Source organism: Emydura macquarii, unplaced genomic scaffold (genome assembly GCF_026122565.2).
Source record: "Emydura macquarii macquarii isolate MOO-44397 ecotype Brisbane River unplaced genomic scaffold, CSIRO-AGI_Emac_v2 contig_554, whole genome shotgun sequence".
Taxonomy (NCBI): Eukaryota; Metazoa; Chordata; order Testudines; family Chelidae; genus Emydura; species Emydura macquarii.
Genome location: NW_027130691.1, coordinates 11,843,195 through 12,115,856, shown reverse-complemented (window position 1 = coordinate 12,115,856; position 272,662 = coordinate 11,843,195). Strand labels below are relative to the sequence as shown.

At 46.0% G+C, this 272,662-nt stretch overlaps 3 protein-coding genes across 14 annotated transcripts; all 3 read right to left on the bottom strand.

The window, feature by feature from the left end:
- Nucleotides 1-4,719: 4,719 nt before the first annotated feature.
- Nucleotides 4,720-15,948, bottom strand: PUS1 (pseudouridine synthase 1). Of its 4 annotated transcripts, none has more exons than XM_067539779.1 (7): nt 15,759-15,948; nt 15,355-15,584; nt 13,099-13,317; nt 10,238-10,375; nt 8,882-8,984; nt 7,965-8,662; nt 4,720-5,145 (listed from the first exon to the last, which is right to left on the bottom strand). In XM_067539779.1, exons 3-7 carry the CDS (start codon nt 13,306-13,308, stop codon nt 5,098-5,100), a joined length of 1,197 nt encoding a protein of 398 aa, XP_067395880.1. In that variant the 5' UTR covers nt 13,309-13,317; nt 15,355-15,584; nt 15,759-15,948; the 3' UTR covers nt 4,720-5,097. The 4 variants fall into 4 exon arrangements, with proteins under 4 accessions (XP_067395880.1, XP_067395879.1, XP_067395881.1 ...); XM_067539778.1 differs by having other exon boundaries at nt 15,420-15,584; XM_067539780.1 differs by lacking the exon at nt 15,759-15,948 and having other exon boundaries at nt 15,363-15,400.
- A 21,585-nt stretch (nt 15,949-37,533) lies between these two features.
- ULK1 (unc-51 like autophagy activating kinase 1) lies at nt 37,534-152,728 on the bottom strand. 3 transcript variants are annotated; one of them, XM_067539774.1, is made up of 31 exons: nt 152,672-152,728; nt 131,287-131,341; nt 130,226-130,381; nt 128,679-129,951; nt 127,759-127,851; nt 127,626-127,667; nt 107,604-107,636; nt 106,890-106,926; nt 97,627-97,800; nt 95,099-95,172; nt 90,812-90,913; nt 82,170-82,228; nt 78,258-78,340; nt 76,808-76,858; nt 70,235-70,317; nt 67,840-68,002; nt 66,451-66,511; nt 64,956-65,045; nt 59,786-59,911; nt 57,132-57,283; nt 55,660-55,743; nt 54,714-54,976; nt 53,598-53,773; nt 52,393-52,508; nt 51,590-51,733; nt 48,810-48,997; nt 45,542-45,720; nt 45,232-45,350; nt 41,436-41,593; nt 40,259-40,394; nt 37,534-37,737 (listed from the first exon to the last, which is right to left on the bottom strand). In XM_067539774.1, exons 4-31 carry the CDS (start codon nt 128,784-128,786, stop codon nt 37,682-37,684), a joined length of 3,150 nt encoding a protein of 1,049 aa, XP_067395875.1. In that variant the 5' UTR covers nt 128,787-129,951; nt 130,226-130,381; nt 131,287-131,341; nt 152,672-152,728; the 3' UTR covers nt 37,534-37,681. The 3 variants fall into 3 exon arrangements, with proteins under 3 accessions (XP_067395875.1, XP_067395876.1, XP_067395877.1); XM_067539775.1 differs by lacking the exons at nt 130,226-130,381; nt 131,287-131,341; nt 152,672-152,728 and having other exon boundaries at nt 67,840-67,999; nt 128,679-129,918; XM_067539776.1 differs by lacking the exons at nt 130,226-130,381; nt 131,287-131,341; nt 152,672-152,728 and having other exon boundaries at nt 70,235-70,314; nt 128,679-129,918.
- Nucleotides 152,729-158,140: 5,412 nt separating this feature from the next.
- On the bottom strand, nt 158,141-267,127 carry MMP17 (matrix metallopeptidase 17). Of its 7 annotated transcripts, XM_067539770.1 has the most exons (11): nt 266,630-266,686; nt 211,836-211,939; nt 197,308-197,440; nt 193,713-193,839; nt 180,609-180,892; nt 177,531-177,707; nt 177,310-177,409; nt 173,523-173,605; nt 168,946-169,098; nt 165,059-165,316; nt 158,141-163,353 (listed from the first exon to the last, which is right to left on the bottom strand). In XM_067539770.1, exons 2-11 carry the CDS (start codon nt 211,842-211,844, stop codon nt 163,025-163,027), a joined length of 1,653 nt encoding a protein of 550 aa, XP_067395871.1. In that variant the 5' UTR covers nt 211,845-211,939; nt 266,630-266,686; the 3' UTR covers nt 158,141-163,024. The 7 variants fall into 7 exon arrangements, with proteins under 7 accessions (XP_067395871.1, XP_067395868.1, XP_067395874.1 ...); XM_067539767.1 differs by lacking the exon at nt 211,836-211,939 and having other exon boundaries at nt 266,630-267,127; XM_067539773.1 differs by lacking the exons at nt 211,836-211,939; nt 266,630-266,686 and adding an exon at nt 205,347-205,403.
- Between the last annotated feature and the right edge of the window lie 5,535 nt (nt 267,128-272,662).

The following is a 272,662-nucleotide window of genomic DNA, read 5'->3' as shown; positions in this document are numbered from 1 at the left end:
GATTGATTAATCTCACAAATACACCAACATTTACAAATCTTGGGGTTACATACCCAAGCTAGAAGGTCTACGTGGACATTCGGTAATGACTGCACCATCTCAAAGCTGGATTGTGTAGGGCTTTGAGAGTGAGCAATAGTGAAATAACTGGAATAGGTTCTGGAGATCCATGCTCAAACGTCCTCACAAAGGGCTAAACTGAAAACTGGACAATGTTGATTTTGGCCCTAAAAACCCCGAGCCCTAAAAACCAACCAGAGGTGCCGAGGCGACACCCATATCACAGTGCAGTCAATTTCTTGTTGGGTTGTTGTTAAAAAAAACCACGGCTGAAGGGGCCTCTTTCCAAGGAGCACAGATATTTTCCTACAGCTTGTTCTGGGGATAATCTGCAACCCCAGAAAGCATGGACACTTCTATGCAGGCATCAGGCCTGAGGGATGCTGCACCCAGCTCAGCAACTGACAGCAGGTTATCTCCTGCCCCGCACAGTGGCAGCACAGGGCTGATAGCTGCATGACCAGGTCCTGCAGACAAACGGCTCAGAGACGCCATCAACCAGGGCCTTGGTGGCTCCATCGCCGCCAGCCCAGGGGCCACCACTGAACATCAGCGACAGGAGGCACCGGGGTGTCAGCCACCGGGACCTGGCTGTAGCTTCTTCCCCTCCCCCTACTCAAGAGCTTGTCCCCGACCGGGGTTGCCAAATCCCCCACTGTCGCCCTCTGGCTCGGGGTAAGTGATGCGTGTCCATAAGCCCCAACTCCTGGAGTCACGTTACTGTGGAAAAATTGCAGCTGGGTGCAGTGGGGAAAAAGGTCGACAACATGACACACATGCATCCTGCAGGCACACAGGGCCAATAAGAACCATGCCGTTTACTCTTTTTGTTAAATTGCATTAGTTGAGGGGGTCCGCTTCATGCCGCTTGGAAAGGGGAGCTGGGCCAGGCTGTATTCCATGTGGTTGGTCTGCACTAGAAAGGTAGGCCAGTTTAACTACATTGCTCAGGGCTGTGAACAATTTCATGCTCTATGTGAGTAAGTAAACTGACTTAAGTCCCCGTGTAGACAGTACTAGTTCAACAGAAGAATTCTTCCACTGACCTAGCTACCACCGCTTGGAGAGGTGGATCTACTATAGCAACTGTTAGGTCCGCGGCAGCACCAGCAGTGCTGCCCGAAGCACTTCTAGTATAGACGTATCCATGGACACAGGGCTGCTAGGACAAGCGTGTATCAACTTTTTAATTTTATACGGTCTGGTCTATACTAGTAGAGTTATGCTGGTGTAACCATGTAAGTCAAGCTGTAATTTTTTTTTTTTTTATTTAAACCATTTAGTTTGAATACAACCCCTCCTACAGTCAAAAGGAGCGTTGCTTATTTTGCTTCAGAAACCACAAGAAGACGTGGTCTACACTACAATGTTCTAGCAGCATAGCTATGTCTGCTGGGGTGAGAAAAATTCACAAAGCCCTGGGCAATGGTTATGGCTGCAATATCCACTGTTGACATAACTATGCTGACAGAAGAGTGCTTTGGCAATTTAGCTACCGTTGTTCAGGGAGGTGGTCTTAGTATGTTGGTGGAAAACCTGCATCTACAGTAAGGGGAGGGAGGGATATGCTGGCATAGACTCTAATTTAGACATGGTCTAAAATACTGCCATAAACACCATTATACTCATAACTGCATCCCCACCGGAGCTAGGGAAAGCTTACCGCTTTAACTATACTAGTACAGTTAAAGCAACAAAAGACCTTCTAGTAGTGTACACAAGCACTAAAAGAAGATGTTATAAAAGACCCACAACTATCTTCAAGAATCTTTACATTACATTTTCAAAAGTATCTCAATGAATAAACAATGGGTTTATTTGCTTTCAAATCAAACATTCCTGTGTGGAATGTGCAACCCAACACTGCAGTATTGTGCCAGTGAAACTGATCACACCCTGTCCAAGCTAACTGAGGGGCACAAAGTAAATAAACAATACACACACAGCAAGTAAAGTAAAAATGTTCAATTTTAATGACCTAGGGCACATTTCTTAGTTTTCTCTAAAGGCGACAAATGAAAGTTCCCACTGAATTGGATTTGAGTTGACAATATTCCCACGGTTATTTTACTAAGAATGACTCAAACTTTGCTCACAGATTGAGGTTGATTTAAACAAAAAAAAAGAGAAGGAAGAGATGATAAAGATGTAAGTTGTACAAAATACTGAGGGACGTAAAAGAAAAATTTAGGGGGAGTGCATCTCCTGAAGGCCCACTGAGACATATCCCTCACAATCCTGCTTTTACCTACAAGACAAAATATGGATCAAGACCTTCTGGGGATAAAAATAAAGCCCTAATTAAAATGCTATAAAACAAGAGCATAATGTTTGCAGCAACTAATTAAAGAAAAAAGGACAAACTACTATGACAGAAAGGGAGTCCAGAAGGAATCACAAGTCCAACGGCCTTAGACAGAAACCATTTAATACGTTTCACAGAACTGAACAGAGGAGACAGCACTTCAAAGAGAGAACAGTATTACATTCAATGGAGACCAGAGGCTTAATTCACACCCACAGGTGGGGGTGAGTGGGAGGCACTGTATTTATGCAAACAACCCTCAGGCTGTGCCAGGAAGAATTTACATTCACTGCTGCTGCCACTGCTCTGCCCCATGGTACTGCCCAGGAAAGGAGCTTTAATTTACACAGCTCTGAGCCTCCTTTGAAGCCCAACTGGTGAAGTTTAGCGGGGAAGGGTTCAATCAGTATGTTTCCTAGGCCTGGTCTTCACTTAAAATGTAGATCGACATAGCTACAGTGATCAGGGAGAGTGAAAAATTCACACCTCTGAGTGCTGTACTTACGCTGACCTAACCCCTGGTGTAGATGCAGCTAAGATGAAGAATGCTTCTGTCAACTTACCTACCGTCACTTGGGCAGGTAGCGTCCCTACAGCAAGGGCAAAACCCCTTCTGTCGCTGTAAGCTGTGTGGGAATGAGGATATGGAGGTAGAAATTACCACATCCGAGGTAGAAGCCAAACTCAAACAGCTTAATGGGACTAAATCCGGGAGGGGTCAGGGGAGAGAGGAGAGGAAGGGAGAAGAGAGAATCTCCATTCAAGAATATTAAAGGAACTAGCACATGAAATTGCAAGCCCATTAGCAAGGATTTTTAATGAATCTGTCAACTCAGGGACTGTACTGTATGACTGGAGAAGTACTAATATAGTTCCTATTTTTAAGAAAGGGAAAAAAAAGTGATCCGGGTAACTACAGGACTGTTAGACTTCAGTAGCATGCAAGGTCTTGGAAAAAATTTTGAAAGAGAAAGTAGTTAAGGACATTGAGGTTAACAGTAACTGAGATAAAATACAACATGGCTTTACAAAAAGTAGATCGATCGCCTCAGACCAACCTGATCTCCTTTTTTGAGAAGATAACAGATTTTTTAGATAAAGGGAATGCAGTGGATCTAATTTACCTAGATTTCAGTAAGGCATTTGATACGGTTCCACATGTGGAATTATTAGTTAAATTGGAAAAGATGGATATTAATATGAAAACTGAAAGGTGGATAAGGAACTGGTCAAAGGGGAGACAACAACAACAACGAGTCAGACTGAAAGGTGAACTGCCAGGCTGGAGGGAGGCTACTAGTGGAGTTCCTCAGGGATCAGTCTTGGGACCAATCTTATTTAACCTTTTTATTACTGATCTTGGCACAAAAAGTGGGAATGTGCTAATAAAATTTGCAGATGACACAAAGTTGGGAGGTATTGCCAATACAGAGAAGGATCGGGATATCTTACAGGAAGATCTGGATAACCTTGTAAACTGGAGTAATAGAAATAGGATGGAATTTAATAGTGGAAAGTGCAAGGTCATGCATTTAGGGACTAACAACAAGAAATTTTACTATAAGCTGGGGATGCATCAGTTGGAAGTGACAGAGGGAGGAGAAGGACCTAGGCGTATTGGTTGATCACAGGAGGACTATGAGCCGCCTATGTGATGTGGCGGTGAAAAAAAGCTATTGCTGGACTGAAGCCTACTGAAAAATTTGAATCTTACGTTTTATACATTTAGGCCAAAATGTAGCAGAGAGGGACACTAAACCAACAGCAATGTAACTGGTGATTTTCCACAGGTAGTACTGAACTCCTTTCTAAGGTTTCAAACTTTGGCTTTGTGATAACACTTACACAGTACTTTATATGTTGAAAGTGATGTTTAATTAAAGGGTCTGTGAAACAATTACTTGGGCTGGAGATACTCAGCATAGATAGGCAGCTATAAATCTATGTTCTGGGATTGTCCACATATAAGAATGCATTGGAACCCTCTACTGTTTATAACATCTTTAAAATAAAAGGATCAACATATCCCCTTATATATGCACACCAGCCCACTTTCCAAAATTAGTAGATCTCATATATGAAAGGGACAGTTTCTTAAGCTTAGAGAAGGCAAAGAAAGTTAGTCTCACCCTCGTCAGAGAATGCAGGGCCACTAATAGGACACTAGATTTCTGACCCCACATAAATTGCATGTTAAAGTCACGGATAGTATGCAAAATAAAATAAGTCTTTGTCAAAGTTTGGAAATATCTCCAGCTACAGATTAAGAAATTCTGTAGACTAACAAGGCTTTTAAAATTGTACATAGAGCTCTTCAATCTATAAAATAAAAAGGAAAATCTATTTAAAAAAAAAAAAGTTTTTCACTTGCCTTTATGTAGAGATTACATGTTTAAATAACTGTTTCATATAAGCACATTTTACTGTAATAAAAACATAATTCAAATTACATCATGAAAACAATTCCTGCATGACAAGATTCATGTATGAAGCACATTTTTTGTTATTTTAGTTTTCAAGTATTCCATGTTCCAATGCATCAGTTAGTGGTATAAACAGTCAGTTTCAGGGTCACTTCTGCATTATTTTTCCCCCAATTCCTTTTGGTCATCTGTGACTACTCACTTCCAGAATGAAAGTAAACCTCTGCTTTACTGGAGTGTTGGATTTAGAAAGGCCACTTAGTTCTATGCAAACTGAATCAAAGGTCCCAGCTCCTCACATTTACTGACTCAGTCAGAGTCATCGTCACAATCATCACTGCCCTCAAGATCGTTGCTCTGCAAAGTAGAATGAAAAAAATGGTTTGTCATCAGTTTATTATAGACCCAATCAAAACAGTGGATCGAAATTGCTCTGAAGTCTAGGGAAATGCGAATCTGAATCCAAACTTCATGACCTGGACCCACCTTTAGTTACTACATTTGAAATTATAAGAGGGGGGGAAATACTGCCTTTTACTTCTTATGGCAGATAGTTGAAGTGAAGAATCCAGTTCCACGGAAGCAATTACTTACAGGGACACTTTCAGATCAAGTTAGATGCCAAATAATATGACCAGAACTATTATTCCTAGTAGCACAGCAGAGCCAACACATCTAAAACAACAAACTGGATTTTAGTCTCTTATACATCATTAACGGAATTGTTCACTAAGTTCTATGCAATTGCTGAAGAACTCTGTAGTGAACTGTACGATGACGACAACTTGTAGCATATTGAAAACTGAAAATGCAGGGAGAGCATATAAAACAAAAAACACAATGAATGACACACGGCTCCTGTACCAAGTATATTCTTCGTTTTCATATTTAAGTCAACCAAAACCTCCACAGTTCTTACATTTCCTGAAGCTGTCACAAAACTGAGAATTTCCCCAGGATGTCCCAGGATCTAGGGACCTCACTGAAAAATTTAGGTCCAACTTGTGGGAGAGAATATGGTGTCTTTACAAGTGCCAAAAAGTAAGTTCCTTTTTAAAGATGTGTTCAGTTGTACAGTAATAATCTAAGGGGTTGTGAGTAACACACATAAGGAAACTGGTTTAAAAGGTCTGAATTCTAAACTGACATTGTCCCTTTAAAGAACAAGTCAATGGGTCTGAATGAAGTCAGGGTTCTACTGTGTTTTCTTACCACAAATAGTAAGAGTGCAGTTATAATAAAGAAAATCAGTGTCAGTGATTATGTTATGGCTTACGGTGATGGATTTCCAACTGTTGATTTAAAAACAAATGCAAACAGCTGTATGTTGCTTTGAAAAGCAAATGGCCTTTTCTATTACGAAATAAAAAGCCAGTAAATGTATCCAACTGCAGAACAACCAGTACAACATGCTGCAGTGTAAATTAGGCTAAAAAAAATTCTATTATAGAATCTGTCCCCAGCCAGCCTGTGACAACTGCAAACCCAGTGTTGTATTTGTTTGAGTTTATCAGTAACAAGCACACCTGCCTTCTGCTAGCCCAGCACCTCAGTGCTTCTTTAACATGTCAGCAGTGAGCATTGACTATATCATCTTCAAAGAACGCTGAAGGCAGGTAAGAATTCTTTGTACCTTTTTGAGTCACATTAAACCAAATTAAGGTGGCATGTATTATAAGCATTTTACATCCTGTTTCAACAGTGTTTCCATGCAGAGTATCTACATCAGCACCACTGTTGCAAAACAATTACCAGAAGAACAAAAATAACCTTGAGAAATCTTTAGTTGCTCTTATTCATGCAATTCAAACAGGCTTTGGATTTTAATTTCAATATTAGAATTTTGTCTCAGCCCAAAACAAATAATAAAATGTTGTTATATGTAGGATTAATACAAAACAAATAAAATGTTATATGTGGGATTGTTCCTTACCCAGCGAGACCCTAATTTACAGGGTTAACTAAAGGCCATTATGTCTCCCACAGCTTCTCTGAATGAAGCTCCACTCCTGCCCAGTTACCCCATTATTCCTTTATGGGCTGTCTTTACAACAGGGGAACCCAGATTATTCAATCACCACTCCAAGTTCTCAGAGGTGCTGCAAGACGTTCATAAAAAAAAAAAAAATAGGCTAGGATTCCACTGAATTGTTTTTCTATTACTGTCTCCAGTTTAGTTTGAACAAGTCCCAAGCAAACAATGTTTCCACTACTCTCTTGGGAGACTATTCAACAGCCCAAAATATCTGTCAGGAAGATATGAATTTCAGTCTACAATACTATATTCCATGTCTCCCAGTAATACCTATTCAAATCAATAACAGTTCCATCCATGCTAACAAAAAGTTCAACCCCACAACTTCTTACCAAGCTCAGTGGGAGTTTTGGCTCCTGGTGGGTTTGCAGGTTTGGATGCGGAGTAACTACACTTAGGGCTGGTTCACACTAACCGCGCGATTCGGCGGCAGTCAACGGGAGTTACGCAAACCACGCAGAGTAGTTTGCGTAACTGACGTCAACTGCTCAGCTTCTCTTCTGCACGCTGTTCACACTGCGCAGCGCTACGCTACTTGAGGGGGTGGACTTACTCAGTCGACTTCCTGATCGATTGAGTGGGTCTCACTGACCGCTCAATCGATCCTGAAAGATCGATCTGGCAGCAGCAATTTTGCCGTTGTCAGTGTAAGCGTAGCCTTAGTTTCTCCTCAGTTTAAGCTTCTTTGCAAGTGAACAGACCATTAAACAAAATAGAAAATTAGATAAAGAATAAGAGTTCTCAATGCAAATTGGTATTTAAAGGGGACACTGCCAACTTGAAATCTAGTCTCACTTAAGGGAGTTCAAAGTAGTTACAGATAGTAACATCTGCCCCAACTCCCAACCCAAATGTATGTGATTGTGCAATCACATCTTCCTGCATTTTAAAATATTTCTTTCTTCCCCATTTGCCATGTGCAAAACCCACAAAAAACAGTGAAAGGACTATATAGAAAGTGTGGTCATATCCAAATATAGAGAAATACATGTATTTATGTTTTTTTTAGTCTAGTCTCTTTAACAGATAGTTGTGTTAGGTGGTGTAGTGACTGCAAGTAAAAGTGTTCAGAAAGAAGAGCATTTTTTTTTTTAAAAGCTGACAGCATCCTTTCAAAAAAGGTAATAGCTTTAACCGTTACCTTTGAGTTTCTGTCGTTGGCTTGTACCCCTGAAAAAGTGGCACTGAAGTCATGGATGGACAGGGTGCTGAGCCAGTTCACCATGGATTGCTCCTCCTTTTCCGTGTTTATAATAGTGGGATAGATATGTTGCTCTTTGAAAATAGTGATCTTCTCCTCCTCCTCTGCCCATTCCAGTGGCTCATGCAAACCATCGCTTCCAAAGCGTTTATTGTACTTTTCAAAGTGAACCTTTTCCAAGACCAGCCCAAGTCCTGGTGCTTTAGGGACATCCACCTTTTTCTCTCCCCAGCTGCGCTCCATGATGGACTCCGGTGCATAGCCTTTCACTACAGCTATCACCAAACCGATCATCTTCCTTATTTGGTGCATCATAAAACTCTGTCCTTTCACTTTTATCACTGCAAATTCCATGCTTTCCCTCACAAAGGGCTCTTCGCAATACATCTCCATTATGTACCGTTTGGCACTGGGGTCTTTGGGTCCCTTCTGAGAGGTGAAATTGTGGAAGTTATGGGTCCCTTTGTAACAAGAAAGAAGCTTGTTGACTTGCTCAAGAGTCTCTTTGCTCAGTCGGTAAGTTTCATCTTGGATATCATGGTCTTTATGGGCAAAGGCAAACGTTGGTAGCATGTAGAAGTAGGTTCTGGCATCACACTTGTTCTTGGAGCTGAATCCCCCGGTGACTCTTTTCAGACCTCATTTTAAAAATGACATTTTGTTAACAAAATTTTCCAATCAGCCAATTTCAGCCACATTATAAGCCCCACCCACCAAGAAGAGCCTATATAAAATAGAAGGGGGAGAGTGGGGAAAAAAAAAAAACTTAAGAAACTTCCACTGTAAAGAATTCCCCTTTAAATTAAAAATCAGTGTTTGCACACACTGCTGGGATACCTACTTTTTATTATTCTTACCCAGAATTCTGATATGAGAAGGAAGACAGTTATTAATCTTTTCTAAAACATTATCTATCAGCCAGATCTTCAGGGACACAATCTGTCCAGCAGCAGACACGCCCTATGAAAACAAAAACAATGAACACACATTAGTAGTTGTGCCACGATGGAAGAGCTGCATCAGAACAAAAATTAAATACACACAGTCTGTTGACATTCTCTATCAATTTCTTTGCTGTTATCGGTCATTGTAAACTGAAGGAGTGAAGCAAAGATGCTACTATGAGGCACTGACCTGTAGTCAGAACCATACAGAAAGACACATCAACAAATTCAGCACCACTACAAACCTAAGATGCGTGGTGTTTTTCCCCCACTTGTAAAACTGAGATTGCCTTAAATTCTTATTCTTGGTTTTTCCCTGAGTCACATAGAAAGCCTACCATAACAAAGCCATGAACAGAACCCAGATCTCTCAACCCTATGCTTCGGCCACAAAATCATCCATGCGCTCACAGGTTAGGTGGGTAGTTTGTTTGGTTAGCGTGGTGGAAGGGATAAGGTTGCAATTATATTATTCTTTCACACTCCTCTGTGGCATTTCACTGTATTTGACTCATACAAAACCAAAAATGTGCTGTTTGCAAATTTGTATATTATGGTAGCATTTAAGAATTTCAGTTAAGAATTAGGGCCTCATTATGCTAGGCACCAGATAGTCAAAGAACAAACAGTCCCCACCTGAAAAAACTGGTAATATATCAAACAGAATGGAGAACACCAACAGACCAGGAATGGGTTGGGAGGAAAAACAAATAAATGAACAGTTAAAGGAGAAAAGGCAGAGGTCACAGCTAAGAGGATAAAGTAGCAGCTTTATAAATTTTACAGATATCATCTAGTCACTACCCCTGTATTTACTAACGAGTGTTTATTTATACTTTAATGTATTAGAAGATGAAAGTATACATTACAAATATCATTTGATCTTTAGTGTAGTTATATATTCACTATCAAAAGGAAAACCCACATCGTAAAAGTGATCTTATTTCTCATCTGTGATCCAAAATGCACACAATCAGAGACAGTCACAACAATCTCAGTGCCACTAAGTTCTGTAGAGAACTCTTTGGCCTGGTCTACACTAGCCGCAGATTTCGGCAGCAGTCGATGGGAGATTCACAAGTTGCGCAGTGCTGCGTCGACTATATGTTACTTGCCAGGGTGGATTTACGGAGTCGACTTCCGGGTTCAATTGAGCGAGTCTTTACTGCCGCTCAATCAAACCTGCAAAATCGATCCTGCACTGCCGGGTATGCCGCCGGCAGTGTAGACTTAGCCTTTACTAAAGCATGAAAGAAAGAGCTTCAACACCTTGTCTGTTCGCGCACACCTCTGAAAAGACATTTTTTTCATATCTTCACCATGGTTTTCTGGGATGCAGCCTGACTGAATGAGGGCAGATACTAAGTCATCCTCAATCGTCTTGAACTGCGAGGACCCCACATTTCGCTGAAGAGAAAGATAAATAGAAGAAAAAAATTAATACTTTCTTTGAAGATCCACCATTACCCAGAATCCAATAACTATTTGAATCCCAATTAATTTTCAATTTATCTCTTCACAGAAGAAATAGCATTGCCACACTTCAGCAAACCTTACCAATTTTATTTTACCTGGAGTCATTAATGAGACAGATACATTTTCAGTATTTCTTTTTGCTATTGTAGCTGGTAATGGATAGCAGTCGTTTCAGGGTGATTCCTCAACCCCCGTCCAAACCATGAGTAATTGAATTTGTGTGGGGATCACAACAAGTGACCAACCTGGGGTCTGCAACACAGCACCAAAGGAGCTGTTATTCCAATATGGCCACTGTCACTCCAAAACTACTACACCAAAATTCTGGGTCACTGGATTCATAAATTGTATTTATACATTCTTAAATTTTTAAATTAGAAGGACCATTATGATCAGTTAGTCTGACCTCCTGCATAATATTGGCCAGAGAATTCCACCTAGTTATTCCTACAGGAAAACCTGCCCCATGGCTGACAAAGGGTGCAAAGACACCAGTTTCCACCTTATAATCCCATTCCCTTCAGAGTGAACACCATTCTCTTAAAAAGAGTGGCTGGGGGAAGTTATGGAAGTGTCAATATCATTTTTCTGTACTTGTAAAGCACCCAGCACAATCATAGTATAAATAAACTGTACTTTAAATTAAAAAAAAAAATTACAACAACATTATGTAGTCTAACACAAGTAATCTGGCAACTGCAACATTAAGGACATCACAGAAATATTAGTCACATGAATTACACCCACTGTATATACTTAGATAACATTTAATTCTCTAACTAGCAATAACAAATATTACAGATGTGCATTGGGGATGATAGACAGTTTGCTGTGTGCCTTAACTTTGGCATTTCTTGATACTGTGCATTTAAATATGTAGCCTTAATGTTGCATTAACACAGTTGTAAGTTACATTTTTCTGCTTGCTGGAAAAGTAAAAGAAAAATCCCATTATGTTCATACTGGCCCCTATCAAGCCAGACTTTGAAGTTCACACCTCACTGAGATGAGCAGATTTGCAAGAAATGAAGTTTGCAATTTGTTGGGATAAACAGAGAGCGGCTCAAAATTTTGTTGCTACTACTGCACTGGAAAAATCATTTTCTGCAAAGCTTGATTAAGATAGCAGTCATCTATCTGTGGGTTTGTGGATCTTGGAGACACTGGTGACAGTGTTGTTATGCGGATAATACACCAATGCAATTCCACCCCCGACATGTAATTTAACTACAGCAATGCAGTTTACCCTGTTTCCAAACTGAAGTAAACCACTCCAGTGCAGCACATCAAAAACAGGGAGCTGCATTAGGGAAAGTATCCCCAGTATAGACAGATTCTAAAAGTGCAACAGAAAGAGGCAAAAATGTAATCTGCATATTCTGGAGCATTGCGCTGTAGTTTAAGAGCCATTTACACTAGAGTAATGGTTCTCAACAAGAGGTACACGTACCCTTGGTGGTATGCAGAGGTCTTCCAGGGGGTATATCAACTCATCTAGCTATTAGCCTTGTTTTACAACAGGCTACATAAAAAGCACTAGCAAAGTCAGTACAAACTAAATTTCATACAGACAATGACTTGTTTATACTGCTCTATATACTATACACTGAAATACGAGTACAATATTTATATTCCAATTGATTTATTTTATAATTATATGGTAAAAATTGAAAAGTAAGCAATTTTTCAGTAATAGTGTGCTGTGATACGTCTGTATTTTTATGTCTGATTTTGTAAGCAAGGAATTTTTAAATGAGGTGAAACTTGGGAGTACACAAGACAAATCAGATTCCTGGAAAGGATACAGTGGTCTGGAAAGGCTGACAGCCACTGCACAAGAGGACACATTCTGCCATGTTATGCTTTGTCCATTTTTGCCTGAACACATTTAAACACATTTTAGAAATGAAATGAGCAGGGCTAGGAAAATCCAGGAGCCAGTGAAATAGCCACAACTCCAGAGCCCCAACCAGAAAGGAAAAGGTAGTAGGGGTGTTATAAGATAGCACTAGGATCATTACACAAACTGCTGGAGCACAAGAGTCCACACTGGAGGCTTATCTACAGCAAGTTTTTTCTGAAAGATCTCCCCCCATTGTTGCTACAACCCAGTGCAGTTATACCAGGATCAGGAAACCTAACCCTAACCAGAACCAGTACTGGTGGGAAAGCTGGTGTAGACCTACTGCTAGCCTAACATAAACCATGTTCTCTAGCCCAGCTCTGAAGGACACTAACACATCTGAATCTGAGGGTATGTCTACACTGCCAATGACTTGGGGATCGATCCCGAAAGTGCTCTCCGGTCAATGCGATTAAACCACCTCCCAAAAGAAGTACGGCTGCATCGACCAAAGGGTGTCTGCGGATGACGCAGCACAGTGAAGACGCCGCAGTATGGCAACGTAAGTAAGTCGACAAGAGATACGCAAACTGCCGTCGACTACTGGCAGCAGTGTAAACCAGGCCTGAGATTGAGCTATGCGTGCCCCAGCCTCCTGGATATTTGGAGTTTACAGATGCTTGACCTTCTTTCTTGGCTACCACCTCCCTCCCCTCATTTCAGATATCGCACTACTTTGAGCATACTGATACAGACAGACATGCACCCCAAATGTAAGAGGTTGAATAGCATTTATTGCCTAACCACATACTTGCATGCCATGGTAGCCTTTCCCAGAATATGCCATCAACAGAACAATCTTCCTTTTGGGAAATTTTTTATTCTGATCCTCCATGTCCTCTTGGCATCTCTTTAACCTTTTGTCTTGGTGTCCATTTTCCTCTGGCTTTTCTGTCTCCTCATTGCTGCTCTTCAGTCTTTTTGCCTGATTGGCAACCGCTGTTCTCATATCCCCAGCCATTGCAAACCACTGAAAGGGACAGACGGGAAGCAGGATTCAGCAAGGAGAGGAACAACAAAATGGCATCGCCATCAGTGGAATAAACAAACAGGAAACATATCACACCCAGCACTTGGGCTGCACTTTAGTCTCTTTGGTAGTGAGCCAGAGAAACGGTGGGGAAAGTAATTAAGAACATTTCCACTTAGGCTGTATCTACAGTATGGAGACTACACTGGTATAGCTATATCAGCATAACCCCGTAGCATTGATGGGAAAAATCCCATAGGCTTAATCTGTGTAGGAATACCCCCAGCAGCTCCAAGCAATGGTGGCTAGATTTTTTTTATCATCCCTGATCAATGTAGCTATGTCAACCTAACTTTTAAGCATTGCCCAAACCTGAGTCTGTATTTTGCAATTTGGTCACATTTTTACCCTCTCTTTTCCAACATTAGTCCGAAGAGGTTTGCACTGCTGTTTCTTGAAAAAGGTGCCCAAAGGTCTCACCCTGTTTATAAATAATCTAACAATTCCTAGCTCTTATATAGCACTTTTCATCCACTCGCAAAGCACTTTACAAGAATCTTTAGCCCCATTTTACACATCAGAAAACTAAGATGTATGGGAAGGGACCTGCCCATGGCCACCCAACAGGCCAGTGACAGGGCCAGGAATGGAACCCAGCTCTCTCCTGGGTCCCCCTCCATTATCTCAATCCACTAGGCCGCTCTCTCCTATGAAGTTTCAGTCATCCAATGAGCAAAAACAAAACTGCATGAGTGGCATACGACCTGACATATACCACGATCCATGACAAAACAGCCAAACAACTGACTCACGCACAACCCCATACGTACATTCTCAGGCAGGGTCTGAACAAATTACAAAGTGCTTTTTCAAAAACCAAGTTTGCTTTCAGATAAACCACAAAAAGAAAAAGGAGCTAAAGCAGTTTGATAAATAAAATGTGCTATAAGCAATTTGCCTAGATTTTTAATGGTGATCATCCACAAGGATGAGAACAATGGGTGCGGGCATACACCACTGCATGCATTATCCAATACAGAATGCCAGAGAACAGCAACCTTGAGGGAATGAGACCAGGGAGCCAGGAAGGACGTAAGAGACATAGAATCATGGAAGTACAGGACTGGAAGGGCCCCCGAGAGGTCATCTACTCCAGTCCCCTGCACTCAAGGCAGGACTACCTAGCAATCAGACTGTCCCTGACGGGCCTTTGTCTAACCTACTCTTAAAAGTCTCCAATGATGGCGCTCCCACAACCTCCCTAGGCAATTTGTTCCAGGGCTTAACCACCCTGACAGGAAGTTGTTCCCTAACGTCCCACTTCAACCCCCCTTCTGCACTTTAAGCGTTTAGCCGATTTGAGAGGTTAACCAGCACGATTGTCCTCCCCACGCCTTCTAACGGCCTTCGAGGTGCTTGAAAACTGCCATCACGCCCCCTCCCTCAGGCTTCTCCGCTCCAGACTAACCCAGCCCAGATCCCAGCTTCCCCCCTAGGCCCTGTGGGCCGGTCACCATTTTTGTTGCCCTTCTCTGGACTGTCCCGGATTTGCCCACGGCTTTCCTGACGTGGGGCCCAGAGCTGGACCCAACTCGCCAGCCGTGCACACGTGTTCACACGCGCGTGTTCACACGCACACCCAAGGAGCCGGCACTGAGAGGGAGGAAGATGAATGACCACGATCGGATTTCCCTCCCCCTGCCCCAGCCCCACTCCCAGGCCTGCAACAAACCCCGCAGCGCGCCCGGCCGGCAGCCACGCGGACTGCAGCGGGCGCCAGGTAGGCAGGCAGGCAGACGGACGGACAGACAGACAGACGGGCTGAGGTACATACGCTAGGCGCTTTGTTCAGCCGCCCGCCGCCGCCGCGCGTCGATCCTGCCGAGGAAGAGAGGCCCCAGGCCATCCCCCTGAGCCACCGCCCGAGCATTGCCGGCCGCGCCGCCAGACCCGCTCACGAGCCCCGGGGCGGCTCCCCCACCCCCAGCCAGGAGACGGGGAGCCGGTCAAGGGGAAACAGCCCCTCCCCCCCCCCACTCACCAACCAACCAACCACGCAAGGGCGGCGCGCGCGGCTCGCGCTCTGCACCTGTGCCACTTACGCGGATAGTTACTGCGGCGGCGCCGGAGCACGGGCAGAAGAGCCCCCGCGGGAGGGAGGCGGATCCCCAGTACGGACGCCGGGGGAGGACAAACTTCACCAGTTGGCGCGCGTGGGGGCGGTGCGGCGCGGCCTCGGGGCAGGGCAGCTGCAGTGCGCGCTAGGCCTGGGAGGGAGGAGCAGAGAGGATGAGGAGGGAGACGTGCAATGCGGCCGCGCTGGGCACCGGCCGTAGCCGAGCCGGGGAGACTTCAGCACCGGCGGCAAGCTAATGGCCCAGCCCGCTGCCCTCCCACGCGGCCGGAGCACGCTGCCGTGAAAGCGGATGGGGGCTGCCTGCCTGCATCCAGTCCAGTCCAGTCCAGTGCCCTCCGAGGCAGCTCTCCGCCGGTCCCGAGGGGGCAGGCAGGCAGCTGGAGAGGAGCCCGGGCCGAACCTGCCCGCAATTGGGGCCGCTCCCAAGCCCGCTGCAGGGTTTGGGATTCAGGCTTAATCTCCTTCTCCGGGGGGCGAGGCGCGTCCGAGCTGGAGTTTCCGGGAGGGAATCAATCATCATCCCTCTGCATATAAGCGAGTGGCCTTGGGTCAGCCACGCCCCCGGCTAGCGCCCGTCCAGGCCCCGCATCCTCCTGCTCACCGCTGGGCACGTGTGCTTCGCCTCTGGCCTCAGCCTGCCCCCTTCCCTCCCGCCCCACAGCGCCCTCGCTCCCGCCCGCCCCTCCGTCCCTGCAAGAGCTCAGCCCTGCACGGCTGCGGCGTATCGCACCCCCGCCTCCCACAGACACCCGCCTGCCCTCACCTGACCCTGCCTCTGCAGCGGGCTCTCCTCGGTCACTCCGCACCCGGGAGCAGACCAGGGTAGCGGTGTCAGGCTTCTCTGCCCAGCCCTACTGCTCCATTCCTTGCACCTTCCTACTCAGGTTCCTTTCCTGCGCAGCACTCTGTCCAGCATTCCCCTCCCCTCCCGTCCGGCTGTCATCTGCCCTCCACCCAGCTTCTGCCCAGCAGCCTTCCTCCCGCACCTCCGCTCCTGGCTCTCTCTCTTCCTCTCCTCAATCTCCCACGCTCATCTTCAGTGACTTCAGCCTCCACCTGCCCCCTTACTTAGCTGCATGTCTCCTCACCTCTCATTCCACCAGCAGCCCTGGTTCAACGCTCAAAAAGCGCCATTCTCTTGACTTGGTCCTCACCGAGCACTGCTCTCTGTGCTGCTGAGTTCCCCTCTCCAACCACCAGCGGGTCTCTTTCAGCATTATCCATCAACCTCGCCTTGCACAACACATGCCCTACCACTGGGCCTTTCTATGACTTCCATTCCAACCCTGCTCATGACTTATCTGCTTTCAGCCCCTCTCCCCACTTTCTTCCATTGATACGGTTGTTGAATCACTCCCCTTGACGCTTTTGCCTGTCTTCTCCATCACAAGGTCCAGCCTGCCAACCCCAAGCCTCAGCATCCACTTCCTCTGCTCTTGCTCTCACACCAGGGGCATAGCTGCAGGTGGGCCATGGCCCACCCACTTTAAAAGCAGGCCCACCCGATCAGATTTTAGGCAATTCATCCTGCGTTTTTATCAGCCTCTGTTTCGCTTAAGTTATGACACAAGGCCTGTGCCCACCCATGTCAACCACAGGCCCTGCCAAAAAATCAGCTCTGAGTACACCTCCGTTTCACACTGCTCTCTCTACTCTGATGGAAATCCCATGACCAGGCCAACTTTTAATTCATTCTCTCCTCCCTCAATTCTGTCCTCTTCTTAGCTTAACAATCTTACTTTTCTAATATAATTTCATCCCACAACCACAATCCTGAATGCCTTTTCACCACCTTTGACTCACTCCTCAACCTCTTCCCTGATCTCTCTGTAGGGGATCTCACAGATTTTTTTCCACAAGAAAGTTGACAAAATATGAAGTAATTTTCCAAGGCATAGTTGAAATTGTTGTTAATGAGAGCCAGAGTGGTCAGCTGCCATTTTCTAAGCTTTTTTTTTCTTTTCTGATTATATTTGTTTTTATGTAAAGTGGATTTTTTTTTCAAATCATCCTTTCACCAGACAATATTAATTGAGATCATGATTCAGCAAAGCATTTAAGCACATGATTAAAGCCATTCCTATTGGGCAAAGCATTTAAGCACATGTTTAAAGTCCACTGAGTTTGGAATTGTAACCAAAGCCCATTGAAGCTTTTCCATTGACATCAGTGGGCTTTGGATCAGGCCCTTATTGAACAAGGATGGACTTAAGCATGTTGCTTACGTGCCTCAATGAACATGGCCCTATTAGCAAAATCAGGTCTTTCTCCTTGAGTATTAGAGTGGTGACAATAAGTGAAGGAGAATACCATGCCAGTGATTCCCATAGTCAAGGAGTAGTGAGCAAAGAGCTCACTTCTTTTCCTGAGTTAATTGATCATGCAGGATTTTCAGGAGGTATATTTTAATCCTCACTATATCTCTGTGAGATAGTAAGTATTATTACTATCTTTGTTTTAGCGATGGGGAAACAGATGCAGGTTGCCTAAAGCAATTTATTCAAGGCCACAGACTATGTTGATGCCAGAGTTGTGATTAGAACTCACCCACACAAGTCTAAATTTACTGCGTGGCCTGAAGAGCTTAGCTTAAAGGACAAAATTTCAGTGGAATGGGAGGCAGCAGCTAGTGCTACAGTAACTGATAATACATCATCAGAGCATTGCCCCTGCACTGACATGTTACATTAATATATTATCAGAGCAAGACAGCACTGTGGGTCTGATGATGTATTAGCTTCATATATCACCAAAGAAATAGCAGTCTGATAATGTATATTGCTCACTGCTCAAATGCCATCGCTGTCCAGTGGAACTAGTGCCGGCAAATAAGGGATATTTTTGTTCGCTGGCAATTCTGAAGAGTTTTTTAAAAAATCGTTTCCAATTGAACTGAAAACAGAATTTTTGATGAATCAAAATGAAATAATCAAATGAAATGCTTCCTTTGACTTGAAACAAAGTGTTTCATTTCGATTTAGAGCATTTTTACATTTTTAAAAATATTTTCAAAATAAAATGAAAGGTAACTTCTCAACAAAAAGTCATTTTGAAGAAAAAAATATATTTTGTTTCAAAAATATCAAAATGAAACATTTTGAATTTGGGGGGAAATTTATTAGAGGGTTTTATTTCTGACGGAAACAATTTGGCAAAATTAACACAAATTTGCAAAAGGTTTTGGTGTCACCAAATCTGCATTTTTGCCAGAAAAAGGTTGGATCAAAAATTTTTGCTCTGCTCTACTTGGGACTGTGCATGTTTTGTTTTATAAGGAGAACATGTGCAGAGGTGATGGAGGAGAATGTTTAACTTTGAGGTGACGGAGGGTCTGTAAGGAAAGAGTTTTCTATAGTGCAGATGCACAGTAAGGTTGCTTATGTAACAGGTGAGCTTGGGCAGATGCCATGTTTTAATATTTATATTATAGCAGTGCTTAAAGGCCCTGATCAAGATCAAAGTCCCATTGTGCAGAATCCTATACAAACATATACCACATCAGGATTCCTGCCTCCAAGAGTGTGTGTAGTTAAGCGCATGTGTAAATATGTAGAGGATCTGGGCCAGAGATCCCATTAGGAGGAAAACAGATCCAGTATGAAACAGTGTATTAACTACAAAAAGGGAGACACCTCCTAGTGGTTAGAGCAGGGACCTGAATTTGCTGCTGACCCATTGTGTGACTTGGGGCAGGTTACCTACTGGCCCTAATGTGCCTCAGTTTCCCCATCTGGAAAATAGAGATAATACCTCTCCCATCCTTTCTAAAGCACTTTCAGTATCTTAAAGGGAATGTGCTATATGTGCAAGTGCAAAAATAGTAGCATTTACTCAGCACTAAAATGTACATTATTGGGAGAAAGCAATGCTTAGCCAATAAATAAGAATTGTTTCTATAATGATCAGTCCTGGAGTAAAGCAAAACTCATTTTGCTACAAGCAGTTCCAGATAAGTACTTGGTACACTTACAAACAGATCTGAACACCCTAATTCTGCTTTAATAGCTCTATTGTCTACTTCTGGTGTAAAGCGCTAGTCAGTGTGAGGAAGGGTATGAGAATCTGGACAGTTCTGTCTAAACGTAACAATTTAATAGCTTTGCTTTTCACTGATTATCTGCTGGTGTTTTTCTCCACCTTCTCTGTGGTTCTCTGCCATTTCTCTTTTCTTTCCCCTTCTGCTTTTGATTCAAGTTTCACTTATTTAGGGCTTTTGTAACCTACATTTTGCCAGCATACATTCATTAGCATCTGTAAAATACTTTGAAATATTAAAATACTATAAATTCATAATCATAATATAGCTAAGTTGGGAGACATACACCTTTGGAGAGGTTGTTGTTTTTTTTGGAGGGTTGCTTTAAACAAATAATATGGTCACTTTGAAAAGGCAGGGGCGAAGTTTAAAATATAAGAAATGTAAAATGTCCCAAATCCCAATCTATTTGCACACATCTGTAAGCATGAATATTCCTGCAGACAGGCAGTATTCTCAGAGGTAATACAGGCATAATGGCGGGTTAAATATTGTGATTCCACAAACCTGAGCAGAGTCAAACTGAGCTGAGAGCTCCTGGAATTAATTAACGCACTGTGCTGTCTTTTCCTAATGTTCCTGAGTGTGTCAATAAAGAGTTGTGCTCTCCTAACGCACCTGACCTCACCCTAGAAATAATAAATAATTCATAAAGGAGATATTTTTCCATGAGAGGCAGGAAGGGAGAAAAGAGACATAGACTGACGAGAAGGGTGGCCTTATGGTTCCTAGACTGGGAATCAAGAGATCTCGGTTCAATTTCCACCACAGATTGTGTGTGTGACCTTGGTCAAGTCATTTTATCTCTCTGGCCTCAGTTACCCATCTGTAAAATGGGGATAATAATCCTTCCTTTATCCCATCCTGTCTTTACTGTTAGATTGTAAATTCAGGCAGAGGCAGCCTCAGATGATGTGCTGCTCCAGCACCTGGCACAATAAGCCTCTGGACATGCAAAGAGTAAGTGACTAACAACAAGGTCGGTGAGGTAGGCTGGAGCTAGTCCAAGGGAGGTTTTGCTGTTAGTAATATAGAAACTGGAGGATATCCGAGTAAAACTATTAAATCAACCAAGCGCAATATGGAGTGGTGGAACAAACCCATTAGCGCCTTCACATCAATTCATACTGATCTATTAGTCTAAGTGAAATAATCCATTTTTCTTCAGACGCCTGATCTGAATAATATCCATATGAGTGGCATTGCAGGTACAATGAAATATAAATAGCAGACATGATTGTGAGTGAGAGGAGGTGTTCCACATAACAAGGTAACTCTAGCTGATTAACTCCAAAGACCTTAGGGTTTTTCTCCCCAGAGGTATGTTTCATCACTCATGACCCCTTGACATATAGCCTCTCTTCACCCAAATGAAGCTATTCTCAAGCACAGTCATTGTAACGATAGGTTCCTTTTTATTTTCCTTCGTTTGTCGCCCCAGCAGTCTTTCTTCCTTCTAGCTTTCCCAACCTATCATTCTTTACACAACCTGTCTGGCCGGGTTTTCTGCAGCAAACGATCTGTGTTGATTTGCACAATTATAAGGCAAAGTGTCACCTTAGCAGACACCAGAGCATACCTCCTGAAAAGAAGAAATTGCTTTCTCATGCTATAAGCCTCTGTGCTTTATAGGACAGAACCACATGAAAGGGACTCTGGTTTCTTTCCATATCAGTAAGAAGTGTTTACGGATTAGTGTCAGGGAGCAATGTCTGTTCAATTGGAAACTGGGATGGTTGGCAGTTACAAGCAGGCCAGATTATCAACCACAGTCATGTTGTTTCTGCTAATAAGGAAAAGAAATACAGCACGTCCCTTTCAGGACCAACACCTCTGACTTATTTCAGAGGCAACATGAGATGGGGAAGATTCATCACCTGATCCCAGCCGCACTTTGTTTAGAGAAGTGATAAAAGCCAGCTTGTCAAAACAAGATGAAGCACCTCCACTGCCAATGGAACCTTTAATAGCAGTTTAGAGATTGGTTGGACCAGGGCTTCTCAAAACATTTTTTTTTCATGGAGTCAACCTCACTGTAATAGAATATTGTCTCATGGCCAAATACAGTCACATGGGCCCCATCTACCCTCCCATTCACAGGTTCATGGGCTAACATTCCTTTGCCACCCCTCCCGTCTGCCCATTTATAGTTGCATAGGCCCCTTCTAATCCATTTGCAGTTCACACAGGCCTCTCTTCACTTCCTCAGCTGCATGGACCCCTCCTTTCCCACCCCAATCTACAGTTGCATAACATCCGGGTGGCAACTGCCGTAATTGCTTACACGGCAAAATAATATTGTAAGTAGTACTGAATGTACTTTAGCAGCCAGAAACAAGGAAGAATAGCTAGCACCATGTGATCAGCCATCTGTCTACAGACCACCAGCAAGTGCTCCATGGAGCTTAGTTGTGAACAGCTGGCTTAGCTTTTCTTAAGAAAACCTGAGTATCTACCTATCTATGGGTTTCTACAATGCCCGTCTCTGTATTATCAAATCATCATTAGTAGTATAATCACTGCGGTAGTGGCTAGACGTTCTAATTTAGGTTAGGACCCCATTATGCTACATGCAGTACAAACACATAGTAAGAGAACACATTTAACCCCAAGGAGTTTGCAAACTAAGTAGACAAGACAGCCAATGGAAGGATCATTAACTTCTGTCTCTGTTGTGGGGGGGGGGAAGGGGCTGTTTGGTTGATTTTTAACATGGAGAACTGAGGCACAGAGAGATTAAGTAACTTGCCCAAGGTCACACAGTAAATCTGTGGTGAAGCTGGAAACTGCCCCTGCCTCTCCCCCGTCCCCCAAAGGAACAAGCCTTAATATTGCAGTCGGTGGTGTAGGTGGCTTGCGTTTACCACAGTCAATTGTTGGTGATGATCATGAAGTCTGTGTAGCCCCGGAATCAGAGCAGTAGTGTGTATTTGATTTGCAGTACAGATAGGTCTAACCTAGCATCTTTGGGAATGAAATTAACTAGGGATTTAATTCTCTGCACGTGCATTTCTGCTGCATAACCAAAACTAAATTGGAGTCAGTACAGGAAATCATGACGTTCCCTAATGTTTTATGAGCATAATGTTTCATATATGTTTAGTAGGAATGATAACATTAAAGTGTGTTGAATGGTGCATCTGCCTGCCCTGAACCGCAATTGCTGCTCTCAAGTTCACTCAGCAGTGAAATCAACCTCCTAAAAACCTTTCTATGGATGCAGCTGAATCCAGAGACTATGGGATGTTTACACCTGCGTCAAACAGCAATGCAGCACAGCATGCCAAAGAGCTTAGACTTCCTTGATGGCAGCAGAGGGAGAGATTAGTGCATATGGATTATTTTTCTAGTGTGAAACTTCTCCTTAAGTGTAATCAGTATCATTCCTCGCTCTCTCGGGTTCAGTTTATAAAAGAACTTAGTTTGCACAAACCCTTCAAAACGGCACTGAGAAAAATCCCTGGGTGCATCCTCCTGAATTAATTACCCAATTCAGCCTCTTCACAAGTACTGTATCTTCTGCCTACCTACCAAATTCTGTGTTCAGGCCCCACTGGGAATGTAAATGAGAGCAGAATTTGAACTGCTGTCTGCGATAGGACCACGGTGGGTGGATTGCACCATGCTGATGTCTAATCGATCTAGAGCCCCCTGTAGCGAGTGTTGAAACACTTTTAACGTCTCTGCTTGCTGATGGCGATAGCTACCCAGAGAACCGGCCTGCTGCAGTAGTGCTGTGCTTGTGGGCGCTCTCCAGAACACGTATACTAAACTCAGTATGAACCAAATTCTGCCGCCCTCGGCATCCTGTGCAAAGATACTGCCTGCGCCCAGTGGGCTTACAGTCTGTGGGAGTTTTACTCTTGACTTTAATGGCCACAAGATGGGCCAATGGTCTCTGCAGTGGGGCCACTCAGAAGGTTTACAGGATATTGCTAGTCAAAGGCACCGCAGAGCTCATAGGCCACATTGCTAATTAATCATTCTAACACCCCTGCTTTTCCCCCCGCCCATAGTCCTGCTTTGCACTCGCTGGCTGAACATGTCTAAAGTTAATGGTTCACTTGCCATTGCTACTGGCCCCGCAGTCCCTGCTGCTGGAGCTGCAAAGCAAAAGGTGCATGCTCTCAGTTCTGCAGAACGAGGAGTAGTGGGCGGGGGCTGGGAGGGAAGGAAGTGCAGGGATTTCCTGTGGGGTGTGGATTATAGCAGCAGGACACTATGGATGTCTAGCTTGTGATTGCTGGCTAGCATTGCATTGCTCTGCAAGGGGTAGTGACATGCCATTGTGGCGACTCTGCCTTTGCCTTTTTAATGTAGTTGGGGATCAAAATTTTGGGGCAGGGCAAAAGTTATGGAGCAGATTCGGCCATACAGAGGGTCTAAATATGAAATAGGTACAACTCAGACAGTGATGCTGAAAGCTCTTGGCCTTCCCCTGCTCCCCATCCCAATGTGCCTCAGCCATGAAAGAGGAGTACCGCTTGTAAGGGTGAAAATGGGGAGGGGCCAGTTATGACGATGTTTTGTGGCATAGAATCTGGCTGCTGCGAATAGCTGGCAACTGAGCCCAAGCATTCCTCTTAGAGATAAACTGCAATGCAGTGAATGAGACACACTAGTCACTCCAGCTCATTACGAAGAAGAGAGAATCATTTTTTAAAGTCTGAAATATAATAATGAATGAGGAAATGGCCATCTTGCCAGCTGTGTTATATAATGTAAGGGTTGGGGTTTTAAGGTTAAACAGCAAATTAGCTAATGCTAAATTAACTCAATTTTAAGATAAAACACAATTTACCTTAGCACACTGGAAATCTCCAATTCCCTGCTCCTTTCAGCGCCGAGGTAGGTTCCTCTGGCTCAGTCCATTGGGCACAGTTCAAATAACTAATGGCAAAAAATTCGCATTGAGACGTGAGATCTGGAAAAAATACAGACAAGGAATGTCTGAGGAGCTGTTCTGAGAATTCAGATGTTCTTTTACTGATGTGTAACATATTTCTCTGTATAAGCTCTTACAGCTAATCATAGTGGTCTTGAAAGTGATCCCGCATGCCATTCTCAATGTCTGCCTTCATAATTACTTTACCGAGAGTTCCTTTCTGTTGGTCTTGGCTTTACAACAGACCTTGGTCCTTTCTGCTCTATTTGCCTTGTCACCGGGTTTCTTGCTGGTTCCCCGGATATCCTTAGAGAAGGCCTGGAGTTCTCCAGGTCCCTCTCATTGCTTTGCATTCACTTACTCTCCAGTTTCCAGACTTGAACTGACCCTCCCACTGACTCCCTCTAATAGAATTGGTCACTGTCCTTAAAAAGGTTTCCATATTTTAGAAACAGGCACCTGTCGTAGCCTCATTCATTGCCCCACCTAGCAGTGTTGTAATGCCTTCTCCTCCATTATTTATATTAGAGTAGCGGCTGGGATCCCCAGTCATGGACCAGGACTCCATTGTGCTAGGCACTATAATAACACAGAATTAAAAGGCAGTCCCTACCCCCAAGAGCTGACAGGCTCAGTACAGGACACGAAACAGCAGATAGACACAGAGAGACAGGGCAACGCAAGGACACAATAGTGGTCAGCATGAAAGGTAGTTGTCTCGGTACGTTAGCTGCGTAACCATGACCAAGATGAATTATTTTAAGTTGTCAAGATCAGTTCTCAGGAGCAAGCGCATAGATGGTGAATTGCTCGATTGAGCTCAAAAGAATTTAGTGGTAACTTGAGATTTTTGTGTTAGAAATGTTTTTTTCCTTTAACATCCCAATATTAATAGAGGGAGCCTGTCTGGATTGCTTTTTCCCCACTAGTACTGGACTTATCTAGTTTGGGGGTATCACCCAAAATATGATATAAATTGTCTTGGCAGAAGCAGACAGACGTTTTACAATCAACGGGTCCAGACGCTGGATACTATAGTAATTTTGCAATGAGTCTTTAATGCCAACCTGAATCTAATCTAAAGCAAGGACAGGAACCAGCAGCAGCATTAAACCAGCAGATGGTGCTCTTTTGCAACAGAAAAGATCAGAGTGTGACTAAAAAAAACGAGCGAGAGATAAGGCAGGTGAGATAATATCTTTTACTGGACTGACATCTTTTGGGTGGAAGGTACAGGTTTTTGAACTTCACAGAACTCTTGGTCCGATAAAAGATATAACCTCACCTACCTTGTCTCTCATATCCTGGGACCAACACCGTTACAACAACACTACAAAAAAGTCCACAGTTATGGTTGTGCGTGTGTGTGCCTGTCTCCCTTTAGATGGCGCTGGATGCATCTTTTCCTGTGAACATTATCTGAAATTACCTGCCTCTTGAGGCAATCTGGTGCAACTCAACAGCTCCGCCACTGAACCACAGGAGTAACTTTGTGCCAGCCATGATTTATAACAATGCCCAGAGAGCGGGAGTGATTAATGGCAGCTGAGAAATCCCCAGCCCCCTACATGTTAAGTTGTGATATTCTTAGTGCAGGGGGAGTTGCTAGACAGGCCCGTCTCTGCAGTTTTGGGGATAAAAACCAAGCCAGGAAAGCTTTGGTTACTGCATGGAGATGAAGGGAAGCAGCTTATGACTTTCACTGAGACAAATCCATTCCTGATGCTGGACGGCCTCAGGCAGAACCAATGTGGCTCTGTGATACAGAGGGTGATAGAGGATTTGGTGGCCGGGCAGAGAAATGAGCACTCCCATTGCATCAGAAAGTACAAATTGCACAGAGGCTCCCTGAGAACCACCATGCAGTAGGGCTTGGGGAAGCAGAGCCTACGGGGCTCCTGCTATACCTCCCTGACCCCTCCAGCCGGAAGCAGCAGAGGCGCAAGCTTCACATACCCTAAAGCTGGAGCAGAAGCTCCACAGTGGCACAGGAGGCAGAGAATAGGAGCGCTTCCCTTGTTGGCCTCGGAGAATCTCCACAGTGGGCATCAGAACTCAGCCCCATGTTCACTGCAGCCTGAACTCACTGTTTGGGAGTGCGAGCCCTTCTCCACTTCAGGGTGGATGCAAAACAGCACATTCCCATCACCTCCTTGCCAATCTGTTCCTATTGTATGGAGGACGCAGCCAAACAGCCCTGCCATCTCAGCCAGACAGGTCTCAGCAACCCCCCTTCAGACGCACACACTTCACAGAGTGGAATCTGGCGTCTCTGCTTTAGCGCTGGCCTCTTCAGTTCATCTATTTGTGGCTTTTTAGAGGACAGAGTTTTTAATGTTTAAAATGCATTTGAATGGGAGATCAAGGGGATTACTACTAATGCAGCTCCTCTGGGCCAGGAGTTAGGAGAGGCTGTGGAAATTTACTTCTTTTTTTTAAATGGCTGAGTTTTGCTAAGTGAGTTCTTCCTTCTGCATTACTGGCATTCTACCAAAGCATTTGTTTTGCCTGTGTAATATCTGTACCGGGATGTTTAACAACTTGGTATATCAAGCTCATAGATCACATCAGAGATTTCCTACTAAATCCAGGGGAAATTACCTTTCTTTTACACCGTATATTGCATTACCTTAAACTGCTAATTGTCCAGGTGAAATTCAAAGATGGCAGCTCAAACATCCACAGCGCCCCAATTCATACGTTATAGAGAAGGCTTTTTTTTTTTTTAATGTCAGAGGAAACATAGACCCTGATTCAACAAATAACATAAACATAGGCCTAACCTTAAGTCCCATAGATTTCAAATGGGAATAAAAGAGACACTTAAGCGATTTACTTAGTAGAGATGGACTTACGCATGTGCTTAAGAGCTTTGCTGACCCAGGGCCCAACTGGGGATGTAGGGAGAGATTTTATATACTCTTGTCAAAGGGGCTGGCTACACCGCAAAGAAAAACCCCCAGCGCAGCGTCTCAGAGCCAAGGTTAATTGACTCAGGCATGCAGGGCTCAGGCTCTGGGGCTAAACATAGCAGTGTAGATGTGTGGGCTTGGGCTGTAGGCCCAGATTCTGAAACCCAGGGAGTGGGGAAGGTCTCAGAGCCCAGGCTCCAGCCTGAGTGGGAACATCTACACCACTATTTTTAGCCCTGCAAGCCTGAGTCAATTGACCGGGGTCCTGAGATTCGGTGCCATGGGTTTTTCTTTGCAGAGCAGACCTACTCAAAGTGACTTTGTCTTGATTTCATGTTATCAGAGAGCAAGTTTGCATCACAGAGAAAGTTTGCACAGTCTGGCAGGAGGAAGTACAGCTCTCTTATCTAATCAGTTAGACATTAGCTGAGAGAATTTGCCTACATGCAGTGTTGCACCAGTTTAACATACAGTGTGATTCTAAACCGATGCAAAAAACTAAGGTTGACACTCTTATTTGGGTTTAAACCAGGCTTACTATGGCTTAGCTTACATTGATTAAGAACAGGTTTAAGCTACACTGAAGTTGCGTATGTGCAGTGCTTAGCGCTAGCGCTGCTCAACTGCCAGAATTTCTCTTCCACAAGAAACGCCTACATTTAAAAAGAATAGTTCCAATTTGTAACAAAAATGCAAAATTTCCTATAAAAATTCAGAGTAAAATTTGTTGACAATATAATTTCCATTCATTTTGTTTTGATAGTGTTGTTTTGATTCATTTCATTGTGACATATTAAAATGTTAAATATATTATACGTAGTATTAAATATATATAATTTAAAATTAATTTTAGTATAACAAACATAGAAATGAATCAAATCAATACCGCTGAAACAAAACATTTTGATTTTTTTCCCCCACCTTTTGACACATTCATTTTGACACAACTGCATTTTTTCAATGGAAGATTGGTGCCAAATTTTTCAGCCAGCGATTCTCAGCACAAGGAGGCCCTGAGCTCCTGGCACTACTGTAATACAAACAATTGGGACAAAGTTCTGCTGGTTGGAAAAATAATTACATTAAAAATGGGCATAGATCTCTGCAATCAACAGGTCAAAATATTGCCAGCGGACATTGCTGATGCACTCCTCCAGTCCTCATTTCTGTGGAGGGGCTGTGCATCTAACTGGACTTTTGTGCACAAAACTACATGATTCCACCTACAAACGCCCATTCGCATTGCATAGGTTGGGGGCGTTGCTGGTTGAATGGCCACATGCACCTTCTTAAACGTTAGTTCAATAATTTGGCCCCATAAGATTAGTGGCATTTAAACCCTTTCCTTTCGCAATGAGCGATGGCAGATCTGGGCTTAAGCAATGTCCCCATCCATAGTTGTACTTCCAGCTGGTATAACCAGTCTAACCCATACGTGTGCCAATATATGGAGATGGGCCTGAGACGCAGGGGAACTTCTCGCCCAGAACTGATTTGTGGCGTTGGCCCATCTCTGATATGTACAATAAAGTCTTCAATCTGAAACAAGCTTCCATGTCAAACCTAACAGACCAGCTGCATAGCTTATTAGCATGACTTGAGAAATATACATAGTGTCTTCATCTGCAAGGCCCAGAACAGCTGATCCAACACAGCCTGCCTGAATCGCCCATTACCCTCAATGCCACTTTCTCATATCCTGTGCCTGACTGTTATGGCTCAGAATCACACATTCAGCAGCTAGTTAAGCAGTAAGAACTACAGCATTCCATGACCCATCATGCTGCGAAAGATATGCCCCATGCTGGTTTTGCAGCAAAGGCGTGGCTGGCGTGATGTCCCAAATCCTCTGCCCATCAGGAGGAGAACAGATGCCCAAATAATAAGTAGGAGCCCTGCTCAGCAGCTGGACAGAAAGGGAGCTGCTGCCACCTTTGAGAGAAAAATACCAAGCGATTTCATGGATTAACAATGGTTTTGTTTGTTCCTCACTGCTTTTAATGACTGACCCCTGTTTAATGGCCTCACGTTCTGCATGGCGAGCTGGGGTTAGGTTGTAATCTTGTTGCACATGCTTCTCAGTGGGCTTTTCAAGTTTAACGTCTTGTCCTTTCATTAACTTCGCTGCGTTAAAGCTATGAGACCATTTCAAGTTGACTGCTTCCTCTCGGTGACACGTTCAATCTACACAGCCAGCCTGTCCAGTGACACAATGCGCAGCTGATTAAAGACCCACAGTAACTACATATGAAATGTTACAAGTTTGGACATTTTATTTTTAATAGCACTACACAACATGAAGCAAATATTTGAATATACTTGTAACTCCATGCTCCAAAAAATTAGTATGGATAGCAAGCAAGTACTCAAGGCAGAAATATTAGCGTTAAGTCTGTACACTTAACCATAACTCCATCCCTTTGCGCAAATGTCACTCCCGTCATCAGCGATTCCATCAATAAAAGCTGCATGGAGGAGGGAGTCTTTGTTTTTCACAGACGACTATAGTGAGTTTCAATATTTCAAGTCTTCAGTCTTGGCTTGAATTTTTTATCCTCAAGAAAGTTATTATGGAAGGAATGGTAGAGGATCATCATAGTTGGGGCTGAGCAGAAAGAACATATCTGAATGGTATGTGGCAGATTACTGGAAGGACAGCTGCTGGGAGCTCAAAGTTAGTGATGGATCTTGAAGGCTTCTGAAAATTTTGCTATGATGTCACAGCTATTCAGACACGAATGATTGGATTTAGTTTATTTTTTTTAAATGAGCCCCACAAAACAAGCCATGCGTGAATAAAACTAGTTCAGTGGTATTAAAGGTCTGAATGTTTAGAGGTAAAAAGCCTCAAGCATCAGCTGTTCATAACCACACTAGTTTAGCATCTATCAATCTATAAAAATGGAATGAGAAGGTTTCGCCTTCCTAACGCCAAGTGCTAGTAACTTTAAGACTACTGCCTGGCCCAGTTCTTCTTCTAACTTGAACTCCAGGGAATCTTGATGATAGCTTTGCATGTTTCACAATTAGAGTGACACCCACCCCAAAATCCCTTAAATAAGCCTCCCAATACCCCATTTTACAGCTGGAGAAAGTGAGTCGCAAAGGGATTAAGTGACTGGCCTCCGGGCACAGACAGAGCCTGGAACAAAACCACTATTTAAAACTCCCAGGAGGTCCTGGTTCTCAGGCCAGCACTCAACCCACTCCCATCTTTCAGTCCCATGTTTATCCCTGCCGTGACCCCACTGACGCCAGAGCACAGCAAATCTACCCAGCCAGACTCTGAGGTGCTAGAGAAGACAGTGGTTCATTGTGATAGCTTAGTTTCTAATATTTGTTGGATCATGTGAGGAATAGTAGCCATAATTATTTGTATTGTGGTGGAGGCCAAAGTCCCAGGAGGCACTGTACACAGTAAGGAAGCAGCGACAATCCCTGCCCTGAAGTACGTACCCTAATCTGAGAGATTTCAGTTCAGCCCCCTAAAGACGACTGTCTCGCAAAACGACAATATGTTTTGCCCTCTTGTTACATGTGCTGTCCCCCAGCTGGAGAATAACTGGTGCGAACTTCTAGTACTGGCAAGCCGGCACCTAGTAACCACACTGAATTCATGATAGTAATACTTAAGACACACAGAGCCCTCTAAAAATCCAAGCAGTAGGGTTTGTCTGAATGGTGTTAATTCTCCTCTGCCCACAAAATCTGTTTGAGCATATTAGCCTTTCTTCTGCACCATCTACTACTTGCCCAAACCATCCCTCGGTGCCCCCACCAAAAAAAAAAAAATCTACCATTCATTAAAAGTTCTTCAGCTACCAAGTCCGATCAGTTCCTATAGCGCCAGCAGTCAGCACAGACCTAACAGCACTTTTCAACTCCCGTTGACTGCTGCCGAATCGCCAGGGAAATGTAGGCTAGGCCTAAGGTCTGCTCGCTATAAACTAGCCACAAAGCCTGGTTGAAGGGGAAGGAGGAGGACTAGCACTTTTCTGATGGCAGTTTGAAGTAGGGGCTGAATGATTAAAATGTGTTTTGATTGAGTTAACTCCCCATTACAAAACATTAAGCTTTAAAAAAAGGAAGGATGTGTGCATGTAGCTACAGTTGCAATGCCTGAGCTTTGACTCCTCTGGGTTTTCACACGCCCACCCCTTGCCTGCTTCCTCAACGTCCCCACGCGCCTCCCTCTTAACTTTGATAGTGGAAGGAACATATTTTTACAGCTGTGTTTACTAGCTAATAAATATAAAACAAGAACAAAGGCAAATTTGCTGGAGAAATTTCTTGGCTTAAGTTTTTAGACTAAATCAATAGCTATAAAATAGCTCACGGGGGTATGAAAGGCTGCACAATTTACACTAGCATCACCGAAATCCACAGACGCCTTGTACGCATTTTTAGATGACAGAGGAAAATGTTGGTTTCCATTGTGTTAATCCCTTCCCCTGTGGTTTGCTGCCTGCACACAGAGTCCCATGGACTCAGCAGAAAGTTGTTAACCTACTGCATACATGACTCCTCTCTGAACTTGCTTGCCTGGAAGTTTTTCCCACAGTCTTTTAACTCCCCAATGGGCAGCTTCAAAAGAAAAGGCCCTCCCAACCATGGGTACTTTGCAGCATTCAAAGACACTGCTACATACTGTTACAACACCTCCAATTCTTGCCCTAACTTTGTATCACAAGGACTTGATGCACTTCTCAGGATGATATCCACAGAGCAAGGTTTTATACCCATTCAAAATAAATACATGGCTTCCGAGTGTGCCTCAGGATCTACGTGCTAGGCTGCAGTGTATTGCGCTGCCAAGCCAACTGTTATTTCAATGCTTACATGAGTTTTGTTTTGGCTGGAATGTGTAGGGCTGACTGTGTACACTTACAAAATGCTTGTCAAAGCTGTGCCAAGATGACTTTTCCCATTGCTTTAAACTGAACCATCTCAAGACCGTCCTGAGCACTGGGGAATTCTGAGAAAAACAAGCCCCGCCTCTCCTAGTGAATGAGTCAGTGTAAATGTTAACTTATTTGCTACCAGTGTTTCAAGAAAAAGATGTTATCACCATGAGAATGTATTGAATCCAATTGCCTTTGGTGGGAAAGATGGGGGTCGGCAGTGGAAATGATAGCAATAAGTAAGACTGGTTAGAAAACAGTAATTCTGCTTTATGAAGAACTTCAAGGTCTAAAGGAGAGCTTCTGAAATTTTTAATGAAAAAACACCAGAGCTCCAGACCCACCCCAGATTAGCCAGTAACCGCATGGTTAGGTCACTCACTGGGGGAGACGGGTTCAAAAGTTGATTTGCAGAAGAGCTTTTTTTCTCATCACAGCATGCTCTAAATCATGCAGAGCCTGAACCTGGGTCTCCCACTTATCAAGTAAGTATCCGGAGCATCTGGCTCTAGAATGTGAGAGAGACTCAGACACTTGCTTGTGCACACATACAGGCACGTATATTTCAGCATCGCTGAAACACCGTGTTCTGAAGCAATCTCATTTCATCGAACCATTCCTGTATAAACTGTATCACACACAAAGAACTATGTTAAAGATTAAGATTGCAACATCAAGCACCGGAAAATTAGGAAACTCTAGAATTAAAAATGCCTGTTCAACCTTCATTTGTCCCCCTCCCCTCCCGCCGTTTCCTAACTTTTGAGTGCTTCGCTTTGCGATGTAATAAGGGCTTTTTTAATATAATTTTATGGGTCATTTCCTAAATTTTAAAAAAGCAAACTGAAAAAACAAATTCCTTGATGTGGCCTCAGAGTGACACCTGCCTGGGTCATCAACAGGGGTGGAAACTTTAGATCCACCACACAGACCTCTGCCAGTGGAGCTAACAGAATAACTGAGAGCAGCAGTATGTTGTCATCCCTCATGAGGGCTGGCATGAGAAGGGGATGGAGAACACACTGTTGCTGGGTTTCACAGATCCTTGCCTACAGCAAAGGAATGGTGAGGCTCAGAAATCTTGAATTGCGCTCTGGGGTCTGGATGGAAGTGTGCTCCAGTGGGCACAGACTTTTTTGCCCATTTCTTCCAAGTGTGACCCCCTCCTACCTCACCTGTCCAACCTATCTTGTCCCAGTTCCGTTTCTTCCTCATCCCACTCCAATTCTCCTCATCTACCTAATCCCAATCTCCACTCCTCAAGATTCTCATCCCAGTCCCCATCTCTTTACACAATAAGTCCTATTCTCACCCCGCAGAATTCCCCATCCCAATTTCCCTATCGTTCTCCCCCCAGCTCCTTGTTCCCAGTCTCTTTGCCCAGCCAGTTCCAGTCTCCCACACCCCAACTCGAGTTTCTCTCCCGTCTGCCCTGCCAGCCTCCAGTCTGAATCTCCCCTCACCAGACTCCTTATCCCAATTTACTCCCCCCCACCCTTCCCATCCACCAGCCCCTCCGTCCTCTCTCTGCATTCAAACAAAATTCAAATCAGGCAGCTTCCTCCTCCACGCTGCCTGGGCCCAGCAAGCGGGACATTTAGCACACCCGAGAGACAGGTTCCCTGCTCCCAGTTCTGGTACTTGGCCTGCAGCAGCCCAGAGCTCCAACTAGAGAAAGTTCTGCTCAGCCCCGGGCTAGAACATGCCCAGCACAGATGAAACCTTCAGTGAATTTAGCTGCAAGGGTCTAGCAAGTCTCTACTGAGCATGTGCAAACTGCAAATTTTCAAAGGCTTAAAAGCTTGGTCAAATGTGGGTAGATTTTCATGGTGAAAGGCAAGAGGCACATCCCTGTCACAAAGACCACTCCCTGCCACATTTCATGTCCCTGCTCCGAAGGATGGGGGCACTAGAGCTTCTCAAAGGAAAGGTCACCAGAGTTTGTTTTAACATGGACAAGACAGTGAATTTTTCACAGACCCATTTTGGTTGAAATTCCCTCTCCCCTCCAAAAAAACCCAAACCAAAATATACACCAAGGCAGACACCGGGGCGTGGAAAAGCTGGTAGAACAAGGGAAATTATTACTATATCAATGAAAAAAGGTTTTTTAAAACTAACAAAAACACATTTCTAACCATTCGTTCTTCTGAAAATGTGCAAAACATCAAACACTACACACAAAGCTAGCATTTGGAACATCACCTGACTGCGTGCTTCTAACCTGCCCTCCAGGCCTCTTAACCATGACACGTAATGTTAGCATGAAAGTGCAGCAAATAGCTCCAGCACCCCAATGCGGCAAACACAAGCACAGGGGGAAGCTTTAGTCCACCAGGACCAATCGTATGCATAAAGTTAAATCCATGTTTAAGTGCCTGCAGGGTTGGTGGGACCTACCTGGCATCTATTTATTACAGGAATTCCTCAGCTGTAAAATGGGGAGAATGATACTGACCTCCACTTTGAGTTCCACTGATGAAAAGTGTTCGAAAACAGCTAGGTATTAATTAGTGTGAATGCTACCAACAAAATGATACTGGAGAACAGATACACAATCACTAACAATTTCAAATCAGTTTTATTTTCTTAAATCGGTGTTACACAACTTAAAGCCAAAAAGTCACACAAAACACAAATTAAAAAAGAAAGTTGACAATCGAGCATTACCTTATAAAGAGTAACATCATACACTTTCTCACAAACCTGAAGATACGTGTTATTAGATTGAGGTTTCTTGAAATCTATTTAAGACGCTACATACAAACGCTGCAACAAGTAAACCCATAACGATAGTGAACAGACTACACTAGCAACTTCAAATTTTCTTTTCTTTTTTTGCATTCCTTATTTTGTCTACAAAGCAATAAATACTATTTTTATCAAAAAAAAAAAAAAAAAAAGTTGGTTTTACACTACATGCATTTAGATCACAAATAAAGTCACCCAAGTGATGGCAAAAGAAATCTGTCTTTTTTTGTTTTGTCTTGTTTGTTTTTTTAAAATCCAAGCACAGTGGCGAAGTTTCAAGTATTGAGAAAATATATCTATATACACACACATATATATTTATTTATATATTGGTTGAAGATCTGTAAACCACATTTTTTTGGAGCAATATATATTTATATATGTTGAATGTGGACAATTTTGATACATTCAAGTAATTAAGTACAGCTGGAAGGTTAGTGCTGAGCTTGCCATGTACAGGGATCGTCACACCTGTGGCATAAACACGAATCCTGGGGTGCAACTGACTAATGCTTGACAATAAGCTAGTAAATGTGTGGGCTATCTGTGGCATTCAGTGTGAAAAGCGTGTGTCTGCTGGGAAGTTTGTCCTGGCTTACTGTTTCCACACTGCATCCAGGTTAATTGACTGCATTATAGCAAAACTTATTGCTGGACAGGTGGCGATCCTTTCCAAAGTGGTCTGCTTGTTGTTTGACATCTCCAGCCACAGGTTTGTTTTTAATTAGGCACAGACACACATAGCCACAGCAACAGCGGGCTATGAATGAATGAAGCAATAGAGGCCTAATACTGAAGCTGCACATCATTTAATCAAACTCCCTTGAAGAGGGGCAGGGGGTTATTTATTTGCTTTTCTGTTCTGCCACCAGAAGCGTCCATCTTGCCCCAGATGCAGCTGGCTCACAAGTCAGAGTTGTTCCTTGCATAATATTTTTTCCAGAAAAGGTCACACAAAAACGAGCAAAAAATTACAGAGAGAGAGAGAAAAGTAATGAGGACTTAACCAACATGTGCAAATGTTATTAGACTCCAAAATCTAAGCCCAAGGTTTGCATTTCATCCACTTAGGTAACTTCTTCCGCTCAGCACTAACAAAATACTGCCATGACTCTGATAAATTAAAGAACTCACGCACGCACACACAAACAGAAAGGCAGCCAGTTTCCCCCTCACACACACACTTGCCACATCCGAGTCTCAACAGGTCTTCAACCACTCACACCCACAGCCTTGGGTTGGCTGCACAGTCTCTTAAGAAATGCTGAAGGTAACTGAACACTAAAAGGGTTGGTTTGTTTTATAAAAATGAAGCAGCAAAAAAATAATAAAATGCATTTTCGGTTGTAAGTATGTAAGACCTCAAGGTCTGTTCTTGAGCTCTTAAAAACCACGAAGCTTTGTACTGAGTGTCCTTAAAAAGAAGATTTAAATAAAAAACTCTTGGTACTGCAGGATTCCAAGTCAGCTTTGCCTGGCACGGAGGAGAACAGCGCATGGACCGTGTGACTGCTGTTTGCTGCACACACACAAGATACAGTACAGTTAAATACATAACAGTAACACACACCTGACATATCAATACGTATTCATCCGAGGAATATGTATTAATATATACACACACGTAGTGCAATAAAACAACCAGGAAACGAGGAATAAAAGAATAGCATTCCTAGCAGTCGTGAAGTTCCTGGGTCACCATGTGATGCAAAGTCAACTTGTCCAAGTTCCCATAGTGTGTAAAGTGCTCCTTTGATTCACAAAGTTAGTGTTTTGGGGCGGGAAATGGGGGAAAGGGTTATCTAACCAACAGCTGAAAGCAGGATAGCATGGGCGCCTCCTCGTGTTGGATACGTACTGATGGGCTAAGCTGTGCAGTCAAGGGTCTAGGATACTGACTCCACTGGGGGGGAAAAAACATCTTGGCTGCTTGTAATGCTAGAGTTGTTTTTAAATATATATATACACAACTTTTTCCTTTGTTGCTCCCCGTCCAAGTAGGGATGTGACCCAACTCCTCGCGCTTGGTACAGGTGAGCCTCCCCAGTGGTGACGTGGTTCCAGCATTGCTCAGGAAGTCTTTAGGAAGGTTGCGGCTGTCTTCAGCAATGCTCCAGGAGAAGATTATCCAGCTTCCCCGCGTTACTCCTCTCCGCCACACAGGAAGTGCTCCGTGGCATGACATATACAAGAAGGGCGAGCGTGGAGAGGGGGCAGGGGAAAGGAGCAGCTGCAGGTCAGCAGAAAGTTCCTGAGTGCTTGGCTATCAGTAGGGATGGGGAAAGGATGCAACTGGCCTTGAATTATACCCCTCTCATTTCATTTAACAGTCCACCTGAAACTTCCTGGTGCTGTTTCAGCACATCCACTGCCAGCAACGGATGCGCCACTAAAATACTTCAGCTCTGAGAGGAAGGGTTAGGCAGCAGCCGTGTCCTTTGAAGTGGGAGGAAGGGAAATTCCATCCTTTGCCCCCTCCACCAAGAGAAGGAAAAACCCTCCATCTCTCCTACATCTTCCCCCAGCCTATATGGTGGGGAAGTGCTTGCAATCGCTGCTGTCAAATGTCCCCAAAAAGAGAATCCAGATCCCCTCTGCAGAAAACCTTCCTGATGACAACACATAAGATCAAAGAGTTTGTCTTCCAGGTTCCCCACAGCCAGGCTCCTTCTCCACCACTGCCAATCGGAAACTGAACGTGATCGGCTGGGATGAGGTTGGTGGCAAGCAGCACTTTTAAAATCACACACAGATCCCCGATAACAGAGCCGATAGCCTGCGTTCAATACACATCTTGCCTGTCAGAGAGAAAGGACACAGGAAATCAGTCTCTTGGCCCCCCAGCGATATTAAAGCTAACAAAATGAGCAGGAGACATATTCAGGATCAGATCCTCAGCCTGTGTTAATGGGTGCAGCTCTGTTAAAGTCAATGGAGCAACACCCATTCATACCAGCTGAGTACCTGACCCAAAATGTCCTCATGCAAAAGGGTGCATGAGAAGTGGGAATCATTAGAGACTTCAGAAAATAGTATTTTGGGCAGCGTACCCAATCGGGACTTTGAGTTCTCATAAAGGGCCCTGATTCACCTCTAAAATCAAAGGGGTTGTAGCTATTTAAATCAATGAAGTAGTTTACGCCAATTGTAAAGATGGCTCAAGATCTCAATCGTGTGCCAAGGCCCAATCTGGGACACAAAGAAATCAGAGTCTGATCCCAACTCACTAATCAGATCCTTATGGAGGCAGGAAGTTCAAAGCTATGTGGGATTAATTCCTCTAGTCTAAAGATTTTCTACATTTTCAGGCTCATGATTCCAAATTCCTGATGTAAATAATTCATACCAGTAGGTATGTGTAGCTGGGATATATATTTGGATCAGCATGTCACACTATAACAAGAGACACACAAGAGAGACGGTCTCATTCAGGAAGCTGTGAAATAAACTGGGCTGAAATAAACAGTGGTGTTGTAGCCGTGTCAGTCCCAGGATATTAGAGAGACAAAGTGGGTGAGGTTATGTCTTTAATTGGACCAACTTCCGTTGGTGGGAAATACCAGCTTGATGAGACTATATCTACACTACAAATTACTTCGGTATAATTTATGTTGCTCAGGAGTGTGACTAATCCACACCCCTGGAGCGATGTAAATTATACGGACCTAAGTGCTGGTGTAGACAGCACTGTTAGCAGGAGAGCTTCTCCCACCGCCATAACTACCGCCTCTCACACAGGCAGGAGTTATTAAGCTGACGGGACAGCTCTCTCCTATCGGTTTAGAGCATCTCCACCATAGATCTCTGTTGGGGAGAGGTTTCTTCCAGGTGGATTAGCCAGATATCTCTCTCTCTTTCTGAATAAGTGATAAGCTTAAGACTTGATGAGAAGTGTCTGCAATAGAAACGAGAGAGCATTCCTTAATAATCCACTTGGTTTCTACCATGCACTATTAAAGCAGCAGTCCCCATCTCTCATTATTAGCATATCAGGTCAGCTGTTGGAGCTGGATCGTTACTGGCATTATTTCATTGACTGATTGCTTGGGGGCTGGAATTCTCTTCTTTCATAAGGTATCTAGCGTCACTGGCCACAGCATTTAGGTGCTGATTACGACAATGGCAACGCTCATCTGAGGGACTAACGCAATCTCACTGGCACTGTTTGGTGCCTGCAGGGGAAGAGTGTAGTGGATGGTTGTGCAATTCCCCCACAGGAAAGCCAGCCAAACAACTATCATTGTTTTGCCATTGAAGTTAAGGTGCCAGATTCTGCTCTGGTCAAAGCACAGCCGGAGCTGAATTTAACTCACTCTCTTGCTCTCTGACTTGATGCTAGTTGGACTTTCCCCACAGCCCTGGTGCACCGAGGCGGATTCCGTATCGGAGCCGTGCTGCCCACAACCCAGCTGGAGAGGGGAGAGAGAACAGGCTCTTCGCCGGTGCTAACTCAGTGCTTTCAAAGTGACACCCAACACTCCCTACAGTGTGGGGACAGAGCAGCGGGGCGCAGTGCCCGTTCACAAGGACAGAGGGAGGCTGCTAACTGGCAGGGATCTGTTTGTCTTGGGGTAGGAAAACTAAGGGCTGCTTTGTTCTCTCCTTGGTACAAAGGGAGACTCGGTGGGGTGTGTCGGGGGGGCAGTAAGGAGGTCGGAGATCAGTTTTCAGCATCGACAGCGGATGAAAATTAACTGCCTGTCACCGTCTCAGCCGCTTCGGGCTCTGCAGTTAATGGAGGGGAGGGAGGATTTGGCAAAGGCTTCGCAGTGATAGGGTCTGACTGGAGCTTGGGGTGTTCACTGCTCCTTTCAGCTGTGCTAGCGTGGTCAAAGCCAGCGTGGTTTTACACACACAGGCCTGCAGTGCAGAGGGACCTGGAGCCATGCATTTGGAAGAGCTGCTGCGGCCCTTACTGTGCCATGCACTGGCCATCACGCAACTGCTACTGCCGTTGTGCTTTCCCAAGTGACTGACAGTCCCAGCTGGGAACCAAACCCACACCTTCGCTGCTGCCAAACTCTCTGCCCTGGGCCAGCTCTTCCACGCAGCAAAAGGCGGCATTCCAGCCCTGGCAATCTCTCTGCCGGGGCAGCTCCCAACAGGACCAGGTAGCCGGCCCTTACGGCAACGGCCTGCTGCTCTGTAAATGGGAGGCAGGTGGCTGGGCGCTGAAGGAGTTAGTCCAAACAAATACATTATTGGTGCGTCCATAAGGACTTAGCACTGGTGGAAGGAACCTTGGAGCCTGAGACCCATGATCCGGAGGAGGAAAAATACACTGTGCTCTAGTAAGAAATCGAGTGCCCAGCTGCTCACATTTATTGATGTTCTCGATGTCTCCCTGCTCCGTTATGATGTTCAAGAGCCCCTCCATCAGCAGCAGAGCCTTCTGGTACCTCTGCGCACAGTCCTCCCTGTGATGGAACATCTCGTCCAGGGCTGCAGACTGCACCTGTGTGCATAAGCCCCGCCCCACAGTTAGTCCGTGCACCAAGCAGAGGGGCAGTATTGCCACAGAGGCTGCAGTTACACCAGGCTCAGCAGCACACGCATGGAGAGCTGGGCGCCATTTAATAGTAAAGGAGTTTAGTCACCCAAAAATGCAGCCTCGGTCGATCCAAAAGCAGCCCCAAATGTGTGTCGAGTTTGCCGAATAGTTTCAACGTGGCTGAAAAATCGAAATGGGCCAAGGGCGTTGAAAGGAAATGTTTTGTTTCAACATTACCCAGACATTTCCAGCTGGAGGAGGAGGAGGAAACGGTGGCAACAGCATAGTCCACAGTGGCAATTCATAGCCACAATGAGCAGCCATTCGGCCAGTAAAAGAGAGTGAGAATGACTCTATAGACCTGTGGTTAGGGCACCCACTGAGGAGGTGTGAGAGCCACATTCAAGTTCTTGCTGCAGTAACAATTTAACGTTTTTTTATATATATAAAAATGGAACAGCTTCAATAGGAGAGGCCCGCCTCAGAATATTCAATAGCCACTTACCAGGCAGTGGGGGAGATGCAAGTTCAAATCCCTTCTCCACATCAGGCAGAGAGGGGAACTGAACCTGGGTCTCCCATATCCCAGGTGAGTGCCCTAATCACTGAGCTAAAAGCAGGGCACCACCACTCCTTTCCTCCATTTTGTGAACTAATCCTCCTTTGCTTTTGTTAAAACACCACCGGTCAAAATGAAGAATTCTGAGTCGGGTCAAACAAAATGATTCGTTCAACCCAACTCTAAAAGTTTTCTGACTTTTCAATTTGCTAAAAGTTTGTTTTTGGTTTATCCAGAAATGAACTTTTTTTCTGATTTTTTTGGAATTGCCAGCAACTGAAAAATCCATTATTCACCCAGCTCTACGTACGTCCCTTCCCGGACCTCCAACACGCAACGAGCCAGGCATTAAAACCACCCGCCAGCACCGGGTGTGAGCTGTGACCAGTCATGCTTAGCTACGATACAGTTTAGACACTGCTCCTACAGAGCTGCGAGATCTTTACCATCTGCACAGCGTAGCTGAAAATGAGCTTCTCCGCTGTGATGCTGTTGATCCGATCCATGAGCTTCTGTTTATCCAAGAAGAATCTCTGGAGTCTCATGTTCAGAGAATGGCAGGCAGACACGCTGGATTTATAAAGTTCGTTCAGCTTCTTCACAACTAGGGCAAAAGAAACAAATGTTTGTCTCCACTTCCTGCTTTGCCTCTTTCACCTACTCCTCATGCTTCAGACCTTGGATGAGTGTCTTACAGGTGCTGTGTTTAAAGCAAACCTTCAGCCATTCAGTAACATACAGATTGGGAAATACCCGTTACAATCATGGGCTTCGACTTAGTTTCTAACAGTAGCTTCAAGGCTCTTACCTGGAGACACCCACACACTTCCAGTTCCCCTGCCACCAGATCTAGTTTAATCTCTTTTAGCTGCAACAAGTTTTAGGCAATTCTCTTTGTGCACATGCCACTGGGAACAGCCAACACTCCAGAAACGGAGCCTCTCTTATCTGACTGGTGGCCTGATGCAAAGGCAAACCTGACTTATGTATGATAGGTGATGGAGTCTGCAATGCCAAGAGTAGGTGGAGCATCGCTGAGCAATGGAGTGGGGACAGAGATATAACAATTATTTGCTGAGCAGCCCTTCAGGGGCCTTTCCCGCTTTGCAAGGGGAATGTACAGTGGCACTTCCTTTCCTGCAGGGCAGCTGGGAATGCAAGGCTCCAGGACAAAGGCATGACAAAGAAGAGCAAGAAGAATTTATTTAAATGTTATTGAACATGTCCAGCAAAAACAACCACAAAAAAGGTGTTCCACGAAGCTAGAGACTGAGCCATTTCTCGTAGCTGATACATGTCCTAGACGAAACAGGAGACTTTTCAAAGGCACCCAGGGCAGCCTTGAGAGCCAGTGACAGTTGGTGCCTTTGAAGGTCTCCCCCAAGGCATACATCACCTTTTACATGTTAAAAAGAGACTGTTCATCACACCTTGCAAACTCCCCTTTCTTTCGCATTTACTTTCAGAGCTGGAATTCTCAAGTGCTTTCCGGGGAGAGAAGGAAGAACGGAATTGCTTGCCTAGTTCCCAACACATTTCGGTGAAAGTGCAGCTATACATCTAGAAGCTACAATCTGTCCACGGAGAGAAATGATCTGTTATTCAGGCTACAAGGACAGCCATGGTTTTGGCTGGCCACAGCTTCTGCTCACTCACTCTGATTCTCCCTGAATATGCTCTGCTTGGGAGTTCTGAGACTACTCCTCTGTTCTTCGAGAGCACGGGGGAGGTACTGACTGGCACCAGCCAGCGTATGGGGTAGGGTAACGTCCAGCAGATTTGGGACTTGGAAAGTTTCAGCCTCTGCCATCGTCTCTTTCAAGGGGCGAGTTAAAGTCAGTTACAGAAAATCCTAGCCACCGGGGTTTAGTAATGCAGTATTTCCTTTGGTCACTGCCTCACGCCTGAACACAACACCGCACAGCTAGAGTCACTGGGCAGGGAAAGCTAAGCGCTGCAGCCTCTGTGGGGAGACTGCTCTGCAAAGGCTAACTCGCACCCAGAGGCTCTCTTAGCCTTTCAGCCAGTGAACAGGAGACAGTTTTTTAACTTAGCTGCACCACTTTCCGTTTACATGAACGGAAGTTGTGTTGCTAAGTCCCTCCATTGGCTATTGCAGAAAGAGAGGGTGTGCAATTATTACCAACACTCAGCCCAGTGCAGAGAGGTGATTTTCAAATGGGAGTTGGGAGTCTAACTGTGAATCCCAGGGATAAGCCAAGACCCCAGACACTCTACTTAATAACAGGCGCCTTGTGTGATGACCAGAGACGCATAACATGTCAGAACAAATGGAAGGCCCTAACAGGCTTCCTGCCTTGCCACTGGGCATTTTTACTTCCTGTTTTTTTGCTTCTTTCACTTGAAAGTCACCAATGCCAAAAAATGACTCAATTTGCCAAGCACCTATTAAGAATACACACAGCATGCAATTAAGTTGCACCCCCTTTGAGCGTAATTAAGCACCTGTGTGTATAGAGACGTGCAGAGATATTCAGATCAGAGGCTTTCTTTCTAATTAGCAATGAGGATTCATCTAGTGGCACAAGCGGGAACCTGGGATCCTGCATCTACTGAATGTCAAGCGAGGAGCACGTCCCTTGGGGTGTACTAAAAGCATCCCTTAGGAAGGACCTGCTGCTGAAAACAAACACTTCCTTCAGAGAATAGCCCTGCTCACGTGGGTAGTGCATTTCCCCTGTGAGTGGGTACTACTCACGCTGAGTAAGGAATTGCAGACCTGGATCTCATGTGATTCCAAAAACCCAGAGGCATTTCAGTGTTGAAACCAAACTCTTCATGTGTTTGGTCATGCAGCGTGTCAGTTTCTAGCTGCAGTGATAAAATCCCTAAACTGCAGGATTTTCAGTCTGAAACACACAGAGGAAGAACAACGAGAGTCCTGTAGCACTTTAAAGACTAACACATTTAATATCTGCAGGCATACACTTTCATGGGCTGCAACCCACCTCGTCAGATGCAAGAAATAGAAATCAGCCCATGAAAGCGTATGCCTGCAGAAATTAAATGTGTTAGTCTTTAAAGTGCTACAGGACTCTCGCTGTTTTTGCTGTATACAGACTAACATGGCTACCCCTCTGGAACACTACACTGAGGAAGGATGCCTATCGAGCATTTATAGAGAAGTCTTAACCTCTTTTTTCCCAGAGGCTCATTAGGTACCGTGCAGTTCCTGCTGTCAATCCCCGGGACCTGGCAGGCAAACCTGCTGAGATTAAGTGGGTTTGTGTTACTGTCCTTTACCATGTGTCTAGGATTTTCTGCTCTCACTGCACTGGCACTTCAAAACCAGTGCATAAGGTACACCAAAGAGGATCCGGGATGTCTGGGGTGGGGAAAGCCTACCCTGTTCAGGTTAAATGCTCTGTGCACCCAGCAAACCAGACAGGGAGCATTCTGGCACATGCAATGTGCCATGCCTCCTCCTTCTGCTAGTCCTTTGAGGGGCATTCCTCTTTAAGTCACCACCTGCTGCTCAGGACAATGCCCCAGCATGCACTCTGTTACGGAACACCCCTGAGAGACGAGTGTGGGAGCATTCAGACCGCTTGTCGTGGCGATGGGGTGTAGTTTTCAGCTGTCCTGGCTAGCCCTGCACTGCATCGGCTCTGCTGCCAGCATCCATTAGTGCTCCCAGCAAAGTCGGGGTGCTCCCTACGAAATGCTCAGCAGCAATGTCAGACTCTTCACACCCTCCTCTCCCAGCCCCAGGGCAGAGGGTGGGTAACTCTGCAAAATGACCCTAATACTTGGGGAAAGGCAGGGAAGAGACAAGGAGGGCTGTTGGCACTGAGTGGGGGGCACATGTAAGGAAACTGCCAGCCCGCGTGGGTGAAGGGGGGCATGGGAGTGTGAGGAAGGCTGCTTGCATGCATCAGCGGTGCTCACTATTGAGTGTGAGGCCACTAGTCGAATTCAGTGGCTCTGGCTTGTGTAGGTGGGTGGGGGAGGGGGCACGCGTGTGCACACATGTAAAAACTGTTCTTCCAGGAGCTCCAAAGTGGTTCTCCATGCAAGTGATCGCAGACAGCCTGCACTGGCTTTGTCTGGTGCATTCAGTGTATAACACGGAAGCTAGCAGGGCAGACTCAGAACTCTGCTTCTCGCTCTGCCGTGCTCTTACTGCCCAAGTCTCAGGGCAGTGGAGACGGGTGGCCTTTGGGTGGGACAGCATGCTCACTCCAAGCTCCGGCCCTCGTACTTGGGCCCAGGGGCCCTTACCTTGTTTGACGGTGGAGGAGAGGCACAGCTTGCCTGCCTTGATCTGGTCTATGGCTGTCTGCAGGCCCGAGGACAGCAGCTCTGCAACTTTCAGGTACAGCACCAGCTGCTCTGCATAGCTGCAAAGGAAGCACATTTCAGTGCAAGCAGACCAATGGGCCGGTGTATTTATAGCACAACCTCCACAGTAAGCATCCCAGGGCGCTTTCCAAATGCACACACACTGCACAGGGCAGAGGGACGCAATGCACAGGAGCCAGGGTGGCTTTGGGAAAAGGTCAGGGTCTCCTGGCTTCTCCCTAACCCTCACCTCCATTCCCTGCTGAGAAGACTGATCTGGTCAGCCACCACGCTCTCTTGCAGCTGGTACTCGGAGGCCACCGAGCTGCTCATCTCGCTGGTGCTCCCTTTGACGGTGGCGATTTCCATCACGTAGTGGACGAAGGCGAGCGTGAAGCGCAGGCTGCGCAGGATGTCTGTGTGCTCTTGCTGTGGAGGGAAACACCAGCCCAGAGGTTACGTGTGGGAGGTCGGGCGCTCTGACAATGATGCCAGCACACTGATGACGCAGCCCTGGGTTATGAACGCAGAAGCTGAGGACGCAATTCTGACAAGGAGCTGTTGCCGTGTCTGGACATGAAATCCCGGGGTTTGGACCCACGCCCAGACACCACCAGCTCCTCCTTCACAAATTAAAGGAGTGCAGCTTCAGGCCACCAGTTTACAAGCAGGTCCCCAGAGAAGCTGGTGAGCCAGGCTGCCCCTAACAAGTTAACTTTCCAACAGGAACACCACAGCTACACTGCTTAGGAATCCATCAAAGCTGAGGGGAAGTGTCCACGAGCAGCAGGCCTAATGCGTCTCACTGTCACTGGGACAAGCAATGGAGTTACTCACTCCGCTGTGCGGCTGAGAGCGGAACTGGGCACACGTGGAAGCGACGGGCTCGAACTTTCATGTACGTAAACCCCACAAATACTAGCCTCACACCAGGCTGCCAATACAACACAAAACCCCACTCCTTAGGGGCTTCAGTCTGAGCGGCCATTGTCACGGAACCAACTTCTCCGGCGTGGCTTCCCGTCTCAGGTGAGGAGTGAGGCACGCTGACCGGGCATGGTGGCTTGTCCCGATGCTGCCCGAGCGTCTGCTCCTGGGGGGGTGAGCAGTGGACTTTGGCCTCCTGGCTCTCAACCCAGCACCCTAAGCTACAATGCACCTTCCTTTACTGGGGGGAAGAAACGCCACAGCAATGGGCTCAGCTAAAAGGGTACTTCCTGATTTCTTGGACGTTTCACTGAATAAACCTCATTTTAACGCGGGGGGGGGGGGGGGGGGAAATAAACCCCATGCAGTAGAGCCTGAAGGTGAAATACTCATAGGACCTACAGTACCTATTGGACCTTTGAACTGACTATACAAGCTGTCAGAACTTATCACTGGAACTTCTTGTGAAACTCCCTTTTTGGCATTTTCTATCAAAATATCCAGAAGAGGAAGCAGGTCTGTCATTCCTTCAATGGATGTATGCAGTGTTGTTGTAGCTATGTGGGTCCCAGGATATTAGAGAGACAAGGTGGTTGAGGGTCCTATAAAAGACATCATCTCACCTACCTTGTCTCTCTATTCATACAATGGGTCAGTCCTTCTGTTAAAGAAGCAGGTTAACACCCTTTATTCTATGAGTTATGGGCAGCCATCGAAGGCAGAAATACATTCCTCATATGGCATAACCAATTATATGTTTCTTCATTCATTCATCAGTTCAGCTTCTTGGTTTTCATACGTATATGGCCTCATCTCAGTTCAGAATTTGTGATGCATTTACTCTCACAACACCTCTGTGAAGTAGAGAAGTGTTATTATCTCAATTTGACAGACGGGGAACTTTGGCACAGAGAGATAAGTGACTTGCCCTCGGTCACATATGATGGAGCAGGAACTGAACGCAAGTCTCCCAACTGCCAGGTTAGCACTCTACCCTTTACTTTCTCTCTACCCTTAGAGTGCCTATGTTAATCATATGGTAATTTCCAGTCCTGCTATCAGTAATCATTCAGAACCTCTCCTGCCCCAGTCCCCAATATGTACCCCCCTTTTTTTTAAAGCATCGCACATCAAACTTTTAAATGCAGCCTTAAATTTGTCTTGTTTTTACCTAAAGGAACTTTTTCCAAAGAAAAACATCTACTTAGTTTTTACAGCAAAACCTGTGCTAAATCATGGGTTTCAAAACGCCAGCGTTTCAGTGTGCTGTAAAAACGTCAGCAGAAAGCGTTTGTGTGGAAAATTTGTCAGGTTGGCATTCCGGACGGATCCGCAGGGCACAAAAGGGGTTACAAATAAGCCAAAAAAGTTGGGTGCCAGGGAGGTTTTGCAACGTATGAATGGATTATTAAAGCCGCATTCAGCAGAAATGAGGACCAAACCAAAATGACTCCCTGCAGACATCTGAAGCAGAACTGCACAGCATTAATAAGATCAAGCTGACATTTCTTTAGGAAGATTCTGTTCAGGCCTACAGAGGAGGAGTGGCTGCCATATTCCCATGCTTCTGGGACTCTCTTAAGGTGGCTGGAAGCTCAGTTAACTCCCAACACAACATGGATCATATCCATGTTAAAATTTCAGCCCCATGGCTCTGCAGGAAACTAAGCAGATGAAAGCAGCTCAATGCATACCTGACAGCTCAAGTTTGATTTTTCTAACTTGATTTTGTACACACTTATTTAAAAAAAATCAAACCTTAATTCTTAAACCAATGTGCATGTATCTAGAGGATGATTTTTTGATATTGGAATCAAGATTTAGCTGTAAAGAACCTTCCACAGTCCTAGATGAACTACAGTAAGATTATGAATAAAGATGAAACAAGCCATGCCTTAGTTTTTCCCCAGCTCCATTGCAAATGGATAACCTGACTTACATATCAAACACACTTTGACTATGGGAGCATTTGTATGCTTCCTGGTCCTTTCACTTTGGGCAAAAGGGGAGGCTGGCAGTCTTTCAACTTGACAAAGATGGTTCAACAGCCTATTTTGTTGGTTCAGAGTCTCTCTCTCCTGCTATCAACGCAAGTGTCAAGTTTATTTTCTTTTAGGTCCTTTCATCAGAGATTGTATCGCTAACTAAATCGCCAGTGCGTGCGGAAGATAGTAACATGATACATTAAACAGCTCGCTGGCTGGATTCTAAAAAGATACAACCCAGAATTTCTTCACAAACAGCTGACTTTCAGTCAAAGAACATGCAATATAGAGTGCGGTTTCCAACCTTCAATGTCAGCTTTAGAAATTATACCCCGTCACACCAATAACCAGCTACAAGGACTAAAAAGCTCAATATCTTGTTCCCTCTCAGACAAACAGGATCAATATGCTGAAAGCATTTCTGACTTATTGAACTTGATGGGCCAGATCTGGTATAAACTGGCCTTGCTCCACTGAAGCCAATGAGCATCAGCTGAAGGTCTGACGCAATGTGCTGCAAGTATCCAGTATGTTAGCCTATTGCACTTGTTTTTGGGGACTTCCCCTCCCCGCTCTCTCCATTTTAAGTCCACTGGATGTACCCACCTCCATAAGCGTCTCCTCAGGCAGCTCCGGTGCCTCGAATGTAACTGCTCCTTCCATATTAACCGCAATGGGATCAACAAAAGTGCACCGGAGACTAGATGGTGTTTCCATGGCATCCCCTCCGGCTCCTATTAGCAAGTGTCTGCCGCTGAATGAGCCTCCTGAACTCAGAGAGCTTGAAGACCCCACTGAGAAGAAAAGCACACATGGCAATTACTTAGACATTAATACCAGGCAGAACTGCAGCACCGCCATGGCTTAGATTATGTACAATCCTCTCCACCACATGGACGCCCGGCTACGAAGTGGAGTGTTGGGTTTCTTGCTAAATGCCTGACAAAGAAAGCAGTGGATCCCATGCAGCATAACTGTGTATGCTCCACCAGCGGGGCACAGGAACACGGGAGCTGCCAGACTGGTCTGACCCGCAGTCCATCTAGTTCAGTCGCGTGTCTCTGACAGCAGCCAGCACCAGATGCTTCAGAAGAAGGGGCAAGCACCACGCCCTAGCAGCTGTGGATAATCTGTTCCCCCCATACTGGGTCTTATCCTGGTCTGTAATAGAGATTGGCCTAAACCCTGATGCACAAGGTTTAATATCCCTTCTGAATTGTTTGTTATTCATTCTAACAGCTCTGAAGAGTCTGGTTATCCATATTCAATGTCCAATCCCTTTCTGAATCTTGCAAAACTCTTGGCCTCAACAACTTAAGCCAGCACTATCATGTGCAGCTGAAAGAACTTCCCCATCATGCATCACCAGCAGGGTCTGAGCCCTGAACCTTCAGCAAACTGCTAGAACTTGAGCTATGGGCTAAGTGCAATAGAATTCTTACCCTTTGTACGAGAGATGACCCAGGATTTGAAATGGCGACCCCTTGCGTATGAGACAAGAAGCTTTCTACTAGACCACCACGCTACTGCAATTATCCCCATTTTACAGAGGGGGAAGAGAAGTACAGAACAGATGAAATGACTTGTCCAAGGCTCCACACTGTGGCTGGGCCAGAAACTGAACCCAGGTCTCCTGAGTCCCAGTCCAGTGCCCCATCAATTAGGCCACTACCATCCATGTCCCCTTGGGCCAATCAGACTCAAGCTCAGACAGCACCACAGACACACTGTTTACTATAAGATTTAGCAATAGCAAAAGGCCCTGCAGAAGTCATGCAGTCATAATAGAATTAAATATATTCACCATTACCTCCACTGCGGCATATGCTGTTCATGGGGAACGTTCTTTTTTAAACAAACAGAGAGGATTCTAATCCTGGCTGTACTACAGATCTATCCAGCTATGTAAATTCTGACAAGATGGGGTTTCCTACTGTCACTACAATTCTTGGTCAGAAAAGGCACATCCTTTCCCCTCTGGATTCCGTCTGCTGTCTTCAAACGGCTCAGGCATATAATTTGCAGCTGAGTTACTAATGTACAGCGCTGCATGCAGTTTTCTTTCCCCTTAAGGCTTCCCTGGTTGACAGCTACACCTCAAAGCTTTCAGGGGCCAGCAAAAAATGTCTGACTATTTCTGGGTCTTTGAGGGGAGACGAATGGAACAGGCAAAGTTGTAGGATTCCCAAGTTTAGGGTATCCCCATATTGCTAGGTGCTGTACAAACACAGAACATAAAGACAGTCGCTGCCCCACAGAGCTTACAATAAGCCTCATTATCCACTATCCAATAGCCTTCTCTTCCAAGCATCCATCTGAGATCTGTGTTGCGTGGCAGAGCTTTACGTATCAATCTCAAACCACTTAGAACTGGTATTGGGACATGCATCCCAAGGTCAGAATTGCTGCCTGTTAGGATAGCCCAAAACAAACAGTACAGGAGTCTGAATTCCTCAGTGTGCTCTATTATTAGCAATATTACCGTAGCACCTGAAGGTCCCAGCCAAGGGAGAAGCCCCACTGTGCCACGTACTGTACAACATAGAGTAAGAGACAGCTGCCGCCCCAAAGAGCTAGACTCAACAGACGAGACAGATAAATGAAGTATTATTAGCCCAATTCTACACTTGGGGAACTGAGGCTCAGGGTGTGTCTACATTACAGCCGCTACAGTGGCACAGCTATGGCGCTGCAGCGTAGACGCTTCCTACATCAGTGGAAAGGGTTTTCGGTCCATGTCGTTGATCCGTCTCCGAGAGGTAGTAAGTTCAGACAATGGAAGAATCCCTTCCATCAACCTAGCCACATCTGCACCAGGGGTTAGGTCAACCTGACTATGATGCTCAGGATGCAAAATCTCCACAGCCCTGAGAGACACAGCTAGGTTGGTTTAATTTTGAAGTGTAGGCCAGGCCAGAGTGGCTATGGTCACACGGGAAATCAATGCCTAGTACTTTATTCACACCACCACCCACCTCTTCCTTCGAAAAGTCCAGGCTAGGACTGTTACGAATCACAGGTTTCACACATGTAGTTCAGTACATGCAGATTAGGAACTGCTGGGACAAAACATGTTCCTGAACTAACCTGAGTCTCCAGTTCCTCATATTCAGGACACGTAAGGGATACAATAGATGCAACCTCAGCATTTAGCTTATGAAACATGAATGTAAACAGGTTGACCCATGGAACAGTGGGATCTGAAAGGAGCAGACCCCCGAAAGTCACTTGGGGGGGAGACAATCCAGGTTTGCTAGTCAGACATTTGACAACATCCCCATACTAATGCTGTCTACAAACAGCAGAGCTCCAACAACATAACACAAAGTCTGTGGCACAAAGGCCTTCCAGACAGACGCACCAGAGCAGACAGGAAAGGCCATTACCTGAAAACATCCTGGTCCTAGTGGTTTGCGGTGGTGTCGTCCCACTGGGAGGGGATCCAACAGTGAAGATCACTGGGCACGGGCTCACAGAGCCCCCGACCCTAGCCCCGCCGTATAGGTTTCCTCCATAAGCAGCAGAGGGAGCTAGAGAGGAAAAGTGAAAAGGAGCAGCTTTTACTTGCATGATTACTCAGAGAGCAGGGTTACTCTCCCAGCAACCTCAAGCTGTTCCCACCCACTCTTTTCTGATTCCACCGCTCCCTTTCCAAGCATCCCACTGACCACGGGAATGGAACAGGCTTGCATACAGATAAGGCACAGCCCAAGGGCACCGGCCGTGTTACGAGGCATAACTGCCAACTGGATCGCCAAATCCTGCAGCTGTTCAGAGGAGGGTCCCTGCCATGCACTACTCTGCCACCGTGCCCCATCTGGGAAATGGAGATACCATGTCCTCCGGCCATACAGGGACACTGAGGGTGAAGGCACACTGGAGCTGCACTTTAAAAAGCATCCAATGCTTATTCAATCGTCACCATTAAAATATTCATAATAAAAAAAAGAACTCTGTGATCATAAGTAGTAATGGTGGCCAGCTCAGCTCATCCACCGCGCTTTTCATCCACAGGTCTCAAAGCACTTTACAAAGCAAGCAGCGTTGTTATCCCCATTTCAGATACAGCGGTCAGTTCCTGCTCCGAGGCTAGGAGAACAGAGACCTCCCATTCATCCAAAGACCTGGAAAGCAAGGAAGGGGCAAACCTGGGACAAGCTACCAAGGCCGCACGGGCCTCCATTCATACCTGTGATCTCCATCGGTCTCTCATTGTTCAGGCTGTCGTTGCTGCCAGCTTCCGAGATCTGAGCCCCAAAGGCAGCCTTGAGAAGCAGATCAGTGAGGCGGCCGGTACTCAGAGATCTAGAGGGAAAATGAAAGGTGATACAGGAAGACACAGACAGTTTCAGGAAGGTGTGAGGTTTCAATGAACTTCCACTCCCTGGTCTCTGCCATTCCGCTTTCCTGCCCGTTCTGCACCTTGCACAGCAAATGGCTCAACGCTGAAGAGGCTGTTGGCCTGCAACGCTCTTTACTCTGCTATATCAGAGCCACCGGGGCATCTCCTGCTGGGGCAGGAAACTGCTGGCAGCACAGATACCTGCACGAACACCTTCCTTTTGCTGATCTCTCCTTTCCTGTCAGCATTAATGCATGCGGCCCTGCCAGAGAAATGGTTTCCTTCAGGCCTCCCTCCTTCCTCTGGAGCAAAAGCCCACCCACTCCAACAGACTGAACTGCAACGCCTGGGACGGAGCTCTGCAGGATCAATACAGGAGAGAGCTGAACTCGCACCCTGCATGCCATGCTGCAGCAGGAGAGTTAGAGAAGACTAATGATGGCACAGCGGAGTTATACCTTGTTGTATATACAGTATTATATGGCTGTTTTTTAAAGGGATTTCCAAAACGGGGTGGGCTCTATCCCCACTGCAGGAGCAAGTCCCAAGGAAGCTATCAGTGTGTTTGTGCAACCTAACGGTAGCCTGGTCTAACTGACTGAGCCTAGATCCCAGATGGGTGACGCCGTGGGCCATTTGCAACTCTTCCCGGTCTAAATTTTCAGGAGTGCCTGATGATTTTGGTTGCTTCGGTTTCGGGGCACCCAACCTGAAACACCTTAAAGGAGCCTGATTTGGCAGAGAGGAGGGGTCCCCCATCACTGACTAAAAATAGGTCCCTTTATGGATTCTCAAGGTTGACAGCCAAATATCAGGACACCCAAAATCACCAATCACTTGAAAATTTAGGCCCTGGCCTGTCTCTGCCTATAAAAATCAGGATAGTATGTGCCTGCAACCCGAGGTATTGTGAATATTAGCTGATGCCTGTAAAATGCTCTGCAGCTGAGTGCGCTGCTCGGTCAAAGTGCTGGGGATTGTTTTTCTTCACATTTATCAACCAAGTCTCCCCAGTCTGACCTACTTGATGACACAGCATGCCAGTATCTCACCTGCCCTTGATCTCTTCCACGGGCCTCAAGCCCAGGCTGGCCTGTTGGCAATGGAAGTGCCCCATCTCTGGCAGAGTCTTGTTCCGCGTCGGCGCCATCATGACGCCCTGCTGGGCCAAGAGCGTGAGCAGGTTCTGGGAGCTGGGGGTTTTGGGGAACTCAAAAGGGGACATGGCCTAGAAAGGAGAGATTTGGGGTTTCTCGCTCAGTTATTTGTAAATATTCAAACCAAGCTGGTGGTGGTTTTTGCTAAACGAAGTTGTATACACAAAAACGTGACACACCCTGGGGCCCTCTCCTAGCCCCAGAGTTAAAACAGCGGATTACAAGCTTTTTAAATGTTAAGTGCCGCTTCAGAATTGTGCTGACTGACTGAGTTCCCTGCCACCGCAGGGGCCTCGCTCACTGGGGGCACCTCGACCTCTCCTGTTCTCTGCCTTTGGCTCATGGCACGCTTAAGTCTCCTGCGGCCTGAAATGCTCTTGTCTAATCCACCTCATTGGGCTGGGCACCTTGGTGAAATGTAACGGCCAGTGAGAGACAGGAGATTAGACTAGATGATCAAATGGTCCTTTCTGGCCTTAAACCCTGTGAGCTCTATGACATAAGTGGAGACCAAGGTGGGCAGAAAAGGTAGCTATGGTGCCCGTTTCACACACAGACATTAGGCCTGCCACCGTTTCAACAGGGCTTCCATCTCTACCATCTGGGGATGCCTGCAGGGCAAAGCCTTGTGATACAAACCCAGCCACACTGTGGAACTCAGCCACACACAAAATCCCACTACTATGCCTGAGTCCTAATCTGTAGGGACTGGGCATCTTATTTTCAGTGCCCAGTCAGATCCTTGGACTCGTTCCTCAGGCTGCCAACACTGATGGCAAGTGAGATCTGTCCTCTAGGAACTGAGCCACTAGGAACTTCACTAAGAAGTGAGATCTGTCCACTAGGAATGAGCATTGACTCATTGCACACACATCACTAAACGGCCCTTGAAGAACAACTAACGAGCTGGGGCAAATTCGCACCAATTTTATCTAAACACACAGTAATTTACCCTAGAATAACCCATCAGACTGAGCTGCAAGAGAACCCAAAGCAGACTCCATGGATTACCTTTGTTGGGGAGCCCAGGATAGTTGGCAAGGGACTTCTCTGCATGAATTCAGACAGCTTCGGTGAGGACCTCAGCGGTCGGCAGGGTTGCAAGCCATGAACCTGCAGGGGCTGGTTGACCGGAGTGTGGCCAAAGTGAGCCACCAGAGGGTCAGAATGCTGCTTGGTAATCTTCTGCCTGCAGGACTGCAAGTCTGACAGGTTGGGAGCACTGTGAAGCCGGCAGCCCATCCCTCGGGAAGAGTGGTCAGGCCCTGAGGCGCCTAGAGAGTTCAAACACCCCCCCAACATCGTCATTCTCTGGTTCTAAATCTCAGAGCTGGTTTGACCTCAGGACCTACAGGGATGCTCCAAAAAAGCAGAGGAGGCAAGTTTGTCCTTTGGCATCTACGGATCAAATCCTTCAACACCTGGTCAAGCGCAGACTCTGTTCTCAGCAATGTGCTGCAAAACTTCCAGGCCCGATTTAGGTTTTGACCTTTGGGTGTCTAAACTCCAGGGGTCATGAAGTGAGAAGGCAGTCATTGCTCGAGTGCCTCTGCTGGAGCACTCCACATTGCCAGAGCTGCCTGGCCCAGCAACGAGCGAGGGGGATTTAGGAGAACATGAGGGTAGCGAGGAGGAGGATTCAGGTCTTCCGTTGGGATTCCACACTGCGCAAACCAGTGACTTCCCAGACACAATCCACGAGCACAATTTAAACATGTTCCTTTCATGTCACTACGGTATAGGGAGAGCAACAGCTGGGGAGTGGGGGGGAGCCAGTGGGTAGGGATCCCCTTCTCATCACAAAGCACTTCCTGTCTGAGCCAAGCATCAGAGAAGGTGACAAAGGACAATCTCGTACCCTAGGCTCTTTGGAGAGCACATTTCTGATGTGTCAGGCCCCTTATTTATGGGAGGGAGGGAGACAGAGAAGAGGAAGATAAACACAATATGAACATACCAGGTATGGGAATCCTGCTTCTCATTTCTGCTCCAAGTGGGGAGAAGAAAACAGTCTGGCCGGGCTGCTCTGGAATGGTTCCAACTTTAAAGGTGACACAACCAACAGATTTATACAGTGCTAGATTTCCCCAGACAGTGACACAACAACATTAAATAAATAAGTAACAAGTATCACCGCAGACCCATCTGAGAGAAAGAACCACTTAGACAGCTACGTCTCTCCTTCTCACTAGGTGTAGGATAAAAGGACTGAAAAGCTCCAGGGAAAGTGTGAGAAAAGAATTTGTGAGTGTTAGAAGTGTGATCAGAAGCTCATCATAATGAACTGGGGTTCAATTAGAGAAATAAAATAGGAACAACACTCACTCCCCAACTAGGTGAATGAATCCTGTAAACATGGGATTGGAGACGTCAGAGATGTAAAAGCTCTAGTAAAATCAGAGTCCATCCCTTTACATAGTTCTCCATACCACAACACGTGCAGAACAGGGTTAATCTTATCCCAAAATGCCCTGCCCTTGAATCACCCTGTTGTGTCTGGGTCAGGTTATCTGATAACAAGAAGGCTACCTCGGGGGAGTCCATTGCCTCTGCCAAAATACTGACCCCACTGAAGTCAGCAAGAGTTTTGTTATTGACTTGAGTGAGACCAGAACATGACCCCCCGTTCTTTAATCAGTAACGACACTAAACACCGATAAAAAGGAATGTATAGTTATGGGAATGTGGATAAATGAAACCCAGCTCTCTGGGGTAAAATTCATTTTAACTGAAATTAGCAGTGGAAAAGATTCTGGATTTCCAAGACACACACAACTCACAATAGGGACCAGATTTTCTAAAGAGCTCAAAAGCCAGCAGGTCTCATTGAGAACAAGGAGGAATCCACCCTCGCCCTCCCCCCGGACAGCAATGGGAGCTGCTAGGTGCTGTGTTCTTTTGAAAATCTGGCCCTTGACTTCTATCTTTCATTTCTCTGCCCTTGTTCCTCATTCAGCATACAGGACAACAGACCAAAAAAGAAGTCAATGCAGCAGCTGAACTTCAGTTCTGTTCACAACCGGGGCCCTTAATGAAGATCCAGTGTTTGCTCCACCAGGGGAAAAGGTGATTGGCAGGGCCCAGGGAAGCAATTGCAGCCTTTTGTTCTGTACTTATTTGTCTTGCTTTCATGTGTAACACAAACATCCTGCATGTGCAAAAGGCCTTCCACCAGAGGATCGCAAGGTGTTTCACATGCACTAAGCAAATCTCACATCTCATGCAGCAGATGGTTATTATTATCCCCGTATTACAGATAGGAAACTGAAGTGCGTACACTTGTCAAGCAAGTCAGTGCCAAGATCAGGGATACAATCCAGCAGTCCTGACTCCCTGCCCTTGCTGTAACCATTAAGCCATCTTCCTTTTCTAGTGTGCCTGATTTTGTGATGGCAGCAACATGCCAGGCTGTGCTGGCTGGCATCTTACCTTGTGGGGATGGTGTGTAAGGCTTAGCACCGCCGAAGGAGAACCTTCTGGAGGATGGCACAGCTCCATGCTCTCCAGAGAAAGGAGGGGAAGCACCAATTTTAGCAAAACCAACAGGGCTTGGACTGTTTGATCTTCGGACTGTGCCAGACCTTATTGGAAACAGCAATAATGTTATTCAAGACACCATTGAAGAGGGGCAAGGAAAACAACATCACCAGCCATTTGAGCTCACCCTGCTACTTTTCACCAAGCCAATCTTCATTAATTGTTTATTATTTGTATTGCAGCAGTGCCTAGAACCAGGCACCCGCGCCCTGTGTTAGGTGCTATACAAACACGGAACAAGAAGTTGGTCCCTGCCCTGAAGAGCCAGTAAAAACTTGCAATGCAAGCTGGAAAAAAAAAATTAGCTTAGCTACAAAAAGGAAATCAGGGGGTTCTCATCATTTTTAGGCTCTCTCTCTCTCACACACATACACACACACACACTCTCTCTCTCTCTCTCATATAACAACTCCTTTGGAAGCCAGAGACTCACATTTTTCATGTTACCAATTTCTTTTAATAATTCTATCAAAAACGCCCATTGGTTTGTTATCCTGATTGTTGCTTATCAATGCTGGGCTGCACACACACTGGTTACCGTAGTCTTTTAATTAGATAGCTCCACAGGCACACATGGCATTGTACAATAAATGAACTGTGCCAAATGAATTACGGCCTCAAAATGCTCCGAGTCAAGTCAGGAATGGCTACAAAGCAACACAGAGTGGTGTGTGGCCATTACAACTGGAATGACTGAGTGCCACAGAGGAAATTTTTTTAGGCTCAGATTTTCAAAAGAGAGCCTGAGCTACTAACTCCCTTAAGCTCCTAGGGCATTTGGTAAAATGATCAGATTTTGCATTCCTGGCATTCAACTTTCACTGCCTTCTGTGGGAGCTGTGAGCAAGTAGCTGAGAGCCAAATTTGGCTCTAAAACTTGAAGACATTTGGCCAAATGACTGACAAGGAAGACCAGCCATTAGGGTCACTGTCCTAAGTATGTTTGATAGGCAATGAGAATCCCAACTACAGCTTTTAGCTTGACGAGGTTTTCCTTCTGTTCTTGGAGGATGCATAAAGCACTTGCTGCATGGAGGAAGAGACAAAACTGCTGAGCACAAGGTCTGCTGGAAACAAGGGTGCTGCTCTGCATGAGGCTGATAATTTTCAGAAGATGATCAAAACAGGCAGAGGGTCTTCTTTGGATTGTACAGACGATGTTAGTCTCATCATTGTATCCATGTTGAATGAAGCAGTCTAATATGCTATTTCGATCCCAGATTGGTAGGGTATGATTTGTGAATCTGAACCAGCAATTCCAGTCACTGCAATCCATGTCACAGTATGCCCTCTATATCTGCACACTTTCCAGATCCTTGACTTTGTGGACAACAAAGATTTTTAGGGGTAATGGCCAATTCTTTCCTCATACTTAACTTTCAGAAATATGGGGCATCTAAAAGTTGAAAGAGTTGTTTATCCAGAACATAAGAATTTGTTCAAACAGCACTGGCACATCATGATCTGTTTGCTGATTCCTGGTTAGGTTAGACTGACCCATAATGTCTCCAATGTTATCAGCCTTTGCAAAATAGGTTGAGTCCTCTCGGGAGACCAGTCTGACAGGACTATTAAAGCCCTGCTAAAAGCTAACCCTAATGAATGTAAAACATAAAGGAACTCACCTGGGTAATAGGTCATACTTCTGCTGAGACTTGGTTTTTTGCTTGCTGCTTACACACTGCATCTTGTCAATACTTTGAACATGTCCCACCTTTGGTACCTGGGCTTTCTTTAAGGTCTCATGCTTCTTGTGTAGTTCTCCTTTCAACTGGCCTTTGTCTGGGAGCGCCATGGTTAACCCATAGGACAAAACTGTAAGACTAAAGTGTGTGTGGCAACCTCAACAGACAGACGCCTCAGAGGTGTGATCCAGCTATGCAGTATGCAAGGAGTCACGCCCATGGTACAAGACTAACATCCGGTTCATCCTGATTGGTTCCCAAACATGTGCTCTATCTCTCAGGCATTAGTTGCTCATGAAATAATTATGTTGCATAATCACAATAACATGGAGGTGTCACACAGGACACAACACTCTGTGGTGTGACTAAGCGTGTGAACAAATTTTCATAAAAATCAGGCAAACTCCGCAGTTTCAATCATATTTTCAGTAATTTGCCTGAATTTGTCGGGAAGTTTTAGCCATTTTCCTTTGGATGTTCCATCAGAGAGACTGATTGGACAGTGGGGAAGAGAGTCAGACACAAAGGGACGTTCGGGGGCCAACTCCTATTGAAATCTGAGGGGAGCTGAGTAAATGTCATTTGTGCCTTTGGAAACCACACATACAACACACACACACAAAACACAAACACACAAATAGATTCTATTACTGGTGTAAAAATGCCACAGACATAATAGCACATGGCATGCCAGGCTGCTCGCTTACAGCAAGGGAAAAGGCCCGCAATACAGGATATTGTCTACAGGGATGGAGACGGGTCAGACTGTAAAACCGTATTAGGACATACACAGTGCAGCACTGAAGGCTCATGCGATGAGCAAGAAGTGCTATTACCTCCACCCCACACCTCAGCACTTACTGTGGCAAAGCATGTTGATTGGGAGACTGAAGGTTCTGTTCGATCCGCCGGTAGTTGTGGATTTGCGTTGGGACCGGGATGGGGACAGAGTGTTCGTACTTGCTGCTGGAAAACTGGCCTTGCCGGCTGTGGAATTCAAAGAGAAACAAAGATTCTTGTGAGGAGACGGCGTTTAATGAGGTAATTTGGTGTATTAACTTGCTTAAGCGACTGTCTGCCGGGGGAGCGTCCACCTCGCTCCTCTCCTCAGGTTGCGAGTTTCGTTAAAGGAAGGGAGTTCTCGTTAAAAGAAGAGCCAACTCAAACCTCCTAAAACCACTCACCTCTCCTTCCTCAGGGAGATTCCCGCCCACGGACTGTGCTAAACACTCCATGCACCACACCCGCCAGGAAAATTAGATCTCAGCTATTTCAAGCTGCAACCAGCCTACTTTCAAGCACCTCAGATCCACAGCCAAGGATCACAACACTGAACAAAGGCTAAATGGCCGTGACTCACAAAGGACACCAGCAAAGAGTCATTTGTTGCCCAAAGCTACTTGTGATTCATGCTGCATCATCTCTGAAGAGATGGCATCTCCACAAGTCTCAGCATTCCAAGGCAGACACACAACCCTTGGGATATGAGAGCGTCTGCAGTGAACTAAGCTGTGGGGAAGGCGACCTGCTGGAGAGGAAATTACACGAGGCCTATTTGCTATACGCTGTGTGCAGAATTCCCATTGAGGTCAACAGGAGTTGGATTGTTTTTGACTCATTCTGCAAACTACAGACTGCTTTCCAGTTAAGTCTCAACAGGCTACTCAGCTCAGGCAACAAACAATACCTATCCCCTTCAGCTGGGTTTTCTCCGTTACTCTTTGTCTGCAGACCATAGTGCACAAAACTATGAAAATGCACCACTGGGTGAATAATCGGAGTAGCTCCTTAACATCCTTCAGGGAATTCCAGGTTAATTGCCATGGCAGTGTCACTCATTGCAGTCAAGAGCAAATACAGAACTGTTGAACAGCTATAGGAAGATCTTAGCAGTGACAGAGGTTTCTGTAGTCTTCTCTTTCTCAGAGGGATACAGAAATCATTTGGGATACAGAAATCATTGCCCTTAGGAATTTGGGTCCACTCTTAGAGGCAAGTGGCCTAAACTGCCAACAATTCTCTGGTACATAACCCAGAGCAGAAATGCTTCACACAAGCAGCAGAGGAAGGAAAAAACATAATGAACTAAGAAGTAAAGAGAGAGAGAACAACGGTGCTGTCTTATATAGCAGTCAAAAGAACTCAAAGGCCAAAAGTGCTCTTTGCAAAGGCCAGCTATACCATGCAGTTGGTGGTGACAGTGTTTGGCAATGTCTGTATGCCACAGCTTTTTGGCAGATTTCCGGGACATGGTCCGTAGCCCATGAAGAAGCCATTCACCACTGGAGCAGCACCAGTGTGCTGAAAAAGACCCTCTCGCAAAACCGGAAGACATAAAAGTGACCCAATTTTCCCCTTCTCCTCCTCAACATCTGCTGTTTGCTAAGTCTGTGTAGTTCTAGATTCTGTTTCGTGTGTTCATATTTTTTTCCAAACCAAGAGAGAACAACTCCCAGTGATGCCAGTGCAAGCGCTTCAGCAACAGAGCAACTACAGGATCAAGACGCAGTCACTTCAGAACCTGGTTTTCAGAGATGCTGAGCACCCCCAGTTCCCAATCAAGTTGATGTGAACTACAGCTGTTTTGCATCTCCGAATAATCAGGCTATGAATGTCCCATAAACTCAGCCCCACAATAACAAGCTAGTCTGCTAGTGCACGTGCATGCAAAAGGGGGGGGGGACCAGGAAATAGATTTAAGGTCCACGCTATCAAGGAGCTCGTCAGCAGAACAGTGAGACCTTGACAAGGGGCGTTTAGTCTGTCTCTAGGAGGAAATGTCTGAGGCCTTGACACCACTCATTCCCACACTAAAAATAAGGGCTCTTTGACTTTTCTGGCTGAATTTCACACATCTTCACCTTCACTACAGCGCTCCATCCCCAGAGTAGTTGAAGGGTTAGGACAGAAAGCACATAAAACCCTGGGTGCAATAAGCTATACATTGAACAGTGATTTGACTAAGGTATCTGGGAGCTATTGTGGAGCCATCTTTGGGGGGCAATACCCGACATTGTAAGGCATTAAGGAGGGACCCTCCACCTTGTATGTTGCCTGACTGACTCAGTAACTTCTCTTCTTTGAAAGATGTGGGCCTGATCAACCACACAGGGTTAGAAGCTCAGTCAAAGAGTGGCCTCGTATAAAGAGCTACTGTACATCAAGTCCCACTCTGGGTCAACTTTCCATACTGCAACTAAGCTGCAAACAAGATCAAACTTAGATTGCATGTAGGGAACTTACCAACTGGTCCAGACAGCAAATAGCTGATAACTAAACCTGAACTCAGGACGCATTAGACACTGGAAATATCTGGAGGCCTTTCAAACCACAGCGATCCAGAAATTCTCAGAGCCCAATAGATCAAGAGGGAAAGGGAGTTCAGTTAATTAGTTGTAACTGAAAGTGCTCTGAACGTGGCATTAAGCCCATCCCGTTGGGATACACCCAAAGAGGTACAGATACACAATTTTATGATGCATCTTCAATGGGGAAGTGATTGAAAAAAAGCCCAGACGTTAATATGGGTTAATCCCGGCCAGCTGACATTCTGGTTGACATTCAGGACTGTTGCTCTAGAGAGCATGCTGACATCTGGAGGCAAACACTCCACTATCAGCCAATCTCAAACAGCCACTGCTATCTGTCCCACTTGGGCTGCGTCCAGCGCTGGGGAGGAGAGGGGGGAGTGGGGAGAACACTGCTTGCAAGACCAGAGCCACAAACAAAGGGAGCGCTCCAGCCTACTAACAAGCGGTGCCAAAGGGAAAGTGAAAAGCCAGTCTGGCCTCCTGCTGCCAATGGCGCACAGCAATGCGCCGAAGGCCTGCGTGACGTCACACAGTCAAAGGGCAGCAGAGCCTATACTCGAGTAGGTGAAGACACACCTCAGAAGCACCCGCGGGGTCAGCTGAGACCCGACATGCTCCACTTCGCTGGGCTGGAGCGGTGGCTCCAGGCCTATGTTACATCCGTCTCTTTAGTGTCTCTGTTGAAGCAGGTGGCGAAATGGTAAGGCTTTGGGATCCATTCCAGAGGCAGTTGGGAGTGTGTGTGTGGGGGCGGGGTTAGCCCCTGAAACGTTAGACCCTCGTGCAACCAGCAGTGATTTTCCACTTTCCACCCCGATGGGACTTGGGCACCCTGATTTGGTGGAGAGAGGGTGGGCGAGTGTAGTAAAAAGCAAGCCAGAGTTTGCAGTGACCTTCTGTGCATTTCCACTCCACTACTCTTTAGTGCAAGGCCAAATCCTTTAACGAACACTGATCCCAGGGCTGCACATGAATCAGTTAAAGAACAAGCTGTTACAAAGCTTAGTAGGTGACGGCATGAGAAGCCTCACGCAGTTAAACTCTGCACTGTGGGACATGCCTGCCGATTAGTCCGATCATGTCAGCAAGGCTTTGAGCTGTATTCCTTCCCTATGTTTATAAGGGTTTTTTAAGCAATGGCACGTAATTGTGGGGTCTTTCCGGGCCAGGAGCATTTTCTCACACACACACGAGGCTGGGACTCCTTTAACGTTTTAAGGTTTTTAAAGGGTGGATTTCCCACTTGTAAGAGGTGCCGGATCGACAGGCTAAGATACGCAAATCTCCCCCTTACTCAGAGAGTGGAGGCAGCGTGAGCTTCCTTACGCCAATGGACCAAATGGGGCCAATTAGAGCCATTGGTGGGACTGGATTTTCGTGTGTGGACAGCTGGACCCTAAAGGCATCTCACTCATCTAGCCTGGGCCTAGGAGGGTTTGAATCCATGACCAAACAGAGGAAGGTCCTATACCACCGCTGCTCCCCTCTGCCGAACCTATTCTCACCTTTACCAGTTATTTACCACCTTTTACCGCAGTTCGTCACTACAAACCAGGGCTTCAATTCTCATCGATTATTTCCCGGAGCCCCAGAGCTCGGGATTTCAGCTCAGGGGGGGGGGACACTGGGGCTCGGGGCTCCTGCCCCTGCGGGTTTTAAAATATTTACTGCAGCTCCGCTCTGGACAGCTCCAGTTGAATTTAAGCCCTGCCACAAACCGAACGGCTCCGGCTAGCAGCAGGACCGACCCTTCCCAGGTGCACAGCAGAGAGCGGCTTGTGGTCTTATGCAGACTCAAAATGTAGGAGCCAGCCCAACAGCCTCCTTTGACAGCAGGACAAAATGGAGAGGCAACCTGCCCACAGATTCAGCCGCCGACCCCCCAGGCTAGCGACGCATGGCCGCAGTAGTGTTGCAGGCTCAGGAGATAAGTCAAGTTGCACTTCGTAGCCTCTTCACAACAAGGGGGCGATGTCTGTGGGGGTCCCAGGACTGTACTGAGCAGCGCCGTCCTCCTCCTCCCCGCCCCTGTTCAATACAATGTCCTTTTCTTCCTGCTCCCCAAAGACAAACAAAAATCGCTCCCGTTGCCAAAGGCAATCTCAGCAGTAAGGTACACAGAAGCGTGATGCGAGTGAAGAGCCTTTTATGGATAACCTGCCCTATGAAAACCACGCTGGTATTGGAGAAGTCCCCGCCGAAGGCCGTGCTTTTGTGTTCATGTGACAGTCGTCAGCTTGGCTGGCGCACTGGGGACTGAACTCAGGCTCTGCGGCGCTAAAAGCGTGAGCGGCCACAGCCTGAGCTAAAGAGCCAGGCTCTCTAGCTGTAACACGCGTCTCCTCTGTGGACTGGGCACAGAGGGGGACTCTCATCAGTGGCTAACGCTTGCACTCAGCCTCGGAGGCTGCTCTCTGGTCTGCAGAGTTAACTCCACCTCAGCTTCCTTCTTCTCTTGCCCTGCTAGGGAGGAGGGAATGCTTTCGAGGAGTTCGGGCTCCGCACCCAGGACTGAGCTGAACCCAAAGCTGCGGAGTTTTTCCAGTTAGTTTATTTTATTGTTGTAACCGCTGCCCTTTAACTCCAGGCTAAACCTCACCAGGAGGTTCTGACCCCACCCCCGAATGAACATAGGTGGAAAGACACCTCGATTTCAGCAGCTGTTAGATCAAGGTGCAAAATTGTTTTGTGGTGAACAATCTCACCAGCTTCCTTCTTACCCTGCAGGGCTGGGTGAACTGCTGTAAGGGGGCGAAGGGGATGGCGTCCTTCCCTGGCTTTCCACACCTGCCGAAGTCACCAGAGAACTCCTGGAAAAGGAGAGAAAGGAACTGTTCTGTTAGAGCCTAGGACGCGACAGTACTTCCCTGACCCTTTTCCACCTGAGGCTTTGTGTTGTTTTCACATGCCTGAGTGTAAGTTAATTGTGCCTTATAGCAAAGGGCCCTGCGCAGCCTGTGGAGAGCAATTCACTCTCCTCACCGTTGTTCTGCCCGTGCAAGGGGGCCATAAAGTGGTGTACATGTAATTTCTGCCTGGTTTAAAAGGGCCTCAGTGTAAATGAGAATCAGGTTCTAAGAGTCTTTTTTTTTAAAAAAAAAGAAAAGAGGAATTGGAGGCTGGTTTTAACCACTCTTCCTTCTCCCTCAGCTCTGTCCCAAAAAACCCAATGAAATTTCAACGCAATTATCAGTAAGGCTGTGAATTTGGTAGAGAGCAGACTGAGGTTAGATTACATCCATTACAGAGAGATAGTAAGGGCAGCATCTGCTGCAGACCCATTGCATTATTAATCAGTCCAGTAATAAATTGTCAGCTTTTATTCCTTGTGCAACTCCTTTCATACAGGGATCTCAAAGCACTTTGCAAAGGTGTATGGATACTAACTCCCCCATTGTACAGCTGGTGTCCCCACACCATCAGGAGGTTAAGGGACTTGCCCAAGTCACCCAGTGAGTCAGTGGCAAAGTCTAGAAGGAAACCCATGTCTCCTGACCTCTGGCCTGCAGATGGATAGGACACGATATTGCCTCCTCAGGACAAGGCTGAGGGGCTTTGGGGCATCATCACATGGACAAGTCACCAACTGTTTTCTTAGGACCTCTGTCCCCAGTTTCTGTAGAAAACAATTCTCCCTGGCAGAGGGGTACAGAAGGGAATGGTCAGGATTACTTCCTATTACTGACCTCATTATGGATTCTAGTGCTACAGCAAGTCTGCGAGGCTTTGGATATGGACAGGAGACAAAGGCTTGGGAACTTTGCCTGGCAGATGGAAAAGCGGCTCGCCAGCAAGCTGGGCTGAGTTCCAAACCAAATCTCTTCCAGTGAATGCTGGCATACTGCTGGGAACGGAATCAGACAGCACTGCAGTTCCCTGCCTTCTCTCCCCGAGTCACTAAAATTCCCCATCCCGAAGACCAAGAAAATTGTGAAGATTTCTCTATGCTAAAAATACAGCCCATGTCTGGGAGCGCCATCACACGGCTCGAGACTGCTGTATAGACAGGACCTTCACATTGTTCCTTAAGGAGACTCGACGGTGCAAACAGGAAGCATGTTGCAACAAGGTCACGGACAGAGTCATCTTTGAAGCAAAGACAGAGCCTCAGATATAAAGTTAAGTGAGCAAAATCCCTTCTCCACCCTCCCAAACCCAGCCGAGTTGAATGCAGAGTCTGTTCCATTCTAATCCTTAACAAGCTAATGCTCTTACCCACTGTACATCAAGCTGTCTTGGATGGGTTTCCCTCCTGCTGCCTCAGCAGTTATATCACCTGTGTTCCAAGAAAGTGAGGAAATGGATTAGGTTTGGGTCATGTCCTTAAAAGCTTTTATATGTTCGGAGTAACTGAATTTAATCTCCTGACTCTCCAAGACCAAGAGGAACTTGGATACCAAGAAGCCGTTAAGATCTCTGTTTCGCTGAACCACTGCAGTCAGCAGCTGGTTTAATTCTGATCCCAGTGGCCTCAGGCTTCGTCGGATTTGCTTTGAAAGGAGGTATTTTTGGAAAGGGGCAGAGACTTGACAGAGGTGTTTTGGAGCATGGGCACACGTCCCTCCGTGCAAACAGTTAGCTGCTTTCCAAACACAGTGACATGTTTTGCACGTAGAGCTCAGGCACATATATGCCCCAAGTGGCAAAATTCCAGTCTGACCACGTGCAGTGGCAGCTGAATACACAGAAGAGCTTATCCCTGCCAAATCCTCAAAATGCAGGAAACGCAAACAGTGTCAGACATTACAATGCGGCTCCCACTGCTGTTACTGGGGGGAGCAAAAGCAACGCTGCGCTCTTCCCTCGCACTCTGATTACACGCATGCACGCACAGCCCCCCTACAGGGCCCATTCTCCCTTCCAAGCCTAGAGGAAAGTTCAAATGTTCGCAAGACTGATGAGTAAGCGAGGGCTTCGTTCCCAGTTCAGCAAAGCACCTTGAGCACATGCTTAACTTTAAGAATGTTCTTCAGTGCTTTGTTGAACAGATGCTGACTTAATTGCACATGCTTAATTAAAAGCACATTGCTGAATCAGGGCTCTGTCCTTTACGTGTGTGTGTTTATATGAACACACTTACCGTTATGTGTACACAGTTTGTGAGCAGAGTGCGCACACAAAGACATTTTATGACAGAATTTTTTAAAAGGCCAACTTTCTGAGTAAACTAAGAAATCATTTGTTGCTGGGGCTTTCTCGACTATAAAATCCAGCCTCCAGATACAATCCTGTGCAGCAGTAAAAAACTGATGGCCGGAGATTGGATGGAATGAAAACAGTTTCTGGGTAAGCATCACATTTACCTGGTAAGCCGACATTTCTACTCCCCCACGTGGGCTTTCAGGACTCAAGCTCAATTTATGTCCAAGTCCTGAAAGATTCCTTATTCTCAAATCCTTTCTTTGAAGCTATTTAGTAACGGAACGTACTACAAAGCAATCAGCGTGCCAGATGTTTCCTCAGTCTGGGGAACCAAAACGTTCCCACTTTACAGTCAAAACGTACAGATCTATCAGTGTTTTGGCTTTCTAGAAACAATCTTCAATGTACAAACAGCCCGACTGCTGCACTGTCTCTAAACAAACTTCAAAAAGTTTGGCTTACTTGAGAACTGTGCTGGGACCATAACAAAGTCATCAGTGTCACAGGAGGAATTCTTGCTGCTGCTTTCAGCGGAGTCCTTAGACCCATGCAGAAAACCAGGGGAATCTTGCGCAGGGGACACCAGAGCCTTCTCCCGTAGCTGCTGCATCTCTCCTAAGGACTGCTTAAAGCAAGGAAAACAAACATGGGCTTTAACACAGCTAGTTTATCATTCTGCTAGATTCTCTAAATGAAGTTGTGCAACGCCACAGCCAACACTGCTGATAAATGGGGGCTGCCGACTTGCCACAAGAGATGCTTCCTTTACTGAGGGACAAAGAACAGTATCTTTCAAAGCTAAATCCAAGTCAGAACAGTGCACCTTTTGATCGCCAAAACATGCCACTGGTACATTAAAAGCGCCCCAGATAAGAATAAGTTTCTCTGAGGTAGGCATCACTCTTTGCTTAGACTTTCCTGATGGACAGACCACCAGTTCCCCACAGAAGGACTACAATAAGAACTAGGAAGAGATGGATGTTTAGTTTTGTTGCTGGTACGTGGCTGGTATCCACTCACTCCATGGCAGTAGCTAGATTTTGGGAATGGATATGTAACATAGGGTCGTCAGTGAGGCACTGATCTCTGCAAATGTGTTTCACTGGGGCTGGGACTGCTTTGGAGGCAATGAGTGGGAGGAGGCGGGGAGGCGGCATGGAAGAAGCAGGGGTTGCAGGGAAAGAGAGCAGCTCCCAGCGGTCAGTCAATAACAAGCGGTCCTTTCCAGTGGCAGAGTGCGTCTCTCCAGAGAGCTGCATCCTACCCTCCTCAGGCAGAAAGGGACAGCTGCCACAATCCCCACGCTTTACGGATGGGAATGGAGAAACATGAATGGTTCAGCAGAATGCCTTCTGCCATCCCGTAGGCAGGAAGTATGTCTGCCATACAGGCCTTAGCCGTTACTCAACCAAGTCCAGTTTGGGGCTGAGAGAGATCCCCAAGGGATTGATTTAAAGCCTCTTCCACTGGGGTCCCTAAACCAAGGCTTGTATATGAAACCTCTCAACAGGCTAAGAATGAATCGTGCGCTGCTCAAGCCAGAGTGCAGACTAGGAGTTCTCTCTTGCCCCTGAGCATCAAGACCACCAGAACCTTCTCTAACCAAGGGTGAGGACCTAGATCAGCCCCCTCCTGTCCAGAGAGGAAGGGTGACAATTGCAGGAAGGAGCGAAATGAACAAAACTCTTGCCTAGGGTGACCAGATAGCAAGTGTGAAAAATCGGGATGGGGGCGTGGGGGAACAGGCGCCTATATAAGGCGAGGCCCTGAATATCGGGACTGTCCTTATGAAATCAGGACATCTGGTCACCCTACTCTTGCCCCCAGTGACCCAACTATTTGAGGTCCAAAGGATATGGAGGGCAAAGAGCCCCTCTTCCAAATCAGACTGCACATCCGCACTCCTGGGTTAGCTTAGAGCAGTGGTTTCCCAATTCTTCCCATATCAGGAATGCTCACCCCACCCTGCCCCCCAGACCCTCTTCCCATCATAGCCCCTTAACACCTGCTCACACCACCACCTGAGGAGTGTAACCTCCACATTCAGAACCCCTCTCCTAGGGACACGAGGAAGAACACAAAACACCTCACAGGAAAGCAATATTACCAAGGAGGGACAAGAATCACAACCGCTGCCCTCCCCACACACCCATCACACACTAATATTCCTCTGCACAAAGAAGTTCAAAAGGCAACTTTCACCGACAATCTCTGAAATCCAGCTTTCAGCTCAGTGAGCTGGGGGAATGTCACTTTGCTGGCAGTTAACATTCACTCCTTCAGAGGAAAGTTTTAGTGGTTTCAGGTAACCAGAGGGGACAGACGTCACTTCAGATCCACTCTGCTGAGTCTACCAGACTGTGGCACGTCTGGGTCGGAGCAGACAGCTTCGGCAAACGTGCTTCTGGGCAGGTTCACCTTGCAAAAGTGGTTTGTGCTGTCAAATTGCACAGATTTGGCTTGAGGGCAGAGAGCTTGCAGACAGCACAAGACGCTGAATTAATGACTGATTTTGGTTCCTAGGAGTCTGACAGCTCTACTGACACCAGCTGGTGTCATTAATGCAAGCCTCGCTCACTCCTGGCTCTTTGCATAATAGAACACACAAACTGACGCACTCCTACTGGAGAGAGAAAGTCACTTTAGGACCCCCAACCCAGCACATCCTGTTGGAAGCTCCTCTGTAGTAACAGCCTGAACTACTAAGGTGTTACATTCTTCAGCAACGTCGGGCAGCAAAAGCAAAGGACCTGTTTCAAATAATCAAAGGAGATGGCGAAGCAGAAAGGGACAGACAGCCAATCAAGCCATCAAGAACATTAAACAAAAACCCCGTAAGTCTGCGGGTTGTACTTACGGGAGGTGAGGCCAGGTGGGAAGTGGAAGAGCTGCTGGAGGAACTTCCAGAGCTTGGATAAGAAGGCATCGGCACAGAAGCTGCTGGGAACAGAAGGCAACTGTCAAACATTTTGACCAGCCAACAATGCAATGACTGAAAGGGCTTTTCTAGTCTTCTTCCCCCTCAGGTTTGTCTCATATACCAGATGGTGCCATTTAACGGAGGGAAAAAAACAACATTTGGTCCAGTTTAAATGGGGAAAATTTGTCTTCCCCCCTTCCCCATGACATTTGACATTGGTTATATCTTTATTGCGCTACCCCTGCAGGGCAAGTGGTCACCTCTGAATCCCCTTACTAGTCGGTTCTAAGCCAGACCCTTCCCAGTAACCTGGGAAATGTTTTTATATTTTAATGGTTTACCTGGAGCCCGAAGATGGTAATTTCACTTCTCTTCTCTCCCACCTGCATTGTCAGAAAATTACAGCCCTGCCTTAGTTTTATTATTTCACAGGACTGGGTGTACTGACTCCATGGCTTAGTACACAGTGGAGAAGGTAATTAAGGAGAAGAAAGCTTTCTGTTTGAAGTAAAACTGCTTCATGGCTAATGATGTTAAAATAGTACAGTGAAGAACTCCTCTTTATTCCAACAGCCAGGGAACTACACAGAAATACTTCATTTCTTCAAGTGGTCGGGTAAGAGATAGTCTACTGGCAAGGAAGAGCTGGGCTGGGATTCCTTGGGCTGTTCACAGGGCAGAAGTTAAAACTGTTCCCCTCATACACTTCTCTTGCTCTGGTCTGCCTGTGGATCTTGTCTCACCTCCCCTGCCCCAGCTTATACCAGTAAGAAGTGGCTCTGTGATTACAGGCTAGGAGTGAAGAACCAGGAGCCGAAAGGGATGTCCCAAGAGAAGGTAGGAGGGCTTCTTCAGCAGCCAGAGATAAAGGGAAGATACTATAAAGGAGGCAGAGCCATTGACGGGGCAGAGGAGAGGAGAGATGGATCTCCCATCCCTTGCATTGGAATCCCAAGGATGTCATCTATTCATCCTCAGGGTTCCAAGGGTTAAGCCCATGTGCAAAGAGATCTTTCCTCCAAGGCTCTGTGGGAGGAGAGCTTCCCTTTCTTTAACTTCCATGTCTATTCTGAGGGTGGGTTTGATTGCACATCCAGCAAGCCGTGTTGTTATAATACGCTGCCCTGCTGCTGTTGAGGAAGAAAATCATCCCCAAAATGAGAATTCCGGAAGGAAGGTCAGAGGCTTGGGGTGCTCAGTTAAATAGCAAATACCCAGAACGCATTTCCAGTTCCTAGCTCTTACGGCTTGGCTGATTCTCCCTTCTCATGCTTGAGAAGCAAACCAAAAAGTCTGGGTGAACTCATGTGTGTGGCAAGCCCACTCCCATGCAGCACTTCCTTTGAAATCACTGGGATTCCTACAGGTAGAGACATTGCAGGTCAGTCCCAACTGTCTTCTCTATGTCTTGGAAAACAAGAAGCCTGAAAGGATCTCCCCAGTTTTAGCATGCTGACTGTTACAGGAAGTACAAACAACTGCCCTTCCCAATCTGCATCATGAAACTGGGAACTCCTTCTCACCTCTTAGAAAAGGTCTAACAGATGAGTGCTGTCGTGACATCTCCTATTACTACGATTTCATTGTTTTTACAATAAGCTGCCTGGTGTACTGTACACTGACTGTGGTATATGCTTTACTGATTATTTTCCCTGGGATGATCATTATTACAATTATTGATTTGGAAACTCTTGGCTGAATTTGGTGCTGTTCTTTCTATTCTTGTGTATTTGCACTGGACAGGTGTTTCATAAATCTAAGGGCAGAAAGAAAGACCTTCCCACCATGTAACTGAATTCAAACTAAATTACAGTTGCTAAAGTAAATGGACTACATACATCTTTGGATGCAGCTTCCTTGATTGTTATTTTATTATTTCTTCCCAGGCCCCCCATTGACTTCACTGCAGGACTGGAAGGCTAACTCACAAGATTTGGTCATTTACAACGGGGGCTGTTAGTCTCTGTGAATTAGTCAGGTTCCACTGTAATTATGTTTGACTCCCTCTTTATCAAAAAATAAAATAAAAATAAAAAAGGCACAATCAGATACCGACAGCAATACACAACCACTTGAAAGAAACGCACTCACTCCTGTTTTCTCCGAGGGCACTCACTCTCAGTTTAAAGTTTAAAAGGAATAAACCTTTTGGAACATGGTTTTTTCCACCTTGAATCTGGATGGGGGGATAACATCAGGAATTATGCTCCCCACCCCAAAACCTAAAATTGCCAGTCATCTTTTTAGCGTAAAGGCGTTTGCTCTTGTAATATCTTCTCCTGCTTGTCTCAACAATGGATCTATCATCTGGGTGGTAGCATCATCAGTATTCTCATGCCAGCAAGTTCCAAAATGGAGCAGTGCCCACAGTAGCGGTTTTGCTCTGAGAAGCAAGTAGGCACAACTGCTGCATGGTTCTTAGCACAGGATTGAGGCTTATGCTAAAGCATTTGCAACCAACAGGGTGCCAACATTTCCAGCAGAAATTTTATTTCACCAAGGGCCTTATAAATGGTCTTGAAAAATCATTTGGGGCTGAAACGTGGTATAAAAAAAATCTCCAGGCATCCATTTGTCATACAAACCAGCTGGATAGAATTTTGTAAACATCTGTAGCTTTCTCTCTTTTTTTAAAACTACTGAAGCATCAGCACTTCACGATGAGAGTATTTTGGGCATTGCAGGAAGCAAATGGTGAATTCAGCAAAAATTTTCCTTTAAATCGGAGTTTCAGAAAATAACCCGATTTGAAATGTAGCTATTGTAACATGTGCGGGTAATGAGACGTAGAAGATTTTGCTGTTCTCTGCTTTGTGTCTATGCACAGTCAGATCAGAAAGTTGGTATCCGAACTATAGTAGGTCAAGCATACAGAACTGAACATATTGTTCCAGGCACCGAACCATCTCGCCGGTATTATGTATCACATTAATGCATAATATTGCTCCTGCGACCCGGCATCTCTCTTGCAAGCCAGGTTAGAGGAGACATCAAGATATAGATTAGTCATTAAAAATGGGAGGGGGGAGGTGACATTATGTATCCATCCCACTTAAAGCAACTGTATTTACTAAGTTAAGACAGGCACAGCAACCCTAACTATGCCTCCTTGTGCTCGGTTATGATAATGCACTGTAACCAATATCCCAGGCCCTACAGCACCTATCTACGGACAGATGACATTCTTACTAGAAGGGTGTATTTTAGGATTTTATTGGTATTTTTACACTTCCAAGATACATCTCTCACTGCAGGTACAAAACGCATAAGTTAAATAAATAACAAAGACAGACAACACAAGTTAACAAAACCCCACGCCCCGAACCCATCACTCAGGCTAAAGCCTGTGGCAAGTAGATAGCTCTTGCAGCATGCCCTGAAGGTCAACAGACTGGGGGCCCTTGTCTCACTATGGAGGAGGAGGGACGTGGGAGGGAATTACACCTCGGAACCGCAGAGGACAAGCCATTAGACTGGGTTCAGGAGGCCTGCGTTGCATTTTCAGCTCTGCTGCAGACTGCTGTGTGGGCAAATCACCTTGCCTGTTCAGGCCGGTTTCCTCTCCCATCCTCTGAAAATCAGGCCCTTTCAAGGTTAGGCACCCAAAAACAGGTCACCCAAAATCACCAGTCACTGCTGAAAATCTTGGCTCCAATACTTAAACAGGAACTTAATAAGAGGGCTAATGAGAGTCCTTCTGTAAAAGCAATGATCGTGCCCTCTCTGTGGTGCTCTTATAAACATATGTCTTTAAGCGCTGCGCCTCCCACAACAGATCTTAGTTGGGGCCTCTACCTGATACATCGATACAAATATTTAACAACAATAATTGTCCCTTGGAAACAAACTGGAAGCCAGTGCAGGCTATGGATTACAGGAGTGCTAAACTCTTGGACAGAATTGCTAAAGACCTGATCCTGCTACTATTGAAGTCAGTGGCAGTTTTCTGATCAGTTCCAGTGGGAACAGGATATCAGAGAAGCAATGAGGCAGTCTCTAAATCGCTTCCCGTTATGATCCTGGCATGGGAATTTTCATTCTGGGAGCGACACACCCTTGGTCTAAGGTCAGATACAGCTACCCAGACCTCACCACCTCTCCCTCTACCCACGTGGCGTAGAATGGCTAGATGGACGAACAAGAGACCTGCAGCAGCACCCAGACAGATCTGCGTTCTGCACCCTAAGTCAGAGAGACTCATTCCTGAGCATGTCAAAGTGTAACCGTGCTAGCCACGGATCTTGTGTTAAACTGCATGGATCACAAGGGAGCTCCCCTATGACAAGACTTCAAGGGACAGCAATATTACAGCCCACGGCCCTGGCCTACCACTAGCACGTTGGCTCTTCATGCCATTTCTCCCCTACGCAGGGATCAAAAGAACCCAAGATCCCACAGCTAATCCCCCTCATCTCAGCGTGTAGCTGGCCAAGCCACACTCCCCATGAACTCTCTCAACCTCCCATAGGCCTCCATCCATTGGGTGCATCCCCTTCAGTCAACTGCCAGAGTACAGACCTCCCGGGCAGGCCACAAGAGCCATCTACCCACACAACAGGTCTCCCCACAAAAGACAACAGTCCAAGACCTCTGAGGACGACGACAGGAATGGTCTCCCTCTCTTCTTTAAAGCAATATCAATCTTTCCCTGTCCCAGGCTTTACACATATGGCTGGTGGCGGGGATGGGGCAGCCTGGCGGGCGGCTTCAGATAAGGAAGGTCCTTATGGGCCCGCGGAGGTAGCCGCTGTACAGGGCCGGCGCCCCGCACCAGTGGCCTAGGTGCAGTTGGCGGTGAAGGCCGAGCCAGAAGAGCCTTCCGCGGGCTGTGGTGGTGCTCCTGCTTTCCGCACTGTGAAGGTGTGGGTGAAGCTGGAAACGGAGGCCACATGAGGAGAACCTTTTCCTGCTTGCGTGGGGTTCCCTGTGGCACTGGGCTGGCCCTCCATGGCGACAATGCAGCTGGACATGAGAGCTGGGCCGGTGGGTCAGCAAGCCAGGGCTGCAAGAATCCTTGCTTGCACGCAGGAAGGGCAGACCCTGAAGGCCTCACCCCCCAGAGTTGTGGTGTGGCTAGTGCCGGGGGCCGAGCTGGCTTGGGAGTTTTCCTAAGCAGGCAGAATCCTTCCCTGTCTGCGGAAGGGTCAGGCTTTGACGGGCTTGTCTCCCACAGGGATGGCGCGGCTGGTGCCGAGGGCCTGGCTGGCTTGGGAGTTTCCTTAAGCAGGCAGAGTCCTTTCCTGCCTGCTTTACAGTCCTGCTTTACAGAGCTCACCCCACCTGGTGATGGCGCAGCTGGAGGTAGGGGCCGGGCTGGCTTGTAAGTGGCCCTAAACCAGAAGAATCTTTTCCTGCCCGTGGGACGGTCACCTAAGCACACAGTTAAGGTGGGGGAGTGTTTACAACACATATCTGGGATAAACCAGAACTCCTGTCTTGGAGCCATGAGTTCCCTAGAACAAGACTGTCAAGAATGACATGTAACCCTTAGGGACCTCGTTTTTTGGGTGTCCACCTTGAGACCCATTAAAGGGGACCGATGTTCAGAAAGTGCTGAGCACCCACCCTCTGAAAAATCAGGCCCTTTCAAGATTTTTTCAAGTTGAGCACCCAAAAACGGGGCACCCAAAATCACCAGTCACTGCTGAAAATCTTGGCTCCAATATTTAAACAGGTGCTTAATTAAGAGGTCTAAGAACAGTCCTTCTGTAAAAGCAATGGTTGTGCACTCTCTGTAGAGCTCTTGGTCAGAGGGAAAATGACCCAGCACAAAGATAGTAATTCTGGGTCAGACAGCTCGCTTAATTCCACTTTTAATTTAAAAAGTCACAAAGTAAGCTGGCTGGAAAATTGCAACAGATTAAAAAAATTATTACCAAAAAAAAAAAAAAGAAGGGGGGAGAGGGGGAATTGCCAGTGGAAAATATTTTTCAAGTTTTGAACTGGCTTCAGTCACAAGTATCCAAAATAAACCCCTCTAAAGCAAGAGAACTTGGAAGAACCTGGAGTTAAATCGTGGATTTGGTCCAAGTGCTCTACAGTACTTGCTATTCAATGCAGCCCAACAAATGGGTAACGGATGCATGGGTTGGGGCATTTTCACAATTACACTATTAGTTTGCATCCTACCCACCATCCACTGTTATTAATTATTTTATACATGCAGATGAAAGAGAGAAATATGCAGAATAATTCTGTTTACCTATAAGCTTTTGTAATGGTCAGTCATTTCCAAGAAGGAAGCCATCCACACACACACAAAAGCTAGATTTGCTTCCACTTTAGGTCCTTAAACAGACCAAGGAAATCCAGCTTTTGAAGATAATTCAGCAGAGTCAAAAACATTTCAATGCAAAATCCAAAGATCTTGAACTCAACCTAGCGGTGATACCCAAGTCAATGTTCAAATAACGAAAAGGACTTGGAGACTGCTCTCTCTTTTGGGGCTAAGTGGTTAGGGGAAGATAAATCACGGCTTGTTAAAATTTTAATAAAAATGTTAACACTTACATTTTTTCATAGAGGCACTTGCATCCAAGAAAGGGTGATGGAAAAACTCATCTGAAAATAGAGGAATAATCATACAGTGAAAGTAAAATACTATACGTCCAAACAGTTTACAAAGCTGGGAAAGTTATTCGATATTTTTCCATACTGTGATCTACAGTCTGCTTGTCCCAGTTAGAGTATCCATACACTGCAATTAAATTTAGTATTGTTCTAAGGAGACAGTTGGGAACTGGATGGAGGGCGAGCTCCAGGAAGCCTGTTGTGTCTTGTGAAGTCATGCGGGGGTGCGGGTTGCAAGATGGGAAAATTTAGTGCATGATCTTCTCCCATTCACCTACACCAAGTCAGCTTCCTGGAGAATCAGCTGGGTAAGGGCCTTATTAGACATGTCCAGAATGGATGCTTTCCTGAGGGCAGTAAGGGAGATAGTGGGTGATAAGGGGGAAGAAAATACCCTTGGCCAAAACATGATAAAAGGAGAATTATCCTGATTCCTCTGGGGACCTCAAGATAGACAAGAAGTTCATTTGCCAAGGCTATCCATCCAGCACTCAGGTCACAAGCAGAGAGCCCTGGACTTTCCTAAATGCCAACTGCAGGCACCCAAGTACAGCTGTCGCTTCTTCTCTTGATCGATGACAGCAGAACACCTTTTTAATTCCCCAGTGCTCCTATTCTCGCTCACGGACGAGACTTTCCACACATTTTTCAAGCCCTCACTTCCAACCCTCACGCCTACACTCACTCATCTGTCACCTTCTTCTGCCCCACACCATCACCCCTCCTCTATTAGTCAAAAACTATCATCTTTCAGGGTTCTGCAACATTAGTCACTGACCACAGTTGATCATCTGGCTAACCGCAGGTGGTTCAGCTTGTTTTTCCAGTCAGGATTTCCTGTTGCAACATGCAGGATTTTATAAACTTTAGTGTGATGCAAACAGCTGCCAATCAACAATGGGAAACGTACAAACTTGGGACTTGTGTGGTTTTCCTTTAAATGATCATGGTATTAAGACAGGCACCAAACCATGGAGACCAGGTTATGTGTCTCCTGGCTGCTTGACAATTAAGTCATGTTCAGAGTATCATATAATGCTGTTACATGAATTTCCTGTAGCCCAGGGCGCTATATGCTCACAAGACCATCCATGCACCTCAAGGGGGATTAACAGAAACCAAGATCAGCAAACTGCTCTCTCTCAGAGCTCCAGGGAAAAAGGTGAAACAATATAACTCAGTCCTCACAGAAGAGCTCCTCACTAATTAATCCTGGGTGCGTATATATTCTAATTCTATGAGCACTAGAAGATGTAAATCCTCCTCTTTTAAAACATACACTTTTGTATCCACTTGCTGGAGACAAGAGACCTGGAGTGTAACAATACAAAAGAGGTGGAGCCATTTTCATTCATTTTGTCTCAATAACTAGAAAAAGTGACTTTCTTACCAAAGTCCATACGGTCCTTCTGACTGCGCTGCAGAAGACCCAGTAGCAGCTGTCTCAGGTGGCTGGATGTCTCCCTGGGGATGCTACAATTTTCAGACAGTTTGAAACAAAAGTTAAACTTACAGGCACCTTTAACAGCTCTTAAATATTAGTTAATGCAAACTAAAAACCCCATCTCACATCTGCTGGGCTAGAAACAGAACATATGCCCACCGCAGAGGAGCTGGAAGAGGAAACTACTTTATTTTCATCCCAGTGGCTTTCACCCCCAAAACCCTATTTTGTAGTGTTAAAGCTCTGACTACTTTAAGTTTAAAGACCTCTTCCACGAGCATCCTCAGAGCCTTGCTTTTCAGAATGATTGTATACTGCTCTGGGTTGGTTCTCAGTGATTTCTATTCCATGTTCAACATATAGCACAGAGCAAATAGAACAGAGCACCAAGAAGAAGCACCTATTCAATGGAAAATTCCTATTAAAGCTCACAATGGTTCCTGGAGATAAGCTGTACCAATTTACTACTGATTTCGTTGCATATTTATTTTTAAAGACACAGATGGTTTACTTAAGACCGGCACTCGCCCTTAAAAAAATGATATATTCAATAGTATTTATAGTGGGTGCCCCAAAATCTGGGTGTTTGCCATCTACAGTAAGTTAAAATTAATGCAATATTTCCCCTCTGTAAGTAAAAGGAACAGTGGGATAAAGGCAAGTGCCATAGGGGGAAAAGGTGTGTTATGTGCATTTTTTTTAATAGCAACCACAGCACACACAAGCAAATCATTCAACACTCTTGGGTTGGGCTTAGAGGCCTGGGGTCAAGGTTCTTGAAACGCAGCGAGAAGTGTAGAATAACTCCAACAAGGGTTCTGCATCATGGAGGGGAAAGGCATCAGGGAGGGGAAAAAGATCATTCAGCTTTTGCACGAGTGGACACAGCTCTGTTGATTTCACTTGGGACTGTTCTGGGGAATAACCGCTGAGACCTGCCCCCAGAAAGAGCAGAGCTCTCCAAATGAGACGGAGACAGATCCAGGCTCTTTTGGCATGAGCTGTGTTTATCATGGCTGGGCACCACACCATCCCTGCAGTCTCACAGCCTCCTCCCCCCCCATGGGGTCAGCTAAGGCAATAGCATGCGCAGCCTGCACCGTGATTGTAACTGCCCAGAGCCCCCAGCCAGCGCTGTCAATGCACACAGAGTCGACCCCGCTGTAGCAGACAGAAAACAAGCTGAACTTTGAGAGGGGGTGCAAATACCTATTTACCCGGGCCTGCCAGTTCTGCACTATTCCCCCCTTTCTCCCTCCCCAGCAGAGGTATGAATGAAAACAAAGTGAAAGGAGAGTGGCTGGGGCCAGAGGGGAGAGTGCTGGCGAGCATTAACACTTTCTTTCTCAGTCAAGAGTGAAACAGAAGCCGTTAAGCAAGGTCTATATTTGAAGGCTTTGAAACTAGCCAGTTATTTTTTCTGTGAAGTCCTGGGCCTCCCTCATGTAGGAATTTGGACCTAGCAATTCCTAGAACACAGTCTTTGAAAGCATCACACCAGCCTTGTTTGTGCAGGAGGAGGTGTTTTGCAATCTCTCTCAGCCACAAAACATTAATCAATGCCTGCCCAGAGAAGGGTATCTAGAGTGGATGCATCTAAGGACATTCATGTTGCAATCACAGGGTATGACTGCAGAATGTGTAGGCATTGCTGATCTAACTTAAATTAGCCAGTTTAGGTCCTGGACCAGCAAAGCTGTGACAGAGAGAACTTCAGCACAGGCCGGCCCCAGATCCTGGGCAGGCTTGTAAAGCCCACACTGAAATCCATGCGGCTGTGACTTCACTGCTTCTTGACCCAACGTAGCTATATTAAAGCTAGCTCAGGTACAGCCCATAACTGCAGTGTAGACATAACCTAATATTAAACTGAGCCGACACTTGGTTGCAGCCCAGAGGACATGGTGTTCAAGGCACTTGTCAGAAAGTGATGCCCCCTAGAAACACACAACGATATTCCAATGCAGTAGCCCAAGAACCACAGTTTTGCAAGCTGCCCTGGACAACACATCAGTGCTTATGGGCTGCAGTCCCTGAGTATTGTGGTGGCAGTTTATTTATCCATTGCACACAGGTGATGGATAACAGAAATAGCTCCTCTCAGGCACAGCATCCTTCTTCCAGCAAGGTTCAGCTTTTATGCAGTTTTACAGAGAAGAAACAGGCAGGTCAAGTGCTGTGCCTAAGGTCACATGGAGAAGTACATCCATGCTTCAAGCTGAGGATATAACAACCAGCTGGAGGAGGCACTCTCTGATTGAGTTAGTGTGCTAAAAAGAGAGTGAGCCAGCGTGGGTACGTCTCCGCAACTTGGGAATCATGCCCCAGCTCCAAGTGTAGACATATCCTCTGCCCCCTTACGCCCTGCCTCTAAGAAACTGCAAGCTGGGCCAGCCAATTTAACATGAACAATGAAAACAATTCCTCCCACACCCCTCCACAACCCATCCACAGCACGTAACTGGCTGTGCAAACCCAGATGATGAATGTTCATTATTCTGACCAGCACTAAATTACAACAAAATAACGAAGCCATCTGGCTTGCAGCTAGCGGTGTGAGCTTCCCACCTCGGAGTGGCATTTTACCCAGCAACAATCACGTCAGCTCATGAGGAACAGAGATTTCTACTGCGAGTTTAATGAGACTTCTTCTCCCCACCTCCACCCCCAAACAAGGAAGCAGCACAGAGCACAAGGAAGGGGCAGGGTTGCCTTGTGATGTTCACCGCTTTGAGCAAAACATCATTTTCGTAACAAGAAAGAAAAAAAAAAAAAAACTAAAAAAATGAAAACACTTTGTGCACTGTTACGGATTTATAAAGTTTTGATTTCTTGACTCCCCTATATACTCTCTCTCATGGTTGCTTTAGCTGGCGAGCTAAGCATACTCATCCTGACACAATGAACTCATGCCCTATGCAACGGAGGACGCAGCACCAATTCTGTCTAGCAGGTCAGTGTATGATGTCAGGTCTGACAGGACAGTTATGTGCAATCCTGGTTCCTTTGTCTCCAAACTCAGTTAAATGTAATGATGGGTTTGAGCTTCTCCAATTTTTTCCAAGGTTCAAAGGATCATCTGAAGTGTGGGTTTAATCCCACCTCTAGAAAGACTGGGGGAGGTTTTTAGAGAAGACAGAAGGCTCTAATTTAAGAGCAGAGCAATAAAATGAAAGCCCTCAATTTAAGGAAAAAAAAAGCACTCTGCATGGCAGTTACCTAATTACTTCAGTAGTCAGTCCATACCACTACGGGATGAAAGTGCTGCTCTCCTGACACACACCCTGGGAATTGCAACAGTCTCCATTTCCACAGGGCACATACCCAGCTCTGTACTTCTCTCTGAAATGGCTACAGGCTCAGGAAGTTGCTTTCCGGGCACATGGGAAATTGGGAATGTGACCTACAAGCAGCGAATGAGTGTTACAGGATTGGTGCTGCTGGGAGGGACTGCAGTACTGGACGTTACCCTGGGAAGAGCTTGCAAGGGGGAAACCATGGGTGTGCTTGGATCCAGTAGGCAGTACTTGACACAGGATGGCCAACTTGCACATGGGGAACAAGGCCCTTGGAAACAGCTTGCAAAAAGCCTCTATTCAGCAGGGCAGTTTCCATGTTGTGGGGTGTGTGCAGCAGTGAAATGGGTGTATGTGGGAGGAGACAGAGCCAATTCGGGCAATCTCGCAGCAGCCCGACTCTCTCTGGACCACACTGCTGCGGGTTAAGAAATGTGGAGGCAGGTGGCCAAATATTTTAGTGATAGCTCCTGCATGATGAGTTGATGGCACAAGGGGACAGGTGTAAATACAGACAGAGTAAGCAAGTGGAAAAAAACAGTAACGCTGCGAGAATGCTTACTTGGGCATCAGCATCTTGTTTTTCTCATAGTAGAGACGAAGATCTTGAGGACTGTTGGCCTATGGAGAAGAAAGAAAACGTGTCTAGAGCAGCTTGCAATCAATTATTATTTTTTAATCCTATTTCACAATTGCTCTGAAGTGCATGGTGGTTGCTTTCCCACTGCCGAACTAGCACTGAAAGCAGCTTCTATTTCAGCAGTCCCTCCAGACTGCTGTAAGTTGTAATACCCAGGCTGCAGCATGGACTGAAAATACAGTATCTAAGCCTCCTGTATTTTTGTCCCTGACCTGATTCTATTTTCCTCTAGTTTTTTTGAAGGCTCAGCTTCATTTCCATGAGTTCTGCAGCTCAGTTCTAAGCTGCCGTAATAGCCTCTCCCAGGAGGCTGAATAATTGCAGACGTGACAAGGCCCAAAGGATGAATGGCAGCTCCTGCAGAGAACATGGATTAGTGCTTCGGGGCATTTAGAAAGGGGGTAGGGAGGCTGTTGATGTGAAAGGCATCAGTTCTGTTGGGAAAATAGGGAAAATCAAGACAACGAGACCCTAGAGTCTTTTGCCTAACTCCAGGAAACCGGCAGTTCTCAAGCTCCAGCTGTTATCACTGATGGAGGGGAGACAGTTTCTGGTCGTGATCATAAAAGATATCAAATTCTGGAAGAGACAGAATAATAATGCAACCCACAATGAGAGGCTAGTGTCCAAGGTTAAAAATAAAGTCTCCAGGAAATAAGCAAAGTCCCATACAGTCTCCTAGACGGGACCTGCAAATTGCCTCAAGACAGTTCTCAGTGTGCAGAAGCTTTCAGACTAAACCAGTGCTCTCGAGTGCAAGGCGGCGTGGGCGGGCCGGCAGGCAAATCCCAGACTTAGAGGCGAGTGGAAACAGGAAAGAGAGAAGGGAAAGATTCATGCTCCGACCCATCATTGCCGCAGGATGCACTGATGTGGAAGGCACTGGGAGGTTACAAGCAGTTTGTCTTGACCCTTGGGACCAGCAGAGAACCAGACTTACCAAAACACCTTGAGCCCTTCCTCCCAACCACTTCCATTTCTGAACTGGAAAGAATTTCAGGTCAACTAAAGATGCTCAAGGAGTCGGCGGGGGGGGGGGCGGCGGGCAATGCAGCCAAACCAAGCTGTGGACAGGTGTGAGCTGTCATTACATGGCATGCTTAGGGGCTGGACAAGCGGCTGCATAACTGTTTTGCCATTGGTGTTTAGCCAACAATTCCCATTGTGACGCCCCTGTTTCAAACAGCACCCGCACTACCAGGCTGGAGGTGAAAACTCAGCTACCGACAGTTACTCAAGGGCAAATCCAAAGCTGAGAGAAGCCAATGGGAGATGAGTTGATTTCTGTAGATTTTGGATCAGGCCCTTAACGAGCTGCAAAACTTTGGCTGATCAGAGTTTGTGACAAAGATAATGCTTCTAAGCTTGCATGCACACGCACACGCACAGCCTCCTAAAGGGAAGCAGAACATCTCTTTCAGTGGAACAAGAAAGCAGTCCTGGAGTTCCTTTCTGCAGCCACTCACTCATCCCTTGTTATTTCATGGAAACAGGTGGGACAAAACTGGGGTGCAGCGATATGCACCGTTTTCCAGTTTAAGAAAGACGTTGAGCAGAGGGTGGCCATTTCACAGAAGCCAATCCACGTGACAGCATTTCCAAGCATGGCAGCCTCACCTGATTCACTTCAGTATAGATCTGCTTTTTTTTTTTACCCTCCCCTCACGGATCCTGCTCTGCAATTCGCATCTCATTGGCTGTAAAATTTCAAACGAGCACGCGCGCACAATGCACGGAATAGTTTGGCGGCAAAATATGGGCACCTGCACACACAGAACCCTACAAGTAGGAATACGGTTCCACAGCGATCAGGTTAAGTGCGCATTCATGTCAGCAGGAGATTTTGGGGGGCGGAGGGGAGGCTGTTTTCTTCATTCACTCCCTGCTTCAACAACTCAGTTGTTTTAGACACACAGTGACTCTCTGCTCGATTTCAAAAATGTTGTCAGAAGTTTCCTAGCAGTAGCAGCTGCAGTATATTAAAAGAGCGCGTCTTTGAAGTGCCATGTTCGTAGGGAACATGTTTTCTGGGCACTAGCCTCTGTCGAATCAAAATCCTTTAACAAAACGTCCTCTTTTTAAAGGTAATAAAACGGCAGTTTAGGGATGATGGAAGTTTGGACCGATAGGTTTGGAAAACAGAGCCTTGCATTCGTTTTCTGAACAGGTTTCACTGCAAGGTTCCCCCCCTGGCTCGGCGATATGCTTCTCACCTGTTCTGGAGGCACCACATCTAGTAGTGGAAGGGCGGTTCAATCCCTGCCCAACTAGATCTTGGTCTTTTAGCTGAAGCTGCCTAAAAGGGTCCTTGCGGCAGCATTGGTGACTAGGAGGTAACCATCTGTCTGTCGGGAAATGGACAGACTACCAACCCAGTTCACACTGGCCACCAAACCCCGTCAGAGGACACTTCTGATCACTAATGACCAGACGGGACTGCATTTTAGTATAACCCCATTACTAGTCAACAGAGAAATCCAGCCCCACCCCAGGAGTAAGCTAAGACAAGACCTACAATGAGCATCTTGCTACACAGGCAGCACTGACCAAGGCTGCACCCTACTGGGAGCACTCAGATGTCAATGACATATGGACGGCACTAACTATGCCATACTTTTTGGGGCTAATTTACTGCCCTCCCCTCCCCCCAACAGTAGAAATGCCTGGGGAGAGCTGGGCAAATAATGGTTATTTTCCCATTTGCTGGCAATCCCAACAAATTGAAAATAAGTTTCGCTTTGAGTTGAACTGAAAACAAAAAACTGTGAACCTATCATTTCGACCAACCCGTTTTGCTCTGATTTCAGGCATTCTGACAGAAAACAAGGACGAGATTCACAAAACACTGGGGGAGGGATGCAGGCAGATCACCTTTAGCCCAGTGGTTAGGGTACTCCCCTGGGATGACAGACACATAGGTTCAATTCCCCCCTCCGCCTGATGTGGATAAGAGATTTGAACTGGGATCTCCCACATTGCAGGACGATGCCCTAGACGCTGAGCTAGGAATAGCCTAGCGCAGGTCTCTCAATCGCTCCTGTTCCACTGTTTATAAATAATTAAATGGTCATGGGAGTTGAACCTGGATCTCCCACATCCTAGGCGAGCATGCTTGGCAGCAGGCTATAGAGTCATTCCCACTTTCTGCACTATTTTCTCCAACGACTAGCCATTTTCATTGTGAATGATTCTGAATAACTGGCTGTCATCTAGCCATGACCTGCTGCTGTTGGTGTGCATTTAAATCAGCATAGTTTCCCCAAATCCTGCAAAACACAGCAGCAAGTCTCACCCCTAACAATACAGGCCTGGCTCCAGCTAACTCAGTTTGTGGCTATAAAACCAGCCTGCTTTCCAAACAAAGGTACTGTTTTAAATTCCGGGTATAAAAACCTTTCCTCATCATTTGTACTGAAGGCCTATTTCACAGTGTAAATTCTTTGTGGTTGTTATAAATGGCACATAATCCTAGTACTTATCTAGGCAGAATTAACTGGGAAAGAATAGCGCAGCAGGCTCAGTGCATCAGGCTTGGAAATTAATTTTTCATCTAGCAGCTAGCTGGGATGAGAACACACGAAGACAGATTAACTCTTTCAGAGCTGGCAAACCAGCACTTGTAAGTGTTTGAACTATTGCCATTCCCGGACATTTGGCACGCACTCTAGCATGATGAATAGCCAGGCACTGGGTCCCCTAAAACATCTTACCTCTCCTGGATGCAGAGGGTACCACTGAGCACTTTAAAAAGAAGCTGCAACACAAGCCTTTAAAAGCCCCACTCAAAACCACACTCTGATTTTCAGAGGCGCTGTGCACTGGGAATGCCCAGGAACATCAGTGGTACTTGCTCCTCTGAAAAAATAAATAAAAACTGTAAGACCAGATCAAGTCTTACAAATAAATCAAGACTGGAAGGCACTGAGTTAATTTTTTAACTCTTTGAGCTCTATCCCTCAGCCTAAGGGACAAGCCCCTGGCGCTGGGACTCAGGAGATCGAGATTCATTTCCTAGCTCTGCCATTGATCTACTGTGTGAACCTACGCAAACCTCTTCCCCTTTCTGCGCCTGTCCCCCCCACCCATTGTCTGTCTTGCCTATTTAGTCTGTAAGCTCTTTAGAGCGGGACTGTGTCTATGCCTAGGTCCAGGATGCACCACAAAGGGGCTCTGATCTCTGTTGGATTTTCTAGATGTTACCGTAACACAACTAAATAAACCAGCAAGAGCAGGGAGCACACAGGGCAAGCCCCCAGTCACAGAAGGCAGAAAAGCCACAACGCTGGGCCACCTCCTCATTTGTTAGGCCACGTAAATTAACAACTCCACATTAATGCCGTGCTCATGCAATCTGTTGATAGGGATTATGAATCCTATTAATCTCAGCCCTCTGGTGGGCTCTTTGTTTTGTTTATGGGCGTGTTTAATAAAAAAGCTCCTTAAGAAAGCTTGGATACTCAGGCTACCAACTGTCCATGTCTGACAATCAGACGTGGCCTGCGTTGGGTGCGGAGAGGAATAGTGAAGTCAGGGAAGTTGGCTCGGGTTACTTGGCTACTGTTAATTTTAATTTTTACAGACTGCTATAAAGAAGAAGAAATCCCACCAAACTCTCTTCTGCCTTGATTTACAACTGGTCAGGCAGGTTACATTTCCCTAGTAGAAAGGAAAGAGAGCAACACTCAACCTTTCCCCGTGTGCTATTTCCTTATCCATCTACCCAAGTCCCTTGAAGTCTCTACGTTTAAAGACTCATCTTCTTGCTGAGGACAACATTGGATCCTTTTGCATGCACTGCACACCCGCGAGCCTCTCCATATGGAGCAATGGATGTTCATGCAGGTAAAAGGTAGAGAGAGGATGTCTGAGGAGATGGATTCTGTATTCCATCGCGCTGGGGGAAATAGCAGTCAGCCATTCTCTGGCTCTGCTGGAGAAGTCTTACAAAATCTTGCAAGTGTCCTCTCCAGGCACTGGCAAAATAAGCTACCTAGGACGATGAACAATCTTCCATCCAGAAGGGTGAAACTCAAGGAGAGCTTGCTCTCTAAGACAGCAAAAACCACAGGAAAAGGAGAACTGCTGACGGGCAGCCACCGTCTCCTGCTGGACCCATCCAGGTTTGGGAAAGGAAGACGCTGCTTTTGAGAAAGGAAGAAACCTCAGGCACTGGCTACTTCCAGAGGAAGGATACTGGACTAATGGGCTCGTCCAGTCAGTTTCTCTGTTCCACATTTGGGTTAGTTCAGAATCCACTCAAGGCACATCCCAAGAGGCCTCAGCAGCACAGCAGAAAGCCAGATCTTTACAAGGACAGGAGGGATACAGTTGCCTCTTTATCTTCTTTCCTTGGCAGATCTGTCCAGGTGGGTCTGGTGGCGGCACCACTTAAAACTATTGCCACCTCCTTACTTGGTGCTCATTTTGCTGCTCTGCAATCCTCCCAGAAATGTTGAAACTGAACCCTGATTCGTCCGGTCAGCACCTTACCAACTTTTGCACTCCATGTTCTCCCCACTCTCCCAGACTGTTTACACAATTGATTCCTCTCAACTCCCAGACCCGTTGCACCAGCTCTTGCAAAGCCTCCAATGATGCAAAAGAGGGAATAAAATCCTTTAACGTTTAACTAGCTCTCCAACACCTGCCACAGGCAGGCTTCATTTGCCTAGAACTTACAGGCTGGGAAAAGCAGTTGGTAACCTCTGTCTTAAGTGTAAACACACTTGTTCTCAACACACACACCTACTCAGAGGACCATCTGGACTGGGCTTTGCTTTCTCCCTGATCAAACAAATTCATAATGGTTACTGTAGTAACAAAACAGGACTCAGTATTTTGTTGCCAAAGCACAACCCCCAAAAGATAGAGGCAAGGAAATCAAGACAGATGTGCAATATATACCACTAACATTCCAAACAATGCACACTGTCTCTCTGCCTAACAGAATCTTCTGAAGTCATTCTTCTCATGCTAGGGAGGTAGGTGCCCTCTTATTTCCCTATGCAAGCTATCCAAGTTGCTGATCATACAGCCCAAGGGAGTGGAGGCGCTGCTGGGCTACCCTCATCTACACATAAGTAAGACGGCAAATAAATAGGCAGAGCTTTGATCCTGCACTGCCCTCTCTGACCGACCCCGAGTCCAAGGCACTAGCTGGCAGAGTTGAGTACAAGAGGCTGGGAAACATATTTCCCATGAAATATTCCCATGAAAACAATTTTCTAAAAAGAACCAGTATTGCCACGTGAAAATTTCCATTTAGTTAAAAAGGCATTGGTCACAGAATAACAACACCACCACCTAAGGCTTTTCAAAGAAGTCAGCTGTCCCACGGTTGCATGTGAGTTACTGCTGAGTGCAAAATGCCTACGATGCCTGCTTTGGCCTACCAAGTTAGTGTGCTCAGGAAGTTTAAATCAGTAGTTTGTGTAGAGCTTTGTGATATTTTAACAGTGGGCAAGGAGCTCAGTTATATGTGTGAGTCTCCCACACATACCGGGGCAAAGCTTGGTGTGTGTATACACACACACACACACACCTTTATTTTAAATAAACACACAATGTTTATGTTCTTTTCTCCTAACAGTTATTACTTCCCAACTAAACAAAGATGTTGAGACTGAAGAAGAAAATGTAATCAGCAATTATGAGACATTCCAAGTTTTCGTGCAGACTAGGAGATATTGTAAAACCAAGAATTACATCTCCAGTGAAGATGAAGGCTTGCTTTCGTTATAGAACAAGGTGGGCAGCACAGAAAGTATTGTTAGACATCCTTAAACTGAGATGAAAAAATAACCCTGGCATCTAGGAAGGAAACCATGCCCTCAGCACTAAGACCAAACCAAAAGAAAAGCCTCCGTTTACCGCCACACTCCTTCCTGTAAGATTTCACCGTATCCCTCCCAGTTACATAACTTTATAACATTCACCATCTCCCTTTAAACTGCGAAAGCTTGGAGTCCAAAGCACAGAAAATCCAGCAGCTCATAAAACCGGGCTTATGTCACTGCAGAGTTTTCTCTGAGTTTTCATTTTCAGTGAGTCAGTCATTAGGATGGATTGGGGGGGTGCGGGGGAGAATCAGGTTTCAATGGTCACTGCAACAGTGATAGGATTTCAAAATTAACCCCCACCTCCCACCAAAAACAAACAAACCAAAAAAAGCCTAAGATTAATTCATGTCTGATGAGAAGAAGTGAAGTTCTCATGTCAGGTGCTTTGATTCTTGGTCTCTTGCTTTCTGGGTTAAGAAGGGATGGGAACACTGCAGAGCTCATACACCGAGACTGTGGGTAGATCTACATTGCAGTTGGGAGGTGCAGTTTCCGCACGTGTAGGCAGATCTTGCTAAAAATAGCAGTATAACCGCTAAGGTATGGGCTAGCTGTCTGAGTACATACCAGGTTCCTGGGTGGGACTTATGCCTACACACATTGTCATCTCACCTCCCGGCTGCAGTGTGAAATTTCCTCTGAGAAGCCGGATGCAAATTGCACAGCACTCAGCAGATGCACCCATCAACTTGAATGGATAGGCTCCAAAAGAAAGCTCCTTGACAATGCTACTGTGGCTAGAAGGGTGGCGATCATGCTAGGGGAAGGTTTTAAATGTGTGCATATGTCATGGGAAAGGGGTATGGAGTGGGAGGATTTGGGGGGTTCAAAAGATATGTGAAGGAAATCACGGACCCCCGCAGCTTGGCAGAAGAGGAATAAAATGAGTATACCCATATGTGAGCAACTGGTGCTCAGGAGGAAAGAACTGGAAGCTGAAGCTAGATACATTCTGAATGCAAACAAGGTGAGCAGCGTGGGTAATTAATTATTGGAACAATTCATCTATGGATGTGCTGGATTCTTCCGCGCTTGAAATCTTTAACTCAAGCATAGACGACTTTCTTAAAGATAGGCTTTACTTCAACCAGAAGTTACGGGCGTGACAGGAGGAATACTAAGGTCTGTGTTAGATGCAAGAGGTCAGACTAGATTCATAATGGTCCCTTTCTGGCCTTGAAAAAGACACAGAAGACTTCTCCAATCAAACCATCCTAATCTACTCCAGAAGCCAGGCTTTCTGAGTTACAATGCACCGTTTCAAACCAGAGTCATACCAATCCATAATAGTTCTCTTACCATTATTTTATCTTGCTTATTGTCTTTATACTTTATATATATTATTCCCTGTGCACAGTCATAAAGGGAAACTGATTTTAAAGCAAGCTGCTGGGGACGCTATTGCTTTAAATGGTCCAGATCATCTCAAAAGGTGGCCTGTCACAAGAACACATGCACATGGGGATACATTTTCCCCACTGCCCTGAGGTAAAGTCAGGAGAAGAAGCATCAGCCTACATCAATATCTGCAACACTGAAATAGATGGAGCATCCCATTCTCTTGAGAATTAATGAGCGTATCTCACTCAATGTGATGAGAGACAGACAGGCTGACTTGCCTGGAGACTGGGTTCCTTGTACTTAATATGTGACCCTTGGAGTTGGTGAAATGGATAAAAAACAGCAAGAAACTCATCAAGCATTAATAACCACACAGTAACTCACCTGGAAGGGAGCCTTTCCTGTCAGACACTGGTAAATGATGGTTCCTATACTCCAGAGGTCAGCTTTGGCGTCATAGTGTTGGGACATAATGACTTCTGGGGCCTGCATAGAGAGAGAACACAGAGCTTTGTTTATAAAGACTTGGCTCTTTTCTTGGCAGCTACTAGAGAAACAGAAGCCCCTAATTTTTAAAAAGCACTGGGCCAAGATTCCACAAAAGAAAAGGGATTAAAGATTTTTTTTTCTCTGTCTTAAAGTACTGCGTTAATATTAGCAAGGAGGCAGTTTCATAACTCTAATCTGGTTAACTGAGGTATGGTTTTACTTTAGGCACACAAAACTGCCTATTCTTTGGCCTGATGCATTGTAGGCAAAACAGTGTTTTCTCTTCTCAGCTATTATAATTTCTATTAAATCAACCTGCAAACAAAGGAGTCCCTTTAGAATAGCACAGACACCCCTTCTAAAACAAAGCAAATGCGAACACACACACTCAAAATTCAAGTCACAACTTTACCACTTAGAGCCATAACAAACAAAGGATTAAGTTAGTACAGGTAACTCAACCCTTGTGTCTCAGGGCATTTCTGCTCCATGGAGTTCTTAAGAAGCTAACTCAAGCAGGCAGCTGTGACATGGGGCAATAGTCATGCCACGGGACATGACTTGCATTCAAAAGCAGCCCATGTGTTTACCCAAAAGAGGTCAGTCCGGATCTTGCTTCTCCACAGTCTCTGTGGTCTGTAACCTTCTATGAGCACACCACTACTCACTGCAGTTTGCTCCAGAAGCTAAAGATAACATGGATTCAGAGTGATCAATAGCAAAGAATGCAGGATGCCTCTGGATCTGTGCAGAGGTGAAGGTGGGAGAAGGACAGGCTAGTTTAAAACCTATCTTTATAAAAGACACTTCCGCTAAAGCTCATAGGAGGCAGGCATAGAAGGGGATCAGTTTTCTAGCTCTGCCACAGGGCAACGGCCAAGAAAAGATTTGTTCCAGTCGGACTGGGGGCAGGGAGAGAGGGGACCAAACAGGGAGAGTAGGACACCCCACTGTGAGCACCGCATGGACAGGAAATGGTCAATGCCCGTTAACACTGCCTCAAAACCAAACAGAGTCCAGGAAATGGTTGTCAACGGCAGATGTGGATGCTCAGGACCATTCTGGATGAAGACCCACTTTCCCTAGTGGTCGGGTAAACAGCACTCTTTGCTGCTTTCATTCCATCTATTACGACAGGGCCGGCTAGGAGCATGCATGGGGACATGTGAATAGGGAATATGGAGGTCACCCCTGCTATCTGTCGCTCGCCTTGCACACACACCGGGATCCACGACAGCAGCAGAGAAAACCCTTGAATGCCTCCCACAACTCGGAACACATTTGACTCAGAACTTCACACCCTCTCCCCTCCCAAGAAATTCACCTTTCATCCAAGAACCTGGAACATGTTAAATCCAAAAAGAATTCCCAGTGTACTTACACACACAAAAGTCTCCCCACCCCCACTGCTTTTACAAGCAAGCCGGAGATCTGATCTACTCTCAAGAGAACATAAAAGAAAAAGCGTCACTAAAAATAGACAGTTCAAGAAAGTCTCTCAAGAGGGAAGAAGTTACATCACCCTTATATACAGCACAGTCAACAAACAACAGGTTTCAACAATAAAGCAAGAGGAAGTCAGGGTTTGCTTTGGTTCGCACGGAGAGACGCAGTTTTGAACGCAGTGGAGCTAACCACCACAGTGTAATACATGTGGATGGAGGCTGAGGCTGGGGGGGGAGGGGTGTTTCCAAAAGCAGCTTAAGGGAAGCAGGCACTTAAACCACATTGAAATTCAATGAGAGTTAGATATCTCAGGCTATGTCTACGCTAGAAAGAGAGCAGCGGCCCAGCTGCACCGTGGACACTCACTACAGTGACGGAAGGGTTTTTCTATCACTGTAGTAAATCCACCTCTCCACGAGGCGGTAACTAGGCCAGCAGAAGAATTCTTCAGTCAACCTACCTGTGTCACCAATGGGGCTTCAGTCGGCTTAACTACATCGTGCAGCCGTGAGGGATGCAGGTAAGCCGACTTACCTCTGTAGTGCAGACCTAATTCTCCATATCACCTTTGAAAATCCGAGCCTGAATTAACAGGAGAGCATCGCCTGCTTGCTTTTCAGACACACACTTCTTGCAGAGCAGTCACGTCTACCAGATCAAAGGCCTGGTTTGGTCATTTTTAATTTTGCTGCCCTGGTGTGAGCGCCACGCCTAGGTTATTTTAGACCAGTTGACTTCATGTACACGAATAAGCACGTGCCACCTTACATTTCATCCCTGTGTATTGTGGGTGGGGTTTTTTTGTTTGGTTTTTTTAGTGTGTCTGTTTGCAATCTAAGCAAATATCCTTCAAGCAACGGGCTCAATTAGTGACTAAGGCCCAGCGCAGATGCAGATCGCAAGAGAAGCCAGGCGAACTCCATTTAAAGCCATTGTTTTAGAATTAGGTTAGGCTGCAAAATATATTTAGCAGCAGGTTTAAAGACTGTAAAGGTATACTGTCAAGGCTCCACAGGGAAAGCTGAGAATTCACCTCTCTCCCTGAGAGATGGGTCATGAGAGCAGATACCCAGATATTTATATCCCTAATTCTCTCCAGTTTGGAGTTTAATTTTAGTGCTTGTGACAACGAGAGGGTGATATAGAAAGCAATGAGGCGCAGGCATTGTGCCAGATTCCTAACATAGCCCTACATTCTCAACTAGTCACAATCCTCCCTGCTATCCTACAACCTCCTCTATAGCTTGTTTTAAACACATATTAGTGAGGTCTCCTTTGTTTGAAAGCAGGTGTCACCTCCTGTCTCAGTAGCCTGCTACTGAAGCTCAGCCTGATGCAGGACAGATTTCTAATCAAGATTTGTAAGGCTACAATTCTTCCATCAGTCCCACTTTATTCCTTCACTCATGGGAAACAAAACTCTTTCTGACATCCTGAGATGTCTATGCACAAATGCAAGGAGTATAGGGAATAAACAGGAAAAGCAGGAAGTATTAGTACATAAGCCAAAGTATCACTTAATTGCCATCACAGAGACTTGGTGAGATAAGTCTCACAACTAGAATATTGGTAGAGAGGGAAATAGCTTGATCATGAAGGGCAGGCAGGGTAAAAAGAGAGGAGGTGTTTCATTATACATCAGGAATATATACACTTGTTCTGAGACAGGAATGCTGTCATGGTAGGGATCTACTATGGACTACCAAATCAGGAGGAGAAGATGGAAGAGACATTTCTAGAATAACAGAAATATCCAAAACACAAGACCTGGTAGAAAAGGGGGACTTAACTACCCAGACATCTGTTGGAAAATTAATACGGCAAAACACAAAATTTCCAGTAAGTTCTTGGAATGTAGTGGGGATAACTTTTTGTTAGGAAAGTGGAGGAAGTAACCAGGGGAACAGCCATTTTAGAATTGATTCTGACCAATAGGATGGAATTGGTAGCGAGTAGGAAGATGGAAGGCAATTCAGGTGAAAGTGATTATGAAATGATAGATTTCACAATTCTAAGGAAAGGAAGGAGCGAGAGCAGCAGAATAAAGGACAAAGCAGACTTTGACAAATTCACAAAACTGGTATTAAATATGCTCTGGGAAGAAAATCGAAGAGAAAAAAGAATTCAGTAGAGCTGTCAGTTCCTCAAAGAGACAGTATTAAAGGCACAACTGCAAACTATGCTGATGCGAAGGAAAGACAGAAAGAATAGTACAAGGTCAATATGGCTACATCAGGAAACCTTTAATGACCTGAAACATCAAAAAGGAATCCTACAAAAAGTAAAAAACACAAACAAATTGCTAAGGAGGAGCATAAATGAATAGCACAAGCATGTAGGGTAGTACTGCTAAAACGGATCTGGGTGTTCCTATATGGAAGATGCAATTTCTGAGTGGGGTCAATCAATAGTCTAATATTATTTACCAGTGGTTGCCTGAAAGGCAGATGCCAGCACAGCAGCATAGTTCTTTGCCATCTTGCCGCTCAGAGCATTTCTATTAGGTCTCCCAGTAAGGTGTCACTTACAACCACAGCTTTAAGAACACGAAATCCAGATCTCAGGAAGAGGTATCGGAGGAAAGGAAGAACTATGCTTAATGGCTGTACAGAGCTTTGAATGGCATAATCTAAATAACCATTGCAGGTTCCCCATGTCGGGAAAGGCCTGCTTTTTGCTAGCCTATACAATACAGCCGTTTGACCACAAAAAGATATGTAAGCAGAGCGAACTTACCATGTACATAGGTGAGCCACACAGCGTTGCTGCCATCATGTTGCTTTGCAGGTACCGGGCAAATCCAAAATCAGCTACATACACAAAGAAAAGAGGTGGCCCAAGTTCAGACAACAGTTCTAGAGAAGCACAACCTTTCTTCAGCGTGTCCCAGGCCTAAATCCCCAGCATGGTCCCTCAGTACAAAGGTACATCCCCCATTCTGAATACAAACCTTATACTTTACCCCTGAGTGTTTCTCTCACTATTATTATTTGTTCCATACAACAGAAAGGGTTAAGAAAACAAAGCTACAAAAAGCATTCTGTGTTGAAAGGAGTGAATCCCAATTCACTTAAAGGTGTCTGCAGTCAGTATTTTTCCCTGTGTCTGTTGTTCAGTGCTTGTTCTTGTCAGGTGGACTGCAGCGGCCAGATTCTCAGCCGGTGGAAACTGGTGAGCCTCCATTGACCACAATGGAGCTGTACCAATTTACACCAGCTGAGCATCTAGTCCGAGATTTATGAATGCAACGAAGGTCTGGCATAGCTTGAAAGCTTTTCCCTCATTACCTGCTGCTACCTCAACTTCAGATTTGGGCAACTGATAGTTACACTCCATTATGTAGGGCAGGAGGCAGGGTTGGACCACAACATAACAAACATTAGAAGGGACCCACCACGACCTGTATCTTTGGAACATGCTCATTTGTAGTGCATGGCACTGTTTACGGAGAAGAGCTACAACATTATCATCTGTATACCAAGACACTGCAAGAACACTGGCTTTCCGCAGAGCATGTTTAAAAAAAAAAAAGCTGAGCCATTAGTTCACCATGGAAAAGCCAGGGTCTATGAATGCTAAAAGGATTTTTATCTGCAGGTTACTCAGCATCTGATCATATGATGCTTAGATGTTCCTTTAAGGTTACTAGATATTTCAAGCAAGAGTTATTTGACACGGCTGTTTATACTGCCATCTGTCATTAAAAGGATATTATGTCTGACAAGTCCCACTCCTGGACCATACGCGGTCCTTCTTAGGGAAACGTGTGTCAGAGGTATGATGAACTCGGATTAATGCAGCACACTTCAGCTAGGGCTGCTGTGTAGATGGCCCTCCCTTTTTATGCGTCTGTGAGTCATTAGACACGTCTATTTTCCATCCATCTTTGAACTGTGGAGAACACTTCAAAATTTCAAACAGTCTTCTCCACCAGACCTCGTTTCTCAGCCAAAAGGCACTAATGTTTCTCCACACGACAGAGCTGAAACAGAACACGGTGTAATTTAATTGGTGTCAGAATCAATTTGTTCGACTTGCAGTATAGTTGAACAAGTGTCCATGACTCAAGATGTGACTATGCAGCTCTCCTTTCAGAGGGACTTTGGGCCCAATAACTGGGTTTCTTGTGTGTGTTTGTGAAACCCATTGACCAGCATATGTTACATGTCCCCCTTTGTGCTTGATCCACAGAGGATATGGGTCCATCACAGACCCCCCGGCTAGAGAACCTGGTTCTTTAGCTTAAGCTGTAAACATACATTTTTAGTTCTAGAGGTTTCTGATTCAATCCCTGGTGTCAGCCAAGATGGCAGCCATCATACGTGCTGTTTTTTAAATCAGAGCTTAGTGTTCATGAAGTATGTAGGGATAACAGTCTTGGGACACCAGAATTTTCTACCTCACCCTGCCAACATGCCCCACTTCTGGTTTAAAAGCCCAGGGCAAATCAATATCACTGCCTAGACAATTGTTATCAAGTGAGGGGGGGAACTGAATGGCAATTATGACTGGTTTTCCTGAGAAAGACGTCTCTCAACTTGTAACTGGACTGTGTCCACCCAACTCATTTTGCATACATCACCGAACTGCCGGAGCGTAAGAACTCTGTCACTAATGACCCAGGATGGATTGGAACGAACGACTTTGGCCATTGCTAGAGTAGCAAAATAGGGCACGTTTAAAAAGAAAAGACATGCTAGTTAAAATAGGTTAGGTCATGTTTAAAAAATGTGCTAGCTATTTTCCTAGCCTAGACAGGGCCTAGAGATGAAAGGCTCCATATCTGAATACCCATCTTTAGGCCAAGAAGTCACATTATATGTAATCCACATGACTACTCATGATTTCAATTAAGCATCATGGGGAGCTTGGGTGGACGCAGCAGATGCACTAGAATTTAAAACAACCACAACAGTTGTCCGGCAGGGCACTATGCCGATCAGCATCTGCTTCTTTTGGAAGAGGTGAAGAAAGAGAAGAGCTGGAAACATGGGGACAGACATTCAGCTGGTGTGAGCTAGCATAGTTTCACTCGTTTCAGCAGCGCTACACCCATGCACATCAGCTGAGGATCTGATCTTGAGAGCTTTCAAGCCATTCCACTGCAGTGTCTGAAAACTAATCCTAATTCCCCTACGATCAAGTCTCTTGTTTCTTACCCAATTGCAGCAGTCTGGATTGGCCAGTTAGCCATTACCAAAGCCATGTTGATTGTTCCTGGGGAAGGGTGTTTATTCAAACAGGACACAAGGAAAGGTTCTTACCAATCTTTATACGAATGTTGTTAGGATTGGACTTCTTGCCTCCAGCGTAAGAAAGGAGAATATTCTGTGGTTTCAAATCCCGGTGGATGATACCTTTGCTGTGTAGCATTTTCATGGCACCTGCTATCTGCTGAAGAAAGAGCCTGATGGTATCTTCGCTAAGCGTCCGCATAGCTAGAAGGAAAAACAGACAGAACAACTGTAACGCCAGCCATCACTAAAAAAAGCCGAAGGCAGCTTCTCCACAGTGATGAACAAGACTAACTCGGGATCCAGCACTTCCAGCGCCCCTTCAGCCTACTCAGTAAGGAAGTCACTAAATGTAACTTTTCTTTAACTGGTTCTTGAAGAGTAGCCTTTAAAGTAGGGGTGGCCAGACTGTGTTGTCCTCCGTATCTGAAATGGTGTAAAGAACCATGAGCCAGAGCCACAGCTACTATAAATAAGCATAGCATCACTGACTTCATTGGCAGCTCCACTGGCTTTGGTGGAGCTACACCAATTTACACCGGTGGAAGATCTGGCCCGGTAACAGTATACACCAACGGGGACAAGGCTGAATATAAACAGCTCTCAAACTTCTTAAGTAAACTTTTTCATAAGCTTTTTAAAAAAATTAATAAAGTTCTATAAAATGTGCATGCAGCTAACTGCATTCTCCTGGGAAGCAGGCTTTCGAGGACCTTTTGATTCTAAAACAAAGAAATGCTGAAAGGATCAAGAAGCTAAACGGGTTCCCACATCTAATGAGGTTGATCCAAAATTAACTCCAGCTATTTTACAAATCCTCACCTTTCCCCCCACCTCCCCCGCCGACCTTTGCAAGCACATCTGCATAACACGCCTACCAAAAGTGGGGTCCGGCCCACTGAACACAGAACAAGCCTCAATATTAATACGCTTTGAGGCCTTCCTGGATGGATGCTAACATTCAAGAATAAATAAAGTTCAAAGAAATACATTTCACTTGAATAAAACCATCTCTCTCATAAACGACCCTGTAATTACTGGGGGCTCCATGAATGTTGCTCCAGCTGTTCTCCAGTAAGGCCTTAAACTAATAATAATGACAAGAACATCAAAATACTATTCTACCTTCTCAGCTAATGTGGAGGAATCCTTAGGAAAACACAGACTAGGGCTGAAGCTGTTTTAGCAGGACACAGGAAATTAAATATTTTACTTTAAAATATGTGCATGGGAAACAGCAAGAGACGTGGGCTGACGGAACAGTGTTTGGAATAGAAAACAAACTCCCATCCCAATTTCCAAATCTTCGCAGGGAGACTCACGACTAGCAGACCTAAAATGTCACTCTGTCTACCAGCTGGTCACTGCTTCATACATGTGACACCAATGTACAGGTGCATGTCGCTTCTCCTCCCTCGCGGGACTCTGTTCTCATGAGCCAGCACTCTACTGGAATTTACAAGACGCCTGCTCTGGGGAAGTGGAGAGTTGGTGAATGGAAACACACCAATTTTTAAAAAGGCATCTTGAAATTTTGCTCTTACCAATCCTGATGGTATCCCACACGAAAAGCATGGCCTCATCTCCAACACATACTCTCAGGTGATCTTCACTTAGTGTACATTAGGGTAGTACTCCATTCATGTCTATGGAGCCATGTTGATTTACATCAGCAAAGAGACTGGCCCAGTATGTCTAACAAGCTGGTTACATTATCCTCCCTGCCACTTCTCATGAATAAACTGTTCCACATATCGCTCCATCCATCTATGGCTCACATCACCACCGTATCTGATCTCCTCACAGTCTTTAATGGGTTTATCCCTGCAAGGTACAGATATGCTATTACCTCAGTTTAACAGATGGAGGAAACAAAGACCCAAAGAAACTTGGTGACCAGCTCGAGATCACACAGGAAGTCTATGGTGGAGCTGAGACTTGGACCCAGGTCTTCTAAGTCCCAGATATGTCTCCTAACCACTGGACCATCAATCTTCTCAATGTCTTAGCTGATTAGAAGACACAGTTGACATGTCTACAACCATGACATCAAGCCTTCTGAACAGACAACACGACCCCGGTAATCTGCTATAGAACCTTTGGAACTGGAATCATCACTAAAAGAGGAAGACACGCCCTCCCTCTCTACAAATAATCTCTTTCAAGACTAATTTTGGATCCAAAACTCTAATGGGCCCACTGTCTCATTATCTGCCTAACAAAAAAGTAGGACTCTAAACTCAGCAGTTCTTATGCTGTCAAGCTAGCAGGCTATTATAGATGCCTTTGGCTAAATACAGTTTGCCTCTAGTAGTTAAACTGTCTTGTTAAAGTCTTGTTCTGACCTGCAGATCCACCAGCATGCCACAATGTTTTCAGGGTGTTCCACTCTCTGACCTGCTTCCATACAATTTAGCAACTAAAAGAGTTAAACGCATTATAAGCCATCTCCCCACCCCAAACATTAAAAATACATAACCAGGAGCTGATCTTCTATTGCTTTACACTGATATGGGGATGTAAAAAAACCCACCAGAGAAAATTTCTGCAGAATTTAAGCTTTCATTTAAACAAAAGTTAAGTGCCAAGTTTGTAAAGCTTGTGAAGATATAACCTTCCAAACATGAGAAGAATGTAACCAATGCAGAGCTGTTGCCTTGAACTGGCAGACAGACTGCTCCAGTGCATCTGCTGTGGTTTTGCAAAGCTACAAAGCAGCAGCAGAATAAAACTGATACAAGACTGAGGTCCGTTGCACAGACGCTGCTACTCAGAACCCTGTGGGCAGCAACAAAACCCAAAGATCAAGTCAGTTTCATGCTGCTGCTGTCAGTTGCGAAAGAGTTGCAGGATGGGGAGTGCTGGGGAGGAAACTCCCTTTCCTCACTCCAAAAAAACACGAGAAAAGAAAAACAGAGTTTTCCTAGCTCTTGTTTATCTCTCACCCCCATCCCACCATGCAGCAGCCAAGAGGCTCTGGAGGGGTAGAGTGGCAAAGTTCCCTCTTGCTGCCCTGCTGGCCCCACTCCTCTCTCATGAGTTGCTGGACAGATGGGAACAGACAGAATGCTCCTTTTCCCTTACAGTCAGAGTCTCCAGAACCCCACTAGCCAGAGGCAGAAACAACACACGGCTTAAGTCCTGGCACCTTCCCACCTCCCAGTGGCTATGCTTGACACAAGCGCACAGCCCCTGGATCTTGTTGGTAGAGTTTCCCCAGTTGTACCTTCCCTGTTTGCCCTCTGGCTAGTTGGTTTAGTCCCCACGCTAGCTGTCTAGCAAGATTTTCTTGCCCTGCTGGGCTAACAGATCAGGGAAACTGGGAAAGTCCCTATCCAACCAGAAAGGTTTCTGAAGAGCAGTAATGTGCAGAGGTTAGCCTGTGGCTGATCTCTTGGGTGGTATTCCAGAAGCAGAGGGAGGGAGAAAATACAGCAGAGCAGACCTGTCCAATTTATGAGCCTTTCATGCAAAGTGGAGCATGATCCGATTTAACACTCCTCTGCTGTTACATCCTCATCCTAAGCAAGGCACTTGTGCAAGCATTCCTATAAAAAGAGGGAGCCTTAACTTATCTTCACCATAGCATAGCAGGTAAGGTATTAAATATGCCATGGAGATTGGGCGCCCCCCAACCTGTGCGCCATTAGCATGCAGTCTCTGCAAGACCGTGTTACCGTTTCCCAAGCCTTGCTCTGCCATACCTAAGAAGTAAAGATATCCCTGCGGTTATTTTTGTGGGCTTGACTTCAGCGACAAGCCACTCAGCTTACTCCTTGGGGACTGCTAGACAGGTCAGTAGAACAGAGCAAATATTTACAGCAGGTCAGTCTGAGGCCCGCATGGCTCAGAGCTCACGGAGGGCTGGAAAAGTGCCCTGGTCAGCGCTCTGTGGACACAGAAGGACTGCCTGCTTTACCTGCCCGCAGGCTGCAAGGTGAGCAAGAGCAAACACAGGGGGCTTGTATCAGCTGACCCTAGCACAGACACACTGAGGGAGACGTGACAACTTTACGGAAAGGCTATTTGGGAGGGGGAGGGGAGGAAGAGGAACATCTCATCTTACTCACAAGTGTCAGCTGGGTCTATCCTCACTATGGGTCTGGTCCAAAGGCCATTGAAGTCAATGACGTTGAGTCAGGACCGATAAGGCTCCTAAATTCCATCTTAAAACTCAGTTAGAGACCACTATACAAACCCCCTGACACACACACACACACACACACACACACCCCTTGCTGCACCACACACGTCTGACCCCCTCCCTTCCCCCGAACAGCCTACTGCACATGCTAGGATACCCAGACACGTGGAGCAAAGCTATGCAGAAATGCCTCACCCCCTTTCGCAAAGGGCTGCCCAAGAGCTCAGGAGCTTCCTTCTTGCAGCTTTCCTAACCCCTTAAAATTCAACTGACAGTAGTTATTACACACCCATTTCAGCCCCCATGGTCACAAATATCATGGTCAAACGGTCAAACAAAGATACACGCCGCTCTGGTGAGAAATTCTCTTCACAAAGATAGCTACTCCAAAAAGAAAAGGCAGTATATAAACTGTTACAGTCTGCCTCACCACCAATAGATGTACAGAGGTGGAGGCCTAAAGGGATCATTAGATTGTCTAGTTTGACTTTCTGCATAACCCAGGCCATAACATTTCATCCAGTTACTTCTGCGTTGAGACCAGCAACTTGTGTGAGGCTTTCCACTACTCCGCTAACCTACCAGACTATGCAGAGCTGTACCAGACTCTCTCACCTCAACTCGACACCAGACGAGCTACAACTGAAGATGAAGTCAACAGAGCTGCCAAAAGGAAAGACAAATTCGACAGCAAAATCCTGGCCTGGTGAATTCCTGTTCACTAGAAGCAGTGCAATTAAGCATCCAAGAGACAGGACTGAAGAGGAGGGGAAAACCAACACCCCGCAAAACCCAGACAAACACATTTTACACTGAAGAACATACACACATCTTTCGCTCTGTGATGGGAGGGTGAATTAGAGTTCCTTCGGGTGCAATGGAGAATTAAAACCTCACCTAACATTTATAATTAGAGGGCGGAATGGATCTGTAGGTTTCAGAGCCTGTTCTCCCAATAAAAAGAAGGAGATTTGCATTTGAAGCTCACATTAGCATTAACAGGAATTACCTACAGAAATACTCCATGAATGGATGGGAAAAGAGATGCCACAATGAAAGAGCACGATGCAGCTATAAAAATTAGTGGAGTCAAGTAGCGGCTCCCTATAGTCAGGAATTCAGGCTATCGATGAGAAGTTTGTTTGGGTTTTTGTACGTCAGTGAAATGCACTGGAAGAAACACGAACTTTCAGAAATGCTCGTCAGGGGATGAGCTTTAAGAAAAGAAACACTCCATCAATACTGGCCGGGAAGTGCCTGCACCCAGGCAGTAAGGGAACACCCTGCCAAATGGCAATACAAACAGAGCAGCATGACATAGGAAGGGCTCAAGCAGATGTTGCCAAGGCAACAGAGATGAAGATTCCATGCCTCATTTCCTTGTTAGCTAACTCGTCCTGGAAGTTCGTTGGAGACAAGCTGCCAAGCCAAGCAGAGGAACTTGGGAGAAGGTGGCCGGATGTGGAGAGACTTAAAAAACAAACAGCTAAAGCAGCCTGAATAATCTTAAAAGCAAAACTAACTACTCTGAAACTTCTACTTGCTGATCCTACAGAGGTCTGAGCACTGAATGGCTTGAATACAACCCTAAAAGATGTCTCTCCCCTATGTAATTTGGGGACAGGATCTGCTGGTAAAAAAACTTCCCTAGAAATAGGTTTGGATAAGGATCAGTATTTTTTGTTTTTTAATATATGGAGTTCATCTTATGAAGTTTTCCCTTTGGTGCATATAATTTAATTGATGTTTTATTAGCCACTGTTGTTCATAACTGGCCCCTAGATTTTAAGAGTCAGAAGTGAGACTACACATGCCCTTCAATTTATTCTTCCCTGGTAGATGCTCCTCATCATTGTAAAAAGTCAAGTAATTTTAGGGAAGGTACAAGCCTGACATAACCACCTTTGAGTAACCAGGGATCAAAGCAGCAACCAGCAGCCCATTAGACATTAAAGCTCCAAAAAACAAAGAGGTTTAATGGCAACTAAAATTAAATGTCACCTTCTAGAAGTCTCCTTACTACAGTCAGTTTGGATGCAGAGAAAGCCAGTCATGATAACAAGCAAATGAGTTTAATTAGCAGCCTAATTGCATAGCACGCTCCACTTTTGTGCTGCCATGGTGTGCACGTATGAATAGTAACACAAGCAGGTGCATCTTGTATAAACCCAGACTGGAAGCTTAACATTCAAACAGGGTGCATGTGTGTCCGCATACACGTACGCGATTGTGTGTCAGATGCATGGCTTTGTGGTTCACCCTCTAGAACAGAGTTTCTTACCCCATGAGTCAAAACTGGGTCATCAGAACGTGTCAAAGAGTTGTGTGAGAAGCCTGGGGGAAGAGGGGCATGGCTGGGCCGAATTTAAACGAGTGGCACTTCAACACCACGCACCAGGTTGCAATAACCGGAGTGGAGAGCTGAGCCGAGTCCAGCCAGTCCTGTGGGACTCGAACCACAGAAGCCACCATGATGGCATGCGCAAGTGTATATTATACCCCATGGGTTGGAAATATTTAGTAAGCCAGATGTCTTTTGTGCTAAAGCTATTTACTGCGTCATGCCAGGCCATGAAGGTTTACAAATGGGTCCTGAGCCCAAAGAGGTTGAGAACCATTGCTCTAGGTCAGTTCCAATGAAAAAAGTTCACTACCATAGGTGTAATATGCCAAAGTGCGTAAAGTGATGTAGGAACACAAATCCCATTGGCTTACAGTGGGATTTGTGGTCCTAACTCACTCAGGCTCCTGTGAAAATCCCACCCAACAATTCAAATTTTCACTGTGCCTCCTTAGCTGCACACAACATGGGCAGAAGCAGCCACCTGTGTGCAAGACACTTTGCAACTGTGCATGGAAACAAAATCTTGTGCACACAGCTCAGGAGACTGCTTGAAACCATGGACTCCTAAATTTCAATACACTCCTTATCTCTTGTCTCTCCAACTGCACCCCCATTACTTTGCTATGGATCACAGACCATAGTTAGTCTACTCAAACCATTTTAGTGCCATAGTAAATCAACTAAGTTTTGGCTATTTTTAAAGTGCTCTATTATTAAAAATTCCAATTGTAGTCAGCAATAAAAGCTCTAAAGTACAAACACATTAATCTTGTACTCATGAAACTGTGCCTGCTCTGGGAAAGGGGTTCCATTTATGTCCACCAGTACCTAATGGATATGAAATCATCACCACAGAACTAACATCAAGCATGGAAAACTCAACATTAAAATGCAGGTCTAGATCCCCTCTGACTCATCTCTACAAAAATTATGTGAAGAGTAAAATGATTCTTCACATTTCTTCAGCTACCAATGCCCTTCTGTAGACTAAAATCCACAGTTAAGTGTCATTTGTTATCCCATATGAATGGCTGGAGCACATTAGTTTCCCATAAATGATAAATTCAGGACTGATGCTAATGTTAGCTCTGAGGCAAATGTGAATTTAAGCTTTTAATCCTCCAATTTCCATAGTTTCCAGTCATCATCTAATTAAATAAAAAGCCTCAAGTAACATCCAGTAAAATTATTATTACTATTATTTTAATACCTTCTCATATTGTTAGCAACAAATGCAGAAAACACCCTGCATTGGCACAAACATGACCCAAAAGCTACACAGAAAGAGAGATTAATTAATACTAAGGGACAGCTTTAACCTTTTAGTCAGCATGCAAGACAAAAACAAAACACTTACAAAGGGTGATAAGTTTTAAATCCAGCATAGTTCTAGCAAAAGTTCTAGTTAAGCATCCAGGGAACAGGCTCTCCTCTTCTCCATTCAGCGGTGTCAAACATCTGCCTTTCAATAGGAGCCTTGTTCTAGATGATGTTCATTTAGGCCACGATCCTGCAAGCTGCTCAGTGGGTCTCTGGACTGGCAGAACAGCTTGTAGGATCAGTGTCTTAGTCCTTGCACCACAAGTTACTTTCAGGTGATTACTTTCAGCTCAGTCTAATGAAAGAAGAGGACACACAGCCGCTACCACTACTACCCTGAAGCTAATTTACACATACAGGTCAAAAACCTCTGACTCCTATATTGCGCTATACAATGGTTTCTAAATGTTTGTAATTATCCCCACTCTACACTGTGCAGGCTCTAAATTTCCCCTGGCATTTCAATTGGATACACACTGTTCTTAACCTCCTACCCTCTACTGTTGGGTAGTGGTTCCATGTACTGTTAAATAGATGGGGTGTTACACCCTAGAGGTGGCTGCAATTTGCTTACATTTATTTAAAAAACCATAAAACACCCATCCTCCTTTGGGCTCCTTGAAGATAAAACACTATGCAAGTGCAAGGTGTTGGTATGAACAAACTAACAGTTTGAATTTCTTTTTCAGCTGATGAGCAGGATGTCAGTTGTGCCTAAAGCAGCTTGTCGCCATTGGGGGAATTCCAATAAACAGTCTAATTACAATGACCTTATATAGATTAAACAGGGTAACTGCTGACAGCAGCCCATTTCCCATAGTCATTATTGACCTAACTTGCAGAGCCTGCAGGCAATCCTAGTCAGCTTCCATGGACTTGGATTCTCTTAACTATCTGCAAAGCGTACATACATTCACCAATGAAGAAGCACTCGGCAGAAGAGCGATTATGCTGTATTTGTTTGATAGGAGAAAGGATCAGATGAACACAAGAACCAAGGGTCACCCAATGAAATGAATAGGCAGCAGGTTTAAAACAAACATAAGGAAGTACTTTGTCACACAATGCCCAGTCAACCTGTGGAACTCGATGCCAGGGGATGTCGTGAAGGCCAAAACTATAACTGGATTTAAAAAAGAATTAGATAAGTTCATACAGGATAGATCATCAATGGCTATTAGCCAAGATGGTCAGAGAGGCAACCCCATGCTCTGGGTGTCCCTAAGCCTCTGACTGCCAGATGCTAGGACTGGACAACAGGGCATGGATCACTTGATGATTGCCCTGTTCTGTTCCTTCACTTTGAAGCACCTGGCATTGGACACTGCTGGAAGACAGGATACTGGACTAGATGGACCATTGGTCTGACCCAGTATGGTCATTCTGATATTTTTATCTTTCACTATTTCCAACAACTCTAACAAGGAAAAATGTAAAATGTTTCCTTTGGAACAAAAAGGATGTCCTCCCCATTGGTCTACTTACTGTGCAGGTAATCAGCTAGGTCACCACCATTGCAGTACTGGAAATAGAAGAGAACAACGAAAGTTTAGTTAGCTTTGGGCAGGGTGGCAAAGATTTAAAGAACAGAGCAAGCCAAATTAAGTAAGATGGGGACTCCATAATTATGTGTATATTTTACTAATATATGAATAAAAGGGAGCAAAAATAGAAATGTATACATAAAAACTGAAAGGCCACGGCCTGAATGAAAAGCACAACATGGAACTGGGATCAGGAAAGGAACCTGGGAGTGACTATGAATAAGTATTCCAAGCCGACTCAATTATGTTCCCCCAACAGTAAGGAAAAGTGCACTGATATCTCAGTTTGAAGAGAGCACAGGGTATATATGAGGGTTGGAAGCGTTACAACTACAATGTGTGGAGAAGTTGTTCTTCCCATGAATTTGCTCGGTAGTAATTAGTAGTTGGGCCACCTATATCCCCCTTCAAGATAAAGTCTTCCCAGTCAAGTCTGTACTAAAAGGGCAGCCCAGCAATAAAGGGATTTTAAAAAAAAGACTAGTGCTTGAGCTCTGTTGTGCTTGAACTTAGTGCTCTTCACCTCCCTACAGCCTCACGGGTGTGCATCGGCACATTCAAGAGAGCAAGAGGAACGCCAACTAGGCCATAAAACAGGGAAGATCTATCCAAGCGAAAGGCCTGTCTGCTTTGCCTGTGTATCAGAATAACTCACCTCCATAACCAAGTAAACAGAGTTTGCCAGTTCCTGAGGAAAAGGAAAAAACAAAAGAAGATTTAAGCATCTGAAGGTTTCAGAAAAATTAAAGCCATTGTGCAACTGAAGGAAAAAAGAAAGTGAGTACACTTTGCGGGTAAAACCTCATCTCTGCCTCATTATGCCCAAAACGGGGTTGGGGAACCTATCACACATCTTCCTTGCAATGGGTGTTACGAGGATTAATTCATGAAGGTTTGTGAAGATGAAAATGCTAAGTATGTGCCAAGTATTTCACACAGAGTTGAGCAAGTAATCCATTTCTGAGAGCATATCCCTTTAACAATGCAAGTCTCTCTTCTTGCAGCTTTGGTCTGGTATTCCTTTAGGGCTCCCAGCGATTACCAGCTGCATGTGACACCAATGCTGACACACCAGTTTAAACTCTTAATCATGTATGCCTCATTAATACAGCCCTCTGAGACTTCATAGCAGCCATTTCCATACAAGGAGACCTATGTAGGGGAAGGGGTAAAGGAACATGCACTTAGATCAGAACTGGAGGTGCAGCTGAGATACAAAATTGGGATCTGCATTTCAAAACCCCCTAGCTCAGGTGTGGAAAGATCTTGGTTTTGCCCATTGGGGAGGTTGGAGGGCAGAGCACAAAGGTTGATCTAAACTCCAAGCTCGCTCAGCGTGTTCAATCTGGGGCGTTTGGTTAGAGACATTTCTAATTAAAATGTATCTTAAAGGAGTTGTTAGGAAAAAAAAAATCAAGGACTCCAGGAGCAACTAAAGAATCAGTAGCCCTGCTGTAGGTATGATTCTGGGACACATTTCATTCTAACAATAACATGACTCAGTAATTGAAGGCATACAGAGAGCCAGCACTTCCTAGACTGCTGAAGGTGCTTGGCCTTTCCTGTGGGGCCTTACCCTCAAGTAAGGCACCGGGGAATCCTAGTGCAACTGTGCACCTGATCACATTATGCTGTGTTTACACAGACTGCAGATTCGGTTTGAAGTCTTGGTTTACCAGTGTAGCTTTTTTGCCTTATTTCTAAATAGACGTGAACACAGAGCAATATTTAAAAGACACCAACAAATCAGAGGGCATGCTGTCAGCATGTGGCTAAGGTTCTTTCTAAGCGTGCAACTTGGTGAGAGCCAAGTCTGGCAGCAAATCCCAAATGGACAGCTGTTCTTCTAGAGTGTTACGTGCACTGCCTTGAAATGCCCTCTCCACCAGTCCCCAGTCTTGGCTTTGCACACTACATACAAGTATGAGGCCCTGGGGAGCAGTGTTAAGAATGGAGAAAGCTTTTTAGAAGAATCCATTGAAGGGAGCAGCTATTTATACAGTCGTTCTATACTAGCAGCTTCTCAACTCCTAACAGCATGGAACTACCATGAGAAGGTGAGTCAGAGGTGTTATCATTCCTATCCCCTTGCTGAATGGGTTATTCTCAACCTCCTTGTCCCGGAAAAAGCAGACAGGAGCTGTGAAGAAAGCGACAGACTCAGTAGAACCACAATACTAGTACCCTAGTATTTTCTATCAGAGTAGGGCAACCTAGACCGAAACAAAGATACAGGCTCCTCCAAATGTCCCGGAGGAGTTCAAATCCTACTCAGGCCCTCTATGGAATGAGCATTATGGCCTTCAAAAAGGGGACAGTATCAAGGTAGACGTGACATCCGTTCTTTAACGATGGACCTAGTTTTGCCTTGTCACTCCTGCACCAGCATCAACATATTATTATTGAGTTACTGCCTCCAGGCCCTGACCAGAGCGCCACTATGCTAGGAACTGTACAAACAAGTACACACAGACTGTCCCTGCTCCAGAGAGCTCTCAGTCTAGGACTATGACAAGACGCAGCAGGGCCTGGGGACAGGACAAGGGAACAAACTATGACAGTATTTGCAAAATGTAGTAGTCAGTAGCATTCAGTTGCTAAAAACACATCTATTCTAAACTCAGGGCACCTGCACAAACACATCTCAAAATGTTATTAATTTAAGGGGAACATTTTTCAGAAATGCCTAATTTAGGAGCTTAAGTCCCACTGACTTTCAATTAGCTTTAAGCACCTAAGTCACTTGTGAAAATGTTATCTTAAATCATCATCAGCCAGAGGCTCTTCTTCACCCACCCAGCCTCCAGCTCCCCGCCTCTAGTCGACTTATACATTCCTTACATGGGTCTTGCTGTGTGTCCCTTCACCCAAGCGGAGGAAACATCGATCCACATCCTAAAAACCACTCTCGCCTCAGGGAAGGCCCAGCCCTGCAGAACAAAGGTTGCAAGACGTACCTACGTGGAGGTGCTTTGACATCTGGGGCAGAGAAAGGACGTGAGCTCCTCTGCCTAGCCTTAGCTACCAAATCATTCAGCACCTGCCCGTACTGTTGCCCTCTTCCTGCAGGTTTTCAACTTCAAAAAAAGCACCAACATCCGCCCCTCCCCCCCTCAACATTTAAAAGCAGCCCCCAGCCCCTCCCCATTGCTCCTTTTATCCCTGCCTGCTCAAAGGACTCTGAAGTCTGTCATAACAACTCCTTTTGTCAAGGCCTCACCCACCTCTTAGCAGCTCTGGTTCAGACTGGTACTGGAAATACGGTTCCCAGGGTTGCAAGCAAGATTTAAATATACTTTTGTTGATCTTTCACTGTCTACAATGCACAGAAGCCAAGAAGCAGAAGCATGCAAACTAAGCGGCCTTCTCCCAACAATGCATTAAGAGGCAATGCAAATGATCAGCAGCATGGCAGCGTGTGTTCAGACCGCTCCCCTGCTTCACACTGTTCCTGACTCTCACAGCTGTTCTACCTATCAGGCCAAGCTGAATTTTAACAGACCTCTTGTGTTCGGCCAAACGAGCAATGATGCTTTCAAGAGAGGCTTAGCTGCGTTTCCATGTGTGACAAGAACTGCATGAGACAGGGCTTGGATTCCAACCCCCTGCGTTTAGAAGAGAAAGTGCACTTCGAGCCAACCTGCTTTCACACTGTTCAAAAGAACCGGAAAAATGGTCCGTGCTTCCAGCACTGACTGGGAGTCAGAAGGTCTGGGGATTATTCCCAGGTCTCACACACGGTTCCTAAATAGCCTGAGACAAGTCACTCGGCACCCGATTTGCAGAAACGCTGAACACCCAGCAACTCAGAAGACTTCTGCTGAAACTGTGAAAGAGCAGCCCTGAACCTCTCTGTGCCTTAATCTCTCTGCCCGTAAAACAACGCTGCTTACTTAACTAGCGGGGCGGGGGGAGGGTTAATTCATTACTAGTACAGCACGCCAAGATCCTCTGATGGAGCTGTATTCTAATTCATGCACGTTAAGCATCACACAGGCTTGCAAAACGCTCTTCTCATTGATTAGACAGGAGCCAGTGTGGATGGGACAGATCTACTAGGTTATTGTCTAGTTTGGTCTTCCACCTCAGTAATTTGTTTTGAAGTCAGTGGAAATATAACAAAGAGATCTGGGTTGCTAGTTAGTGTGTACACATGAGACATAAATAGAGCTCAAATGCTATATAAGTGCCTGGTTAGATAGGAGAGAGGGACTCCATTCAACTTGCCTAGCAACACTAACAGCATCTCAGGTCCTTCAGAGTGTCATGGGAACTAGGCAGCTGCTCTTTCTGCCTGCTGGTGCTGCCGGGGGTGAAATGGAGCTGGGGTGAGGAGGCAGGCACTTTTCTTTCCACTTGAAGGAAGTCTTGCCAGACGAGGAGTGTGAGGGGTAGCATTCTTCCTGCTCTACTGCAGGTGGATTGGAGAGACCGCCGCATGATCCTACCTCTAGCTTCCCTAGAAATCATCTTGAGATGCAAGGCTTGTATTTTCTGAAACATGCTGATGAACAAGATGAAATTCTGACTCCAAACCCACCCCCCAAAAAACCGGAGTGTGACCTTTATGCTTCAGGTTTTACCACTCCAGCCCAAGAGGCGGAAGAAAAACAACTACCTGAAAGTCACCTGTCAGACAACAAGCTTCTAGCTGCTCTGATGAAGAGATACAACGTCCCTCCTCCAGAGACAGCATTGTCTGTGTGGTTCAAACCTTGTTAGGAAGCAGTGCAGCACTTCTGCCGTAGCTCAGATTCGATGCAAATTCATGCCAAGATTGTGCGCAATAATCCATCATTTCCGATGGAAAGTGAAATGGTCTCGCCTCATTTCCATTTTTAAACAAGCTACAGATTCAAAATCCCCAACGTGTTGTTTGTGGCGCTCTTCAGTTTATGGTGCAAACGTTTCGCGTGCATAGCTCAGGGGGATCCGGGAACAAACCGAATGGGGCTTGAGGCAGGTTTGCATTTGAAGTATGGTTATCTGGAGGGGATTTACACCTACACGCTGGGGAGGCTTTTCATACTTTTAGCTACCTGAGCCATCATTACTCATGTCAGGCAGGTCTGGGATATCATCCTGAAGATCCCCAAAGCCAAAGTACTGTCACACATTTTGCTTGAGGAAAACTTGCTGCAAGTTATAACAATCACTCACTGGGACTACAAGAGATGGAGCAGTTTAACAAGACTCCTGATAGTCTCCCTTTTTAAACTCATTTACAAAAACCCTTGGCAGTTCAGAACCGAAACCTGTTTCCTATCAGTTGTCATCCCTCCACTGCAAGTATATTTTGTTCATTAAAAAACAAAACAAGGACAAATATGGCAGTTCAGACTCTGGACCTACCAACCCCTTGGGCCCTTTGAAACAAACCAAAATGCCCACAACATTCACTTGCATGTCAATCCCGAGAATGCTATTCCGGTTCATTATGCCATTGCAGAGCTACTGTACAAAAGGCACTGAGGGCGCTCCAGGTAGGGCCTCTTGCTCGTATTGCCACTTTATGCAGAAGCGGCTAATTTTGCCACTAGCTGTGGAAAAAAATGCATGGAGACAACACCCTCGTTCCTCCCCTCTTCTCAGGGCGCAACAGCAGCGCAATCCACTTACATGCGATACACACACCGTTAGAGTGTCAGAGGAACACAGCTCAAGACTTTCGGCAGGACAATGAATCAGCCTGGATTGTTGCCCAGTTTGTAGTTCTTCCATTAAAGACTCCAGCAGTGAAGTTTCTCTTTAATTGAGTGTTACCAATAGGGGAAGGGGAGGCAAATAGATACTGACAATCCGTTGTCTACAAACCAACACACATGCACTGGGGAGGGACAAATGAATAGTTAAGGAAACATGATTTTAAATTAGCAGAGCAGCAGAAGTTGCTGTAAAACATGGCTGTGGTGGAATCCTTAAAGTAACATTGTACAATATTGGAAACTATCAAGGATGGTTCAATTTGTTGCAACGTTTAGGGACTAACAATGTGACCCTTTAAATTCCTATTCCACCCAGATTGGAGGGTGGAATATCAGAGGTGAAGCAGACATAGCAGAATGAGTTTTTCCTAGTTTGTCATCCTCATACCACTGCTTTAAAAAAAAAACTATCAAGGATGTTTGCTCTTACAATGCCATCCTTCTCCTGCCTTCATCCAGAAACCTGGCCTACTGCCATATTTAATACAATGATTAGGAGACAAAAGGTAGAGGTGTCATTATTCTTGCAGCTATGACAACCCCATTCAATAACAAACTATTTCCACTGGTCTGTATGGGACTGGTGATAACAGGAAACTAGGAAAAAATATACAACCCATCTTACCTTGCATAGAAAGACCCTAATAAGTTTGAACAGAGTAGAAAAGAAATACAAAGCAGCAGCATTGGCAAGGAAGTTCACACACTCACTGCCTTTGTGTAAATGGTTTTTATATCCTGTATTAAAACTTTGCCATCAGAAAGTTAAAATATTTGACAGCTACAAAAGCCAGACCTTGAAAGTCACTAGGGATGGCAGCACGGGGCCTCTTGTTAAAATTCCTGCATTCTCAGACATAAACTGGAAGTCAAGGGAGAGAAAAATCTGCCAAGATATTAATGGGTCTCAGCACTGACCTGAACAGACCACTTCAGGGGGATGGGTGGGTACATCAGCCTGATGCCAAGTGTATCCTTGGTCTCGCCTCAGAGACGCCCACAGCATGATGGCCACCATCTTGGCTGACACACCAGGGACTGAACCGAGAACCTCCAGAGCGAACAGCAGGAGATGCTGCTACAGTTTGAGCTAGATAGTCCAGGTTCCCCAGCTAGTGCCATAACAAACTAGCACCCTCTGTGGATCAGGCATTAGAGGGGGGGGGACCTGTAACACACACCCACCAGTGGATTACATCACTTTGGGTGCCCAACGTGAGGGTGGTTTGACAATGTGGACAACAGTCAACTCAGATGTGCAGCGATTCTAAAATCATTCCATTTACACTACCAACATAGTAACGACTTCCAGAACTCTACACCTGTCTGGCCCAGACTGGTAGTGACCAAATCTGACAACCAACCCCGGTATTTGTGTAAAATTCACACATAAATGTCGTCACTCAATGTGGACTACAAAGACCTTCACGTTCAAAACGACCTCATGTTGTGTAAACTAACGTGTAAACTCCAGTGTAAACTAACTTCACACCACAAAACAGCAAAGGCGATAGGCAGGCTGGTGGAGATGACCTAGAGGTCTTCAGCCACCAGAGCTTTCAATCAGGTACCTCCCATAAGCATTAAGTATCTGATCCAATCCCACTGAAGTCAATGAGCGCCTTTCCACTGCCTTCACTGGGCTTGGATCGGGACCTACATTTACAGAGATAGTCTATTCCGGATGGAGTCAGTAACAAATGGAGACACAATCCATCCTGGAAATTACCTGAACCACCTACCTCTCTTTAGAAAAGAACACACAGGTAGAACAGCTACGATTACTGTACATAACCAAACATTTGGGAAAGCAGTTCCCACATGTTGGGCCTAGACATCGATGAATGAAACGGTCTGTCATGAAAAAACACTGGCCACACCAAAAACCTTCTAGCTAATAAAACAGTCACCGAGGTTGTCACTTTTATTGGCCATAAAGTACAGTTTCCGGCAACTCTTTCCTACTGGTAAACTTTCTTTTACAGGATAAATACAGTTCCACTGTCACCTCAGAGGACTGAAGGCAGCCTAGCCAATAGGAATACTTCCGCTCATGTGTGGAAAGGAATCTGATGGAGATGGTCGTGCAGCCAACATCCCACTAGCTCCAATGGACAAACTCAGATACAAAGGAGTTCCTGACTTGGGAGCTTTTCCTCTGGTGGCAAAGGTTCCTGCCTGTTACAACAGATGCAGAATGCACCGCTTACCCCAGCCTCTCAAACGATCTGGAGACAGCTGCTGAGTAAAGATAGCCAGGGATATACAGGCCATCTGTTTTGAATGAGATTCGCATGAGGGCCCACTGATTGTACCGACAAAAGGAGATGCATACAGTATAGTTCAGAGCCCAGCCAGAAGGTTACTAAATGGGTGCGGGGAAGAATAAAGTTTGATGCAAGCTCAACTTGTAAGATTAAAAACAGAAAAGCACCAGCTAACGTTACCTCCCCGGCTCTCTGCAGTGACCCCGGGGTGGGCCCTGCTCCACACGGCACCCTTTTCTTTTGCTGCGGTAATCAGTAGACCCTGATGCCCCGACTGCCTCTGGAACACAGTGGGTGTGTCTACACTGCAAATCAATCCTCACGGCTGGCCCGTGTCAGCTGGCTCGGGCTTGTGGGGCTGTAAAATTGCAGTGTAGATGCTCATGCTGGTGTCCGGGCTCTGGGACCTCATGAGGAGACAGGGTCCCTGAGCCTGAACATCTACACCGCAATTTTACAGCCCCGTGAGCCTGAGTCAGCTGACAAGGGCCAGCCATAGGGGTTTAATTGCAGCATAGACACACCCATAGTCTGTTCATCTCTCTCCCTCCTCTCAGCAGCTGGCTCCGCCACAGGAAGATCGTGGGAGTGAATTCTAGATCATCTGTTGATAGAGAAAGGAAACCTCCCTTAGCAGGCCCTGCACCTTTATCCCTTTGCTGCCTGAAAAGCATGCAGCTAGTGCGTAGGTTCCTGTTACCAGCTGGATGGATTTGGGTGATGGAACCTGGCAGCAGCGCCTGCTACATCCTGAGACAGGAGGGAATGTCTCTAAATGGTTAAACCTCTTCAGCGTCCTTCCTCCCACCCTCTGAGCTTGGACTGAATAGGCTGCCCTCTAAAAAGAGGAGTGGGGGGAGGGGAAGTCCCTTGCGTTATGGAAGGATTGCTCTGTCCTCACACCAGTATTTAGACTGAAGCAAGATAAGAGACAATAGCCACATTCATTTGACTAGCAGGAGCACTTATCAATAACCACCTTTCCCGAAGGAGCAATACAATAAACACAACTGGAAAACATTCACATGACTTTTGGCCTGACCGGCAGCAACATCATGAAGCGTGTCCCCATGCTATGCTCTTCATCCACCTTGCTCCCACCATTCACCTCCTTTCATTTCCCCGGCGGTAAAGAATTCAGGAATACTTTTAGACAAGCTATCAGGAAGGCAAAAAATTCATTTAGATGCAAAAACAAACAAACGGGGTGGGGGGAGGAAGGAGAAATAGCGACGTTAATTTTAGCTGCTTTACTAGAACGTAACATTCTCTGCACAGATGTATGGTAACACGGCGGTGCCACTTCACCCACAGACAGCTTTGAAGACGTATCAACAGGGGCAAGTTTCAGGAAGGACCTTTGGGAACCAGGCCCTGCAGCTGGAGCGCACCAGCAAGCCAGCGTGTAAGAGGCAAAAGGGCCGCCACCTGTTTCTGGCAGAAGTCCTGCACCGGAGAAGGAGACACACCCATGACACCTCTCATACTCCAGGAAGCAAAAGAGCTTATGTGGGGCTGGAAAGCAAAGAGCAGCTGGGAATCACATAGCAGATTCCACTTGCCATCCGGGAGTGGGTTTTCCAATGTTTTGGTAGATCCAGGCCCAGCATACTCCAAATTCAACCCTAATTAAGACCTACATAAGCCACGCAGAAAAGCCCTCTCCCCTCCTCCCACCCAGCTACAGAGTTCAGATTCAAACTTCAGGGGTATCCAGATCCAGAGCTTTAGTTTGCAAAAGAATCAGGGGATTAAACCAAATGCCTCAGTGCCAGATCTGATTGGGTTGTGAGAGACCTGCAGAGACACAGACCACCCCACGGCCTTGTGCTTCCATGTTGACTCTTGGTTACACGCTGTCCACTCCAGACCTCCATCAGCAGAATTCCTGCCTCCCCCAGTGACAGCTGGACCCAGAGCACCTCTTGGGGGAAGGGACGTCCTGCAGCATGGAGGTGATCAGAAAAAGGAAGGGCGCCACCAGCACTGCTGCTGCAGATCTCTGGGAACCCTTGTAGATGGGCTGCTGTGGGGTCAGAGGAGTAAGCAGCAGCAGTGTGCCTTCCACATACCATGTACCCTCCTGCTTATGAAATGGATGGGACAATGTGACCCAAAGTCAATAGGAAAAATAATTCTCAAGTTGCTAAGTGGATTTCATGAAGAGAAGGAGAGTGCTCCACATATAAATAACTCCCTAGGCAGCTGTTCTCAGTATCTGGTTGCACATTGGTTGCACCTCCCTCCCCCCAAGACAAACAGTCTAATGTCCATTTAATTTTTAATTTGCAAGACGACATAACAACAGCTTAGCCAAATGAAAGCAACACCATTCTGTTTGCTGCTGGCCTCCAACAGCCGAAACTTCAGTTCACCTGAAGGAGACCATCCGTCACCATCCAACTGACACAAGTCTTCCAAAATATAGCCATCCTTTCAAACAAGAGTCTCTTCTTCTCCAGGTCCTACTAGCCTATAAGGGTCTGTCTACACTGCAATGTAAGCCCAGGGTTAGTAGAACTCGAGTTAGCAGACACTGGGTTTGTCAACACAGGGCTTGAGCGTCTACGCTCATTTGCAACCCAGGTTAGGAATTGTTGAACCCTGGATCCCAACCTGGGGCTCCAACATCTACGCTGCATTGTGCAGACCTGAGTCCAACCACCCATAGCCGAGACTTTCTAGCACCCTCCCAGCACAGTGGCCTTCTAACCATTTGTCAGTGGTGTAGTGTGGGAAAACTTGACTATCCAGAGGACAAAGAAAATTGACCCGGGGGACTGTGGGATACTTTTGGTGGACGCTCACAGCACCAATCTAGTGGGGCTATGTCTACACTGCAGAGCAACAGGGCTTGAACTCTGGATTCTGGCTGGACTCAGGCTCGGACCCTCGAACCCCATGGAGTCCTGGGTCCGAACCCTGGGTTAGCGCAATTTGTGTGTTGATGAAAGGGGGGTTAGGCCTGAGCCTGAGTTTGAAGCGTGCACTCACATTGCACTCTAGACACATCCTTAGTAGCACAACTCCCTTGCAGAGACACTCAGCCCCTGGCCTGACAGAGGGTTTAAGCAGCACTTTTAACAAATTCCTGCTATTTCAAGCCCTGGGTAAAGTTACTCAAAAAGAGCCCAAACAGTAAAACAAGACACCCTCAAAACAAGCCAGGGCCTTTATGGAACAGGTACCTAAAGCAAGTACTGGAAGCTGCATCTGAGAGACTTCGGTGACACAAACCACAAGAACAAAACTAAAAAAAAACCAGGTCGTGTGTCACAACAAGAACCCACAGACGAAGTGGCAAAGTTCGACAGGATGCTGCAGTCCTGCCGAGATGGAGATGACATTAAGCTTCTGCTTATAGGAGAAAACACACTCAAGGCTCCCAGTTGTTGGGACAGTGAAAGCCAATCACTTCTTAACAGGAGCCACGCTTTATCGTGTCAGGGGCACCGAGATGTCAACGGCACCAATTGATGCCCTCAGCTGGCCAGCTATTCAAATGGCACTAATGTCCGAGAGCACGCAGTATGGTCATTGCAGTCACTGTGCAAGGACAGGAAGTTTGTCTAGGGAAAAAGAGCAGCGCCTTAAACCAGCTGGGACTGTCCAAAGCTCTGATATTCAGGTGGGAAAGGGAGCTGTCTCTTTGCTAATAAAAACAGAAGCTGCTTAAGGTGCATTCGACATCTGTAAAAAGATGCCCTGTTCAAACCAAGCCACGTTTAGATTGAAATCCCTTTGTTAAAAGCATCATTTTAAAAACAGTCGTGATAAAAACTAGAAAATCCGATTTGCTTATTTATTCTGTATTTCCTTTCTGGAGAGCACTCAGGTTATAGCCCACTCCCCTACACCTGGAGTAGTGATTCATGCTGGGGCAACATGGGTGTAAAATGCTACCAAGTCAGACTGGTACCATTTTGTACCGGCGTAAGTGCCTACATGAGGCGCAGAGCACTGGGGAATCAGATGGATAGACAACACTGGTCAGTTTCTCCTGGTTCTGCTGCACTAGCACAATACTGAACCCTTTCAGTTGCCAACATCCTGGAGGTATATTTAAATCCAAACAAAGAACTCTTTTCATCCAAGGTTTGGTTTTAAATCTCATAAGCACAGTTCTGTTAGTAGGTTCTGTAATTTTTTTTTTTTCGGTGTTAAATGGCAAATCCTAAATTTTGGGCCTAAATTAATGTAATCTAATCTCCCATAGATTTTGGGGGAGATTTTCAAAGGTCCTACTGGAAGTGAGGTGCCCAACTCTTACTGGACTTTCAATGGGAGTTGGATGACAGGCTTCTTATGCCTATTTTCTACAGATCTACCTTTCAAATGTCTGCTTCTGGAAATCAAACGTACTTCATGTCATTGTGAAATATTGGTCATAACAGAAAAATAAGGCTCTCCTTTAGAACAAGTCTGGGCCTTTGTATAAAAGAAAACTGATAGAATCAGAAGCCAGAGAGTAGCGTAGCCTTAAACGTCCAGCAGTTTAACAGCAAGGAATGGGAGAGAAGAAATGACTTGTCTTGATGTTTCCTTGCTGGCTGCTGCTGTGACACAAGATACATGATGTGCTGACTAGATTTTAACAGGAAAACACATTCAGACCAGCCTGAAAAAGCCTCCAACAGTAAGATTCCCCACTTGCTGGCAGCGTGCACAGGAAGAAGAGGTGGGAGACTCTACTGTTTACACAGCTACAACTTGGGTGACATCATTTTGTCTCTCTGTGTACCTCTTCATACCCGCAGTGTGAATGCGAAGATGGATTGGTATGCAAAGATGGATTGGAACTGGCAGGAAGGTTTTCCTTTCTTGGAGATGTAGATCCTATTTAGCAAAGCATCTTACAATGGCTTTAAATTCAGCTTCTTTCGTTCCTTACAGATGATACTTAATGTCCAGTTGATTTAAACTAAGATGCTAGCTCAGATGACGTAATTCCTCCTGGTGTCCTGATGCTAACTTCTCTACTGGCTACAAGGCAGCTGGATGCTCACAACATTGCAAGCATGAGAGACCAAGAGGATAAAGCATGGACTGGGGTTTGGGAGACCTGGGTTCTTTTTCCAGCTCTGCCACTAGCCTGCTGGGTGATTGTGGGCAAGTCACCACCCCTTTCTGTGACTCAGTTTCCCCTATCTGTAAAATAAGAATAATGTTAGTGACCTCCTTGGTCAAGTGCTTTGAGATCTACTTCTGAAAAAGGAGAACTAGGTATTATTCATTTTCATTGGCTTCCTTAAAACAGCTTCCACCATAAAGCAATTAAGAAAAATAACTGAAATTGCTATAGTCTGTTTCAAGTGGTTCTTTTAAGCTTACGGTGGTATTTAAGGCCTATATATTAAACCAGGAGACATTACAGTGAAAACATCTCTGCATTGTTATTTTCCAAGCACAAAGAATATCCTTGCACTATCTTTTGACAGAGGTCTTGCTTGGATTTTATTCTGGAACCTTATTGCTAAGAGTTTCTAGAAAGCCTTAAAACCCTCTGAGAAAATAAAAAAAAGAAATTGCAGGATATTTCAAAAGTATTCAAAGGAGTTTCTCATGCAGCCAGGTATGTTTATTTCTGTGATACATATAGTTCATGAGAGCTGTTCTTAGAAACCTACAGCACTCAGGCTTGCTCTTCATATGGTTTGTCCTTTTAGTCCTACTATGTAAATAAAATAAAAAAACCTACCCCAAAAACCAAACCCCCAAAATTTACAGCAAATGACTTTCCAGGTAAAGAGCAAAGATTCAAGCACTGGGGTCAGACTCTTCCCTTCTCAATTCATACTGCAGGACGGAGAAGCAGGTCATCTCTGATCAGGCCCCTCCTACGCTGACTGACAACGGAGGGACTTTGTACCCCACCCTATCCCATCTGGCTGGGGACAGAAGCCTGTCATACGGACAGCAGTGGGCATCTTTCCACTCTGCCATGAAGATGTGCCTGCTGCCTCCCTTCACTCTGCTGCGTACGGTTGCCATCTGGCTGGTCTGTGACTGGCCAAGTCACTTTTTCTACTCTCATCTCACAAGAGATGCAATTTGCCAGGGTTTTTGCTGGGCTCATGCCTGGCCACGAACACTGCAATCGTATCCCTGGATGCGCATGTCACGGCTGGGAGTGCGCTGCAGCCAGCATCCGGGTCCTGCTCCGGATGCACAGCGGGCGGGATTCTGTGTACCAGGCCCCCACCTGCTGGCTGCTGAAACTGGTGGCTCCTCTCGGTGCCAGGGACCAGGAGGGAAGCAGTATGGAGCTGTCATCCGAGGGTCAGGCTCGCCAGCAGGGAGGGTAAGGGAAGTGAAGGAGGCAGGGGCTCCTGGGAGGAACCAGGGGAGGGGCCTCCTTCAAGGGCAGAGGTTCCTGGGACAGGTGGGTGCAGGAGACCCTTAGCGAGGAAGAGGGGGGTCAGGTGGGCGAAAGGGCACAGCCAGTGGCACGGTTTTCCATGCCTCGGAGGTGGCAATCCTTCTGCCGAGTTGGACATTTGACCCTCTGGCTAAATCTCCTTCTGGGTCAAACAGAAGACCCAAACAATGAGACACAACATCTGTCTCTACCCAGCTTTTTTACTGGGTCCCAATTCTCCCTCCTCCAGGGTGTAACAGGCACTTTGCTCTCTATAGACCACAGCTTCCTCTTCCAAACCCTTCCTCTTGGGTGTCGGGATTTTTCCCCACCACCCTTAGGTGGCACCACAGAAGAGCTGGGTTGGGGTCTTCTCTCTCCACTAGTCTCCATCCCGGAGACCCTATACCATAGGTTACTGGCTGCCCTCAAAACCCCAAATCGCCCTGCTCTTCCCACCCAGACCAAGTGTTTACAGTCCAGTCCCATCTGATGATTTCACAGTGAAAAGTGTCATAATGGAAACGCTGACACAGGCCAAACACCAGCAGCACGGACAGCACTTCAACAGAAACTGGAGCTTCACTGTCAATTCAAAACACAGCCGCCCTCCAGTTTCCAATTACTCTTGGGAGACATCCCTTAATCTTCCTCATTACAGTCTGAGTAATGCTGCCTTTTCTAGAAGGAAGCTGCAGAGATTATTAACTCTCCCGGTCACCGGCTCGTGTGAGACGTGGTATTATGTGAGGAAAACACAGGTAGAAGGCCCAGCCACGGGACTGTAAGAACACGGTGAGTAAAACAGTGATCATAATTTCAAAATTGCAACAAGGCCACTCCTTCTAAAAATATCACCTCACTATTCAGAGGGCTATACTTAGTGGAAACGTGCACCAGATTATTCCTTGGCCTTTAGAAGAGTGTGGTCATCTAGGAAACCTTTTGTTTTTTTGGGTTGGTTCCACAAGATTATAAAAAATAGGCACATACGCACCGGCTAATCCCCTATGAATACAGACATTCCCTAGATTCTCAGATCTCCCTCCACAAATCTAGGGAATCTTTACCAGGGTATTTCCCTCCAACACGTGTGGAAGCTGAGGGTGGCCATGCATAGCAGAGATTCACACCACTACCATCCATAGCGGAGGCGCAGAGAGGATTGTTTGACAATTCAGATATTTCAAACGGCATCCTGGAATCCTGCGTCCTGAGACACAAATGTCAACACCTAAAGAGCACAAGATCCCAGTTAAAGGCTGCTAGACAGAGTGGTGGTTCTGTGGTGGGTGGCCCGGGAATCGGTCAACACCGTAAAGGATGCCAGAGCCATGCCGCATGTACCCGTAGTGCATGAGGATAAGCCCAAGGACAATAAGATCACATAAAACCATTTTCAAGTCAAAATGATCGAGCCCATGGATGTGGGGGGAAGGAGGGGTTCACACACAAGATGTGGGCAAACAGTCAAAGCTGCCCATTTGGTCAATCTCCTTCTGGCACAGGTCAGCATTCAGGCACCCAGGCTAATTTGAGATCAACAGCCTTTGATCCCACGGACTCGGAGGCATTGCAGCCTGACAAGCAGGCTCCAGCAGAAGAGAATGAGGTCATTCTTCGCTGGCTTTGTTCCTTTCCAGAGACTGGCATTGGGTAACTGGGTAATGGGCTTCTCTCACACAGACTTTCATCCTGTTACCTCACGATCTGTTCAGTGGGCATGAGTTCCGCAGAGGAGACAGCTAGGAAGTTTGGTCTGCAGGGCCACCAGCGTGCTAATGCTGCTTTGCTCTTCGTCTCGTTTTCATTAGGTCCAAGCGGTGGAATTTCCTTGCTTTTCCGGAAACCAATGCGAGGTGCAATTTTTCAGCCATGCCTTGGCTGTAGTGTGGTGAAGTAAGGCAATGTCCCGCTTCTGACTCCTTGTTAATGAGTTTTCACTGTGATGTGCCTGATGCGGCAACAGTGGACACACCAAATTACTGGTAATAGCAATAAAGCAGTGTACTTATGTCGGTCCCCTGTGGGAGTCACAGCATGATTGTGTGTACGTTCTGAATGAGATTAGCAATTGCTTCTATATAGCAAACCCTCCCCTTTGCAAAAGGGATAACGAGATTGTTAACATCCCCACAGACCAGACGGGTAGAGGATGCTGGGGTAGCTGCATTAGGGCAGCTTTGCACCGTGCTGCTAGCACAAAGCTGCCCTGAAGCCAGCAGAGCCGCTCAGAAGGAGCTCACCCCAGCACCATGAAATCTTCAGCTGGCACAACACCTCCATTACCCCCGCGCCGAGGACCTGGCACAGGGGACACAGCCATGAGAAACGAGGCACAACCAAGGCGTTCCTGTGTCCCAGAGACCCCAGCTGCTAATAGAAGCCAGCAGGCACCTCTAACTAGCGCTGGCAGGGAGCAGCCCAGGATGAAGCACTCCCAGGACTCAGCGACATCGTACCACCACCACCACCACTCCCCTCAGCTGCCCCGACTGCTCCTTCACCGCAGCTGAATATTCACGCCCCCAGTTACTAAGGGTCTCACCAGACAGTTTCCCCCCATCCAGCAAGTTACATGGGTTTCAATTGATTAGTGTCAAACAGATGAAGTGGAGTTGGTCCACCCCTGGTTCTGAGGAGCCTAGTTATTTCCAACCCTGATCCTTATGTTGCTAAGCCATCATTATCTTCAAATCCTTGTATCTTTAATCTGCCTTTCCCTCCAGTCCTGAGGAGTGACACCCCATTTAACCCTCTTTAAAAAGAGCCTGATGACCTCTGTTTTCCAGATTTCCTATCTGGTGAGGCCTCTAAGATACATTGGCAGATTGGCACCATATACTATAAACCAGATGTGCCACTATGCACCTCTGTTTGAACTGTGCTGGACAAAGGTCAGAGAGTAATAGCACAAAAGGTCTATCTGGGACTTAAGCACAGAGATACAAGCTAAGTTTTCTGAAAGCAGCTGGAGCCTGGAAAGCGTGGCCAATAAAATGAGTGGCTTTTTCAAAGAGACGAAAGATAGTGAAAAGGATGCTCTCCCCTAGGGGGTTTAAACAGGAGCAAAAATCTGAATGTCTTGAAAGATCATTGAGACAAACTACAGTACTTTCTCCACTGTAAAACCTCTCTCGGTCTCTCCCCCCTGCCTACCCCCTGCCCACGTAGTTATATTGCCCCCATTATATAGTAGCTGAATGCCTCAACCCCTTGAATGCATTTACCTCAACATGCTTGTGAGGACAAGAAGTGCTGTTTTCCCATTTTACATATAGGGAACTGGAGCACCAAGATGCTAAGCCACTTGCCCAAGGTCAAACAGGAAACGTATGGTAGGTTAGGACATGAATCCAGGTCTCCCAAGAGCTAATGCCCTAAACACCTGTCTCCAAAATAGGGGCTAAGAATCGGTAATCGTTCAATGGCATTAATACACCTGGATTCAGAGCAAACCCAAAATTCAACTGCTCCAGCTGTTTATTGCACCAAGGACAGGGTGGCAGATCTATTCTGCATGTGCTCACCAATGAATATATTTAGGACAAAACGTAATAAAACCTAATTCCACTCCCTTGTTGGGCAGAGACTCTCTCTTTGGGTCCCTGGACCATGCTGAGCACATCAATGATACTTCAGCGGGAATAATTGGAACATATTTTTCATTTTATGAGCCCATTCTAATTTAATGAAGCTACTGTTAGACACTCCTCTCACAGCCCCTAAACGGCCAGACCCAGTCCCCTTATGCATCATTAAATATACACCGGGGTCAAATATCATGCCAGCAAACCTCTTATTTTATCATTATTTATGATCCACTATCATAAAGCTTTGTGCAAAAAAGGACTGAACACAGCAATTTGCTGGGGTGAAATAATGGTGTCAGGGCATAAGTGGCACTGCTGAAACAGGTCTGGTGGAGTTACTCAATGTTACTGGATAAGAAAGCTAGTTTTACACCAGGCCTTATTTTCACATGCTTTAACCTTATGATAAAAATGACCAAAAATATCAGCTTTTGGGTGCAATTCCTAGCCTACACCCTCTCTGATTTTCTCAGCCATTTCCTAGAGCATACAGGAAGGAATAAGAATGAAAGAAGCTACTGGTGACAGGAGGGGCAGGGACAAAAAAAAAAAAAAAAAAAAAAGCCAACAACACAAAAGCCACAGAGCAGCCACAGAGCAGCGGAATGATTAGCAAAAATTATTTATAACTTCACAATAGCAAAGGCCAAAAATACTTAAGTGAGGGAGAAGTATCTTCAGTTTTATGATTCAGGGAAATAAAAGTCCAAGTAATTGCAGCTGGCTGTTTTCAAGGGGGAAGTTTGCTCTCAGAGAAATACAACCAGTAAGAAATGTTCAATATGGCACAGGTGTAAACTGAACCTTAATCTCCTACCTCTGAGTCCTGTTGTACCATAACCACAGAACTAGCCCATAGACCTTTGTCCCACTTTTGAGGACCTTAGCACTGTTTCTTTCAAGTGTTCTATCGTGTTGCGTAGTTAGACCTGTTTACGTTTATCTCCAGTTACCAAGCCAGAGCGCATTGGCCTTCACAACTGAGGAAGAACTGACTGCCTCGGTTAATTTAACAATTAACAAAACAATTATAAATTGCTCCTTTCAAAGTCATTTATTAGGCACCCCGCTCCCACCCCTTCCATCACACCAGGGAGTGAGGGGGAGCAGGAGCTAAACAAAACAGTTGTGAAACTGCTGACAACTGATGGAAATAAGAACTACAACCAAAGAGAGAAGTGACTGAATGTTCACAGGCAAGGCCAGTAATTGGGGTGCGGGGCGTGCAAATTGAGAATTGCACAAACACAAAATCAGTGATTCCACGTCCACACTGGAACCTCTCCCCCACCCCCAATTCTGCCTCCTTTATTATCTCTGCATCTCCAGGTCTGCATCTTTACAGTCAGAAAGAGCTCACACACCCCATGACTTTGCAAGACTTTTCTGCAACCATCTCCACATCCTGTAAACAGGTTTCAGAAACAGCGTTTCCAGGACAGTGCAGCTCTTGGCACAAGACGTGCTGCCATGAACCGATCCTATTCCCAACTCTCGCACCTCACCCCCAAAAAACAGGGTCTGAAAAATCCATGGTCACCTGCCTTTTAAAAAGGCCCAGGCACCTTCCCGAGTACCTTCCCCAGCAGCATAACCTTCCCCTATGCAGCATCTAGCCCGCCTCCCAGCAGAGAGAGGTATGCATGGTGGGTAATGTAGTCCTGCCTAAAAGAGCACTAGAACGAAGTGACGAATGCAGACTACAGCTCCCAGAAGGCATTGCTGGCAACCTCTACCACCCAGCTGGGGATCTCCTTGCACAATGATGCAAAGGGCTGGCTGAACCAATCCAGGAGGGCAGGAAGAATGTCAACAAACAAGGAGGCCACGTGACATCACTTAGAGCAGTGCACCACTGATAAGCAACAAAAACAGCAACCATGGCGTGATGTGACTGCAGCAACTAAAGCTGTCATTCCCAAATAAGAGAGGTCAAGCTGGAAATAACACACTCTGACTTCTCCCTGGCTAGGATCTAACTGCACATGTACACCAAAGGATTCCATTCTATTGAGAATCTACTGCCACTATAAAAAATAAATCACTCTGCTATAAAATTTGTCCCAAGGAACAGTAAGAAGGGACAGCTGCCTAGCAGAGTGGGTTTTTATACTCAGAGAACCTCAGACTAGGTTCAGGGCTTGCCTGTTACAGGCAATCCTTAGAGCTGACCTCAGAGGTAAAAAGGCAACTCTACAGGAAATGGCAACCTTCTAAAAATAAATCTACTGCAATTTATAGAATCCACTGAATGCCATAAGGACAAACGGAAAATTTATAGAAACTATTCACTACCTGGAAACAAAACGTAGGCTAGAAAGTCAACCTCCCCCCACTTCTATACCCTATATAAATTCAAATTATTGTATAGTAGGGGATGCGTCTGCACCCCTCAGAAAAAAAGGCAGGTATGCCAAAAAGAATTATTGTATTTTTTGTGTTTAGAATGCTACTATGAGATACTAACAAATTCATCATCCATTAAAATTCACTGCATATTATCTAAGGACATTAGCAAAGTTGGTTGTCTCCTATCCCCCCAGAAATTATATCAGAGTTTTGTAGTCTGGAATATAATTAAATATAAGTAATCTGTTCAGACATGTTAGTACATTTTCCCTGGCTTACAAAGAGGAGACTTTTCCTAATATAAATAGGCTCTAAGTAGAACATCTGTCAAAACATTTTAAGATCTACACTATTTACCCAACTTCCCCCCACCCTCAAATACTCCAACATAATCAGATGTATTACCTGGAAGTCATACAAGGCAACGATATTTTCATGTTTCAGTTCCTAGAAAAAATAAGACAGGAATGCTAAACTAGAAATAACAGCGCATATGTAACAGAGATTCTGAGGGGAAAAAAGTAGTTTCTGCTTTTACCTTAAGTATTTTGATTTCCTTCCCCAACAGAGTTTGAGATTTTGCAAGGTTTTTCTTGTTAATACATTTTACAGCTACCTCCAGCTCAGGTTTCTGAAAGTTAAATGTGTATATATAGTTTAAAAGATAAATGTCAATTTCAGTATTAAATGACATTAAGATACAAGGGTCTCTTACAGATTACAATTATTTATGACAAAAGGGTTACACAGCATTGGTGAAGGGCTCTAATTTGGTATCCCAGTACTTGTTCAGACTTGCCTTTTGCTGAATTACATTTGTCAGCTCAAAGAGAAAAGCCCAAGATTCAGGTTTTTCTTATTACTTTATACTACGATTATCCTCTTATTTAAGCAATACAAATAAATGGATTCTAGGAACCAGGGCTTATCCTGAGCTTTAATGATGAAATATTCACAGATGGATTGCATCCTCTTATTTAACCGTAACCGATCCAAAAAAAGCCCTCCTGTAAAAACCACGCATTTAACAAGGCAAATACACTTCAGAAATTGAACTGGGCCATATATGATTGGGAAGAGATTATTTTTATCTATTATGTTTCTATGGGACACCAGAGCACAACCCAATATTGATCGTTCACTGCTGTGTTTGTTGCTGACTTTTAAACTATTTATTTTGGCCACTCACAAACTTAAGGTTTTTTTCAAGGTTCTGCTCATTTATGTGTCCCCAGTTATTGAGAGAGAACCTCAAAAATATATAATAATGCATATGTATTTATATGGCACCTAGTTATAAACTTGCCTCCGGGGCTTTGTAATAAACAAACAAAACAGAAAGAGACTAAGATTAGAGACAACAGGACAGAACCTAGGTACAATCACAGACAAAGAGGGGCAAAACCCTCCCCAACTTAAGTTGTGGAAAAGACAGACAAAAGCCCAAAACATATTTACCTCTTTGTGTCTCCCTTTGAAAACAACAGCGAAAGCTCCATGTCCGATCAGATCTTTCCTGCTGAACTCAAACTTTCCTACTGTCTCCATGTCTTTATCCTTTTGCATTTCCAGTGTGTGTGTGGGAGAGAGGGGGTTGGTAGTAAATAATAAGATTGTATAGAGAGTTTAAAAACAAAAATTAACAACAAAAAACAACCCCCCCACCCCCCTCCTTAAGAACAATCAAGAGCTGGAGACTTGTTGGAAAAGTAAAGCCTCTCTTCTATCAACCTCTCGGCAGCTAAACATCTGGCTTTTCACTCCCACCTCTTCTTCTTCCATGGGCTGCCTTTTCCTGGAGAAGGGTTGAGGTTTAGTCATTGTTAGAGGCTGGCGAGATGTTCGTTCCCTACCAAGAGGCCTTTCCCATCTCCTGCTCTCAGCCTAATGACATCAAGAGGAGCTGTCCTGCTGCCTTTGTGCTAAGAACCTCTACCCATGATGAAACCCCAGCCCTCCCCACCCCAAAGCAGCTGATGCAAGAGCCAGTCCCGCTTTAAAAAACAAACAACAAAAAGGAATTCCACCTTAAAAAATCCACCTTAAGAGCCAGTCCACCTTAAAAAACATTCCACCTTAAGAGCAAGTCCACCTTAAGAGTTGCCTTCCTCCCCCCCATTTGTTTGTATACAGGAGCCAGCGGTGCTAGGGTCACCCCTAGAATGGCCCGCCGCGAGGCCCGCCGCCTGGGAGCCGATGCGCTGCGAGGGCTTCCGCGGGCCCGTTCTTCGCTGGCCGGGAGCGATCCGGGGGAGCAGCCGCCGCTGCCCAGCCTGAGACAAAAGATCTGCGGACTCCGGAGCGCAGGAGAGGAGAGTCCTAGCTCCGGCAGCGGCGGCGGCGCAGGCGCGCTGAGCACGGTGGGGGAGGCAGAGCCGGGGAGAGCGATCGGAAGCAGCAGCAGCAGCAACAAGCTCAGGCGAAGGCGCTGAGCGGACACATGTCAAGACAGCCCGTAGCAGCCGCCAGCTGAGAGTCACCCTGGCCAGGAGAAGTGCATCGTGCAGACACTGGACCAGTCCGTTCTTCTGGTGCTGGGGTGCGATGTGAACAGCTAGCTGATTCCCTGGAGCCATACCATAGCCTGCATTGGCCTGGTTACAGGGTTACACGGAGAGCTACGCTGACCCCTTTATTTATCCATCCAGGGCTCCAAGTTGTACTGCAGGCAGCTGTCAAAATGCAGAGGAGGTTTCCCCCAGTGATTTTTGCTATTTTAATCAGTGAGCTCCTGAAACCAGATTAAATCATTCAAAACGGATTAACTCCAGGCAAGTTTTGAAAATTCACCCCCACTCCCCCCAAAAAAGAAGTTGCCATAGTTCAGCCAGCTCTGCCTACTCACTGTGGCAAGACACAGGGGCCCACCCCCTACGGTGTCTCTTACAGGATAAGGGGCTCTTAGCTGTCTGTAAAACACACCGCACACTTTGGGTGCTATATAGGAATAATCAGAACCTCGATGACAATCAGACTAGATTCCAAACACAATACGATGAATATACCTCACAAACCCTCCCTTCCATATTGCTTGTGAAAGGGGATATCATGATGCGCGGCTGTTCCAAGGCCTTGTATGTGGTTTCAGGGATGCATGTGTCACAAGTAACTGTTTTAAGGATGGTGCATGAAAACGTCATTGGTCCGGTAGATATTTCATCCTGTCATAACACAAGATGGTAACGTGATGGTTTCATTGCTCCTGACAGTAGCTTTGTGATATCATGCGAGCACTGCTTTCAGTATGTTGTGTTGGGGGGGAGGTTACACTTTACCAGGGCCCAGAGGCCCTGGGCAGCCAGGCTGCAACCCCCATTACAATGAAGGGGAAAAAAATGTATGGCTCATGAGATTGTATGTGTGGGATGAGGGATTGTGGTACGTGTGTGGGAGGCGGCCCATGCACAAGTTTGTACTGGGCCTGAAAAAATTATGCTTGGGCCCTGTGTTGTGTCAACATGCAGTCATGTCGCTGAGTACCCTCAAGCTTGTGATGCAGAGCACCTTCAATTGCCGCTACAGTCAGTGGAAGTTGAGAACACGCAGTACCTTGGCACATCAGACCCTATATATAACACAAAGGCATTCTTTCTACTGTATCTGATAAAGTGGGTAGTTATAATCTGCCTGCTACACTTTGCTGCTAGGCAGTTCAGATGTTTTATTGTACATAAATCCTTACGGAAAAAACAAAAGCATCTGCTAAGCCCAGGTGAAAAAAAGAACAGCAGTTTATCATTTATAACTTGTATTTCTGGACACGCAGGAATGTTATTAAATGTTTAAGGGAGATTGCAAAGGGAACAATAATATTCTTTTCAAGGGAAATCCTGATAATGATTTGCCCTGATACAGCCTTTCAGCCAGAATGTGTGTTACACAGTGATTCCAGGATTGCCAACCCCAAGGATTCAAAATCACGAATCAGGCCCAAAAATCATGAGATTATTTTAATAATAATACCTTTGGGATTCTTTTTATTTGCATTTGCTTTCTGGTTTCTGAATTTTTAGAGTACACTAGGTTCACATTTTCAAACTCTCCTCTGCCACCATGAGAAACTTACTTGAAAGCAAGCAAGCTGAGATTCTAATTGAATCACTTGAGTCCAGCAGCTGGGGCTTTAAGAGAAAACAACAAATATCATAAGACTCAATAAAATTATGAGAGTTGGCAAAACAATCAGATTTACAGACAATATAGATAGGAATTTCTTCACTTACCACAGAAATGCAGCCACATCTGATGCGAAACATAGCAACTGTTTAACAATGCATAGACACACTATGCAAAAGTTTAAGTCAGGAAGTAGAGAATCCCTTATCAATATGAAACTACATATAGAATTTGTAAATAGGCAAAATGTAATTACCCAAACTGGAAATTAGCCTGCACATCACAGTTAACTTGTCTGCTGTTGCAAATAGTGTGGTAGGATCTCTAATTACCACAGGTGGTTAGATCTTTAGTTTTATGGCTCATTGAAAAGACTTTCAGTCACACTACAAGGAAATGAAGATGCTAATATAAGTGCTATATAAATGAGACAAGAAATGTCATAATGGCTAGAGTAAATCCGTATTGTTTGTGTCCGCTTGTGTCTCTCTTGAAATGAGTTTAAACTTTAATTTGCCTCTCTTCTCACTCTGGGTTTGATAAATTCTTTCAGAACATGCTTTCGTAAATGCAGCCCAGAGAAAGAAACCAGCAACACTGATTTTTTCTGATTTTCTCAGCAATCATGGATTTAATTTTAAAACAAGCTTTGGGAATCATTAAGTTGTTTCTTACCTGATGATAACAGCTTCAAGGTATTATTATTTAAATTGTGTCAGCATTCAACCACTGTAAGCACTAACCACAGTCCCTACCTTAAGAGCTTTTCATCTATCGAAATTAAATGACCGGCATTTGTCTTCAAAACTTAAGAAAGTGAAGGTTATCCTTAGTAGTAAGCAAATGATTGGGGAGTTTACCATTCCTGAAGCTATTTTGACTCAAATTATTGTCTGTTCCTAATACAAATTTTAATCCTAATTTAAATTTTAACAAAACCAATGTTAAGATGGAATGTTTGCCAGATTTCGAAGGAAGGAGTAAAAGAGTTGAATACGCAGAGCTTGGCTGAATATCAATTAACAGGGGGAAGGGAGATAAATCTACAAATATCTGGTGACTGTAAACACCAAAGAGGAAAAGGAATGAATGGGAGAAGGGAGGATAGCTAAAAGAAATGGAATGAAAGGCAAATTTTAGGTTGAATTTAAGGAATAACTTCCTGAAAGTGAAATGTAATAGTCTTGTCCATTTCAGGTGTCGATGATTAAACTAGTTTCTGATCCTAGTTACATCAGAATGAAGGCCAGACTTCAGGAGAATTGCACTGGATTCATACAGGGTAACCAAGATCCGATCGCAGCTCTCTGATCTTACGCATTGTTCATGGACAGTTTTGAATTAGCAAACTCATCTGGATCTTGGGGAACAGGTTATCATTATTGTATGCTTGTGTTAGTGATGCATATTGTCTCTACAGTGTTTGTTCCTGGCCTTCTTGAGACCCAAATAAATATCATTTCATCATGCCTGCAAAATGCCTTTATCTTAAACATACAGGGCCTGATTCGAGACTCCAGAACATCAGTTTTTGACCACTGAACTCGAGGGCCTTCAATGGAATAACAGGGTAGAGAATTAGGCCCCCCGTTTTTTACTCAGCGGCTCCATTGCGTGACTCACATAACATCTAAAAGAGGGCTTGTTTTTCCCCAGAAATATCTTGATTTAAATGTGGGATAACAGTAGCAGAGAACAGAGTGTGTGAACTAAGCCTGCAGCAACTTGGGTATCGATTACTCTCAGGTACTGATTGCTTTAATAGTGGTTAGAGGGTTTTGGTATATAGTGTTATTTACGCACAAAAGAAAGGCTTGTGCTCCTTGCATACCTCCACAGCACCATCATATAATACACCCTGGATTTATTTATGCTCTGGGCCCCTTTATTGATCAATTCTGTGAACAGATTTAACTAGCAAATCAATGAGCCTGCTAGGCTAGGTCTGAGCTGTATAATCCCTCCCCACTGAACAGAATTACGCTTTATGAATTATTGAAGGCAGTTTTTATGTAGTCAGTGAGATGTCCCGGCAGAGGGTTTCCTGAGTTCCTTTTGCATTTCAGTGTTGCCAACTGATGCTTTCCAACTGCTGTCTGATGGCTCCAGGCACCAGGCTTTTTTAAGGAGTTCAAAACTGTTTACATGCACATCCACCTCCTCAGACAGCTGATTGTGTTACCATAAAACCTGCAGATAACTAAGAGAGACACTGCAAAGCTTTGCCTTTAAGCAGTGAACTTTCTGGTTGATGTGAGACTAACTGTTATTGAAACAAGTGCTGTTTCTCCTCAGATCTGAGGATCTCACTGTGAGGTTCCTGATGGGGGGGCAGTATTTGTTCCTGAGGAGAATAGACCTATCTAGCAGCAGCTTGTCTTCATTACAGGGTTTCTCAGAACTGCTTGCCAATAAATACGGTCGAGTCCATTTCATCCTTAGGGGCCAATCACTGTCCCCTCCCTTCTCCATGCAGAACCCTTGGGGGATCTCAGAGAAGTCCGGAAGAGCTAACGGCACTTCTTAAACCCAAGTGGTTGAGGCCTGAGTTTTTAGGGGTCTGATCCAGTGCCTGTTGAAGTCAGTGGGAGACTTTCTGTTGACTTCAATGGCCTTTGGATCAGGCCGTTTTATGCTGAAGGTCCCAGGCTGTATCCCCATCGATGACCTGTGTGTTTATGGGGGTATTGTTACAGGCCGCACCCAGCTTAAAAATAACTGATTACTTCATGGCAGGGTGGCACGTGCCATCCTGACCTTCATGCTTCAGCTCTTCAGGTCACGTGTTTGAGGTCGTAGAAGGGCTAGTCAGTGTTTGACCTGGGCTTCTCTTTTCTTCCAGATCAGGTCAGAGCTGGCTGCCTCGTGGGAGGTGAGGTGACTCATTTAGACAAAGTTTCTATGACCAATGATTGTCACCTTCCTCAGGAGACGGTTGCAGAACATGGGCACAGACAGTTCCTCAGCCCACAAGAATGTTCTGCTGGGGAGCTTGGGAGGGCATTGAAGCCACATCTGTCACCTTCCATGTCCAATGGCTGTCCAAAGTACTGCATGGATGCTGGAAGATACTCTAAACCAGAAGAGGCTCCTTAAGGCAGCCTGATGTGGTCTTGTTTTGAATCAGATACCTGCTGCTGTAAATCAGCTGTGAGAAGCATGTCATTCCACAGACCTGCAGAAGAGCTCTGTGTAAGCTCAGAAGCTTGTCTCTCTCACCACCAGATGTTGGTCCAATAAAAGGTATTACCTCACCCACCTCATCTCCCGAATTTCCACCAACAACTCACTGCCAGAAGAAAGCCACAGAAGGGACCAAACTTTTAAAAACAACCACCGCCCCTTCCTTTCTGCAGAGGGACTGTAGAGCCAAGACAGGTGGCTTTTTAAAGAGGGGGATATCACATCCCTGAGGCAGATGCTTTAAGCGGATAAGATCACTCTGAATGTTATTAATGCAGTGCTTCCGCCCCTGGAAGGAAACAGGGCGAGCTGTGGACCCAGACAACCATCAGTGCGTCTGAACATAGTGACAGTTGGCTTTCTTGTCAGCTTTCCAGGTCATCCACCTACTCAGCAGGCTTTGGGCTTGTCTTCTCAGTTTGGCTTAAAGGCGAGAGAAGAGATTAGGAAAAAAGCTTCCCCTTCCGTTGTGGCTAAGTTAGCCGCAGACTTCCACATTTTGGCTTAAACTTATTTATTTAGGCCGAGATTGGGACCCTCTTACTCCCACTGGTGAGCAGTTACTCACGTGAGTTACCCCCGTTCAAGGCAATGGAGGAAGGAGCTCACAATCCAGTCATGCTGAGTCCCACCTTACTCCACAAGTGCTAAGGCGGGCAGATTCTGGGCAGATGTGAGGAGTAAGAGAAGGTTGATCATCCTCCCACACCCTGCTTTCAGCATGAGACCAACTGATCAAAAAGTGAATAGTTAAACCACAATAGCTCTGATGTTCTTTTGATCCCTGGGGTTTCCTCAGCATCCTGTACAGAAGCTAGAGGAACCTCTAAAATCCGTAGGGCCTGATTTTAAAAAGTACTGAGCCCACACAGCTCTCACTGAAAATAGTGGGTTCTATAGGTGTTCTGAAAACCAGTCCCCATAACCTCACTCTGGACCCTTGGTGGCAGCAATTACCTTTCCAGCTGTAAGGGACAGGATTCCTCATAGAACTGTAATGGAAGACCTTTCACCCCAAGTATGTTCACGCACCAAAACAAAGATAGATCTTTAGAAATTTGATCACCCTTTCTAGTGTACTCAGAGAAGGAGGGCTCCCCAGCCAGCAAACCAGAATCTTTAGCTAGTTCGTTGAATATTAACCTAATCCTGAATAAGTACTGTACAATGTAGTGTGATAAAGTTTTATTGTAACTTTGCCTAAATACAAAGGTTTTGTTTTTTTTTAAAGTGTAATAAAGCACAGCAGTCTCAGACACTACCATTTACATTGGAATTGTCCCAGACACTACCATTTACAATAGCAATTCTGCTGTGTTTTGGGTGATTACGGCAAAATGCTGCTGTATTTTGAGTATCATGATACAATCCCCTGCAGCATTCAGTGAGCCAATGAATCTTTTCCATCCCTAGTTTCTGCATAGGTAAATGTCTATGAAGAGTGTAAAACAGCTAGGAGGGAGAGGAATTCTAGCATTAAACAAGGACATATCAAGGGGGAATGGGCCACGAATAAGAAAAGGAATATTTAGGTTGAGTATCAGGAAAAACCTACTGACTATGGGATCCATTAGGCTGTGGAACAGATCCATAAAGAGAGCAGTGGACCCTGCAGCACTTGGCATGCTGAGATTGCAGACTACTTCAGGACAGTCCACTAGGGGCAGCAGAAACACTGTCCTCCTCCCAGTTTGGGGGTCATGCGCACATGCCATCCTCATGCAAGGAACAAATGTTCCAAGGTAGAAAGCCAGAAACATTGCCAGAAAAGATGTCCCTGAGGTTCAGTTTGAATTTTTGAATGAATTCCCCATTTTTGTTCACTTCCCCATGAATGTTCTAGCTAGCAAGTTTACTGGCAGAAACCGCACATTTTCTGTGGCTATTGGAGAATATTCATGGAAGCTGAATGTTTGAATTTGTTATTGTGACAGTGCCCAAAAATGAAAGCTGGCTAACGCACTGGACTGGGACTCAGGAGATGTGATTTCAATGCTCTGCTCTGCTACAGACTTCCTGGGTGACTTTTGGCAAGTCAATTAATCTTTGTGCCTCCATTCCTCATCTGTAAAATGGAGATAATACTACTCCCTTTCTCCTATCATTTGTCCTGTCTATTCAGACGGCAAGCTCTTCAGGGCAGGGACTGTCTCCTATGTATGGACAGTGCCTCGCACAATGAGGCTCCGATCTTGACTGGGACCTCAAGATATCACTGTACCATAATTAAACTTGATTGTAAGGGCTTGTCTTCACTGCCGCACAGTTCAGACTACAGGGGTCTGAACAGGAGCATGCACCAAAGTGCTCCCCTGTAACTCCCATGTGGATGCTGCAGGCCTGAACAAAAAGATTCCTGGTTCGCATTTATGTCATCCTCTTCAAACAGCATCCACACAGGGAAGTTACAGCGCAGCACTTTGGTGCACATGCTATTCACATCCCCGTAGTCCAAACTATGGGACAGTGTAGACAAGTCCTACGAGTCACATTCATTCAAGCAGGCATCTGAAATGTAACATGGGACCTATAGTTCCCATCCAGAGAGCTTCAGTTTCAAATGCAACAAGCTATGGACCAAGACATCTGTGCAAACAATTTCCAATCACTAATGCATTTAAGAAAATAATGATCTGATTGCAAACTGAAGGAGAAGCTATATCCACTGAATATAGTAATTGCAAAGAGTTCTTTGCTCAGGCCTGGGTTACACTGATGTAGCTATATCTCCCGGGGGTGTGAGAAATCCACTCCCCAGGGAGATGTAGCTATAATGACCTAACCCCCAGTGTAAACAGCACCAGGCTGACAGAAGAATTCTTCCTTCAACCTAGCTACTGCCTCTCATGGAGGTGGATTACCTATGCCAATAAGAGAATCCCTCCCATCGGTGTAGGTAGTGTCTACACTGAAGCACTACGGCGGCGCTGCTGTGCTACTGTAGGGTTTTAAGTGTGGACATCCCCACGGTGCTGTCAGAACTACGGCCAGCCCTGATGCTCCCAAGTGGCAGTACACATGGCACTTTTCACTCTGCTAATTGAGCATGTTTCCCAACAGAGGACTTTGTTTTTAATTGACATTGCAAAATGTGGTTTGATGCAATTACGTTAATGTATTTCCAGACAACTGGAAGACGCCGGGACCGGCCGAACTGGTTTGGAAGATCATTCAGACCTGCGCAGACTGTGAGTACTTTCATGAGTCACCTAAACTTTAGTCAAATATTCTGTGACTCATACATTAAGCTAACAAAGGTCAGAAAATAAACCCATTGGGTTGATCTCAGATCACAAGGACCTGTTTAAAATAACACAGTGTATTAAGCAGAACATAAGCATCCTCATCCATATTGTTGAGGAGTTCCTGAAGAAGAGTTGTGCCTGATTTGTTTATTAATTTACTAAGTAGCCATATGCTGATTAATATTGGAGCCTTTTTTCCTGCTTCAAAGCTTAATTGCAATATATCTAGAGTATAAAAATAAAATGAAAGCAAAGCCTCTCAATTCTATCAATAGCAGCTTTTTCTTTCTTTTCTTTTTAAATGTGGTACCTTTCATGCCAGAAGATCCAAAAATCACTTACAAACTTTGGTGTAACTTCTCATATGGACAGTTATTGTGAAATACACATGGTCCAGGCACAGAGTTATACAGGGATAGCACCACCTTGAATGGGGATCTAAGCACCATATTTCCAGGAATGGAGGCTCAAGCCATATCCTCATAAAACAATGTTCACTGTATTCCATCTTGATAACAGGAAGGTTAAGCTCACCCTGAAAGTGACCTTCTGTGGCAACACTTGACCCCACTCTGACCTATTTTGGAGTGAAGCTGGATCGCACGCTAACCTCCCACGACCATCTGAAGAAGGCAGCTGCCGAGACAAAGACAAGGATCAACCTGGTCTAGAAACTGGCGAGCATAAGCTGGGGGGCACCAGCATCAGTGCTACAGACATCAGCGATGGTCCTTGTGTACTCTGTTGCTGAGTACTGTGCACCGCTATGGACCAGAAGTAACCATACTCGACTTGTTGATGTCCAACTCAACACTGAAATGTGATGCGTCACTGGAACCCCAACACCTTGGCTGCTGGTGCTGTTGAAAATTGCTCCCCCATCTATGCACAGCGATACCACAAGCCTTCAGGAATTCCAGAGGATCATGGAAAACGAACATCTTCCCATCCACCAGAAACTTAACAACGTCCCTCACCACCACTTGAAGTTGCATAAGCACTTTTGGACTCACACGTCTAACCTTCAACAATGCAACTTCAACCCTGATGAAGCTTGGAAAGCCGAAAGGAGTTTACGAGAAGTTACAAGTAAACACCTCGTAAAAGACCCAACACAGAAGATCCTTGGCTTCCATTTCCCACAAAGCTTATGGGCAACCCTAAATTGCATCCGCACAAACCATGGTAGATGCGGATATTTGTTGCACGAATGGAAAATTAAAGACTCTCCAGTGTGCGACTGCGGTCACCTAGAGCAGACCAGGGACCATATAACAACTCAATACCCAGTTCACAAATACAAAGGAGGCATCACAGTAATATACTCTGCTTCTCCAGACGCAATTATCTGGCTTAACCATCCGGATGTAAAATTATGTCTGTTGCTCTACATTGACATCAGCCATATGAAGAAGAAGAAGTTATAGCAGGATATAATAGCATTGTTTAATGCACTACTGAAAGGCACTCAGATACTAGAATGATGAGCGTAGTATAAAAATCTATGTCGAATAGAATAGCAGAATAATTATGCCAGTAAATTTCCCCATGTAGACAAGCCTTTAGTCTCTCTGTGCTTCACTTCCCCTTCTATAAAATGGGGAGAATAGCACTTGCCCTACCTGAGTGGTGTGCGGAGGATAAATACAATAAAGATTGTGTGACATGCAGATACAGTGGGAAAGGGGGCCACATAAGAGACAGTCCTGAACAACCCTTTATCTCAGTTGAGCACAAGTTCAGCTGTGGCAAATCGAACCTGATCACCATGGAGGAACTTCAGGGGGATAGAAGGCTCCTTGGTCTCTTCCTTGCAATACCCAGCCCCAGGGACGCTGGAACAATTTATATAGTGGGGGGTGCTGAGAACCACTGAACCAAACTGTAAACCCTGTATATAATGGAATCCACTTCAAGCCAAGGGGTGTGGCAGCACCCCAGTTCCAGCAGAAAAGAACAGCAAACACAGAAGGATGCAGCTTTAGCTTCTGTTTTTGGTGTTGACTTTCAATTGCAACCTCACTTCTGGAAAACCAGGCATAGCGCACAATCTTATCAGCCACTCTGAGACCTGCCAAACTTGTACCAGCATCGGGTTGTTTAGGGCATTACATTTAGCTGGCTTTCTGATCACAGACTTACAACAGGGTTGCAAAATACGCAGTCTTGGCTGGCTAAGCCAGACTTTTATTAGACAGAAGGAAAAAGAAGAGGGATAGGAAAGAGAACTGATCTTCTCCACAGGAAGGATGGGGCTTTAGGGGCCAATAGAGGAGGCCGGGGGAGTGGGCTTCTAAACCTGTGGAACCTGGAGATTCTGAGGGGAGATATGCAGCAGTCTCATTGACATTGGGACATCCCTGTGGATAGCTTATTCTTCTGTGCTACTCTTTTGGACTCCCTCACTCCTGAGCTGTGCTCGGCCCCTCCACCGTCTCCCCAGTCTCTAGACATGGCGTGCCTAGCGCTGTTCATATAGGTGCTGGTATCTGCCACCTCGAAGAGGTGCTAGAGTGTTGGAGAATTCACATGCCCTGCTATGCAATCCCTGTTTGCTTTTTCTCCACAGCAGATAGACATAGATATAAGTGTAAAGTGCAGGAACCGGGTTGGGAAAGTGTGTGAGGAATGCTGGGCGTAGCTTGAATATTAGGCCAGATCCATAGCTAAATGGACATGGCCACATCAGTTTACACCAGAAGAGGATCTGTTTGAAGACAGCTATTGTGCTTGGTAACACATCTGGCTTCAAACTGATTATGTCACAGTGATTACATGTATATTTTGCGTGTCATATTTCAAGGACTAATTTGATAATGCCATGTTGGAAAATCTACCTGTGCTGGATAAAATAGATTGTTACATACTGTACAGAAATTTTATTCCTATGAAACTTACATGGAGTATGTCAGTACATGTGCGTAGGACAAATGTCCATTCAAAAACACATGCTCATTTTTTCTAAGTCTCTCATGAACATATCTATTATTCATATAATTATATATGGATAAGAGAGGGAATGATTATATCTTTGCAATGATGGCACATTTCATTTATTTACTTTTTATTTAATTAATTCAGTCATTTACAGAGAATTACTCCATGTATGTTTCATAGGAATAGAATATCTGTACATTATATAACTCAGTGAAGTGTACCCAGTATAGGCATATTTTTCCTTCATGGTTCTAAATAAACCCAGACATAGAAAATATATCTATAATTGATATGACACAATCAAAATACAAATAATAATATAACAATATTTTAAAGGCAGATGTTACTAAAAACAATAGCTGCTACACACCCCAAAAGTGTCGATCAAATTTGTCTAATGTAACAGTGTGATTGGACCTGTAGAGGTGTTTTAATATTAACTCGTTAGGAAGAATCTGCACACAGAGACTTGAGCAAACTATACTGACTTATAATAATGGAAATGTACATAAGCATGGCCATACCGAGTCAGACCAATGGTCCATCTAGCCCTGTATCCTGTCTGTGACAGTGGCCAATGCCAGAGCTCCAGAGAGAGCGTAGAGAACAGAAAATTATTTGAGAGATCTACCCATCTTCTCCTCCTGGCTTCTGGTAGTCAGCGGTTTATGAGCATGGGTTTACGTCCTTAACCATCTTGGCTGATGTTTATGTGAATCAGAGTACAATTAAGCCACTATTTCCATAGACAGTATAGTGCATATGGGAGCGTTGCCTGCCAGATGACATTTTACACATTTTCTGTGACTTAGGGCCCATCGGTTTCAATAGGCTTTGAATCAGGCCCTAACTGCATCTACTTTATAGGAAAGGAATGTCAATACATTATGTAACACAATATAATTTAGTCATCCCCGGTACATATTCCTCCATGACACAAAATGCACCCATGCTGTCTATATCACACAGGAAACATATCGGCCTTTCTTGAGTCATCAGTATGACATCATCTATTTAAAGGCAAGTCCATTACTAACCACTGTAGTGGTCGTTAATTATTTAGAATTCCCACTAACACACCTAAGGTTGCATGCAATATTCAGTGGTTGGGCTTCCAACTCCTTACATTTCTCCAAGCAGGTCCCTGCCAGCTATTTTGGCCTCAGGTTTTGCCTACACTAAACATCTTTTGCTTAAATTTCCCACCACCATTGGTGGTAGCAAATTTAGAGAAGAGACACCATGATGGTTAAAATGCCAGTAGTTAATCTCCAGTAGCGCTCCCACCAGAGAAGCAATGAGGGGACTTTTAGGTGAATAAAGCTAAGGTAGACACTCTCTCCGAGTCCACAGCGTGCAACGATTAAAGCCAATGTAATGAATCTGTGCGAAGTCAAGGGCTGGGCTTATTTTGCATACTTATAACACACCTGGTTATGTTTGCTGTTATCCAAGATACCGAAGCCTCTTTGATGTTTACACACTAACACGATTAAAGCATAATGCAGCTTATCAGGCAGCCTATTGTAATGGGTTTGCTTTGTACATGTGTTTTCCAGAAAGATTCTAACTGTACTCATGCCAATTGCAAGAGCTTTTATTGACTGGCTGTTTTTAAAGAGACTTACTAAATCTAATCTGTGTAATAATGGATTTGCTTTAACCTTAAGATATATTCTTTTTTTTTTTTATTTATAAAAAGAGGGGTTGGGTTTGCGAAAGGCGCTAGCTTGTCTGTGACACATTGTCCATAGTGAAAGCTTCCCTCCTCTCACCAACTTGTGTTGACCTGGCGGGACCATTGCTAAAATTATTTGAGTCCCTATTTGTATTCATTGGTTGGCTTCTCAGCTACAACAGCCAATCCGCAGCTCTGAAGTGAACACCTGTCCACTCAGAACTGGACAGATCTGCCGGACTGCCATACGCCGGTAACTCCTTTCAATCACTGCTGACCAAGGCTGAGCATGAACTAGTGACATAGCGTGGACTAAGCCACCAACAATTTCCTCCTCCATTCAGTTCTTCACGTGGAGCTGAACCGGGTCCTATTGTTCCCCTAGGCATGTTATTGTTACCTACTGGTAAGGAAACTTCCCAAGTCCAAATTTTCAGCATTTCTTAGGGATTAGAGCTAGTCAGAAACGTTTCATCAAGAGTTATTTCAACAAGAAATGTTGTTTTGGTTGAAATCTAAGTGCTTCAGAAAAAAACCCATCGATTTTGACAAAATATCTTTAAAAAAAACCAACAACCCAGAATGACTTTTTGAAAGGCAATTCTTCCTTTTTTTTTTTTAATATAAAAACATTTTTAAAAAGTAAAAAGGTCAAAATCAGACTGAAATGTTTCAATCATATCAAAACAAAATGTTTTGATCCACTCAACATGCTATACTCCCCCCTCCCCCCCCTTCCAACATTTCATTTTGCAGGAAATTCCTAAATCACCTGGCTTCGTTCTGTTTCAGGATAAATTATGTTATTATTATTATTTTAAATCACCGAACTTCCCATAAAAACGGCAAATCCCATTCCTGCTGTGCTCGACTTTGGAGTCTTCCATTGGGGAGGGGGTTTGATCCCTGCCATCCCTATGGAACTGGCCAGACTTTGTAGACCCTCAACCCATGGATCCCCCTTAGAGCTGCTGTTGCCCTGACTCCTTGTTCCCCATCATCCTGGCTTTTGCAGTAGCCATGTTGCCACATGCTCCCAGCAAGCCATTTCATCCCAAGACCCTCCAAAGGACTAACTGTGCCCAAAAGCAGACAAGTTAATGCTGACAGAAGGCCCAGAGTGTTATGGGGATTCAGTGTCTCTTCAACTGACCGCCTGGCTTCACTCCCAGATCTCTCACTCCTTGACGGGGCTGACTGTCAGGAAGGGGAGATGATGCCAAGAAGGTTCCATGTTCCCCAAGCCAGATCCTTCAAATCTCAGCCCTCGCCACTCATCGTGGAGGGGACGAGAAGGTGACTCACCATTACTTGTATTTCGTTTCCATTGAAGCATTTTTTGTTTGTTTTCTTTTAAAGAAAAGCAAGTAACTCGCATGTATGATATATTTGGGCCAGAGCCCACTCAGTTACAGTGGTGTGACTGAGAGCAGAATCTGCCCCTCCATGATGGTGGGCTGCGTTAGCTATGGCTATATGGAAGCAATGCCTACTGTTAAGGTCCTATTCATGACTGTGCTATCTAATTGCCTCAGGTCAGCTGTAATTGACATGTGACAGCAGAATACCAGACCGTTAACTAACATTACAGAGCTGCTCTCTTACGTAAATCATGTGAAAATCTCAGCTCTGCAGGGACTGCAACAAGCAAAGTCCAGCTACGTCCACGTGCACCTGAACGTTTCCAGCACTAACAGGCTATTTTTACTAGAAAGGGCCATGAAAATCAGCATCACTGCCCTGGCTGCTGTTTCACTTGTCCTGCTATGTTAAAAACAAGTTCAAGCGACTTATGTGACAACGGCCAGAGTACGGGGCAGTCAGACCTTCTGGGTTCTATGCTTGCGATGCCACTGACTCACTGGATAACCTGGGGCACATCACTTAGGACTTGCTTTTGACCCCTGTGACTCACAGGAGTCATCCATTGACTTCAGTGGGGCTCCCTATGTGAGTAACTGTTCACCAACGTGAGTAAGGCATTTGCAATCTGACCTTTCACCCCTCTAAGCTCAAAAGTCATGTTTTCAAAGTAACCTATCAGTTGAAAGGCATTGTAGAAGCCCAAAGCAGTACAATGTTACAATGCATTTGTCTCCCTACAGCGGAAAGATTTTCATCCAGGCAGGCAATTCGTATTCCACGTGTTAGCCTGGTGCAAACCACCGTGGTGCGTTGTAGGATGTCTGAGGGAAATACAGCTCTACGTTAAGCACAGTCCACATGCTCTGCTATTCTAATCTGACTTAAAGCAGGGACTCTCTGATGTTTTTTAATGATAGTTTAAAAATAAATTCATGTTGCTGTCTTTGATCAGTGTTTTCCAGCAATCCGGTTTTCCCCAATTAAAATCTAACTTAATTCTAGACTGTCTGCCTCAGAGAGACTGTAAAATAAAAACCAGTCTGATAAAAATACTGGGCTTAGCACCAAAATACTTTCTTTAGGCTCCTCTTTTATTGCCTGAATGGAAAAAGCAACAGTGAATATGAAACTCCCCTTTATTGCTGGCAGGGTTTCTGAGGTACACATGTGAGTGCTCCGTGTTTGTTTTCATTCGAGCTGGAGGACTGATAGGATCTTATTAGTTGGAGCCAGGACTGGTTGCCGGGTTCAGTGACTAGTGGAGCTTCCCAGATGCTTATCAGTGCATGGATCAAGGATGGTCATATATCAGCAAGAACAGCACAAAGGGGAAAAACTCCAGCCAATAAAATTCCCAGCTCGTGGGTGTTTTGCGACGCTGAAACAAGCAACTAAAATGAGCCCCAGACATTGATATAACTCAGGGGGTCACCGTGATCCTATCCATCTGAAAGCCACTTTTGCAATTAGCCATAAGCCAGTGAGCCACTTCTAATTTGCATAAAATGAAGCATTAAAAAACTCTACAATAACCCTTTGAGGTGGGGGATGTATTGTTATCCCCATTTTACATGCAGGAAAACTGAGGCACGGAGTGGCAAAGTGACTTGCCCAAGGTCACACAATGAGTCAGTGGCAGAACCAAGACGAGGAGCCAGGAGTTGTGACTCCCCGTCCCTTGTGCTAATCATTAGGCAACACTCACCTGGCACGGGATGATGGACTATGACAGCACCTAATACAATGCCTGGCATGCACAGAATGCATGTGTGAAGTGGCTAGAGGATGTGGCAGGTAGCAGGCAGCTTGACCAGACACTACAACTGACTTCCCTGAAAGATTGCTGTGGCATGAATGAATGACCTGAAGTGTTTGGTGCCCTTCTGGAATGTACAGGGTTACCTCCACTCTGACATCAGAGATGCCTTCTGTGTGGTTCAGAACAAACCAGAAATCACACGGGATGGAGTTCTTCAGTGCTGAGTGACCGTCTCTCCTGGAGCTCACTGGGGGGGCGGAGGGGATTGGGACTCTGTACAAACACAAGTAGGAGACAATCCCTGCCCACAAAGCACATTGCGAGATGTGGCCTCTCCCACCATCCAGGAATTAAGGCACCACAAAGAGACCTGAACTCATGTTATTTGGGTCCCATTTGTGGCACCTTGCAGAAGGGAGGGAGGGAGGAAGGGAGGGGGAGAGAGAGAGAAAGAAAGAAAGAAAATGTGGATTGCAGGGCATCCAAGGGTAAAGGAGCAGAAACGGCTGGCTTCTTCCACAAGCAGGTAAACCCCACCACAGGGAAGGATTCAGAGGAAATCCCATGAATTAAAATTCATGGGTCCCTCTCCCCTATATAGGGTTTTCCCATGTACATTGGGGAGAATGGGCTTCTGATGGGGGAACTTTAGTGAATGTAGCTTTCTCTCTCAAGCAGCTGCCACTCTGCTCTTCTGCTCATGTTGCTGAATTTAGCTGCTGATGAAAAGAAGTTGTTGTTCCCCTATTTCACTTCTGAGCCCTTAATTACTTTTTACTCCAAACATAATGAGAGCATCCTGAACTAATAAGATTTATGTAAACTGTGATTTACATTAATTACAAGGTTACGGAGTCAGTCTCTAATGCCTATCCTATAATTTATGCGACACCCCAGGGCGCACTGTTTCATTTAGTGGTGATCTTTGGATCTTGCTTGGGTACCTGTAAAAAAAAAAAAAAAAATGTTCTGTGCTGTGGATTATTAGTGAAATAAATGGTGCTTGAAAGGAAAGAAAAACTATTCTGTAGCACATAGATGCCATTCCAACTCACTGCCCTCACTGAGATGTGAGTCCAGCTCACTGAGGGTGTCTTCACTGACGCCGTCAGATCTATTTATCCGGATCGACTGAGCGGAAGTGAAGACCCGCTCAATCGATCCGGAAGTTGGTTCAGTAAAACCACCTCCAAAAAAAAGTGTAGCGCTGCATTGACAGGTACGCCGTTCCCGTCGGTGCAGCGCAGTGGAGAGAGTGCACAGAAGAGGATTTAAGAAGTCGAGGTAAGTTACACTAGCTACTTTACATAGCTTGCGTAACTCCTGTCAACTGCCGCCGAATTTCCTGGTAAGTATAGACCAGGCCTGAGTTTTCTTTGTGGTGGAACCCAACATGTATCATTTATTTCCTTAATAAATACTACTACCTTGGCCCTTTATAGCATTTTTCATCCAGCGATCTCAAAGCACTTGATTAAGAACCTGATCCTTATCCCATTGGAGTCAATGGCACAAGTCCCATTATCTTCAGTGGAAGCGGAACCTAGCTCCAATGTCATACAGCTAGAGATGAGCCCAAACCAGAGCACTGGACGAGAACTCTCTATTTCCCCTATAAATTTGGTTTTGGATCCAGATTTAGAGCCTAACTCTGGCATAAGGTCACCTTTACTCACACAAAGGCCTGGTCTACACTGCCGGTGGCCATCGACGGGAGATACGCAAGCTACGTACTGTAGCTTGCGTATCTCCCGTCGACTTACTAACGTTCCCTTACCGCAGCGTCTCAACTACGCTGAGTCGATGGGAAACGCCCTCTGGTCGATGCAGCCTTATTCCTTTCAGCGGGGAGGGAGGTGTGTGGATTTACTACATCAACCAGAGTGCACTTCCGAGATCGATTTGTGTGGGTCTCCGCTGCCCACTCACTCAATCCTGCTGCATCGATCCATGCAGCCCGACAGTGTAGACATACCCTGAGATGAAGGGATCATTTCACCCTCAGCAGGTACTTAACATCAATACTATAGAACAGTTAAAGGCAGAAAGTTACCAATACAGAATCCAGCTGAAACTGCCGGGGGGATTCCGGTTAGCAGAATGTAATGACCTGGCTGGGAATTTTGTCAGGACCCTGGGTCTCACGTGCTTATTCCCTGTGGTGAAAACTTCAGTTCTCTGATAAGTGGCAAAGATGGTGGGTTTTGCTATTCTACACCATGGTGATGTGTATCGTATAAAACTCTAGATGGATCCGATAGCTAAATAAGATGGACTTTCTACTGTAATGGAGCTTTTTATGGTGGGGACAAAGACAGCAACCAACGCTGCCAGGTTTCCTTCATCTTTGCAAGTCAGCCGATTTAATTTCAATGTTTCACTTAGCTCCAGGCATTTCATGGAGCACTTCTTCACAGCCACCCACGCTGGCAGGCTTAATAAATTGGGTTCAAATCAGGTTCTTCGGGAAGCCAGACAAGAAGAATGACATCAGCCCTTTCTCTGCACTGTCAATATCAAGGTTGCATCCACACCAGCTTAACCCTAACATACCTGCCTGATACAGTGTCACCGCGGTCTAATCCAAACAAGCTTCGAAACAAAGTTCACGTACACATTTGTTAGAAGGAAAAGTGGACAAACACTTGATTATACATTTCCATGACATTCATTTGGAAGTATTTGTTTGACTTTCCTTAATGGCTCTGGAAACAAGGTAGGAATAGGAGTTATATAAAAAACTCAACATGTTTGTAAAGCTTGACACGGGAATGGGAAACTACCGATCTGCCATAATCGCCTCCTGCACTTCGCAATCATGATGAATAGTGCCATTTCTTAGAACCTCGTAAGGTGGCATCTTCAGAAATTTGTCATGTCAGTCTAGAGTGGTGAACCTGTCGAGGCATGAATCAGTAAGGAATTAAGAGCACTAGATATCTGCTGGCGGAAACTTGCAAAATCAGTCCCCATCAGAAAGTCACACTTCAGATTCTCATGGAAGGAGATAAGTTATCCTTGGATGGCCTCAATGTCAGTCAGTGCAGCACCAATTGCTTCATCTTGTCCAGACCGAAGTGGCTGGTGGGATGGCGCAGTGAACAGTGGTGTGCCTACAGTAATATGGGAAGTACAGAAGCTTGTTCTGACTCCTGGCAGGACGGCGTATGGGATATTTAGACTGGCCTTTGCACTTTATGGAAAAGGCTGCTTTCTGTGCCAGTGAAAACCAGCTCATGTCAGTAAGCGATTGGCTGACCAGAGCATTTGCTGGCACTCACCTCTGCGGAAACAAAAAAAAAAAAAAAAGGGTGAGAGTTTCGAAAGAGCTGATGCTGCTCACGCCTGGGAAGTTGACAGATGAACCATATTTCAAATCTGACAATGACAAACAGCAAGAGTTTGCAGCATGACAGAGTTCTTCCATTACATCACCGCTACCTTGCTCGACCCAAGGGGTAAGAATAACATGCCTGCCTTGGTGCCTCATGCTGCTAAAATGAAAATATTTCAAGGCAGGCTTCCGAGAGCAGCAACAAGCCTGCTTCCCTGGCAAGTGCCAGAGAATGAGGAAAGGAAATGGGGAGCTGCTAGAAGGAAAGGCTAGCTGCCGATGGTATCACTTCCTGGAGTCAGAGTGGCCACCGGGGAAAGAACATCATTTGTGTGTTTCAGTGACTGGCGTGTACATTTCAGTGTATGATGCATATTAGCCTTGCAAAATCCCACTCACCTGGGGCATATCCGTCTCCTCACCCCCACCCTCTGATAGCCAAGTAAAATCTCAGTTGTTTCTAGGTGGGGGTATAGATTTTAAGGTTTTCCAATGATTTTCCAATGCTGTTGTGAATGAATGAATGGTATTTATCATGGCCACCTTCCCCGTGGCCATTCAGACAGCAGCCCCTAGCCCTTCACGTCACTGCTCGCCATGAGAGATCACAGTACCCAGCGTGCTAGGGGCAAATATGAGTTTCTAAACATCGAGGCCAGGATTTTCATAAAGGAATCCTAGTGGCCAGATTTCAGTGTGATTAGGTTTCCCAACTCCCTTAGGCTCCTTTGAACGTCCCAGCTCCAGTGCTTTGCATTCATACACTGTGTGATGAGGTGGGAATTTTCTATAATGTGTATGAAGCCTAGGTGTGCCTCAGTTTCCCTCTGTCCTTTGCAATGCTACCCAGTGGGTGCTACCCAGTGTGTCTGCTCTTGGAGCCGAGCAAGGACATGAGGTGGGCGTGTCACACAGCTGTTTGGGGTAGAATGAATGGGTCATTAAAGGACTGGCTAAAACTGGCCCCAGATCACTGGAGAGTCCGAAAAGTAACGGGAAGCCGAGTGGCCAAGTCATTCACCCCTAGCAGCCAACAACCAGGAAGGAGGAGATTTTGCTCCATCTCTCAGTGGGGAAGGGGTGCAAAAGCCCCAGCTCGAGAACAAAGAGGAGAGGTGTCAGGTGGCTGGGATAAGGCCTCCCCTTTGGAGAGACACAGGGTGCTCACTTTGGACTGACAAAGAGACAGAGGGAGGGAGCCAGAAAAGGAGTCCACTGCAGCTTGGCTGGGAGGAAGGCTGGCTTGGCCAGAACAGACTGTGTCTTAACCTTTAGTTCGCTATGCGAACCTACGGGCGTCTCGATGCTGCCTGCCAGTTCAGTTGACTAACTGTTTGGAAAAGGCTGCCTGATGTCACTGCAAAAACAGGCTGAGGCTCACTGGTCCCTGAGGAATGTATAAGTCTCTGACCGGGCGTCTATCTCAGTTGGACTCATTGGGCAGAACTTATGATGTGAAACAGGAAGGCTGGATCCCAGAGGCTCAGTCTTGGAGGTTTTGAGGTCACAAGACCAACCCTTAGGGAAGAGGGGGGCCTGACAGGCTGACAGGGTTCCTCCAAGTTTAAAAGCTGGGGCATAACGCAGGTCCTGTGGCTCTATGGCCCAGTGCCTTTTATCCACTTCAGAAAGACTAAAGCTTACAGTGCCCCCTATGGGTTGGCAAGAATTACACAACCCATTTTACAGGTGAGCAAACTGAGGCAAAGAGACGCTAAGTGACATGAGAGAGGCCACGCAGCAAGTCAGTGGTAGAACGAGGAATGGCACGTGAGTGTCCTGACTCTTAGGCCTGTGCTCTAATCACAGGCCAACCATCATTCTCTTGCTACTACCTTCACTATAAGCCAGGGAGGTACAAAGAGTGGGAGGTCACTACCCTGGTGTCGCGAAAGTTAAAGCCAGCTGCGTTGTCTAGCACTGCTGCCAAATATTCATGGTCTTCCAGCATTTCTTCCACGTACATTCTCAGTGCAGCTGGGCACTGGGCTGTTGACCAGCAAGCATATTAGAACAGGGGACGTAACATAACAAAATAAATAGCTGTCCAACTCCATGCCAGCGAGGGCTCCTCCTTTCCACAAGTGTGCTCAGAGTCTCCCTTCTCATAGACAGCGCCCCCCCCTCCCGCGCCCTGATAATTTCAGCACACTGGCCCTTTCGCTAACAGTGCCATGGGGACCCTCCAGCCACAGAGCAGTCGGCTGATGTCATGTCCTGCTGCTAACGTTTTTCGGGGCAGCAGCCAGGAGGAAAGGTGAGGTAAATGTGGCGGGGGGTGGGACGTGGGAGGGTCAGGCAGTTGCTAGGGAATACGGAGCCTTTCACGTTGACGGGTCCAGCGTAGCAGCCTGGAAGTGACTATAACAAAGGCAGTTCTACTGCATTCACATGAACAAGACAGACAGCACCAGGTCGCGCAGCATGGAAACTCTGCCCCAGACAAGTTTAGAAGCAGGGAATAAAGGCCCTAGCACTAAATAAGCAGAACAAGCTCTCATTGCCTGAAGCTACGCTGAGGACCGGTCACAGTCGCAGGGCAACTTCTGAAACCTGCCGGTGAACATGTCACAAACACAATGCACATACATCTAGGTCACCAGCTCCTCAGCAATTGAAAATCATCATCATCGAGGTGCCCCTGGGTATTTTATGGTGTGAGAAATGTGTTTGGTGGCTCAGCCCAATTCCCGATGGACAAGTGTCAGCATCAGGAAAACCCAGCATTTTAACATTTCCCCATGGAAGACCCAAAAGAGTTAAACTTGGTCACGAAGCCTGAACTTCCCTCTCATTCTTGCAGATCAGGGTGAGGGCATATTGGCCACCCTTATGTTAATGATCAGACTGCCCATCCTCCCTATGAATGAAAGCACAGTATGGCCACTACCCTTTCAAGCCATTTACATGTTTGTTACATTTCTACTCCTGAGCTGAAGTTCATTGTGACACTGCACCTTTTTACTCATTTCTGAGTGGCTCATGCATGCAAACAACTTGCCCAAACTTTCCGTTTTCCTTCCAAAACTACTTTGTGCTCCAGCAGATTTTGAATTGGATTTAAATGATTTTCAAGCTTTTGGAGCACCACAGTGAGAGAGATCTTTACAGTTCCAAGTTCCCTGGAGGCAGAACATACCTATTTTCCAGAGATCATGCCATGTTTGGTTTGTCATATGCAAAGCGGAAAAAGAACTTTCCCCAGAGTTTGCATTTCATCACATACAGGCTGCTCACAAGTTACTACACACTGTTCAGCATGTACCCTGATGCAACGCTGTGCAAAGTTTGCAAACCCTTTTTTTCCTCCCCACAACACAGCTGTCTCATCATGCAGCACCGGGCGCTTGCTGACCCCACTTTACCCAGTTATTTCTAGTAGTTTGATCCTTATTTTTGCAGCGGTGAGCACAAGGCCTTAAAAACAGAATAATTCACACATTTTTTGTTAAAGGGACACGATCAAGATAAAAAAATGCTGTACCTCTATTGTTCAGAGTTAGGGCCAGGCAAAATGTTTGTAAGGAACCTATTGCCTTGGCTGGGGTTTCATTGTTTACAGAGAGAAGGGCAAAATGGTCAATGGGCTGGGATCTGAAAACCAGAAGCCAAAACAAGGGGAGAGAAGGGTTTGTTTGGGCTCATCTTTGTTAATATGTTATGGTGGCACCTGCAGGCCAGCAAGCCATTGCATCAGGCTCTCTGCAAAGAAAGAGCCAGTCCTGGCCCAAAGAGGAGTCTAAATGAACCCTGATGAGAGCCCAAACCTTGGCTCCCTTCCCCGCCTTTCCCAATAGACTCCCCTTCTCCCAGACAACACCTCACACACCTTACCTTTGGTGTCTTCTGGGTGGCCTTGCATCTCCCCATGCTTCTCTTCTGGTGCCTCCTTGAGAGAGAGAGAGAGAGAGAGAGAGAGAGAGAGAGAGAGAGCCAGCTTCTTCCCATTCTAGGAGCGTCAGGGAGTCACAGGTAACCACTTGCCACCTGGGAGCTGCCTAGGAGACCCTCTGCTCCTGTGAGGCTTACAAGGAATCTTCTAGGATGGGGGGAAAGCTGGGTCGCACCCTTTGGCCATCCTCTCCTGCTCCCCATAGCAGCACTGGGCCTGCAGGCTGGGCTCTACCCCAGGCGCTCCTGTGTGGTGGGTAGGGAGATTACAGGCCCCTTCCAGACAACTTCAAAGAGGAGGGAAGTGCCTGTGGCAAAACAGAAGGCATGGGCCCAATAAAACTGGGAGCTGACCAGTGCCTCGGAGGGCTGCAAAGCCGGGCAAGGGCCTTTCAGCACACCTAAAACCTGAGACAACCCAGAGCGGCTGAAGTCCTGTGACCAAAACCAGCTGGGTGTGGGATGTGGCGTCCCAGGCAAACCCAGCTGGGCAGGTTTGCATTGGCACCTCTGCGCTAGAGCACCAGGAGCAGTGTAACTGTTTGCCTCATTGCCAGCCTGGCTGCCATTTGCTTACGTGGCGCACTTCATTCAGCACAGACACTGACGTAGGATGGGGCCTCCCCCATTAAGCATGAGCTACGCCTAATCACGTTCAGGTTCCAGCTGTCAGCTAGAGCTGCTATTTGGGCTCAAAACCACGCACGAGAATGTGTCTCTTCAAACTGATGGAAGAGAAGGAGAACTTCTTAGAAAAATTCTCTAAAACACTGCATTATAACTAGCCCTCACCTCCCCCACCAGCTCTCTGTTGCAGGGACCAGTGGATACTGTACTGGGCCCTAGGCACCTCATCAGCCTTTTGTACTGCTGAGCCATGTCATGTGACTTCAGTGGGCGAATAAAAAAAAGTCTCTTCCCAGCTCTCTATTGGCTCTTAAATTTTAGACACATGCTGAGCTGACGCTGCAGGAGTTAGGTTTGGTTTTTTTAATTTTATGAAGAAATGAAAATGGATTCCTCAGCCCCTTGCTCTCCCCTCTTCTCCAGTAGCAAAATGAAAAAAGAGTGTGTCTGGGGGGGAGACAGAATGTGTGGGATGAAAAATAAGAAAATAGGGACTGAAATCTTTTGAGCAGCTCTTGTACTAAGCAGGGGTGTGGTGGGCTGAAGTTCTGAAACCTGCACGAGCGATTGGGACGCCCAGCTTCCAGTCCCAGTGAATGGGAATTGGATGAATAAAGCTATCCCTTAGGTAGCTTGGAAAAACCCCACCCATTATTTAACACAGGAGAGTTACAGTAAATTATGAAAATAATTAGAAAACCCCAAAACTATATATTTCCAATATCATAGAACAGGCTGTGACCCAGGGAATTGCTAAGGGGACAAATACATTATTTGGTTTACATTAGAAATACATTATTAGGTTTCTTAGGTTTTGGGGGTTTTTTTGTTTTTTTTTTAAAGTAGTAAAACAAATTTTGACATGACATAGGAAAAAATATACATTTATTCCATGATTCTTATTCCAGGTATATTGCAGGATGGATTTGGCGGAGTTCATTTGCATGGCTCAGCCCAGGTGTCCCAGGCAAAAGAATATCTTATGAGCAACTTGGAGGAGGTTTAGAACGTTGGAAGCTGGTGAGAGTGTTCATATGCTAAATTCTTGCTAAAAAATCTTATGAAATCCTAACTTCTACTTGCAAACAAACCAATTTCTTTGGTCCTTTCCATTCAGGGCCAGATCTTCAAAGATATTTAGGTGCCTTGCTCCTTAAGCACTTAAGTACCTCTTCAACGCATAAATCTGTGTTGTCAAAAACCCTTCCCCCCCCCCCGCACAGACTACAGAGAAACTGAACAGTCGTTGCCCGCATAATGCTGTCTTTGCTGCCCCCATGTGACAGGACAGGACATAATCAGAATTCCTGGCCATTGGAAGCAGGGTGTGTTCAGGCTATAAATGTGCAGTTAATCTCAGAACTGCAGCATGTAATTTACGCATTTTCTGCCGGTGGCAGATGGTTCATTAAGGCTCTAATGCGCTTTTGTGAAGGGTGTGAATTTTTCTTTTAATGTGCATTTTAAATCAAGCAAAGTATTTGACATTTGGAAGCGACACGCCGTTCCACGGTTAGATGGGAGAACTTACTGACTGGAGACAGTGTCATTCAAGGGTTAGAGTACTGGGCTGGGGTTCAGGAGCCCCAGACTCTATTCCCAGCTCTGCCATTGGCCTGCTGGGGACTCTGGGCAAGTCAACTGTGCCTCAGTTTCCCTAGCTCTAAAATTACGCTAAAGATACTTACCTCCTTTGTAAAATACACGGATTTCTACAGCTAGAAAGCCCTATATAGGAGCTAGGCAATGCATTATTTACCTGCTGGCAACAGGTGGGGCTGGTCTAACCCAGTCCTTCTCCCACTTGCAAGGCTTTCTATAAGGCTCACTTCTTCCACCAGGCTCACAAGCAGTAACACTAACGAAGAACTAAAACAACAAGGAGAAAAACCTCTGAGTTAATCCTTCCTATGGACTTCTCTGCATGCCATCACTTCCGCTCTGTTCCGGGCAGGTATCGCTTTAAGGGGCTCCATCCCATCTGAATTTAGGGCAGCTGTCAGAATGCAAGCACTGACAATGGGGCTGGCGTCTGGGCAGCCCCACCAGACAGCTACCACAGAGATGGTGCAGCCCAGTAGACAGGTAGTTTTAAGCCACTGTTGCAGTGGTTGGATTCCGCCTGGGCTGGGGTGGGGGGAGGCCCAGTGCATCCCCTGGCATAAATAGGGCAGGCTTCAGGGCTTCTCTACCTTATAGCAGCCTCCCTCGTTCTACAGCCAGAATGCCCCTCTTCCCACGCACTGTGGCTATGCTCCCAGCAGGCCCCTACACTCAGGACTGCGAGGGGGAGCAACACAGGCCCAGCACTGCCTGCATTGAGGGTTATTCCCTGGACTGTTGCAGCCCCCCCTTGTGGCTACAGTTTATGCATGTACCAGGAAAAGCAGCAGGACAGCTTTCCCACCGATGGGCCTCAGCTCTGCTCCGTAAGGATGCCCCACTCCGTGCCTAGCCCTGCTCACTCGGGGTGAAATTTTGGCTTCGCCTCTGCTTATCAATGAGGTGCAAATGATGGTGGCATTTTTGTGCTGTGGCCATCTGCTCTTGTAGCACTGGCCTGTACCACCACTGACTCCTTTCACTCCAGCTGTCAGTTGGTAACCCTTTCTAGTCCCCACTGACCCGGTCTGAATTTGAACCACTGGCCGAGAAGCGACAAACTCCATACCCCATTACTGATCCTCGGCGATATTCAATAATCCCAGGGTCACGTCTGAATATTACGTTACGGAAAGTGGAGCTTTGTGCTAGGTAGAAACGTGGCTGAGACTGTAGCTGTAAAAAGGACAGCAAAGCTGGGAGAAACAGAGGCATAAGGGGCAATTTTTAGCCCATCTACATAGAACAAATTTCCAGCCGAGAGGGCGGCAAAACTGTATGCAAAGCCCAGAAAACGTCTAGTGACAGTGTTAGGTTATTCTTCACTTTAAAGGGCCAACTTTTCTAAACCCTATGGCTGTGATTGTCAAATTGGCCTACGCGCATTGGGCGGCCCATTCCCATTCATTTTGTTTAATAATTTGAATTGGGTAACTAGCCCCCCCAGGCTGCTTTACAAATCTCAGCCTACTTTATGACTTTAATAAATTTGCGTTGCTGGCCAAGATTCCCACGTCCCTCCACCCCTTCCCCAATATTTTTCTTCGGACAACTGATCCATACAGTGTCACAGTATTTCAAACCATAACCCCTACTTTTCCCTCCTGTGCCCTGCACTAGATAAAGCTATTTAAATCTGTTGATCTAGTAGAATAGCACGGACAGGGGGTGTTTGCACAGCACTTGAGAAATCCCATTTTTTAAAACACATTCACACACAACTTGATTAAATAGCTTGATTTGCAGTTCCCTGCCCACCCCCACACTCCCTGCTCCTGAATCTAATAAACCCCCAGACTCAGACACTGGAAAAGCAGGAAGTACATAGTTCAACTTCCCCTGCATACCCTTTATGAGGGCATGATGCTACATGACTAGCTCTCTCTCCACTATAACCATGCTAAACTAGATTATTGGGCAGCGGTCTAACAGGCCCCCAGTGAGGCCGCATTATTCACAGCTTCCATTAGGGTCAGCTTCCTGGTGACAGCCACTGGCCATCATGTTACCGACTGACATCCATTAATCACTTGATGCCAAATGGGTGGGACTGGGTCTTAAAAGACGCCAATTTGAAGCACGTCTTAGGGGCCATCGGCACTGCAAATTAAGTTGCGACTGTCGCGTGGATGGGCTAGCTTTAATCGGGGCAACAACAGCAGTGAAGACATGGTAGCAGAGGCTTGAGCACAGGCTAGCCAGCCCAAAAGGAGCCCACTGGGGATCCTGGGTAGGTATTGTGATTGCTAGCGTACGGTGAAATCTGTGCCCCCATGTCCGCGCTCCGATTGTTATCTGTGCTAGCGAGGTTAAAACTAGCATTGGTATGCCCATCTGGCTGCCATTACACCTTCCTTTGCGGTGTAGATTTACCAGCAGTCAGCCCTGAATGGGACAGCTTCATCTCAAACCATATGGCAGCCTCTTGGCGGATGAACGCTCAGACTGTCCTCTTTGCTGAGGGTGACAGAGATTTCTTTCTGAAAAGGCAAATTGGGGGGGGGGAGGGGGGGAGGGGATAGTGAATTGTACTGTTTTATTTCCTGGAAGCAGAAAACACCCCAAAGACCTGGGCACCATTGAAATCTCATTTCAGCCTTACTCTGAGGGATTTAAAGAGTGTAAAGGCCTTCTGCTGCTCCCCTCAGGCCAGGGGCAAAGATGGTACCCATGGCTCCTTTGCCCTGGGGATGGAGAGTATCTGGGTCCCTGGGTAGGGGACAATCCATGGACTGGGGGGAAAGAAACCCTATAACTAACTATGCTACTACTGTACAACTTAACTAATCCTAAAACTATCGATAGAGTATCTACAAGCAGGAATAACTCTCAGAACAGGCTGAGAGTGAGAGGAAGGGGGGGTTCTGACTCAAGCCATGCAGCTATAAGAGGGAACTGGAGTGGCATCGACCCGCACTACTCGGCCGAGAGCATGAGGAGACGCACTAGGCACGTGCGGGTCAACGGACACTGCTAGGAAACATTTCCGGACTCTGGCACCTGGTGCACAGCCACACCCCACGTGTGGAACGCACGTAGGGACCGTCCCTCAAAGAGGAATCGATGAAAACTTGTGGGCTTTGGCGCAGCCCCGCAGAGGGAGATGGTCTGGAATGACAAGTCAGAGGCAGCTTTACCGGACAGAGGGACTCACCACATACATTTTTTTAAAAGGATATTTAATGGTTTAAGAGGAGGTTTCCATGAAATTGTGTTCACATTCGGTGTCTCGTAAAATCACACTTCGTTACAATGTCCTAAAAACAGTCATACCTTGCAAATCAGCGTGAAGACTTAAAACTGCAAACCGTGGATGGGAAACCACAAGGTGACCCCTTGCATTTTTTTTTCTTGATCAGGATGCAGCTGCGTCCTGTTCCCACTCTAGAAAAAGGCACCCAACAGTAGCTCCATGGGAACCTGATCCAAAGCCCACTGAAGTCAACGGAACGACTCCCATCCATTTTCCAATGGTATTTGCATCCAGCCCCAATGAGGGACTAGCAATGCTAACTCAAGGACATCTGCGAACCAGCAGGTCTCCTCCCAGCAAAGAGAAAACCTTTCTGTTGGTGAAACAGCAGCAGTTCTGTACTGTTAGACCCCACGTGAACCATGCCATGGCACCAGCCCCCAGCACATCACAGGAGGTGCAGACTAATGTGCCTGGCACTTTAAAAACAGAAGTGGTTGGTAATTTAGAAATCAATGGCCCTTCAGTGCCTAGCAACATAAAAACCAAAGGGGCTTCAGGGCTGTGGCTTAAGTGAACCAAACTGTGAGCCTCCTGCTGCGAAGGAAATGGGCCTCATCAAGGACTGCTCCGTCTTTTACAATTGTTCTCCAGCAGATCCAGCCCCCACGGAGCCTCCCAAGCTTGTCGATTACGATTTCCAGCCCGTATGACATGCTAGTCTGTTCTGATCAGGGCTTTTTCCTGGGCTCCTTCTGCAGCCCCAGCCCGGGACAGGGCTAGATCAGCCGCAATGTCGCAAAGATCAAGTGTTACAAAATGATCTCAGACGGATGCTGCAGCCTGCTGTCATGCTATTAACCAAGGCCTAGCATTTGGGGAGCAAGGGGAAGGTGATTTGTGTGGCAGCTTTTAATAAACTCTATGCTGCATGTGCAGGGCACAGAAACATAACATAGACCAGTAGCTGCTAGCAAACCCTCACCTTTAGGGTCCATTAACAGCTGCTGAATTGCAGTAGCACTGGTATTTCGACAGCTTCTTGGGTGTGGAATTGCTTACCAGCTCTGGATCTTATTCAGTCCTTTTACGTACCCTCAGCTGCTCAGTGTACAACCAGGGAAATGGACTTAAAAATATAAGAATGGTCAGTCTGGTCCATGTAGCCCAGTGTCCTGTCTCTGATGGCCAGGCCCAGATGCTTTTGGTAGTTGGAGATTTAGGGACACCCAGTGCATGGGGTGGCATCCCTGACCATCTTGACTAATAGCCATTGATGAACCTATCCTCCAGGAATTTATCTAATTCTTTTTTGAACCCAGTTATAATTCCTGGCCTTCACAACATTCCCTGGGAATGAGTTCCCCAGGTTGATTGTGTGTTGTGTGAAAAAGTGTTTCCTTATGTTTGTTTTAAACCTGCTGCCTATTAATTTCAGTGTGTGATCCCTAGCTCTTGTGTTACGTGAAGTGGTAAATAACACTTTCCACATACCAGTCATGATTTTATAGACCTTTCTTGTATCTCCCCTCAATCATCTCTTTTCTACACTGAACCGTCCCAGTCTTGCATGGAAGTTGTTCCATCCTTCTAATAATTTCTGTTGCACATCTCTACAACTTTTCCAATTCGAATATCTCTCTTTTGCGATGGGGTGACCAGGACTGTATGCAGTATTCAAGATGTGGGCATACCATGGATTTATATAGCAGCATTATGATATTTTCTTTTTTATTATCTATCCCTTTCCCAATAGTTCTAATATTGTTAGCTTTTTTGACTGCTGCTGCACATCGAACGGATGTTTTCAGAGAACTATCCACAAGCACTCTAAGATCTCTGTCTTGAATGGTAACAGTTAATTTAGACCCCCTCATTTTGTATGTATCGTTGAGATTAAATTTCCCAATGTGCATTACTTTGCACTTATCAACACTGAATTTCATCTGCATTTTGTTGCCCAGTCACCTAGTTTTGTGAAATCCCTTTGTAACTCTTCAGAGTCAGCTTTGGACTAAACTATCGAGTAATTTTGTAGCATCTGCAAACTTTGCCACCTCACTATGTATCCCCTTTTCCAGATCATTTATGAATATGTTGAACAGCACAGGTTCCAATATAGATGCTTAGGGAGGTCCTGCTATTTACCTCTCTCCACTGTGAAAACCAACCATTTATTCCTATCCTTTGTTTCCTATCTTTCAATTAGTTACTGATCAATGAGAGGACTTTCCTCTTACCCCATGGCTGCCTCCTTTGCTTAAGAGCCTTTGTTGTAAAACCACCAAGAACTGAACAATCTGGTGCAGCTGATGACATTGCTCCCCCAATCCACGCCTTTCCCTGAAGCACTGAAAGAGTTAATATAACCCATTTAACACTCCACCTACCCACTCACCCCAAAATGGAACCAAGTATGCGAGAGTCACAATTTCGATTCTTATTTCAGCTGCCCATTTGGCCACCAAAAGACCCCAGCCAGTTCAGCGCCATCATAGTGGCTAGTATCAAAAGAAGAGTTACGCATCAACGTGCTCCACACTGGAAGAGGGAAAGAGAGAGGCTGATGATCAAAAGACTTTGGAAGAGATGTTTGTCTCATAATTTAAAACCACCTGGAAGTTAGAGGAAGATGGTGCTGCTCTTTTTTTTTTTTTTTTTTTTTAGGAGTCTTTTATAGAAAATATCATTTAAGAGGCTCTTAGTCAGATTTTCAAGAGCAATTTTCAGTGGGAGCAAAGTTAGACCATGCTCAGCGCTTTTGAAAATGGCCCCCTTGATGTGTGCTACTCCGAAAAGTGACATTGTGAGGTTCCATGTTTATTGTCTTTCAAAGGCTCAACCTTTAGAGCTAGTGGGAAATTTCTAATTTTTAACACATTGTTTTGGTTGAAAATTCCATTTTGATCCCAACCCCACCCCCTCGTTTTCCCCACAATTTTCATCGCAATTGGGGGGGGGGGGGGGGGGTTTCGACACCAAACTCGCTCAGTTTAGAGTTTAAAAGCTTTTTTAAAATTTAGCTGCCTTTCAAGCTCTCTTCAGATCTGAGAGCCAAGCTGATTCCTTCTTGCTCCCATACCACCACCAGTAAGAAGTGGTCACTTACCTGTACAGTAACTGTTGTTCTTCGAGATGTGTCATGGACATATACATTCCACTGATGGCATGCGTGTATGCACACGAGCATACGTGCATCCCAAGTCGAGCACTGGGTGCACACACCATCAGCGCAACCTATAAAATACACACTCACTTAAAGGAGAACCATCATCCCAAAGTGGAGTTAAGATGCAAGTATGAAAAACAGAAGGAAAAAAAAATTGAATTTTTTTCATAATTATTGTCCATTTTTTTCAGAGCTTTGAAATTTCATCCAATTGTCAAGATTTTATAAATGTAATCAAATTTCCAGTATATTAGAAATTACAGCTAGGTCTATAGTTTGTCCAAAATGTGTATGTGTGAGGGGGAGAAGTTTTGTGAAGATTTCACCCAACATCTTTTGCTCTTTTTTTCCCGTCAAAATTCAAACAACATTTTTGGATGGAAATTCTGAAATGTGAACCATTTCACCCAGCTGTCGGAGCCTGAGAGGTGTGCAGTTGTAATACAACTCATCTGAGTCAAGCTGCAGGTATTGGTCCATAAGCCATGGAATTTCATGGTGCCACTTTTACAGATCAAGATCCCCATTTTAAAACAAATAGTTCCCTTCATTCTCCTTTAGTGTATTTCATTTTGCCAAATGAAACAGTGACAAAGCAGCATATAGAATATTTGATTCACATTTGATGGTATCAAAATGCCATCTGGCTGCTATAAGAAGCCAGCCAAAAAGCAGGGTCTGCTATTTGAAAATATGTGTAAAACCATCATGTGCACACACAATTAGAAGTTTAGTCCCTCACAAATCCTTCAAAGGAAGACTGAAATTAATGTGATTTTTGTATATAGCAATCAGACACAGAATACATCTAGAATAGAATTTAGGGGAGCAGGAAAGTTAGATGTATGTGGATCACACGGGCTTCATGTGTGTCATTGCAACTCAGCCTAACAGCTGCACTCAGTGCTTATCACAGCCTGCTACTTGCTCAGAGCCGAAAGAGCTACCCTAGCTGAAACAGCCAAGGCGTGAATGCTGAAGATATGGGGATCGATCCCTGCTGTTTACCATGGTCTCTCTGTTTGTGTGGCCACGGTTTAACAGAGAAGCCCTTAAATGTAAACATCTGGAATCAAAGGTGACCATCACGTCCTTTTAAAAAGCAAAGGTGTTTCTGACCTGTAGAAACCGGTCTGGGTTAGCCTGACATCCGTTGGCTGCGTAGATTTGTTTGTGAAATGTACAATCAAGCCCAGTGCAGCCAAGATGCCATTCTACCTAATACATCCAATTGGATGCATATGTTACATTACCGAATGTCAGCACAGCTGTTGCATCTTTTCCATAGGCTTGCACTGGGGCTGCTTTTGCTCCTGGGATAACAACCATTGTATTTCGCCACTATCTCATCCGTTTTCATGAAAGCAGAGTCGCCTTCCAATGTATCCATGCCCTCCCTACTTAGCAGTTCTTAAACACCCAGAGCGTTACATCTCTATGGAACCTTTGTAACTAACATTCAGCAATGTCTTTATTCTTTATCTGGTTGGGGGGAATAAGAAGGTGCAGAACCCACAGTCCGTTTTTAGACCTTTAACTAAAAAAACAAAAATAAACTCAGTTCGCTTCTCACGGAGAACTTGAAACCTTCGCCACCATGTTCCTAGGAATGTTTGTTTCAGCTGTAACAGTGGAGCATGGCGTGATTTTATCCACCACCCGTCCCTGAAGCACCGTAACATCTTCTTGTCCATGTTACTGGATGTCATAGTGCTGCACAAACCACTGCCACTGTCCACACGCTTGTTAGCAGAAGGCTTGATGAGAGTCTGAGTGCCGGGCGGGCCGAGAGGGACTCCGAGGCGGAGGTGCACGAGCAGACCTCGTAGCCGTTTTCAGAACGGCTCTCGTCGTGCTGCCCTGGCTTGGAGTGCACCCCAGTCCTGCTGCTCCCTGCCGAGTCTGGCGAATCAGACTGCATGTCGCCGCACACCAGCCAGTCTCTGGCAATGGACTGAGGGTAACCGGCTTCTGCTTCCAGGTCGCTGTCTGACACTTTCCAGTACTCCTTGCCCCTGAAGAAGTAGGCGGCACCTGGGGAAAAAAAGACACGCAGGGTTAGCGGACGTGAGCTCCGGGGGTCTCCCTGGCGCTAGTCGTTTGCATGCAGGTGTCTTTATGGCAGCAAAGGGGTCTCACACCGTCACACTTAGCTGGACACACCAGTAACGGAAACACTCTGGACTCCACCAAGAGTAATGGAGTTTTTGTCCACTTGCACCCGTTCACAACAGCACAGCAGGCAGGGACATGGTGGCACCTGTTTGTTTACGGGAGTGGCTTTAAGCCTATGCTACTTAAGTGGGCAAGCAGGGGAGTCTTCCACACACGCGACTCACCAGCCATGCTGTCAAAGGCCCAGCTAGAGTGGGGGAGGAAGATGGGCAGGGCCTGGTATGTCTAGCTTGACAGAAGGGCCTGTATGTTGATGTGCCCAGAGAGAATATTTGGAGGGTTTTGTGATGCTTCTGGCATATTCGCAGAGAGAGAACCTCAAGGCCTTAACCCACAAGGGTTCTGGAAAGAGCAACTCCAACACTACACTGTGCTCCTTCTAGCCAGGCATTCCCAAAACACACCTCAGCACAAAGCCTCACACAACGTCTTCGGCACCACTGAAGTCCCATGCAAGGGTCAAGTGGTTCACAGGGCCTTGCAGAGACCTTTTGTTCTGGGGTAAATTTCATCCACGAAGAACAGGTACATTTTGAATTCCCTGAAACTTGCTCCATGCTTGTGAAGGACGCCTGCCAAAGAGAGCGACGGGCTATTGCCAAGGTTCAGCACGATAAGCCCCTGGAGATGTCCCTTTTCCCAGGGTTTAAAGGTCGCTATGACAGTTACCGTCACTGGAATTTGTCTAGAATGCTGGATCACGTGCTCCACTTTTGCAAAAATGATCTGGGATGCCCAAAGCAGCCAGGGATTTATTATGATGTCAAAAGCCCCATATCCCTTAACATCGTGTGGAAGCCTTGGTTAGCATCTCTACTAACGGATGCACATAGCACAATTCTGACAGAGAGAAGAGTGTCCTCATCATATCTTACTGAAACACTAGGGTTTTACCTCTGAGGTCTCCCACCCAAGAAATGAGCTCTGCTTATTTCATCAACTCACAACGCTAGCTGGTATGTATGCTGTCAGACATTTTGCAGCCCCTGGGCCGGTGCGGTACAGAACCCAGACTTGCTTACATCCTTGCATTGGCTACTTCTTACACATCATGCAGTGACACAGAGTAATCCCAATTACAGAGCCATGCCTTGCGAGACTGAGCACAAGATTCTTGGGATAACATCCCTGCGTCCCATCGAGTAAAACAGCATCACGGTGAGATTTCACAGCTGTACTCACAAGGGCTCACAAGAACTCCCGTAACAATGGGGTGTAATTGCTGGGAATAGCGTTTTAGGTCCAGACTACATTTCAAATGTTTTACTGACATAATTATGTTGGTCAGGGATGTGATTTTTTTTTTTGCCAGCATAGTTATGCTGGTAAAAGCCCCAGTGCAGAGACAGCTATACTGGGATAACACACTTTATACTGGTATTGCTTTGCTGAAACAGAATACGCTACATGGGCACAAGCGCTCTTGTACTGGTATAATGCACTAGGGCTTTTCCCCCCTCTCCCATTTAACCTGCTGGCATAGTTAAAACCACAACATTTTAAAGAGTAAACAGGGCCTTAGGGTTGTTTTTTTTTAAACGTTGCTAAGCTAGCACAGACTCACCATCTGACCATCTCATGGCGTCATCTAACGGGCTTGGAATGCCCTTCCACAACGTGGTCTCTGAAGGGTAGCCGGGATCCATCCTCCGCTCATGGTCATCATAGCGCCAGTAGAGATTGGCCTTAAAGAAATAAGTCTTGTCATTGTGGGCCCAGGAGAAGGCAGCGTCGATGCCTCCCAGTGGCAAGCCAAAATCCGAAATCGGCCGAGGGTATCCTTCCTCCACGTTATTGGCTTTGAACACCCAGTATCTGTCTCCTGGGGAGAGGAAATAGGCATGCAGAAATATCAATTCTGCTTCATAGGGGAGGCTGGGCTTCCTTGAAAGAAAAGATTACATTCCATGATCCATTTCTGTGACAATCTCTAGCTTTGAATTCATGGCACCTCAGAAAGGGAACTAGAAAATAACCACCTGCTGAGGAACATTTAATTCCCCCACCCCTTTCGTTTTCCACACAACTGCTTAGTAGAAATAAAAAGTCACACAGCTTTTGAGGGCAAATGTAGCGAGTTCCATCTGTAATTCAACTTTTAACACAAACGCATGCACCAAGTTTCGGTGCATTCATTCAATTGGATTTGAAAAACCTGCCCATGTTGTAGGACAGCACATGCGGGCTGGAGCGATCTCTCTATCTTAGGTACTTATATTGCCCCCATTACAATAATATTTGGCCTCCAAACAATCTTTAATGTATTGATCCTCACAGGCAGGCCAGTTATCCCATTTTACAGATGGGGAACTAAGGCACGGAGAGGCTAAGTGACTTGCCCAAGGTCACCCAGAAAGTCTGTGGCGTAGCAGGGAACTAGAACTTGGGAGACCTGGATTCAGACTAGTGCCTGGACCATCCTTCACCTCGATGAGATATACTAGACATAACTGACTACCATATAGCCCCTGAACCTGTGTACCAGAGGCACAGGCATACCGGGAAGGTCTGTGCACCTCAGCTTACCTCTCCATTAGAGGAAGGTGGTGGGGTGGGGACTGGGGCAAAGGACCGAGAGAAAAAAATACTATATGGCCAGAAAGGAAATCTCAGACTGAATGTGACAAGCCCGGCAGGACCATGAATTCCTCACAAGTGGCTATGGCACCCGGTGTTTGTTCAGAGATGAGCAAGCACCATGGCTGCAGGCTCCCAGTGCGGGGCTGGTGGTCCAGCTGAGGCACAGCTCTCGTTTTGGTATTTACAAGTGTTGACTTCTCCAGGCCTAGATTGTGGCCCTGTCTTGCCTGGCCAGGCAGGGGAGTAAACAGCAGCCATGTAAGATCGAGCCAGTTCTTGGGTCTAGGCCTGGTGTGGGTCCTGCGCTTGTAACACTCCACACCCACCCTAGAAACAAGTGTGTGTGTGTGCGGGGGGGGGGAACTCCTTGGTTCCGTTCCCCCCAATGCCCTGGCCAGTGGGGCTGTGCCAGTCTGAGAGGGAAGTAAGCTGCCCCCTGGAAAGGAGGAGTCACATCCTCCTCCCCCTCCACCCCACAAGAGCAAAGGGCTGTTCCCCGGGCAGTGCAGCTACATGCCACTGCTCACGCCGCATGGAGCCGGAGGTCTCTAGTTAGCTCTGGCTGAGTTTAATGATGCTTTGAAAAAGGTGCTCGATTTACAACCCTGGAGTTTGAAGTCCTCAGGCCTGACCAGGAGGGGCTGTCCCTGGCGGGCGAGAGGGTTGCCATGGTGTAATGCACTCGATTCACTTCCTTGGAACTGAATTAGCAATAAACACATGGGGGTGAAGGGGCTGGATGTCTCACGGCAGTTGGGAATGTGAGACAGAGCCTTCTGCATGCAAGCTGCCAGCCTGAGGTCCTTTGTCAAGCCTCAGACCAGGCGCAGCTCTGAGCAGTCGCAGAGCAAAATCCCTCACAATCGCTTTGCCAACATGCTGCTCTTGTGGCACTCTCCCTGAGCCCTGGCTGCTCTCCCTGGGGGGAATCCAAACCGCCCAGGCTCCTGCACAGCTACTCCTGTGTGCACAGAGGGTACAAATCGCAACCCTGTGCTCAAAGGAGTGAATCTGGCCCAGGATCTAGAATTGGATGGGTGGATCGTTTGCCTCTATGACACTGCTCTTTCCATAGCTGTGTGGTTTGGCGATGCCCTGTAGAGTCCAACATGTCCTGGTGGCCATTTTGGAAATCCTCCATCTGAGAAAATAATCCGCGGGAGGCCTTAAAAGCCTTATTGGGTGCAGAAGCGTGGGTGGGATCCATTACTGTGGATAATCCATTTCTACTGCCTCGCCTTTACGATTCGGCACTTCTGAAATCAATAATTTACCGTGCAAAGTGGGACAGCAGAGAGGCAAAAAAGCAATTTCCAACTGAGAGATGCTCAGCATCGCTGCTTCTTTTTGAGTTAGCCAGTACACCTACTCCCCAAAAAGCACTATAGACCCAGCCTGAGTGCTGGCTGCAGTAATTACACAATGGAGACACAGCCAAAGTTTTGAGCGTGGGAAACGGTTACGTTTAAACTATTAGAGCTATAACTGGGAACAGGCATAATAATACCAGGAATGAACGGGCCTGGGGTACATTTAGTTCTTCAGTGTGGGACGCTTCAGAAGTGTGAACTGACCGTAATGCCTAGTCACGGAAATGGAACATAGTTTACTGAACTAGCGTAATGAATCAGTGTGCTGCCCAGACGCAATTCTCAGCTAAATCACATGCAACGGGGAACAGGGCTAGAACCCGGGCTCTTCGGCTCCAAAACCTACTACAGCTAATCTACTAAAGGTCAACAGCACTCAGTCACTGATGCACACAGCTAGCTAATTCCTCCAGGAGCATCCAACACCACTGGATGCTCGTGGTGCATGTTGTTTTACATGCAAGATGCTCAGGGCAGGTCCCTTTAGGACAGAGGAATTAAAAATCCATCTTCACTCAATGAAGCATAAAGGGAAAGAAAAAGAAGACGTGAATTCTTAAGAGCAAAGAATTCTACCACTGGTTTAAAGAAAAACGTCGTTTGCTACTCCAGCTGTCCCTGTTAGGTTGGTAGATGTGCTGAACCATAATTATAACAAACCTTAGCTCTGATATAGCTCGTTTTATCCACAGATCTTCAAGTGCATCATAAAGGATGGTGAGTAGCCCCATTTTACAGACAGGTGACCCACAGCAGGTCCATGGCAAAGCTAGGACTTGAAATGTGATCAATGCTAAAAGCTGCCTCGCTTTGAGCTACTGATCAGGACTATTTAAAAGCTAGAGCTGGTTGAAATTTTTCCTTTGAAATGGTCCACTCTCCCCACCCCAGCGAAACATGGCCTTTCTTGGAAACAAAACATGGCTGGGAAAATGCTTAAGGTTTTTTAAGTATTCCAAATTTTTGACAGAAAGAAAAAACATCATCATTCTTCAGGTTTTTATTTTTGACTTTTGGCTGCTTTTCAACAGCTAAATTAAAGGGGGGGGGAAAAAAAGGGAAAAAAGACTTAAGAAAATGGGGGGAAATGGAAAACTGAAATTGTGTTGGTTTTCATTAAATACATTTTAAAATATTTAATAATTTGTGGGGAAAACATTGAAAAAATCATTTTTTTTCATAATTTTTGACCAGATAGAATTGTTGCTTTTTGACTGGCTCTGTTAGCAGCCTAATACGCATTAGCCTTGCAATGGTGGGTTCATGGCCCCTTAGGACACACTAATGACCCATGAGCTCAATGGAATACCTCCGCACACGCACCTGGGCCCTCAAATTTCATCCACCAAACTGGGACTAACTTGCCCGGCCTATGAATTCCACCGAATGACACCGAGTTCCTCCTTGTCAGTGGGATGAGTGGAAGTTTAAAGCTGCTGACACAGCTCAACATACTTAGATGACAAGGCTCCTCAGCCTTTAACAATGTTTTTGCTCTTACCTTTGAAGAACACGATCTTGTGGTCATTGGTTCTCTCATACACTGCGTCCACGCTGTCCATATTGAGAGGCAGACCCCGCCAAAAACGGTGGATCTGAGCTGGCTGGAGGGAGACCAAGTGTTTATTGCGAGTCAATCTCCAGAAGTACTTGCCTAGATGAATACAGATTGGACATTCGTGAGCCAGGCCATAGTATACCTTTGCGACGAGGAAACAGCTGTGGGTGGAGTAAGGGGAGAGTAGAAAACAAAGTGCACAAGGCGGGAACTATGAAACTACTTGCATTCTTTTATTCTTGTATTTATATGGCTTCCATATCCCTGACACTGAGTCTTAAGGAGAAATCCACTCCCATTTCCTCTCCAAGCTCTGCATTGCAGTCACCATCCTTCTGTCTGATAAATGAATCTTTCACTGTTAAGAGCGTCCGTGCTGCTCCAGAAAATATTCCGCAGGGAGACGGGAGATATTTCCTCTTCTTCCCTCCAGAGCTGAATATGCTGCCTCAGCATCAGTACCAGCATCTCTACCACTGAGCAACTGAGTGCCTGAGACCAGAGATAACTAAAGAAGCAAAAAGCCAAACAAGTGATAAGTCTCTGAAGAGACAGACGTATCTGGCGCTTTCCTCTCTCCCCACACCAGTGATTGCTTTGAGCAAACAGTGACTACTCCTGTATGTTGCTCTGTCATGAATGTGACCTCCAAGTGTCTGAGTTTTTGGCACATCCCTGTGCAGCCATCCCGTATACAGTACTAGGAAGAGGTTACCTGAAATCCAGTAGCTTTTATAAAGGGGTAGGAATGGAGGAGTGAGAGGGAAAAAGAAAAAATACAGCGGAAGAAAGGAAGAGCAGAAAAAGAGGCACAATTGACATGTATTGTGCACCATTTCTAGGTGTATAGAGAAGGCGGCCTCCTTCTTACCCCAAATGTTACAATGAGTCAAATTCTCTGCCGGTGTAAAAGGGCACAGCAACCTCAATGAAGCTGCAGTTCAAGGTATTGGGACTCAGTAAGAAATCACATTGGTTGTGATGGGAGCAGAAGATCAATGTTTACTGAGGGAATGAGTCCAAGGCTTGGATTTTCAAAGGTGTATCACGCAGTTAGGTTTCCAAATCCCATTCAACGGGAGTCGGGTATCTACTTCCCTTCGGTCCCTTTGAATTTTCCATCTAAATGTCTATGGTTTTGCAGCACATTTCATGATTGCATTTTCCCCTGGGATCTCTACAGAGCAAGAAGCAGGCTGAATACCTACCCCATCTCCCTCAGCCTTCTCTTTGTTCATTCCCGAAAAGCTACTATGGAGAGGTTATATATATATATATCCCTTTCGGCATAGCAGGGATCCCACTGGGAAATGAGTAACACAGGCCCAACATGTTTCGTCAGATTTGTATGCAAGACATTCAACTCCCCTCCTACAGAGCTGGCAGACTGTGACACCAACTTTCAACATTTTATGGAAATTGGATCTTAGCCTAATAATGCAGGAGGCAAAATTCCAACACTTAAACAGCTGCAGAATGGGGTTTATTTATTACAATTATAAGGATTTATATCACATATTGTTCTGCTGCTGCATTTTGCCTATTCGCGCTATATGACTGAAATCTATGGCTAAATAATACATTCAACTCTTGGGAATGGCAGTAATTACAAATTCTTTTAAGATCATTACAAATCTAGTACTCAAACTGGGTGGCTGTTGTACATTTATGGAAATACATGTAATTAAATAAAGATGTTCTTTGCATCTTTGATTAGGCTTGCACTAGAAAAGACCAGATTTTCACCGTTTTCAGAAGAAATATAGCCTGGCATAATTGCTTTGTTAATAGGAATGTATCTAAAGTTAAAAGGGCTCAGTGCTAATTTGATGTAACTGGAGAAACCCCACCACTGTGTATTATTTAGCGGCTCTCTTTCCCTATTGATGGGCTCAGCAGGTGTGTAGTTGCAAGAAGCCAGTTTTCAATCTGAATTCAAAGTCAGGAATAAGCTGATTTCCAAGAGGCAGAAATTTCGTGATTTCATGAGCAGCAGAAATACAGCAATTTAGGGAGCAGCGAATTCCAAGCGCAATAACTCCCGTTTGCCCAGGAAGCTCATGCTATCACCTCACCGTGGCCAGGTCTGTCTGCCAAACCGCTGCACTTATTCTGATTATCCCCATCCCATCTAGAGCTGTAATTATCATAAGCCCAGGCCAAACTTGGCAGATTCAAATTTTAAGGATGAAAGCCCAGGTTAAGCTCTCCCTTCGTGACCTCAATTCATAGAGATCATGGAAAGGCAACATTCACATGGGCAGAGGCATTTTGCTTTCTCTGATGTTAGATGGTTTTGATTCCAGCTGTGAAATGCTCTCAGCGCTCTGAAGGCCTCGGGCAAAATTTCTGTGCACGCTCTGTATGTGGGCCAAATTTTAAAAACTTGGGTCACCTAACATGAGGTTCCGAAATCAAAGCAGCCTGATTTTCAGAAGATGTGAAACTCTGCAATTCCGTTACAGTCAACAGGAGCTCTGGGTAACCGAAGCTACACTTTGTACTTGAACTGTACCAGTTGGAGGGACGGCCGAAAAAACCTGCCCGCTAGGTGGTGTCACCTCTCCGGGTTTCACAGTACCGCTGGTGGCATGCTGTCTGCGGTTCTGACAAGCTATTGCCTTGGAGTGATGGCAACTGCCAAACAAGAGGGGATAATTAATTGCCTCAGTCCCATCTAGCGCTTTTGAACTAGATCCTCACCTAGGGTAAACTGAAGTCAATGGAGTCATGTCGGTTTACCCCAGATCTACCTATTGACTTCACTGATGCTATGGTGATTTCTATCAGCCGAGGACCTCCTAACTCCTTTTCTTCCTTGCAGGCTCTTTGGAGTCAGCGGCTGTATGTGGGAGTGAGAAAGAAAGAGACTGCTGCAGAGAGAGTGCCTTGCAAAGTGAACACCATCTTCTGACCTATGCTGCCTCCGTGGCACGTGCATCTTCAGTCACTTTTGTTCTGTCTTTGGATGCCTCCCTCCTTGCATCTGGTGGTCACGTTTCACTGGAGATGCCTTAGGCTCTCCTAGTTCCCGTTTATCGTCTCAGTGGGAGATGCTTTTCTTCTCCCCTCGGAGAGCAGTTGGGTCAGTTTTGGACAAATGATTGCCAAAGAAGCAATGCATCATGGTGGCCTCAGTCAGGGACCTTTCCTCTTCAAAGGCAAAGAAACCCCAGGGAGACCAAGCAGAGAAGAGCTCTGTAGAACTGAGGCGGCCACAACAGGATTCTCACAGACAGTCTGTCACCCCTAGAGATACTCCGTCAGCAACTGTTCAGTAAACATGGAGCCAGATGGTACGGTAATTTTGTGCGTGTTGTCGTCTTTGGATGATGGTGCAGACACGGCATACAGAACCAGGGAACGTGAAGCGTGGGAGGAAAGGGAAGTTGAAGGCATTCAGGGCAAAAGCAAAGGTGATATGCTGTTATTCTCTCAATCCTCAGATGGACCTACATTTGTCCTCTGATACTGCACATGCTAATTTCTGTTCTTCACTTTTAAATCCCTGACAGTCTGGTTGAATGGATCAAACAGGGACACAATATACATTGCCACATATAGGGTCAGGGTCAGGGCAATGGCATCCTACTGCTAACAGTGGCCACTGAGAACTGCTTCAGAACAAAGTGTAAACCCCCCAAAATGGGCGGTTATGCAAAAACATGACTGGAGGCAGAGTAAAGGGGGGAGAAATCGAAGTTTCTTTGGAGCCCCAGCCAGTTAGTGACTGACTTGTATCCTGAGGGTCTTACCACCCAATTAGCGTAACTACAGATTTTCTTACCACCTACATACATTCCTAATCCTTCATTAGAACCTACTAAATTCTTTGCCCATTAGCTTCTAGCAGCGGAGAGTTCCAGGGTTTAATTATGTGTCAGTATAAATTGATGGTCTTTTAATTCCACTGGATTTCCCCCTTGTTCTTGGGTAAGCAGAAGTGCCTGATTTACCATTCAGATTCTGTATACCTCTATCTATCCCTCATTCATTTCCTCTCTAAACCAAGCAGGTTTGATCTAGTCACCCTCCCCTCTCCTGGAAGTCTCTCCGTGCTTGCATCGTTATAGATGGCCATCTCTAGGTCTTGCCTGCGTCTGCTGCAGCCTTTTTGGAAATCACATCTATCGAGCCAGGTGGCGATCCTAGCAAGTCCCCCCTGCGCGGGTGGCCAGATTCTCATTTACACTGAGGCCTCTATACTGCTCCGGCAGGGCCTGAAGGTGGCTGTAGAGCCCTTTACGCTGCCCCAACGGTGTAAAGTGGCCATAGTGTGAATGTGAACCAAGCCTTGGCAGGCTGTTAGCTCTGGAGTTAACAGAATATGCTGGAGGTGAACCTTGTGCCCACAACCAGTAGCCGGACCCCATGCCCTGGCAAAACCGGAGACCAGGTTTAAAGAGACGAGTAGACTGAACTGTTTGCACAAAGGTAGTCCGGCAGCATACTGCAGAGCTCTGTGAGGCTCCGGCATGGTGAAGATCCTACAAGGCGTCACACGGGAAGCGGCCGCTTACCTTTGAAAAAGAAAGCCTCTCCTCTGATCTGAGCCACTGCGTCGAAGTGGGTGTTGCACCTGTTGGGCATGTCTCTTCTCAGCCTGCAGAAAGACAGCACCTGTGTGACCGGCAGCCCCGTGCTTCTATCCATTGCCCTCCCACGCCCTGCACTGGCTCTTCTGGCTAGAAACAATCCCGCTCCCCCGGCACACACAGCTGGAATCTGCGGCCCAGGGCCATCGAGTCGGAGGATTTCGGTGGGACGCTGCTGTAGCTAGGAATGACGCAGACGGTCACAAAGGCCTCAAGTTTGGCGCATCCCTGCGCCCACCCCCAAATCGGCCCTGCTGTGAACCGAGCCACGTGCACAGGGGATTTCCCAAAGCAGGGGCTCTGCACAGCTTTTCTGGACAAACGTCCACTTTAAGAAAGTTTGCTCGGCAAAACGACTCCGTGGCAGACACACCCCTCCCTTTCCACGCGTTACCGAGAGCCCAGGAGCCAGATTCCGCTCTCCATAGCACTTCTGTAAAGCCAGAGGAACTCCAGGGCAGGCAAAGCTGTTACTCCAGCTTTACAGCGGTGCGAATGAGAGCTCCTTTAGGCCCCCTGTGCAGGAACAGCAGGACACTCGCTGAACAAAAGCACACAGGAACTCTGGTGCTTTGAACCTGAGCTGCCCCGGGCCACAGCTGCAGGGTGAGGCAGCAGCAGAACCCAAACAAAGGGAGTTGGAGCTGAGCAGGGGTGAGGGCACGGATGGGGAAAGCCCAGATTGTGCCTAGTGTGGCTGAGATCCCAACCTGCTTTAACAAGGTGTGTGGCACAGGTGAGGGGGAGAGCATGGAGACTTTAAAGCAGTGGTTCCCAACCTTTTGGGCTCGAGGGCTACAAATACAATTTTTACAACCCTGAAGGGCCACCAGTCTCTGCCAGCAGCTGCTGTCCCCCCGTCTCCTCCCTGCAGCCAGAGGGAAGGAGTTCAGCGAGGAGGATCTCCCGTCCCCCTGGCTGCAGCAGGGAAACCGTGCATTCCACCTGGGTCCCTAGGCAGTGACTCCCTTCAGTGCTCCCCTCCCTCTGGCTCCAGCAGGGACCCAGCACCTAGGGACCCAGGCAGAGCGCTGTGCTTCCTGCTGGAGCCAGGGGGAGGGGAGCACTGATCTCCCATCCCTGTGGCAGCAGCAAGGAGCCCGCACCTGCCACACACTCCACCTGGGTACTTCGGCAGCGGCTCCCTTCTGCAGCCAGTGGGAGGGGAGCCACGGGCTACTGCGAAAGATCCGGTGGGCCACAGGTTGGGAACCACTGCTTTAAAGAGTAAGGAAGCCTTGTACAAACAAGGATTGACAGAGAGCTAGTGAAGGGTATGTGAAATGTGTACAAATCAGCTGCTCTCCATGACAGGGAAGCATGAACCTAATTTGCCTTTAGAAGGCATCCATATCAGACCGCCAGTACCATCCTCCTCAGCTTCTCCCTACATAATATGCCAGCCACATAGCTGAGCCCAGTCAAGACTTCGGAGCTCATTCTCCCCAGGCTGAGGGATAAAAGGGGATGATGTGTCAAATGGCCAGGCCTCCTTGTGCTGCCAGTATGTCTGCTGAGAACAGAAGGGAGAAAGCATTCTCTTCTCTGCAGGCTCTTGTCACCATGGTATCTGAACACCCTTCGACTCCATAAAACAAACGTCAGGTTCGTGCTACAGTGCAGTGTGGCCAAGGGGAAGAGCCAGCTCCCTTCTTTAGAAGCATCACCGCAACAAACACAACTGATACAATTGTGCCACTAAAAGCATAACAGACCTTTGTGCTTCTGACAACCCAGTTACTAGCTAAATAACACACACACGCCCCAAACGCGTTGGGATTAGAACCGAAAAGCATAGACTGCTACCACTTGACCTGAAGGAAAATTCCTTTAGTGAGTATTATTCAGGGAACTCTCCAAAGAAAGGCCCATCCCAGGAAAGCCTCCAGCTCATCCTCATGAAAAAAAAAAATAACCTTGCGTGCTTCCACCGACCTCCCTGCTTCTAAGGAACAAAGCTGAATTCTAAAGACAGCAAATCAACTATCCAGGGAACCCTCCAAAAATAACTAAGCCCCTGAGGCCACGCTAGGTTGCGTCAGCTGCATAATGGTAATTCATGAACTCTGAACGGATTTCACCGGCAGAGAGAAGGCTTCCATGCTCACGATACGCTGCCCAGAGCCATCTTGCCTTATAGATTTATCTACTCCTCTGCCTATTCATTATTCAAGAGACACTTGTTAAAATGAAAATCATGTGCTAGACCCTGAGCTGGTATAAAACCAGTATATCCCCCTGGAAGTCAATGGAGTTACTCCAGCTGAGCATCTGGCCCCATATATTTAAAAAACAACCTCTACCTCAGTTACAAGCAACATCTTCAGTTGTTAAAATCAAAGAGTTTTAAAAGTGTAATTGACTTTTCAATCTGATGCTATTTCGATTACAGGCCTGCACTTCCCCCAGTTTAAGAGTGTGAAACTAGAGACCTGTCCATTTCATACTCTTTCTAGTGAGTTCATGATCTGATTCCCCCACTGTTGCCAACATAGAGGAGAAATGCTTCATAAATAAAATAAACTTTCATTTAATTAAAAACATCATGAAGACATTTCTACACAAAGTAGGCCAAATTCATTCCTGGGAGAAGCAAGCCACCTGAAGTCTAGGCAGTTACAAGACAGAATGTGGCCCACTAAGATTTGTTTAAAAAGAGAAAGAGAAAGAGAGAGAGAGAGAGAGAGAATTCCCTTATTCTTCTTGTAGCACCTATTGTTTGAAATACACACAAAAAGGCCTAGATTTTCAGGAGCGACTAGCAATTTTGGGAAAACATAAAGGGCCTCAATTCTCAGATGGTGAGCGCTCAGCACTTTCTGAAAATCGAGAATGAAATATAAGCATTGGCCCAAATCCACAAGGGTAACTTTCATTAAACCAATGGATGTCAGGGAACTAAATACCTTTGCCACTTGGACTTAGCTTTGTAAAGAAAAAAATACCACACACATGCAAACACAGGTGAGGGTCTGAATACTAGGTATATCAGTAACTTCAGCACGGAGGAATGACATTTATCTTGTCCTTTTTCCTTAATAAGCAGCTCAGAGTTTGCTCTTTTCCTTTATCTACAAAATCCCCCATCATATCCTGAATTCCTTATTTATGTTCTAGCCCTGAATTAACATCTCATTCAGCTTCTTACCCACACTGGTTTTATCCATGGGCCACTTTTAACCCTTTTGGACCCATATTACACAGAGATTGGTAGCAACAAAGAATGCAAACATGACACCAACGTCCAGAGTGATCTCAACCTCAGTGGTTCCCAGGCTGGAAGGATTAGCACATTTTGGGGTAAGCACTACTCGTGATTTTTTAAAGGTTCTTGCTAGGAGCCTCTGGGCTTCACACATCTACCCCGAGTAAGCAAACAAGGCTGTTCTGGAGCTGGACTCAGAATCTACATTCAAAAATCTAGTGGGTTCCCATGGGAGTGAGCCCTGTGTGTAGAAATTGCTCCCTTGGTTCCATCCGAACCAGAAAATCTCCAACGCCACAGCTGGGAACTCATCATGATTTGGGGAGGGTGGTAGGGAAGGAACATGTATTGGAGTCATCCCGCCGCCCACTTCTGCTGGTTTTAGCTGCCTCCTGCCATCACAGCTGAAGAAAAGTATCCACCCCCTAGTCAGCGAAGACACTCATGCTTCAGCTGATCCCTCACAATGACATCGGTGGCAATTCTAGATGCATGAACTCTGCTTACTGGACAGTGGAGCGGTTCTCTGGCAGCTCTGGTAGAATGGGGTGGTCGTCAGTTTTGGTTACTTCAGGCTTGGCTGTTGGGGACACGGACTCCCTGACTCCTAGGAATAAAGACAAGGAAGCATTTGAGGACAGGCCATCCCCACTAGCGGGACAGTGCATCCTAGGGAAAAAGCGTCTCTGTGAGCCACTGCTGATGCAGTGAAAAATAAACCCACTAACCATACAGCTGCCAGATTCTGACTTTGTCTTCATAAGGCAGGTCGTACTTCAGGGGATCCCCCACTGGTCCCTGGTAATAGGGTCTCATGATAGACACTAAGGCAGAGATGTGGGTTAAGCCGATGGCGTGGCCAAACTCGTGGACTGCCACGGCAAACAGGTCCATCCCGTGGGCATCTGAAAAGAAAGTCACTGTCAACACCAAAAGAGCACTGCGCGCTCATCACGCTTTGGGCGGCGAAGGGCATTCAGGAGTCTACGTCAACATGCACATCTGTGGCGCTGTGAGGGAGAGGGGTCGAATGGAGCAGCAGACTAAGCGTCTATAGGAGATCAGCGGGCAGCTCCCTGGGAGAGGTCGTCTCTGATCAGACGGCCCCGCCGTGTTCCACGCCAGCCACACATTTACAGGCGGGAAGTGCTTTCGCTGCAGAGTTGGGCCGAAGCGCCTGCGTTTAATTCCAACAGTGAGCGGATGGGGAGATCCGCCAGTTGGCAGATGCCACGCTGCCAGCACCGTGCTATCCGCCAGAGGTGGCATCATTGCCAACTGGATAGCCCCACCCGCTGTACTGGGGGCCTTGGAACTGCACCGAGCATGGCACTGCCCGAAGCTTGGAGGCCCCTGGATAGACAAGGCCAGTGTAAGGATTTTGCCCGGTCCTTGGACAGGGACACCGGAGGGCCTCAGGTTCGTTATCATGAGACACAGAGTCCCCGGCTCCACGCGGGTTGCCTTTATTAGCAGCCGTACAGCTGCGGAGTCGTACATAACATGGCTAATAGGGGGTGGCGGGTGGTCCAGCCTGACTAGCGGTCAGGAACTCTCAGCTGTTTGTCCAGTTCCCTTTGTGAAAAAGCACTGCCCACGCCACCACAGTTTGCAGTAATGATGCTCTTAACCCGCTGAATTCCAGCATTTCAGTGTAGCTTCCACAATTGAAATGTTGCCCAGAACCCCCGAGACACCAGATAAAATATCAGCGGATGGGGAGGATGTGTATGGGTCCACGTGGCCGCCTTGATGACCCACGGTGAGCACGGGAGGGGCAAGAGAAAGATTCCGGGGAACAACAAATTGTTTTGAGTAAAGGGCACAGTGTAAAAAGGTGTGCAAGGAGAAAAGTTGTAAGCCAACTTTTGGGGGAAGGTTTTAAAGTCAGGCTGTCCATAGTAACATTGGCAGCCTGAGATGCAGCATTTAAAGGGGAATATGGTCAGCTTTGACCTTCTTTGTACCTAGATCCTTTCTCCGGGCGGTTCTGATTTTTGAGGGGGGAGTGAGAGAGAGAAATCAGATTAACCCAAAAAAAAAAAAAAGGAGCAAGAGAGAAAATGTTAGTCAATTTCAAGGCGGAAGATTAGGTCTAAATGAAATTATTAAACCCAGGCAGTAGAAAGCACTGGGATATCAGCAGGGGAGGTGGCGTGATGAGAAAATTAGCAGCTGGTGACTGGAGCAGTGACATTCTGTCATAATCCATCCACGATGGCGCTTGTGAGATCTCGGGCCTGACAGGCTGGTTTGCACAGCTGAGTTGCACTTGCATTTCAAAGGCCTGGTCTACGCTCACGGTGAAATTCGGCGGCAGTCGACGGGAGATACACAAGCTACGTCGACTTCCTAAATTCTAATGAGCACGGCGTCCCTGCTACTCTGTGCTGACGGGGGGTGGGGATTTACTGAGTCAACTTCAAGATTGAGTGAGCGGGTCTCCACTGCCACTCAATTGATCCTGCAAAATCGCTCCGGGGGCACCAACACTGCCGCGTGAATGCAGACGTACCCAAAGCGTCTGCTTATTGAAAGTGGGCTGCTGGCTTGAAAAGCAGAACTGGGTATTAAAGGGAACTTCTTATTGCCATAAGGTAAATGTCTTAATTGGGCAGAGCTGGTGTGCCAACCCCCCGACTTCCTAACGGCAGAGAATATCATTTGTTTCTAAGCCATGGCTGGCGTCGTCCTGTCTTCTCGTACTGGGAGCAGGAGAGCCGGTTATTGGCCATTGGGAATGGCAGCCTGCAGCCCAACTCTGCACTGCACCACCAACTCCATCGCCCAAGCTCGTGGGAGGCTGTGGGGAGCTGATCACCCTATAGTCAGGGGAGGATTGGGGCAGAACCCTTGGGACCTGAACCCTTCTATCTGGAGTGTGACAAAGCAGCAGAGTCGGTGAGTAATCAAGGGCCTCATTCTCCACTGCCCTGCACCTTGTGCCTTCATTTCCACCTGTGCGACGTGGGCGGGAAATGCATCCTTCTGAGCTGGTAGCATTGTATGCCCACTTTGCACACTGACTATGGTATGTAGAGGAGATTCAGGTCCCTGGCCATTTAGTGGGGCCAGCAGGGGAAGAGCAAGGAGTGAACCTGAAGGCAAAGAGCAGGGAGAGCAGGACTGGAAGGCAGAGGAGGGAAGTGAGTGGGCACGGGCTATTTTTCAGTGGCTTTCTATTTATTCTTCATCCTTCCTATGGGCAGAGACCCCTGCAGACAGTGTAGGTGTGTTGCTGATGGGCTAGGAAAGCAGAACCCTACAGATCTCACTGGGTGGAGGCAGGGCGTGAACTGCCGCTGTGGAAGCAGAACACATGAGCCATTGCTTTCCCCTTCGCTTGTCTCTGCGTGCCAATGCGGCTGCCACGCGACTCACAGCTTTGCCCCTGGAGCTGTCAACACAACAGGGCTGTGGAGCCTTTTGAACACAAAGGCAGCCCAACCAACCTCATCACTGACTAGCTCAGAGACCCAAAGGCAGGGAGCAGCATGGCATCAGGGGACGGCAGGGCAGGGATTGTGGGCGTGGCAGACGGGAACTCTGAGTTATGTGGGTGTGGCCAGTGGGTAGAAATGGGAATACACAACCACCATTTTCCTCCCTGGCTCGGACCCCTGGATGGACAAAAAGGCTGCTGGCAGTTGGGGACATAAGGGACCAAACAGAGATTTTTGGGGTCCCAGGACCTCAAAACCTGAAGTGTACCCATAATAGAGACATAAATAATTACAATAAGTTAATTAGAAAGGGAAGGGCTGGGAGATCATGAGTTCTGCTCCAACTCTCTTACCCTGACGTACCTGATGATCGGAAGGTCCAATATTCATCATCATCGAAATGAGTGTCTCCTGCGGTATGATGGTCTCCTGGAAAGAAAGCGTGTGCTACCGTGCCACCAGGCCCGTCAAAGGGATACCCGTCACTGTGGTCTGCTTTGGAGAAGTCTATCTGTATGTCGGCATTGTTACCCGCCACCTCATGGAAATTCAGCGGGGTGATGTCACTCCAGACCTTCAAGGCATAGTACATGAGGGCGCGGACCGTGTCATGGCCCAGGTGGGATTCTTTGGGGAAGGTACGGACCCTGGAATAGAAAGGGTAAACCAAGGACATGAAAATAACAATCAGTCGGTGGCTGTCCAGCTTTTTCATTCTGCCAATCAGTTCATGATCCTCTTCTGGATTCATCCTCCTCTCAGTTCCCAAATCCTGGGTCTATTCTGCAAACCACCAGAAAGGGCTCTGTAGATGATTGGTGGTCCATGGACCACAGGTTGGGAACCACTGACATACATGGTACTCCATTGTCGGTTCTCCCATTTCTGCCCTCCACGAGGTGGAATGTCAGATATGGGAAACTTTGTGTGAGTTTGTGACCCCCTCACTCCCCCGCCTCAGTGGATGCATCCTACGGAAAATACAAGAATGAATACTACTCTGCAAGGGTCAGTGTTTCACAGATTGCCCTCGGTAGAGCTGGTCAAACTCAACATTTCTATTCTGCAGGACATTTCAAAATTCCCTTTTGTCCCAAATCAGAATGCAAGTAGAAATTCTGACATTTCTGTGAAACAAAACTTCAAAATCATTTTTAGAAGACAGTGAATTTATCATAATGTAAAAAGATGCGGTTGAAATGAAGCGCTTTGGTCTTATTGAAACAAGATGTCTCCATTTTTTTTTGCTCAAATTTAATTGACATTGATACTTTCCACAAAAGTTTCATCAAGCCAGTATTTTCCCATGAAAAATCATTCCGCTGGAAAGTTTTTAACAAGTTTTGCCTTCCAGTGATAATGGTGATTTTGTCTCTAGGGTACAGACACATCAACCAAGCACCCAGAGAGCTGCACAATTAAAGCAGTCAGGAAAAGAGAGAAAAAGCAAACATTTAATATTCATAGTATCATAGATATTAAAGCCAGAAAAGATCATCAAGATTCTCTGTCCTAACGGCTTGTATAAATGCAGGTCAAAGAACTTCATCTACTGTTAAATCACTGCATAGTAATAACACAGGGGTAAGATTAAAATACACTTCTAACAGTAATCCTGCAGTGATGGGAATGAGAATCTCATGAATAGAAGCGAGGATGTGTTTTCAGATCGTTTCTAATTGTGGGAAGGGGTTGACAGGGATAGTTACCTAGAGAGGGCAGGTTCCAAAGCCTAAGGACTGGGCCAGTGAATAATTGATCACTCATCAATGTACAGGACATTGATGGAACCGTCCAAAACTGGAGAGATTGTGGGAATTCCAGCTATTCCTTAGTCAAGTTAGGAAGCGACAGAGGGTCCTTCTTTTCTGCAGCAGGCCAGTGGTCTACTTAGTCCCCTCTCCCTTTCAAGGGAGTTGAATAAATAAATATGCATGCGCACACGCGTGCACAAACACACACACACACATTATTACAGAGATTAAAATACCATATTGAGGGAGGTAGTGTAGTCTAGTGGATAGGGCATTAGCCTGGGACTCTGGAGCACTGGGTTACCTCCAGGGCTCTGCCACTAGGCTTTTTGGGCAAATCATTTCCCCTCCCCGTGCCTCAGTTTCCCCATCTGTAAAATGGGGATTACAATACTGACTCCTCTGTACTGCACTTTGAGAATTATGGATGAAAAGCATTGTCTGAGAGCGAGGTGTTACTCTTAGGGCAGGTCTACACAACTGCTTATGTCAATGTAACTTACGTCGCCCCGGAGTGTAAAAAAGGCACCCCCCTGAGGGATGCAAACTACAGCAACCTAAGCGCTGTCCACAGCAGTGCTATGTCGGCGGGAGACGCTCTCCTCCTGACAAAGCTTCTGCCTCTTGCACAGATGGAGTAATTATGCTGACAGGAGAGTGATCTTCCACCGGCAAAGAGCGTCTTCGCCAGACACGCTACCGTGGCCAGCTGCATCAGGGCAGCTGCGCCGCTGTATTGCTTCTAGTGTAGATTTGCCCTTAGTTATTTCTCCCCCTAATCTAAGAGCACCCAGACAAACAAGCACCCTTTCATCTGACCCATATCTCTTTCGCATGCAGCAGGCACAAGTGAACCGTCCCAGATCCTTTATTCACAGCCGGCTTTATTTCCCACGGGGTTCTGTGTCGGTTTTTCAGTTCAGCGTATGATCTGATTGCAGAAGTCGAGCTAATGGTTTTAATGCGATTAGCAGGAGATCATTGTCAAATATCAATGGGATGTTCCATGGTACGATCTGATCACATGCCAGTGAGAAGAAAACTTTCCAAACACGATTCAGGAGACAACTCCCGTAGTCCTCTCCCAGCTGAGCTCCTTCAGCCCTTTATAGGCATCCTCTGGCCTCTTTCCCAGCTGGGTTTGATAATCAAACAGAGCAGGCTGGTCCCAGACCCCGTGGCTCTTAAAGGGACAGACCACCTGGTTATACCGAGACACACTGTGCCAAGACCCTTACAAACACCCCAGTCCTGGCAAGCTGCCCCATGTCAGCAACGGGAAAGTCAATGAGAGTCCCTGCCCTGAAGAGTTTATCATCTAAGCAGACGAGGCGGGTACCGTTTTCATAAATGCCTACATTCCTTGGGAGCCTAAGCATCATTTTCAAAAGTGCCCAAATCACTTAGGCCCTTTTGAAAAATTTACCTGACAAACAGCAAGAGGGGAAACCGAGGCAGAGTGCAGCGACGTGACTTGCCCATGGTCACACAGCAGGTTAGTGGCAGAGCTAGACTCCCAGTCCAGTGCTCCCCCTTCACTAACCCACCTGGCCCCTCTTCTTCTTAGGGTTAGTGATTCAGGAAGAATATGATTGTCTTCACTGACTGCTGAGGTTTCCCTGCTGAATGACAGCTTCGTTATCTACTGCTGCTTTTACAGCAGGGCGAGCTTCCAGTTTCCTTGGACACCACTATCAAACGGAACAATCTGGTGTGATCTCATGAGGGGCAGGGGGGATGAAAAGGGACCTTACAGACACGTGCCATTTCATTCCAATGTAAAACAAATGAATCAGGGGATCGGTTTGCCTGCTCTACACATGCTACATTTGATTAGTATTCTTGCTGGTAACAGCCTCTTGACAGTCCTCCAAGCTGAAAGCTACCACACAGAAATGGCATGTGATGCGTGACAGTAAAGCAAGCTTACAGGGCAGTAGAGAAGCAATGCTAAATACAAATGGATACTACACCTTGGGGGCAGCAGAAGCAAAGTAAGATTTTAACAGACTGGAAGAGCAGTTGGGACAGATCTCATTCCAGCACGGCGAGCCTCGTGCTTATATCGTATAGCCAGGGACAGGTCATCACAAAATTCTTATACTCTTTCATTTTGGGCAACGCAGGCAAATCCCTTATGGGCTGGACCCCTGGTCTCCGGAACGAGGAGATTATCCATTTGTACTCAACGCGAATGAGCCAATTTAAAAAGTCATTTGCAGTGACTTAATTAACTAACTCCGAATGGGCTCTGTGCTGTAAATATTCATCCCTCCCTTCAGACGGTGCTTTGCTTTCCCCCTCATTAGCCATTTGCAAGGCTTTCTTCCACGGTCACAACCAACACAAGATCTGAGTTTGCCTCCTGCCTTGGAACTGTTTAGCATTCTAATGCGCAGGTTAGACCACGCCCATCATACCTGTCCACATGGGGGGAGGGGAGACCTGGTCTGCACTCCAGCGTTTTGCTGGCCGAGCTACGTTGGCTAGGTGTGTGAAGAATTACCACCCCGGCTGACATGGCCGTACTTGCAAAAAAAACCCCAGTGCAGACACAACGATGCTAATAGAAGAGGGTTTCCATCGGCACGGCTAAAGTCATTCAGGGAGACGGTGTAGCTATGCCAACGGAAGAGCTCACTCTGCCAGCTCACACAGCATCTCCACTAGCATCTGTATTTATTTACGAGTACGTTATTGATTCTCCTGAATAGCTGTGCCCGGGCTCTGACCAATCCCCAACCCTTATCAGAAATGGGTAACAGGTGGGTCAGATTAGAGCCAATGATGCAAGGCCAGTACAAGATGAGGAGGCTAGACTGGTGAAGTCACGCACAGGGACTGTGGCTGCCTCCGTTTGCAGCCCACATGCCTCAAGGATGACAAGATGTCTCCACTGACAGGGCCAAGAAGGTTGTTCACCTCCATGCCCACTGATCCAAGAAGTGACCAAGGATTTGGGGATGCTTAATTTGAGGGGTATGAAAGCTCCTGGTTTTCAGAGGTGGGTACCCAGCACTATGGGGCAATTAGGCCTCTTTATGGTGTTTCAAGCTAGGCACACCAAATCACTAGTCACTTGGCTAGTCTGTGTTTCTCCCCTCTCTGATGAGACTACCAGCTCACACCAGTTGGTGTGGTGGCAACTGGTGCGCTGTAGACATACGTCCACTCAGAGCCAGACTAACACAACTAATACATTTCACAAGGATCACCAGACAGTCCTCAGAGTCTAATGACTGCTAAGAGCTAGTAGCATGAACCGGAATTGAACTGGTGACCTACAGCTGAAGCACACCATAGTCTATTACAAATCTCCACAGCCAGTCTGTCCCTCAGTCATTCTGTATCTAAATCAGTTAAAAACCAGATCCAAATGGGACTGGCACATTTCTGCCTGAGATCAGAAGGCATCCATTCTAATGACTCTTTTGGTGTCTGGGTTTTTGTTTTTTTCCTGTGAAGGCGAAAGGGAGAGTATTAGCGTGGTATGAAAAATCGATTCCTGTTTAATGAAACACTCCTTCATGTTGTGCAACTCTGAAGCTAGAGAGAAATAAATTAAATGTTGATAACCACGAAATATAACAGATTGCCTGATAAACAGGCATTGATTCTATTTTTTTTTTTTTGGTGGTAAATTGAAAATATATATGCTCATAGTCTAAGACTAGAAAATGACACTTTCCCACCTGCCAGGAGGTCGTACTCAGTAGAGCGTACAATGCCCTAATAGTTCTGGATCTTTGCAACAGCGGCACAATAAACCACATTCATTCTGCTGGGTTCTACTTGGCCAATGACTATAGAGAGGTAACCAGAATATATTTCACAATGGCGCAGCAAACTGCTGAGATCAATAATTTGCACTTCCATAGCACCTTTCCCCCAAGGATCTCACAGCACTTCACAAAGGTTACAAGGTCACAAAGGTTAGGGATTTCAGCCTAGCATCCTTCTGGTGTAACTTTTTTTATTCTGTTTTTAATGCAACTAGGGGACCAGAAGGCATCCTACGGTGCCAGAATGAGCAGCAGCTCTGGTGAGAGCTGATTCTCGGGAAAAGATGCGGTTAAATAAAATGTCCCGGCCTGTTTCCCAGGCAAGCCATCCTGTATTCATTCTGAGAAAGGAGGAGCAGTGCTGGATGAAACCAAGGGAGATTTGGGCTTATATTTCAGCTACAGCTCTTTGCAAACCCTGTCCCAGCATTCACTCACTGTCATCTCACAGAACAGATGCCGCAGGAGCTGTGCTTGGACAGGCAGGGGCACAGCTGATGATGCTGATCTTTCTCCTTGTAAGTTATAGTGCCTGCAGCAGAAGGCCCATCAATGTGAGGCACTTACTCTCTGCTCTGCGGGGTTCATACAGTGCAGCAATGAGCTGTGCAGGTGCTGCCCGTGGCGTGTGACAAGGTCTATAAAGCATTGCAGCCTCTGAGAACTCACTCCAGCTCGCTGGCACCTGCCTCATCTTTCTATTTGGTATCTCAGAGCAGCTGGCTCCTGCAGCTGCACGTCCCCTGGAGAGTGCCCCGCGGCTGCTGCAGCGAAATCAGCAGATGCTCAGCGCTCGCTCAGAACTCGGGCAGCAAAACCAGGAGGAGAAAACAAGGAAGACTCGGGAGAGCAAATAGCACATTAATGGACTGTGCTGCTGGGCTTGTAGAGGCCTCCTTCGATTGTGCCTCTGGCCCTGCTGCCTGGAACACCATGGCCCAGCCAAGAGAGACCAGCCTGCTTAGAGAAAAAGAAGAGAGGCAAAGATTGCTGTTGATGGAGATATGAGCTGGAGGGCATGTGTGTGTCAGAGACAGTGGGAGCAGGGCTTATTCCTGTCGGACTCCTCCTTTATTGTGGTGTGCAGATGATCACAAGCCAAGCTTTGTTTACTTTCAGTGCCTGCTTTTCTTTTTTTACTGCTGCATCGAGCGGCTAAAGAACCCGCCGGCCTGGGGAAAGGCCTGGCCCCGCTCTGGGTTCCAGTCTCTCTCGTGTTTGTTCTATTTCCCATTGGACGGCATCACTTCTCTCCTCCCCATTGCATGCCCCGTATTTCCCTTCCCCTTGATGTCCTGCTTCCGGGGCAATTCAATGACTTTTTAGGTTGCCCCTTGTTCCTGGAACAACTTCTTTGTGCAGTGAGCTACCTCACTCTCCTCCTTGCACAGCTCTCCCTGAAAGTCACTCCCCCCAGCTGGCTTTCCACCCCAATCTCTGTGCAGTGCGTTCACGTCACCAGTTAGATGCCTAACTGGCCATCTGCACATGAGGCCTGTACAGACTATATGCCCGGGTGTGTGCATTCAATTGCATGTAAAGAAATCTGAGCTATTGGGCTCCACAAAGCCCAAACTTAACTATCACTGGCTAGCACCACCCGGTGCCAACACTGGGAGAAGGGAAAGGTCGTGGCGCTATCTTGAAGACGACAATCCTATTGGATCTGGAATTTTAAGTGTGAAACCTCCTGGTCTCCCAGCCCTCTCCCCTAAATAACGTCCTTCAGGCTATTCCCAAATCCCAGTTAAACGTGCATTCGGCACTGATCAGACACGCAGCTCCCCGTGGCTGAGCCCTTGCCCCTGTGCAGAGCACCACGGAGCAGCTTGCAGGCTCGTGGCTTTGATCATTTCCACCAGTTCAATCATCTCTCAAAAAAAGAAGTCCACAAGCGCCGCCCCTTAGCTCCTGTTTGAGCAGAAAGGGATCAGAGACTAACCCAGCCCTTCCCAGGATGTTTCATTAGGCACGAGCCCTGGTGATCCAGAGGGGCTCTCTGCCTTTTTATCACTGTGACGTGTCCCCTGCTTTACCACAGATGTTATAACTCTGGCTCAGAGACATCCTGACTGCGCGGCTTTGATGATGCAGAGCCTGGCACGTCTCCTAAGTAGAAATCGGATGAGTACAGGGTAGTGGTGACATTTCGGCTATTGAGGGATAAAGCCTGGTAAATTTATAGAACTGGGCTTTGGCGGCTTTTCTTTGCCGTCTGGTGCCCTGTATTTAAAGAGGAAGAAGCAACAGACAGTGTGTTTCTGAGTGATTATTGCTCTCATCGGGCGGCGCTCTGGACCAGGAAGCCAAAGCTGAGTAGAGTCATAGAAATGCAGGGCTGGAAGGGACTTTGAGAGCCATCATGTCCAGCCCTCTGCACTGCGGCAGGACCAAATAAACCTGGACCATCCCTGACAGATGTTTGTCCGACCTGTACTTAAAAATCTCTGGCGATATGGATTCCACACCCTCCCTTAGAAGCCTATACCAGAGCTTAACTACCCTTGTAGTTAGAAAGTTTTTCCTAACATCTAATCTAAATCTCTCTTGCTGCAGATTAAGCCCATTGTTTCTTGTCCTACCTTCAGTGGGCACGGAGAACTATTTTAATATAATTCAAATTAAATTGAAAAAGTTACTTTTAATTGGCCACGAAGTGCAACATTCCCTTAGAACTGCACAGCTTGGGTAGCTGTCTGCTAATAGGAGGTGGAGATTATGTATTTAGAGGAGGATAAAAATCAGGGCCACACCCCATCATTTATTAAGTTTTAACACTATGGTTTTGTCATAACATACAGCCAGAGGGAGGCCAGGTTGTAGCTGAGATGGGAGACCAGGAGTCAGGACACCTGGGTTCTATTCCCAGCCCTGCCACTTTGGTCAAGTCTGTTCCCTGTCCGTGACTCAGTCTCCCCATCTGTTTAATGGGGATAATAATGTCTACCTCACAGGAGTGTCTGAGGATTAATTTATGGATACTTGTGAAGTGTCATGAGTTCCCCAAAGACGACATGCTGTCAAAGTGAACAGTATTATCACCAGTGTGGAGGATTTCAGAATCCTCTTGTAATAATTAGGCCTGCAAATTTACTCTAATTGTGAGTTCAACTGAGGGAAAGTGAATAAAACTTTACGAAATGTTCCAATCACACATCACGATAGATGTTGATGGAAGAAGGTACAACAGAAAAGAGACAGAAAAACATAATTAGTCTCCACAAAAACGCCTACCGCTATTATTGAAAGATTGTGTGAAAATCATGCCTGGTAAACGAAAGAACATTCTCCACTGAAAAAACATTCTGCTCGGAGCAGATGATCACAATGGTCTCTTCTGGCCTTGGAATCTATGAAGAGAAGCGTGGGCCTGGAAATCAATAAAGCAAAACTGGTGTGTCGAAAATTAGACCTGATAGGTAGACTAAATAATGAGAGGACGGACTATTCTGCCCATCACTTCTCTTTCGGTGGAGGCACACAGACTGACTGGAGGAGGAGGAGGAAGGCTATCAGACCTCCACACCACATCAGGAACTTTGCCCTGGGACCCAGAAGTCATTGCATCATCATGAAGCCCTGACCTCTACAGGGACACTGAGCCATCACCACCGCATCAGCAAAGACTCCAGCCGGAGACAGGCAAGATCCTGCTCTGTCTCCCCTTCCCTTGCATGCTCCTTTCAGCCCCACTATTTTTCCTCCTGTCCTGTGTCTCTCTATCTGTCTCTGGTGTTTCGGCTTACCACACAGCACCAGCACAGTGAGGCAAGATGGTCCATGCAGCTCTGCTCAGCCTGAGAGGGACCAGCCCAGCCACAAGATGTTCCAGACCGGAAGATGAGCTGGAGCCCAGAGCAACTGCTGTCATGGTTGACTTGTTAACCTAGAGCATTCATCTGGGTGGCTAACCTGCCACCCAACTCAAGATCATCAACAACTCTCCTGTCTCTTCTTCCCCTCACATTTTTCTGTTGGTCAAAAGCAGAAAAAGTGACCATCTGTCACGGCTGGATGGTGGGAGCTAGACCTAGTAGTCGGAACCAGAGGCTGCAAGACAGGAGTCAAGAGTCACCTGGTGCCAGGATACCAGGAGGTGAGAAGCAGCAGATAAACTGGAGAGCAGAACCACAAGGCGGGAACCAGAGGCAGGCAGGGTCAGAGGCAGGTGACAAATTGGAGGTTGGGAACCACAGGTCAGATGCCAGGAAATCAAGCCAAGGACACACACGGTTCACAGCAGGGTGGACCCGGTTCTTTAGACAGTTTCCTGTGCTTGCTGCTGGCTTAAGTAGGGCCAGTGGGCCAATCAGTTGCTCTGGGACTCTGCCAATCAGACCGCGGGACGTAACCTCACACTGGGGCTGGGCTTCGTGTGTCTGAGGTAAGCTAGTCTCAGCAGGCTGCTAGGTAGACGGTTGGAGCATGGCTGCTCCCATCAGCCTTGCAGGCCTGGGTTTGAGACCCAGGGGTCATGACACCATCCTTCACATCTCAGAGCTAAGCAACAAAATAACCCCTCCTACCCAAGGAAATAAAGGACTAATTGATATCCTCTTTTTTAAAAAGAACTTTGATCGGTTTTGGTTACGTTTGTTTTATATAATCATTCCATTTCAGTTTTAAAGGGCTTTGTACTTTGCTTTAGCTCCTTTTCTTTCGTGTAGCCTAACCAATAAATCCCCACAATTTAGCATAAATTTCGTAATGTGTCCTCTAAGTTAGCACAAGTCCTTCCAGCACAGATCATTAACTCACCGTGCAGTGTTGGTGCAAAGTGCAATAGAAATGTAACACATTAGTGGAAGGGTGCAGCAATAGCAATTGCTTATGGAAACTCCCCATACAAGGTGTCCTTCAGTAAGGTATAACCAAGCAGTAAAATGATACTAAGCAAAGGAACGTTTAGGCTGAAAATCAGGAGGGAATATCCTTCAGGAAACTGGCAGCAGTTGATATCACAGGCTGTTCTTTTCTCTAATGTCTATCAGTTATGAACCATTATTATCCTCTCTAGTGCCATACTGACATTTGAATTAACTTTTGCTAGCACCAGCAGAGGGCACTGTTACCCCAAAGACCAACCCCCAGGAGTCTCGTAAACGAGATTGTGCATTGCAGCATCCACCACCTGATCCGGTAACTATGCGAGGCTACATTTTCAGCCGAAAGCTTGTTGAAAATAATGTGAGTTACGTGTCTTATTCTGCTGGAAATTTACCACCTGGGGTATATCTTGGAAGGACGCATATGTGTGGACCTATAATTGTATGCAGCATGTATCCCATCATTCTGAGACCTCTAACTGCTTGGGTTTGCTGCACAGACTCCTTGGGAGGGAACAGAGAATAAATCACAGAGATTTACTGAGATCACCTTCAGATCTTGTTTCCACATTTTAAACTTGATGTCTTTGCTTTTCCATCGTCACAAAATATATCAGATGCCTCTCTCTGGGGCCTCCAGATGCCCATAGTTCTACTGGCCTATTTATCCTGCCTCACCCTTTCTTTTGATGCGTGAGCATTTTTTCATTTTCCTCAATCATCATGGAAAAGGAGAGCCAGTAAATTTTGTGCCGGGCTGGTAAATAAATTTTAATGCCAGTTTTGAAAGGGTTCTTTAATCTTGCATGCTGGGCATAAATACCATATGATCATTTCTGTACGGCCATAGCCTCTCACGCGCTTAAGTAATCTCCAAATATAAAACACCACCCCACTGAACATAAGCCAGAGCACGGGAATGGAGCGGAAAAAGGAGAAAATAAAGTCTAACCGAGTTTGCCAGGAGATGAGAGTTTTATACCACAAGTGCTAGGTTGTTTCAAGACAGAAACCTAAGGATGCCTTTGCAGACGCATCACAAAACCTCATAATGAATTCGAAATAGACACGTGTCAGACAGGCCAAGTAAACGGAATGGTTGACTTAGGCCCACTGTCTCTTTACCTTCCGCACTCGAACGTAGTGCTAGTGACTCACAGTACCACGATGCCTTGGGACATGCCACGAAGGAAGCCAAAAAGTCAGAGCTTCTGAAGTAGCTCTGTAATTTACACAGCTGAGGGTCTGGCCCTGAGGGTCTGGCAGAATGTCATGGGCCATGAAGGGGTAAGGTAGACAGGTCTCAAATGATAGGGTAATCAAAAGAGGTCATTCTTCTCCCTGCTGTGCTTCATTTGATCACTAAGAACTCATTAACAGCAACACCTTGGAGTCTCATTCTTAGAATCTCTCCAGAAGCCAGGATTTTTCCCTGAAATTAACTGCTGAATGCTATTTATTTAGATCATCCCTCAAAATAAAATCCCCATTCAATAATGCTGAAAAACAAAGCAATTTTCCACCTATTGTCACCGTTTCAACGCCTGTCAACAGCAGTAGCTGTATCAAGATGCATTATTACTGAATGGGCTTGCTGCAGAGATGTAGTGTTAAACTTTGAGCCCACGTGTACTGGTGTAAGTCTGGCTTGGTGCCTCTCCTCTTGGACCTCATTAACAGGGAGATCTCTACAAGCAGTGAGCTCAAGTTTCTGGGACAGCTGGATCAGCTGGTTTCACTCTGCAGCAACCCATTACTGGCAAGTCAATGAGCAGGGAAAGCGGCATTCTGCTTTCCTTGGCCATGGTTTGAAGAGCAGTCAGCATGATTCATAGTCTTTGAGGAAGGGGGAGAAGAGGAGGGGGGAGGAAAGAGAGAGAAATAATTCATGGGTCCAAAAACGGCTCAGAAGGCTTCCAATCTCAACCAGGGGGAGACAGATAAAGAGCATCCCATACTCGTAACATCATGTTGTAACATGCTGTCATCAACAGCAGAGCTTGAACCTGGACCTCTGGGTCTAAACACTGCCTGAGCTAAAATAATGCCATTAACAAAGGCTGCAGCAGGCTCATCAACCTCTTGATGCCACGTTGAGTGGGTATAGGTTACACACCATCTTTGAGGAAGGGAGGGAAAGAGATGGGGGAAAAGATCATCCATGGGTCCATAGAAGGCTCACAAGTCCTTCTCTCTCGACCACAGAGACTATGTAAAAATGGCACTTTCAACCCCAATGAGGGCAATGGGTTTGGATCAGTGAGGGCACAACAATGGCCTATGGAATATTTATTATTGCTGATGACACATTAGAACAGGTAGGCTCTCAGGTTGAGTTTGCAAGGCTTGGCAGTTAAGAAAAACCACATCTTTTGATTGGTTAACAGCGCACACATTTGACAGAGGGTCATTAAGAGACAAGGAGTTCCAGGGAGGATGGAGCGAGGCTGTTCTCAGTGGTGGCAGATGACAGAACTAGGAGCAACGGTCTCAAGTTGCAGTGGGGAGGTCTAGGTTGGATATTAGGAAAAAACCTTTTCACTAGGAGGGTGGTGAAACACTGGAATGGGTTACCCAGGGAGGTGGTGGAATCTCCATCTTTAGAGGTTTTTAAGGCCCGACTTGACAAAGCCCTGGGTGGGATGATTTAGTCAGGGTTGGTCCTGCTTTGAGCAGGAGGTTGGACTAGATGACCTCCTGAGGTCTCTTCCAACCCTAATCTTCTATGATTCTATGAACCAGGGGGAGAAATCCATGCTGGTCAGAACCTGCTGGAGTGTGACAAAGGGAAGCCGGGAACTCAAAGCATTCAAGACAAATAAGCTCTAACAGCTTCAACTTGGCTAAAGAAACCCAGCTACTTCGCTGGATGAGAGCTATCAGATATGGCTTTGATTCCACTTTACTGTAGGGCTAGGAATGGAGACTGCAACCGGGGCAGGTGTGAAGAATAGTTTAAAAGCCTGGCCTGATGGGATTTGAGAGCATGAAAGAACACATTTTAATACACCCCCGTTCAACCTCATTGCAAGCCTTATTTAACCCAGCTCGGTCTATGATCGATTCCTCATAGTGACACTGAAATAGCAAAAGATGAACGCCTACCTCCAAGATAAGTTCCTTTTATTCCACTTTGTCACAGCCTGAGCATACCGCTTCCTCCTAGTCTCTGAGTCAGCCAGATCAGGTAGAGAGCAACGAGGTGTCTTCATTAATTTCAGCGTGGCTTCATCTAGATTTCAAAGAAGAACAAAAAAGAGCCTTGAAATACTGTGATGGAAATTGGTCTAACATCTCTGCTTTCAGAGGGTGAAACTGGGTGTTAAAAATATTAATTTCCTTTCCTTAGGATGCTGAGGGAGGACAGGGGAGGGAGAGCATGAGCATTACAGACGCAGCAGCGGCTTCATGCAATGCTTATCAGGCAAATGGTGGCAATGCTGCAGTGATAACGTTCCCCTTAAAACACGCCTGCAGCCATTTCAATCTCTCCCTGACTCAGAAGGGAATGTCTTTTCTTCTCAGGGTTACTGGCATTCACTCTTTGCTCACCACAGGGCTGTCAATAGAGCTGTCGGTTTTTAAAATTGTATCGAGCCACCAAGAGCAGTCTGTAACTTTTATAACACTATTGGGAATGCCCAACATCCACGGATGGGTTAGGGAATGGGAAATACCTTCCTTGCCTAAAGAAATGAAAAACAGCACTAAGGACTCTTCGTCTAGATCTTCTCCAAGTGTCGTTTTCTAACCCACAACCAATCCATCCAGTGCTGTGTGCAGCCTGCCAGCGGAGATGAGTCTGTAATGAGGGGATGTGTCTCCCAGGAGCATTGCTGCTATTAATCAGGTTTTCGTAGTGGATTAGGAAAAGCTATGCAGCTGAGGCTCAGGTCCCACCTCCCCATACACAAACAAGCACACGCTAGAATCATTCTGTTTGCCGACACTGAACGCTCCCGGCAATGCAGCACACAGCATGTGCTCTAGTGTTACTGGATGTTACCAAATAAAAAACCACCTGAAGCAGGATAACAGTAATCGTTAAGAAGTCCTGAAATAAAGACAAAGTCACGTTTTCCAAAATTACAACACTTGGAGCAAAAATGCTGTTGCAGGGTTGGTCTCCTACCATTCCCAAGAATCACCTAGAGGAGCCAATTTGTTAGCAAGGCGGTTAGCAAGCCAGGTAGAATAACAAGTATGGGAGGCCTGTCTGAATGCCTGGGCTAGGCATGGCCCTAACACTGGCTATGTACTATTTCAAAAGAAAGGAAATAGGAAATTGACACCTGCCTTGTCGCCCCAATACCCTGTTCATGATGCACACCCTTTGGCACATGGCACCAGGGGAGCTGATGACAGCACGTTTCTTCCCAGTATGCTACACTAGGGAACTTTTAGTTCTCACCTGCAGGTTTACACAGACCAATTAGTGCACAACATTAGTGCACTTGAGAAATCACACCGTTGTAGAACACATTGCTGCTCTGTGTAGACATGCCCTTAATCTCTTCCTTAATCTGGATTTCCTTCCCCTGACAAAGAGGACAGCATTTGCATACAAATACACCATAATCTTATTATGCTGGAAATTCATTTGCAAGACGCAAATATTCTTTTTGGTAAATTTCTTTATTAGGGGTTGAATAAAATTTTAAAGGGCTGGCTCCACAACCAGCCGAACTCTGCTGATGCACCAATTTACAGATCTGGCCTTAAACCTTCATTCCAAAAAAAAAGAATTTAAATATTTTTATTTAAAACCAAAATCCCAAAACACAAACCCCCAACCGACAAGGAGAATTTTAAAATAGGCTCATAATTTCATACATAAAAAAACCCCTCCAGACCAAAAACCCACCTTGCTCCTGGGCCTCTTGGTGTTTCTGATAAGATGTGAAAGAAAGATAATTACATGTATTTAATTAAAAACTGAAAGCAAGCGTCTCAGTGATGAGCTGATCAGAAACGTGGACAGAGAGCTGTTTAAATGACACAGGTAGCAGCTGCTCAGAGAAGGACTTGCCAAGAGCTACGAAGGCACAGCCTGGACATGGCAAAGGAGGAAAGCCTGCTAATTAACAGGTTCTCCTAACACTCTCTTAAAAAATGGCAGTGAAAGCAAACTGACCGCACCACAGTAAGTCGCTTCTATACATAAGATTATGCAGTTTTCAAGGAACAGAGAATTGTGGGCAGGTGGAATAACTACTACCGCAGAGAGACAAAGAGACTTTAGAAGGGTAATGATGATGCTTCCCCCCTCCTTTTTAAAATGAAAATAACTGAGAAGATTTGTCAGGGCCAAGCAAATGGATTCAGAGAAAATCAGAACTGACTTTGAAAATCCCAGGCCCAGTCTTTTGCGTGTTTATGCCAACCAAACTTCATCGTGGAATCATTTGATGCTCACCCACTCCTAATTCCTCCTAGGGCTGGTTGAACAGTCTGGACAGGAATGCATGTGACAGCCCCCCACATTACAAGAGGGGGGGTTTGGGCAACCTGGACTTGCAAAGGGTTGGCCGGCTCCACAGCAGTGCATGAGACAAACAGGCCAGGAAGAGACTTGCACTTCTGCGGTCTGATCCAACTCCCACTGAACTCAAAGGCTGTTGTTTAATTGACTTGAACAGGGGCTGGTTTAGCTGCCGGGATCCCATCCCTGGAGCTCCGAGAGAAATCCACATGAGGGCTCGGTTTAGTGAACCTTATGATAAGACTGCTTGGGGTGGGAATAAATAAGGTAAGAAAATAATTGGTTTGTTATGTTTTTAAGTAGAGCAACTACTTTTCTTGAAGAGGGAGAAGAACACTAGGACAGATCAGAGTGCTCCGTGTCACAGTATCGAAACAACCACCACCATAATCTTGCACAACTCCTTCCATCTGAGGCTCTCACTTCATAAACATTAACGAATTTAACCTCACCAAGTATTGTTGTGGCATTAGGGAAACCGAGGCACAAAGTAGTTAAGGACTTGCCTCCAGTCACGCAGGGAGTCACCAGGAATAGAATTTCAAACCCCTAAACCCTGTCGTTTTTAACCAGAAGCCCATCTTTCTGCAGCTGCAAATTGCTGTGGCTGAGAGATTGACAACAGCTCTGGCTTTCTTAGCACAGAGAAAAGCCAAAAAAACCTAGCTGTCTTCAAAAATAATTCTCTGCAAACAAGTATAATGAGTGGGAGAGAAAGACAAAAAGAACAGCAGTGAGTCAGTATTTTAGAAACAATCTTTCCACCCTTCTCTTTGTCAAGGATAACAATGGAATATTTCAACATACAGATCTGGGCAATTAATTAGCTATTTTTTCCCTCAATTGGATGAATCCATCAGTGATAAAAACCCCAAACAACCCAGCAGTTCTGATGGTGTCTCCCTTTTTTTAAACATACCAAAGAGCTATTCTAAGCACAAGAAGAACCCCAGGGGCGTGTGGGTCTAGTGAAATAATTGTCCACCTCAGGTTGTTGAAAACACAAGGCAACAAAGCACCTGAGCCTTATAACTGCAAACTGGGCCTTATATTGTTGCACACACATTAGATCTTCCTGTGACCGGCACAGCCAACCTTCTGCAATTCAGTGATACGGGAGAACACAGCCCCACCCCTCTCACCAATCCTATTACAAGACATCTCTGCAGTGAATCATCACAATGAAACAGAAGAAGAAAGTGCTTGTTTCAGACTGACCTAGTACTCCTGTTGCTTCGAGGCCTCCAAACTGTTGCATGGCTGTGATGGCTTTTGCAAGCTCTTCCTGGGTCTGCAGTTGTCCTGTGACAGGGTCTGGAGGAGGCAGGTAGCCAAATTTCGTCAGCCAGTCCTGTAAAGCAAGGAGAAGGGGGAAATAAAAGAAGACAGAATGACAGGATCTGAAGGTCCCGTTGGTTCCGCATGGAGATGCCTTTCCCATTTACATGTTTACACCTGAGTTCCTCATTGAACTTTGTGGTCCGTGTTAATGAATGAATGTGTCAGAATGGAGCTGTATGTATTACTTAAGTAATGGAAGCCAGTGACCTTCGTGCATTCCAATGCTGGCATTCAATTTTCCCATCCGGCTGCAAACTATTTTTGATCATGGCAACAGCAGAATTATAAAACATGGGACTATCCGGTTATCTTTTAGTCTCCCTTTGGACTGTTGGTTGTGAGCAGAGGCCTGTTTGTGGGGAGACTTGCTGAGGATAAAGGGAGTTGGATAACAAAGAGCTGAATTGAACTCACCCCGTTTCTCATTATGAAAAGCTTTTGATGACGCTCTGGGACTTCCAGGTTACATCAGACACCAGGTTAATGTTGCCTGGCTTCAGGTTTCATTTGGCTCAATATGGCCAAGAAACCCCTCTCGCATATACTCTACCCCCACCAACAAACCTTTATGCAGAGCTGACCCTGGAGTGCCACCCCCTCCTCTGGTGCTGGAATTGGCAAGGTAGACCCATTCCTCTCCACATCCGCAGGGCAACCTCTGCCTGCCTAGCCACTCTTCCTTTAGCAGCAGGGTACCCTCAGTCACTCCTCTGAGACTTGCTGCTGCCCTCCCGTTACTGACTTATTCTGGGCTGTCTCAGGCCCACTGCAAGAGAGCCAGGGAAAGCAGGGCACCCTTACCAGGAGGGCACTCTGGGAATGTCTTAAGCCTAGGACAGCGGTAGATTGAAAGTGGAGAGGCAGCAGTGGGACCTGGAATGGACAGATCATCCAAAGAAGATATCTCGGGGATTTGGGGAGTGGCAGGTTAGTACCTCAAACTGTGCAGGTGGGGAAAAGGCCTGGCTCCACTGATTGAAGATGGACATGGATCTTTCACCTGCTCCCTGAAGATGTCTGGAGGTGGGGAGTTGCTAGGAGGTCATGGTGTGGGGGGAGGTGGAGACAGCCCAGTGTTTTTGGTTTAGATGCAATTCACTTGGGTTTGCACTGTTTTGTTCCAAGTTTCGTGATGGGTTTTGGGCTTCAAATGGACCTCAAATCACTAAAACCATGAGAAGAAACGAGCCACTGAGGTACACGGAGACTCAAGCAAACCAAAGCTGGTGGGTTCCACTGAAGAGAGGAGACTAACAGCTCGCATGGTTTTATACCCCACCTTCACCTTACTCTGAGTTAGGGCACAACCCAACTCCTATTAAAGTCAAGGAGAGTTTTCCCAGTGGCATGAGTAGGAGTTGGATCAGGCCCTTAATAGGAGCCAGGTGACAATTTACGAATTGATTACCCATTAGCTAATTTCCAGGCAGCTCTCAGAGTAGCTGCAATCACTCAAGACCCAAAACAGATGAGCCCAAAGCTTAAACAGCACCTGACCCCACAAAGGAAACTCAGGGAGACATGAAATTACAATGGGCTTCCAGGGAAATCAACCCATCACACACTACAAGAGCTTCTCTTCAACTGTCCTAATCAGCTGACAGACAACACGAATGTCTGAACGCTCAAGAAACAAGAATGCCCCCAAAGTGAGATATGAGCAGGGATTGTTTATAATCAGAAAGTGCTTTTTAAGTTTCTTATGAGGTATCAAGAGCCACATGCTTAGCCACCTCTCTGCCAGTGACCTCAGTGTGTGTATTTGGAGTCAAACACACGTTTTTTATAATGCAGAGCAGTATTGCCCATAAGAAATCTAACCACCTCCTCTCTGCCAAATGCCTGGTCATTGCCAAGGAGGCCTTCCATTTACTCCCATTCTTGCCCCCGATCTATGCAGAAAGAGGAGCAGAGAAGAACTTCACTTTGTATTACTGTGAATACGACTCCTGTGTTCTTTAGCAGTATCAAAAGATATACTGATCTACTGAGCCACTAAGGACTGATATTGATCCAGGCTTTTATCTTGGTCAATACACCATTAGCTTATTTTGGTAAGATTAATGCTGAGTCAATATCTGCTTACCACTTATGCCTGACTGCCCTGTTTCCCAACACCCTTCAAGGACAGAGCTTTCTCAAGCCCCTATTGATGCACTGGATTAAGTGGGTTCACATTTACAGCACTCCTCTGCAGATTTTCTTAAGCTTGTTATGAGAGCAACATCCAGCATTTCTTTCAAACAGCAAGGCCTCTGGTTCCACATCTCTCTCTGGCTATTCAGTTATCTCCTCATCCCCTTACATGGTTGGCTACTTTTAGCACGATTGCAAATTATTACAATAGGGAAAATTGCATATGCTGCTTTTTCACATGGTTTCAACGTAGCTCCGCGATTCCATCACTAGCCAAATGGCTAGGAACACAGGAGCTACCAAATCCCTGAGTTAGAGGGCCATAACTCTTATCCCATCTGCTGGTGAATGTGGTCTGAAAGCCAGGCTGAATGCTGCCATCCTGAGATGAGAATCCTGAGAAATTGCCTGCGACATGGAGCCCTACGTCAGCCCATCAACTGCCAGGGACCGTGGGGTTTGATTTGGTTTCTTTCACAGCCATGGAGACAGTGTCATTTATCCTCTAATTGGAGCAGAACCTTTTGTACACTGCAGACCTAATTAATTCAGTTGTACTATACGCCTCCTGGAGAATGCACTGGAAGACAAAAGGCTAAGGAAAGGGAACAAAACTTTGTAGGTTGTGTGTGAAAGAGCTGGAGAAGGGAATTCAGTCCAGCAGAAGCCAATAGTGATTTAGCTATAGCAATAACTGTACTTTATTCATCTCTAAAAAAAGAAAGAGTTAATAATCATCTTGCCCTTCAAAACTTTTAGGACAATAATGGGAGCTCCTGACAGCTAAAAACACTTTATTGATACTGATATTTTCCCTGAAGAGTGACAGACCCACCAAGGACTATCTCAGGGTTTATTCAAAATGCTCAATCTGGATTATTTCATTTCAGACCTCAGGAAAAGCCATTCTACCACCTTTCCTGGCCCCAGCTGCTCTACACTGTGCAGCATCCTACAGTGATTTGTGCTTGAGATGCCCTTGCTGGGGCATTAGATGCCACCAGGTCTTCAGCGTCAAACAGAAGCTGTAATTTCTTCCTTTAGCATTCTTACTTTGTCTAAGGGCAACTGGATTTGGGAGAAACAACAGGAGAAAATTATTGAGATTTTTAAAAAGCTTCCCATCCTCAATCAGGACAAAAATTCAAAAGTTCAAAAATGTTTGCTAACCAAAAAGAGAGTAAATTCGGGTCAAAACATTTCGTTTCAATAATTTTGAAATATTTCATTTTAATTTCGTTAGCTTTAATTTCAAAACAAAAAGTTGTTTGTTTCAAGGCGGAAAATTGGAATTTTTCATGTAGAAAATGTCAAACCAGCATGTTTTGAAAAGCTGAAGTTTTTATTCAAAAACATTTTTCAAGTTGAGAACTTCATTCAAACCAACTCTTTCCCACGAAAAGTTTCCGTTTCAACTAGCTGACATTTTCTGATGAAAAAATGTTTTCTTGAAAAATTCCCAACCAGCTCTGCAACGGACCCCACCATCTGCTCCAAGATGACATGAGAAGAGCATGGCTGACACTTCATCTGCTAAGAGAGGAGGGTGGCTTTGTTATAAAGATCTTGAAGTAGGACTCAGGAGTCTTGACTCTAGTTCCAGGCTCAAGCAAAAATTTCCTGTGTGAGTGTGAGCAAATCATTTACTCTCTCTCGCTATCTCATTTCCCGATCTGCAACAGGGGCATAACAACACTTCCTTTTCTGCCACCTTTTGTCTGTCTTGTCTAGTTAGACTTTAAACTCTTCTGAGCAGAGACTGTCTCTTACCGTGTGTAAGTATAGCACCTAGCACAGCAGCTCCAGGCACTATAATGCAAATAATAATAGAGCACACCATTTATTTTCAAATCTGTCACTATCCAGGGGAGAATCTTTCCCCCCGGTTCCAGGAGTTTACAAAGACAGACAAAAAGATGTGTGGGGGAATGACTGGAAAAGAATCCAGATGATCCAGTTTCATTGCTGATAAAAGATTTAAAGACTCAGCCATTGTTTTCATGCTTGGAAAAGAAAAGAAAAAGTGCCTGTATGGCATAACGTCCAAAGACATTTGTGTTCAGCCGAACCCTCCCTTCTCTAGTGGTTGATAAACACAGCTGTGGGCAAGCTCCTCCTGGCTGTTTCAGCACTGAACAGACAATTGGCATGCAGACTTCCCTGCAAAACGGAGGCATTATGTTTATTGATGGAACATTATATCAGCTACCTACTCATCCCCAAGATGGAGGTGTGAATTACATTCCCACCAGCCAGGGGCCTGCCAGAGCAAAGCTGGGCCTAAGGCGGGGAGGCAGGATATCAAAACATTTGAAATCCTTGAGACAGGAGATTTAGGATTTCTGGCAGGAGAGAGGAAGGGTCGTATATTAACCAGTAGCAAAGAAATGGTGGCGATCAAGGGGAATTATTTGTTTTAGGCTAGAGCCCATGGCCCCCAACTGAGGGTATGTCTGTACTGCATTGTGTGTGTGTTGGAGGGAGGGAGGAGAACCAGATGTTCTGATTTTATAGGGACAGTTTCGATATTTGGGGCTTTGTCTTATACGGGCACCTATTACCCCCCCACCCATCCCGATTCTTCACACTTGCTATCTGGTCACCCTAAGGGAGGGTTTGAGTGATTGCAGCTGGTGCAGACATCGTCACGCTCGCTTTTGCTCAGGTGCTGGTAGCAGTGAGGTTGCAGGAGCATGACTTGCAGCCCCAGCTAGCCGCCTGAGCGATTACGCAGTGTTCTAGGCAGGCATTTTGCAGCTTGTGCTACCCTGGCTTCCCTGCTGCTAGTACCTGAGCTAGCTAGATTAAAGCTAGCACAGGTATGCCTCCATGAGCTACAATCATCCCCCCTCCCCGTGACAGCAGCATAGACATACCCTGAGACTCGGCCCCGGTGTGCTAGGTGCTGTACAAACACAGAGAGAGACAGTTGCTGCTCTTAAGATTTTACAATATGAACACTCCCAATCGGTTTTCTGATTGATCCCAGCTACCGGTCACTGCCACAATGGCAATCACCCTCCCCCTGTTCAGTTATTCATTTCTTCAGGAGCAAATGGGTAAGGACAAAATGTCTTGATGTCAAATTGGGAAATTCAGAATTAATTGGGAAAGAGCTAAAAGGGCACATTACAAACAATGGGGAACCGGGCTTAGAGAGGCTACATTATATTTACAAATATATTTGACAGCAGACCTTTAATTAAAGTGGAATTAAGGCAGAACCCTTATTTTAATTCCTCCTCTGTGTTTTCAGCCTCCGTTTATTTATAGGTGAATGTTTTCCCATCCTCCACTGAGCACAGCACTTCATTAGAATCAGGATTTAGTTTTTGGATTAGAAGTGTCATCTTTTATACCATTTCCTGCTGGGATGCAGTTTAATAAAGCACTTTTACAGCAATGAGTTCAGTATGTTTTTTGAGGGTGGGAGAACGGAGGAAAATGCTATAGTTTTTAAGTGGCTTGATTTAATGTGTTCTTCCTGTACATATCCTGCTGTGGTTGGTGACCACTACATTACAGAAAGATGTTTTAAAGCAACTGCTTTCAAATAGTTTCTTTTTGAGAGGTGACTATATTAACGATGTGACTATGACTTCCGGTTACTCCACAGATCCCTGGGTGCTCCCAGAGTCTGAACCACTCGTTTTACCAACTAAAAACAAGCTTTCATTACTTTTTACTGCTGTTGGTTCTGCAGAGTCAACACAGACATGGAAGAGGGAGATGGAGCACAGCCTAGTTTATGCCTTATCAACAAAGATCCGACTGCAGGATTTCTTTCTTTCCTTCTTTCTTTATTTTTTATGTGCAACCCAGGAAAAGATCCTGCTTGACTCTCAGATCCTTTTACTTGGAAACTGATTTGATCTGGACAGTAAGGAAAGAGAGTATTATTACTTGCATATTACTGCATAGAAACGTCAGACTTGGAGCAGGACTCCATTGTGCCAGGGGCTGTACAACCAGAGAACAAAAGAAAAAAATGACCCCAATAAAGATGACAGTTCATGAGGCCACTGGTAGAGACCATTTTCAGATTAGAACTGCACTTCCATTTCTTGTATACTTTAGCTTTATTTTTACCTATGCTCTTGTGTTCTACAGTACAAGTAGATGCTTCAATGATTTTTATTGTTCTGTGGATGATTTTTCAACACTGTGGTTTTCCTGGAAGGATCATTCAAAAAAGGTCTGTCCAGAAAGTTTTCTTCTTGTGATTGATTCTTGGGGGTCAGAGGGTGGCATTTACATGAAAATAAACCAGTTCAGCATAACCAGAGAAGTATATAGAAAAATCTCACACCCGAAGGTTCAGCTTAGTTCCTGACCTTTGCATCAGGAATCTGACCTTCCCTCCAGTCAATCTCCTAAGCAGTCTCTTGTATTATTATTTTATTACAATAATGGCAAGAGGTCTTGACCAAAGTCAGGGTCCCATTGTGCTAGGTGCTGTATAAACACATAGTAAACGCCAACCTCTGATCCGAAGAGCTCACAGTCAGTCTAAACTGACATGAGAAGTATTATTATCCTCATTGTTTAAGTAGGGAATTAAATCAGGGAGAAATGAAGTGACTTGGTCAGCATCAGACAGGAAATTTGCAACAGATCCAAGGACTGAACCAGATTGCACTACTCCAGTGCCTTAACCACAAGACCCTTCCCATCAACTTTGTATAGACCTTCCCCTGAGCATAGCTACAGGGGGGAGAGGAAGAAGAGGAGCTCCCTTGAATTTAAGACCTTGAACATTAAGGACCAAGTAATGCTCCTGCCCCTTTTTCACATTCTGTTTACAAATTCTCAGCAGAGACTATCTGCAGTTGGAGTTGGACAGAGGATTGTTTTTCACTTCCCGTCCCAAACTTTTACATGTGACTACAGTGTGGTTACTAAACAGTTGCCAGCTTTCACCCCAGAAGTGGTTTCTTTTCAAGATGAAGGTGCGTTAAACGATGCTTGTACATATGCTACTTGAAAAGTGTAACCCCCTTCTATTTCTGGGTTACTTGGGAGCCAGCAACACCCACCTGTGTGCAAGGGCGCCGAAGGTTGTTAACAACAAAGGAGATCCTGATATCCCAGTGATGATGTAGGATAGGTGGCAATCCTCTATCCACCCCTCTGCTGCAGTCCCTTACTTCTAAAGGAATTTAAAATTGGCGGTGCCTCCACCTGGCTGGCCCCTGCACGTGCTCAATAGCGGCCTTGGGAGCTTCCAGGACTAAACCTAGTTTAATAATAATAATAATCTGAGACATAGGTCTAGCTTAACAATTGCAATCATGCAAACTAAACATCCAATATACTAAAATTAGAGGTAACTCACCTTTACTTAACCAATTAAGGAAATATGGCATAACAGACTGAAATGAAGCATCACTATTATTTTAAATCCACAGGGGCAGTTGAATAAATCAATTAATAAAAATAGTACACAGCAACAAATGGAACTTGTCTAACAGGCATCTACACTGCCACTATTGACCCCACCTCCGGAGTGTGCACTGCCCCAGAGTGCAGAGCCCTAGCCCCCTGCTTGCCTGGGCGCGCTTGCAGATCTCAGGCAGCAGACAGCAGCAGAAGCTGGAGGTTTGGAGTGGGCCCAACCCAATGTCTGCAGTCCTGGCCCTGCTTGAAGGGACTCTCTCTCTCTCTGCCTCTTCTCAGGCCCAGCCAAAGTCTCTCTGCAATGCCCCTTCCTTTAGCAACCCAGCCCCAAACAACGGGGGCCGGGAAACACGACACTCACACCACCTTCACTGCAGGCCCACCTCAGTCAGCTCCAGGCTCAGTCCCTGCCCTGGCTTGGGCAATGCCACCAACCTCTGAAGCTCCCTGCTCAATCAAACTCCAGCAGACTCTCAGCAGCAGCTTTGAGACCCCGGCAGCAGCCGTCAGGCAACAGCTTCCTGCCTTGGCTGCGCTCCACCCCAGCACCAGACTGGAGTCCCTCCACATGCTTTTCTCTGACTCCCTGGAAGGGGAAGAGTCTCTCTCCTTTTTCCCCAACGCATCATGGGAGTTGTAGTCTCCCAGGATCTTCCCAACTGTAAAACTCCCAATTAAGTGGCAAGGCCGCTGAAGTACAGGGTGCCTACAAAAGCATTTGTGGAAGCTCTCTGAAGGATAGCACATCAGCTGTGTCCGCACTTACAGCGGCATTAGAGGACAGGCACTACCCCTGCAGCTACACACCACAGGGAAAGGCTCTGGCAGGCGGGGAGGCAGCCGAGAAAGGCTCTGGAATGGCCACAGTCTTTCCCTGCTTCGAGAGTCTTTCTCTGCAAAGGGGAGGCAGCAAGACACCTCGCTGCTAAAACTAGTCATGTAGAGGTGGGGGTGTTAAGGGTCAGAATGTCAGGCACCCAGTTGCAGGCGGCAGGCAGACAGCAGGGTCAGAGCTGAGCCAGGTCAGGACACCAGAAAGTCAGAGACGGGCACCAAGTTACAGACAGCAACTGCATAGCAAAGTCAAGGACAAACAAGGGTCGGAAGCCAGAGTCTAGGGTCTAAAGAAAACAGAGTAGAAACAGGCAGGCAGTCCATGTTCCTGCTCAGGCAACATCCCATGATGCCTGCTCAGTTTAAATACTAGCATCAGCCAATCAGTGGGCTGCGAGAGATGCCACTCGGGTCCTAGCGGGTGGTACTTCCTGCAGGACCAATTGTACAGAGTCCTCCAGCAGCAACCTAGCCTAAGCCTTCAACGGTGATGTGGAAGCACCAGCAGCCCCCAGTTCTAGTCTTGTTTGCCCTTCCAAGGACACAGCGCTTAGGCATGTAGAGAGCTGTGTAGGACAGATATACCCTGTGGGTTTAGGCCTCTAGGCCACTCTACTCAACTAGCTGGGTGTGACGCCAGTGTAGACATGCCTAGATACTCTACCTGTGTATTTATACTTGCCTTTATAACCTTGCATGGTAAATTACTCTTTGGGGGAATAGATGGACATTTCCGCTCATCCTGCTTTGAGACGAGCCATGTTTTATGGCTCAAAGGTTTACTCTGTTAATATTTGATGAGAAGTTCTACCAAACAACACCTCTAATAAATTATTGCGTGAATCATTTAAACATTAACCAAGCCACCTGCTGTTTTTATTCATTTAAAAGGCATGCCGTCAAGGCTGTTAGAACAAATCCACAAGGTGAGCTTTGGCTCATCGGTGCGTATAGGCTGCTGCTGTGCCTGCTGGCTCAGTTCTTAGTATGCGTACGCAGGAAGGAACATGAAATATACAAGTATTCCCCTCCATCTTAGAAAAGGCTGCCTTTCACTGGTATCACATGCACGTGATCACAGAGGCATTTGTTTTTGTAGGGTCTTTTTAAAAATGGCTTTGCAACTGGAATTCTCATTATCCCCCTGATGCTCCTGTACCTCCATCTTATTTATAAGAAATGTTTGCTTGCTGGGATAAAATGAGAAACAGAACTCACTTTCAAGATGGGAAACAATCATACAATCCACCCCAGCATCCTTAAAGTATAACACAGCAGCGTACTCCAGTGCAACACAAACAAGATTCGGTCTAGACTAGCAGACAGCTATGACCAATCCCAATTTCAGTTCCTTTGATTTATTTATAAGCATTCCTAGGATGCTGGTTCCCATAGTTGTTTTTTATTTATTTATTGTTTTGCCTTCACAATGCTCCTGAAAGCCAGAGATCCAAAGCGTCTTAAAACCTGCCAGTGCTGATACCTTGAACAGGTAGCTTATTCTAGCCTCTGCAAACACCAAAGCTTTAAATGGATGCTACTGAAATCGAAAGAACATCAGGATGTGCAGAACATCTGGCAGCATGGAAGGTTTGTGTTTGCTTTATGTATTTGCTCTTCTCTACATCAATTAAGCAGTTAATAAAAACTTTGCAGCTCTCCTTTGATGCACTGCAGTTATGGTGTTATTTGTATGTCTATATAATATATAGGCCATTCAATAAAGATTTTAATCGTCTCTCTCTGCCTTCCTCCAAATGATTCCAGGATGGGAGGGCAATAAGAAAAGAAACAAACAACAGGTGGCACTTTAAGACCCTCCAATTTCCTTAACTCTTCCCCCTCTTACTAGAGCTGGGTGAAATTTTTGAGACAAAAAACATTTTTTCACTGAAAAATTCAGATTCAAGTCAGCCAAAACATTGATTTGTGTCAAATGCATCAAATTGTTACAGCTGAAAAAAAAACCTAAGGAAAAAAAATCTGAAAAATGGAAGTTTATTTTGTCATTTTCAGAACCAAATGCTTTGATTTTTTTATCCAAAAATGACATTTTGTTTCAACATTTACTTCAATTTTAATTTTTTTTTTAAAACCATTAACGGTTCAAGAACAAAACAAGCCTAAATTAATTTTATTTCGACTTTTTGGTTCACTGAACATTTTGAAAAAAAATGTGTTTCAGGTTGACCTGAAATGAATATTTTTTTTACTTTTCAGAACAGCCAGAGAACTGAAAAATCATTTATTCACACAGCTCTATCTTTCCCGAAGCAAAATTTCAGTAAGAAACTGCTTGCAAACAAGACAATGAAAAACAAATGCCCTAAAAGGCCCTGAAAGCTACCAGTGGCTTATCATTTCAAATACAGAGGAGGAAGAAAATGCAGATACTTGCTTTCAAAAGATTAATGGCCTCCAGAAGCAAAAAAAAACCAAAACCCATAACAACCTAAATGTCCAGTACAAATGCCCAAATCAGGACTTTATTTAACTGTAGCGTTGGCGATAAAGTGAGTGGAAGCTAAAACCACCCCCCAAACCTTGAATTGTAGGGCAAGTGTTTACAGTTATTTGGATTTTTATTTTCAAGTTTTTGCAATTATTTTTGTGAGACCAAATGACCCTAGGAAAAATGCCCATTAATTAGAGCAATGTTTATGATGCTGTATTTCTCCAAAGGACATGTTCTCCCAGTGTAATGTGTTTTCAGGCCACACAAGCACCAATAATTTTCATCCGAAGTTTGACACACACTTCTCTAATATGATACAGTATGCACATAATCAGCTGATTTATTCATTAGGAGGAGACATTGCAGCTTCGGTTAGGACCAGGAATTTGGTTGCCTCTGCATTAGAAGTGAAGAAACAATTCCATTAGCTCATGCCGGAGGAGTTCACTTGAATCCAAACAGCCGTTTAATCCAAGCTAATACAGCGAGCAGGATTCTGTGTAGATGTTAATGCAACTGCTAATGGTTTCTTTTTTCCCCTTTTAAACATTCAATTAGGTTAACAACAGCAGTGATGCAGAAGGACACAACCTCCAGTTCTGAGAGACAGCAGCTCCCATGCCAGCGTTCATGGCATAACATAACATCCTTTGATGCCATTGGAAATGGTACATCCCCATCACTGAAGAACTGGCAGGGAGAACACAGCAACTAAAGCATTGCTCACTTGTCGGCTGACAGCTGCGGGTGGCCGCTACTGGAACACAAAGTTTGCCATACGTGATCAGATTGAGCAGCATCCATCAGCTCTTGCATCCGACTGAGGGCAGGAACAATACCTGGAGCTTGACCCTCTGTTGCCCTGCACCTTGAAGAGGGATTTACAGCAGGGCAAAGTGGGCATAAAGCAAGACTGCTGTGATCTGGGAGCATGTCACATCCACTTTGCACTACTGTCAGTGATTACACAAGGGCCAAGGCAACAGAGAATCAGGCTCCAGATGGTGAAAAACCCTGCATAACACACCCACTCAACTGAGAATTGCTCTACAAGGGGAAAGGAAGTTCTCTCTCTAAACGAGTCAAAGAAAGGAAGAGTTTTAGTGCCTTTGAACTAAAGATTATAGACTCAATTTCCAGCCCTAAAAAGAGCAGGAAGTATGGCCTAGTGGACAGGGACTCCAAAGACCCATTCCTAGGTCTGCTACTGAGTTGCTGACCCAGGGTTTCTCAGAGCCTTACTTTCCCCATCTGTAAAATGGGGATAATGATACTGACCTCCTTTGTAAAGTGCTTCGAGATCTACTGATAAGCAGTGCTAGCACAGGGAGGTGGTGGTTGTTATTACTGGGAGGAGGTCAGGAAGGGACTACCTCGCAGGGAGAGCTTATCTAGAGCTGGTTGAATGTTTTGTTTTGTTTTTTTTCCCTGTGGAATATTTTGGCCAAAGCCAGAAAACAAATTCTTCTAAAATTTCCACACCAATTCAAAATACTGAAAATTTTCAGCCCAAAACCTAAATATTTTGATTTTCAGGCCCTGGGTATTTTGACAATAAAAAAAAAAAAATCTAAAAACCTAATAACAATCTCAGTGTTCCACAGAAGGCAGATGCTTTCGACGAAAGAGTCCGCTGAGTTCCACACCCAGTTTTCCATCAAAAAGCAGTTTCAATGGCTAATTTCTGCTCAGACCTCATTATGCCTCATGCGGGCTCTCAGCGGGATGATTTTCTAGGCCATTATTTTAGTTAATAACACAGAACTTCTCGTTTTAAAAAGCCCTGCTCTAGCTGCGCTGGACATGGCTGGAGCCATGTTTGTAACAATTCATGGAGCAGCCTCGCTCACCAGCAGGCTTGTCTGGGTGACAGGCTCTATAGGCCGGCTTCTCCAGCCTTGTCTGTGCACAGGGAGTAGAGACTGCTCATAATTCTCCAGGAGGAGAACCCCCAATGCGGGAGTGCTCCTGGCAGACATAGAGCCAGCTCCTATGCCACCTATCCTGCAGCCTTTGGTGAAGGAACTATGTCAGGGACAGGAAGGGCAAGTGGCCATGGTGCACTGTGCTCTGGCTGTCCCCAGGCTGGTGGCCAGACTCTTCGGGACCCCTGACGTCGTTGTAAGTTAGAGCAGCCTAGGGGCTGCTCTTGCTTATGTCAAGGTAGAATTTGGGAGTTACCATCTGCTCCCTTCAGTTGCCCTGGATGTTAGGGAGAATCTGGCCCCATGACTTAAAAGTTCACTGTTTATATCCTGGAAGTCACAGCGGTGACAAACACAGAGCAAGTTTCATCTTTCCCTGTTCATGCATGCAAAAGCAGTGATTTGTTAGGAAGTAGAGGGTTTAGTGCTCTCATCAAGAATGGAGCTGCACATATATCAGTGGAGCCTTCTGGCAGCCCAGCTTGCACTAGTGCCATCGGCACAACACTTTATTATTATACTCAATAAAAAAATAAGCAATTACTATAGTGACATATGGTATGTAAATGCTGGCAGAAGAGTTTGGATCCAGTTTCAGGAATACTGCTCAGCACCTGTACCGCTTGGCACCAGGGCTGGGGTTTTTTGTAATGGAACGTTGTAATTTGCAGGTTTTGACTGGATCATTCAAACCACATCTATATAAACAAACCAGGATACAACCTCTGTCCATGTAGTCCAAGTGGGAGAGAGACCCATAGACTGTGCCGGAAGAAAGGAGATGCTCCAGCAGCAGCGATGAATAAGAGAGAGAAAGAAAGAGAATGACTCCTCCCCCAACCAGAAAAAGACTGAAAATGATCAGACATCATCAACACTGGTCTCTTTTCCAGGTGACAGGAGGTGATCTTAGAACTGCTGACATGTCGTTTGCTCACAGGACTTCTTTTTTTCTTGAGAATGGGGGGTATGGGGATGTCCCATTTTGAAAGTCAGTCAACAGGTTTATTTTTAAATTGTACTTTAACCCTCCTCCCCACACACAGCCTCAAGCGGGGTCAGATTTACTGACCCATGCCCTGAACACACCAGTAAAGGACATCGGATTGAATTCTAACCCATAGGTGCAAGTGTTAAATTAAAGAACTCAGCTCCTCACCTCCTTGTCTGGTGTCCCAAGAGCTTCCCCTCCTGTAACAGCTGCATGTAGGCACGTCGGATCAGACCTGCGGTGTACCTAGGCCAGGGTGCTGTTGCCGACAGTGGCCAGAACTAGATGCGTCAAAGGAAGCTGTAAGAACCCTGCAGTGTACAACACCGTGATGCCAGCAGGAGCTGGCACAGGAGCGGGGACAGAGCTTTGTCCACTGAATCCACAGGGGAGAGAGCTGGCTGGGTTTTCAGTAACACCACATTCTGTCGGCCATACTGAAAACCAAAGCCAAGGGTCTCTGCTCTGCCCATTTTCTACATAGCCGGGGAGGGTGAGGGGGGGCGGCTGGGGGACCAGTTGTGGCTTCCTGATTTTCCAGCCAATTTATCACTGACCCCAGTTGTGGACAGTTCAAGGTTTCAAGTACTGGAATACCCAGCAACGCCCTACACAAGTGACTCTCTAGGTTTGGTTCTTCTAGGCAAGCAGAGGGTTAGATGCTTACCTGAAACATACAAATCTCTGGAGTATTCAAAATTGGGCTGGAGACCAAGAACAGCCTTTCCGGTGACCTTCCAAACCACTTTCCATCGTCCAGCTGCAGCCAGGCTGGAACCAAGCAGTGCATGCAAATGATCACTATCTTAAAATAAATAAATGCTAATTAGCCCTTGCCAAGATGGGAATAAATAGGACGGTTCACGTTTTGGGTGAGGATTGAGGGGGGGGGGTCGTTTTCTCTGAACAAGTCTGCCCATTCTTAACGTGGACCTGCAAACCTGATTTGTCTGTAACAAATGGGGAAGGAAGGAGATGCAAAGGGAAAACGAGCATATCAATCTTTATTCCATCCCAGCCTCATTGATATGTGTTCCAGGTCTTTCAGCTTTGGTTATTAAACCAGGTGTAAGAGTAAGCTGAACTGTTTGGGGTTCATCATAGCAAATCACTCGTGAACCTTATTTACTTGAACTTTTACTGGGTCAATGTCTCCTCCTCCAGGAGGGAGTCAGAGTTTGACATCACGTTCCCCTTTGCAGCAGAATCCAGGCTGGGAAAGTTTGCTCTGACCCTTCAGAATCCTTTGTCAGTGGTTCTCAACCACCGGTCCATGCAGCTTAGGTTTTTCCCTCTGGTACTGAGTTCGCTGTCCTCCCACTCACAAGTACCACTGCAGTAAACTGGTACAGTTGCTCAGATAGGCTGGGAACCACTCTCCTAACCTATTCAGCAACTAAACCAGGGTTTTCTCTTTCCCCTCATGACAGCAGCTCGCTCAGTAGCTTTCTAGCTAAGTAGAAGAGGCTTTCACAATGATCCTGGACGTGCCTGATACATTTAAGCGTATTCATGGCATGGTGCAGAGAGCTCAGTGTTTCTCTTTCAGGAGCCCCTTCATGCCAACAACAAAACCAATGTCCGAGAACTCAGCAATCCTGCACAACCCATGAATTCAAAGCTCTGAGTGCTGTGTTCTCTACTAGGTCCTGATCCAAAGCCCATCAAAGGCAATGGAAGCCTTTCCATTGACTTCAACAGCTTTTGGATCAGGCTGTAGTGCTTCTGAGTTGCACCATCCCCTTTAGTTTTAACACTAGTAGTAACACTACTAGTCAACTAGTAGTTTTAACACGGTAGTAACACTAAGGACCCAAAACATAGACAAATGAACTAGAAGGATGAATGAAATGAAGGATCAGGCTCAGTTTGCTGGTCCCAGCCCTACATGACTACAGCAAAAACACATCTGCAAACACTCCTGTGAATGAAGCCCAGCTAATTGGTCACGCTGGCATTCCCGACCCCTTTTAACAGCAAACATCACAATGGAGCGAGTCTTTGTTCACAGGACCATCTGCTGAAAGGCACAGAGCCACAAATATTAGAGCAAAGAAACAGCCACCATGCATGTGGGAATCTCGTGGTGCTTCAGAAAAGCTGTCGACATTTGGCGCAGGAGTTTGGAATGATTGGACGCTGTGGGAACAGAAAAGGGGAATTCTTCTGTTTTGAAGTCCTACGTCATTCAACTGGGAAACACTAGCACCATATGAGTGAGCGGAGCTGCCACAGAGTGCAAGTCATGAACAAGCACTCTTTAAAACCACTTTGTGAATAAGCTATCAGCTAATGTCAGCTCACCCAACTATCCATAAAACAATTGCAAATACATTCATTTGAATCATGACCTGTTGGTGGATAATTTGCAAACAGAAAAAAAGGGAGGGATATTAGTCATATTAGGATATTGTATTGAGAATGACCTAACTGTGGCCTGAAACAATGTTTTAGAAAGTAGCCATAACACAGAAAAAAAAATATCTAAACTACGTTTTCCCTATGAGTGATTAAAATTACACAGTACCTGGTATCTGCAAACCATCTGAACAGCACAATGCAAAATTTGCTTTTACCAGCACTTCATTTGTTTTTTCCCCAACTGCAAATTTAAATAATAATAAATGTGCACTTTTATAGACACTGTCACCCCAAGGGCTTTACAAACTAGATAAAGTTATGCAACATCACTGAAATATGTATAAGTTCACTGCAGAGCAGCAACCAGCCGGCACAGAGCAACAGAGGGGGAAGGGGGAGAATGTTAGCCAAGGACACTGGGACAAATCCTTTCATCAAACGTGTCCATGAAACTTTACTGTCCACGCAGAGCCAGCAGCAGAGTCTTTTAATGTCACATTCGAACAACCCACGTGGATCTCAGCTTCTCTCTCTAAGAGGAGTGAAAGGTCCCTGCGCTAGGATTCAAAGTTGTGGCTTTGGAGTGCATGGTGCCTTGTCTGCCATGGGAACCTGTCCCAATTTCAGCCGCCAGCATTGCCAGTGCAAATTCCTAATGCACACAGATATTATTTGCACCAGTACAACTTACTCTGGTTTCAAGTAGGGGCAACTACTCCAGTGCAAACCTTGGCTTATAGCAGCTTTGTCATTCTACACTAGGGGTTGGCAAGGGTGCTGGGCTGGGCACCAATGGGTGCCACCTCCACCTCGACTGCAGGACAAGGCTTGCGGGTATTTCAAACCTGGCGCCTAGACCAGTCAGCTCCATTTGTGTTATTAGCAGAGAGTGCTCCCAGAATCCCAAGTGCTGGCAGAGGCAGGTCAGACCTTATTGCATTGCTGATCAAAAGGGTGCCTCCCGCTTTCACCCATTATTTATTAGCCCCGGACAGCTCAATTAACACTCTCCTTGCCTGCACCAAGCAGCTGACAGGTTACTGGAAGGACTGCTTTCCCCCTGCTATCGGTGGGAGACAGGCTGCTGTATATATTTCAGCCCTTTCTTCTCTTTCGCTTTCCTAGAAGTGAGAATTACCTTCATTTCCTTCCTTGCTAAGAAGTCCATCTGCAGCGGGGAAATAAATACTCACTATCAATTTAATAAGCTGTCAGTCAGCTCCCAAAGGCTGACCTGCCCCTAGCTCTCTTGCCACAGGCAGCTGCAGTGAGTGGGAAGCAACAGAGGAATCTCTCATGTTTTAAAGAGATATGCCTCACTTTCCTTTATGGAAGCAAAACACAAGTCAAGGGAGCCTTAAGTTCCTGTAGCCACCTGCACTGCTGACCTCGGCTTAATCAGCCCAGGACGTGTTTCTTACATAGTTAACAAAGAGCACCGTCAAAGCAGTAGTGTTATTACACTGATGTTCTAAATTAAACATTCACATTTAAAAGTCTGGTGGGGAGATAGATACAAGAGGGGCTGATAAACTGTTGGAGGGAAACTTGTTAGTGCTAGGTGCTGTACAAACACAGAACAAAAAGATGGTCCCTTTCTCAAAGAGCCCATCACGCCTTCTCATTTTACTCCTCACTTCCTGTTCCTCTCCTTTCTCCAGTCCTTACCCCAGCCTTACACTAACTTCAGTGGAGTTCATCCCGATTTACTCCAGGGTAAGTGAGAGAAAAATCAGTCCCCATATCCCATGGACTGCCTGATGACAAAGAAAAAAACAAAACACCTACCTGTGATGCTCAGTGATCACTCAGTGCTTAAGGTTCTCTGTCTGGGAAGCTCAGCCCTTAAAGGCAACATTTCCCATTTCACTCCTAAATTGACCCCCATTCAGAGATTGGAGTCGGCTGGTATGTACTAGCACGACATGCCAGCACCACTCGCATGGTGCCTTCTTATTCTCCAGAATCTGAACTTCCATTGTTAAAAAATAAAGCAAGTCCCCAGCTGTTTTAGTAGCACGGGCTGAAGTTCGGGCTAGCTGCCCGAGTACATACTTGGGGGTCATGCAGGACTGGGCTTGGGCAGCTAGCCAGAGCTGCCCTCCACGACACCACGGCCCCACTGGTTTAACACACTAGCTTGAGTGGAGCTAGCATGTGTCTGTCTACCCATGCTGGGAACGTCCCCCAGCCGCTGGGTAGATGTGCCCTCTGGTGCCCAATGATCACACTGTTGACATTTAAAGAGATAACCTTCACTGCTCATCACAACGTGGGAGACGAGAGGCAGGATTGTATTAGGAAGAACCGCATGGGCCACTCTGAGTGACGGATCACTTTGGCACTCTGCGTAGGATTGGGAAAGTACCCCCACTTCTTCCCACTCCCCCCGTCAAAAAGGGGCCAACCCTGACAAGCCTAGTACAGCCTAGTGAGGTACCTGAGGTCCCCAGAAGGGGAGCAAAGCTCAAGAAGACCATTGAGGCATAAGTCTCACCAAGGAGCCCAGCAGAACCCAGGGGTGTATTTGAACTCCAAAGAGGAGGAGCCGAGCCCCAAAACCCAGAGAGCACATGTGATCGTGTTCTGAACATCTGCATAATCTATCATGATTGGTGTCTCATGTGGGTGGAGCTTATGCTATGGGCGGAGCTTGGAAGAGCACCACCATCCTATTTCTTCCCTTTCCCTTCTAATACTGAAAATTTACAATGGAGACTCAAGAAACTGAGGCTGCAGGAAGAGCTATTCACACTAAATGAACGGATCCTGAAGCACCGTGCGTCTGTCACACATTGCATTCCACATTTAGGCCTCAGCAGGTTAATTTTATGTATTGATTTTGATTTAAATAATAACTGAAAAGATGCCTATTCAAGACTCCAGACACCCTAATACACCATGAACACCACATTCAATCTCAGCTGCACGGAAGATGATCAGTTCAACAGGAACTTAGGGTTGGTCCACACTGAAAAGTTATAAGGGCATTGCTACGTTGGTCAGGGGTGTGAAAAAAAACATATCCCTACGCCAACAAAAACCCCAACGTAGACGCAGCAGTGTGAACAGAACAATGCTTCCGTTAACATAGCTAATGTTACTCAGGGAGGTGGTGCCTGGGAAACTGAAGCCTCGTAACCCAATAGACCCCTCTCTTGGCGTAGGCTGCGTCTACTCTATGGGGTGATGCTGGCACAGCTATATCTCTTTAGAGCACACAGAGCCTTAGTCAGCCAGTCACCTAGAAAACGCCTTTCCACCCCCTTCATCATCTGATTGACTGGAGGGGCCAGCAGAGCTGGATCTTAAGCCAGAAGCAGCAGCTCCCTGGCTGCTCAGTGCTCAGGGCCACCCCTGTGCCTGCTCCTCTGATACCTTGCTCCTGCTGCTCTTGCCTTGAATCCCTTCTTGCCTGCTTGCCCTGCTTGCTCCCGTTCCTGACCTCCGGCTTGACCCTTGGCTCCAGATTGACCCTTGTGGGACTCAACAAGTGAGGGGCCTAGTGGTGGAGATGCAGTTTCCCATCACCATCCATGGCGACCATCCTTCCAGGAAGGACTTAACCCATTTCAGCACCTTACCCTGGACTCCTGCCGCCTCTCTCTGGCGAGAGTGCAGTGTCTCATGGCCAGCAGGGTCATATGCTGCTAAGAGTCCAGCAGGATGAATATGGAGGTCTGTCTTCTCTCCACTGACAGGAGGAGATCATCCATCAGTGCCACTCAAGCAGCTTCAGTGCCCTGTTCTGGCCTAAATCCAGATTGTGCCGGGTCTAGAAAGTTAGCTTGAGTTACGTGAGCTTGTAGTTGGTCTTTTGCTCGCTTCTCCATGAGCTTGCTCAGGAATGGGAGGCTTGACACTTGACAATAATTGGCAGCTACCAAAGTATCACTTTCTTCAGTGTTGGTCGGACTGCTGCATGCTGGGAAGAGGCAGGGAAGATTCTGTCTCTGAATGACGTGTTGGTGAGTAGGGCCAGGAGCGACACCAGTTGTCCATGACCCTCTTTCACAATCCAGGAACGGCATGGGTCAGATTCCTATGTCTTGGGTTGGGATTCCTTTAAGGGACTTCCTCGCCTCTCTGTGCCCTCAGTGCCTGGGTAGAAACAGGCATCAAATTCCACATCTATTGGAATCCTCATGCTTAGAAGACACCTAAGTCTTCATTGTTATTTGTAATCCTGTAGCGCCTGAATGCCCCAATCAGAAATTGGGTGCCTATCATGCTAGGCACAGCACACATTTATAACAGAAAGAAAGGCTCTGCCCCAGCAGGTCTACAATCCATATAGTTAGAGGGTGCACAGGAGCTTATGGACCAAATTCTGATCTTTCTTACACCAGGCAGCTCCACTGACTGCAATCCTTACTGTCACCGGTGTTAAATGCCCTCAGAATTAGGTCCTTTGAGTGTCACACTCAAACTGAGCACATTCCCCCACCCCCAGCCTCATCTTGTTTCTATAAATGCATGGCTGACAATAGGAACAGCCATGCAAAATTATCACCACTCCCCCCAGCGGGTACCAAATGATGCTATAAAGAGATTCTGAAGCCTACATATTTGAAAAGCTCTATTGAAGAAAAGAGCCCTGAATCCTCGCTGATATCTAGATGGTTCTGACACAGTCAGACACAGCTGGAGACATCCCTCACCTTTCCACAAGACAGCCAGACTTTACTATATCTATTCCATATAAATATGTATCTAGAGACAGGCAGATATTAGGATGAAAGGGTTTCAGTTTCCCAGACAAGTACAGTACACTGCGAATGAACTCATCTACACATTCAAACTAGCAAATATTCCTTTAATCCTCAGACTCAATTCCTTTCACGCTGGCTTTTTGTATCTGCAACTCTTACAGTGCAAGCACAAAAACCAGGCACATCTTTATCTGGGCTGATGTCTGCTAAAAGTATATGCCTCCTTTCCACCAGGATTAAGGATTTTAGTGGCAGTGGGGGGAAGAATAAGGCAAACAACTCCCATTCCTGATAGCTGGTGTTGTGTGCCCTCGGAAGGCGGCAATTCTGCTGTTTGAGATGCATACAGGAATTTATCCTGCAGCCCTTTGCCTGCTGTTCATTATGCTCCGGAAAGATGCAGGCTAACTTTGATCAGATGATACAAATCAAACTCCGCAAGCAGAGAAGCACTTTGCATTCCTACATAAACAGAATTTGAAATGCAGAGGAATGCACGGAAAAGCACCGAGGAGCAGAAAAATCCAGCTGGTAAATTGGATACGTTTAATTCATATCGTGTCTGTTTTTTAAAAAGAAATATCCATATATTTTCACTCCTCCAGCTTCATGTCACAGGCTCAATTCAACAGATTTGAAATTCCAAATGTCCAAGTAACTCTCTGTGTTACGTTAAGGATCAGAAGTACACCACGACAACCTCAATAGGCTGTGGTCCTCTTCCGACCTCTGTTTCATGTTGTTTATTAACTACCCAGAAGCCAACTGTCCAGTCCTGCTGTCTCTTGCCCTAAATCCCAAGAGAATCATTTAGTATCTTATTGAACCATGCTGAGAATTGCATTCAGAGTTATTTTAAATGACAACTCAAGACACTTCCAGTTGGACTGGAATAACCCATGATTTGCCAACAAATCTACTTCCAATGCTCACTTCCTGCTGAGGACAGGATACCTCCTGATGACGCAAAAAAAATCCTTAAAATCCAGGAATGTGAATGGGCAGGTTTATTAGGTGAGATTATAACAGAGATTGTTACTGGGAAGGACTAATGGAGCCTGTTTGGAATGTCAGTAGATAATTGTCTGTGAAAGAAGCAAGTTCTTAGAGAAATGGGGGAGCATCTCAGTGGGAGCCAGGAACTAGCAATTAGAGCTGGGTGAAAGCTTTTGGAAGAAACGTTTCTTTCTTTTCTTTTCTTTCTTTCCTTTTTTTTTTTTTTTTTTTTTTTGGAGTGGGGGAGGGCAAAAAAAATGCAGATTGGCAACACAAACATTCTGCAAATTTTTATTGGTTTCATCCAAAAAACAATCAACCAACGAATTCTGAAAAATGAAAACATTATTTTGACATTTTCAAGACAAAATATTTCACATTTCTGGTCCAAAACAACTTTTCCCAAATAACTAGGAATTAAGAACTAAACTGAAGAATAACTCTTCATAGTTTGTCCCCTCAAAACAACTCCCACGATCAGACTCAAGACAGACATGAATTAGGAAAGCGAGAAAAAATAAAATCAATGTAACTGAAATGGCTTATGTTTTTAGGCCATTCAGCACCAAGGTACTGCTCAATAGGCATAATTGTGGGGAAAGGGCAGGGAGAAAATGCCAAGCAAAACAGGGGGAGTCTGAAAAGAGACTACTGACAGGAAGGAAGAAGCAGTTCAAATAAAGCAGAGCCTGGTCAAGGAGAACCACCTACCTACACACCATCTCTCTGCAAGCAAGCACCCCTGGTTCCATCTGAAAGAGCAATGCTTGGAACAGCACACAGGGGAGCCGAGAGTGACTCGCACAGGGAAAGGCTGACTCTGAACAAAGGGACGTTTGACAGCCCCGCTGACCTTTCCCCCGTGCTGTCCAGCCTATTTGACAAGCAGCTGCACAGGGGACAGTATATGCTGCTAAATCCCCCCAGTTGGCAGGACTCTGGGCAGCCTGGGGAACCTCAGAAATGTTACAAAAAGGTCAAAACAAAATGTTTCTTAAACCAATTTTCATTTATTTTATTTTAGTTGTGCCGAAAACATTGGAGTGTTCGGTTTTCATTCCAAATCTGACCCAGTCCAGCTTTCCAAATCTCAACCCCCCCCTGCAAAACAGCATTACGTTCTCCACCCAGCTCTACCTCCAACACGCAGGTTCTTTTATTTCTACTGCGTATCCCTTCAGTGCTGCCTTCGCCTCTGAAACACCAGGTGGTGCACCAGACTGGGGTTGAAGAGACCCGCTCTGCTGTGGCCAGCTGTGTGACACTGGAGAAGCCAATTGATGTCTCCGGGACTATGTTTTCTCATCTGTAGAACTGGGAGAACGACACTTACTCACTGTTGTTCTGAGAGCTAGAGAAAAATTCTCAGTATTTCCTGTTACTAGATAATCCAGGGGGGTTGCTCTGGTTTACAACACTAAGGCCAAAAAAAAAAAAAAAAAAAAAAAAGATTCTTGTAAATAGCTCATTCTTCTGCTAAAATGAGGGGGGAACTCCCCTGGCTTTATTTAAATCAATGGGAGTTTTGCCATTGACTTTAATGAGACCAGGATTTCCCACCCAGATAATCAAGTGGCGCTGTGCCGCCCCTTTGGTGTGAATACCTTACAGGGAATTGGTATAGCTGGAGCCAAGTTAAATCTGCACCTGAAGCAACGCCTGCCTGCCAGCTCTGATGAATGGGATGCTTACCAAGGAGACCACACAAATTCAGCTCCAGATAATCCATCTTAGGTAAAGGGGAGGTGACGGAGCTGAATAGAGGCCAACTTTGCACTGCCTGCTCTTAGCCTGCATTGCGTGTGCTGAGATAAAGGGACTGTCAATAAGTCTTCCTCAACGATAACACATCACAAGGGCTCTTCGCAATTTCTTGGCTGTGAAAAACGTGCCATGGACTGTGAAATTGGTCCTTCCCCGTGAAATCTGATCTCCCCTGCACTGGTGGGAGCATCCCAGCCAGGAGCCCCTGGCTGCTAGTTCCAGCCGGGTGGGGGCGCTCCCAGCAGCAGAGGGGAGATAAGACTCAGCTCCCTGCTGCCTTCAGAGCTAAGCCAATCCTGCCACCCCAACAACAGGTTTGCAACCCCTCACCCCCATGGGTCTGGACCCCCATGGTTACACCACCATGAAGTTTCAGATGAAAACATCTGAAATCGTGAAACTGACCAATTTTCAAATCCTATGGCCGTGAAACCAACTAGAATGGGCAGTGAATTTGATAGGGCCCACACATCACAGTCACACAGAGTGGCTGGAGGGCTGTTTGTGAGCTCTGGTGAGGTCATTCGCCAAGTCAGCAGCTTGGCTTCTTTCTAGACAGATGAGAATTTCACATATAAACCTCTTAACTTTACAGCCAATTTACCAACGGGAAGAGAAACAGAAAGTTCTAATCTTGCAGGGGAGAGCAACCAGCAACTCCCTAGTCCCCTCCTCCTCTGAAAATGACCAGAGGACTCTCTGCAATAGACAAATTGGTGTATGGTGGGGGAGCCCTAGGTCTTTCCTTGCAGATGACAAGATCCTGGCCACCATTGCTTAGCTTCTTCCCAGTTCTCCATCTCTCCATTTTTCACTTCACCTTCACACAAAGCAAGCTACGTCAGACTCAGTCAGGAATTCTTAACTGGCTAGTCCCCTTTTCACTGGGGTGCTTTAAGTTAAGGCAGGGCAACTCTCCACGACCATCACGTTCTACTCATACTAGATAATAATCCCACTCTGCTGAAGCTGATGTAATGACTCTTCTAACTCTGTGTTAAAGCAGCAGCATTAGCCAGAGCTATGGATCGAGTACCTCGTTTATTCCCATTGTGCAGTGGGATCCAGTTTACGCTCAGATCCCCCATTGCCACTCGTTAGTCACAATCCCTGTTATTTCTTTGATTAGCTTCTCACTAAACTGACCCTTCCAATGAGGTGTTTTAAAGCACAAATAAGAACTTGCTTTAGAATACCTCATTGGAAGAGTCTGGACAGTGAGCAAATAATCACTGGTCTCCCTAAAAACGGCTATCATGATTATAAATGGATGGCATAATACAGCTATTCAATGCCACACAGCAATGATAGCAAGCAGTCACACCAGAAGGGCGTTTTGACAGAGGGAACGTAATTGCTAGAACTGGTCAGAAAATGTTGACAAAGCCCAATTTGCTGTGAAAACCAGACATGATTTTTTTTTTGGGGGGGGGGGGGGGGGGAGGGGGCAATTCCCCTTCCACCAGCTCCTTCTCCCATTTTCTAATAAGCCCTGGTAATTACCTAATGTAGAATTTAGCCAGAGCATCAGACTTGGCATCCTTACACTTGTACAATATGCCAAGGGATTTTTAATGACAATCAAAGGTCATGCCCTCTGCCGCACATCTCACATGAAAGATGACATCCCAAGCGGCAGAGGGAGGGCAGGGCATTAATTCGGTACAGACCCTAAGGGAAGAGTGCCAACTAGTGAACTACCAAAACCACTTTTCTATGGCTCTATCGTGGCTCTCCTGCGCCAGTCCTGACCCTGCTTCGTTTGTGAGATGTGGCGCATGGTCACAGCCTGAGGCAACGCTATGGACCTACTTAAAGCTTTTATCTTTGCTGTGGAGGCTTTTTCCTTACCGCTCCAAGCTTTTTATCATCCAGCAGGCAGAGGAGGGGAAAAAAAAAAAAAAAGTCTCACTGCTTTGTTGGAAACACACGACTGGGACATCTAAAAGGCTGGCATTCTCATCTCAAGGTTAACAAGCAAATGGTAAGCTCAGAGATAGAGTTATGAATCCCTCCGTGACTTTTGTGATTTTACCAGGTATCACTCCATCCATTAGCTACCGCTGTCCTAATGGGACATGAAGGGAAGTACATGTGACAGTGGCACAAAGAGCAAGTGAATTAATTGTGTTACAATTAATACTGAGTGAAATGAGGGTAGCAGAGCAATTAAATGGATAGGCACTGGGCTAGACAGGCATTATTTTCTGTCGTGCTGAAACCTGGACCATTCGCGGCTCCCCTCCTTTGCCTTAAACTAAAATGCAACCGTCTTATATTATCATCAGCTTCTCCTTTCCTCTCACACATCAGTGAAGTGGGCTGAATGCAGACAGGCTGTTTCAAAGCCTGGAAAAAACTCAAAGCGCCTCAGCAGATTCCACCGAGAGCAAACTGGGCAGTCGGGATCGGTCTGTGAACTGCTGAACGTCCCTCAGCAGCTTTCTGACAACTTGGAAATAGGACAACAGACCCTGCCTTGTCTTTGGATGACGCAGGAGGCCTCTGCTGCTCAAGAGGGCGCCCAGGCCAGAGGATGATACCAGAAGCCGTAGCTCTGCTCAGCAGTTTTTGCTCCTAAACGCAGGTCGCGTCTTTCACTGCTGCCACGATGGCGTGCCAATGCATGTGCTCATCTTTGTTTCAACTCCCTCCTCAAGGCAGCACATGCATGGATTGCAGCTCATGAATGGAGCCAGATGGAAGCCCCGGTGAATGAAATCCTCCAATTTAGCTACAGAGCAGTTCAGCATGGTGGCAGCATCGCAAGCTTCCCGCACAGCCCTGAGCTGGGGGAACTCTGCTATACAGTCAGAAGGGAGCCCAGCCCTGGTGGCACACGCAGCCCTTGGCCACTCTGCTGAGGTTTGTGGAGGTTTGTAAAGAGGTGGGCACTGGGCCACTGGGAATCGGAGTGAGACCAAAACCATTTCACTCTGGCCAAACAGCGATCGGACACTCATGTTCTGTACTACAGAGATGGGCTGGATTTGACCAGCCAACCTAGAGGGGATAGATTCTATATCTCCATGACCTTAGCCAACCAGACACGCAATTTTTTTTTCTTTCTGCTTTAAGTCAAAACCCTTGTTTCGCGGTGGCCAAGCCATAAGTCAACTTGAACCTATGAAGCAATAAAGAAAATATATCAAGCCATGTTTTTTAAATCCAGATTCGCTCTTGTAGATGAGAGGAGAGACTTTGCAGACGAGACTCATTGCAAGCCAGGCCAGTAACATTACATAAGTACTCTGAGAACTAAAGCATTTCAGTTCATCCAGCGAAGGGTTGAATCTTTTCCAGTCTGTATGTAGGCTCATGGTTTCACTAAGTAGTAAATATTGACTTTTTAAAAAGACTGGATAATTTTATCACCATCAAGAATATTTTAAAAGATACAAACAAAGATAATGGAATGGGGAAAAAAAGAAATTGAATCAACTCTCATGCTTTAGAGCTTAATTACCAACAGGGGCCAGGAAGGAATTTTTCTTTAGGCACCCAGTGTATGTGATAGTAGAGGGCATGTTGCTTTCTTCAAGGGGTAACCAGTTGCCATTTTCTATCTGCAATTTCTTTTTTGCTTTCAATTGAGAGGAGCATTGTTAACGGAGTGCAAAGGCATGCTGCAAGATTCTTCGGTGCATGTTCAGTTTAAATTAACCTGATCCATGGTCTCTTACAACAAGTGTGAACCCTTTATGCTGAACAATCTGTCCCCCCATGTATTAAGCTTGGACAGTCTGGTTTTCTTCTCCAGACCTGAAGAAGAGCCCGATGAAGCTCGAAATCTTGTCCCTTCCACCAACAGAAGTTGGTCCAATAAAAGATATTACCTCACTCACCTTGTCTCTCTCATATCCTGGGACAACACAGTGACAACAACACTGCTAACAATAATGGGCTCCAGAAAGATTCAGAAATGTTAGTCTCAGGAGGAAGTATTTTTTAAAATGTCTGTAATGACCTTCTTTTCCTGAAACTATCCTTAAGAGTTAGTTAGCTGGTCAAAGTGGAGGCTGTTTATGCAGAAAGGAACATAAACAATTGTAATTTCCAAATGTAAAGACAGGAGATGGCCCCAAAAGATTCTCTCCCTAAAGCTGTATGAACAAGGTGGGACATTTCAGGAAGAGAAGAAGGCCAGAACCATCACAATGCGTTTTTATTTGGGGATGAACCACCACTGAATCATGGAGAACTCTCGCAGGTGCATGTGCCTTTTCAGGTGCAAAGTTAGGGCCCACATACAACACCCTGATGCCGTCTCTATTGGGATCTATATTGTTTGGTCTTTTTAAACCTATAATTGCCCTCTTCAAAACATCATCATCTTTTGGTGTCAGACTTCTACCTAGGTTTCGTTTGCACAACCTCCCTGGGTATCTGAGCACATGTGATGGGGACATTCTCCACCTGAGAATGCTCAGTTGCGCAGAAGACTCAAATAAGAGGGAGAGGTAGGGGAACTGTCCATTTAAAAAAATGTGCAAGTGAACAGGTTCTGTGCAGCCACCACAGAAAGAAAATAAATTGTTAAGTAATAGAGTGGAGAGGCTGAAGAATCGAATCAGCGCCAAAATATTAGATTAACCGAGTTCCCTGAAAAGGCTGAAATAAGTTCCCTGTAACTGGTACATCCCAAATGACTTCAAGCTGAGTATAGCAGAAGACCTGTTATATGATGAAAGAGCAGATCAGAATATAAGGAGGGCTGCATATAAGGACCCTGAATAGGAATAATTACATTTAGTATTACAGACATCTGTGACAAGAGAGACATTCTAATAGCGGTTAGGAAGGCAAAAGTTAAGAGACTATATTTTACTCTCAATTACACAGGTGTGACTGGAGTTACACTGGATTTATAACAGTGTATGACAGAATCTGGACCATATTCAATGTCAAAATCCTTTCAAGTTTTGTTCTTCCCAAACCTAGCAACACTGGCAAAAAGAAGAGGTTTGTCCTTGTGTCTTTGAGGGTTTTCCTAACAACAGTGGCTCAGCAACTCTTTTCCTTGCTAGATGCAGATTAAAGCATGTAGAGAAAAGGCATTTCTTCTTGGATACTGCCGCAGCACAGCCTTTTCTGGACAAGATCAATAAAGGAGGTGGCACAAATGATGCTCATCAGGATTTAGGCACTGACAGAGAGAGAGAGAGAGCCCCTGTCTAGCACAACTGTATTTCTTAATGCCCCTTCATAAGCTCATTTTCACGTCAATTTCTTTTCCAATTTAGTTTCTTGGATTGGTATGTAAAATGCACACACTTGTGCGCAACACCTAAATAAGTTGTCACCACAGAAGGTTGTGGGAGGGGCTCTGAAGAATTTCGTACTGGAAAGGACACACGGTTTGATTCATTTTAAAAGATTGTTAAGTAGAAATTTGGAAAAACCCAGGTATTCTGTGAATAAGACTTCACAGAATCCATTGGTCACCACAGGCACAGCTAGATTTCCATTGAAAAAGACCACAAATTGCAATCTATGCTTTTCTTCCCTAGGAAGGGGTTTGGTATTTCAGATTCCATAGGAAATGGGAGTGAAAATAGCTGCGTGCAAAACAGATAATTTTGCATGCAAAACAGGAGCGAAGTCCCCACCAAAGCCAACACCACACATCCCACGGACCTCAGTGGGGTCAGGATCTCCCCCCTGAATGCCCAGGACTACCATTTCCATGAGGGGACTGGCTCCAAGCTAAAGGGGACCCAGGAGGCATGTGTTTTCTTCTGCCGACGAACCACTTCTACAATTTCACATCAGCACCCGAAGCAAAGCCTAGAGTGAATCACAGCTACCACCTGCACTTGCTGGGAGCATAAGCATGCCATGGAACAGTTCATCCTCTTCTGATGGATGGGCATAGTGGAAGAACAGAACAAAATGTATTCAGATTAAATTGCACCAGAACAATCTGACTAAAAGCAATGACTACAAAGAGACACCAGCTGGAAGCAAACAGTAACACCAGCCCACCTAACTCAGCAGGGTTTAATTTAATGGTCTTTTGTGCACTTCATGTCGTAAATTACTTTATTGCAGGCAGTTGCGGTTGGGCATAGAGAAGTGTTTAAGTTGTTTTGAGGCACTTAGCATTTGAGTGACAACTATGCTCCCTAGGACTGGTCCAACCGGGTGTTTGTAATTGTGGGCAGGCGCCATAAGACAACCTTTTAAAGAGCCAGTTTACGCCAAGAAACTGCATACAAGGAAGATTATTAACAGGAAGCGGGAGAGGGAAAGAAAGCATCAGACACACTGATAAGGAACATCACACACAGCTTGATAAGAAAGGCCCAGTGTCAGAGAACAGAAGCAGGAGGTGGGAGAGAGAGACACTGAGGAAGATACACGTAAATAGGAAATTGCAAATGGAGTGATGGGTTACAGGGCTCTCTGAAGCAAATGCAGGTTAAAAGGGAAATCATGAGTGAACTGACCTTCAAAGAAAGCCAGTCAGGGCCAGTTTTTCAGACGAATTCAGCGCCCAACGGCTCCCCCTGTGACACCTCTGGCTCTGAAGGACTTGGTATGTTGAGTTCTGAGCTCTTTGGAAAGAGCTGCAGCACCGACCAACTCGTGGATTGTGGTGCTGCACTCTTCAGAATCTGGCCAAGAGAATCTGCCTCAAACTGGACTAAGCTACCAGGCCAAGAAAGAAACAATCTGTTGACGCACAAGAGACCCGGGGCCAAATTCACTGCTGACAAAGCTCCTCTACACCAAAGGAGTTATGCCAGCCAAGAGTTTGGCCCCATGTGAGACAACAGGCCCTTGGATGCAGCACAGATATTATAGGCCAGATGCTCCACTACCCTACACCCTGTAACAAATCAGAATGGCAGCATTTCCCACACACTTTGTCCGAAGATGATGATACAAGCCCACAGTGAATCCAGTCCTATCACCGGTCGTGAGCACTGGAGGAAGAACATTATGCAAATGCAAAGAGTTATTTGCTACGGCTGTAGGAGAAGCAAAACCAGAAGTGCAGAGTTGGACAAAGCTTCCACCTAAGAGCTACAAATTCCTCCACGAGAGCTTGTGGGAAAGTAGGAGGATCACTTAAGTCCCTGCCCCCCCGGCTTCCTCAGAAAGTTCACAAAGATTTTGCTGAACAAGTTCTAACCTTTGGGTTTGTAGCTAATGAAGGCAAGATTCCTCCGGCCCCATTTGCAGAGATCCACATACCTCCAGTCTCTCCCTCTCAAGGCCATAGGTCGGGAAATGAATTAGGCAAAAAAAAAATAAAAATAAAAATAAAAATAAAAAGGCTGGGGGGAGCTGTGATGGTTATATTGCTGATGGGAATGAGAATTAAAATGAACTGCAATGGAACATGATCTGTGTGACGATACTGATGTAATAGCTAGAATTCACAGGGCAGGAGAACCCAAGAAAATAAACCTATTGTTCCCTGGAGAGTGAAACACTTCGAATAGCATCTAATCTGGCCCTGGAGTGTCATATCCTCGGTGGCGCCACCTCAATCCCAAACGCCTCGTGGCAGGAATGATCTCCCTGGGTGCAGCAAATAGGAGCTGAGGACACATTTTTGCCATCTGGATCGATCTGACACCAAAGTACTTCCACCTACCTGAACTTTTCCACTGGACCCTGTGTCCCACTTGCAAAAACCTGGCCACCCTTCTAGTAAGGAGAATACAAAACATAACCCAAAAAAAAAAAAAAAAGAGAGACTGAAAGACTTGGAGAGGGGAGTTTTAACAGCGCTGCAGGTAAATATCAGTGTGTGCAAAGCCTTTTAAATGTGTTAGAGACTAGACCCACTTGAGTTGGTGAGCAGGGAAAATCCTCTTAACATGTTTCCACTGTTCCCTGAGCCGCTGTGTGATCAGTCACATCCCATTCTAATGACCGACGTCACCTGTGGAGCGCTGCATGGTAGGGCAAAAGGAAGAAGCAACAGAATAGGAAAATAAAAAGTGATTGATGGCTGATTAGGGAGGCAGTGGGGCGGCAGCAGCAGAGGGAGTCTGGAGCAAGGGTCTCTGGAGGCTTCTGATTAGCAACAGCCTACACCCCTACGTGCACAGGCATATTTTTAAATTATGTGATGAACGGACTTTATAACAAGGTTCCTCTTGTTACTGGTCTTATGAAAGAAGGTTAAAGAAGCTTAATTTATCCTCTTCAAGACTTGGCAGGCTCAGAAGTGACGTCTTTCCTGGTCCTTAGAGGCAATGGAAGATGAAACTGGAGGCTCTTTTCGCAGGCCGCAGCTTCATTAGGGGCTCTCAGATCAAAAGGGAAACAAAAGTTTGCAGATTAAACTTTCTTTTCATTTTCCGACTCACCTCTGCACTTCCAGGTTCCAGCTGGGACCAGAAGCAGAAATGGGAAACACTTCTGGGCAGTCAAGAATTCAATTAGGAATAAGAATCGCATTAGCCACACTGGGTCCTTCTGCCCTGGAAATTCCAAGAGACTCCCAAGAAAACTTGTTTGTGTGAAAGTCCCAGTTTTTTTCCTTTTGCTGTGGGTGGCAATCGTTAGCATGGCCAGTTTGCTCTCACTGGGGAGAGCACCAGCTGATCAAATGTTACGAAGTGAGGTCCCCATTACCCACATATGCTAAGAGGGAGATCTTGTTAGTTCTCCGAGACTGTGATTGATTTAGGCTTAATTAATTAGCAATGTTTCTAATGATGTTTGTCAGCTTTCCTAATTGCACTGAATGCATGCAGCACCACATCTGCAATTCTCATGCACCTGCACACCTCCTCTCTTCAAGAAAATGATATTGATTATAAGAGCTTAAACATAAATCTGTGGGTGAAGTCCTGGCCTTCATGAAGTTAATGGGAATTCTGCCCTGACTTCAATGCAGCTAGGATTCTACCCTATAGGTTTTTCTATTGCCTCTATTCCCACAGCACATAGGGGCCATATTAACAAAATTATAGGTCACAATTACACATGCTGAGTGGTGGAAGAGATCTCATTTTGGTCCTGATACAGCAAAGCACTTCAATGTGTGCGTAAGACCCACTGGCACATCTACACCACAATGAAAGACTCATGGCACAGCCGTGGCTGGCCCGCGTCAGCTGACTCAGGCTCGTGGGCCTCAAGCAGCAGTGCTAAAAATGCACTGTAGATGTTCACGCTGGAGCTCAGGCTCTGAAATCCTGGGGAGGGGGAGGCGCCGCCTCAGAGCCCAGCTTCCAGTCCGAGCTTGAACGGCTAGACTGCAATTTTTAGCCCCACAAGCCTGAGTCAATTGACCCGGGCGCTGAGACTCGGTGCCATGGGTTTTTTTATTGCTGTGTAGACATCCCCACTGAGGTCAGTGGGGTGTGAACTTGTGCAGAGGTGCCTGCTGAACAAGGAAGGGTTTATTCACATGCTTAAAGCTAAGCACACACTTCAGTGCTTTCCTGAACTGGAGCCACAAAAGCTTTCAAGTGTGATCACTCATGGTGCCTATTTTCTAAGAAAAATATCTTTGGATCCTCACCCTTTTGCTTCTGAGTTATTCATGAGAGCCCTGCTTAAACAACTGAATCTTGCACTGGGTCTTGAAAGTGACAAGACACGGGCAATTCCAGAGCAGAACACATGCAAAGACCAATCCCAAAGACTTTTTATTATATACAAAATATAGTCCAGAGCACTGGAGTCCCTGAAGACAAAGCAACATGCAGTCATCAGTATGTGTCTCCATAGGCTGTTATTTAAACCTTTGGAAGGCAAAGAGAACTGTACATGCAAAATGTTCAAATACACACGAAGACGCGGGGGTTAGGGTAAGGGATATGTTCAGTAATCCCGAGTAGGAAACAGCATGAAACAGAGTAGGAAACAACGCTTTAGTGGCAGCGATCCGCATCCTTGTCTGCGTAACAGATAGTACTGTACTGCAGGCCACGGCAATGTCTGTATAATCTGTACAGTGCCTAGTGCATGGTCTGAAATGACAACACGTGTGGAGGTAAGTTCTGGTTTTGTAAGCAGCACAGTTACACATATATTAAAATCACAGCTGGCATTAAATGTGCATGTTTCAAGTGCTGAAGGTAATCAATGACACACTGGCTAAGCATCTATTCACATCTCATCGCTTCAAGTCTAAAGTTCAGGTGGGACTTAATACTGGTCAGATAATTTACGTAATCAGCAGAGTGATGAGCTACCTCCCAAGACGAGTGGATTTTGCTTGGTGTCAGTAAATACAGCAGACCCTGGATGGCCTATCTCTGCCTGAGGCAGTTTACTCAGTGATAAATTAAAATCCAGTGTGTCATTCGGATTATTTTTTTCAGGCAACTTGTGTTTCTGATGCATCGGTGCTCTGGGAAGAAGAGATGTTCACACAAATCTTTGTTTCCCCTTCAAAGGACCTTTTTTCTATCACTTCAGAACAACATTTCTAATAGGGGGAAGGAAATCTTATCTAAACAGAGCCCCTGCTCTCTTCCAACAGGGGCGCCAAAGCAATAAGCAAGACGGGATTGCAGTACTTCAGCAATAACCGGCTTTCCCTAAGCCCTGAAATAAGCCCCTTGTTCCGCCAACTCAGTGTTCACTAGACATGGAGGGGGTGTCAGGTTATCAAGTCTTATCCGTTTGACATCTCATGTCTTAAAAAACAACTTCTCCTTCCCAAGCCCAAGCATGGTCACAAAACCATGGGTTTAAGAGTATGGAGAGGCACATTCCAGTGTAGAGCAAGATCCTAGAGAGAGCAGAAATCCCCAGGACAGCTTACTTCTTGGTTGGCAGCTTCCATACAGAAGGACAGAGACGAAACCTCTCAGGCCGCACTCCTGCAACTGTGCGTACAAGGAGCCCTGGAAATCAATGGGGCTCTGTATGGGCACTGAGGTCCACACACATGGAGCTGGTTGTAGGACTTGAAGAGCTTGGCTTGTTTAGCCTAACCAAAAGTAGGCTGAGGGGAGATAGGATTGCTCTCTATAAATACATCAGAGGGATAAATACCAGGGAGGGAGAGGAGTTACTTAAGTTCAGCGCCAGTGTGGACACAGGAACAAATGGATATAAACTGGCCATCAGGAAGTTTAGACTTGAAATAAGATGGTTTCTAACCTTCAGAGGAGTGAAGTTCTGGAACAGCCTTCCAAGGGGAGCAATGGGGGCAAGAACCTAGCTGGCTTCAAGACTGAGCTTGATAAGTTTATGGATGGGACGGTCTGATGGGCCAGCATAGTTTGGCATTTAACTGATCTTCGACTCCTAGCGGTAAATATGCCCAATGGACTGTGATGGGATGTTAGATGGGTGGGTTCTACATTACTACAGAGAATTCTTTCTGGGCATCTGGCTGGTGAGTCTTGCCCACATGCTCAGGGTTTAGCTGATCACCATATCTGGGGTTGGGAAGGAATTTTTCTCCTGAGGCAGATTGGCATAGGTCCTGGGGGGTTTTCGCCTTCCTCTGCAGAACGGGGCACGGGTCACTTGCTGATGGATTCTCTGGACCTTGAAGTCTTTAAACCATGATTTGAGGACTTCAGTAATTCACGTATAGGTCAGGGGTCTATTACAGAAGTGGGTGGGTGAAGTTCTGTGGCCTGTGGTGTGCGGGAGGTCAGACTAGATGATCATAATGGTCCCTTCTGACCTTAGAGTCTATGAGACTGGGCCCTTTGTCCCTTCCAAGTGAAAGAAAGATACATGCTAATGAGGCAGCATGAGAAAGCTTGTGCTACTGATGCCCCTGGTGAAGCTCTTTGATAGAGGACTTCCATCTTTAGGGTTATGATCTTTCCTACATAAAAAATTCCCTTATTCTGAGCCCAGCAGTGCAGTGGGAATGAGCCGTGATTCCCTGGATATCAATGTGGATTCACTGTAGGCCAGTGGGGGCTGAGCATATAGCATATGAGTGGCTTGGTGTTTGGATTTTTTTAAAGGAGAGCGGGTACCCATTTTTGCCAGAAAATGAGCCCGCAGGGAGCTAGAGCCCTGAGTGCCCACTGACTTTAAGACCCCAATCTACAGACTCTGTAAAATAAAAACATTCCTCTTAAAAACAGCTCTGAAATTAATTCAAAATCTGCTTGGGACCATTAGGCCCACAAATCACCCCTCAGAGGCTATTCTAGGATGAACATAAGTCAGCTGTCAGCTGTAAGGAGCCCCATCTCTGCTCAGTCAGGCTGGTACAAAGCTATCCAAGCGGGGGGAGATGACAGACTAAAAAAAGCCAACGCCATCCTTCCACCGACAGCTGTCTGTGCCTGAACCAAATGTGCCCAGCTCCAGGTTTGCTGGGCAGTTTGCAAACCGATTGCTCCCAAAAGGCTTCTGTTCAATTTTTTATAAACTTCTACTCGATAAAAGATTTAAAGGACAGAAGTGGTTCTTCTTCATGACAGCAACAGCAGCCCTGTGTCTAACGACGGAGAAAGAGGAGGTCAGAAAACAAGAGCGGCGCGGACAAGCGGTGGCAAAACTGCGACGATGCTAGGAGTGACTGAGGCCAGGCTGCCTGGAGAGGTTTACAAAGCAGCACCATCTGAGCTAAAGGCTAGGATTGGGCTTGAATTTTTAAAAGCATTTGCACAGGGATATAAAAAAATAGGCAGAAAGTAGTTTCCTAAACAAGTGTCCAATATTGCATTCGGTGCAGTCACTGTCCTACACACGTCCTCTTGGAGGGAGGGCACGTTCTCCTTGGAAAGTAAGTATAAGATACGTGAGTGTCATGGGAGCCTAAATGTAAGAGCACACCCAGAAGGACAGGATAAAGAAGCAATAGCCAGGAGAGATGACACTTGTTGGTATTCGATTATGTTTTTCTGCAGTTGTATGGCACTGGGGCAGTTTTGGGAAGCATTGCCTAGTGGCTGGACAGGAAAGCAAGACTCCTGTGCCTACGCATCTATGTTTTTATACCAGGCCTATCAGCATAGCATCAGAGCATCTACACATTCCTGGCTCTGAGAAAGTCTCGCCGTGGGAACTTTGGCAGTCCGTCATTTTTTGGTGACAGTTTACCCATCATTAAGAGGTAATATTATTATTACTCTCAGTGGTGTTGGCAGGCTAGATTAAGGGATGTTCACAAAGCCCTTTGAGATCCTCAAATGAAAGGATTATCCTCAGATTATCCTCTTGTCTGCCTGCCTCTGTTGTGTGATGAGTGAGGAGACCCTTGGCCGGGAGGAGTAGGAGTGGTTTTATTCTCTTGGGAACAAACAGCAGTTCTAGGAGGAAACTTCTCTTTGGCTGCAGGAATTTAAAAGTTCAGAGAGCAACAAGTGAAATGCAGGCTGGGGAAATCAAAGCAGCTGTAATGAAGTGGGAGTTTCTCCCTGTTCTAGGTTAGATCAGTGAACGGAGGGCTTGAGGAAGACCATCACTCAGGAGAACAGATACAGAGGCTACTTTTTACAAGTAACTGACTGCTCACAGTTACGGCTTTGAGACACGGCCTGCTTTGTGCGAGGGTGCTGGGGAGAGGCCATGTGGCAGACCGTAGTGGGAGAGCCTCTGGGACTATTCATGATGAAGAGGGGGCTCTGCTGCCATTTGAAAGGGTACGAGGTGTGCCTCCTGCAACTCTCAGCATGAAACCGATCTGCTGCGTGGGGCAGGACAGAAGGGCAAGGCCATGAAGGCTGGCACTGTTCTCTGTACCTTCACCATGCCCCAGCTTTTGAATATTTAAGTAGTGACAGCCACCAATTGTACACTGTTGCAGGCTAATGACAAACGTACAGCATTACTGACATTCCTGCATTGCTACTCGACCCTTCTCTCTCCCGTTTCCTTTCTTCTTCCCTCCCTCTCTGGCTTGTCATCAGCATGTTCTCTTCCCGGCCTTTTCTTACATTTGTTTAAAGCTAAAAAAAGAATTCAGAATTAATCAAAAGAAAGAAATCAGGTGCTAAAGCGCTCCCCACTCTGATGTGGAAAAGCCAATTATCAGTTGCACCCAAAAGAAAGGAGAATTGAAGAATGAGACACTTGGGGCCCCAGACAAGCAATTGCTGGCCTTTACCGAGGATGAATAAAGAGCTGTTCAATGCTTCTTTAATGCCAGCATCTCAATGAACCACTCTCCATATTTCTAATCATCCCAACGAGAGGTTGCTTGGTGTCAAAGCCAAGACATTTAAGCTTCCCTCAGTATGAAAGATGCTCATGGTTCAGATTTAAACCGTGACCCTGTGTGTATCTTCTGCAGCAATTAATCAACACTTAGGATATTCCATCATGAAAATGTGCAAGAGAAAAAAACAGAACATTCTGCTCACCACACATACGAATGAAAAAGAAATATGCCTTTTTTCATCATTCTTGTCCTTGGCCCTCCAGACTATTTCTGCATTCAAGTTCACACACAAGACAAATCATCTCTCTCACGCACCTTCTTTTTGGCAGTATAAAGTATCCCTGATCTTTAACATTTGAAGAATTTGCCAAGCAGATATTTTCAAAATCCATGGTAGGAGCCAGATGCAATCTACTTTAAATCTGGTCATGATGGGCCAGTTTTCAGGAGCTTTTAAAATTCAGCTGAATTATCAATGGCATTGTGGATCCAGCTGTAATGCAGCTTACAAAACGTGCAATGCAGATTACCGGCACCACTTAAGACACCTGGGAGCTGTCTGGAAAAGAGCTGGACAACACAGGAAAAGAATAACAGTTTCCAAACCTAAGCAGACCTCCTGAATGGCTTGTGCCATCTTATGAATGCTGGCTAGGCCAGATGTTTACAGGACAGAAATCTGGACTCTCTCTTTCCCTGTGGGCTCCTGGCACCATCACTACCTGTTTGCTAGGCCGTATGGCCTAGAAAAATAATTCAGAGATACTTTAGGAGTCTGCACACTGAACATTAAACAAACTCCTTGAGGTCAACACCACTGCTTCCAATCAGTGCAGCCTCCTGTGCTAAGCGCAGTGACATGAGATTTAAACTATTCCTTTAGGCACCCCTCTGCAGATTCCCTGACCTTTCCAGATGCCACTGCTGCCTCCCCCCGTTTCCAAATGCCATCCCAACACCCCTTTGCCACTTCCCTGATTCCATTCCACACCCCTTGGCTACGTCCAACCTTCCTTAGCTACTTACCTCTGCTACTTCCGATACCTTCCCCAACATCTCACATGCCTTCCCAGAGCCCCCTTCTGCTTCGAGTCCCTCCAATGCTCCTTTCCATACCCCAAAAGCTTCCTTCCCTCCATCACCACCAACTTCCCAAATGAAAACTGGACATCGTCTTTGAGATGGCGAGCATCAGCATTTGCCCAATGAGTCCAACTTAACTGGCATCAAGCCGACACTGAAATAGGTTGGTCTCCCCTGGTGGGAAATCCAGCTGAGAAAGAGGTGTTTGTGGATAAGGTCAGCGATGGATGGAGTGGTGCATCCTGCATTAAAATGCCACGCTACTTCATTTTACCTGGTTTTTTAACTGTGAAGCTTTAACTTTATTTAAAACGTATGTTGTGTCAGGCCTGAACCTCAGAAAAACTGGCTGGAGTTTGCAGTGGTTTCAATCTATTGCCAAATGTACTTCCAATATTACGTGCAGTGCTATTTCCTGAGACCTACAAACACTTATCTGCAGAGCAAATGCCTTTTCCAGAGAGTTTGTTGCATGTCCTTCTCTTCCACCAACGCTGGCTCCGGTGGAAACGCCATCTTGGGGAGGGACCGATGAGCTGTGTAAACACAATTCTTTGTGTTGCTTTTGCAAAAGGGACTCTTCTTTGGAGCTGGATTTACAGTTTATGCAGATTGCTCCGCCATCACAATCAATCATGTTCAAACCATTGGCAAATATGTAATGACAGACTATTTATTCTCAACAGGAGTGCTTGGAAAACTAATTTTCTGTTTAAATGCCACCATGCAGTGGGGCAGGCTGCTGTAATCAAGTCACAGGAACGTACTTCGCTCCACGTCAGTCTGGGACAGCGGGACTCACAGTGCAGGTGAAAGAGAACAGCATTAAACCTCACTGTCTGGGGAACACACGCCAAGCCTCTATTCATTCTCAGTTTTCACTGCTCTTCTGAGCTGACAGCTCTATAGCCGCACAGGCCCAGGAGCAAGGGAACACAGGGCTGAGTTATAGCAGGAACTCAAACACACACACCCAAGGAGGGGAGTCAGTGAAAATGGAGGCCAGGAAGGAAGAATCAAACCAACTGAGAAATACCCTGAAACCTGTACACAGAACCAAACTGCTAGGCCACTCCTCCTCCCCACACCTGCAGTGACTGTACCCAGGACAATTTTGTTTCACCTTCTGTTCAAGGCCGTATTTGGGGATCTGATCTTGGCCGGTCCTTGGCCAAGCTGTACTTGCCACACTGAACTGTGTGGTGTTGTTCGATGGTGGGACCCACCCCACAGTGCTCAACTTCAGGCAGTGGCAATTTTTCTTGGAATGCCCAGAACAGATCAGATGCTCTTACTGATGTTTTGCTGCCCCATCGAGGCCGGCCATGACAGATACTGGTGTAAATCAACCTAGCTCCACTGACATTAATGGAGCTGCACCAATGGATACCCGCTGAAGATCTGGCCCCGTCTCTAACACCAGCACCGTGACTTCCGACCCTGACGTACAAGCTGTGTTCCAAGCGAACTTCAGGACAATGGCGGATTCTGGATCTCCCCTTTCTTGCATGCTCAGAGTGACTTCTGGCATTTTGTTCCCCAAGCTCCATCCTCCACAGGTTCCGCATCTCTCCTTCCCTCCTGTCCTAGGCAGCTGAATGAGGCAAATAGCTCGCAATCTCTTTGTGCAATGGGGTGCTGTAACCAATCTTCCCGGCTGTTTATTTTCCTGTACGTCCAGCATATAAATGAATCTGAGCCCATGCACCCTCCTCCTGTCACAGTGCATATGCACAGCTGTGCGCGTGTCAGGAAATATAAGAAGACAGGTGACTATTTTGTAGATTACTTAGTCCCACAATGATTGATCAAGCAAGGAAAGCAATGGTGGAAATAGGAACATACAAATTACAACAAAAGAAAAGCAAGGAGTTTAAATAATAATCATATCAGTGCCTGGGGAAGGTGCTACACATTGAAAGCACAGGAAGCTGAAGTCTGTTTGAGCCCCACAACTGGAAATGTTACATTTGCTGGTGCATAGCATTTCCTGCTGTCGGGCAAAGCCACTAAGGTCTAAGCAGAAGGGAGGTGTGTGCTTGCAGAGGGTCTGAACTATGGGTATGAACTATGCCCCAAGAAAAGGGTGAATCAGGACCAGCTTGTTAGTAAGTGACCAGTGTTGGTTTAATGCTATTCTGGTGCCCCCTTATAACTGTAAATTTTAAGGGGGAAAGGATTTACTCCTTTAAGATAACAGCCTCCAGGATTTTCCCATAAGCCTTTTTCCTCCCTTGCCTGTTTTTGTATCCTACAGATAGCAGGAATCTCAGGCCTGTTTTCGTTTGTTTGTTTTTTTGAGGGCTCTGGGGAACTAAAGAGGGATAAAGACCCACAACAGGCTGAAACTTGAGTTGCAGTTTTCCCAACCATCAGCTGTAGAGGTGTGGGTTGCGGAATCACTCCCACTGCTTACAGGTTACATGTAGTGCCTTACGGTGACAGGAGCAAGGAGCTCAATCTGTATAGTTTAACAAAGAGAAAATTATGGGGTGACTTGATCATAGTCTGTAAGTGCCTACATGGGGAACAAATATTTGATAATGGGCTTTTCAACCTAGCAGACAAAGGTTTAACAAGATCCAATGGAAGGTGAAGCTGGACAAATTCACACTGGAAATAAAGTGCAAATGTTTAACAGTGAGGGTAATTAACTAGTGGAACAATTTACCCAGGGTTGTGGTGGATTCTCTATCACTGGCAAGTTATAAATCAAGATTGGATGTTTTTTCTAAAAGACATATTGTACTTCAGAGAGGAATTAATTCAGGAAAGTTCTCTGGCCTATATTATACAGGAGGTCAGACTAGTTGAACACAGTGGCCCCTTCTGGCCTTTTAATCCATGAACCTATGAACTGCTTGTCAGAGTTAAAACAAGTTTTCAAACCAGAGAAAGCGAGCGCTTTCAAAGAGCCTGACTCAATAGCCCTTTGTGGCTGGAATCTGGGGAAAGTGGGTTGCAACTCAAGATTCAGTCTAGTGCAGAGTCACGATCCCGCCATCTTTCATGTCTCGCAGTAAAACCAAACAGGCCAAGACATTGTATTTGGAATGTAAAACACAAAAAGCGAGACACAATAACTTGTGCTGGTGTGTGTGTGTGAGAGAGTGAGTGTGCGTGTGTGAGAGAGAGAGATGAAATGCCCCTCAGACAGCTGTGTGTGTCCAGAAGCTGCAATAAATGGCAATAATTAAAGGTGAGCCGTAAAACATCTGATCAGGAGAATACCATTCTGGGTGATGCCTATTTAACCTATAGCTGACGCTGCCTTTGCTCACATGGGAAAGGTAACTGTGTGGAGGAAATCGGATTTGGAGCTTGAAAGGAACAATACATCAACGCTGTGTCAAGTCATTATGGAGCTGAAATTCAGCTCGGAAAGTAAAGGGCCAGGAGAAAATTCCCTGCAGTGCAAATAGTTTCGAAGTGAAGTCTGCATTGCAGCTGGGAGTGTGTCCCCCAGCCGGGGCAGACAGACTTCTGTTAGCTCTCCTTGAGTTAATGCACTAAAACTGCAGCGTGAACTTTGCGGTATGGGGGCAGCCTGGGCTAGCTGCCTCAATACAAGGCCTTCCAGCCCTCTGGGTCCGTACTCGGGGGGCGAGCCTGTGCTGCTGCTTACACCGCACCATCCAGGCTGCTACTTTCAGTGCGCTGGCTTGAGCAAAGCTCTTGACTACAGTGTAGACGCACCTTAAGAGGCACAAACTGGGCACAGAAGAGAGAAGACAGAAAAAGAGGAATTCACGACTGCACTTCAGGAGGAACAGATGGTGTGCCAGCAAGAGAATATCTTCTTTGCAGCTCTTGGACAATGCTCACTTTCCTATGGCTTAGCCCAAGACACATGATCCATATCAATTAGCTTCTTTCTCTGCCTCGGCTCCCCTCTGGGAATCCACAGCTCAAAAAGAAGAGTCTATTGCCTGGCTAGAAAGCGCTGCATATAAGTGACAGAACCTTGACAAAACGGATCCGTAGCAGCACTTCCTGAACCTCTGATGGCAGCAGCTGGATTTTTCTCAGCACATGCCAGATTGCCAGTCCAAGGAAGTGCCATTCCTACCAACGCGGAGGAGGCTAAGAGGAATTTCAGGCTCCCAAAAATTTCAGGCCGCCCGTCTGCTTCACCCCCCATTATGACTCACGGAGCAGCTCTAACGAAACAGAAAACGTGAACACGTAGGAAACACTCTGGCTTCACCTTTACAGCTTCTCCTTTCCAACTGTCCTCCTATTTTGTAGTTCGTTCCCTGCGCTATTTTGAATGCTCTCCAGTTTTCCACATCAAAGCCCTTGCGATCAGTGTTCGCAGTCTCAGCTCACATAGCTTGAGAAGATAAACGTCATGCCTTAAGAACGAAATACCACCTAGAAATGCTAATGAGCCGCACTGGAAACTCAGAGCAAGCAAGACTTACTAAAATTGACAGCCATGCTCTTTGCTGGTGTGAACAGATGCAACTCAATGGAGTTTCACCCATTTACATCAACTGCAAATCTGACCCTCTCTTAAACACATCTAGGATGCCCATCTCCATAGTATTTCAGTGCGAAGGTTGTGTGTCAACAGAAGAGAAATAGCTTCTCACTGGGGAAGCTCTCATGCAGCGCAGAACAACTCTAGTCAGGCACCACCATCACCAGCTAACCATCTGGGGAGAAGTCATAGACTTCTGCTCCAAAAACACAGACGGCTACCACGTCAGACAAAGGAGACTGCTCCGTTAGGCGTTGGTATTGGACAGTTAGCAGCTCTTCCATCCTCTTTGCTCCTATGTTCGCAGACGTGCTAGATCATTACACACCAACAGACCCTGCTGTCTGTCTGACTTGCATCCAGAAGACACTGGCAAAAACTTCGATAATACCTCACTCTTACATAGGTGCTTTCATCTAAGGATCTGAAAGTGTTTTATTACATGTGGGGTGTGCCATTCCCACTGTAAGGATGGGGAAACCAAAGCAGAGCAGTTAGGAGACTTTCCTGAAGGTCAGACAGGGCCTAATCCAATGCCTGTGGAAGTCAGCGGAAACACTCCAAAGGACTTCAATGCGCATTAGATCAGGCTGTCAGTGAGTCAGGGCCAAAGTCAGGAACAGAATGTAAATGGCCTTATGAAAATTCTCCTCACCTTCCACCCACAATAAGCAATCATTTTTGCTGGGTGAGTAAAATCTCAAATCACCAACCAACACCATGAAGGGGTGACAGACAGATTCTGTATGTGGGCTGGTAAATTGTCATTCGTTTTTTATAGTGGAAAAATCTCCCAACATCCAGTCTCCTGCTCTGAAAACTAGACGTTGCCGCCTCACATCTCAGATGCACCCAGGCCAGTTTATCCCAGGGTGGGTTTGATACATGGGCTGTCTTTGCTACGATGCGTCAAAACCAGAAGTAAAGTTTGAAACACAGAAAGTGTCCCAACTCCACATGTGCTATGGGAATGGAGCAGCATGGCAGAAGAACACCCGATCCTTGAGAAACATTAACGCAGGTGTTATTATAGATGTATACAAATATTTCAAAAAGGGCATCCATGCATACACTCTAGGCACTCTTAATATGGTTAAAGAACACGTCACAAATAATACAGTAGCACAATGCACTACAACACACCAGCAGGGAGCCAGGCAACTTAAAAAACCAGATCATTCCCCATCTATATATTAGTTCCGCTCCCTCCCACTATTTTCAGATTTGCAGCACGCCCTGGGGGACATCAGATTAAGGCTGCTGGGGAATGAATTCACAAGGCCGTGCCAGCCATCACCTTCTCATTTATACCACTGGCGCTCCGGCTCAACTGTCTCTGCTGATTTCAGCTGCAGCCGAACGGCCTGAGGAGAGTGGGAGTCTCTTAGGTAAATAGTTTGTGGCCATTTAGGGCTTTGTAGGTCAAAAACAATACCTAAAAGTTCCCCCGAGGCCCACAGGCAGCCAGTGCAGATTACAGAGCGCCAGTGGAACACGCTTGCGTTAGAAGGGACAGATCATTAGTGGGTCAGCATTAAAAAGCCTGACATTTATTTTTGAGAACTGCCATGGGGACGGCAGTCCCCAGAGCTCTGGCAGGCTCCTGAATAAGCAGTCGGATCAGCACAGAGAGCAGAGTGGCTGCATGCCGGAATCTAAGCCACGCTGTGGCCAAGAGCCGTAATGAGACGCCTTTGCCCTGGAGCAGGCATGGAATTCAAATTAAGCACACATGTAATCCAGCAGTAAACTGGGATTTCACCACCAGCTCCCCAGAAGAGAACCTAAGGGAGGGAAAGGCAGCAGCTCAAAGGGAACTAGACTGGCCAACGGGAGCAGGAAGATGCTATTCTGCTCGTCAAACTGAAATGAATAAACTGGCAGAGCCATCTCCTGCTAGAGATGGACTTGAGCCAGACGCCCATCTGGGTCCTAGAGCCAGATTCCTAAATGGCTCCTTCTCGCTGTAGTATCCCAGTACCTCCCGCTCTGGTGGTGTAAACGAGATGCCTCTGTCCCAGACGTTCTTTCTCAGAATCCCCTGGGGCTGCCCTCTGGGGAAAGGTGCAAGGATATGCAGAGTGGCACATGGCTGGTGGGGAGCTCAGGAATTCTTCACCCATTCCACAGCATGAGTATTAGGTAGGTGCCAGGTACCATGCCCCCACCCTTCAACAACTGGCCCACCCATCCTCAGGAGAGGGCTGGGTGACACTGAGCTGGCATACATTGGGTCCTAGGTGCCTTGCTCCCGGGAGTCAGGAATAGACTTCTTAGAAACAAACGACGAGTCTCTCTGATTGGAATCCATGTCTGCAAAGAATTGGGAGACAGCCCCACACAGTCACAACTCTGCCAGGGGCGATGCGTTCCTCCAATAAGGAAGGGTGAGCAGATCTTTGATCCTACAAACACACAGCTACCTCCTCATTAAAGAGGCCTCTTCTCCTTTCATAAAACGTTGCCAGCACCAAAAGACTAGACAAATGCACTTGTATTCAAATATGACTGCTTTTGGTCTCTTCTGAGCCGCCTCCTCCAGTTGAGACACCAAAACCAGGTACAGCTCAATGGAGTCACTGTAGAACCATCTGCAACTTTGGCTCTGTGCACGAATCTCCGGCAAGAGGAGCTTCAGGTGGAGAGAAGAAAAGGGGCCATGGGATGCATAACTGAGCAAAGACCATTGCAACCTGTGAAACAGTAAGTTGCTGTTATCTCGCTTGATTGAGTGTTGGTTTAATGGAAAGCTCTTTCTTCCAAAGAGCAAAGACATTTTCGCTATCAAATGCAGCTGAAAGTTAAAAGTCGCTATTTAAAAACAGTTAAGAGTTTGATTAATCATGAAACTATTTCTAGGAGTGGGGCTGGCAATTCGGCAGTGACACTCTTGCTTCTAAGTCAGTGTTGAATCAATACCGCAGCATGGTGCCGGGGGGTCAGTGGAGGCGCTATTTGTCAGGCAAGTCCTAGATCTGAGTCCTTAATTCTCCATTTATAAAGGTCCCATGGCACTCCTGGCAAGAGTGTGGGTAATAGCCCTGCTTTCCTGGCCAAATTCCAGTATGGGAAATGACATTCCGCTTGTCCACCTTAAACTTAAACACCTTAAACTCCTCCAGCATTTTTTCACTCCCTGTCCAAGACCCCTCCTCTGTACTATGGAACAGCTGCCACGCTCCTCCCCGGAGGGAGCTGCATTTCAGTGGTGGGTGAAAATGGTGCCTTAATGCTTGTAAATTGCACTGGGCTCCTTTGGCACAGCAGCTGCTACAAAACACAGGCCATTATTACGATGAGCAGACAGCAATTTCCCTGCATCTCTTTGATATGGAAGTCTAGATGCATAACAAGCTTTAAGTTCCAAGTACAAGGAAAACAGCAGTACCGTAGCATAATAAATGGGCAGACAAGCTGCTGGGACGTCCCCCTCCTCATAGACTCTGCAGCTGGTCACACAATACAAAGGACAGGCAGCATGGTGGGGAAGGGATATTTTTCATTATTTTAGATAACAGATGCAATAACAGTCTTAAGGAAAGACGAATGTTTTGTGTACTCCCCAGCCCCTCACCTCATCAGTTGTTCTTTCTGTGCCTTTAATTCTTCCAACACAGCTACTTCTGTATGCTAAAAACACTGTTTTCACAGAGACCTAGAAATATCGTCTAATCAATGACCTCTGCTTCGTTCCTTTGTAGCAGGGAACAGAAGATAACAGTATGTATCACTGCACCAATTAAATGTATGTGTGTTTCAAACCTTTTATATGAGAGAATATAAATAGCCTGTTTGGGTGGAGAATTTGCAAGCATGAAAATGAAGCTGTGGCACCAACTGTTGCTATTTATCATTCGGATTGCAAGGATCAGGGCCCCATTGTGCTAGGAACTGTCATAAAAAGATGGGGATCTAGCTAAGTATATGAAGTATATTGCAGGCTGGTAAATAAATATAGGTCTTATCAGATGTTACAAAATGTCCTAATTACTGCACAGCTTCCAAACCCTGCACTGAATATGGGTTCCTGGGAGGAAGGAGAAAGAATCCAGGGACGGAAGAAGACCTAAGGGAAAAGGAGCAGGCTGGGAGGGAACATGCTCATACCCAACTTTGAAATGGAGAAACTAAGGCACGGAGATGAAGAGACTAACCTAAGGTCTTGTGGCAGATCCAAGAACAGAAGCCAGGTCTCCTGACTCCCACTCAACTCACCTATCCACTGGACCACACTGCTGCCTCAAGAAGCAAGGAGGTGGCGGAAAGAGACACTATGCAGAGCATCATCTACTACTGCAAACAAGGACGGAGTGGTTTAGAATCCGAAGTGGCCATCTTTGTGGTGGGCATGCAGACAAGGCGCGTGGAGTAGTTACTAATCAAACAGGGGCACACCGGAAGCAGTGCTCAAAGGATGGAGAGCACTTTTCAGTATAATGCTGATGCAATAATGAAAGTACCTAGAGTCAATACACTCCTTAGACGCTAGGTGTATTTACAGTTACCTAGGAAACAGGAAGGACCGTGAAGCTGGCAATAAAAATACATACCCCAGCCCTGAGGTGTGGCTGAAGCCTTCTCCCTTTTCTCCTCAGGGTTATGGGCTCCGGGTTCACCTATAAGAGTGCCTGATGTCTCCCCCCAAGGAAACCCTTACCAGTGCACAGAACAGAGGGGGCTGATTCCTTGGGAAAATATTTAACACCCAGACAGAAATGTCTGTCAGAGCACCCAAAAATAAAATAGCTACCACAATTCCTAGGGTAATAAAACGGTAACTGGGGCTTTATTAGGTCTGGGGAATTCAGGATAAGAGACAATGGAAAAAGGGATCAGGAAAATAAAAGACAACAATACATAATCTCTGCCCTTCCCAAAAGTACAGCCATTACAACCACACTGTTCTCCCGCCCAGCACCTGCCTAGGCAAATAGTGAGTTTAGACTCAGTCTTTCGATGGCTGGAGCAGAGCTGAAGTCAGTGGCCGGCTTAAAACAAAATAGCAAAATAAACAAACAGGGCTGTTCTTACAAAGCATCCACACCAAGGATGGTCAGATCATCTTTGTGGCTCTCTGGTCTGGATCCTAACGTGCAGTGACGTCGGCTCTTGGTAGCCTGACCGTGACTCTCCTCAGGCTTCTGGGATTTCTGGTCTCTGCTAAGATGACACTGTTCAATGTGACAGAAATCCACAAAGGAGTCAAAGTCTACCCTTGGGGAGGAACGTGGAGGGTAGAAGGCTCCTCCCTGGCTGAGATGCTTCTCTCTCCCCCAAACGCAGCCAAACCCACGAGTACTGTAAAACCAAACCCTTTGTCTTGGAGTTCCGCTGGTTCCAGCAGGGTGGATGGCCAGTTCTATCTTCACCCTGGCCTCTGGGTAATGGAGTCCTGAACCTTTGCCGTCACTGCTACGGCGTCCTGAGTAAATCCCCTAGCTGCTCATTGCGGTATTTCAGGAGCAATAATTTCAAAGGGGTTACATATCGCACGAGAGACTTAGAAGCTATATGTATAATCCATATTCAGTGCCACTAAGGTAAGCAAACCCTGCTCCGCACCTCTCAGAGCTGTAGCCTCGTCTGCTCTTCTCTTTACACAGGACATTGAGCCAAGAGCTGAGACAGCAATACCAGGAAAGGTGCTTTAGAAGGACAGCCCATTGAAGCAGCAAGGTTTTTGAGAAAGCCCTGATAATGCGTCAGAGAACCTCTGAACTATTTCACTTCCCCACCAGCTCCCACAACCATTGTAGGAGGAAACTGACACACGAAGAGGTTAAGTGACTCGCTGGGAATAGAGTCTGGGGTCATGACTCCAAGTCCCCTGCTGTAGCCACTCAACAACACTGCCTCCCTGTACATCCAACCTCCATTGTACAATAGACAATGACCTCCCCTTTCCTCTGGTATTTCCAGATTGAAATTATGATGAACTGTAATTCGATTCTCGAGCACTTTCCCTCTCTATTGTTTAGTGCTCTGTTGTCTTCTATAATCTTGTTTTGTAATGTAACAGGCAACTGCTTCCTCTTCCCCCTGCATGCATTAGCTTTATGGGGCTTTGAAGCTCTTTCAGAATATTGAACCATTATGTTAGTGTAGCTAGTTTCCCATCAGAGTATCTGGCGTGTCATTTAGTTGTATTTATTTATGTCAGGGGAGCCCTTTAAGCTTTTGATTGCAGCTATGTCAGTCTCTGTTCTTTCAAAGATTAGTTCTTGCTTCTGCCATGTCCCTCTGCCGTGCCGGCACTCTGGCAGTTCTCTGCCCCAGGAAGATTCAAGTGGACAGTATTTGGTTTTGCTTTTTGGACATTGTGGACTCACTGGGAATACAATTTCCCTTAAACTTGTGGTGGTGCAAGAATAAGGGCACCTTATTCTTAAGAGCTCAGCAAAGGCCCAACTAGCCTACAATTTTTAGATGCACCTCCATTCTGTTGTAGCTCTTCGGTTTAGGACTGATGAGTACACTTCTACCTAAGCCCACTGACGTCAACAGGACTCTTTCTATTGATTCCAGTGGGCTTTGGACCAAACCCACCATGCAGGCCTACTCTGAAACAAGAACTTTTTAGGCATTCCACATTTATTGTCCCTCAGTGAGTATCTGGATGGACGCTGCCCCATTTACAAGCAAACCTGAATATTTTCCTGGCTGCCAGCTGTGCTCACTTGCCCCGAGAGTCAAGTTGGGTTCTCTCCTTCTCATGCATCATTATCCCCTGGAATAAAGATTCTGCAGGTCAAATTCTGCTGTCACATATGCCTGTTCAATTGTAATGGCTCTGCACCAGTGGAACAATCCCGCACAATCCTGTGCATGCAGCGCTGCCTCTCATGCATCATGTCTCTGCAGTTCATGCAACATTAATAGAGGTGCTGCAGGTCATGTGAGGCCCTCACTAAATTAGACCTCTGCAACGCCTTTTGTCTTACAATGGTACCCTTTCCCTTCAATGGGCTAGCAGAGGTAAAACTTGTGGCCACTGAGTATTTTGTCCTGTTGACGACGGCCAAGATTGCACAGCATCCAGCTCACTTTCTTTGAGCTGCCAGTGCTCTGGGCTGCAGTGCAGAAGTTGTCTGGAGAGTGGAGCCTGCGCCGCTCTTCACCTCCACCACAGGCAGAATCCAGGAGGCTGAAAGGTCATCTCTCTGTGCCTCTGTTTCTCCTTTTACCCTCTCACTGCCTTCCTTGTTTGAAGCGTTCTCTCTTTGAGGCTCTTTTTACGATGTGTTTGTACAGCACCTATCCCTGGGGAACCCCATCTCACTGGGACCTCCAGTCGTTCCTACGATACAAATAATAGACACCTTTCCGGCAAGTGCCGCGAGGCTGAGAGAGACGGCACAGAATCAGGCCACAGAACTGAAAGAATCTTGCTGGTGATTGTTATATTCTTCTTCTGGCCAACGCTTCAGGGAGCAGAGGTTGGAATGCGGTCCCCATTTCCTTCCTCTGAACCCAGCTTCAAAGGACAACGACCCCAGGTGGCAGTCCCACAGCAGTCCTGTTAAGAAATGTTCATTGGAAAATGGCTAATGAAATATGGGGCCAATAGTGAGATGGAAATTCTTCCCCTGGTATTTTGGTCCAAGAGAAATGAAGAAGGCATCTCACTGATGGCGACAAGCTACAAATCTAGCATCTCTGTTTTGCTCCAATCCAAAAAAGGGGTTGTTTTTTTTTAACATCACCCCTGCATGGCTTGAACACGTCCTTCCAGGACTCGGATAATAAAGTCACAGAGAAAGCAATTTTGCTCTTGACATGTATCTACCCTCCAGGGAATTAGGTCCCTACTTCATGACGACACAGAGAGGTGACCTGCAGGCACCTGAAATGCTCAGGTACCATAATTGCGACATTCGTCCAATAAAAGGCTGCCGTCCTTTCTTTCATTTCCCCTGTCTGTCCTGCAGAGGAAGAGATGCTGCTGCTGAACTATTTTTCTTCCCCTTCCTTTCTCTGTATTAATCATTTCCGTCTTACAGTCACCGCTGCGGATAGTCACTCTTCTTTCTAATAAATGGCTGCTGTCGGATTTCTGCAAATGTAGCAGATCCCTTCTGTGCTGCCCTCTCCCTGCACTTCGTCTCATGTACCTCCCCAGGGACCAGGCTGTCACCTACAGATGATGAAGGGCCTCTTCTTCTTGGCCTGAAGATTACACTTTGTACTTGCCACAGACGACACAATACACGATTCCTTTCCCCGGTCGCCCTCCAAACAGCTTCCCGGGCCTGGTAACGTCCCTTGGTGATTTGCTGGGAGTTGGCTGCAGATTAGTTTCCTATTCGGTTCTGATTCTACCACTGGAGGAGAGAGTACCGGGGATCCTTCCTCCGTCCGTCCGTCCCACCAGCAGCCTGTGCAGAGAGCCCTATCCTGTCGCTCTCCCAGTGGAGTGCCACGTGCCCAGACACGCTACCCGCTAACACAGCGATTTCACCACAGATCCTAGTCTTAGGGCACAGGCACACAGGCAGGGCGCACTCCACTCCCGCCTTCTAGCCCCACGGAAACCAGCTCAGACCCCACTGGCTGCATAGCCACTGTGCCATTTATTTGCGGTCCCTACACCGATATCTTCTCGGTCCCACGCAACAGTACTATTTACAGGATCCCCTGGGCTTTCGGCCCTCTCCTCAGCAGCAGAGGCCTCCCGGCTGTGGGGCCCGGGCCCGGGACCGGGCTCGGCTAACACCACTCGCTTCTGCTCTCTCTCTTCTTCTCCTCCTCTCAGCACTTCCTTCCTGTGTCTCTTTATCAGTCTTGACCTGAGGGGCTAATTGGCTCATCAGCTCACCCAGCCCACTGGCCTGATTAGCTAATTACCTTTAATTACTTCAATCCGCTTTCTCTGGGGAAACAAACGGGTGTCAGGATGATCAGAGTGCATGTTCGCCTGTTAACTCCCTGCATCTTTCACAGACTAATATGTTTATTATGGCAGGCCTCAGCCCAGGTCAGGGCCCCCTTGTGCAGGAGGATGGGTGGCCTTGTGAGTAGGGAACTAGCCTAGGACTCAAGAAAACAGAGTTCAGTCCCCTTCTCTGGCAAAGGTTTCTTGGGTGACCTTGGGCAAATCACTTAGTTTTTCTGTGCTTCAGTTCCCTCTCTATGAAATGGAGTTATCAGCACTATACCTCCCAGGGGTTTTCTGAGGTGCTCAGATACTATAGTTCAGGCTAGGCACTGCACACACCCTTAATAAGAGGCAATCCCTGCCCTGAAGAGCTTGCTGTCTAAATGGACAAAGGAAATAGTATATCCCTAATTTTCCAGAGGCACCAGAGATTAAGTGACTCAGCAAACATCACACAGAGCCAGGATCTGACCCCCAGATCTCCTGAGTTCCAGTGAATTAAGCACAGCACTACCCTTCTGCTCCCTGGGAGACAGCGCTGTATGCTTCACCCTGGATTGGTCCCAGCAGTACAGCGCCCTCTGCCCTCCCTTTACATTACTGGGAGAACCCACCTCCCCAGCAGAGACTAGGCAGAATGAAGACAAGCTGGAGAACCCCTGTGCTATTCAGGAAGAGCAGGGGGGATCATTCAGAAACTAAAGCTCTGTAATAGACTTAAAGATGTAGCGTTTTTGTTTCCCGGGAGGAGGAGATTAATGCATTAACTGGGAGCCGTGAAGGGGAATCTAGAAAGAAAACATTAGCCATTCAATTCTGGAAGCTTGTGGGGACAGGAATTTATGCAGAGGGCAAAGTTAGACACATTTCTTGAGTGGCAAGCCCGCTGTTATTGAGGGAGGCAAGTGATCAGATAAAGTGTGAGGGCCACACAGAATTTCTCTCAGACATTCAAGTGCATGAAAAGAGGAATAAAGAGGTTGACAGAGGAGGTTTGTGATGGCAGTTGGCAATCAGAGAATCGCTTTCCCTGAGGTACAATGCCATGTCTGCCAGCCAGTAAATTTGCAGGATCAGAGGATATCCTGTCACCAGAAGATTAACTACTGTGCCAGCTAATAATTATAATCCTTTACACTTAAAATACTCCCCATGGAAGCTTGCACAGAGTGACAAAAAGGACAGCTGCTGGCAAATTGGAAGGACAGAGGAGCACGCTTTCATGGACTGAGGATGCAGGAATGAGCAAACTCGCACCACATTACTGTGGGCGCCAACTCAGTGACTGCGAGGAGGGTGTGTTGCATTAAATGGCATTTTCAAGAGCAGGCCAGCCAGTTGGCTTGACACTTCACACCGTGTCAGGCAGAGATTCCTCACTGCAAAGGAGAGAGGGCTGGCTTGATGTGGAAGCGATTAGCCCTGACTGTGTAGTAATAACTGGGAAAATACCCTCCGTGTGCATGTAGTGTTAGAATACACAGCTATGGAGGAGATCCAAAGGGGGCTGCACTGCTACTGATGCAATTTTTTCAGGAGTAAAGTGAGTGAGTTTGGCTGGCTCTGGGATTACTGCAGAATAAAGAAATACTTAGCCTTTATACAGCCCTTTGCAAACGTTAACTGATTAATCCTCACAACCCCCAGGAGGCAAGTATTACTATCCCCACTTAAGCGAGATTTAGTGATTGTCAGCATCAAAGAGTGATCCTATGTCAGAGGTGGGATCTGAACCCAGGGACCCCTGACTGTAGATCTGCACTCATACCATTTCTCTCACCTTGTATAAATCAAATGAGGCAAAAAATCTGCAAGGCTGAAGATAAAACGAGCCTTGAAAGAGATCGTACAAGATTCCTGTACTCCTCAGAGGCCTCTCATTACCAACGCTGACAGTTCTTCCCAAAGGCAGATCCCATATTGTCCTGCTAGGATCGGAACTGCTGCGTGATGGGCAATCTGGATTCATATCAGGACGGAGTAGAAGGAATGCACTTTCCCTAGTTCACACTGCTGCACAATAACAGAAGGGGGACACCGTTTGAGACTCTGTAAACAAAGACTGCATTCTCGTTCCATATAGAGCAGCTCTCATTTACCAGTCTGAGTTAGAATGACAGATTCTTCTAGGCACAACAATCCCAAACTTCCTGGCATGGAAGCAGAGATTCTGGATCATTAGTGAAGCCGCACATACCTATTTGATGTCTTTGCAGTTTCCACAAGAGGGCGCCAACACAACACCAATAGAGATTTGTTCACAGATCACTTGAAGGATTTGGAAACAATCGTTTTCCCCCCTTTGACACAGATGCAAAACCAGCAAAGATTTCCTTGAGATGGATCCAAAATCCTTCGGCCCGGCAGAATCCCAAGGGGCTAATTCAGAATGTGGCTGTGACTGGACAGCAAGCAAAGCTGAAGTTTACCTATATGGATTCAAGTACAGTGTGCAAAAGGCAGATAAGGTCCTGAAAATATTTAGTCTATAGTTAACCATTTTGGTGACAAAGGGGAGGATCCACAGAACACAGCCCACTGGAAACAACCAGGCTGCCTCTATATGGGATGCAGAGGGGTATGGCATGGAAGGAGTTAAGCTATGTTTTGCAAGGTGAAGAACCACAAGAGACAAAGATCAATTGGGCATTGGTTTGAAGACCCTCTCTGCCAAGCTCTACCTTCTGGGGGAGCCTTCACTTCACACCTTCCTTCACTCTGAATAAAGAGCCTGCAATGGGAATAACTGTCTGAACACTACCAACAGCAGTGTATTTCCAGGGCAAGCCAGCCCAATCCACATGATCAACCTTCTAATGCACATTATGGCTGCGCAGCTGGGATGACTGTCACAAAACAAAGCTAGGGCACTGGACTTCTTTGGTAGTAAAGCCTGGACAAATGGCACAGCAAGTCCAGTTCAGATGGCAGGCCTGCGCTGGCCTGAGATCTTATTCGCGGCAGTTAGCAAAGGCATGTTTATTGCAATGTTAATTTAAGGCGTCCTGCTCTGCAGCCTTTTGTACATTTTGCACTTGTCTGCTCTACACTGGCTGCTAAATGAGTCAAAGTTATCTTGATACTCAAATGTATATTTCTATTTCAAGGGTTAGTGCATTGCTTATTTTTAAAGCAATTCATTGCATTGCAATGTGATTATCTCCCAGTAAAATGTACAGTGTGTTATGTTTCACCATGCACAAAGAAATACTTTCCCAGTTTGAATTACATTAATAGAAGAAAGAAACAAGAACAAAATCTCCACGAGAAAGCACAGAATAGGTCTCCTGGCACTGAGTGTTCAATACAACATGACTGCTGAGCTCTAGCTACCCTCGATAATGGCCCCATTACCACAGAATTTGAGCACCTCGCAATCTTTTAATGTATTTATTCTCTCAGTACCTCTGTAAGGTAGGGCAGTATTGTTATCCAGATGGGGAACTGAGGTACAGAGAGGATACATGACTTGACTATGGCCACATAGGAAATCTGTGGCGGAACAGGGAATTGAACCTGGGTCCCTAACCACTAGACTTTTCATGCCAGGAGAGTGCACAGGAATTTAAAGGTGCATTAAATACAGAAGTAAAAATGCATCTGAGCATTCCAGCTGATCCTCTGCAACAAGGACCCCTTTGCTTATTTGACACGTTTTCATTTCCCAGGAGAATTCTGATGTCCACAGATGCACTGATACAGCACAAGCATGAAAGTGAAACACAGAGCACAGCATGGTGACGGGAGCAGAGTTATGTTGGTACGGTGGGGTGCAGCAAAGACCTCTTGCAGCTGACGGGAACGCTCTGGAGTTATGAGTACAACAGTCACATAAGGTGCCTATTTGTGAGTCAGCTGAAGGTACACATGTTTGAGAGGTGGCTGCATGAGGAGGGATTAGGAGAGGGACCTAAAACGATGGCCTTGTCTACACAGGGAAACGGAACGACATAGCTGTTCTGGAATAACTCCGTGTGAGGATGCTTTGCCAGAATAGCTAAATTATTCCAGCATAGTTATGCTGGTCAATTTCCCCAGTGTAGACAAGGCCGAAGGGATGTAAGCTCTTTGGGAAAGGAACCGTCATTTTGTGATATGTATTCAGAGTACCGAACCCAATGAAGTTCCGATGCATTATTGGATCTCTGGGTGGTATTTGCATTAGAGGCAAAAGTCTAAAATGGTGCCTGTTCAAATAGCTGCCACCAAGATACAGCTTGTTCCGGCATATGGTCAAACTATGAAGCACAAACTTTTTCAAGTTCTTGCTGCTGCCTTTTTGAAAACATCCGTGCAGGGTAAAGGAGAGGCAGATGGAGCCGCTTATCTGGGGAAATGGCTTCTTCTTCAGTTGATTGATGGCCCCAGGGAGATCCCCAGTGCCCCCTGGCATAGTGTTATGGTGAGGCAGATGGACTGAGCTGTGGAAGTCAAGCAGTCCTGCAGTTTTGTTAATTTACTGCATCCTCAGCCACTGAGAGAACAAGGACTAACGTAACATTGACTCATGGAAACATTTAAGCTGGGAAGAGCTATGGGCCTGAATAGACAAAATCCACAAATAATAGACCAACAGAGGAGTGTAGCCTAAAAGAGAGGGCTCAGCATGACAGATGGAGTTTACACAGCATGTGGACAGCAGTGGTTGGCACTGATTTACACAAGACTTGCATGTGTTTAATCCGCTGATCTATACATGTGCAAAGGGTAAACACAGCTGGTTTAATCTTGCTATATACTTAATACAAACCAGACATTAGCACAATAAGGACACCACTTTACCACAAGGTTGAACAAACATGGCTGTAAACTTCCTTTGAGACAATTTTGTCTGCCCCCCTGTGCAAGGGGTGAGGGTCAGGAGCCCATATCACCTGTGTGCCACGAAGCCCAACCCTGTTGCAGTGGGGGGTCCCTGTGTATATACCTGGGTTTGGAGCAGGGCAGGAACAGCAGATCTGCTGCTACATTGACCCACCAGCCTTTGACCTCAGTGGCATGGGCACAAGTTTGCAGAGACCTGTTCCACAGCAGGGATTCTGCAACTACCACTCTACAATTTGGGGGAGGCAGGAGCATGAGGGGTCCCTCCCCCTGGCCACCAAGAAACTTCCTGCACGAAGTCTGCCTGCTCAGGCATGGTTTGTGTGTGTCCGTCCGCAGGTGGGAAGGGGGGCTGTAAAGAGTTCAGTCCGTGCTCTGTGATATTCTAAAGGTGCCAGATGCCAAAGTGCAGACTTAAATGTCCCATTGCACTCCAGCTTGGATGTATGGCAACCAAAAGGGAAGAGTTATCCAAATCACATGCGTGCGTGCACGCACACACACGGGATGTAAAATGCAATGGTTAAATAGTTAATGGCATCTCACCATTAAGACTAATACGTATCAGTTAGCTGGCGGTGCGGGGGTTAGCCGGCGGCACAGGCTCTCCGTCTCCATGGTGACGGCGTCAGGCCCCAGCAGAGGCGGCCATGCTGCTGCTGCCGCCTGGAGAGGCCAAGACCCTGGTGCAGGCGCTGTGGAGCACCCCGCTGCGGAACATCAGGGACCATGGGTCCAAGATGGGGGGTCCCCCGGAGAGCCAGCGTAGGGCGCTACCTGGGGGCTGAGGGAAGGGGACAGGGTGTGGGAGAGACACAAAATTGTATCAGTTAAACGATATAATTTGAATAGTTTAAACGGTTACCTTTTGTAACTGATATTTACATCCCTAACACACACACTAGTAATAAAGATAAGTGAAGCACTTTAAATTTAGGAACAAACAATCAAATGCACAGCTACAAAATGAGGGATAACTGGTGATGTGGTTGTACTGATGAAAAGAATCTGGCGGTTATGGTGAATCACAAATTGAATCTGAGTCAACAGTGTGATGCAAGTGCGAAAAAGGCTAATATAATTGTAGGTTGTCTTAACAGGAGTGTTGTACATGAGATATGGGAGGTAACTATCCTGCTGTATTCAGCAGTGGAGAGGCCTCAGCTGGAGTGCTGTGTCCACTTCTCGGCACCACACTTCAGGAAAGATGTGGACAAACTGGAATGAGTCCAGAAGTGAGCAACAAAAATAATAAAAGATTTAAAAAACTTGTCCTATGGCCATGTTTAGTCTTAGGAAGAGATGACTGAGGAAGGGACCTGATAAGTCTTCCAATATGTTAAGGACTGCTATAAAAAGGAAGGTAATCAATTGTTCTCCATGTCCACTGAAGGTAGGACAAGAAGTAATGGGCTTAATCTGCATGATGTGAAATTCAGGTTAGATGTTAGGAGAAACTTTCTAACTGTAAGAATAGTTAAGTTCTGGAGTGGTCTTCCAAAGGAGATTCTGGAATCCCCCTCACTTGGAGGTTTTAAAGAACAGGTTGGACAAACACCTGTCAAGGATGGCCTAGGTTTACTTCATCCTGCCACAGGGAAAGGGGATGAACAAGAGGACCTCTTGAGATCCCTTCCAGCCCTACATTTCTATGATTTCAGGCCCTCCTACAGGAATGATCCATAAGACTAGGAATCACACGCCCTGTTCCATCACATCGCTGTGAAAAGAGATTCAGTGTTGGTCTTGTGTTTAGTCAGCTTCCCTCGTGTGTCATATTGGTTTCTCCAGCTCGCTTTAGAGAAAGGGATCCTGGGCTGCTCAGCTTGAATTCAGTCTCTTCCTGCTCATTTCCCTCCTGGCACGTGTAACACTTGGCCTAAGATCATTCTTCACAACAGCGGGATAACTCATGCCACACAACCATGGTGAGGTCACTGTTTCTATTACAGAGGCCTATTCTCAGGTGCCTAGAAATCAGCCATAAACACAAACTGAGCACCAGCTTCCCAGAACAGTCAAAGTCAGAACAGGCCTGACTTTCAGAGGTGCGGAGCACCTGCTGTTCTCATTGACTGCAATTTTAGCTGTAGGTGCTTAACACTTCTGAAAGTCTGACCTGGATGTTTTTAACAGGCATAGACTTAAGTAAAAACAACTGAAGTCTGCTCATTTAGAGTAATTTTATTACTCATATAGTAACCATGAAAACAACAACAGTGATCATTATCCCAAGTCACTCCTGTTATTTTAAGGGGGATAGAAAAGAAGGTCTAAATAGCCAAGATATATAATCCTGCAAAGTGAATGTATGGTGACTGCCTTTCATTCAGGGTTTCACTTTGCCTAGATGCAATGCTTTGATCATAAATCATCATATACACAATGAACTATCCCAATCTCCCAATGCGGATTAGGGAGATGATACACCTTGAAAGTTTTCTAGCTCAAGGGATGTGACTGATTGGTGCACAGGCTGGTGGGACTGGCCAGTCATTCTGGGGTTTGGGGAAGACGTATACATCTGCCTACTTGTCTAGTGATGGATTGAGCTGTCCCCTAAACCAGACGCATTTCATTGGGAGGAATCCTCTAAGATTAAATGCTTGCTGGAAGACGCAGCTAGATCCTGGAAACTCAGATTACATGTTGAATGAGAAGAGCAGTTTGTCAGGTCAATGATTCCTCTCTTCCTCTGAAGCATCATGCTGGTCAAAAACTCGGCACTCAGGATTTCACATTTGGAGAGAGGTGATATTTTAGACGTCTGTATTTGGAGGCCTTGAATTCAAGAGCCTGTCCCTCTTGGATGTTGTATGGGAACTCTCAACTGGCACAACATATTTTTCCCTCTTTTAAACTATCTGGACCATGCAGGACACTGATGGAATCATCTCGATACTGCAGTGTACTGGAAATGTCTAAATAGAGAATAATTGGCAGCCACATTAATCATTCTTCTGTTGAAGTGTGACATGCATCCACACTAAGAGGAAGAACTAGCGAGTTTTGCATTTTGTTGCTGATGATAGCAATAGCAGCTGTTGTCTATCTCAGAAATCTCCTGGGTGAAGCCTGAAGTGTAAATTGCTGTGGCGTTAATAAAATACTGTCTAAAAAACAAACCCCACCAGCCTCTCTAGCTGTGTTTTTACACAAAACATGCTGTTGACTCCCAGATGCATCTGTTAGGGATTTCCCTTTCGCAAACCCTATTTACTTTGTTTGGCTTTTGAACAAAAAAGTGTATCAGTGACATGAAGGGTGGGACAGTTCTGACTGTATGGAGTGGTAAAGAGCAGTGGGGAATTTACAGAAGAGCAGCAAAACAGAACAAAAACAAAACAAAAGCCAATTTAATGCAGAGAATTTATTAAAGAAGCAAAGACGCTTCTCGAGTTGCCTTGCTGACTGTCATTCTGTAAGTGACCGTGCTGATGGGAAACTAAAATCTGCCCCCCCCAAAAGCAAACATAATAACGTGGTAACAATCTAGCACTGTACAGCAGGAGTTTACAGCCTTGCTGTAAAATACACAGCCTTTGGAGAACACATCGCAGTTATCTTCACCGCCCTCTCAGGAATAACGCCAGTTCTCCCAGAACGATGGCCAATTCCAAGCCACTTATGAGCTAAATAGTAGAATGTATTCAGCTGCCATGAGCTCTGGAAAACATTCAACAAGAGGAGCTGATTTGGGCTCCCCAGAAGATTCGGTGGGATGAGGACTCTTCCAATTGTATTACACGGCAGGGATACAAGATGGTTATGTTCAGTAATAGTCAAGAGATGGGACCAAGTCAGAAAGTTAGAGTCCAAATCCCACCCCTGAATCCCCATGTTTCAAGGGCGTTTGGGTCTGGAGACTTGGTTGGGATACATCTCTAGTCATCAGAACCCTGACAAGAACACACCCTTCTATAGCAACTTTTACCAAGAGATCCCAAAGCACCTTAGTAACTACAGGAATTCAGTACCTGCCACGACACGTTCTTCAATGGTCAAGTCACTTTTGTGCACAAGCGGAAATATTAGTATCAGTGTCCTGGCTAAATGACAATTTGAGAAATTCCCCCTCCAGTCTGAGCTAGGTATGCGGTCTTTCTCGTCCTAAATGGTTGTGGGGTCCTCCTGGGCACTGGTAAGCAGCAGCCATAGCACGTACTGAATTTATGAATGCGTACAGTTAGGCCTTCAGTTTTACACCTCACCTGAATGACTGCAGCTGACCGACAGCGAGACGTTGAAGAGGGATCCATTGGCACCTATGCAATGAAAGCTTGAGAGCTAACAGTAGAGTCTGATTCATTACCGTGCATGTATTGTGGAGTGAGCTGTACCTGCCAATTACAGAGCATAACTTTTCAGACCAGCGTGCCCAGCACCTTCCTTTAAAAGAGAGTTCCCTGTGTGTCTCCTCTCTCCACCTTATACCACCCTTCCTTTACCCCATTCAGACCCAAGCCTAGAGCATTGCAGGTGGTGAGTTCACTGGATCGCTCTGGGCCAAATGTTCCTTTCAGATCTGCACTGGAACTCTCGGGGAAATGTAGTGCATTAAGAAAACCAATGGTTGTAGTAGCCTCTGAACTTAATTTTTGATCCGTTGGCAACTTGCCATCTCCAGGGCGAAGAATCCCCTGTAAGAAACAATGAATCTCCCAGTGATGGGATATACAGACTCCCAAGAGGGGCTGGTTAGAAGAGGGTTACCCATCTTCCTCTGGCTAGACAGCAAGCCACAGTTGCCTGGCCTGGTCTACTTGAGGGACAGGCTCCGCCAACTGACACAGAAATTAAATCCCTCTTCCACCAAGAACCTGCAGCTCCCTGAAGTCCAGGGGGAGTTTTGAGTGCTTTCTCATGTCTTCAGCTGAAGCCAGCCTGGCATCCTGTCTTTGCTTTGCACTTTGGCTGAGGGATGCCCTTGGTATTTGGGTCTTGAAGAAGCTGGACATTCTGTCCACTGACCTTTCTACTTTACAATACAGACCAAGAAAGGGTGTTTAAATCCCACCCTAAGAGGCCAAATTCTCTCCTGCTCCAAATGGCCTGTAAGGCCTCCATGACAGAGAAGTGAGAATGATCTGCATTGGGCCCTATGCACCAGGGACCTCTGATACCAGGCGGCGTTTGCTGACAGCTGCCTCTTTCTTCAACCGAAGCTGCAGAATCACCTCATATGGGAAAGTCTGCTAATGCCAGCCAGCCACATTTAATCAAACTAGCAATTCATCTCATGTGACAACTGGTCTGTTTAAGCCCCAGCTGTAGGTGATCTTGTAAAACGTGCCTGGACGTAGAATAAATTGAGCATGCGGTGTCATAGAAAGCCTGGGCTGTCAGCTGTTCTTCAATGGCTCTGCGTTACACAAAAAGGAGATGTCGTTTTGGTGTTGGTTACATGACAAGATGATACAACTCAGATGCATCCATCACCTTCGAGCAAGGGCTCATGACATTGACAAGATGGCTTTCATGTACCCAAAAGATCAATATTGTCAGGATGAAATAACATGTCAGCTGATATGAAGAACTCAACCCCGTCGCTGCCAGTTAACACACAGGAACACTCTCTCTCAAAATAAAATCATCATCATCATCATATAAAATAAATAATTATATTGCCACCCGCTCAATCACATTATTTGGACAGGTCTTGCCTTGAACTGTAGATCACCTCCCGATTTAAATTACTTTCTGCATACAGGGTTTATTCTGATCTGGAAATTCCTCTTCTATTATACTAAATCATCATGGCTAGTCAAACTGTCAGAGTCTCACCCGAAGACGGTGTTCTTTGGTGAACTTCAGTATTTACTCCTTGTTTTCCATCTCAGGTCTCTTCCCTGAATGGAAATGTTATCAAATCCAATTTCACACTACATTCATTTATAACTCTCCAGTCCTGCTTGACTTCAATGGTTTCTTCTCCTCACCCCAACACTTCTGTGCTAAACCTTTTGTTTCTTACTGGAGTTAACTTTGTGTGTTTTTTCTTTTGTTTTATATAACATCAAATCTCTTAATTCTCTGACCCAGAAATCAGAGACAATACTCATAAAAATCTGGGACAAAGAACATACACACAGATGCAGACATCAGGAAGAGCTTCTGAAACTCCCAAATCTATCTATTTAAAGTGATTTTGATTAAAGAAAGCATTTGCAGGAAAACTGTTACTGTCAGGCCACGGGTTGTTTTCTGAGCTTCCAAATCATCCACTTCCAAGCGCAGTTCTACTCTATAAAATTGTTTTTAATTTTTAAAAAAATGGTAGCATAGTGCCCCATGTCTGCCATCTCTTAATGATTCTAGCACCAGATGTGCTTAATTTACTAGGGAGGATTTTTTTCCCCTAGTGCCAGCCCTGTGAAGTCAATCAGGAATCTGAGAGTCAGTCTGGGTATTTTCCATTTCCTTCAGCATCACTAATGTCCTTTAATGGATTGGTAGAGGTGTAACTAACTGGAACTGAGTTAGGAGTGCTGTTGATGATGTGCAAGGTGTTATAGGATTCTCTCTGAGCTGCGTTGGCTTTGCAAGGCTAAGCAGAGTAAAATCTTCAAGCCACTCGAGTCAGTAGATCTACCTCTGACTACAGGAGATGGAAATCTGCCGAGTCAGAAGGTGCTGTATTTTACATACTCACTTTCCACATTAAATTACAATTGAATGAGGGAGAATGGCAAAGAGCTGGAGGAGACAGAGAACTTTCTAATTTAAACAACAACTGACATGGATACGGCAACTTCCCAAAATGCTGTAGGAAAAGTTAACATGCATGTATGGAAGTGCAGCCATCACGTGATCCAGGGCAATGAAAGACATGGAAATTTTAGCCCGGGAAGCAGGGCAAATCCCATCTCTTCTAAAAAGGGCCAGGGGATTAGCCACACCACACAACGCAAGCAGGACGTTGGCTGGGGAGGGCTTATCCAAAAGTCTCCTCTGCGCGCGCACGCACCAGAATGGAACTGCATTTATCTCCACTGGGGAAAGACTGAACTGACCCTGACAGAATTTTAAACCTGTGATCCCAAGAGTCCAGCGGACAGATTCAGAGGCGATGTGTAAGGTGGTATCAGTTACACATGCATAAGTGCCTAGGATGATATAATTCACAATCCAAAGGGGCAGAGCAAAGCATAAATTAATAGCACAGTGTGTGCTGGGAAGAACTGGGTGGGTTCTATTTTAATTTACACCTTCCTACACCTCCTGTTTGCTGCTTTTCCAACTGAACCTGTCTCCTCCAGCCCTTCTGTGTGTCAGTTACACTAACTCAGACTCTCTTAGATGCCACTGGCCAAGGCAGAACTTACACCACTACACGGCATCCAGATTTGGCCCTTGGTGTTTCAAATTCAATGCTCAAGACCAAAAATAAAGACCCGAGAGAGACGGGCAGGGGAGGGGGTGAGTCTAATTAATACCCATCGAGATCCCTTCAACAGAACAGCTGGAAAGCTGCCAGAGCCATGGCTCCCCATGCTGGCTTGGAACCATTACTAAAAGCAGAGTCTCATTATACTGAGTAATTTAGCTTAACCACCACCAGTAATTCAAACGGCTGGGCCCACAATAGCGACGGAGCACAGGACTAAATTGCATTACAGTATCTGAGGGCTGATGGTCTCCAATTTAAAAAGGAAGTCGCAGTTCTAACCAGCCAGAGTGTTAATACCAGATTAAATGCACAGTAGCCGGTCTGCTTGAACATTCCCAGCCAATCCTTTGTCAAGCTAATGTCATTTGCACTGTACCTTGGCTTCAGGAGGTATCTTAAAATGTAGCCAAAGTCTGTATTTTTACACGGAAACATAACATTCTTGGAAGAAATACTTGGAACCTGGAATTGCCAATATGACTAGCCAAAGAGAAGCAGGAATTACAATGGCAGGGGAGGCCAAGCAAAGATCTTTCCCTATATGTTGTTAGATTGATCAAGATTGTTTTGGATCTCCCAGGGGTTTTGTCCTGGAAGATTTGCCAGTTCAGGATAGAGCCCTAACTCACGTGACTACGCTATACTTTTCTATTAGCTGTGACAGCAGATCAGGACGACATTGATTTCTTCTACTATGAACTATAGACTATTTCTGTGCTAGTGTGGATGGGTTTTCTTTAAATGACTAGCCATCCCAAGCTCTGGATCATAAAACGAATGTGCCGCGGAGACAGTGCCACCTGTAACCTGCATTCGAATGCAGCAACACAGCAAAAGTGTGTATCTGCTGTGCAGGGAAAGAGGTGCTTGGCAAAAGGAGGAAACAACTGATGTCTGACGGTGACAGCCACAGAATTGCTGCTGCTGTGCGATCTGCCTGAGCAGCTCTGAAGTCAGACTGGTCTTTTCAGAGACAAAGAACCAGTCCCTTTCCCATGCTCTCTGGCGCAGATTTTACTAGTCAACCCTGTCCCCATAGGAACTCCCTCTCATCCCCCCTGCCCTTTCTTCATCTCGTCCACAGAGAAACCTGTGTGTCCATTAGAGCCCTGCTGGGTGGAAGAGCTTTATAAAACACCGCCTGCTCCCTCCATAAGTGCACCCTTGTCATTCAGCTGAGAAGCAGGAACAAAGGAGTCCTGCCTGCCACAGGAACAAAGGAACACTTGGGGGGGGGGGGGGAGGGGAGGAGAGGGGGAGGGCGGTTAGTCCACGGCCTTCCGTTAATGAATGCAAATGCCTACATTTCCCCTGGAACAAATTCACTGGAAATAACAGAGGATGACACTGAATGAAAAGCGAAGAGAGAAAACTCTTTCCATAGGACAACTGATCGGGAGCGCCAAGGTCCAGTACAGCAGCCAGCGCAGGAGGCAGCTGTGACAGAACAGCTGGCCCCCTAGTTACAGGATTGTATGTTTTGGGAAATGGGATCAAGCCATTTCTCTCCAGAAGAGATCCTGCTGCAAAGCAGTTCCGGGAGCTACTGTTTAATGTGCTGCCCTGTAGCAGGTCCCTTATACGCACCCTAGTGACAGCAGTTTGACTGCAGCAGCAATGCCCCCGTCAGAATTTCTCTCTGCAGGAGAAACCTTGCTCTGTCAATCCAGTGCAAAGGCACTCATGTCCTGCCTTAACTCGTTACACATATTGTCCCAGCAGACAGCTTCCGTGAAGACTTTCCAGCATCCACAGCACATGAGAACACGGACTAGCTGCCAAGAGCTGGCTTTTAACAGCAAGCTAATTGTTAAAACAGCAAGATCTCAAATGTGTCTCCAGGTTCCCTTAGCATATAGGTTTACCAAGCAGGCCTTTATGGGAAACAAGGTTTGTAGCCAGATCTCTCTTAGGGCCCAATTCAAAGCCTCCTGAAGTAAAAGGAAATCTTGGTACTTGCTTTATTTCTAACAAACATCACATTTTTGCTTGAGTTATCCCAGAGGATCTCCCGGCAAATGACCACAGAGACGTGATCTGTGGACAATATATGTATATACTGTGCTTTAGACACTGCATCAGATATTGTCTTCTTCTCTTTTATATTTTTAAAAAGGGAGTGGGTAGGTCCAAAGGATCAGCGTCAAACTTCAGAAACAATCTCTTCACAATTTCAGTTCCCTCTTGCGGAGAGGTTAGCTAACGGTGAGTAATAATAATACAAATATTTAGCAACCAACCTAGATTCATGCATACTCCAGTGGTAATGATCATTTGATATCACACTGCTGTGGGCAGTACTCTAGCAAGCCCTGCTTTTGAATTACAGCCCTCTTTGGTTTTGCCAAAGTTTAATCTGGCCCCATATGACTGTTTTGTTTAAAGCAAACCAGTAGCAGTGCTAGACCGGAGCATCCAATTCACAATTCAGATTCACAATTTGGTTTTATGCCTTTGTCCACCTGGAAAAGCCTTTTAAGCTACAATTTGCAGAGGAGGGAAACATCATTTCAAACAGAACACCTCTGTTGACACTGTGCTGTATTTACTGCAGAGAGCTGCTGGAGGGATATGATTTGTCAAAGGTTAGTGGAGCTTTCGATCGCCATGGTTTCATGCTTCCTCATTTTCAAATATTTGGTCGAAATGCCTCACAGACCTTTAATTTCTTATTTGCTGCGTACAGTGGATGTCAACTAAATCTTCTTAAAGTGTCCACTTCAAACAGGGGTATTTTCCTGCCAGACCCCTGCAGAACTGCCTTCTCCTCGCTGCTGATTACTGGGAATACACAAAAGCCTTCTTTATATTCAGACTTCTGTTTAATTCTATCAGTGATGTCAAAGCCAAGGGGCCCGATCCTGCCTATATGCACAACTGGCCACGGGAGCTGCACATATTGGAATGGAGACGTCAGATAGAGACCTATTTTAGCTCATCAAGTGCATGCGCCCCTGCTTAAATGAGGATGGTTTTTAAAAAGTGGAGTACCCAGTAATTCGTCCCATGTGAGGAGCTTTCATCACATCACATCTATGCACGTTGTGTCTGTGAGGATCCCACAATTCACTGCCACAAAGCAGTCACAGGCACTGAATTGCAGCATCACTATGTGAATCCTAATGGGTCAGAGACACTCTGATTCAAGGAGAGTGGATTTCTATGTACACACATGGCAGCTGAGTATCATGAATGCACTTTGTAGCCAGTTTTCAATACAAGATCAGCTGCAAACAAGTAAATCTCATTGTGGTTTAAACGCTGCCATATTAAGTATTAAGCCATGTTAAGTATAGCAGCTCTCTCTCACTTAACGTTTAACCCATAGAGTTCCACATGGCACATACAATAGCAGGGGGGGAAAAAATCAGGTTGACGAGTTTACAGAACATGTTTGATTCAAATCTCTTGGGATGCAGCGTCCCCATTCATCTGCCACTTACATTAAATATTCAGTTCAGCTTTAACACTTGGGTAGAGGTGGCAGTTAATGCACAATGATCATGCAGCAGCACTTTGCTTTCACACCTGCTTTTTGGATGTCTCTCGTCCTAGGAACCGATGTGGACAAATCCCCTCTGGAGCATAAAACAGATGCTCAAGGGGTGGCTTGTGATTCCATCATAACACCTGGTTTTATGGCAAATAACAATGAAGTTCCTGGAATACTGTTTTGTTTAAACCACCCTGGTGAAATAACTCTGCTATGCAGAAAATTTCCCCTCACCTCTTCCTGGCAGCATGCCCAGGGGCAAGGTAGCATCTCAACAAGACGGCCACTGAATTTCTCGAAGCTTGGAAGGTCTGATCCAATTCCAGGATCTATCACCAAACATTCAGCTAAGTCCTAACTTTGCTGATACCAACCTGGAACTAACCCAGCTGTGTGGCTTTTTTCGTTTTTTGAAACGTCCCTTCTTTTACAGAGCCATCATATGCACAATAAACTTTTCTTTCTGCAAGAGAAAAGCCTTGTTCTCTCTTAGAGGGTGTAATGTTAAATTACCATGGAACTGGCAGCACATTGATCTAACAGGGGCAGTTCCTGTCATTAACTGCTAAAGAGATTTTGGTTCACAGCTGTAGCACTGAAGCAGAGCAAGTCCCTGGGATAGATCAGAGCACAGCAACCATGGCTGCAAAAACCAGCATGTACTTGAGTAGATCATTTCAACCAAATCCTCTGTTTGGATCTGATTTGCTGTAGCACCCATTGAGACGTGTAAGAGATTCAGCCTACATGGGATTTGTCCTACTCAGAATAAATATTTTCAGTATTATTATTTGGAGGTTGGCATTTATTTACATATTTTAATCCCAATCAGAACCGCCTCTCCTTAAACAAAAATCGGAGAGTCCTAGGTCAATCTTAGTCACACATGGCTTTAAAAACTCCATTCGGGTTACTAATGTTAATGGCCTGATCAATCTGCCCCGGTCAGAAACTGGGAACAGGTGATTGATTTCAGCCTGCAGATTGAAGGCTTGGGGAAAGTTCAAGCCTTGTCTGCCAAGCTGCACTGCGACCCCCACCCTCCAACAGCCAGGGTGAGCCCTTCGGGGGGGATCAAAGCTGCTCCTCCAGCCCCCCAGCTAACCAGCTCTTGGCAGACAACCCTCCAGCGTCCCTCCCTCCCCAGCCCCAGGCTCCATCCTGCTGGGAAGCTCCACGGTGCAATGGTCGCTCCAGAGGATGCAGCAGCCTGTTCCCCGGGGGGCGTTTTAACCCTCGCTGGACCACCCCAGCCCCAAGCAACACAATTCCTCCGCTGGCCCCGCCCAGCCCTTTTAGAGAGAGCGGGGCTTTTCCCAGTCCCCTGGGGGCGGACGGACGGAGGGACGGGCGGACGGACGGACCCCCCACACTGCACCCTGGAACGAGGGCGGAGGGAGGGGCCCCGCGTGGCGGCAACTTACAACGCCCAGGTGGGTGTCCTCGGCTGTCGGGGTCGGCGCGGCGAAGGTTTCCTGCCAAGCCAGCCAGAGGGCGACGGTCAGGAACATCTCCCGGGAGAAGGCACTCTGCCCGGCGCCCGCGGGCCACAGCGGCATCCCGCCTAGCCCGCCGCCGCCAGCCGCTGCCCCTCCGCGGCGAGCGGGCAACGCCGGGCTCCGGCGATCTGCGGGGGAACGGAGGCTGCGGGCGGCATCCGAGCGCCCGGCCGCCCCCTCCCCGCGGGCCGGCAGGGACAGGGCGGGCAGCCACCGCGCCGCGCTCCGGCCGCGGGGCTCCAACTTTCCCGGCTCCCGCCGCGCTCCAGCCCGTGCGCCCTGGGCTTCCCCCGCAGCGGCAGCAGCAGCAGCAGCCGGGGGGCGGGAAGTTGCTCCGGCTTCTGCCCTCCAGCCGCCCCGCGCTTCGCTCCCGGCTCCGCGCTTCCCTCCCGGAGCAGCGCAGCGGCCACGCACCAGCCGCGTCTGGCCGCGCAGAGCAGAGCAGAGCTGCCGCCTGGCAGGGAGGAGGGGCGGAGCTGCTGGCGGGGGAAGAAAGGGGCGGAGCTCAGGAGAGGGGGGCTGAAGGGGGAGGCAGGGAGCCGGAGGAGGGGGGCTGCAGGAGTGTCGTGTCCCCCCCCCACTGCCCTTTAGCCGCCGTCGGGGCTGTGAAGAAAAACACCCCCTCGCCCTAGCAACTTCCCTGCGCTTCTGGGCCCGGAGAAGTGTAGATAGTGTAGACTGTAAGGGGCTGTCCCTTCCTGGAGGTTTGTGCAGCACCTAGCACAGTGGGGCCCGATCCTGGCTGGTGCTGCTGTGGGCCCTTGTAGTAATAATAATGATAAATAAGGTTTGCTCAGGGCATGTGTTCCACTGAGTGTTGTAACAGAGCAAAGACACCGCAGAGGAAGGGAGATGGATTAGATAAGCAAGTATAAAACCTGTGTTCATCTGTCTAGAGAGAAAGACAGTGAGAGACACAGGCAGCAAAATGTTCAGTGCCCGGTATACCAGGTCTTATTTTTATGTCACCTACAGCCCTCAGCATGTAGTCTGTGTCTATTAGATAATAATGAGTTCCCCTGTAACCTATCAGATTAAAAACAATAATAATTTCTTGGGGAGGTAGCCTAGTCCAGCGGTAAGGGTACGGTGTTGGTAATCAACTCTGCCACTGGTCTGCTGGGTGACCTTGGGCAAGTCACCTCCCTGCTCTGTGCCTCAGTTTCCCATCTGTAGAAAGGAGAATGGTCCTGACGTCCTTTGGAATCCACAGCTGAAAAGATTAATATAGAAAGGAAGGATCCTGCTAGAAAAGAAAGATCTGTGCACTTCCTACTGGCTCATTTCCAAAGCCAGCTGTTTACAGAGGTAGGCATGTGTGGGGAGCTAGAGTGAGGAAAGTAGAAACAGGAATTGACTCTCCCTGGGGGAGAGTAACTTAAATCAGAACATGGGGTGGCCTCTCACTTGGATGCAACAGCTTCTGTTTTCTTTCTCTAGACAAAACGAACCACCCATGTTTCTGATGCACATGTACAATTTATTTTAATAATTTAAATTCTTGCAGGGCAGGAGATACTTGCCCCAGGCTAAACTCGTAAAGGGTCTTTTCAGCATCACTGTCTGCCTAGGATATATTTTATTTTCCACTCTTCAGCATCATGGCCCTTAGCACTGACAACCCACAGACAATGCTCTGAACTGTTGCAATGGCTGCTAAAGACAGTATATAGCTTCCCTGCTCAGATCTGCCCTTCTTTAGCGAGAGGAACAGTTACAAAACCAGCGGGGCACCCAAAATATACAGCCTGAGCCAAAGCCCAGTGATGTAAATGGAAAGTTTCCTGCCCACTGGGGTGGCCTCCCCGGACTTTTCCATCCATTCTCAATTCTCATCTGAGGACATAGGCCGGGGAGGAACCAGGGTCATGCCACAACCGCTTTTAAGCAGGTACCTGGAAAATAGGGTTGCCACCTGGCCAGTTTTTGACTGACGTGGCCGGTTTTTCTATTCTCTTGTCATCTGCTGATCAAGAAAGGTAATTTGCTGGGGTAGGGTTTGCTGCGTCCACGTGTGACTGCGTGAGCAGCAATCTTGTAACTAGCTGCTATGCCTGCCATGGCTGAGAGCACGCCACAGCTGGCACCTGGGTCCTGCTGTGCGTGCACAGTGTGCTGGGCCCTCACCTGCCAGCTGCTGAAATCAGAGCGGCTCCTCTCGGTGCAGGGGACTGGCCGGAAAACAGGACAGATCTGTTACCTGAGCGCAAGGCTCACGGGCACAGAGGGGTATGGTGAGAAGCAGGGTGGAGGCGGCAGGGGATCTTGGGCAGGGATGGTAGGGGGCTCTCCCAAGGGCTGGGACTTCTGGGAATGTGTATTGGGGCTCCTGGGCCGGGGGGGTTAGGCTGCTCTTGTTGGGGAGAGGGGGCACCTGAGAGTGGGAGAGGAGTCAGGTGGGGGAGGTACTATGACCATGACTATGAATTTTAATGTAACTCCGCAGCCCCCATCTCCAGACCTCCTTTACTTCTCCTTTGCCAATCATCCTCATTTCTCTCCTCCTCTGCTCATATTTTCTTTTCCATTTTTCACTTTTGTGACCGTATTGGTGGTGGTAGTTATGCTTAGCCTATGCAGTTATGCAGTTTATGAGACCCCAGGCACTGCATGGAATTATGTCTACGTCAGGGACATAACATACCTCGCCAAAACATACACCATTGCTAATTCCCCCAGCTGGGTATATCTCCTCACCCTTTGGTTCCTCTCCCTGTCAAATAGTTCCGCATTTCTGCCCTGGTGAGATTTCAGGGCTTGTTTAGGAGATGTGCTTACCCATCTCACGGCCCTTCCCCCCACCTTCTCCACTGTCTCCAGCACCTCCGAGGCCATTGGCTGTGTAGCTCTCACTACCTACTGTCTTCCCCTTGGATTCACTCCAAATTTGTTCAAACCAATTGCGGATTGATATTCACTCTTATGCCGAGAGCCTGCCAAGGCCTACACAACCCTGCTCTCCAACTTAAACTCTGCGTAAGCGCTGGGCAGACTGCACAGGGGGTGAAATTTCACCTGCATAGCTAAAAATGGACACTAAGTTATAGGCCAGCAAAGTGTCTTCTCCTCTTCCACTGAGGTCACAGGAAGCGCTTCCATTGACGTTAATCGGTCCAGGTTCAGGCGCACAGACACTCCAGCTATCTGACTTGGCAGGAAGCAGATTCACACGTGAATATTTAGACTGTCAATAATACTCAAATACCATGAAAGATGCTGTATCACATACACCAACTGGATCAGTTCTTCAAGGCCTCCAAGCCAATGAAGTCAGATTTTAATTCATGACACAGAGACAAGTCACAAGGCCTGAACACAGACTTCATAGGCTTGGGAGAGCTGTTGTTTCAACAGGCACCGCACCTTGGTCTGACCTCTAAACTCTGCCTCGCCCCAGAGAGGTGCCGTAGCAGCAGAGTGTGTGAGTACAGTTCATCTCAGATTGGCTTGAGTTTCATTGTGACAAATGGATTGGACGACTAAACAGTGGTAGGATGTTACAGCGTCTGCAATGAATTCTCCCTGGGAGCTGGGAGCTTGCCATACTCTTAAAGGGACAGATGGTACTGTGTGCCTGAGATCTCCAGATACTGCTGATTCAGGATGAAACGCTGCTGGGACAAAACAATAGTGCACATCAATATGATACCTTCAGTGCGTAAGGGATCACGTCATTCATCACTGACATGCAGCCCCTTCTGTGGGAGAATGGCAGCAGCTAGCAGCCAGGACTAGAATAATGCTGTGGAGAAGACGAGAGGGAATCTTGATCAAGGGGGTTAAAAAAAAAAAAAAGCCATGGGGTGTTTAATTTCCATGTCAATACATAGAAACCCTGGAGTGCCAGATTCCCTCCCCACTAGTAAACTGCTCCGAACTCACTGGGCCAGCTCAGTGACGTCAATGGCACTATGCTGATTTACACCAGCTGAGGATCTAGCCCACTATATCTACCTCCGAAGGGTGCAGGGCTGAGTTGACCCTGTTGGGATTCAGGATCGTGGCTGCCAGGAGTCTAGGAGTTTCACATGGCGTCTGAGCTCACTCTCCTATCTCCAGGGCTTTTCTTGCTAAAATGAAGTCCCAACCCCCAGTTCTCAAAGCTAGCGGCAAAAATGCCATTAGCTTCAATAAGAGCAGAAGAGCTTGAGTTCTAAATAAAGAAAAATCTATGGTGCATTAAGTTCTAGCCTGTTCTGTATTCTAATGTCTCCATTTCATAGTTCTCTAATTATTATTTTGGAAACTTGCCTAAATCCTTGTTATTACTTTGTGATTCTCCTTTCCCTACTGTCTCTCTTTCGGCGCCTTTTCATTTTTATCTGGTATCATATCTCTCTTCCTTTTGTTATTCTCTTTGAATCAATATCTCCTCCTCCTTCCTTTTTCTCCATTTTCTTTCCTTCCTTCTTGCCTCCTGCTGCTCTTCTTCTGTCTCAGCTTTCTTTCTTTCTGCTGGTGCTGCTCATCTCTGGGGATAGCCATGTTTCTCAAATCCAATAATTGTTGCATAGGACATGATTATAGACAGCATATTGTTTGCTTGCATCCAGAAGTCACAACTCCATGCAAAATTAAAAGGCCACCAATCAACCCCCCCCCTTGATTTCAAGTTGAAGAAGCATTATCTTGTGTGTTCGCTGACAGTCTGACATTGCTTAGCAACCTCATGTACAGTAATTTCCTGCTAAGTAGCTTAAGAATCTCTCTTTATCAGGAGTCACTTCACTTGGCAGTTGACACGACTCTGGGCAGCTCCAAATGATCCTTTGACAGGACACAAGGTCAATTCAAAAATACAACACTGGAGAAGTGTGACCCACGACACTAGCACTTCCAGTGATGTTAATATACTGTCGGATTTTGCATCCCTTACCTCGAGGAGAATCTGTGCTCACGAACAATGACATAGACATCAATGACGCCATGTAAATGCTCACTTACATAAATCAGGCTTGCAAAGTCTGGCCTGTAGCATGTGGATGGTGTAGGAGGAGAAAGATAGTCCAGGGCCTAAGGAGAGCTAGGGTTATTTCCAAGCTCTGCCGCAGGCTTCCTGCGTGACCTCGGAGAAGTCACTTAGTGTATGTCCACACTGCAACAAAACACCTTTGGGACCTTCCCCCTTTGCGGGGGTCTCCGAGCCCAGGCGCCAACGAGAGTCTGAGCGTCTGCACTGCATTTTTATAGCCCAGCAGCTCGAGCCCCATGGACCCAAGTAAACTGACCTGAGCCAGCTGCAGATCTTTTATGGCAGTGTGGATGTATCCTGAGGGCCTGATTTTCAGAGGGACTGAGTACCCAGAGCTCCAGGGGAGCTCCAGGTGCTCAGCAGCCCTGAAAAATCAGACGTGTCTGTATCTCAGTTTCCCACCTGTAAAGTGGGGATAATAATACATCCCTGCCTCAGAAGATAGCTCCATTGGTGAGTGCGAGGTTCTCAGATACTATGGTGATGGCAGCAGTGTAAGTACTTTCTTTGCATAATGGAGTAGCTAGCTACGTTGCATTTCTACCCTTTCCCCCATGTGAGGCACTTATTAACATTAATGGTACAGGCGTCGTTTCCCTCATGTTGTAGCACAAAAACCAAGGCACGGAGTGGGGAAGCGATGGGTCCATCAGCACACAATGTGCCTGTGTCAGTTTCCCAAGGAGGGAAATAGTGGCTCACTTGAAGACGAAGGGATTTTTGCAATTGACTTCGATGGGACCGTGGTGTCATTCGTCTCCTAGCTCTGTGCTTTAACTACAAGCATGTCCTCCTCCACTAGCCTGCCGAGCTGCACCCTCTGACATTAAACCTTTACCACTTCTGTCAGTGCGGGTGGGTCTTTAAATGGGTTGGTGGCGGGGCTCCTGCCTCAGACATATTCTAATTCCCTGAGGCTCTTCCTTCTGACACTATATGTAACGTGTACCAATATGTACCAAATCTAAAATATATTTAATTTGACT

What these genes read in the sequence shown, in the direction of transcription:
- PUS1 (XM_067539777.1), bottom strand. Translation starts at nt 15,247, where the DNA reads ATGCTCGGGCGGTGGCTCAGGGGGATGGCCTGGGGCCTCTCTTCCTCG. An exon ending in GGCTGAACAAAGCGCCTAGC is followed by an intron (nt 13,318 to 15,151) that starts GTATGTACCTCA and finishes TGTCCCTTTCAG; the next exon opens with TGGTTTGCAATGGCTGGGGA. An exon ending in GGTGTGCGCGAACAGACAAG is followed by an intron (nt 8,985 to 10,237) that starts GTGTTGAAGCTC and finishes TTGTTTTCATAG; the next exon opens with GGCGTGTCTGCTGCTGGACA.
- ULK1 (XM_067539774.1), bottom strand. Translation starts at nt 128,786, where the DNA reads ATGCAAAAGGATAAAGACATGGAGACAGTAGGAAAGTTTGAGTTCAGC. An exon ending in GTGGAAGAGATCAAGGGCAG is followed by an intron (nt 52,509 to 53,597) that starts GTGAGATACTGG and finishes TTTTCCCTCTAG; the next exon opens with ATCTCTGAGTACCGGCCGCC. An exon ending in CTCCTCCACCGTCAAACAAG is followed by an intron (nt 41,594 to 45,231) that starts GTAAGGGCCCCT and finishes CTTTTGCCCTAG; the next exon opens with TTGTGAAGAAGCTGAACGAA.
- MMP17 (XM_067539767.1), bottom strand. Translation starts at nt 266,764, where the DNA reads ATGCCGCTGTGGCCCGCGGGCGCCGGGCAGAGTGCCTTCTCCCGGGAG. An exon ending in CAGAATCTGGCAGCTGTATG is followed by an intron (nt 177,410 to 177,530) that starts GTTAGTGGGTTT and finishes CTTTATTCCTAG; the next exon opens with GAGTCAGGGAGTCCGTGTCC. An exon ending in GAGAACCGCTCCACTGTCCA is followed by an intron (nt 173,606 to 177,309) that starts GTAAGCAGAGTT and finishes GTCTTTCTGCAG; the next exon opens with GCTGAGAAGAGACATGCCCA.